General features: G+C 53.2%; 11 protein-coding genes and 1 non-coding gene across 19 annotated transcripts; 4 read left to right on the top strand and 8 right to left on the bottom strand.

Moving 5' to 3' along the window:
- Positions 1–5,478: 5,478 nt before the first annotated feature.
- PITPNA (phosphatidylinositol transfer protein alpha) lies at positions 5,479–32,732 on the bottom strand. Its single transcript, XM_029082013.2, has 11 exons — positions 32,573–32,732; positions 29,318–29,348; positions 21,986–22,131; positions 20,614–20,706; positions 18,383–18,390; positions 17,566–17,643; positions 16,516–16,599; positions 13,697–13,774; positions 13,396–13,506; positions 11,777–11,899; positions 5,479–6,800 (listed from the first exon to the last, which is right to left on the bottom strand). The coding sequence occupies exons 3-11, from the start codon at positions 22,038–22,040 to the stop codon at positions 6,756–6,758; spliced, it is 675 nt and encodes a 224-aa protein (XP_028937846.1). The 5' UTR covers positions 22,041–22,131; positions 29,318–29,348; positions 32,573–32,732; the 3' UTR covers positions 5,479–6,755.
- A 12,293-nt stretch (positions 32,733–45,025) lies between these two features.
- SLC43A2 (solute carrier family 43 member 2) lies at positions 45,026–92,157 on the bottom strand. 3 transcript variants are annotated; one of them, XM_029082127.1, is made up of 15 exons: positions 92,091–92,157; positions 91,414–91,595; positions 74,901–75,105; positions 73,165–73,220; positions 72,107–72,183; positions 58,305–58,397; positions 57,186–57,319; positions 56,892–57,094; positions 55,604–55,750; positions 53,438–53,449; positions 52,265–52,403; positions 51,379–51,508; positions 49,477–49,550; positions 47,854–47,977; positions 46,613–46,774 (listed from the first exon to the last, which is right to left on the bottom strand). In XM_029082127.1, the coding sequence occupies exons 2-15, from the start codon at positions 91,571–91,573 to the stop codon at positions 46,613–46,615; spliced, it is 1,716 nt and encodes a 571-aa protein (XP_028937960.1). In that variant the 5' UTR covers positions 91,574–91,595; positions 92,091–92,157. The 3 variants fall into 3 exon arrangements, with proteins under 3 accessions (XP_028937962.1, XP_028937961.1, XP_028937960.1); XM_029082129.2 differs by lacking the exon at positions 53,438–53,449 and having other exon boundaries at positions 45,026–46,774; XM_029082128.2 differs by lacking the exon at positions 92,091–92,157 and having other exon boundaries at positions 45,026–46,774; positions 91,414–91,573.
- Positions 92,158–95,274: 3,117 nt separating this feature from the next.
- SCARF1 (scavenger receptor class F member 1) lies at positions 95,275–106,301 on the bottom strand. Of its 2 annotated transcripts, none has more exons than XM_029082125.2 (11): positions 106,179–106,301; positions 105,646–105,707; positions 105,109–105,210; positions 103,529–104,054; positions 101,005–101,223; positions 100,193–100,321; positions 98,972–99,075; positions 97,947–98,067; positions 97,408–97,529; positions 97,151–97,291; positions 95,275–96,865 (listed from the first exon to the last, which is right to left on the bottom strand). In XM_029082125.2, the coding sequence occupies exons 1-11, from the start codon at positions 106,277–106,279 to the stop codon at positions 96,051–96,053; spliced, it is 2,442 nt and encodes an 813-aa protein (XP_028937958.1). In that variant the 5' UTR covers positions 106,280–106,301; the 3' UTR covers positions 95,275–96,050. The 2 variants fall into 2 exon arrangements, with proteins under 2 accessions (XP_028937958.1, XP_028937959.1); XM_029082126.2 differs by having other exon boundaries at positions 96,359–96,865; positions 97,151–97,254.
- A 3,747-nt stretch (positions 106,302–110,048) lies between these two features.
- LOC100085562 (Rab interacting lysosomal protein) lies at positions 110,049–117,193 on the bottom strand. The gene is made up of 8 exons (XM_029081716.2): positions 116,941–117,193; positions 116,035–116,116; positions 114,558–114,664; positions 114,243–114,422; positions 113,425–113,582; positions 111,960–112,082; positions 111,232–111,315; positions 110,049–110,695 (listed from the first exon to the last, which is right to left on the bottom strand). The coding sequence occupies exons 1-8, from the start codon at positions 117,163–117,165 to the stop codon at positions 110,530–110,532; spliced, it is 1,125 nt and encodes a 374-aa protein (XP_028937549.1). The 5' UTR covers positions 117,166–117,193; the 3' UTR covers positions 110,049–110,529.
- Positions 117,194–118,167: 974 nt separating this feature from the next.
- On the bottom strand, positions 118,168–138,713 carry PRPF8 (pre-mRNA processing factor 8). Its single transcript, XM_029081828.2, has 42 exons — positions 138,468–138,713; positions 133,458–133,626; positions 132,569–132,733; positions 132,247–132,465; positions 131,925–132,137; positions 131,621–131,746; positions 131,394–131,499; positions 130,693–130,883; positions 130,407–130,526; positions 130,117–130,306; positions 129,900–130,019; positions 129,643–129,777; positions 129,376–129,505; positions 128,940–129,136; positions 128,562–128,768; positions 128,225–128,388; positions 127,970–128,096; positions 127,646–127,838; positions 126,734–126,921; positions 126,390–126,628; positions 126,009–126,155; positions 125,647–125,857; positions 125,399–125,515; positions 125,030–125,277; positions 124,761–124,940; positions 124,374–124,509; positions 124,096–124,265; positions 123,800–123,929; positions 123,548–123,694; positions 123,298–123,458; positions 122,533–122,724; positions 122,194–122,431; positions 121,940–122,068; positions 121,214–121,327; positions 120,913–121,086; positions 120,446–120,639; positions 120,043–120,282; positions 119,803–119,944; positions 119,422–119,562; positions 119,193–119,332; positions 118,879–119,081; positions 118,168–118,510 (listed from the first exon to the last, which is right to left on the bottom strand). The coding sequence occupies exons 1-42, from the start codon at positions 138,565–138,567 to the stop codon at positions 118,356–118,358; spliced, it is 7,008 nt and encodes a 2,335-aa protein (XP_028937661.1). The 5' UTR covers positions 138,568–138,713; the 3' UTR covers positions 118,168–118,355.
- A 4,111-nt stretch (positions 138,714–142,824) lies between these two features.
- Positions 142,825–144,869, bottom strand: TLCD2 (TLC domain containing 2). The gene is given in 5 exon segments (XM_029082492.1): positions 142,825–143,118; positions 143,120–143,245; positions 144,117–144,199; positions 144,454–144,536; positions 144,697–144,869. Coding segments are annotated over 5 exon segments (759 nt in total).
- Positions 144,870–152,900: 8,031 nt separating this feature from the next.
- On the bottom strand, positions 152,901–153,022 carry MIR22 (microRNA mir-22). Its single transcript, NR_034720.1, has one exon. It is a non-coding gene; the product is annotated as a microRNA mir-22 (primary transcript).
- A 9,696-nt stretch (positions 153,023–162,718) lies between these two features.
- WDR81 (WD repeat domain 81) lies at positions 162,719–175,793 on the top strand. Of its 2 annotated transcripts, XM_029082311.2 has the most exons (11): positions 162,719–162,894; positions 163,782–167,515; positions 167,757–167,864; positions 168,390–168,580; positions 168,751–168,941; positions 169,031–169,196; positions 169,288–169,453; positions 170,046–170,726; positions 171,037–171,179; positions 171,300–171,479; positions 174,077–175,793. In XM_029082311.2, the coding sequence occupies exons 2-11, from the start codon at positions 163,816–163,818 to the stop codon at positions 174,401–174,403; spliced, it is 5,853 nt and encodes a 1,950-aa protein (XP_028938144.1). In that variant the 5' UTR covers positions 162,719–162,894; positions 163,782–163,815; the 3' UTR covers positions 174,404–175,793. The 2 variants fall into 2 exon arrangements, with proteins under 2 accessions (XP_028938144.1, XP_028938145.1); XM_029082312.2 differs by lacking the exon at positions 162,719–162,894 and having other exon boundaries at positions 163,462–167,515.
- Positions 175,794–179,134: 3,341 nt separating this feature from the next.
- SERPINF2 (serpin family F member 2) lies at positions 179,135–189,998 on the top strand. 2 transcript variants are annotated; one of them, XM_001507160.5, is made up of 9 exons: positions 179,135–179,243; positions 180,460–180,526; positions 181,216–181,281; positions 182,525–182,900; positions 184,974–185,117; positions 185,786–185,989; positions 186,188–186,330; positions 187,377–187,581; positions 189,014–189,998. In XM_001507160.5, exons 2-9 carry the CDS (start codon positions 180,464–180,466, stop codon positions 189,403–189,405), a joined length of 1,593 nt encoding a protein of 530 aa, XP_001507210.2. In that variant the 5' UTR covers positions 179,135–179,243; positions 180,460–180,463; the 3' UTR covers positions 189,406–189,998. The 2 variants fall into 2 exon arrangements, with proteins under 2 accessions (XP_001507210.2, XP_007668099.2); XM_007669909.4 differs by lacking the exon at positions 181,216–181,281.
- Positions 189,999–198,200: 8,202 nt separating this feature from the next.
- SERPINF1 (serpin family F member 1) lies at positions 198,201–209,044 on the top strand. The gene is made up of 8 exons (XM_001507128.6): positions 198,201–198,308; positions 201,818–201,903; positions 203,289–203,490; positions 203,718–203,873; positions 204,788–204,991; positions 206,800–206,942; positions 207,927–208,137; positions 208,674–209,044. The coding sequence occupies exons 2-8, from the start codon at positions 201,826–201,828 to the stop codon at positions 208,931–208,933; spliced, it is 1,254 nt and encodes a 417-aa protein (XP_001507178.2). The 5' UTR covers positions 198,201–198,308; positions 201,818–201,825; the 3' UTR covers positions 208,934–209,044.
- A 1,382-nt stretch (positions 209,045–210,426) lies between these two features.
- SMYD4 (SET and MYND domain containing 4) lies at positions 210,427–232,534 on the bottom strand. 2 transcript variants are annotated; one of them, XM_029082917.1, is made up of 11 exons: positions 232,488–232,534; positions 228,542–228,680; positions 226,685–226,829; positions 225,020–225,109; positions 221,479–222,631; positions 217,173–217,355; positions 216,568–216,734; positions 214,843–214,975; positions 213,869–213,985; positions 212,276–212,399; positions 210,427–211,161 (listed from the first exon to the last, which is right to left on the bottom strand). In XM_029082917.1, exons 2-11 carry the CDS (start codon positions 228,673–228,675, stop codon positions 211,008–211,010), a joined length of 2,400 nt encoding a protein of 799 aa, XP_028938750.1. In that variant the 5' UTR covers positions 228,676–228,680; positions 232,488–232,534; the 3' UTR covers positions 210,427–211,007. The 2 variants fall into 2 exon arrangements, with proteins under 2 accessions (XP_028938750.1, XP_028938749.1); XM_029082916.1 differs by lacking the exon at positions 232,488–232,534 and adding an exon at positions 232,257–232,288.
- A 209-nt stretch (positions 232,535–232,743) lies between these two features.
- RPA1 (replication protein A1) lies at positions 232,744–264,962 on the top strand. 2 transcript variants are annotated; one of them, XM_007669908.3, is made up of 17 exons: positions 232,744–232,812; positions 236,525–236,575; positions 237,520–237,598; positions 239,444–239,552; positions 240,794–240,882; positions 247,004–247,096; positions 248,864–248,990; positions 250,044–250,146; positions 253,716–253,784; positions 253,949–254,141; positions 254,301–254,440; positions 255,043–255,191; positions 257,411–257,546; positions 259,006–259,182; positions 260,827–260,934; positions 263,145–263,231; positions 263,908–264,962. In XM_007669908.3, the coding sequence occupies exons 1-17, from the start codon at positions 232,780–232,782 to the stop codon at positions 264,016–264,018; spliced, it is 1,854 nt and encodes a 617-aa protein (XP_007668098.1). In that variant the 5' UTR covers positions 232,744–232,779; the 3' UTR covers positions 264,019–264,962. The 2 variants fall into 2 exon arrangements, with proteins under 2 accessions (XP_007668098.1, XP_001507100.1); XM_001507050.5 differs by having other exon boundaries at positions 248,858–248,990.
- Positions 264,963–268,796: the final 3,834 nt, after the last annotated feature.

Raw genomic sequence — 268,796 nt, 5'->3', positions numbered from 1 at the left:
ACTACAACTCCCAGCAGGCCTCACGGCCGGGGGTGGGGGGTTCGTCAGGCCCCGTTCTTTGGCTAGTTCTCCCCATAACCGTAATTATGGGATTTAATAATCATAAGCAGCCTGGCTCAGTGGAAAGAGCCCGGGCTTGGGAGCAGAGGTCATGGGTTCGAATCCCGGCTCTGCCACTTGTCAGCCGTGTGGCTGTGGGCAAGTCACTGCTCTGAGCCTCAGTGACCTCATCTGCAAAATGGGGATGAAAACCGTGAGCCCCACGTGGGACAACCTGATCACCTTGTATCTCCCAGCGCTTAGAACAGTGCTTTGCACATAGTAAGCGCTTCACCAATGCCACCATTATTTGTGAAGCGCTTACTCTCCCCCGATTAGACTGTGAGCCCATCATTGGTCAGGGATGGTCTCTATCTGTTGCCAAATTATCCACTCCAAGCGCTCAGTACAGTGCTCTGCACATAGTAGGCGCTCAAACAATACTATTGAATGAATGAAAGTGCAGAGCACCGTTCTCAGCGCTGCAGTAGATCCAGGGTCATCAGGCTGTCCCACATGAGGCTCACAGTCTTCATCCCCAATTTACAGATGAGGTCACTGAGGCACCGAGGAGTGAAGTGACTTGCCCAAATAATAATAATTTTGGTATTTGTTAAGCACTTACTATCAGCCGAGCACCGTTCTCAGCGCTGGGGGAGATCCAGGGTCATCGGGTTGTCCCACGTGAGGCTCACAGTCTTCAGCCCCATTTTACAGATGAGGTCACTGAAGCACCGAGAAGTGAAGTGACTTGCCCAGTCACACAGCTGACAAGTGGCAGAGCCGGGATTCGAACCCATGACCTCTGATTCCCAAGCCTGTGCTCTTTCCACTGAGCTACTCTGCCTGTTAAGCGTTTACTATGTGCCAAGCACTGGGGTGGAGACAAGCAAATCGGGTTGGACACAGTCCCTGTCCCTGGTGGGGCTCACAGTCTCAATCCCCATTTTCCAGATGAGGTAACTGAGGCCCAGAGAAGTGAAGTGACTTGCCTAAGGTCACCCAGCAGCTGTGATAATAATAATAATGTTGGTATTTGTTAAGCGCTTACTATGTGCCGAGCACTGTTCTAAGCGCTGGGGTAGACATAGGGGAATCAGGTTGTCCCACGTGGGGCTCACAGTTTTCATCCCCATTTTACAGATGAGGGAACTGAGGCACAGAGAAGTTAAGTGACTTGCCCACAGTCACACAGCCGACAAGTGGCAGAGCTGGGATTCGAACTCATGAGCCCTGACTCCAAAGCCCGTGCTCTTTCCACTGAGCCACGCTGCTTCTCCAAGTGGCAGAGCAGAGATTAGAACCCACGACCTTCTGTCTCCAAGGCCCCTGCTCTATCCACTGCACCATGCCGCTTCTCTAATCCGATCCCCCCCCCCCCAACCTCTCAGCCCCAGCCCCCTTCCCTTCCAGCCTACATCGGGTTCGGGGGTCCCAGGCCCAAGCCCTCTCTTTCCAACCCCCTACCCGCAATCTTGGAAGGAAATTTCTCCGATTGGGAAACCCAGAAAGCAAGTTATTCCGTTGTCAAGGAAGTAAGCGACACTCCCTTTCCACCTCCTCCCAGTCAGGGACAAAAGCTTATGGAGCTGCTCCCTGAACCTGGGCCTGACCCGCTCTCCTCCCTCCCCTGACAGCCCCCTTACATCCTGCTGTGCTCCAGGCCATGATGACCTGCCTAAGGGACCGGGAAGGCTCAGCTTCAGTGCCAGCTCTCCACCCCCTCCGCGGGCAACCTGCCTTCCTCCCTATCCCAGGACTCAGAGTTCAGAGCTCAGGCCAAAAGGAGGCAAAATATGGGAACTTCTCAGTTGATTTCTAGAAATTATGGGGGGAGATGGGCCAGAGTTAAATATAATAATAATAATAATGTCGGTATTTGTTAAGCACTATGTGCAGAGCACCGTTTTAAGCGCTGGGGTAGATACAGAGTAATCAGGTCCCACGTGGGGCTCAGTCTTCAACCCCATTTTACAGATGAGGTAACTGAGGCACAGAGAAGTAAAGTGACTTGCCCACAATCACATAGCTGACAAGCGGCAGAGCCAGGATTCAAACCCATGACCTCTGACTCCCAAGCCCGGGCTCTTTTCACTGAGGCACGCTGCTTCTTTATGGCCTTACTCCCGGAGGGCAGGGTGTTCCTTGGGTTTCCTCCACATCGACATTTACGTTTTGGATTAAATTTCATCCAAATCTAGTAGACATACATCTTAACTCCAAGACCTGAAATTAGGACAGTCTAATTCTTGACCTCCGCCACCTGCCAATCTTTGGAAAGCATAGTGGGGGAAAAAACGGGTCCTCCTCCAACATCTCTACCAGACATCATATGCACATAAGACATGGGAGCGGAGGAGAGAGAGCCGCCAAAGGGGCTTAGATCACAAGATAGATTTCTCTCTCAAGGGTGGATAACTTGCCCCTCCCCTCAAAGAATCTACAATCGTCCCCCCACCCCTGCAGCAAGTGAGACCTGGTTTTATGAGGCTTCTTTCAGTTCCCCTTCCCCGGACTCAACCTTGGATCATGAAGGCTTTTCTCCGGCTATATCTGTTTACTCAGCTAAGGCGACGTCTGACGGGCATTCATAGTTAAAGTGAGAATTTCTTTATACAGCACCTTAACTCCCTGAACAGATGCTGCACCAGCCATCTGACAAATGAATACATTAAAATAACAGTGAATTTAGCCTGTACTTTCCACAGAATGTGTTAAAACCTGACATCAATTGCAGTCTCGATCTGCCTCAGCTGTTAAGCGGGTAAGAGGGGCTCTCGTGAAGTTAACGGCCGACAAGCCAGACTCTGGAAAATCTTGGTCTAGGGTTTTATTATACTTTTTTTTTCCAATATACCTGTATTGGAAGATAAGGAGACAAAAAGGCACAAACTCACATTAAAGAAACAACAAGGTAAACTAGTCCGTTCTACAAAGTGTATGTTGTAAAAGGAATAGCGCTAGGAACTAACCAATCCGTGTTGGAGGTCCCAGCGTGGGAAGGGAGAAGGACCCAGAGAGGTGTGAGGATGCTGGCAACGGACTGTCACCATTCATGAGAAACCGCAGAGCCCACCATTCGGTTCTGGGAGATTCTCTCCCGAGAATCTCTTCCCCCTTCAATGAGCGGGGCCGAGCACCCAGTGGAGCTCCAGTCCTGGGCCCGACGACGCCTATCCTGCCATATCTCCCTGGGGGATCCCTTCCCAGAGCCAGAGAGTACTTGGGGGGGGGGGGGCGTCCAGTAAAGAGGCAACATCCCCTCCCAGGCCATTGCCACCCTAACTGTGGCCACTGTGGGAGAGACAGCCCCTCTTCTGCACATTTCGACGGCAGGAGCCCAGGCCTGAGTCTGGCTCCTCAGATCTCCCTCTAGCCCAGCTCAGACAGATGCTTCTACTCTGGGTCTCCTTGGTGAGGAAGAAGAGAGGAGAGGAGGAAAAAGGGAGGGGGGAGGGAAGCAGCAGATGAAAGCCTTGAGTTTTGTGCATCAGCTTACTCAAGAACCGCAGGAGGTCTGTGTTTGAATCGACCGACCGCTTGGTATGTTTGACCCTGCCCCCCTGTAAACATTCCTCTGCTCAGAATGCCGGTCTGTTTCAACAGAGATGACAAGACCCCTAGACTCCACCCCGCCAACGAATGCAGCGGCAGGAAGAAACCTGCTGAAGCGGATACAGCGGAAAAGCAAAACGGGTCAACCAATAGGAAATCACTTACACAGTCCTTCGGGCAGGTCCCTGGAGGACAGTGGGTTAGTCATTAACTAGAATGCCCCCACATCCGTGGAAGGGGACCCCCCCCAACCCCACCCCCGAGGAGAGGTGGCTGGTAAACTGTGCGAATGCCCAGGAGGACACCTGTTTAGAGACATTCCCAGCCCCCAGATCCATCCTGCCAGCTAGAGCTGCCTTGCAGCTGGATGGGCAGGCATCTGCTGGGTTGGTTGAGACCTGCTCCTTGGTGACCCAACGATGGGGCTTGTGCAGGGATGGGCGGTCCACAGGGAAGGGTCAGTCAGGATTCCCGGGGCAGTTCAAGACTCTTATTGCACTTGGAAATGAGTAAGGCAAAGCAAATTAACAGAAACCCGGGGATAAACGGGCCCGGACCACCCCCCGGGACCGGCCTCCCTCCTGGCCCTAGGGAGAGAGGACCCTGGAGCCCAGGAGTCAGGCTGGTGAGCCAGAGTCGGTAGAGAGAAAGAACGGAGGAGACGGGGAGGCGGCAGCTGCCTCAGACACTCCCGGCTCTGGGGAGGGCACGTTCAGTTTACCTGACCCAGGGTGGGAACCCTAGCGCCCAAAATGCCCGGGATGAGGCAGACGCGCGCTTGGTCCCGGGCCAGCAGGTCTGGCTCGGCCACAGCCAAAGCCTCCTGCGTGCTGGACCTCCGGTGTCACTCTGCTCCGTTGGATCGTCTAGAGCGGAGATAAGCACGGGCACAGAAAGAGCAGGGGCTCTGGGCCCGCTCCACTCATGCCCCTCCGGTCTCCTCTCGCTCGCTGTCCTCCCACAGCCCAGACAGACAAGGCCCCCTGCATCCCCACCAGCCTCGGGGGTGGGGACTGGGGAGAGGGGCGAAAGAATTATTGCTGAACCGCAGCCCCGGCCCCGAGGGTAAACGTCCGCAGTGCCCCAGACCGGCCTTCGCCGAGAGCAGGGATGCTTCTACAGGGGTGGGGTGGGGGCTCTGCGGGAGGGCACGGGAAGACTGGAGGCAGGACGGCCCAGGAGGCCCCGGAGCCTCCCAAGGAGTCACGGCCCAGGTCGGTTGGTTGAGCAGCGGCAGGGTGCCAACCCAGCCGGGGCTGTCCGCAGGTGCCCGGAGTGCAGGTCGGAGGTTGTGAGGCTGCGACACCATCCCGCCGGACCGCGAGTCAACCGAGACTCCCCACGTTTCCCCTTCTCCCCGGAAAGGGCACTCTGAACGGCTGGGGAGCTAGGCCGGAGACCGGGGCCTCGGTTTATCCCGGGTTTAAAACCAACGAAAAAACTGGAATTCACCACATCACAAGATGACTACTTCGCCTAAGAGTGTCACTTGAAAATAAAATAGGGCCACGTGGAAATGGGTCTGAACACAATGGAGAGATGGGGAAGGCCGGGGGAGGAAGCCGTAAACATCGCAACCGACATGCCACACGTCTCGGAGGAGGCGGCCCCGTCACACACGTGCTTAATAATACCAGACGGTCTATTGGTTCACAATATTGAAGGGCATCTAGAGTTAGCTGGGGCAGTGGGGAGAGGAGGAGGAGGATGAAAAAAAAGTTTAAAAAACCAAGAAAAAAACGCCAGATGGGCACAGAAAGGCTGGGTCTGAAGACGGCCGGTCCCTCGGGAGGGTGGAGCTGCTGGACCTTCCTGTTGACCACTGTCTTGCAAAACTAGAAGAGAAAACCAGTTATTAACGAAGTAACATGGAAAATGGAAACACATTGGTGAATCAGGTTTAATATGCACTTCAAGATGTTCAGAGAGGTCGGGCCAAAGGCTTCAAAGTCTGGGCGGTTCTGGGCGGCAGTGATTCCCCGCTCACAAGTTTGTCCCTCCCAGATCACCTGCCCTCCTCTTTCCCCATCCCCAACAAGAGAAACACTTTCTAGGGGAGAGGAGGGAGGAGAGGAAGGAGAGGCTCCCATGATCCCTCCGCAACCCCAGGCTAAGGTGGATAGTGGTGAACCGAAGCAACTTCTAGTTTGAAAACAATTTCCTCTGGGACCGAAGAGGGCAGAGCCGGCAGTTTGCCCATTGAACTTTTGAGGGGGTGGGAGAGTGTCAGGATCGGGCACCCACTGAGGGCAGCCTGGAGCCTAGGGCACCCCGAATTCTGCAGATATCGGACAACTCCAAACAGGGAAAACAGAAGGAACTGGGAAGGGGTTTAGAGCAGAGCGCAGGGAAACCAAGGGCCTGGAGCAATCGAGGAGTTCATTTTTAAAGAGCCCCACCACCTGATCATCCCCAGACACCATTCAAACAACGGTGAGTGGGCGTGGGAGGGTGAGGGGGGCTCCGTCACTCTTTCCTAGTCGGTGACCTCTCCGAGGAGCGCGAGGCCGGTCCAGGTCGGACAGAGGGGTTAGAACAGCCAAGCCTTGTCACGGTACAAACCCGGTCAGAGAGACACCAGACCATCAGGCCTCGAGTGATGGAATGGAAGGGAGAAGAGGCCATGGATGGTGACTATCAGGAGAAAGGAATCTTCTTCATGATTGCCATTCTTACTGCCTGGGGCTTATCCCTACTTTGGCTCTTCACTGCCCTCGGGGAGGGGGGGCGGGAGGAGAAGAGGGGAGAAGTGGGATATGGGGACGAGGCGCTGGGTAATGGACATTTTGTGTCAAGAGCATTCCCCATTGGCCACAGCCCCAATGATACTGTAGGGAGACAAAAGTAGTTTCTGTTCTCCTTCAGTTCCTAGTCCTTCCTTACCAAACCCTCCTCCCTCGCCCCTAGCCCCGCGGTGTGATTCTAAGAGTCAAACACGCCCCCGCAACTTCCCGACGTTGGCGAATGATTGAAAACGTGATCCAAAGTGAGATCGCTGCCCACAAGGCCAGCCCGTCATCGCCACTAGCGGAAAGGACGAGCGACACGGTAGTTTTCCAATGAGTTGATCGGGCCTTTTGGTCCAGAACGGATTTTAGCTCTGGGGCATGCACGGGGAGAAGCTCTCTGGGTACATACAGTGCAGGAGGGGAAGGGTGGCTTTAGTCATCTGCTGTCATTCCTTTCACTGGGTCTTTTTCTCTCATCTGAAACACAAAGAGGGGGAAAAAAGATAGGAAATCTCTGCCCACCCTTCAGATATTACTTAACAACCCACCGCCACCACCGAGTCTTCCCAGATTAACTCTACCAGACCGGCTCTGAACAGGGCCGCTTTGGGAGAGCTCTGTAATACCTTGGGGCTTCTGTCGTTTCTTCCGCATCTTTTACCTACCTCTGCTATTTCACGGATTATTTGGTATGTCCTTTCTACTTCTGGAAGGAAGGGCCCCGGCCTTGCCCTCTCTAAACTTCCCACGGTGCAATATAAATTTTTTTTCCTCTTTTCCCCCCATTTCCCTCTGCTGCTCCCCCTCTCCCTTCCCATCCCCTCAGCACTGTACTCGTCCGCTCAACTGTATATATTTTCATCACCCTATTTATTTTGTTAATGAGATATACATCACCTTGATTCTATTTATTTGCAATTGTTTTAATGAGATGTTCATCCCCTTGACTCTATTTATTGCTATTGCTCTTGTCTGTCCGTCTCCCCCGATTAGACTGTAAGCCTGTCAAAGGGCAGGGACTGTCTCTATCTGGTACCGATTTGTACATCCAAGCGCTTAGTCCAGTGCTCTGCACATAGTAAGCGCTCAATAAATACTATTGAATGAATGAATATAAATACAGTTTGGACCACAGGGGGGCGTTCCATACCTACTTTTGATAGACAAGCTGACCTCGCCTTCTCCCCCTCAGCTGAGAACTGAGTCTCAGCTCAGTTCTTTAGAAACAGAGGGCTAAACAGGGTCCGACCCCCTTGAGCCACTTAAAAACTGAAGTGTCAGGTCCACATCATCCTCTAGACGGGGAGCTTACTGTAGGCAGGGAATGCTTCTACTATATTGTACTCTTTCAAGCACTTAGTACAGCGCTCTGCACACGGTAAGTGCTCAATAAATAGGACGGACTGAACTTCTCTTGACCTTTTGAGTCACTAACTCATCCAATCCGCAAGGGGTGCAAAGAGAGACTAGACCCTCCAAGTTGGGCAGCAGCCTCTGGGGGCGAGAAAAGCAGCCGTTCCCCAAAGGGAGCCCCTGGCGATCCTTCCCTATGATCGGAGGCTCCATCATCATCATCGTCATCATATCATCATCATCGTCATCATATCATCATCATCATCAAGCCTGCTCCTGAGGCCACTCCCTACCCCACCCTACCAAGCCCTCTGGAGGCAGGTGGGAGAGAAGTGGCCAAAGGGCTGCAATGAAGTCACTGGCTACTCCCAATCAGACTTTGTCTTCTTGGTGGAGGGGGGTGGGGTCTGGGTTACGCATGCAGAGGGCGACTTTTGGGAAGGGACAGGTTGTGCGCCCCTCCCTACAGGCCCTTCGAACCCCGTGGAATCGGACCAGGCTCGGTCCCCGCTGTCCCAGCCAGTTTAACCCAACGTGGTCCCTGGAACTCCCCAGGATGGGCACCACTGACAGCCCTTTCCAACCAGCTTTCCCCAGAGGCCCTTGGCCGACATCATGGGAAAGCCAGGCCAGGGACGCAGGAGGCAGAGGGGTTCCAGCAGACCTGGGACGGCAGGACTTCCAGGAATCAGTCCGCTCCAGGAACAAGGAAATGCCTGTGGCAATCTTGATGCAAGCCCCGATATGTTTGGGAGGGCCCTCGGTCACTTGGCGTCGGTACTCGGGCCGAACTTCATGGGGGGCGGGGGGGGAGGCTGAAAACATCCACCTTGAGGCGTTCAGAAGCACAAAGCAAGGTGGGGAAATCCCTGGGGCCGGAGGGGAGGCAGGTCCCCCCCAACCCCAAAGCCCAGACTAGGCAAGAGATCAGATGCGGAAGGCCATTTCTGGGTCAAACTAATAATAATAATATCTGACGCACTTCAGCCATGCCAAGCACCGTGCTAAGCACTGGGGTAGACACAATGGAATCAGATCAGACACAGTCTCGGGCCCACACGGGGATCCCAATCTAAGGGGGAGGGAGAACAGATATTTAATCCCCAATTGGACAGATACGGAAACTGAAGCACAGACCAATCAACTGACTTGCCCCAGGTCGTGCAGCAGGCCTGTGGCAGAGTCAGAATTAGAACCCACCTCTCCTGACTCCCAAGCCCAAGCTCCTTCCACTAGGTCATGTTGTTTACCGAGGATTCAGCCTCCAAAAGTGGCAGATTGTAAGCAAGCTGTGGACAGGGATAGTGTCTACTACTAAATACTCCCTTGTGTTTAATACAGTGCTTTGCACAGTAAGTACTAGCGACTGACTGGCATCAGGATGTTTGGAGGAACAGAAGCAGCATGGTCCAGTGGAAAGAGCCTGGGCCTCAGAGGACATGGGTTCTAATTCTGACTCTGCTGGGTGACTTTGTACAAGTCACTTAACTTCTCTGTGCTTCGATTACCTCATCTGGAAAATGGGGATTAAATCTTCCTCCCTCTGACTTAGACTGTGAACTCTATGTGGGATAGGGATTTTGTTCAACTTGCTTATCTTGTAACTGCCCCAGCGCTTAGAACAATGCTTGACACATAGTAAGTGCTTAAATATCATAAAAAAAAAAAATCTGGGACAACCAGCCTCATAATCTGGGGTGGAACTGCTAACAGTTTTCCCTAAGGGGGACAAAGGGACTAGGGCATGCCTAATAATAATAATAATAATAATAATAACTGTAATACTTGCTAAACACTTATTATGTGCCAAGCACTGTTCTAAGTGCTCGAGTAGATTCAAGTTAAGCAGGTTGGATGCAGTCCCTGTCCCATATGGGGCTCACATTCTTAATCCCCACTTTATAAATGAGGTAACTGAGGCCCACAGAAGTTAAGTGACTTGCCCAAGATCACACAGCAGACAGGTAGCAGAGCTGAGATTAGAACCCATGTCCTTCTGATTAATGCCTACCCCACGGGCCATTATCTAGCAAACACTGGAAGGTCTGCTTCGGGTTTCTTGAACAATTTTAAGTTTGCTTAGGCTTTCAGTGTTCTTTTTAAGCTCCCGAAAAGCGATCGATGTTTGGTAGCGTGGGATGCGTGTTTGGCTGGGTCTGCTCTGTTGCCAGAGGGCCGTCCCGCCCGAGACAGAGTGTTTCTAGGCCGGGATTGGGTGTGGAGGCCAGTGCTAACTGTGACTTTCAGCGGTCCAGGTTCCTGCACGTTCCATCCCCCAGGTCAGGAAGACCAGGAAGGTTGAGGCTTTTCCTCCCCGACTTTTGGGCACATGAGATCGACAAGGTCCATGGTAGAGAGAGAGGGGAAAAAGGGAGAGATTCGCTCTCCTGCGGTCCCCAATTTGGGATTCTGAGCCCCGCATGAAACCGGGGTTGCGCCTGATCCAAACACCCCATATCAAATGATGGTGCTGATTGAGCGCTTACTGGGTGCAGAACGCTATACTGAGCACTTGGGAGAGAATGATACAACAGAGTTGGTAGACATGTACCCTGCCCACAAGGAGCCTAGTCATATTTAATAAATAATAATGAAATGGCAACACCATTGACTGAGTAAAATTTAAAAAAAGAAACTCAGGGAGGGAAGAGCCTCAGCAAAATGCACACATGCAAATGGACCCAGCTGAACTCTAGTGGCAAATCTCCATTTCGATCTGATCTCCTGGTGCCCATTTCTACAGTCAGGCCAATAACTTTGGCACGGGCGTGTTCGTTGGTCATGTTTCCCAACTCCTTCAGGAAGCCTTCCCAGATTAACTCCTACCTGTCTTCAGGCACGCCAACAACTGCTGAAACATTTTAGCCCTCATGCAGAAAAGCGTTCATGCTTCCACCATTTGTGCTCTCCCTCCTTTCCTTATGTATTGGTTCTACCATGTGTTATGCTTCTCTTATCTTCTATGCTTTCATGTGTATTTCTTACTTATCTTCGTGGGCTTGCCCGCCTCCTCCGCTATTTTGTAGTAGTGTTTACTGAGCCTCTGCAGTGTGGTGCACTGAATTAGGCCCTTAGGAAATACAGAATCGCAAAGTGATGTATTCCCCACCTGCAGGGAATTTACACTCTAATCAGGACTGGGTCTTGATCTTCCTCCATAAATCCCAACAGCATCTCAAACACTGTGCTGCAGAGTGCTCCTAAAAGCACAACTCCTACAGGGAGCCCCCTCAGACTAGGCCAGAGGGTAGCGGGTTCTGCTGTGTCCTAAAAAATGACTCTCTGGAGCCAGTCAGAGTTGCAGGACCATCCGTCGATCGAAGGCATTTAGTGCTTACTGTGTGAAGACCACTATGCTAAGCACTTGGGGGAGTGCAAAAGAGTACAATCCCATCCCTCGTGGAGCTTATAGGGAGAGAGATGTTTAAAATAAGTTACGGGTAGAGGTAGCAGCCAAGTACAAGGATATTTATAGAGGAGCTGAGGGAGTGGGGTGAGTATCAAAGTGCTTAGTGGGTACAGGCTTGAGGTCACAGTAGATGCAGAAGAGAGGGAAAACAGGGTGGGAGATGAAAGGTTAATCAGGGAAGGCTTCCTGGATGAGATGCGATTTTCTTAGGAGGGCTTTGAGGATGGGGAACATGGTGGTCTGTTGAATAGGAAGGGGGAGGGAGTTCCAAGCAGTGGGGAGGGTGTGAGATGAGCTCGAGGCATAGCGAGGAGGTTGGTGTTACAGGAGTGAAGTGGGAGAGGCATGGGAATAGGTAGGAGGGAGAGAGCCAACTGACTGCCTTAAAGCCAATGGGCAGGAAGTTCTGTTTGACATGGAGACTGAGCAACGATATTGAAAAGTGGGGAGTTGTGTGTAGACCAATTTCTCTGAAAAACGATCCAGGCAGCAGAGCGAAGGATGGGCTGGAGAGGGGAGAGCCCGGAAGCAGGAAAGGTCAGCAGGGAGGCTGACAAGGTAGTCGAGACGGCCTAAGTTCTTGGACCAGCATGGTAGCAGGTTGGCTGGAGAGGAAGGGGCAAATTCTAGAGATGTTGTAAAGATACAAACTGCTCTCCCTTGCCTCCCAGCACCCTTCCCCCTAACCTACCTCATCAAGCTGTTTCTTGGTCTCCTCTTCCATTCTACGAATATCTTCCATGGTCAGGTCCACCCATTTGTCGAGCCAACAGAAGAGCTGCCGGTGGAAGTTTGTAAACAGACGCTTCTCTTGCTGCAGAGAGGAGGGAATAAGTCAGAGATCTAACTGCAGTAGGCTTTCATTCCCCCTGGTGGGTACTTAGAACTGGGACCTCCAAACTAAAGACTTCTCTTTGGGCAGCGAGTCTGGGGCAAAGTAGGCAGAGGAGTGACTGACCTTTAGGTATTTGGTAGCCGACAACTGGCTAGGTGACCCTATTTACTGTCTCCCTCATTCCGTTTTCCACCTACACTCCTGTCTGTGGGATGGGCGAATTCCCATTTGAGAAGTAGCGTTGCTTAGTGGATAGGGCCTGGGAATCAGAAGGGCCTGGGTTCTAATTCTGGCTCTTCCACAGGTCTTCTGTGTGAGTTTGGACAAGTCACTTCACTTCTCTGGGCCTCAGTTACCTCAACTGAAAAATGGGGATTAAGAGCATGAGTCCCATGTGGACCAGGGACTGTGCCCAGCCTGCTTAACTTGTATCTACCCCAGCCCTAAGACCTGTTATGCTTGACCCATAGTAAGCATTTAAGTACCATTATTATTATTATTGGTGGCTCATTGGCACAATCATCCACAGGCCAAGGAGTGGAGCTGGTTGGGTCACCTCATAGCTGGGTGGGGCACCTAAGTCCTGCAGGGAAGAGCTACCCAGAGCTGGTGGTGCAGAGGAAGGAGGCTCTCCCTGCTGAAGGCTGGTGTGGGATCAAGAGGGGTTGGGAAACTGAGCTCAGGAAGCTGTTTGGGAGGGGGCTCAGCTGGATATTCCCCATCGGCTTCTGACCGTGTCGGAGTTAGACCCGACTGAGAATGTTTGGAGCCCCCCAAGGCTCCGAGAAGCTGGGCCAGTCTATCAATCCATCAGTCACTGGTATTTATTGACTGGTTTATGGCTTACTGTGTGCAGAACACTCAACTAAGAGCCTGGGTGAGTACTTATGGTAAAGCTGGTAGACAGGATCCCTGCCCTCAAAGAGCTTACAGTTTAAATGGAGATATGCTCCAGAGAGCAATTTGAGGCAGTGATTTGGGGTGTGCAGTTGTTGGAGTCCTCTTTCTTCCCCCTCAGACCCTGTCCTCTTTCCACCCTGCACACCAGCTACAGATGCTTGAATTAATCAATCAATGGTACTTACTGAGTGCTTTCTATGTGCAGAGCACCATACTAAGCACTTGGGAGGGTACAGTACAACAGAGTTGGTAGTCACATTCACTGCTCTCATTGAGCTTACAGTCTAGAGGGGGCTTACATTCTAGTGGGAGACACAGAGGCTGGTTAAAAGGCAGGGGAGAGGGGGACCGGCAGAGGAGGGTTGCCATGGAAAACTCCCAGAACTCAGTGAGCAACTCGCCTGTGACTCAGACGAGGTCAATCCCGGGGCCCGGTGCACGGCCAAGCGGGGAACTTCTCCACGAGGCCAGAGGCCAAATCGGCCAGTTTCCCCAGCCCAAAGGGGCCACCCTCTGAGCTTCCCAAAGCCCACCTGCCCTGTGCCCTCCACATCCGCTTCCCGGCCGTGGCTCACCTTCTGAATAAAGTTCTCCACTTTGTTCTGCAGCCCCCACCACTTGAACTTGACGGTTACCAGTTTGTAGGCGCACATGTACGGGCAGTCTTTCTGATTCGGGAGCTCCTTCTGCGGAAATGTACACAGAGCCCAGAGTGGGGTTGAGTGGGGTGGGGTGGATGAGCCCCATCCCCCTGAACCGTCCCTCTGCCAGGAGGTGCCACCCCCCGCCCCAGGCAGTTCCCCTGCCCGTATCATCCCAAGCGGCCCCTGACCCCCCACCCTGCCCAGCTTGCCAGCCAGGAAGAGTCGGCTGCACCTTCCAATTGGGGCCCAACGGTCCCCGTCCTGTCTTGATTGACTTAAATTTTGCTGGATCTTCCTCTTGCTTGTAGTCCTAGGGAAGGGGGGTGGGGGGAAAGCAGAAAAGAATCGACTCAATCACCCCGGCAACACAGCAGGGTGAAAAACAGCTCCCATCGCTTCTATGAAAGGCCCCCCCCCAGCCCAGGCCCCAAACTAAGGCGGTGGCTCGCTGGTTGACTTTCGAGGTCAGGGTTCTAACAGCTTTCCTAAGTTCAGGCCATGCCGCTCAGCACGTAAGAAACGGGTCTCCTTGACAAGTAAATATTTTGCTTTTCCCCGGAGTGGCTTGATTTACTCATCTGAAGGCCGTTTTATACTTTTCCTATATATGCTCACCACCATACAGCTCAAGGCGGCACAATGTTTCCATCGTCCAAGCCAAGAGCTCTTTCATCTATCTATGACCAAAAAAAAAGAGGAAAGGAAAAACGGATGTGTCCCCGCCTGGGTGGCTGCAACAGAGCTTTCAGATTGACTGGTGCAGACCACTGAGCGGTTCCTTGGCCTCTGACTGGCTGTAAACTATGGCCTGAGGGTCAGGTCCTCTAAGATCCAGAGGGATGAGGGTGGGGAGTGTGTGAAGGGGAGAGGGAGCTGGATTCCTGAGGTATCATAGCCAATAACGTGGTCTTCAAGGATCCAGGGAAAATTCCCCCTTTCCCAGTTCCCTTGGCCCCCAAATCAGATCTCTGCCTAATTGAGTGATGGGGGAGGGCGGGGGGAGAGACGGGCGGTGCCCTGTCTGGGTGGGGACTTTGGAGGGGGGTTCCTTGCCATCTTCCTCTCTCTCACCTGAAAGGGCATCAGGCAAGGCTGCTGGTTAAACCGATTTCCTCAACGGGCGATTTTTCGCAGAGTTTTTAACCCTATATTCAATGGATCATGATTCCAAATACAAAACCGGTCCCTCTTGGATCCTCAATTCGCTTGACATGCATTCAGTGGCCATAACTTTTCAATCTATGCTTCAGCTAGAACAGCCACGCTGTACATTGTCATCTACCCCACAGTCCACCCCTCCCCATTGCCTGGGACACCCCCCGACCCCCTTCATGTCCATCAGACCACAGTTCTCCCCATCTTCTGCGCCCTGCAGAAATCACATCTCTTACTTCAGGTCTTCTCCCAACCGCCTCTCACACCTCCATCCTACACTCCAATCTTCCGCTTCCAACTCACAACCCCCATAACACTTAGGGACAGAGCCGTAAGCTCATTATGGGCAGGGAACGTATTTGCTAACTCTGTTGCATTATACTCTTATATATTGGAGAAGCAGCGTGGCATAGTGGAAAGAGCCCGGGCTCGGGAGTCAGAGGTCATGGGTTCGAATCCTGGCTCTGCCACGTGTCAGCTGTTTGACTGTAGGCAAGTCACTTCACTTCTCGGTGCCTCAGTTACCTCATCTGTAAAATGGGGATTAAGACTGTGAGCCTCACATGGGACAACCTGATTACCCTGTATCTCCCCCAGCGCTTAGAACAGTGCTCTGCACATAGTAAGCGCTTAACAAATACCAACATTATTATACTCTCCCAAGTGTTTAGTACAGTTGTCTGCATGTAACGAGTGCCTAATAAATACTACTGATTGTTGATTACATATTCTATTCCTCCCATCTGTAATTTATTGAACTTTCTAGCTTCTCCACCAGACTGTACAGTTCTGAGGGCAGAGACTGTGTTTTCTAACTTTTGTATTCTCCCACTTAATGATGTCCTCTGCTCACACTAGGTCCGAACAGATGAATATTTAATGAATATTTATTCATATTCATGTCTCTCTCGCCCTCTAGACTGTTGGCTTATTATGGACATGGAATGGGTCTAATTGTGTTATATTGTAATTCCCCAAGTACTCAGTACAGTGCTCTGCACTTAGCAAGAGCCCAGTAAATACCATTAATTGAATAATAGAAATGTTACTGAGTGAAGTCTTCCAACCACTAGAGTCTGTTTGAGGCACAGAGTGACCAGGTTTTGGAAGAAATGGTTTCTAGGCACGTTGCGTGGAGTCAGATGGGCGGGGCCTAAGACCTGCAACTCTGAGTTTTCCTTTATGCAGCGTTTTGCAAGAAGGTCACCTCTACGTTATAGAACTGGCTGGACTTGCAGGGCGACTGAAAAGTGAATCGACTAGTCCACTGACTAGTGGTCAAGGAGGAGATTTCTCCAGATGTCTCAAAACCTGGGGGAGAAGTGGGCTCAGGGGTGGAGGGAGAGGGAGAGGGGAGACTGTGGTCAGATCGAGCCAGTAGGCATGAATCCCTTCACAACATCGCGCTGCTGTCTGAATGAAGCCGGAGCCTGACGGGGGTTCATAAAAACGGAAGCGCCAGAGTCATTTGCCCTCATCCACCCCAAGGGTCATCCTCTCCTGGGCTTCAGATGTTGGTGACCAGATTTGGGATGACGAGACCCCTGGCCAAAGCCCTGCAGACCAGTAACGCTTCCACTTGCTCAGTTTCTCAGGGACTCCTTAAACACTCAAGTAGAGCTTTGTGCCGGCCAGATTCTGGGGTCCCAACCAGCCCAACAGGCACTAGAAAATTTGGAGTTTGAGCCACCTGAACTCCCTGACTTTTTTATATATTCAAAGAGGGAGGGTACAGCCCCTTTAGATGGCAGATAAGCCATTTATATGTCCTTCTTTTTGCTCTGTCTTCACCTCCACCTGATTCATCTTCACAGGAGATAAAACCGAAAGAGAAAGAACATTTAATGCCCCGAAACCGACTGCTTCCAGCTTGGTGCTAGCGGCACTGTTCCTTACCTTGGCAAGCACCTGGTTCCGGTCTGCTATGTCTATATAAACGACTTCCACGCCTTTCCACGAAGCTGCCTCTAGCTTGTGGACCTGCAGGGCGGAGAAGATTCATTCTGAGATGCGGTCCTTCCCCGCCCAGAATGGAGATAGTGGGAAGGCCTTCACCGCAGTGCCAAGAACCCACATTTCCCTCAGGGGAGCCAGGAAAGGGAATTGCTCCACGGCCTAGCAATTATCCACAAAACCAGGGCTTGTTTCTCCCCCTGTCCGAACCCACAGGACTGAAGTTTCCCATACCCCTGGGGCTGGGGAAAAGTGACAGAGCACACAGTGGTACTCAATAAACATCCGAGAGTCAACCACCGAGGGAGAGACCTGGAGGCAACATGGGGTGGGAAAATGTTATGTGGAAAACGAGGGGGAGGAGGATCTTTAAAGAGCCACACCACCCCACCCCCCACCAATTGGATGTTCAAGGCTTCAAGAACAAAGTTTTCGAGAACTTCAAGCAGCCTGGTTCCTCAGAGAAGTTCAGGAAAACAGTATGGCCTAGTGGACAGAGCACGGGCCTGGGAGTCTGAAGGACCCATGTTCTAATCCTGACTCTGCCACTTATCTATTGTGTGACCTTGGATATGTCACTTCATTTCATCTGTGCCTCTGTTATCTCATCTGAAAAATGGGGCTTAAGACTGGGAGCCCCATGTGGGACAGGGACTGGGTCCAACCCAGTTTACTTGTATCCACCCCAGCACTGAGTACGGTGCCTGGCACATAGTATTCACTTCACAAATATCATAATTATTATTATTATTACTCTTATTATTCAGGCCCATAAGTCATCTGGTCTGTGGCTTTTCATCACAGGCAACAAAGCCCTGTCCAAACCAGCCGACCGGGAATCGGGACCAGATCCTTGCCAAGGTGAGGGCCCCAGGTCGGGACTCCCCTTTGCGACAGAGTCCCGGGGGCAGCGGGGAGGCCTCGGGACAGAGCAGCAGGACCCCACCTCCCCTCGGCGGGCGGGCCGTGGGGCTTCCGGGGAGCAGAGCTTACGTTCTCCTGTGTGCCAAGGTCTCCCGGTTTGTGCCAAGTTTCGATTTTAATCAGAAAGTCATCTTTCATGTACTCGTTCTACCAGAAAGGGGAAAAAACACACACACACACACACACACACAGAGTTTTCAGGCACCAAGTCGGGATTGGGAGACCAACCCAGTTTTTTTAGCGATTCATGGACCCCTGGCCAGGGTTACGGAGTGATCACACGGCCAGTCCCTGACCCAGGAACCCCATGCTGACTGTTGTCTTTTGTTGGGGAAGATGCACCGTGAGCTCCTTGTGGGCAGGGAACATATCACTTCTTGGTTCTGTACTTCCCATGTGCTGAGTCCAGGACACGGCCCTCTCTCACTACCACCACTAAGACTACTGCCAAATACTCGGTTGGACGGAAGGCAGTGCTCCAAAGATGCCTGTGGCCCCCCAAGAGAGCCGAGAGTTACCTCGGACACCGAGGACCAGCGGAGGTGGAGAAGGGGGAAAGGGCCAAAAAAGCAGGACGGGGAGGAGTGCGCGACATTGCATTTTACAGCAGCAGCCCCTCTCAGCGCCCGGCTGCCCATTCAGCCAGCTCGGCTCTGTCCGGCCCCGCCCGCCTTCGGGACGACTGGTGTTTGCCAAACCAAATGCCAGTGTGGATTAAAACAAAGAGGCCACAGCCAATTAATACATTAATCGTTAAGGAGGAGGTCACGGGGAGATTAAGGCCGCGCTTCTGCAGCTCCCCAAGTGAAAGTAAACAGAACACCCCACGCCCCACAAGCAGCTGTGGACGGCACACGCGCACTCCAAATCCCTCACAGATACTTACTGTAATGACTGCTCCGAGGCAGGGACATGGAAAGAAGAGAGGACAGAGATTAATATAGAAGAGTGTGTACAAATATTCTCCCCTATGGGCTACGGGCAGAGAGGGCTTCCCCGCCCCCTCCTCTTTCCCAAGAGCTCTACCGCCAGGCCACCTCGCCGGGCAAAAATAACCAGGTCCTCCGGCCCCTTGAGTTTTGCTAGTCAAGCAAAAGCCCAGAGGAACAAACTGCATTTAATTACAGAGCTTGCCGCCTTCTATTCTCTGGATCCCTTCCAGCTGGCCAAGGAAATGGAGTTGACTCATCAGCTGACACACTCCTGTCTCCATCACCTTGCAGATAAGGAGCTCCTCCCAAGCACTGACAGCGGGTGGGGCGAGGAGGGGTTCGGGGCCCGGAACTGGTCCCCCTGTTCGATTGTCCTACGCACCCCTTTTTGCTCCCTGTAATCAGATCCCTCACCCTCCATCCCTCTCCTGCCCTGGGTAACGAGATGCCTCGGCTTAATTATTCATCGGCAAGTAATGACTGAGCTCTTGTGTCACCGGGAGAGCGAGTAGCCACCTCACCGGCAAGACTCCGGGCCGCCTTGTGCTCTCGGACCCGCTGGGCCTTCCGACGGAGGCCGCGTTTCCTGGGAAACAAGCAGGGTTCTAGAAACTTAGGAGAATAAAGTCTCGTTCAGCAGGGCTCTCCTAAGACTGTTTTGATTTTTAGTTTATTTTTCTGGGCACTAAGCCAGAGGCAATTCACGGAGAGGTGGGGGGACGGGACTTCGAACGGGCATACGCCCAGATGGGGCGGCGATGCCTGCGTCGGAGCCCAGGGCCGATCCCCGGCAGCCTGCTGGCTCACCCGAAGACGCTCCCGGTGCCTAATCTATATTCTTCTAATCTCCGTTCTGCCACGTGTCTGCTGTGTGCCGCTGGGCATGTCACTTCACTTCTCTGGGTCTCTGTTATCTCATCTGTAAGATGGGGATGAAGACTGTGAGCCCCATCTGAGACATAGACTGTGTTCAACCTGACTAGTTTGTATCCACCCCAGTGCTCAGTTCAGTGCCTGGAACGTAGTAAGGACATCACAAATACCATAAAAAAAAAATGTTTGAAGAGGTGATGTCCGGGTACCTGTTCTGGGGAGGTGAGCCCAGGGCAGCGGTTCCCCAGCCAGCCTGGAAAGCCCACTGCAGACGCCACCCCGGGCTCAGCCTGCTCCCTGCTAAATTGGCAGGGATTCTGCCAGGGCCTGCTCAGAGCAGTATTCTCTGACACTTTGGTGAAGTTCACCTTTGGCCGGAGACCAGGTACCCTCTGCCACGTCGCTCACTTTCGAGAAAGCCCGGGCCCGTTTCAGTCAGGGGAAGTTGAAACGCGGAGGCCCGTCTGGCAGCTAAGGACCAGCTGTTTGAGGTGAAATGAGGATACCCTGACTAATGACGGCATCTTCCGTCACTCTGGAAACCACCCAGCGTTGGGTGTTCCCCTCCAAGGCTCCACCTGACCGAACTCCGCCAAGGGCCATGCCCCCCCCCCCCCCCCCCCCCCCCCCAGGAAGAACCATCTATCACCTGCCCGGCCGAGACCCGGAGAACCCTGCGGTCGCCAGAGGGCAATGATCCCTTCCTCGCGCTGGGACCGAGTTTCGGCCAGGGTCTGGAGGACAAAGATCCCTGGTGCGGAATCGCTTTCCTGGGGAGTCAGGTCTCTGAAGTCTCTGTCCTCACTCTCTGGTGACAGCTCTTTGGAAGTTTTCCCTGTCGAGGCCTAGCACTTCGCTCTCCCCTACTCCCTCAGATGCACCTGGATTCATGCGCACACGCACACACACACACCTGTTCCCTGTTGACCAACTTGAAACTTCCGCTCAGCAGGTAGGTCACCACCATGCAGCCCCCTCTCTGGAGCAGTGGGAAAACCGACTCTTCCACATTCCCATGGACCTCAATGTGACTTTTCAAGCCAGACAAAAATGCCTTTAACTCACCCCAGGAGCTGGACATTCCACCCTAAACAGACAGCCTTTGTGCTGACCACGCTACAGCCTCTGGAAGCTCCCCATCTCTCCAACCTCTCACCCACTGCCCATCCTCAGGGTCCCCGATAGTCATCAGCTGGAAGGCAACCTGTCCCCTCGCCAGCCTGGCCCGGGACAAGACGGTGAGATACAGATTTCTCGGCACTTACCTCCGTCCTCCAGGCCCGCTTGACTCCCCCGACCCCGCACAACTCACCGGTCCGGCAATAAGGATAGGCGTTCCCACGCTTTCTCCATGGATATTCAGGGCCCCTCCGGGGCCAGCATTCGTACAAACGTCGGCACTTTGCTGCAGCGGGGAGAGGAAGAACACGACGATTGCTGGGCCATCTGACTTCATCCAGCCATATCTCCCATTCTTTGGGTCAGAGAGGCATGCAGCGAGCGAGCCAGTCCCTATAACTGTCTGCCGGGCTGACCGTGGCATCTAGCTCCCGACATCTTCCCCCAGCAGAGAGAAGCAACGTGGCCCGAGGATAGAGCCCGGACTGGGAGCAGAAGGACCTAGGTTCTAATCCCAGCTCCACCATTGTCTATGTGACCTTGGGCAAGTCATTTCACTTCACTGTGCCTCAGTTACCACATCTGTAAAATGGGGATTATGACCGTGGGCCCTTATGGGAGGTGGATTGCGTCCGATCTAATCAGGTTGGATTAGCTTGTTGCTACTCTGGCATTTAGTACAGTGCCTGGCACATAGTAAGCACTTAAATACCATAACAAACAAAAAAGGAGCGGGCTACCCTCCTGTTGTTGCTCGACTAGCAGCACCCTGGAGAGTGGGCAATCTTGGGCAGAATCGAGTTGAAAAACAGCACTGGGGAAAGGGGGATTCTGACCGAATCTCAACCTCTGCCCTGACACACCACATCTCATCTTCACTCTCTGTTCTGAAGACGTGGTGGACCTGATGGGCTCCTAGGTGCCTAGTTCTTCCCATCCCTCCTACCTTCTGGGACAAAGCCACTCTTGGTTAGACTTTTAGCTCGTGACAGCGAAAATAATAATAATAATGTTGGTATTTGTTAAGCGCTTACTATGTGCCGAGCACTGTTCTAAAGCGCTGGGGTAGACATGGGGAATTCAGGTTGTCCCACGTGGGGCTCACAGTCTTAATCCCCATTTTACAGATGAGGGAACTGAGGCACAGAGAAGTTAAGTGACTTGCCCACAGTCACACAGCCGACAAGTGGCAGAGCTGGGATTCGAACTCATGAGCCCTGACTCCAAAGCCCATGCTCTTTCCACTGAGCCACGCTCTAAAGGCCGAGTGTGACCCCAAACCCCCATCCACTCACTCAAACCCTCATGTCCCACAGCCGGCGAGCCTCACCCCAAGGCTAGGTTAGCAGGTCTTAATTGGGCCCTGGCAACAAGTCTGCTTTAACTTCCTTACTTCTTGCACAAACATGCGCGCGCACACACACAGAGCAAGAACACCCCAGATTTATCCTTGGGGGGGACGAAGGGGTAGGGGGCTGATTACTTCCCGCTCATCACCAGGCCCTGAAAGGTCCCCTCATCCAACGGACTAGACCAAGCTTGGGCCGGGGGCAGTTCCCACAAACCTCTGTAAGTGGTAGATCTTGTGTGTGTACTGGCCTTTCTCGCCATCCTTCTCATAGGGCTCGTTGACCAGCACCTCGACGCCCTCTCCGCCGCCAGTCTCGTTTTTACTGGCCTCTGCCACCGAATACAGTTGTCCCACTTGATACTGAGGGAACAAAGATACAAGGGTCGGTTCCGGGGAGGGCGACTTCCGGAAGGTCTCCGATGTCCGGCTCCTGGGGACTGGGGACGCGCATTGCGAGCGGAGCGTCCCCACGGCGAACCCCCGGGCCTACCCACTGGGCCCGCCACCCTGGAGGGGAAGAGAGATCACTCCAGGTTGTCTGAGAGGTGAACAAGGCAGGGGGGAAGTGGAATTAGGACAAAAAGCAGGGTGGAAAAGGAGCATGGAGGGAGAAGAAAGATGCTGATGTAATTTCATCATGAATCACGAACACAAAAAGAGAAAGGGGGTAAGATGGCCTGGTGGAAAGAGTGTGAATCTAAGAGACGTGGGTTCTGGTCCCAGCTCTGCCCTGGACTGCCGAATGACCTCGGACAAGTCCCTATGCCTCAGTTCCCTCGGCTGCAAAATGAAGAGGAGATACCTGCTCTGAGACTAAGATCCCTGTGTGAGAAAAGAGGTATCTAATGATTAGAGGAAGGAAGCAGCGTGGTCTAGTGGAAAGAGCCTGGGCCGGGAGTCTGAGCACCTGGGCTCTATATCCCGGCTCTGCCACTTGCCTATTGTGTGATCTTGGGCAAGTCACTTCAATTTTTTGGTGCCTCAGTTTCATCTGTGAAATGGAGAATCAATCCTACTCCCTTCTACTTAGATTGTGAATACAACCACATTGTACTTTACCTACTCCAGTGCTTGGTATGGTGCTTAGCACTGTAAATAAATTCCATAATGATAATAATAATTACAGTCATGTATTAACCCCAGTGCTTAGGACATAGGTGCTTAATAAAGTCTAGACTGAAACGTGACTGAAGCACCCCCTGTATCTACAAAAATACTTGTTAAACACTTGCTATGTGCCAGGCGCTGTACTAAGCGCTGGGGTAGAACAAGATAATCGGATTGGACACAGTCCCTGTCCCACATGGGGCACACAGTCTAAATGGGTGGGGAGAGGATTTAATCCCCATTTAACAGATGAGAACTGAGGGACATAGAAGTGCAGTAATTTGCCCAAGGTCACACAACAGAAAAGTGGCCGAGCCGATATTAGAACCCAAGTTATCTGACTCTCAGGCCTGTGGCTCTATCCACTGGATCACACTTTCACTAGGTCCACCCTACTTGACAGACCCCAATTTGGCAAATGACTGGGGACTGAGGCAACTATTTACTACTCAGGAGAGTTCAGAGACGACGAGCTTGCTTGCCTCCAATACTTCCGCAGGTTAGCCGCTTTTGTGCCGCCCCCCGCCCCCCCCCCCCCCCCCCCCCGCCGACAGGTACAGTGCAGTGTAAAGTGCGGGTACAGTGCAGGCAGCGATCTTACCGAGCTCCGGCCCCATGCTCAGCAGACTGAGAACTGGAGTTAAAGATAGGCAGCTGCCTTATGCTCACTCCACGCCACGGTTAAGCCCTCTAAACCGATTTGGCATCAGCAGGTCCGGGTCCCACGATTTAAACAGATTCCAAATTGTTGCTCCTTATTAACGGGGCGGCTCCGTCCTCCGGGTAGTTACATCCCCTCTCACCTCCGGGATGGGGCTGAAGTCACCTGTCCCTCTGGAAGGCTGGACTCAGCCCCAGAGATGAGCCAGAATCTGATCAGGTTCAGAGACCACCCCTCACACCCCACATCACCCCCTTGGGCAGGAGAGAACTGGATGGGTGCACATGTGTGTCCTTTGCGTGCATGCACCCTGGGAGCCACTGTGCCCAAGCAGCCGGTTTCACTTTCCTAGAAGGTCCGGGGACCACAGAGATTTATGAACTCCTAGCATCCTTAGGGACAATGGCACAGGCACAACACACAGTACTCATGCTTCCGCTCAGAAGCTAGGTCGCACCCGGTGTGGCACCCGGTCCTGGCTCCCTGATCCACCCGGACTACGGGAAGGAAAGTGACAAGAATGAAACCGGCTTCCACAAGGACTCGGCCCAGAGGGGGGACGTGAAACCGAAAGAAAACTCACTAGGTTCCTCCCGCCCCCTCCTCGAGGATCAGGCTCCAGAGATTCTTTTTCTTCTTAGCCTAGGGTCCAGGGGATGGGGGCTGGTCAGCTGCCCTACAAGGCCAGAGAGAGGGCAACCAGGCCCAGAGAAGAATCCATTACCCGGTAAACTGCTATAAGCCCTTGGGGTTCCGGGAGGGCAATATCACCGGGATTCAGTGAACTGCAGGAAAGTGGAAGGGGCCGGTCAGGAATGCAGGCTGGCCTGGTCGGGAGCCGGCGATGGCGTGAGACCTTACCCGAAGGACCATCTGTGCACAGAGTCAGGGAGAGCCTGGTTACAGTAGATCTCATTATTACATGCTGCTAATGAATATCTGTAAATTTATTTACTTATACTAATGGTCTGTCTCCCCCTCTAGACTGTAAAGCTCATTGCAGGGCAGGAAATGTGTCTGTTATACTGTTATACTGTCCTCTCCCAAGAGCTTAGTACAGTGCTCTGCACACAATAAGCACTCAATAAATACGACTGAATGGATGAGTGATTGACGGACTGACTTTCTCAAACCTTCCAAAGTCTCTTGCCCCTAACCTAGTCTCCAGGCTTCTCTCCGGGGAGAGCTGACCTTCTGTGGGGGAGACTCTGTGAAAGAGCCGAGAAGAAAGGCCCTGTTGGGATCATGGGGCCCAGTCAGACCGGCGACTGAGCCCGTCCCAAAGCCGCCCGGTGATGGAGCCGGGCTTGAAGCCTAGCTAGACCCATCCATTCAGGCTCAGTGTGCCAGATTTACTCCGGTGCCCTCCTCCAGACAAGATGGATCAGGACGGGGCTCTGGGACAAAGGCCCAATGGGCTTTAGAGAAAAACCGAGTGAACCCCAAGCGGTGTCCGTGAGCTCGGGAAGGGGCCGGAGAAAGAGCCGGGGAGCTCCAAGCTGTAGCTCGGGAACAGGGCTACCTAAAAGCAGACTAATCTCCTTTGGTAACAGTATTTCATTCATTCGGTTCCCTTCAGTGGTCCAGTCAAAGTTCAGGCTTTAAGAGGATCAGTCTGTTGGGCTGGCATCTTCGCCCTTTAATCTCCCCTGTTATTCTGATCCTTTAATCCCAAGGAGGCAAGAGACAGAGGCTCGGGTAATCTGGCCCAACCCGGAAGCCTGCAGCCCCCAGAAGGTCCCCATCACCTCAGGGGACCGTGACCCACAGACCCGCTTGCCCCGTTCCGGCCACCCACCCTCCCTTCTCCCGGGCGAGAGGCACCGGATGGCGTCAGGCCGGGAGAGAGGCCGTCTCCCCAAATCTGACTGCACCAGCATCGGAAGGCCCTTGAAGCCTACCATTCGTGACCTCCAAGGTGGTCTCCTCACCCCAACCATCAGCTCGGAAAACAGCATTCCCCACCCTGCGGCCGGATACCCTGATTATCTTGTATCTAATAATGATAATAATTGTGGTATTTGTCAAGGGCTTACTACATGCCAGGCACTGTACTAAGCCCTGGGGTGGATATAAGAAAATGAGGTTGGACAGAGTCCCTGTCCCACATGGGGCTCAAAGTCTCAACCCCCATTTTACAGATGAGGTATCTGAGGCCCAGAGAAGTGAAGTGACTCGCCCAAGGTCACAGAGCAGACAAGTAGTGGAGCTGGGATTAGAACCCATGACCTTCTAACTCCCAGGCCTGTGTTCTATCCATTACGCCATGTTGCTTCTCACATACTCCAGCCCTGGGCACAAAGCATTAACAAATGCCACAATTATTATTAGTAGTAATTAATAATTACTACACACACCTCCGTAGCACGGATAGACCCCACACGTCACAAGAAAGGCAGCGCGGCTGCCGGATTACGCCCCGGAGGAAGTGTGGGCCTGAGCATTCAAAGCAAGGCGGCCCTCCAGATCTCAGGAAACAAGAAGTGAAACGGTTGCTTCACCACCGGCTCTGCCGGAGGGAGAGATGACCCCGGTCCTCGCCTCGCAAGGGCAGCGTCGAGCTGACAGAGCTGCCTCACTTCCCGGCCATCTGCTTAGAAACCACAAACCGGAAGGAAGAGTGCTTCTCGCAGTACGAGATTTGTGCAGCGGTGGGCGGAGCGGCCCTCCCTGAGGAAACTCTGGATGGCCCGTTGGGGATCCGGCGCGAGGCCTCGGATGCAGACAGACCGATTCTGCACCGCTCACGTCACTGCTCAAACGCCTTTCTCACGGGCATCCCCGCTCTCCAGCTAGAGGCCACATCCCGCTGCTCTCTCCCCCAAAGCCGCTGAATTGGTCTGTCAATCCATCAATAGGATCTTTTCAGGGCCGTGTATGTGCACCGCACTGTACTAGGCACCTGGGAGAGATGATACAATAGAGTTGTAAACATGACCCCGGCTCTCTACAGTCTAGAGGGAGAGAGACACAAAATTAGAGCCTTAGCTGCTGGAGCTAACCCAGGAAGTGGCTCTCCACCTCCGCCAGGCTGCTCTCGTGGAGGCCTCTAGGATTCATCGCGTTGGGGTGCCTAATCCTAGGACCAGGCAAGGTCTTTTCCTTATCTCCCACTCCCTTCTGCATCATCCTGACTTGCTCCCTTTGCTCTTCCCCTCTTTCCCAGCCCCACAGCACTTGTGTGTATATCTGTAATTTTATTTGTTTGTATTGATGTCTGCCTCCCCTCCTCTAGACTGTGAGCTCGTTGTGGTCAGGGAATGTCACTGCTTATTGTTGTATCTTACTTTTCCAAGCTCTGCACAGTAAGTGCTTAATAAATACAACTGAAATGAATGGGGGGAGGGTGGGGCAAGATAAAGGTTTCCTTGGTCCCTACTGGCATCTTTCAGACTCTCTGGAGGGTGGGGGGAGAGGAGAAATGTGGTAAATAGGAGTTGGTGAGAGGGAGCCTTCTGCATTAGCCCAACCTACAGGCCCTCTTCCTCCTCCCTTTCCCTACCATTCCCACCTCAACCCCTGGCTAGATCGTCTATTCCATCCTGCAAAATTATTTTACGCGCCTGAGTTTCGACCTCATTTGCTTTCCATTCCTCGATCCGCGAGGGAACAGCTACCCCTGCTCCCAGGAAAACTCAGAGCCAACCAGACCAAGCACTCACAAGGAAGACTGTGGCCTCAAACCTACCCACAACCCAGGGTCCACAGGGAGAAACCCTGGCCTTGCTGCCTCTTCCAATTCCTCCCTGGAAGACTAGATCTCCCCTGGCCCACACTCTCTGTCTGACCGGAGCCCTCTCCCAAGGGAACCGGGCCAATGTCACGCCGCCCACCCCAGAAACCTTGGCCTTTTGGGATCTCCCTTGAGCGCGCTCACTTTCAGCCACCAGGCTGGCAGGAGGGACCGGGCTGCGGGCGGTCGAAGCCCGCTGCCGCCTCTTTGGCCAAGAATGGGGCTCACAGACTTGGAAGCTCATCGCTGGCTATTTTCAGCCTCAAGGTTACACCGGCACCCAGGGCCCCACAGAGCCCGGCATCTGTCCAGCCCACGCCCAGAAGCACCTGAGCATCCCAAAACCTTCCCAGGCCTTATTAGCTTGGAACACAGAATTCTGACCTAGTCCATCTCCCTGTCTTCAGGAAGGAACCGCCTAGTTAGCTCTTCCAGAGCAAGACTCTTCCCTCTTTTACCAAGGGTCTGAGGAAGGGAGTCCACAACTTGCCTTAATCGGGCCATTGAAGGGTTTAATGGATTTATATTTGGATTTATATTATGGATTTAATGGATACCTTATGGGTATCCTAAATCCCACAAGCTGATGCTCCTCACTCTTGTCCTTTCTTCATCCACCCTCATCCTTGAGAGTCTCAGAGCCTGTCTCCTTGGCCTGCTCTTGCCCAGACTCAACAGTCCTGGAGACTTTAGTCTTTCTTTATAAGTCTTACATCCCTTTGGCCTCCTCTGTGGTTCTCTCTGGGCCCTTCTCCAAGTCCATCTCACGTGGCGGAGCCCAAAATGAGTAAGGAGTCTCAGACTGACGTCCTGAGCCAGGCAGGCCTGAAAATAGACCTTTGGAAAAAAATGGACAGAGGACCAAAGGACAGCTATAGACCAAAAACGACTGAAGAGAGATATCCCTCAGAAATCTCAGAGAGAGATGAGGCTGAGATAAGGCCCTATGAGTCTGACCTATCCACTGACTGACCCCACCACACTTAAGATGGAAGTGGGGAGGAGGGGTGGGGAGGGAGAGAGATAAGGACCCATTTCCCCCATGCTACAGACATATCAGCCAACCTCAAATTTCATCCTGATGAATAACGCAGTAACTCCTCTGTGTCCGGGTTCTTGGACTGGGGACAAAGAGGGAGCTGGGAAACGGCAGCAGTGATGAAGAGTGACAAGCAGGTAGGCAGCTCACTGAGAGGCTTTTTTGGGGGGGTGGAGGTGGGGGCAAGACAGTCCTAGCCCCCAGGTTCCTCCACTGCCTTTTGACCAGGGGAGAGGTGACTGAGTCAGCATTTCCGATGAAACATCCATCTACAGATTCCACCAGAGCGTAACACACAAGGAAGTCAGACTGCTGGGATCGGGGAGCTATAAAAGCACAGAGGATAAGGATATGCCAACAACATTTTTCTCCGCTGCACTGAGAAGCCAGGAATCTTTACCCTGTAGTTTCCTCGGTTAGTATTTAGGGCCTTAAATACATCTTTCCTATAGAGTCTTTCAACTTTATCCAGAAGGATGGTTCCCTGAACAAGGGCAGAGCCTTTTATTGAGGCAGGCCTGCCCTACTGAGCTAACGGGGGCTTGGGAAAACACATAATGAATTTGACAAATAATGAAGGATTCGTTCCAGGGAAGAAGAGAGCAGGAGGGGGAAAGAAGAGTCTCTGGAAGGGGCCAGGAAGGAAGTAGGGGAGAGAAGGAGTTTGCTTCCTCAGATTCAAGGAGCCCAGAACCCGCACAGCCCGGGGGCAAGCCAATGATGCCCTGGGCCCTCAGTGTAAACCCTCAAGGTTCTTGGGATCCAGAGACCTCGAAAGCAGAGAACTGCCCTGGGGTGTAGGCCGATCTCATTGTCACTCGCTGTTCACCCGAAAACACGCCCCAGTGAAATGAAAAGAGAGAACTGGTTCGTCCGACTTTCCAACCGGCAGGAAAAACAGGATGACAAAGGCAGGAGCGCCCATCTGAGCTGTCCCATTCTCGACTCTGTGGACCGGCCCACGAGCACACAAATAAATCAGAGAAGAGAAGGAAAAGGGACTTACCTCCTCCACAGACACAGGCAGGATAACTCGACTGAAAGAGAGGGAGAATAAGGGTATCAATTTGGGCCCTCATGTGGACCAGGCTCCTCCTAGGAAATGGAGCCTTTCAGCTCACACATTAGGGAGGTGAAAACCTCAGATGGCCAGAATCTTTCAGTGCTGAACCGGCCCAGGCCACTCTTTCCACTCCCACTTGCCCCGTCATAGGAGCCAGCAGCGAATTGGGGAAAGAAAGCCATAACCCAGTCAGGCCCAAATGCCAGGCCTAGCTCCTGTTCGCACCCAAAGACGCTTCCCTTCCCATGGAAGCTGACCCTCACCCTGGCCGGCTCTGAACTCTTCCAGGATGCCGGCCCCAAGGGGAATTGTCTGCAGGCCACTGAGCTGCCATCTGGGATCCAGTCAGGGATGCCTTAAGGAAGGGCTCCCCAAAGGACTGAGGCAGGAGTGGAGTGGGGGGCTTTTCAAGAGTCTCACTGCCTTCAGAGAAGCCCACCTGATGACCTGGGGTCCCTGAGGGAAGTCCCAACCCTAATTCAGCCCAGACCCAACGAGGGAAGTTCCCCCACAACTCACTCATTATTCCACTCTCCTCTCACAGATCCCGTGAAGCAACTCAACTGATTTTTCCTTCTTTCCCTTCTAATGCCTTCCCATTGGCGGTTGCCACTGATGGGGAGGTGGCCAGAGAGTGGGGGGCAAGAGGAGAGAAACCCTCGGGGGCTTAGGCCTGAATAATTCACACTTCTGAAGTTACCTACTCTCAAAAATCCAAGAGCTAACTGACCTTTCCAAGCACTCTGAATCCACAATGAAGGGGGAAGAGTTAAAAACTTCTGGTACATGTTGTGTCACCTTGGGTGAGTGGAATTTGTGTGTTTCCCAGGCTTTGCCACGGCCTCTAAGCTCTTCCTCACCTCATGTTGGGTTAAGCAAGACTGCATCCTGTGCTCTAAAAGAAATCATAGAGTCTTGCTTCCACCCAGAGTACTGCCTGGTTCATCAAAACCTGCTTCGTTTCTTTTTCTCTCTCTCTCTCTCTCCCTCTCAGACTGTACTTATTTGGTATACTATTCACCAGTTCTTTAAGGTCTCCTTGGGGATGACGAAAGAGCTCTCGCAACCCTGAAAAAAATACACAGCTCCAAACTAAACACACGGGACAGTCTTTGAGCTTGCTGCTTTTTGATACTGACTATCCCCTCCCCCAGAAGAGTGACTCCAGGATTGTAAATAATCCAGTTCATTGGTCGCTGCCGCTCTGACGTTACCCTCATTAGAGAAAGCCGGCAGCTCAGGAACAATCCCACCTTGAAGGACAGAATTCCTGCACCATCAGAAGAAACTTCCTAGAAAACAATGAGCCTTTTCTCTCCCAGAATGGCAGGAAAAACGGTGCTTGGGAATGGACAGAAGTCAAGTCGGTGAGGATCCTGGCCAGAAATTTTTAGAAAATTTCTCCACAAGCCAGGGGGGCGAGTTGGGGGGTGGTGCAACTCTGAAAGACCGGGAGGGAGCCAAGTCCCTCATTCAGAAAGGGGCTTAGGTAGACGGCTTTCTGACAGGATACTGAAGAGCCGCTTACGTTACAGATTCAGATCCATCAATTGGCCCCAGGAGCCCTTGGAAACGAAGCTCCCTTTCCAAAGTGGCTTTATGGTGTGATTCCCCAAAGCAACAGACCATCCGATCCAACCCCAGGTTTGGAGACCCAAATCTGCGTTCGCTTTGGGGTGACCTTCACTCTTACCCTTCCCTAGAGCTGCAGCACTCACACACTGCAGTTAGAGCAAAGTGTCCCAAACCCCTCCTCCTCCTCAGACACACATAGCACATGTCTGAAAGAGCCTTAGCTGTTTAGGTGCTGCATCACTGAGCCTTTTCCTGACAGTCTCTCATGAGTTAAAGCTCGGTCCTCCTTAAAACACATCTGGATCCCTTCAAGGATATACCTTTTTTCTTCCCTTTATACTGCCACTCTTCTTAAACTGCAGCTCACTGCAGATTTCAGCTGCACTTTGCTCAGAGCAAGAAAAGCGTCCCACCGGGAACAAGAAGTAGAAACCTTGTCAACTGGGTATCATGGGTTAAAGAGTTTCTGCTCCCTTCTCCCCCACCCGCCACCCTCCATACCAATGAGAATGCATTTCCCAGTCCCTCCTCTCCACCAAATCACCAAGTGAAGGTCTGCGATCCTTTGCTATTTTTGAAAGACTTTGGTTTCGGCTCCAGGTAGGGGGCCCCAGCCCGGGCAGAAGGCAAGCAGGCATCACCGAGGGACCGTGGGAAGGATCAGGCTTGAAAACCGAGGATCAAAGCTGGTGTGGGCCCAACGTTGTCCCATTCCAGGAGGGAAACGGCCCTTACCGTGGGATGAGGTCCAGCTCCTAGAACTCTGACCCCTTACCAGTCAGTTTTCTCTGCAAAACAGCTCCTAGGGCAGGAACTACATGGGGTAGGGGAGGCTTTTCACTATGAATGATGAAAAGACTCCCACCCCTCACTGACCCTAACTGACCCTAACTGCCCCGTCTCCCCTCCTGGGGCCCCTCCATCCCTCCGTCTGCGCCTCTGAAGCCACCGAGCCCCAACAACCCCTCCAGGGAGGCTGAAAGCCCCTCTCCCTCCTCTCTCTATCCAGTCCTTTCTGCGGGTGGCCCGGGACCCAGGCTCCGCGTTAGAAAGTTAGGCTTATTCTAAGCAGCCTGCCTCCTGGTCGGGGGAGTGGGGGCTCTGCCCCTTGTCAGCTGTGTGACTGTGGGCCAGTCCCTTAACTTCTCTGGGCCTCAGGTCCCCTCCTCTGTCAAATGGGGATGAAGCCTGGGACGTGGGCCAACCTGATGACCCCGCATCTCCCCCAGCGCTCAGAACGGCGCTGTGCACATAGTAAGCGCTTAACAGATACCACTATTATTATTCCAAGTCCCGATCTTCTCTCGTCCTGGTTCAAGTCCCCACGCCACCAGGACGAGGGAGGGCCAAACTTGCCCTTTGACCCCTCCGAGGGCTCTGTGCCCCACAGCCGTGGACTGGGGACCTTGACGACCTGCATTGGGTCCCAGCTCGGGCTGGATGCTTCCCTAGGATTGGGGTGGCGGGGGGGGGGGTCCCCCACTTTCCTAGGAGCCCCCATTTCTGCCCCCCTCCAGGTCTTGCTGCCCCTTCATCCCCTGCTTCAGGCTCCATCTCCTCCCCCCCTCCCTTGGCCATCCTCCCCCATCCCCCAGTGGACACTCACTACTCCTTGACCAGCACCATGTCCGTCGGTCAGTTTGGCGGCGGCCCCCGGCTCCGTCCCTCGTGTCCGTCCGTCCGGTCCTGCCCCGCTCTTGCGTCCCTCCGCGTCCGCCGCCCAGGGCTCCCGGTTCCGCAGCAGCGCGCGGGGGGGGGGCGGGGCGTCTCTGCGGCAACCAGCGCGTCACACGCAACAGAGCGCGCTGACGTCACCGCCAGGCCGGGACCCTGCCCTTAAGGGGGCGGGGCCCCGCCTGCTATTGGGTGGGGCGGGTCACGTGGGCGGGCGGCCCGGCTCCTCCCTGGAGACGGCGGGGGAGGTCCGAGGCCTGCGCTGCGATTGGCTAAGAGATGTCACGTGTCGGGGCCGGCCGCGTGCGGCCGCCCGCGCGCTGGTCGTGGCGCGCGTCACCGGCGGGGGCGGGGCTCATTCGATAGTGAGCGCTCACTGGGGGCGTGCAGAGCGCTTAGGAAGTAATAAGAATAATAATGTTGGTATTTGTTAAGCGCTTACTATGTGCAGAGCACCCCGGGGCATCAGGTTGCCCCACGTGAGGCTCCCAGCCTTCATCCCCATGTTACAGATGAGGTCACTGAGGCACCAAGAAGTGAAGCGACTTGCCCAAATAATAATAATAATGTTGGTATTTGTTAAGCACTTACATTGTGCCGAGCAACGTTCTCAGCGCTGGGGGAGAGCCAGGGTCATCAGGTTGTCCCACACGAGGCTCACAGTCTTAACCCCCATTTCACAGATGAGGTCACCGAGGCCCAGAGAAGTGAAGTGACTGGCCCACAGTCACACAACTGACAAGTGGCAGAACTGGGATTCGAACCCATGACCTCTGACTCCCAAGCCCGGGCTCTTGTCACTGAGCCACGTTGCTATAATTTAGAAACAGAGACAGTCCCTGCTCAGACTGGGAGTCAGAGGTCGTGGCCCCGCCACTTGTCAGCTGGGTGACTTGGGGCAAGTCACTTCACTTCTCTGGGCCTCAGTGACCTCATCTGCAAAATGGGGATGGAGAATGTGAGCCCCACGTGGGATAACCTGATCACCTTGTATCTCCCCCAGTGCTTAGAACAGTGCTTGGCACATAGTAAGCGCTTAACAAATGCCATCATCATCACAACGGGCTAGATCTAGATCATTGTTTCATATGCTGGGTGTGTGGCCGCATCATCGCCACTCCCGTCCGTGTGGTCTCACGCATCTGTCGCCGGTGTGAAACCCCAGCTTAGTTGGTTCCTCCGGGAGCCATCCGGGACAAAACAAGGGCTCTGTTTTAGGGGTCAGTTGCCTTTTCAGCTGTGATGATAATAATAATGTTGGTATTTGTTAAGCGCTTACTATGTGCAGAGCACTGTTTTAAGCGCTGGGGTAGAAACAGGTAATCAGGTTGTCCCCCTTGGGGCTCACAGTCTTCATCCCCATTTTTTTACAGATGAGGAAACTGAGGCCCAGAGAAGTGAAGTGACTTGCCCACAGTCACACAGCTGGCAAGCGGCAGAGGTGGGATTCAAACCCATGACCTCCGACTCCCAAGCCCAGAGTCTTTCCACTGAGCCACGCTGCTGGTATTTGTTAAGCACTTACTATGTGCCAAGCACTCTTCTAAGCACTGAGGTAGATACAAGGCAATCAGTTTGTCCCACGTAGGGCTCACACTTTTAATCTGTAAAATGGGGATTAACTGTGAGCCTCACGTGGGACAACCCGATTACTCTGTATCTACCCCAGTGCTTAGAACAGTGCTCTGCACATAGTAAGCGCTTAACAAATACCAACATTATTAATCCCCATTTTGCTGAGGCAACTGAGGCACAGAGAAGTTAAGTGACTTGCCCAAAGTCACACGGCTGATAAGTGGCAGAGCCTAGATTAGAACCCACAACCTCACAACCTCTGAGTCCCAAGCCGTCCCCTTGCCACTACGCTATGCTGCTTCTCTTGAGCTTTGGAAGATGGCACACCTTCTTCCTCCCCCTCTCCCGGAGGGTCACCCTCCCCAACTACATGGCCCACAGTAATACAGCCACAGGAGGTTACCAATCCAATGTGGGACAGGGACTGTGTCCAACTTGATTATTTTGTATCTCCTGCAGCGCTTAGTGCAGTCCCTGAGACATAGTAAGCGCCTAACAAATATCGTTTTTTAAAAATCGAGATTGGTGGCAGCGAGTGGCATTAATCCCTCCAGACTGTAAGCCTGTTATGGGCAGGGATTGTCTCTTTATTGCTGTTTGTACTTTCCAAGCACTTAGTTCAGTGCTATGCACACAAAAGCACTCAATAAATACGATTGATTGAATGAATGAATGAATGAATGAATGAATGAATGAATGAATCGTTATCCACTGGATCAGATTTTATCCAAGGCAGCCTCAGTTAGGGAGGGACCCAGGTCCAGAGGAACAAGGACTGAGGGAACCCAGCAGAGTTATAATGGGGAAGAGGGGAAATCTGGGGGTATTGAGGGACGAGGGGAGGGGGAATGGCATCTTGCAAGCAGCAAATTGATGGGGAAGGAGGAATGGGAAGGATCCTACCACCATGATATCATCATCTGGGTTGGGGCTCCAGTCCGGAAAGATTCAGGCTGAGAAGGGAATGTGATTGAAATAACAAAATCGCGACAGGGGTAGGAAGGAAGAATACCAAATTGGGGTTCGCCAAATCCACGACACCGGGATAAGGCAACTCCCAGTGAAGGATGAGGTTGGCAAGTTCAAAACAAACCAAAGCAGTGTGGCCTAGTGGACAGAGCATGGTCCTGGGAGTTAGAGGATCTGGGCTATAATCCTGACTCAGCCACTTGTCTGCTGTGTGACCTTGAGCAAGTCACTTTACTTCTCTGGGCCTCAGTCACCTCACCTGTAAAATGGGAATTAAGACTGTAAGCCCCATGTGGGACACAGACTGTGTCCAACCTGAATATCTTGTGTCTATCCCATTGCTTAGTACAGTGCCTGGCACAATAGTAAATGCTTAAGAAATACCATTTTTTCAAAAAAGCAAACATTCTTCACATAACGGTTTGGCTGCAAGCATTGATAACGTGTTGCCCCGGGGGAAGCTGGGCAGGTGGAAAACAGTTGTGGGTTCCGATAAATTTGTGAACGTTTTTCTATAAAAAAGTTGAGTCCGTGCTTTCCCACTCCTCAAGAGCCTCCAGTGGTTGCCCACCCAATTTGTCATCATACAGAAACTCCTTACCATCGATTTCAAAAACACTTAATCATCTTGCCCCCTTCTACCTTACCTCTCTGCTCTCCTGCTACAACCCAGCCCACACACTTCACTCCTCTACTGCCAACCTACTTACTGTACCTTGATCTCATCTCCCTAGCTGTTGACCTCTGGCCCACATCCTGCCTCTGGCCCGGAACGCCCTCCCTCTTCATTTCCGATAGATAATTACTTTCCCCACCTTCAAAGCCTTATTGAAGGCCCATCTCCTCCAAGAGGCCTTTCCCCACTAAACCCTCATTTCCTCTTCTTCCACTCCCTTCTGTGTCACCTTTGCACTTGCATTTATTCACCCCTCCCCGGCCACACAGTACTTACGTAGATATTTATTTCTATTAATGTCTGTCTCCCACTTTAGACTGTAAACTCGCTGTAGGAAGGGGACATGTCTACCAACTCTGTTATAATTTACTCTCCCAAGCGCTTAGTACAGTGCTCAGTATACAGCAAGCACTCAATAAATATGATCGATTGATTGATGAAAGAATAGTTCATAGTGGGTTCAGAGTAGGTTACTAGAGGGAAAGTCATGGATGTGGTATCCTACATTCCTATATGTTAGCATGGATATCAAGGTGGGCATTTTCACGCTGTTTCTCCAAACACTCTGCTGCCACTGGGTGCCACAGAATGTCGATGATGATGGTATTCGTTAAATGCTTCCTATTTGTCAATTACTGTATAAAGCGCCAGGGTAGATACAGATAATCAGGTCGGTCAAAGTCCTTATCCCACATGGGGCTCGCAGTCTAAGTGGGAGAAAGAACAGGTATTGAATCCCTGTTTTACAGAGGAGGTAACTGAGGCACAAAGAAGTTAAGTGACTTGACCAAAGTCACACAGTGGAATCGGGACTAGAACCTAGATTCCCTGACTTCCAGGCCTTTGCTATTTCCACTAGGCCATGCTGTTTTCATATTAGGCTCAATGGGCCATTGGTCTGACTGGGAAAGGCCCTACAATCAATATGATTGATTGCCTGCGTTCTGATGTTCTTACAGACACTAACTCACTTAGATCAAAAACAGATGCTGCAAGACACATTCACAGGCATGTGTGTCCTCACACTCACCCGTTCAAACACATACACACAACAGAACCCACATTCACATTCAAGTACTCACTGCCATCCACAAACAGCTAGTGAGGCCTGCGTGTTCACGGGGGCATGTCATACTACATACAAGCACACACACACACACATGCATAGCCTCGTGCTGTCAAGGGAGCCTGGAATGAGGGACTCTGAGTTGGTCCCGAGAGGCCTTTTCCTTCCCTCCCTCCCTCGCTCTTGTCCCGCCACCCACCTGGGGCTGGGGGCTGAGTGCCTGGCTCTGGAAGCGGCCAATCAATCTAGACAGGCCTGCAGGGATCTAGGAGGCGGCCCAAGGACAAGACAAAGTACAACAAACTCCATCCCAAGAGGGTACCGGTGGAGACCTAACTAGCCAGCCCGAAGGCATGAGCCTGAGGAGCCAACAGAGAAGAGGTTATGGATGACATGTTTCAGGCTCTAGATCAATGGAGAGGACGGCCCTCAGTGGACAGTCACAGTAGCCTGCAATCAGGCAGCTTCGGAACAGGACTTCAGCGAGTCCTGGGGGAAGTAGCTGGTGCGGTTCTCTCCCGGACCCCAGGGGGACAGTCCTCGGGTGATTCCTGGTCCCAGACACCCATCTCTGGCACCGACAGGCTGGGGGAGAGGCTTCTGGGCTCAGGGGAGAGAAACACTGCCGGATTCGAGGCTGGAGTGTTGGGGTCTCCCAGTTGGGTGTATAAAACACCAACATCTATGGCTCCACTTTCAGGCCCCTTCTGGTCTCCAGAGGTGGGTCAAAGCTGGGATTCCACCCTGCCCAAAAAACTGGGCGGAGGGAGGGGCTCACCTCCATTGAATGGGGACCCATCTTACCTCTGCATTCTGACATCTCTATTTTCTAGGACCCTTTGGACAGACAATTACTCTCCCCCCATTTCAAAGGCACATCTCCTCCAAGAGGCCTCCCCTGATTAAGTCCTCCTTTTGTCTTCTCCCACTCCCTTCTGCATCACCCTGACTTGCTCCCTTTATTCATCGTTCCCTCCAGCCCCACAGCATTTACGTACGTCTGTAATGTATTTATTTATATCAATGCCTGTCTCCCCCTCTAGACTGTCAGCTCATTGTGGGCAGGGAATGTGTCTCATATTGTTATATTGGACTTTCCCAAGCGCTTGTACAGTGCTCTTCACACAGTAAGCGCTCCGTAAATATGGCCAACTGACTTTGAGGGCCCTTTGATGCCCCTGGTTCAGGCCTCCCTAATGTTTCTTAAGGAGAAGTCACATGGCACAGAGCTACAGGACCCAGCCAGCTGGGCAGGGTCTCTGGAAATGGAAGGATAAGGGAAAGGTCCCAAGGGTCGGTCACTTACAAGATCTTGACCTCCTTATAATAAAATTTGAGACGCAGCATGGCCTAGTGGGTAGAGCATAGGCTTGGGAGTCAGAAGGACCTGGGTTCTAATCCCAGCTCCACCACTTGTCTGCTCTGTGGCCTTGGGCAAGTCACTTAACTTCTCTATGCCTGTTACCTCATCTGTAAAATGGGGTTTGAGAATGTGAGCCCCACGTGGGACAGGGACTGCGATCAACCCGATTTGCTTGTATCCACCCCAGTGCTTAGTACGGAACCTGGCACATAGTAAGCACTTAACAAATACCATATACATATATATTTTTAGGACACTGGAACAGCTCCAGGAGTTTGCCCACCACAGCCCGGGCCTTCAGCCTCCTAAATCTAGCTCCCGGCATAGTGGAGAGAGCACCGGCTTGGGAGTCAAAAGGTCATGGGTTCTACTCCCAGCTCGGCTACTTGCCCCTTGGGTGACCTCGGACAACTAAATTCACTTCTCTGGGGCTCAGTTACCTCATCTGTAAAATGGGGATTGAGACTGGGAGCCCCCTGTGTCCAGCGCGATTTCCTTGTCTCCACCCCAGCTCTTAGTAGAATGCCTGGCACATAGTAAGCGTTTGACAAATACCCCAGTTATTAGGATTATTATTACCTCCCCTCCAAGCAAGCTCTGGAGCTCAGCTTCCCAGTTCCTTCCTCCTTCCTCCCTCCTCCTTTTCCTCCACTTTCCCGAGTGCTCCGTGGTCCGGGGATCCACGCGTGTCTCCTTCCACCCACCTGCTCCCTCTGTCTCCCCTCTCACTTCCTCTCCTTCCCCAGCAGAGGGCGCCAGCCCCCTAACCATGAGCCAGCCGCCTCTGGCCTCTGGGCAAAGGAAAATCCACCAGCTCTAATTATTATTATTATTATTATATTTATTAAGCGTTTACTATGTGCCAGGCACTGTACTAATTTCTAAGGTGGATACAAGCAAATCGGGTTGGACACAGTCCCTGTCCCACCAGGGGCTCACAGTCTTATTCCCCATTTTACAGATGAGGTAACTGAGGCACGGAGAATGAATGGTGGTATTTGTATTTGTTAAGCGCTTACTAAGTGCAAAGCACTGTTCTAAGTGCTGGGGGAATACAAGGTGTTCAGGTTGTGCTTACTAAGTGCAAAGCACTGTTCTAAGCGTTGGGGTGATCAGGTTGTCCCACGTGGGGCTCACAGTTTTCATCCCCATTGTACAGACGAGGTGACTGAGGCACGGAGAAGTGAAGTGAGCTGCCTAAGGTCACACAGCAGACAAGTGGCGGTGCCGGGATTAGAACCCATGTCGTTCTGACTTCCAGGCCCTTGCTCAGCGTGGCTCAGTGGAAAGAGCCTGGGCTTGGGAGTCAGAGGTCATGGGTTCTAATCCCGGCTCCGCCGCTTGCCAGCTGTGTGACTTTGGGCAAGACACTTAACTTCTCTGTACCTCAGTTACCTCATCTGTAAAATGGGGATTAAAAGATGTGAGGCCCATGAGGGACAATCTGATCTCCTTGTATCCCCCCAGCGCTTAGAACAGTGCTTTGCACATGGTAAGCGCTTAACAAATACCACCATTATTATTTCGGCAAGCTGCTTCTCTAGCCATTTCAAACCCTGTTACAAATCGTTTAGACTGTGAGCCCGTTGTTGGGCAAGGATTGTTTCTATCTGTTGCCAAATTGTCCATTCCAAGCGCTTAGTACAGTGCTCTGCACAGAGTAAGCGCTCAATAAATACGATTGAATGAATGAACCTCGAGTCCACCCCGCTCCCCTACCCGCACCTTCCTACCTCCTCTGCGGCGGGCTCAGTTCCCAGGCTCTTGGACTCTCTCCCAGTCAAATTCTCCCAGGCTCAGACTAACCTCAGGCATAGCTCAGTCCCAATATACAAATACGACCTCCTGGGTCCAGGTTGGATGAAGCCAAGCTGCGGAGAGGGGTGAGGTAAGAAAGGGAATCAATAGAATCGATGGAAATTACTCCAGTTTTGACCTTAACCCAGAGGGGCAGAGGTAAAGATAAAGACTCAGAGCCCTATGTGGGACAGGGACTGTGTCCAACATGATTATCCCACATCTAACTCAGTGCTCAGTACAGCTCCTGGAGCACATTAAGCTTTTTATAAATAAAAAAAAAGGTAGATTACACCCCTAGGTGTGAAATGCTCCCTGTCCTGTGGAACACTGGCCTTCCCTTCTTTTTTTCCTTTCCCTGCATCCCTGCTCTCCCCTCTGGCCTCTTCTGGATCCATCTATCGCTATCAGTATTTCAATTAATCAGTCAGTGGTTTTTATTGAGCACTGTACTAAACGCTTGGGAGAGTATAGTATAACAAAGTTGGTAGACATGCTTCCTGCCCACAGTGAGCTTATTTTATTTGGTGCATCAGTTTCACCACAGTTAGTTCTCCAATTTCCCTGCTCAAATTCCTCCAGGTCACAGACCAGGAGCCCCAAGGCATCCAACTGGACCATTTGCAACAGGCACGGTGACTTTAAATACATTGAAAGCTCCTTGTGGAAAGGGAACTTGCCTTGTGCTTATTATCCTTTCCAAGCGCTTGGTACAGTGCATGGCACCCAATAGATGCTTAATAAATGCCATGACTACTACTTCAGGGTCATCCTTGAGAAGCAGCACAGTCTAGTGGCAAGCGCACAGGCTTGGGAGTCAGAGGATGTGGGTTCTACTCCCGGCTTTGTACTTGTTTGCTGTGTGATCTTGGGCAAGTCACTTAAGCAGCGTGGCTCAGTGGAAAGAGCACGGGCTTTGGAGTCAGGGCTCATGAGTTCGAATCCCAGCTCTGCCACTTGTCGGCTGTGTGACTGTGGGCGAGTCACTTAACTTCTCTGTGCCTCAGTTCCCTCATCTGTAAAATGGGGATTAAGACTGTGAGCCCCACGTGGGACAGCCTGATTCCCCTATGTCTACCCCAGCGCTTAGAACAGTGCTCGGCACATAGTAAGCGCTTAACAAATACCAACATTATTAACTTCTCTGTGCCTCAGTTACCTCATCTGGTAAATGGGGATTAAGACTGTGAGCACCATGTGGGACATCACCTGATTATCTTGTATCTACCCCAGTGTTTAAAACAGTGTTTGGCACATAGTAAGCATTTAATAAATACCATTATTATTATTAACCTTTTATGTTCCTCCTCCACCACTGAGAAGTAGGTGGGGATCCCCTGATTCCCACCCCACACCCGGTACCCACCCACATCCTGCCTTGCTCGACCTCACCCTCCCCAGTGTTTTTTTTTAGGTCAGAATTGGTCAGCCCTTCCTCTGATGGGGCTTGGCAAGGTTCGCCTGCTTGGAGTTTCCGGGGTGACATGGTGGCAGTGGGTGGATGTTTAACTTTTTCTCTCCCTCTCCACACATCCCTTATCACTTCCATAGTGTGTCCCCTATAGCGAGCCTCTCCCCCCCTAGTGTGCCCCTTCCAATCAGGGCGTTGCAAGACGTTGAAAACAGTCAGAAAAGAGGTGGGGCTGCTTGAGGCAATGGGTTCAAGAAGCAGCGTGGCTTAGTGGATAAAGCATGGGCTTGGGAGTCAGAAGGACCTGGGTTCTAATCCCGGCTCTGACACGTCTGCTGTGCGACCGAGGGCAAGTCCCTTTACTTCTCTGGGCTTCAGTTCCCTCATCTATAAAATGGGATTTAAGCATGTGAGCCTTATGTGGGATAGAGACTGTGTCCAACCCGATTATCTTGGATATACTCCAGTGCTTAAAACAGTGCCTGGCACATAGTAAGCGCTTAACAAATACCAAAATTATTACTCTTATTGTTAGGGGCTAGCTGGGTGAGGGGCGAAGGTCACAGCCCTGGGGGAGGAAGTATGGCCTGCTGCAGGATGCCTCACAGAGGTGGGGAGGAGGGAAGGGGGCAGGTTTAGGGAGGTGGGGGAAGGAGAGGGTGGCTGGTTTAGGTTACAACGAGGGACACCGTGGGAGGCCTTTCCTTATCACAGCAGCAGCTTGTAGGGGGCAATTTCACAGGCAAAACTGGAATTGATCCAGTGGGTGAGGGCCCAGTGGTTTCTCCCTCTCAGAGATGTTCACCTCCTCCATGACTACGGACTGGTACCTGCCATCCCCACTGCAGGAAACCATCAATCCCTCAGTGGTATTTATTATGCACTTTTAAAAAATGGTATTTGTTTTAATCACTTACTATGTTCCAGGCACTGTACTAAGCACTGGATTAGATAAAAGTTAATCAGGATGAACACAGTCCATGTCCCATATGGGGTTCACAGTCTTAATCCCATTTTACAGTTGTGGTAACTGAGGCACAGAGAAGTTAAGTGACTTGCCCAAGGTCACACAGCAAAGAAGTACAGAGCCGAGATTAGAACCTCTAACTCCCAGACCAGTGTTTTTTCCCCTAGGCCATGCTGTTTCTCCTCACTGCTTGAGAGAATGCAATACAGTAGAGTCGGCAGACACATTCGCTGCCCACAAAGAGTTTACAGACATTAAGACTGTGAGCTCGTCTCTAGACTGTGAGCTCACTGTCGGTAGAGAATGTGTCTGTTTGTTGTTATACTCTACTCTCCCAAGCGCTTAGAACAGTGCTTTGGATACAGTAAGCGCTCAATAAATACAATTGAATTAAAATAACTTACAGATATGTACATAAGTGCTTTGGGACTGCGGGTGGGGTGAATAGTGGACATTTAAAGGTACGGGAGACTTAGTTTACATTAAACTATCGCTCCTATGAAAGCATCTCAAAGGCAGATCTTGACCTTGGTGTAGGATCGACTTTTCCCTTCTTCTCCTTCCAAGCCCGAAGTTCCAGGAAGCAGGCAGCCCCCATCTGGTCTCTTGCTGAGGGGAGAGAGTGTTCACCTCACCGCACTTCACCCTTTCTGGAGGTGGGAGTGTAGGTTACCTGACTTCCTTGGGAACCCTCCCCAGGCAAAATACACCGGTGTGAGAGTTGTTTTTTGGGGGGTGGAGGGCAGTGACAAAGATAAAGGGCTGGGCAGAGATTCCAGCATGCTGGGGGAAGCAGCATGGCATAGTGGGCAGACCACGGGCCTCAAAGTCCAAAAGTCATGGGTTCTAATCCCGGCTCTGCCACTTGTCTGCTGTGTGGCCTTAGGCGAGTCACTTCACTTCTCTGTGCCTCAGTTACCTCGCCTGCAAAATGGGGACTAAAACTGTGAGCCCCATGTGGGACAGGAATTGTGTCCAACCTGATTTGCTTGTATCGACTCCAGCGCTTAGTACAGTGCCTGGCACATACTAAGCGCTTAACAAATACCATAATTATAATTATTTCCTCCAGATTATATGCTCCTTGATGGCAGTGATCAGATTTATGGGCTCTCTTGTCCTCTCCCCAGGGCTTCTGCTGCAGTACTTAGTATTGATTGCTGGATTGACTGACCATCTGAGAGCTCTGGGTGGGGGGCTGAGAGGCGGCAGCAGGTCTCCTGTGGACTTTACAGCTACACCACGTCGACTGGGGGTGATAAGGGAGAGAAGGAATTTCCGCCCTTTAAACCTCCCAGCCACCCAGCCGCCAACAGGGCTATTGGCTAGAGCACGGGCCTGGGAGTCAGAAGGTCATGGGTTCTAATACCGGCTCTGCCACTTGTCTGCTGTTGACCTTAGGCAAGTCAATTAACTTCTCCATGCCTCAGTTCCCTCAGATGAAAATGGGGATTAAGATTGTGAGCCCTGTGTGGGACAGAGAATGTGTCCAATCCGATTACCTTGTATCCACCCCCGTGCTTAGAACAGTACCTGGCCCGGGGCCTGCACCCCAGCCAAGGTCCCGATCCTTTTTTAAAAAAGAAAACAAAAACCTTACAAATCAAACACTGGCCGGTCAGGGCCTCCTCTTTCAGCCTCCCTCTCCAACCCCAAAAGTGCTCATGTCTGGCAATCGATCCAAACAATCACTCTTCCCCCTTCAAAGCCCTGCTGAAGGCACACCTCCTCCAAGAAACCTCCCCAGACTAAACCCCCTTTTCCTCTGCTCCCCTTCCCTTCCACATCACCTCGACTCATTCCCTTTGTTCTTCCCCCCTCCCTGCCCCACAGCACTTATGTATATATCCATAATTCTACTTATTTATATTGATGTCTGTCTCCCTGCCTCTAGACTGTAACCCCGTTGTGGGCAGGGATTGTCTCTATTTCTGTATTATACTTTCCAAGTGCTTGGAGTGCTCTGCACACAGTAAGCGCTCACTAAAAAATGGAATGAATGGCAACAAAGATGGAACTGCGAGCCAGCTGCTCGCCAACCAGGGATGGAGCAAGGGGTTACAGATCCCGGAGGCTGGAATAGGCCTGGAACCCCGGGTCCCTTCTCCCTACCCTGGAGGTTGCAGATCTAAGTGCTGAGCCACTTTCCTGCAAACATGGCCTTTGGGAAATCTTCCCAGGTGAACGCACGCCTTCCCCTCCCTGCCCCTCCCATCATTAGTAACTTCGGCACATCTCCCCGTACTATGTTTCTTCAACGACTCTTCTTATGTAACTTTTGTGTGACTATCTGCTTCCGTGTCTTGTTTTCTGCCTAGTTTTAAGGAAATTGTATTGGGCTCCTCCACCGCCCGCCCCCCCCCCCGCATTAAATAAATGGTAAATACCTTAAAGGGAAGGACGGCCTGTTCTTCTGACTCAAACTCCTCCCCAAGGGCTAACAAACAAAGGGTGCTTAATAAATGACCGAGGGCTCGATGGACACCGTTTTGGTGGGGGAGAGGGGGTTGGTCTTTGGGGAGAATTCTTGCTTCAATCTCTTTGGGTCAGCATGCCGTCCATCAAGAACGCGGCCTTCTGGACCACGAGGAGGACAAATTTATTGCTTTACAAAACAGGAGGCGTTTGAGAGAACGAGAAACAAAAACCAAATACCCCCAAACTCTCCCGGGCCTCTTGGGAGGGCCCGGGAAACGAGGGCCCGTTGCAGAGGGGCAGCGAGGGTCAGTGCTATTGAGCCCGAAGAACGAATGCAAGGAAGGGGAGGGGGCAGTCGCCCGAGGAGGGGACGCCCCTCGCAGGGTGGGTGGGCAGGTGGGCGAGACCAGCAGAGGCCACGCCGCTGCATGTAAACGGCCACAGACACTTTCGGGGGTGCAACACCAGGGGGCGCCCCTGACCCCCCACAAAGCTGCTCAGGCGCAAGGCAGGCAGTGAGGTACCTCTGGCGCTCCGGTAGGGGGCGGGGCAGAGCCTGGTCCCCCATTTACCCCCCCACCCCCCCATGCACATACTCCTTTCTTCCCTGGAGCCTGGTTGCCCAAATCTGAGACCAGACCTGACCCTTCCCTCCATCTGCTGAGTGGGGCTAGGGCAGACCTCCTTTCCCTTGTTGAGGCTCCGGGCCCTGCATTCTAAGCGGGGAGAAGCCCTTCCAAGCCCCCTCCCTCCCCTCAAAGGCATCCTCTCAGCCTGGCCTTCTGCAGGTCTTAGGGGCACAGCCCCCGGACCGGGCACCCCGTTTCGGGCTCATGCTTCGTCTAGCGCAGAGAGAGGCTGGCGAGATACAGTGGGATGCGGGAGATGCGGATGGCGGGTTGCAGGGTCTCGTAAGCTTGGGGCTTCGGAGTAGTCGCCCCATCCCAACCCACAGGGTCCCACGTGCAGGAGGCAGCTGGGAGACGGAGAGCAGTTGCTTGGGGATCCGAGTGAGACAAAGAGGCATTAGCACCAACGACGGGAAGGGGTGGGATTCTGGGCCCCCTCATTGGTCCTTCTTTTTTCAGAGACCCTCTCCTCAGAGACGCGCTCCCCCGCGGAGCGGCCGGGGAGTAGATGGAGACCCGGGCCTCGCAGCTCTTCCCGGGTAACCGTAGTCTGGGTCTCACTGGGAAGCCTCGTGTGGCAGAAAGTGGGGAGGTGGCAGTGGCTGGGCTCCCGTCCCTCTTTTTGGCCAGAGGCAGAGCCCAGAAACTTGCCAGCTGAGGGGGGGACCAGACTCCATTCTTCTCATGGTCAGCGAGGCGGGAGGAGGTGGGGGCCCCTCCCCTCAGCCTCTTGGGGGGAGGATGGCTGCCCCAAACCCATTCTCCTGTGGCAGAAGGAAATGTCTGTCCTGGGTCCCCTTCACCTCCCCTCCGAGGCGGAGGCTCCTCCCCGGACCCATTTCTCAGGGCCCGGCCAGAGAACCACCATTTGAGTTGCAGATGGGCTGTAGCGGTTTCCAAGACAGAAGAAAACTTGATGGGGAAAAGAGACAGGGTTGGAGGTTGAGGGGATGTGATCACAGGGGTCGGGGAAGGGGCAGATTTCCTCTGGGATCATTTGGTGTGGGAAGAGGCCGGGCCAGGCTGGCCCCAAGGGGGCCAAAGGCATCCGCTGTGGGAGTGGAAGAGGAGCAAGTGGCGAGGGACGGCCTTGTGCGTCAAACGGCGGCTCTGAGGCACTACACGAAGGCCTCCTGGTTAGGCGTGCCATTGATCTTGAGGAAGAGCTTGTCATCCTCTTGCTTCTGTTTCAGCTTTTTCTCCAGCTGCCCCTTGTACCAGATCAGGTAGATGGGCAGGCAGAATCCCAGCATGCTGACGCCGAGGAGCCCGATGTTCACCTGTCCGGGGAGAGAGATTGGAATGGGGACCGCCCTCATTCTCCTGAATACTGATGAGAGCCAGCACTCCCAGGTCCAGGCCACAGTCCACACTTGACAGTCTGGGACTGGGATCAGGGCAGAAATCTCCCACCTTGACCCTCCACCAGGCCCGGGGCCCCCAAGGGCAGTGGCAGGGCCCAATTTAGGTTAAAAATCAGATCAGAGATGAGTCTGAGCCGAGACAAGAAGCGGACTTGGGTTTCGTGTCTGGGACTGCCCCCGTGGACTGCTGGGAGCTGTAGTCCCAGCAGCCTTGGGGGGTTGTAGGGGAGGCCTTGGGGCTGGTGCCCCAACATCACACGGGCGCATAAAGGCTCATTCCAGTCAGGCAGCTTCTCGGCCCCGAAGCTGGCCTCGCCGATCCAAAATGCTGAAAATGGAGCTGCTTCGGAAGTTCTGAAAGAGCATCCACACTCGCCCAAGCCCAACTGAGTTTGCTCGTGAGCTGGCGCCATCCAGTCCCCGGGCTGGGGGGAGTCTGTAAGCCAGGTCCCGCCCACGCTGTGCTCAGCACCCTCGCCTGGGCGCGAGAACTCCCGCCATACTGACGTGTCTGGGAGGGGGACCCGGAGCCGCTCTTGGGACTAGGCGTATTCTACTCCCCTAAGCGCTTAGTGCAATGTTTTATAGACAGTAAGCGTTCAAGAAATACTATCGATTGATTGATTATGCACCCTAATCAATCCCACTAAGACCTCATGGGGCTGAGCCAGGATCAGGCCCCCCTCCCTCTCCTTGACCTCCACAAAATCGCCGGTGCCCATCCAGACAGAGGCTGAACTTCATGGGCCAGGAAGTACTAAACCCCTGGGTGATGAGGAGCGCTCCCTGCCTTCAGATGCCACCAGCCCCTGCTGTAGAGCTGGTTCCTAGAATTCCCCTTAGTGAGGGCTCCAGTACTCCAGAGGAGGAAGTCCATCCACAGGACATTAGCCCACCCCCTCCCTCTTCCCACGGCCCTAGGGCTCCCTGTGGCGGGGAGCCAACTCCTTCCCCAGGATTTAGGAGGTCCCCCCGTCCAAACCCCACTTCCTTACCCAAAAGGGGTCCCCTTGGAGAGGCCCCATCATTGCCACGAACAACGGCTGCTGCAGGAGAGCAAAGAGTGCGCTGACCAGAGACTGCAGGCCCGTCAAGCTGCCAAACTGGGTCGAGGGATATCTGTCCAAAGCAAATCCGAGGGCCGTTAGCAGCTGACGCCGGCTCCCCCTCCTCCCTCCCCGGAGTAGGCGGGAGGGAGGGAAGAAGGGAAGGCCCTAGAATCACGCCCAGCTAGCTTTCTAGATGGGCCCAGGCGGCCAACAAGCCGAGCCCAAGCCCCAGGGTGTGCCTTCTTACTAGGCCGGAGCAAGGGCGGCCGCAAGGGAGCAGTTGGGCTAAGTGGCTGGAATGGAGGTGCCAGACAGAGTGGGGCCGGGCGTTACTCCCGCCCTGGATTCCCTCCCGCTAAACAGCCCCACTGGAGGTTATTTCTGGTTTGATTGCCAAGCGGGACCCTGTGGGTAGCATTTTCTGAAGATCTGTTGGGAGAGAGCCAGGGGTAGGGGGGTTAGACATCCCCCCCGGCCTCTCCCCTAACACACACACAGAGGAGGAGCTTGAGTCAGTCAGGCTCCCTCCAGCACTGTACCACCGGATTCATCCCCGCCCAGGCACGTCGCCACCCTGCACAGGTGCCACACAGCCTTCCTGCAGGACTGGCAAAGCCCACTGGAAAATATTGTGCAATGGGGAGGACACATGAAAAACAAGTCTGAGGAACAGGTTGGAACCCTCGCCAAATCCACCGTGGCTCCCCAGTCAGATGAAAGATTGCACAATCCTGGAGACCCGGCAACAGCTCCCGGCTCAGCGCTTAGCCAGAACAACAACAGCTTCCTGAGGGCCTTCGAGGTACGCTCCATCCAGAACCATCGCCTCGGCCCAGCCCAGCCCTAGCCCACCCTCGGACCTCGGGAAAAAACGCCAGCCACTTGCTGACAGTTTTATAAGATTCGGACCGGGTTTCCCGGTGGGAAGTGATGATGGGGACAGCAAAAGGCCCCGGGGTAAAGCTGTAAGCGGGAAGAGTCACAAAACATCCAGGTCTGGGTGAGTTTGCCTGGCTGAAATCATAGACAGTGGTCTCTCGTCCACAGAAATCCTGGAGAGGTCATTTGGGTTCCAGAGGAAGTTCACATTTAAAAAATCTCAAGTGAGGGTGAAAGGCAGTGCCCCTGCCCTACCCTGCTCCCCTCTTTTACCCCCCTTGATCCTCTCCCCACAGCTCTGCTAACAGGGCCCCTCCCCAGGGCCCCAGTGAGCCCTCTCAGCTGGGCCAGATCCAGCCGCTGGGAGTTGAGCTGGAGTTGCATACCTCAGCCGGACAGAGTGACCTCCTGCCCCCTCCCTTGGGGCCAATGCAGCCCTGGCTGGCTTTCGGTTCACCTTCCCCACCTGGCGCCACGCCCTCGCTGGCAGCCGCGAGTCCCCGGCCCGGCCGGCATCCAGCCCCCCGGAGGGCACTCCCTCCAGTAACCCCCTCTGCTTGCCCGGGGCCAGGGATTAAGTTGGGGCTCGGCCACCGGACCGACCGGGACCCATCACCCGTCTCCCTAGTCTTCAGGCCCTCCCTTCTGAGTCTCCAGGCTGGGTCTGATTCCCAGTGGGGTCGGACTTACACAGCAGCATAGAGACCCCCGATGGCGGAGTGGATAAATCCTCTCACGACTGTGTGCAGAATGAAGGAGAGGATCTGAGGAGGAAGCAGAGAGTGAGGGTAGCTGGAGTCCTGGTCGGTGAAGGCGGACCCCATGGGCCCGTCCTGAAGGGGACCCGCACCTGGTCGTCCGCCTATTCTCCCTGCAGGGAATGGCCATCCTGGGGGTGTGGAACTGCACCCCTGGAGGTTTGGGGGAACCTCGAGAACTTCTACAGTACAATCAATTCTTCACCTAGTCCCCTTCCTCTAAGGTTCAGGATTTAAGGTTTCCACAGACCTCGTGCCCAAAATTCCCCCAGTCACCACCGGCCCCAGTGGGGCAATGCCTTTCCTGATGCTTCAACAGAAGCAGGTGACAAGGTCCAGTGGACAGAACCGTTTCCTCCCACCTGCTGACCCTTCTGCTTGAGTTTGATCCTCGCTCTGGGAAAGCCCAGTGTATCCATCTGGCCCTGTGTGCTCATTAATAGGCAGGGAATGTGTCTGCTAAATCTATTGGATTGTACTCTCCCAGGTGCTCAGTACAGTGCTCTGCACATAGTAAGCACTCAATAAATACCATTCATTGATTGACTGAGGTTTCTTCACAGCGAAGGTGTCCTTCCTTCCTAACTACCCACCCACTACCTAACTGCTCTGTTTGAAAAAAAAATAAGTGGCTGAAAAGTGCTTCATTCCCAGGTCCAGCCAGCTTGTTCAGCAGCCAGGACCTGATTCCCGGAATGTGGACTATGGGAGGATGCAAAAGAGGCTAGACAGGTTGGAGCTTCTTTCTGTGCTCCGGAATGAGAATTTGAACATAGACACTCGTTTTCATATTCAGTCTCTCTCATCCAGTTTTTAAAGCCACTTTTCCTCTGTACATCTGGCCAATGTGAATGATAAACAACTGAACTGATCCTCTTTCCCTCCAAAACCCCCTAGGAATGTATTACCAGGGGAAATTCCTTAAGCAGAGGACATGGGTTCTAATCTTGGCTCTACCACTTGCTTGCTGGGTGACCTTGGGCAAGTCATGTAACTTTTCAGTGCCTCAGTTCCCTCAGGGAGGAAGCGGTTTAATAAAAATAACAATGATAAGAATAAAAATAATATATTTGTTAAACATTTATAGTGTTAAGCACTATATGCCAAGCACTGCACTAAGTGCTGGGGTAGACAAAATCAATCAAGGGCAGACAGTCCCTGTCCTACAAGGGATACCCAGTCTTAATAGGAGGGAGACCAGGTATTCAATCTATATTTTACAGATGAGGAAACAGAGACACAGAGTTCAGTGACTTGCCCAAGGTCACAAAGTAAACCAATGGCAGAGCAAGGACTAGAACCCAGCTCTTCTGATTCCCAGGCCTCTTTCCACCAGGTCATGAGACTTCTCAGAAATACTGTCCCTATAAATAGCTTTCACCCAAGACCAAACTTGGCAGTGATTATTTGCCCCAGGTGCCCTCTCCTCCCCGTGCTTCCCGCCTGGGCTTCCATGCCAGCGGCTTCCGCCATTACCCTCACAGCTAGGAAATCTGGAAATGCAATGGCAACAAATTGCCACCACCAAATTCCAGACTTACGCAAACTCTATCTGAATCCTGGAAATATGCCTCAGATTCTGGGACCATCCAAACCCATCTCACACTGGAGGGAATCCTACATAAAAAAGCAGGATCAAGGGTTCACCTTCTGTCCTACCCAGGCTAGAGAGGACCCGAGTGTTTGGTTCGAAGCTGGGCCTGCTTTTACAATGCAGCGGGCGCTGTTCAGGCTCGGGCAAGGGACTGTATTCAGGGAACACCCTCTGTTTCCTTGTCCCCAGCCCGGGCCCTCTATCCCGCTCTCTGGAGCAGTCCCTTTCAAAAGTACCCACCTGTAGAGGCAGATTATGAATGAGGCAGGTAATTCCAAATCCTACTAATAGCAGGTTGGTAAACACAAAAGCTCTTGTGGCGTTGGAGACCTTTTGGATCTGTCGGTCACGTTTCTTCTTCTTTTCTCCTCTGTGGAGAAGGAGACAAACACAAGCACACACACGTAGACAAGGTTGCTACTTGGCAAGTTGTTTTTGAGAAAACCTCTGTCTGTACCTTGTTATAAAAGGGTCTGTTTGACCTTGTCCTTCTCCTCTATTCCCTCTTGGAAGCATCAAGACTCTGTGGTAAAGCTTGTTTTGGGGTCCTGTACCCCAATCCTGAACCCAGGGGAGTTCACAGCTACATTCCCTGAAGGCGTAATTTTGCATCCAGATGTGGAGAGAGGCAATCTAAGAAGGGGGCACACAGCTGCCTCTTGGTGGTTTGTGCATAAGTGAGAGATGGAATGGATAAACTAAAATTGAATTAAAACGTCATTTTAACCACCAACTGGCACCAACCGCTTCAGGAAGATAGAGACTGGAAGCCTCCAAATGACTGATCGGAGTTTCCTCTTCTCTGCCCGTCCCCCAGTTATCCCTTGAGGGAGTGCTGGTAAACCCTGGGGCAGAGAGTGAACAGCGGAAGGGTGAGGAAGAGGTGCAGGTGCAGGCCGTGTAGGACCAAAGTTGGCTGTAATTAGATCTTTCGAATTCACTACGACAGGCTCCGGATCTCCCGGCCCACGCTGACATTAAGTCCAGGCTTGGAGGCTTCAGATAATGCTAATCTAATCTAACCTTTGATGCAAACCCTCAAAACTGCCTCGTCAGCCTCTGTCAAACTCTACATCCTCTCTCCACTGGGGGAGAGGGGCTGGGCCACACCCCCCAAGCTACGTACGGGTTAGCATCTCTCTCCTCCGGCTCCTCCGAGCCGTCTTCGCACTCCTTCAGCCTCCAGTCCATAATGTAGCCGATCACTGGCGCCGTCAGCAGGCAGAGTAGCTGCAGGACGCCGAAGATGGAGGTGTACAGACCCACTAAAGAGGAAGAGCAGACCCGTCACGAGGGCAATCCCACGGGAACAAAACCGTGAGGACGTCGGGCCGCGAGAGGGCAGAAGGAGCGAAGCGCTCTTGTCTGAAATTCAAGGGCTCTGTAAAGTCTCGGGGACTTAGAAGCCTAGCGGGAAGAACATGGGCCTCTGGAGTCGGAGGATCGGTTCTAATCCCAGATCTGTCACGTACTTGCTGTGTGACCTGGCCGCTTCACTTCTCTGGGCCTCATCGGCAAAACGGGGATTCTATACCTGCTGTCCCTCTGACAAACTGTGAGCCCTGTGAGGGACCTGATTATCTTCTATCTACCCCAGCGCTTAGTACTGTGCTTGGTGCATAGTAAGCGTTTAACAAAAACTACAGTTAATTAAGAACAGCTGTGTGGCTTTCTGCTCTGAAATTCCCCTCTCACTCAGAAGTAAGAGCTAATTATAGTTCCTGTGTCTCAATCATCTATTCCAGGAATGTCAGTAAGTCAATTTGCCTTTGAAACTGTGAAAATATGATGGGGTGAAATCTGAAGAAAAAAGTCAGAGAATTCATTCATTTTTAACAATCAGGACGAGAGAACAGGGAGGAATGCACCGTTAATCACTGAAGAAAGCTGAGTGAAGACTTTCAGTCTTTATGATGTTGAAATGGGAATTTCCTGAATGTACAACATAACCTTAGTCAATTCTGGCCAATGAGGACGCATGAGACCTAGCGGGTGCTCAATAAATGCAGCTGATTGATTGATGGATTGATGAGAGGCAGGAGCTGACCATGAATACTTGGCACTGAGCGTTCAGACAAACATTTATTTCACACTGCCCGCACAGGGGTTAGAGGGCTCCTAGATACGAACTCCTCAAGGGCAAGGATTGTGTCTACCACCTCTATTGTAGAGTGCTCTCCCAAGAGCTTAGGAGAGTGCTCTGCACCCAGTCAACGTTCAATCAACACCATCGATCGACCGATCAGAAGCCGGCTGGGCAGGGCCGAGGGAAGATGCAGAAGACAGTGAGCCAGCTTACCTGTAGCCATCACTGCCATCAAGTGAAGTTAGCGGCATTGAGAAAGCAAATGTGAAAATGCACAAAAGGAGAGCGGTTAGTTGCGGAGATCTCCAAAGCAGAGCATGGAGGGGAGAGAGAGGAGAGGAGGCGGGTCGGCCCGGAGCCCTCGGCTTGCCTGGTTTCACATCAGGACCTGACCTATAGACAGCTCCCTGCAGGAACGGGATCGGCTCGCCTTCCCACATCCGACCGACCGCGGGGCTGAGCCAGCCATGGCCGCTGGAGCACGAGACCCGGCAGACGGGAGACGTTTCTCCACGTCCAGGCGTGACTCGGTCACGCGACGCTGGTCTCCCGCCGCACCCACTGCTGCTGAATCAGGGTCGGTGGGCTCGGAACGGGAAGGGGAAGTGGCAGGGGGAAGTGAGAATGGAGGACGGCCTGAATCACTCATCCCCGCCGGTCACTATAGCAACAGCAGTAATCGCCTCTCCCGAGTCACTGAGCCCCACGGGGTAGAAGAGGTGACCCTCAGACGCCCCACAGCAGGGTGGAAACCACCGCCTTAGCCCCACCCAGCCCCAGGGGCAGCCCCCGGTATAAGCGGCCTCCCTCGGAGGCCACAGAACCCCTCTCCTTCCACGTCCCCGGTTCAATCAACTCCAGGCAGGCAGCGACAAGGCGGGACCACTTCCCTTAATGCTCATGTCAGGCAAGGTCCCAGGAGCCCCAAGGCCAAGAGCGGCTCAGAGCCTCCAGCCAGTGAGCCAGGGGGAAAACCAGCAGCTTTCCCTCTACTCATCAGATCTCCTCGTCTGCCTGCCTCTCTGGGAATACAAGGGTGAGTTTCACTATTTACATGGGAAAAAACACTCTGGAATTCCTCTTTGGCACTGAATGCCTTTCCATACACATAAACAAGGTAACTGCCCTCAGGAACGGGTGTTGCACTTGAGAGTTAAACCAGGTCTCTTTGAACTGATGAAAAAAAACAAAAAACAAACCCAAGAAGACTCACGGGCCCATTTGCCCCTGACATGCCTGAAGATGCGTGAACACATCTGTCAGGGTCTAGGCTCAGACGGCGCTAAACCTGAACAATTGTATTTTCCTGTGGAGATACCTATCTGGGGACCGCCTTCTGTTTTGGAAAAGTGACTCTTGGGCTATCGGCTCGGCGTACTCCACGCTCAACAAGTCCCGACTGGATCGCCCTCGCAACAAAATTTCTGCCTCATCCTGTTGGGCGATTCCGGACATTTTCAAGGAGTTTAGAGTTTGCTATCTTGGCTTATTTAGCTTTAAAGGAGGCGCTGTCTAACCAAGAGGTTCCGGAAAAAAATGCCCCATACTTCTCAACCTCCAAACATGCGGTCTGCACACACTTCAGGCTTTCAGTTTCCTCAGGGGAAATGTGAGTGTTTAGATTTGATTCACAGTCTTTTATTAAATGCTAGGTGGAGTAGGCTGTACTGTACTGTGTTTTGATCTAAGTCATTAACGAACACACACTCACCCAGATCAACTTTCCCCCTACAGCCTCAAACACACACACACACACACACACACACACACACACACACACACACACCCCAAAAAAAATACCTCCACACCCCAAACAGGGAAACCCTGATTCTGAGGACATGAAAGAACATCCCCAGAAGGCTTTGGTGAAACGAGATCCGACACTCAGTCTTTCACCTTTATTTTAGTGACTTCATCGCCCTGCTGGTTCGGACCAGTAGAACAGATTCCAGCTGGGCAGAGGCTGACTGCGGCTGCTGTGAGCCTTGGCTGCTCCGTTCCAGGCCCGCTGCACGAGATCACCGGGCACCCTTTTCCATCCCCACCCCTTAGAGGGACCAGCAACCATACCCACATTCCCAGGTCCAAAACAGCATGGCCTATTGGACAGAGCACGGGCCTTGGAGTCAGAGGACCTGGGTTCTAATTCCGGCTCTGCCCCTTGCCTGCTGTGTGACATTGGGCAAATCATTTACCTTCTCAGGGCCTCACTTCCCTCATCTGCAAAATGGGGGTGATCCCTCCTACTTACGACTGTGAGTCTCCCACGGGAATTGATGACCTTGGCAGTGTCTGGCATATAGTAAGCACTTACCCAAAATCACCGTTTTAACGGTTATTATAGGAGGCTGGTGGGCAGCCCTTCTGGCAGTAACTTACCTGCGTCCTGGTCTCCATCCGACAGAAACTTCAGGATGTTGTTCATGGCTCCCATGTAGAAGATGAGTCGCAGCTGCGTGACACACATGGTGACGAGGCTGAGCAGGAGAATTGGGCTGAACACACTGTGCATGAACGAGGGGGTGGCTGTGGGGAGCAAAAATGGTGGTTGGAATAAAGCCCGGTCAAGCTCGGGGCCCCTCCTGTCAGCTCTCAACCTCTGCGGCGTCATCACGCAAACGCAGGCATCTTGTATGCCGATCTGGCGGGGGTAGACCGGAGGAAGTGGGCAAAGCAGGTGTTTTAGGCGGGGATCTAGGCAGGGATGCAGCCATACCCAAACCAGCAGAAGAAGCTGGGGCCAGGAGCTAGAGCCCAAGCTTTGGAGTCAGAAGGACATGGGTTCCAATCCTGGATCTGCCACTTGTCCGATTTGTGACCCTGGGCAAGCCAATTTGCTTCTCTGGGCCTCAGTTACCTCATCGGTAAAGCGAAGATTAAGACTGTAAGTTCCACACGGGACAGGGACTTGATTCAACCTGATTAGCTTATGTTTAGTACATTGCCTGGCACGCAATAAGCCCTTAACAAATACCATAAAAAGCCATCGCTATTATTATTAGGATTAGCAGGTCTGAAAACCCCGTGCCTTTAGCTTCTGAGTCCTGAGCTTCCCAAGAGTCCCTGCCCACAGAGTACAGACAGGGGTGGAAGGGGAGAGTGGACTTGCGCCGTGGGATAGGACAGGAGCGGGAGCACGGAACCAGTCTTTAGAGTCCTCGTGGGTAGAGACCGTGTTTACCGACTCTATTGTATAGTGCTCTGCACATAGTAAGTGCTCAAGAGATACCGTTGATTGGTGCCAGCAAACACCAACCAGGACAGAGATGAACCGCCCAGGAACTGCCAGCCCTGGCGAGAACGCAAAGCTGAGAGGCTTAGGTCTGGGGAGCCCCAAGATCTTCTTGAAAGACATGTGGTGGCCTGCTTTTAAAAGCAGCATCGGCGTAGTGGATACACTACGAGCCTAAGAGTCAGAAGATCATGGGTTCTAATCCCAGCTCTGCCACTGGTCTGCTGTGTGATCTTGTGCAAATCACTTCACTTCTCTGTGCCTCAGGTTCATCATCTGTAAAAGGGGGACTGAGACTGTGAGCCCCATACGGGACAGGGACTGTGTGCAACCTGATTTGCTTGTATCCAACCCAGTGCTTAGTACAGTGTTTGGCAGAGTTAGCCCTTGGCAGATACCACGGTTATTATTAAAAGGGCCCCACTCTCAAGGTACCTGAATTGTCTGGCTGACACTTCACTTCCAGGTCAACAGTTGACAGGCAGAGCTTGTTGCCCTCCTGCAGGGCCGAATGTTCCTTGGGATTTTTCATGGAGTTCCCCACGCTCAGGCGCCGTCCCACGGTGGTCACCTGCTTGTAAAACTGCTTCCCGGTGATCTTGTGGTCAAACCCCAGCCAGCTGAACTTTATTTTCACCCTGGGGGCCGGCAGGAAAGGGGTCAAGGGGATGCTCCTGGGGAGACGGGAGTGCACACCGATGTACGGGAAGGAGATCTCACTATACTTACGAGTAGTCCATGTCCTCTGGTCCCGGGAAGGGCTCCAGGGGCCAGTTGAAGAAGCAGTTCAAGAAAACCAGCCCAGCACAGCAGGCCCAGACGGTCAGGATGAGGATGAACGAGACATCGTAGTCGTAGATGACCTGGGAAGCCCAAGAGCGGCAACACGGAAGCGACCTGTGTTAGCCGAGGAAGCTGCCGACGGCGGAGGAAGGAGGCGGCGGGGGAGAGCTAGGTGTGCGATTGGAATCTGGGCGGCCAAATGGAATGCAGCCAGCTGCTGGGTGGCAGGAAAAGGAGACAGCCGGTGCCCCTGGGCACCAGTGTGGGGGCACTGTGAGTCCCTGGCACCTCTTGTAGGGAGCAGTGACCTCCAAGGCTATGGAGCCCATATGTCCTGGAGGATTGGCTCCTCTTTCCAAGAAGAACCCAGGGAGAGAGGGTTGAAATTACCCATGCCCAGGCACTCAGAGACTTTTCAAGTATGCCCAGCTATGAGGTCGCCTCATTCTCCATGTGGGCGTTGGGCCTGGGGAACTCCCCACCGCCCCCCCTTCCCGCATTCTCCTCACATCCAACAGGAAGGAGGGGACTTTGTTGAGAGTTCTAGAGGATGGAGAAACAGCCTTTAGGGCCCTGGGGTGGGAGGAGGAAGAAGAGGGCTGCCCCAGCTGCTGTGGTTTGCCTAGTGTTTTTTATACCCTGACCCCTGGGTGACTTAGAACATTTGAGTTTCTGAATTGGAGGGAAACAGCTGAACCAACTTTGTGAGAGTCCTGGAAGTGAACGGAGAATCAACAGCTTATCGACCACACTGCCAGGACGGAGGACAGAGGGAGAGTGGCTCTCTCAAGGGGGTGCAAGCACTATCAATCCCCCGGCACCCCCAAAACCAAAAGGCAAAACTATTAAGAGTAACCACCTAAAGCTATACACCCTCCTCCCCGCTCCAGTGGCTTTGGCTTGTCATAATCCCCTCCCCAGATGCATCCTGTCAAAACAGCGGTGGGACTGAACCGTAGGCCGGACATTCTTTTCCTCTGCAGGTGGGGACTCCCAGGAGCCTCCCCTTCGCCATCTCCACGCAAATGGCCAAATGGGCCCGAGCCTCAACAGCCACATCCTCACCTTGATTCCCGGAAAAGTAACAGCCGAAGAGGCGTAAGAGCCAATCATCAGGGCAATAAACGTTGAGCGAAGGTCACCGAACATGTTGGGCAGCTGGAAAACAGAAATGAAGCAAAAATTGGGATGTAGGAAGACCAGGCAGAAATGAGCGGTGGACACCTGTCAAAAAGGTTAAAAAGATGAACTCTTTGGGGATTTAGCAATGATGCTGGGGGCTATTTCTTATGACATCACTTCTTTCTCTAACCACAAATCATTGTAATCAGCAATTTCAGGTGCATAAGGGGATTCTTATTCCTAGATTCTGATTTGGGAGTCCTGTGATTTATTTTCTGCCTTCTCTAATAGATAGGGAGGTTCAGTTCAGGAGCCCAACCTGAACTCCAAAGCCACTATTTTCAAACCCATTGCCCACTTTCCAGAGCAGCTCAGAGATTTCCTAAGCCCAGAAGCCCATAGGCCCCCCTCTAAAGGAAAGTAGAGAAAGAGAGGTCAGCTCCGAAAACAGATGTCTACTTGTGTTTTACACCAGAAGTATCATGTTCAAAATACATATTTCAGTGGCCAGGAAGGACCTGCCCACAAAGAGTGTTTTGAGTTCTGGGTAGGCAGAAGTCAAGTGTCAGCATTTTAAATTCCCTCCACATTAGGCATATGATTCTGCCCCTTAATTTCCCGCTCCAGATTTTTAAACCCAGAAGGAAGGTTTCTCTACAGATGAAACTGAGGTCCAAAGAAGTGAAGTGACTTTCTCAAGGTCACAGGGCAAACAAGTGGCAGAGCTGAGATTAGAACCCAGGTCTTTCTAACTCTCAGGCCTGTGCTCTAGCCACTAGGCCATACTACTTCTCCTCCCTACTTAGCCTGGGAGCCCCACGTTAGATGGTGATAGAGTCGGACCTGGCAAACTTGTATTTGCCCCAACGCTGAGAATAGTGCTTGACACATTCTAAGCACTTTATAATAATAATAATAATAAATTTGTCAGTGACAAATCAGCCCCCAGAACTAAAGGCTCGCTGGCCTGTCTGGGGATGGGGAGGAAAAGAGGAAAAGAGATTTTGAAGGACAAAATTACACACTGACAAGTCCCCGATCCTTAAATTCCCTCCTTCCTCCATACCAGAAACCCCATACCAGCCTCCAATCCATCCAATGATCACCCTGACTCTGACAACCAAGTCTCTCCTTATACCCTTTCAGAACCTCGCCTGCTTTTATTTGAATCCATTTTTATTTTGGTTCCCTACAGATCTGGAAAACAACCATAAAGCCACCCCTTAGCCTTCTCTAAGGTCACATCTCCTCCAAGAGGTCTTTCCCAATTAAGTCCCCTTTTACCCATCTCCTTCTACCTTCAAAGTGGTCTGAGCACTTGGAGATGTGACATCTGGACAATTGGTATTTGCCCCAGCCCCACAGCACTTATATGTTATAAATTATTTATTCTGTCTGCCTCCCCTCTAGAATGTAAGCTCATTGTGGGCAGAGAACATGTCTACCAACTCTGTTGTGTTAGACTCTCCCAAGTGCTTCGTACAGTGCTGTGCACCCAGTCAGCGCTCTATAAGCACCATTAATTGACTGACTGATTTATTTTCACTCAATCGTATTTATTGAGCGCTTATTTTCTTCTCCCACCCCAACTATCCCAATTCCTGTAACTTTACCTTCAAGGCCCTTTTTTCAGTCGTTTAATCATTTTTGTTGCACTTCCCAGGACTTTTTTCAGAGGGCCCTTTCCAAGCACAATGTCCAAACTGGCCACAGTGTTCTAATAAGGTCTGATTGAAGCAGAGTAAAGGGGAAGGCTTCTTTCCAAACTCTTGTAGGTCATATTTCTTTGTGCTCATTTCATTCTGGATAACGTCTCTTAGTTATTTTCTCTGAAACTGTCCTACCAATTCATTGTCCTGAAATCAGGCTGGTTTTTGGGACCCATCTTCCATGCTCAGGTTGGTTCATTCTTTGATGTTTTTCAGCAAACGTCTCTGAGGTCTGGGTCATGTTATTTTATGACTCTGAAGCTGTTTGGTGGAGTTCGGATTGGAAGTGGGCTAAAACCTGGCTCTCTCTCCTTTTTGCCAGCAGAAGGTACCTCTCCTGGCCTATTTCTGCCCAGGATCAAAAAAGGGATTGGGGTTTGAGAGCTTGTGGGCACTCCCTCAATTCAAACCCTAAAGGGAAATTAGTCTCTTTGGAATTTGTACATCTAGATTCTCATATTGAGTAAAGAAAAGAAAAAAAAAAAATGAATGACTGATTGACTCTGTGAATCAAAGGCTACCCCATCTGCCTGAGAAGAAAAGGCATGTATGTACACACATATACATGTACACACACATACACATACGCTCCCCCGTCACTTTCCCAAAGAGAGGCACACATGTAGCATGTGCCTAGATTGGTTAACCTGTTTACATTGTGATTCTGTTGCAGTAATTCTATCAGTTCCATTTGACCCCATTCCATGGTGTGCTTTCCAGCTTCCCAGACTCCTATGTAATATCATCTCTGGGGCCTCAAATCACCCCCGGGAGCTTGGAAGGACATGTTAGTTTGGAGATTACTGTGTATTTCTGAAAGAAATGACTCCAGGCATGGGAGCTGCACTAGAGCAGAGGCAGGAGAGGGAAAACAAGGATCAGGGAATGTTTAGTCAGTCAGTCAATCGTATTTATTGAGTACTTACTGTTTGCAGAGCACTGTACTAAGCACTTGTGAGAGTACGATATAACAATATAAGAGACACATTCCATCCACAGTGAGTTTACAGTGTAAGGGAGAGACAGACATTAATATAAAGAATATTACTATGTTCTTAAGTACTGTGGGGCTGGGAGGGGGGATGAATATCTCACCAAGGGGTTGAATTCAGAGTCAGAGGCAAAAGGCCAAAGAAGTGTTAGAGAGTCCTTCAGGGTGTGGGTGTGGGTGTGTTTAAGAGGGGGGCTTTTGGGGAATGGGAAGTGGGGACTTTAAAGGGGGAAACTGGTACTGCTGCGTAGACCTTAAAGGGATACCCGCCACCACCTGCCCAAACTCTGGCTGAAGGCAGATGACGTTCTGAAGGCAGGTATAGCTCTATCCCTCAAACTTGGGCTTCGGCGGCCATTTCCATTTGCCCACAGAGGAAGACTCAAATAAAATATGAAGGAGGTTGGGAAGGTGTGGGGGAGTAAAAGAGAGAGAGGACCCACCGACGACCTCATCTGTATGAGTAGTGAATACAGTCTGCTAAGGAGAGAAGTCAGAATCTGTGCTTCATACAGCAGACGTGGTAAAAAAACAACTCTCAGCAGAGGCCATTTCCTGCTTTCTCAGAATCTCTGCACATGGACTCCCAACTCCCTCCCGCCTCCTTCTCGCTCTCTGATGCCTCTCTCAGCTATTTCCACTGCTCCTCTGGGCTAATTAGCTGCACGCAGACTTTCCCTAGGGTGAAGCAATCCAGCCCCAACCCTTACTGAGCCACCACACTCACTGGTACCGACTGTCCTGTCTTCATCCGCGGCCTCGCTAACATGGGAACGCCCGTGAGTCACTCACACACACACACACAGCCTCTCAGCTGCACCGCAAACAGGCACAGCCTGTGTCTGACCTTCCCAGGGTGAAGCACAGCAGCTGCACTTGGGCCCCTCCCCTGGCAGTTCTGTAGCTCAGGGCACGGACACAAAGTACTTCCACCCCAGAAAAGTCCTCTGGGCTCTGACCTAACTTCTCCGTCTATCCTCCTTGAGGTCTCCGAAGGGCCCAGACGCCTTGGGCGTCCGAAGAGAGGAGGGCAGGCCAGCCTGTTTCCCAGAGCCCTTTGCTGTTGAACGGGCCCTGCCTGTCTTCCCCGGTGGACTTGGCTTCCTCAGCGGTCCTAGTCTCGACGTTGTGAGGATGGGGGGTGGGGAGGGCGGGGAGGTTGAGTCTCATCCCATGAACAGCGCCAGGGCACTGGGCTGGCTCCCAGCGGGCGCCCGGATGCTGAGAAGTAGGTACTGAGTTGGCCTTTTGGCTCCTGTAACTGGACTTTGGGTCATTCCCACTAGAGGCAGCCCGGAGACGAAGGTCAGTGAGGAGGGGACCGCCTTGTCCTCCGTGCTCCGAGGGGGCGCGCCCCAAAAATCGTGCCTCCGTTCTGCTCCATCTGCACTGGCTGAGATCTGCCTACCGGTCTGGACAAGTGAACTCTGCCAGAACTGGAAAATTTCATAACCCAAAATAACCAGGAACCTTTCTGCACACATCACTTCAGAGAAAGACCCGGCGGTCCCCTTTCCGCCCAACTGGTAGTTGCACTTCTACTGCTGGAAGGGTGGCCCGAGGAGGAGTGCATTCCCTAGGGGCCCTTTCTTCCCCGGGAAGACCTTCTGCCTCTGACCCCTGCCGGTTCCCACGGCCCCAGGGGTCATTCTGGTTCTGGCAGGTGCCAAGGTAAACTCGGTCAATGTCACCTGTGCGTGACTGGCTGGGGGAATCGTATCCTGTTCGGAGGACTAGGCCGACTCCCTAGTCGGGCCCGGGATCTGGAGGCTCCTTCTAGAAGCTGCAGGAAATAGGAACTCTGAAGTGGCAGAGCCATCCCCACCAACTACCAACTACCGAGAGTTGGTAGGAGTTTACATTATTATTTATATTAATGTCTGTCTCTCCCTCTAGATTGTAAGCTAGTTGTGGGCAGGGAACGTGAAGAGAAGCAGCATGGCAAAGTGGATACAGCACAGGCCTGGAAGTCAGAAGGTCATGCGTTCTAATCCCAGCTCTGCCACTAGTCTGCTGTCTGACCTTGGGCAAGTCACTTCACTTGTCTGTGCCTCAATAACCTCATCTGTAAAATGGAGATTGAAACCGTAAGCCCCACATGGGACAGAGACTGTATCCAACCCAATTTGCTTGTATCCACCCCAGTGCTTAGTACAATGTCTGGTACAGAGTAAGCTCTTATCCAATACCGTAATTATTACTATTATTATTATCATTACTACCAACTCTGTTATATTGTACTCTCCCAAGCATTTAGTACAGTGTTCTGCACACAGTAAGCACTCAATAAATATGAATGATTGATTGATTGATTGATTGAGGAGTTAGCAGGGGTTGGCAGAGTCACTACAACCTAAAGACAAAGTAGACGAGAAATGTGGATGATGGGGTATGGACGCGAGGTGAGTCAGGCAGAAGACGTTTAACTGAGAGATCAATCAGGGTCGGGGGGGCTAGGGCAGTGTTTCATTTGAACGGAAGGGAAAGTATCAAAACTAAATTCTGGTAAGGTCCTTGGCCTTTGTACTGGGCTCCTATCTCAGTGGTGAGGAGGGCAGGGTCTTGCTAATGATCAGGACTGGACACTGAGAAGGAAAAGTACGGGGCTTCATAATTGGTGTAAGGGTCTGTGAGGGAACTGTGCCTCTAGGGAAGGTTAGAGTCAAGATGGGTCAGAAATTTCTCTCATCCATTCTACGCTAACTAAAGAGTCAATTAATTCCCCAGAAAAAATAAACAGCAAGATATTCCACATGAGGGGTTCTGAAAGCCCTAAAAACTTAGGTACGCCTCCCACCATGATAGCGCTTATACACATATCCGTATACTTGGTTGCCTCCCCTACCTGTACATTATTTTTTTATTACTAGTATTTGTTAAGCGCTTACTCTGTGCCAGGCACTGTACTAAGTACTGGGATAGATACAAGATAAACAGGTTGGACACAGTCCAGGTCCCACATGGGGAATCACAGTCTTAATCCCCATTTTACAGATGAGATCACTGAGGCATAGAGAAGTGAAGTGAGCTGCCCCAGGTCCCACAGCTGATAAGCAGCAGAGCTGGAATTAGAACCCAGGTCCTCCTGACTCCCAGGCCCATGCTCTATTCACTAGGCCATGCTGCTTCTTGGGACTGTTTGCTTTATTTTAGTGTCCTTCTCCCAGGTTAGATAGTAAACTCCTTGATGGCAGGGACTGGGTCTACTTTATCATACTTTCCCAAGCACTTAGTACAGAGCTCTGCACAAAGTAAGTGCTCAATAAATAACCACTAATGGATGGGTTTCTATTTGGTCCTCACTTATCTCTTATCTGTCCCACCTCTCAAACCTCCAAGACCCCTTCCCTTTCCACCCAGATCTCCCCAGTTCCAGGACCGGATTTACTGGGGTTTAAAAGTCGGACTTAGCAACCAAATGGCAAAACGTGCATCTCTAGACCCGGGGCGGCAGACGCATTTTTTCATCGGGGAACCGGGCAGCGCTTTGCAGTCTCTCTTCGGGCTGGTTGGCAGCTCTGAACTCCCTGTTCCACCCACTCTGATGAGGGTCAGAGTAATGAGGTGGAAAAGACATTTTTAAAGTGTTTGCTGCATCTGCTCTCATCTCCGAGCAACGCAGCTCCCCGGTTGGGGGTCCAGGCCCGGTGCAGAATCCTCCATCGCTGGCTGTGTTTACACACCAATCAATGGACCAGGTAAACACAGCAAAGTGTGTGCTGCCCAGATGGAGCTGGAGACTGTGTCTATTGTGGCTCTACACTCTCTCTTCCCCCTCCCCCTTTTCTCATTCCTTCCTCCCCTTCTTTCTCCCTCCCTCACTCTGCCCCTCCCTTTTTTCTCCCCCCCCTCCTTCTCCTCCATCCCTCCCTCTTCCTCCTTACTACCGGTTCTCACTTCCTCTTCCTCTCTCTTCCCCCTCTTTCTCCCTCTCTCTCTCCTTCTGTTTCTCTCTCTCTCCTTCTCTCTCTTTCTCCCCCCACCCCGAAGAGGAAAAATCCATTGTATCAAGAAATTCCCCACTGGAGCCAGAAAAGTCAAGCAAGTCAACAAATCCCACACCTCACCCCTTCCCCCCCTCACCACACACGCACACGCACATACACACACACACACACCCGAGGAGCCCACACCATCTGGAACGAAATACAATCTCTCCATCTCCCACCCCCACCCCGGTCACCCACTCAGGCCAGGGCAAGCCAGCCGGGGGGGAGGGAGGGCCATGTGGCCAACACAGAATCAGGAAGACACAATGGCCTTTGTCAAGATGGAACGAAACGAAAGACCTCTGAGGAAAACACAGACCTCTGAGGAAAACACAGAGGGACACGCCGACTCTGAGGGCTGGTCTTAGAATTAAATCTCTTCCAGGGTGGGACTGGAGTCCCACAACAACCAAACCGTTTGCTCTTGATACTTTTTAAAACCAGAAGATGGTTTTAGCATAACTAATTGAAATACTAAACACCCCGAAGTCTAGAAATTCCCCAAATAAGGCTTCCATGGCAACACTACATTACCTAATAGATATCCCAAACAGGAAATGACTACAGAAAATTTGATTTGGGAATTTCCTCATTTTTTTATGGTATTTGTTAAATGTTTACTACTTGCCAGGCACTGCAATGGGGTAGATACAAGATAATCAAGTTAAATACATTCATGTCCCGCAGGGGCCTCACAGCTTTTATCCCCATTTTACAGAGGGGGTAACTGATGCCCAAAAAAGTAAAGTGACTTGCCCAAGGTCACACAGCAGTCACAATAAAGAACCAGGATTAGAACCCAGATCCTCTGACCCCCAGGCCCATGCCCTTCCCATTCATTTGCCTGTGATTGATTCCAATCTGAACCTTGCAACCAGTGCAGAGGGAGGGAGTCTGTGCCATAAGACAACTTTTTTCTTTAAAATAATGAAAATATAACACGAAAGAGTGAAACAGAAAAGGGCAGTGCACAGCAAATTTAGTGGCTGGTCACTGCAGTTCTGCTTTTTTCCAATCTTAGACTGAGAAGCTTGAAACAGTTAGCACTCCTCAGTTTACGGTTCAGTCAGCCAAAGAGTATTGCACAACCACAACCCTGACCCTTAAACCTGAAGGGTTTTCCCTTTAATTCCCTTTTTAGGAGCTACTGGCCAAGGCTGGGAGAAGCCCTCGTCCGGCTCCCCATGGCGGGGCTCAGCTCCAACCCTCAACTTCCGGCATTGCCGTGCTGAGTTATCCAGTCCATGGAGACACAGAGGGGAGCTGGGATTGTGAGCTGAGGATCCCAGTAAGAATCCTGAGGGTGACCCTGAGATTCCCTGGCATCTCCCATTTCAATCAATCATTGTTCTTTATTGAATGCTTACCGTGGATGCCACACTGTACTAAGTGCTTAAATCTCCCATTTCCCACTGGGGAAGAAGGGATCCCAATAAGGATGCTTGAGGGCTCCTCTGCGATTCCCTGGCACCTCCCATTTCAATCATCAATGCTATTTAATGAACACTTATGGGGGGCAGAGCACTGTACTAAATGCTTAGGCCTCCCATTTCCGCAATGGGAGACTGGCCTACCTCCAGCTCACCCTATAGTCCAGCCCGCACACTCCGTTCCTCTAGGGCCAACTTACTCACTGTGCTCCGATCTCATCTCTCTCACCGCCGACTGCTTTCCCACATCCTCCTCCTGGCCTGGAATTCCCTCCCCGTCAAGAGATGCCAGACTACCACTCTCTCCACTTCAAAGCATTGTTAAGGTCCCATCTCCTCCAAGAGGCCTTCCCTGATTAACCCTCTTTTTCCCGGCCTTGCTCTCACCTCTTTGTCGTCTGAGCACTTGGATCTGTGACATTTGGATGTTTGATATTCATCCCACCCCCAATCCCAAACACTTATCTACACATCTTTAAATTACATATTATAAATTATTTATATTAACGTCTGTCTCCCCTGAGGACTATAAGATCGTTATGGGCAGGGAACATGTCCACTAATTCTGTTGCACTGTACTCTCCGAGTGCCTACTATAGTGCCCTTCATGTAGTAAGCAGTCAATAAATACCACTGATTAATTGATTGATTGGGAGGATTCCTGAGGTTTATGTGGGCAGGGAACATGTCTATCCACTCTGTTATATTGTACTCTCCTAAGCACTTTTAGTACAGTGCTCTGTGCATAGTAAGCACTCAATAAATATGACTCATTGATTGATTGGTTGATTTATTTTTTTCTCTGTTAGGGGAGAAGGAGTCACTGTGAGAGATTTAATGATTCATTTTGTTGGTAGGGCCCAATTACCTTCTGAACTAAGAAGCAGCGTGCCTTAGTGGCAAGAGCCCGGGCTTGGGAGTCAGAGGTCGTGGGTTCTAATTCCAGCTCGGCCACTTGTCAGCTGTGCGACTTTGGGCAAATCGCTTCACTTCTCTGTGCCTCAGTTCCCTCATCTGTCAAATGGGGATGAAGACTGTGAGCCCCACGTGGGACAACCTCATTACCCTGTATCTCCCCCAGCACTTAGAACAGTGCTTGGTACATAGTAAGCGCTTAACAAATAACCATCGTCATCATTATCTTCTCAACTCAATGAAGCACCTCTCTCTTTAGGCCAGTGTCAAACATTCCAGCATGTAACCTTCTCAAGGGACGGGGTGGTGTGCTTCCCCCTTATCACTGCAATGTACAACTGGGTGATACGCTGTATGAGCCTTTAATACAGTTTTTTTTTTTTTGCCTATAATTGGACACTCCACCATGAGCCGAAGGACATTCAAAAAAAACTCAACCCTGATTCGAACAGAAACAGCCTCCTCCGAACCTGCTCAAAAGACTGAGGTCTATGTCTGAAGGAATGTTTAGACTAAACTAGAGAAAGGAGATCTACAATGACCTCAGTCCTCTTTTTTTTTAATGGTATGTGTTAAGCGCATACTATGCCAAGCACTGTATTACGTACTGGGGTTGGACACAGTCCCTGTCCCAAATGGGGCTCACATTCTAAATAAGATTTTATCCCCATCTGACAGATGAGATGACTGAAGCATTGAGAAGTTAAGCGACTTGCCCACTATCGCACAGCATGCAAGTGGCGAAGCTGGAATTAGAGCCCACAGTCTCTGACCCCCAGGCCACGCTGCTCCATGGTCCTGGTTTCCTTCTCCCCACCATGCCACACTCCCAGTGGCACATCTGGCATATCAGAGTGGTGAGGGGGTCTGAGAGTGTGGAAAGGGAAGAGAAGCTTCTAGAAGCAGCTTGGGTTCGCTGACCTGGAGTTCAGGCAGAAATTGCATTGCGGAGTCTTGTCCCTTAGAATCACTTGGACTCAATCCTTGTTCACAATCTGCAAATTAACTGCTAATGAGATGCCAACACCTATTTAAGTGAACATTTAAAGGCAGCATCTCCTTCTAGGAGGATCCAAGGTTGCTCCTCTGGTTAATGGCTTTGCCTCTGAAAGGGGTTTGGCTTGGGGGTGGGGTGGGTGGGGTCTGTTACCCACAGCTGGGTGGTAAACGCCTACCAAGACGTTCTAACACTACACTTCTGCCCTCTGTCCAGGCAAGTTAGCTCACCAGGGCTGGCAGGGTCTTGAGGTTAGGAGAATATTTAAACTGGATTCATTGGTACTGGTTTCCATTATAGGGTAAAAACTCTGAATAATCTCAGGATTCAGTCAAAGGCTTGGGAATTGTCAAAAGCTTCTTTCCGTCTGAGAAGGAGCGCAGCCTATTGGAAAGAGCCCCAGCCTGGGAGTCAGAAGACCTGGGTTCTAATCCCAGTTCTGCCACCTGCCTGCTGTACGATCTTGGACAAGTCATTTAATTCATTTAATTGTATTTACTGAGCGCTTACTGTGTGTAGAACACTACTAAGCGCTTGGGAGAGTACAACAATAAACAAATTCCCTGCCCACGACAAATTTACATTTCACTTTTCTGTGTCCCAGCTATCTTATCTATAAAATTGAGCTTTAGTGCCTGCTTTCCCTCCTACTTGGACAGTGAACCCCATGTGGGACAGCGACTGTTTCTGACCTGATTAATCTGTATTTACCCCAGGGCTTAGAACAGTGCTTGACAAATAGTAAGCACTTAATAAATACAATATTAGTATTATATGCAATAATATATAAGTATATATAGTAGGAACAGTAATAACCTCCCCACCCTATTTTCCACTCCTCCTGTGACACCAAGGCACTTGAATCCGTATTTCCTAAGCACTTGGTACTCTCCCCACCCTCAGCCACCCAGCCCTTCTGTCCATATCCTGATACCCTGTTGCTTCCCGTTTCTGTAATTTATTCTAATACCGATCTCCTCAGCTACATTGTAAAATCCTTGAGGGCAGGGATCAGGTCTACCTACTCTACTGTCCTCTCCTAAGCGTTTAGTGCTCTGCACACAAAGTGAATAAATAGCAGTGATTGATCGATCGACATTTACTGATTGACTGGAGAGCTGTTCCTGGCTTTGGCCTCAGATGGGTGGACTGGAGGAGTGTGTCGAAAACAGAACTACTCATATTTCTCCCTAAAACCATCCCCTCCTCACTTTCTCCCTTCAGTAATAACTCCACCGGACACTCACCACCTCGGTATCTTCCTTGAATCTTCGTCCTTCAGCTCTCACACAATTTACTGCCGAATTCTGCTGTATTTCCCTCCCGCACCCCCCGTACTGTGTAAAAACCTTTCTCTAACATTGGCAGGCCTGGTACCCACTGCAGCCCGGATCACTTTCTTGAAGGGTCACTAGGCCCTCATCCGTCCACCCTTCAAAGCCCTTACTGGTTTCTGGTGTCCCTCTGCAACAAACAAAACCCCCTCACAGTTAGCTTCTAGGCTGTCCACCAACTCTCCCCCATGACTTACCGTCGGCTTTCATCACCCATTATACCCCACTTTGCTCTCTCCGCTCCTCTCGAGCCAACTTTCTGGCTGCAGCTCGCTCTTGACTCCCAGGCCTCTGTCCCCTTGCTCCCGCTTTCCCCCCAAAATTAGGATTCCTTTCCTCCCCAAATCCAACAGACCACAGCTCTTTCCATGTTCAAAGTCCACCTAAAATCCCACTTCCACCAACGAGATTTCCCTGCTTAATTTCTGGCTCTCGAAGTCATATAAACCTTTCAACTACCTCTAGCATTTAACTGATTTATATCCATCCTCAGCCCTTTTGGGTATATGTTTATTCAATTACTTTATTCCAACTGCCTTATTAGTAAATATTTCTATGTTTGTTTTCCCTTTAGAGAACAAGCTCCTTTTAGACAGGGAATGGGTCATTTCTTTGTTTAGACTTAATGCAGAGCATTGCTCCCCGTGGAGGCTTTAAACTACTTACTACTACTTCTTCTACTACTTACACTACTACTAATAATAGTAGTATTTGTTAAGCACTTACTATGCGTCAAGAACTGTATTAAGCCCTAGGGTAGACAGAAGATATTCAGGTCCCACGTGGGACTTAACAGTCTTCAACAGGAGAGAGAACAGGTATTGAATCCCCATTCTGCAGATGAGGGAACTGAGACACAGAAAATTTAAGTGACTCACCCAAGGCCACCAAGCAGGTTAAGTGGCAGAGCTAGGATTAGACCTGAGTTCCTTTGACTCCCAGGCCCATGTTCTTTCCACTGCACCATTCTGATTTGCTATAACTACTAATATTATTACTGCTATTATGACTATTATTATTACTACTACGATGAGGATGACGACGACTACCACTATTACAACTACCACTACCGATAGAGCACGGGCCTAGGAGTCAGAGGGTCATGGGTTCTAATCCCGGCTCTGCCACTTGTCTGCTATATGGCTTTGGGCAAGTCACTTCGCTTCTCTGTGCCTCAGTTACCTCATCTGTAAAATGGGGATTGCAACCGGGAGCCCCACGCGGGACAGGGACTGTGTCCAACCCGATTTGCTTGTATCCGCCCCAGCGCTTAGTACAGGGCCTGGCACATAGTAGGCGCTTAAATACTATAATAATTATTATTATTTTGTATTATTATTATTACTACTACTACAAGGATGCTTCTCCCCGCTGGCATTCCTGCCCTTGGCAGACCTGTAATCCTTTTCTCGGCTCTACTTCCCCAAACCCAATTCTCCTGCCTGTAATGGTTCTAGAATCCTGGAGCACATGACAGGGAGGAACGCTGACATTCTGAAAAAATGCCTCCGAGTGCAAGGTTTTCTGGAAGAGCAAGGGCCAGGAAGTGAGGTTGACCACCCCCTTCCCTCAAGTTTCCCCTTGAGCTTCGTCCAGACTTCCTGCACAAAAAGAACTCCCCAAATTTGGGGACTTAGTGAAATGTTTGGTTCCAGTGAACATTTATTTTGAGCCTGAATTGTTCCTCTGAGTTCTTGGATATGTGAGGAAAGGAATCAAAGAAACCCAGAGAACACAAATGAGGGGAGAGGAGCTTTTCTCTCCTGCTCCAACATTCCCTGAAAACAAACTATAATTGTGGTAATATTAACTGTGGTATTTGTTTAGCAATTACTATGCAGTGTACTGAGTGACGGGGTAGATTCCAGATAATAATAATAATGGTATTGTTAAGCGCTTACTATGTGCCACGTGCTGTTCTAAGAGCTGGGGGAGAAACAAGATTATCAGGTTGTCCCATTTGGGGCTTACTGTCTTAATCCCCATTTTACAGGTGAGGTAACTGAGGCTCGGAGAAGTTAAGTGACTTGCCCCAAGTCACACAGCTGACAAGTGGCGGAGCCGGTATTAGAACCCAGGTCCTCTGACTCTTGGGCCCGGGCTCTTTCCCTGCTGCTTCTCTATGAGCCTCAGGCCTAAGGACAAGCCAATTACCAGAACTCAAATCTGCCCTATCAGAGCTGCAAAGGACATTAATGTCTTCCTTTCCAAGCGCAGGTTCTACTCTCTCAACACTTTTAGTTACTGACTTCACGCCGGTTTAGTCGGGGAGAAGCCGCATCCCTGTGACACCTGGGAAGCTTCATGAGTAAACTGGAGAACAGAGATGGGGAAAAAATGATTTTTCAACCGCCGGGCGGAGAGCCCAAAGCTCACTTACTGTTAACGAAGTGAAGGTCATACACATCCCGCCAAAGCCATTGAGAGACAGGGAGATGAAGATCAACACGGACAAGGCTGCCGGGACAAAACAAGAGCGTTTAACTCAAGAGGATCACACCCTCGCTTTCAAAAGTCTGGGTTCAGGGGGACCACCCCGGTGGGGCAAAGTACCAGCTGGAGAGAGGGACTGAATGGTCATCATCATGAAATCATTATAATAGTAGTAAAGTAATAGAATTAATTAAGCACTTACTGCATACTGAGCACCGGAAGAAAATACTAATTCATTAATTCATAAATCGAATTTATTGAGTGCTTACAGTGTGCAGAGCACTGTATTAAGCAGTTGGGATACAACAATACACAGGCTAATTCCTTGTCCACAATGAGCTTACAGGCTAGAGGAGAAAACATGTGTATCTCTGTCAAGAACATTTACTAAGCCCCTGAAAAGTATGGGGCCATCAGAAGAAGCACTGAGAAGCACTGGCCCAAGTGGACAGAGCAGAGACTTGAGAACCCAGATGGACCTGGGTTCTAATCCCAGCTCTTCCAGTTGTCTGCTGTGTGAGCTGGGGCAAGTCACTTCACTTCTCTGGGCCTCAATTACCTCATCTGTAAAATGGGGGTTTGGATTGTGCATCCCATGTGGGACAGGGACTGTGTCCAACCTGATTGATTTGTATCTACCCCAGGGCTTAGTATAGTCCTTGGCACATAGTAAGCGCTAAACAAATACCATTAAAAAAAGGATCACCTTACGGAGCTAACATTTTATTGGGAAGGGCATGTAGACATGCATGGACAATGCTTAGTGCTAAGAACAGTTTTGGGACTGTTGCCCAATTAAGGTACCACCTTAAATGCCCCCTCCTCAACTGGACCCAGCACAACAGGGAGTGGGATTGTGTGTATCCCTCAGATTCCCTGTGTGGGAAGAGGGTTCTGAGAAGTGTTATCACCGTGGTATGTTTGAGTTGCTGTGCCCCCGTCCTCACCCGCCGGGGAAAACTCCCCACCCGTCCCTTAAATGCCAAAGGAGAGTGGGATACTTACAGTCTGGGTTACTGGCTCCATGGGCGATCATTAAGCAGGAAGCAGCAAAGCAGGCACTGAAACCAAACAGTCAGCTAAGATTACCGCGCCGATCTACCACAACCCAATCCGCACGTTTCACTCCTCCAACACCAGCCTCGATACCGGCTGTTTCATCACTCACCTTTTGCCCACATCCTCCCACTGGCAAGAACTCACTCTCCTCTAATATACAACAGACCACCTCATTCCCCTCCTCGTTCAAAAGGTCTTCCTAACTAGGCCCTTATTTCCTCCCCCACTGCCTTCTCTTGTTTCCTTCCCCACTGTACCTCTTAATCACTTGATATTCACCCCACCCTCACCCACACATTACTTATGTACATTTATTCATTCATTCAGTTGTATTTATTGAGAGCATTCTGTATGCAAAGCACCATACTAAGAGTTTGGGAGATTACAATATAACGATAAACAGACTAATTCCCTACCCACAGTGAGCTTACATATCCTTATACTCTCCCATTCCCCTATCAATACTTTTATTTTCCTGTCCGTTCCTTCTCTAGACTGTGAGCTCCTCGTGGGCAGGGAACGTGTCTACCAAATCTGTTGAACTGTTCTTTCCCAAGGGCCTCGTACAGTGTTTGGCACATAGTAAGAACTCAGTAAATACCGTTGATTGATTGCATGAACAATCGATCGGTCAAGAGAATGAAGACACATTCCAGTGAAGGGGAAGTAGGGTGGTGACATTCTTCCTTCACTCCCACAGAGCCAAGGGAGTGGACTGTGGAACCCAGGTGCTTTGTCTTTACTTCCACGCAGCCCAGGGTTTAAAGAAGCTACTGAGGATGAACTAGAAGCTCGTTGTTGGCAGGGAACGTGTCTGCCGAGCTCCGTTGTATCTGTCCTCTCCCAAGCGCTTAGTACTGTGCTCTGATCACAGTAAAGTGGTCACTTGATGGATGGATGGAAGGGTGGAGCATTCCCTGAGCTGGTTATTTGGGAGGTCTCAGCACTCAGGCTAGTGTGCATTAGCTAGGGCAGCACTCAGAAGAAGGAAAGAGATTCATCTCACCTTCTTCCCCCAAGAGGAGCCCCCAGATCAGGGGTGCCAAGCCGAGGAGGTGGGGAGGACCTGCTCCAGCTATGGCCATGAAGCCCTTGGGCCCCCACAGTTTTGGGGACTGGATCCAGACTTAAGTGCTTCGAAGTGGGGTGGGCAGAAAGGAGCTAAGAGTTTCCAAACAGGTTGGAAAGACACCCCTGCCATTCCAAAATTGGGGCTCTCCAACCTGTTTCATCTCCTAAACTTTTCCTATTTGCTCACCCCCGTACGTCCCACCCATCGGTTTACAGAATAAAAAGTTGGCACTGGTGACAAACACCAAAGGAATCCTAGACGCATCTCATTTCCCACCATCCTTTAAGACAAGAATTCCTAGCAGAAACTCCAGCACAGGTCCTGCTTTCAGTGGGGAGACCAGCTCTGAGCTCCCCACCCCACCTCTCTCCTGAACTGCTGTCCAGTGCTGGTTTTTTTCTCTCTCTCTCACCAAAGAGCCTGGCCTTCAGGCTCATTACAGGTGACTGGATTCATGAAATCCCAAGCCTGTTCCACTGTTTGTTCAACCGAATTTGCAAGGGGAATGTAGAATGGAGGGCCTGGGGCCACGAAACCTGTGACTGAGTGGAATCAAGGCTCTCGCCCTGCTGGACCCCTCCCTTCCCAAATCCCCACCGGGGCCTCTCACCTGCCGAGCAGGCGCAGCTTGCGGGGGCCATATTTGTCCATGACGATCCCCAAGGGCAGAGTGATGGCGCTGAGCAGGAAGGAGCCCACGGTGAAGGCCAGGTTCAGCATTTCATCTTGAGCCTGGCACGACAGCCAGCCCTTCACTCGGGTCACCTCTTCTTGCAAGCTGTCCGCCCCACCGGAGGAGTTGCTGCTGCTGTTTTCTTGATAGGAGAAAGGACACGGTGAGTCAGTGGCTACAGCCCACATGATTCCACTCTACTGGCTCTTGCTCTCTCATCAATAATAATAATAATAGCAATATTTAGGAAGTGCTTACTATGTGCCAAGCGCTGTGCAAGATACAATGAAATCAGATGACAGGTACTGCCCCACATAGGGCCCACAGTCTATCTGTAATTCATGTCAATGTGCTTCTCCCCCTCTTGACTGTAAGCTTCTCAATTGTATTTATTGAGCGCTTACTGTATGCAAAGCACTGTACTAAGCACTTGGGAGAGTACAATATAACGATAAACAGACATATTCCCTGCCCACAGTGAACTCACAATCTAGAGGGAGAGACAGACATTAATATACATACATATACACATAAATTAACTACAGGTATATACTTAAGTGCCCCGGGGCTGGGACAGGGGATGAAGGAATGAAGGGAGCAAGTGGTCAGGAATCGTGTTTACCAACTCCATTACACTGTATTTTCCCAAGCACTTACTACAGTGTTCTGCACACAGTAAGCAAGCGCTTGGTAAATACCACTGATCGATTGAGTGATTGAGAGAGAAGAGGTATTCAATCCCCATTTTACAGGTGAGGGAACTGAGGCCCAGAGATGTTAAGTGGCTTGCCCAAGGTGACTTCAACGTGTTCCCTTGACACAGGACCCGGAAGGAAAATCTCTCTGAAGTATCTCCAAATCTGAACTCAGTCTTTCCGGTCTCTCTTTGGAGGGTCATTTGGATTTTCCGATAAATGGCAGGCTCCTGCCCTTCTTTGCATCTCATATCAGACCGTTTTATGAGACTTTCAGGTGGCTTTGTAAATGCAGCAGTCCTTAGCTTTCACCCTTAATCTTTCCACCACTCCCAGTTCCTCATCGTGGGAGGGAAGAGCCTTATTCTAAGTCCAGGGGCCGCTCTGTCCTCCCACCTGGGCACAGGTCATGGTCCTTGGAGAGTCACCACATCTGGGTCCCTATCGCAGCCCTGAACTTGTACCTCCAAAGTCCACCCGGCAAATAGTCCAAAGGAGAAAAGTCCTCACCCACCGTAGGGGCTGAACAGGGGAAAGAAAAGTGGGATGGGTAAGAGGACTTGGTGATGACTGTGATTAGAGATCTACTTATTCTACTTGATCTAAGGATCTACTTGAAGGGGGGATGGGTATTTTAATATTTATATTTTAAGGCCTGCAAAGATGAGAGTAGCAGAAAAACAAAGTCCACTGTGTGATTAGATGGCAGGTTCACTTTGGGATAATAATAACTGTGGTATTTGTTAAGCGCTTACTATGTGCCAGGCACTGTATTAAGCACAGGGGTAGATAAAAGTTTATCAGGTTGGTCACAGTCCCTAATCCCACATGGGGCTCACAGTCTCAATCCCCATTTTACTGATGAGGTAACTGAGGCACAGAGAACTGAAGTGACTTTCCCAAGGTCCCACGGCAGACAAGTGGCGGAGTCGGCATTAGAACCCATGACCTTCTCACTCTCAGGCCCATTCTCTCTCCACTATGCCATGGCTGGGTCTGGTTAGTAAGACCGTCCTATGGATAACTCGACCTTCTCCTGGACCGCTAAGGGTGCAGGGACCCTTCCATAAGATTCCCAGTATCAGCCCTGCAGAGTCACAGGGAAGGGATGTGTCTTGGCATTAGAGGGGAAAGTCATCTCCTCCCCCACAGAAGGAGGAGCATGGCCTAGTGGGTAGAGCACAGGCCTGGGAGTCAGAAAGATCTGGGGTCTAATCCCAGCTCTGCTACTTGTCTGCTGAGCGATTTTAGGCAAGTCTCTTCCCTGATCCTGTTCCCTCATCTGTAAAATGGAGATTAAGACTGTGAGCCCCATGTGGGACGTGGACTGTATCCAACCTGATTACTGTGTATCTCTTCCGGTGTTTAGAACAGTTCCTGGCACATAGTGAGCACTTAAATACCACTGAAAAACAGAAAAAGGAGGAGAGATAGGAGCGGCAAGGACAGATCTCCTCAGCTGGTTAAGCCAGTCCGCTGTCAAGAACCACTGATGCAGCGGGAACTGGTTGAGGACTCAAGAGACGATTTGACGTAGATTTCCAGAGACTGGGGCATCTGGGGGCACGGATTACATCAGGCGTGTGAGTAATAAATGCTAATAGGGTAAGATAAACAGTTAACCAGACAGGAGAACTGGAATAGACTGGTCCTAAGGCAGAGAGGAAAGAAGGAATATAGGGCGTGTGGGAGGGGTTAAAAGCCAGCAGGGCCTAGAAGCGGATTGAATTCACGAGCAGAGCTCTCTGGAGTCTCATCACAGCACCAAACCCAAAGCCGATGCTCCCGGATCCTCTTTATATTCCTCTAGGTTTTTCCAAAAAGATGCCACCTTACCCACACTGACTGTTAGAAGGGGGGAAAACCAGCCATTCGGACCGATGCCGGAGGGCTCGGAATCACAGATGGCCAACATAAACGTGGCCTAGGCTACCCATCCCCCGATCTAATCAGCAGCAAAGTTGCCAAGCGCCCTCTGAGGGGGAAGATTCAAGGAACGTGGGTGGAGAATATTCCTGTATCCCTGCTCCTTCTTGGAACCCCCTCAAACAATCCATCAATCAAGCAGTTATATTTAATGAGTGCTTATTTACTGGGTGCAGAGCACTGTACTAAGCGCTTGGAAGAGTCCAACCAATCGATCAGTGGTATTTATTGAGCCTTTACTGCGTGCAGAGCACTGTGCTAAGTGCTTGGGAGAATAAAATCAATCAAAAAGTCATATTTATTGAGTGCTTACTGAGTGCCTAGCACTGTACTAAGCGTTTGAGAGAGGACGATCAATTATTCAGTCATACTTATTGAGCACTTACTGTAGGCAGAACACTGTCCTACGCAATTGGGAAAGTACAATAGTACAGAGTTGGTAGACACGTTCCCTGCCCACAGGGAGCTTATGGTCTAGAGACAGTCTCCTGAGCCAAGGGGAGAGGGTCTCAAGGGCAAGAGAACAGGACTGGATAGGGTGGGCCAGAACTCTGGAAGCAACAGACACCTGGGACTCAAAGACTAGCACCTCTACTAAGCGCTTGGGAAAGTACAATATAACAGAGTTGGTTGACATGATTCCTGCCCTCCACGGAAAGCAATGTGGCCTACTGGACAGAGCACAGGCCTGGGAGTCAGAAGGAAGGACTAGGGTTCTTATCCCTGCTCTGCCACTTGTCTGCTGTGCGGCCTTGGGCAAATTGCTTCACTTTCTGTACCCGTTACCTCATCTGTAAAACAGGGCTTGAGATTGTGAGCCCCATGAGGAACCAGAGACTATTCCAACCTTACATCCACCCCAGCCCTTAATACAGTGCCTGGCACATAGTAAGCACTTAACCAATACCATAATAATAATTATTACTATTATTACTTAACTTTTCTGTGCTTCAATTACCTCATCTGTAAAATGGGGATTAAGACTGTGAGCCCCACCTGGGACATGGACTGTGTCCAACCTGATAACCTTGTACCGGGTTAGGGAAGCAATGTGGCCTAGTGGATAGAGCACAGACCTGGGAGTCAGAAGGTACCGGGTTCTAATCCTGACTCCGCCACCTGTCTGCTGTGACCTTAGGCCAATCACTTCACTTCTCTGTGCCTCAGTTACCTCATCTGTAAAATGGGGATTAAGACTGTGAGCCCCATGTGGGACAGGGACTACATTCAACCTGATTCCCTTGTATCTACCCCAGTGCTTAGTATGCCTGGGGCATAGCAAGTGCTTAACAAATACCACAGTTATTACTGTTATTATTACCTACCCCAGAGTTTAGTACAGTGCCTGGCGCATAGTAAGTGCTTCACCAAAAAAACAAACAAACAGAAAAAAACAACCCAGCATGGCATGATGGAAGGACTGACCAGATGAGTCCAGGGTGAAGGGAAAAAGCCAGGTGGCTTTGCTGACTGGATGGTTGAGCAACTGAGGTGCTTTCAGTTCCACCTTTTGTTCCCAGGGGTTGGGAGACACCTATCTCTAGGGTCTATTCAATCCTGGAATCCACACCTTTTGTTACTAGTAAACAAGCTAAGATAATCACATACCCAGCCATAGGACCAAACCCTGTCACACCCCAGCTCTTACCCTCCCACCGGGGGCTTGTGTTTGGGCTAGCAGGGCCCCAATCAGATAAGGGCCCAGGATGTGTCACCCCAAAACAGGGTTCCTCTGCTCTCTGGCACCTGGTGCTTTGGAGCCTGTGAACACCCTCAAACCGCCCTGGCTCCCCCACCTGTCTCTGTTTGGTCAACAAACCCCTTCCTGGAGGTAATCACGGGTCACCCCTAGGCAAGGTGAAACAGGAAGAGACAATTCTTGGTTTAGGAGGAATGAGGTGAATGCAGAAGTGAAGCTGCTTGAAAGGCATCTCTGTTTTTTTTTTATAAATGGTTAAGTGTTGGTTGGTTGGTTAAGTGTTTACTGTGTGCCACGCACTGTATTAAGCGCTGGGGTGGACTCGAGCTAATCAGGCTGGACACAGTCCACATCCCACATGGGGCTCAGAGTCTTAATCCCCATTCGACAGAACTGAGGTCCAGAGAAATGAAGTGACTTGCCCGAGGTCAGCCTAGAGAAGTGAAGTCATTCGCCTAAGGTCACACCAGAGAAGTGAAGTGACTTGCCCAGGGTCACAGGGCAGACAAGTGGTGGGGCCGGGATTAGAACCTGTGTCCTTCTGACCCTCGGGCCCAGGCTCTAGCTATCAGGCCACGCTGCTTCTCTGTTCACCTGGACTTGACTGAGGTAGTCAAACCCACCTCTTGCTGACAGTGGACATCAAACAAATCCGCATGGCCAAGTAGATAGAGCCTGGCCCTGGGGATCAGAAGGACCTACGGTCTTGTCCTGGTTGTGTCACTTGTCTGCTGTGGGACCTTGGGCAACTCACTTCACTTCTCCATGCCTTCATTACCTCATCTGTAAAATGGGGATTAAGACCGTGAGCCCCAGGTGGGACATGGACTGTGTCCAACCTGATCAGCTTGTAGCTAACCCGGCATTTAGAACAGTGCCTGGCACACAGTAAGTGCTTAACAAATACCATTAAAAAAATAATGGAATCTAAGCAGCAAGTAAGGAGTCTGGCAGCCTCCGCCTGGCATCTAGTTCAGGTTTGGTACAGAACAGAGATAATAATAATCACAATGATGATTATCATTATAATAAAAAATGTGGTATTTGTTAAGCACTTACTATATGTCAAGCACTGTACTAAGCACTAGAGTAGATACATGCAAATCGGGTTGGACACAGTCCCTGTCCCACGTGAGGTTCACAGTCTCAATCCCCATTTTACAGATGAGGTAACTGAGGCACAGAGAAGTGAAGTGACTTGCCTAAGGTCTCACGGCAGACACGTGGCGGAGCTGGGATTAGAACCCACGACCTAGAGATAGTAGCCATTCCTGCCTTCTCCCTAGCCAAATAAACAAGACAAACAAAGAGGTTTCTACCAAATCCCCAGAACATCACCCTGCTAAGGCCCCTGGGAAACAAAGATTTTGCTCTTGGATTTTCACCTTTACTCATTCCTCCCTCAGCACTTATGTACAAACCCACTATCGATTTATTCATTTCCATTAATGTCTGTCTCCTCTCTAGACTGCAAGATCGTTGTGGGCAGGGAACGCGTCCATCAACTCTGTTGCACCGTACTCTCCCAAGGGCTTAGTACAGTGCTCTGCACACAGTAAGCGCTCCATAAATACGGCTGATTGATTATGCTGCACTTAGCCCGCACCCCAAAGTCACTTCCCCTCCGATCCTAGGGGGACCCTGCTAACTCTGCTCCACCTTGACATCCCCTCCGGTCCCCCAGCCCCTCAGCTGTCCCTGCAGCCCCTACTCCTCTGAAATCCACTGTCCGTCCGGTCACCGGAAAAGTCTCCTTTCATCGAAGAAGATATGGGTGAAAGGTCGGCTTCAGACACACTGGAACAAAAGGCCGAAGACAGGACGGCCCCAACGGCAACAGCCTGGGAGAACCCGGGCTTGGCTAATCCCTGCCTGAGTTAGGAATCCACCGGGCTCGTTTTTTGGCCTCTGAAGGAGAAAACATGGCCGAGAGTGATGAACAAATCGCTGTCAACGCCGCCGCTGTTTAAGGCAATAACAGTAGTTCCTGTATGGGTTTGGCCTGAGTCTGCCCACGAGACCTGTGGGAACAGACTCTAACTAGCCAGGCCCTTAAGGATGATGATGATGAGAGTGGCATTTGTAAAGTGCCAGGTGCTGTACTAAGCGCTGGGATGGATACAAACTAATCAGGTTGGGCACAGTCCCGATCCCACGTGGGGCTCACAGTCTTAATCCCCATTTTACAGATGAGGGAAGTGAGGCCTAGAGAAGTGAAGTGATTTGCCCAGGGTCACAGAGCAGGAAAGTGGTGGAGGGGGGATCAGAACCCAGGACCTTCTGATTCCTGGGCCTGTGCTTCTATCCACTAGGCCACGCTGCTTCTCTTAGTGTGACTTCAAGAGGAGGCCGGGCAAATCACTTCAAAGGGAGAAGGCAGGAGGCGAGAGTGGGAGAAGGGGCCCCTCAGGAAATGAGACTTACACTGCCATTTCCCCTACCAGTAATTTAGTTCATGTCTGTCTCCCTCACTAGATGATGGGCTCCTTGTGGGCAGGGCGGGCGCTATTAACTCTACTGTGTGGTGCTCACCCAAGCGTTTGGCACAGTGCTCTCCACCCAGTCAGGGCTCACTAAAATAAAGTAAATAAATTGTGGTATTTGTTAAGCGCTTACTATGTGCAAAGCACTGTTCTAAGCGCTGGGGGATACAAGGTGATCAGTTTGTCCCATGTGGGGCTCACAGTTTTAATCCCCATTTGACAGATGAGGTAACTGAGGCACAGAGAAGTTAAGTGACTTGCCCAAGGTCACACAGCTGACTAGCGGCGGAGCCGGGATTAGAACCCGTGATCTCTGACTCCCAAGCCCGCGCTCTTTCCACTGAAACACGCTGCTTCACTGAGTGATTGGTGGGCTGTGCTGCTGGTCGAAAGGGGTCCAATTAACACTCCCTCTGACTTAGACTGGGAGTCCCATGTGGGACAGGGACTGTGTCCAACATGATTATCTTGTTTCTACCCCAGCGCTTAGTACAGTGCCTGGTATGCATTAAGCACTTAACATATATTATAATAATAACAACAACAATAGTAATAACTACAGTGTCAATCTGATCTCAGGCTCCCACACCTCTCCATGAAGCTGGACTTCTCTCTTTTTTTTTAAAGTGATATCTGTTAAGCACTTTACTACGTGCCAAGCACTGTACTAAGCACTGAGGTAGATACTGGGCTCCCAGTCTTAATCCCCGCTTTACAGATGCGGTAACTGAGGCCCAGAGAAATGAAGGGACTTGCCCAAGGTCACGCACAGGAGATGAGGGACGGAGCCAGGATTAGAACCCAGGTCCTCTGACTTGCAGGTCTGGGCTCTTTCCACTAGGCTGCACTGCTTCTCTTCAGGTCCCGGATCCAGATCCTCAGACCCGACTCCAGAAGCCGCAGAATTATGGCCCTTGCCCTTTCCACTCTCAAGCCCTTTGACTTCCGTCGGGTCGCCTCCTCTTGGCACAAGTTCTGGCTTCTGGACGGAGAGAAGCGGCATGGCCTGGGAATCTGAGGACCTCGGTTCTCATCCTGGCTCCGCCACGTGGCTGCTGTGTGACCTTAACTTCTCTGGACCTCAGTTTCCTCATCTGTAAAATGGGGCTTTTTATACCTGTTCTCCCTCTTCTCTCGATTCGAGTCCCATGCGGGACAGGGCTCTGTGTCCGACTCGATGAACTCGTATCAGGCCCAACGCTTAGTACAGTGCTTGGCATATGGTAAGCGCTTAACAAATAACATCACTACTACTATTACTAAGGCAGAAATCTAAAGGGGACACAGGCTCTGTAAATGAAAATACGACCTAATTATAGTACTGGGGGCCAAGTGTCTTCCCAATGCACTCCCAAGAGATCACACCTCTTAGCCAGAAAGTGAGCCTCCAGAGACCATTCTGAATCCATCAATCGTATTTCCTGAACGCTTACTGTATGCAGAGCGCTGTGCTAAGCTCTTGGGAGAGTCCAATATAACACTATAACAGTGCTATAACTATAATAACTATATATACATATATATATATAACTATAACAGACACATTCAGCCCCAGAGATGAGAAAGAGGGGCAGCTGAGAGCAGAGAGGAGGGAAGGGAGGTCACGATAGGGAAGAGATGAATATCAAGGACACTGGAGAAAGGCAGCAGCGCTGTATTGTCAGAGTTACCTTTCCCTTTGGAGTTTCAGTTTTTCATTTAAATAGGAAATATTCAACTTGGTCATGTGAATCCTAGCAAAAGTGAAAGCCTGGCCAGTAAAAGGTATCATCAACCTCTGAGTTGTGGGTGTGGGAGGACTATAAACCAGGAATGACTCAAAGGGTCAGAGCGTGTCATCCCAAGTTAGTGGCCGGACCCTCGACAGCCAGAGAAGCAGCATGGCTTAGCGGAAAGAGCAAGGGCTTGAAAGTGGAAAGGGCAAGGGCTTGAGAGTCAGAGGATGTGGGTTCTAATCCCAAAAGGACCACTCATCTGCTCTGTGACCTTGGGCAAGCTGTTTAACTGTGCCTCAGTTACCTCATCTGGAAAATGGGGATTAAGACTGGGAGCCCCATTTGGGACAACCTGATTACCTTGAATCTACCCCAGCGCTTGGAAAAGTGCTTGGCACATAGGAAGCACTTAACAAATATCACAATGATAATAATAATAATAATAATAGTAATGATAAAGAGAGCGCTCGAGACACTTTTCAGGGGGCCAGTGTCCACGGTGGCCCATCCCTACCCCTTCTCCTCCCTGTCCCAGTACCCCCGCAAAGCATTAAGCAGTCCCATCTCCGTCATGGGAGATCCAACAGTGGGCCTGGACTGGTTTCAGGGAACTGAGTGCATCCGCGTAAGGTGCTGAGCGCCAAGATCCTCTTTGACGCAGCACTCTGAAGGGAGGGAGGACCTCAAGGAAGAGAACGGGGGAGACCAAGCGGAAGGCCGAGGCATAGGACGAGGTAACCCCTGGACCGAATGCACCATCCTGGAATGTGGGGATCACCCCCGCATCTAGTACAACGTTATTCCCACAGTAGGTGCTCAATAAATACCAAGGACTGGGTGGATGAAACAAAGTCACGGGTTTAAGGCTTGACCCCCTCGGGTTCTCCTTCGACCCTCCTCCCTATCGACTCCAGGGCGAGGCAGCACGAATCCTCCCAGAGGCCGGATGTGGAACCCGAGGCGATCCCAGCTGCCGGGCGACTCGTCACCGTTCCACCAGCTGACAAACGGAGCGTGCTGAAAGCTGACAGGCTCGGGCAGATTTTGGGGCTCGAGGACATTTAATTCGGATGCAAATTTGTTCATTTTTTGACTTCCTCCAAGCCCAGTTTTGGATTTTTTATGGTATTTGTTAAGTGCTTACTATATGCCAGGCGCTGTTCTGAGCTGCTGAGATAGATACAAGATAATCATCTTGGACACAGTCCATGTTCCACATAATAATAATAATAATAATATCGGTATTTGTTAAGTCCTTACTATGTGCCAAGCACTATTCTAAGCACTGGGGAGGATATAAGGTAATCAGGTTGTTCCACGTGGGGCTCACAGTCTTAATACGGGGCTCACAGTCTTAAACCCAATTTTCGCAGATGAGGTAACCGAGGCCCAGAGAAGTGAAGGAAACTGCCCAAGTTCATAGGGCAGACAAGTCGCGGAGTCAGGACTCCCAGGCCCGGGCTCTATCCACTAGGCCACGCTGCTTCTCAGTTCTAAGAGCTCGAGTCTTAGAGCGGCTTCTTTATCTCTGCGTTTTGCACACTAAGTTCAGGGAACAATAACACGCGGGGTAAGGACCTTGATCGTAAACCTTTCCATCCACACCAATTTGGGTAATCAGAAGAGTCGCAGTGACTTCTGGCCCGGGAAGCAATAGGTCACAGAGTCCCTAAGAATTGCTGATAAGCACTAGCAGCCCAAGATAAATAGCATGGAATCAGCAGTAAGCTGGATCGAATCAGTAGTCGCTCCGGCAGAAGATGCTGGGTCAACAGGTTGGAAGGGACTCACCAGCCAAACCCAAATAAATCTGCGAGACAAGGGCTTACGTCAGATGAAAATGTGGGCGTTCGTCGGGCGGGGAAGGGTTATCCGGCCACTGGCCTTGGAACTTTCGAGTGACGGTCAGCCCAAGATGAGGCCCTTGGATGTTCATTCATTCGATCGACTTTACTGAGCGCTTGAAGGGCACCGTACTAAGCACCTGACCCAACATCAGCACAAGAACTGCCGTCCCCCCCGCCCACTTTGCCCAAGAAAAAAACGAGGCAGAGAAGCAAAGTGTGGCCTAGTGGACAGGGAGTCGGAAGGACCCGGGTTCTAAAGCTGGCTCTGCCATTTATCTGCTATGTGACCTTGGACAAATCACTTTACTTATCTGGGCCTCAGTTATCTCATCTGTAAAATGGGGATGAAGAGCGTAAGGCCCATGTGGGATGTGGACTGTGTCCAACCTGATGATCTATGGCAGCACTTAGTGCCTGGCGCAGAGTAAGCACTTAACAAGTACCATTTTTTAAAAAGTGATCTCTTCCGTATTTTACCCAGAATATCGGGATTGTATTTCCCCAGGAGCTCAATACAGTGTCCTGCACAAAGTAAGCGCACAATAAATACACACTGATTGACTGATTTGGTTGAGAATCATTCTAACACTGGAAGGAAACTCCAGAGTCTGGAAAACCAGGCCTCTGTGGTTTCTTGGAAAAGCAGCGTGGTTGGGAGTCAAAGGATTTGGGTTCTAATCCCAGCTTTGCCAAATGCTTGCTGTGTGACCTTGGGCGAGTCACTGAACTTCTCTGTGCCTCAGTTCCCTCACCTGTAAAAAGGGGATTAAATACCAGTTCTCCCTCCTACTTAGGCTGTGAGCCCCATAAGGGACAGGGACTGTGTCCAACTTAATTAGCTTGTACCTACCCCAGCGCTTAGAATGGTGTTTGACACCTAGTAAGAACCTAACAAATACTATTTTAAAAAAATGGCAGTGCAGTCTCTCAGGACTGTACGAGCCCAAAACGGAAGCTAAGCCTCAGGAAGGAGAAGCGTGGCCCCCAGCCCAAAAACCGACAGGACCCGGACGGGACTTGACCTCATTTCCAAGGGTAGATTGCGCATGCCCAGTTCCTTTCCGCCACAGTCCCAGCAATCTCCAGGGTGAATCGTTAGGGTGGCCGGTCATCGGTTTTATACCGCACGGTCCGGTTTTTTGGCTGACCGCTCCAATGTGGTATTGGACACTGTTATGGCTGTTTGATCTTTGGCGGGGGAAGAAGGGGGATATTCAGCCTCCCTCTGCTGAAGTTTGTTTGCTTTGCCAGATTTTGCCCTGGCCTAAGAACGGAACCAGAGGCTCTGGAGAAAGTGACGGCCTTTGGCCCCCGAGAAATTCTCTGGAATTGCCCAAAAACCATTCAACAAAATGGCGCCCAAGACATTATCGTGTTATGCTCCGTGTCCAGCACAGGGCATGTGACATCTCCTGTGCCATTCGTGACATCAGGGGCCACCTTGTGAACCACAAATAGGCAGCATCTCTACCACCATGCCCCTGTCACCTCACTCACACAGCCCTTGGAGACCCCAAGGCAGGGGACGAGCTGGGAGACTCCCCCCCAACCCCACCGCCCCGAACCTTAGTGCAGAGGGGGCCCGGCTGGACCGTTTTCTAGGGCCTCAATCAACCTGGCTCAGAGTTGGCCTGGAGTCCCTTGGTTTATTATCCCCCAGTTTGTTGGTCTCTATCATTGGACTGCGGGAGATGTTTAATACCCTTTTTTAAAAAACATGATTTTGGTTAAGTACGAACTATATGCCAGGCACTGGACTAAGCAGTGAGGTAGATTCAAGCAATTCTGTGTGATCGTGGGCAAGTCATCTCACTTCTCTGTGCCTCGGTTCCCTCATCTGTAAAATGAGAATTAACTGTGAGCCTCCCGTGGGACAACCTGATCACCCCGTATCTACCCCAGCGCTTAGAACAGTGCTCTGCACATAGTAAGCGCTTAACAAATACCAACATTATTAACCCACATGGGGCTCACAGCCTTAATCCCCATTTTACAGATGAGGCAACTGAGGCCCAGAGAAGTGAAGTGACTTGCTCAAGGTCGCACAGCAGACAAGTGGAAAAACCTGGATTAGAGCCCGGGTCCTCCGACTCCCCAGGCCCGCACTCTTTCCATTAGGCCACATCGCTTCTCTTTTGATTCTCTTTCTGCCTTTTTTCTTAAAAACCCCAACCAGCAACTCCAACCAATCTCAGAACTGAGGGGACCATCCCAGTCCTCGACAGAATCAGAGATCGGACAGAGGTGGGGAAGTGGGAGAGGGATACCAAATCATACCCTTTAACCTGCTCCTTTTTAGAGCAGTCGTTAATCTCTCAACCTCTGCCTAGGTTTAGCAGAAATCTGACTGGTCAGGGAGCAAGGTCTGACTCTTCCCATCTTCCAAGGAGCCGAGATTTCTGCTGATGAAGGGAAAGCCCTGCCAAGAGCCTTTAGGTTGTTAGGAAATTCTGTGATGCTTAAATGTGGACGGCAAAGTCGGAATGGCTAAAGGTCAAGGGTTACAAATGATGGACTTTCCGCCTGCCCAGCCTTTCCTCTTCCAAGGTGGCCCTGCCCCCACGCTCCAGCCCTGACGTCCTTCAAAAAGAATGTACTCAGTTTCACCGGGCCGGACACAGAGCCGGGTCTTCCCCACATAAAGTAACTAAATGGAAGTGCCTTGCATCGGTCAAGTCTGGCAAATTAGCCAAACGGGTGTTTCGAGGATTGTCTTGACTCCAGAGAGGAGAGGTGGAGAGGACTGGTGGAAAAAAAGCAATCAGGGCCTAGCTGAGTAAGTAAATCTTGGGAAGATAATATTGGGAGGGCAAGAGGAAGTGTTATCTAGGAGTATAGATAGATATACAATAATTTTTACATACATAAAAAGAATCGGTGGGGTGTGGCGTAGTTTAAAGAGATAGATGCTCAGGCTGGTGAGATGAGATAACGTGGGGTGAATCAGAGAAACTCCGCTCTGGGGGTTGGGAAAAGAGCTGAGAGGATCTGCCCAAGTGGACGAGCGGAAGACCAGCGGGCCAGGGAGACTGGCCGCCATTCAAGCCGTTCCACCTCTCTTTAGCTGAAGTCATCAAATGTCCTCTGAGTTCCGGGGTTTCCGCCGAAGAGCTATCTGATGGAGTGTGACCCCTGGGAAAGTCGCCCAAGAAGGATGATAAGAGTCCCCACGTTTAGTCGGATGGGACACGATGCTGCGGAAAGGATGTGAGAAAAGACACGCCAGCCACAAGGCCACCTCCACAAGAGGGTGGGGCCCGCAGTTTCCTCGGGAATCTCTAGGACTGTTTGTCCGAGCTCCTTTTAAGCAGGGAATGGGTCACTTGGTTGCTTTGTACCTCCCAGGCGCTGTGTTCAGCGGATGCTGCGTTCACGTTACTGCTACTATCAACCACTCAATCGATCCTATTTATTGAGCTCTTACTATGTGCAGAGCCCTGTACTAAACGACTGGGAGATTAGCAGAAACCTTCCCTGACCATAACGAGCTACCTCTCTCTACAGACTCAAACCAACTGGTGGACACAGACAGTGTGCTGGGATGTCAAATGGATTCCATCTGCCGTATCACGATATCGCTGATGATTATGGTATTTGTTAAGCACTTAGTATGTGTTCAACACCGTTCTGAGCACTGGGTAGATACGAGATCGTTAAGTCGGAAGCCGTCCTTGTCCCACACGGGTCTCAAAGTCTAAACTGGAAGGAGAGTAAGAACTGAATCCCCATTTTACAGATGAAGAAACTGAAATGCAGAGGAGTGAAGTGACTGGGCCATGGTCACCCAGCAGAGGAGTGGAGGACCCGGAATTAGAACTCAGTTCCTCCAGCTCCCAGACCCGAGCTCTTTCCACTAGATCTCGCTGCTTCTCACTAGACTGTCGGTCATTCATTCAATAGTATTTATTGAGTGCTTATTATGTGTATTAAGCGCTTGGAATAGACAATTTGGCAACATATAGAGACAATCCCTGCCCAATGAAGGGGTTATAGTCTAATCGGTCATCTAGATACCCTACTCTCCTTAAGCCCCAACCACCAAATCATGAGCTCCTCTCCCCCACCAAAAGCCTATTTTAAAAATGTTATTTATTAAGCAGTTATCCTGTGCCAGGCACTGCACTAAGTACTGGGATATATACAAGTTACTGGATTGGATCCAGTCCCTGTCCCAAAGGGGGCTCAAGATCTTAATCCCTATTTTACAGATGAGGTAACTGAGGCCCAGAGAAGTGAAGTGACTTGCCCAAGGACACCTAGCCGACGAGTGGAGAAGCAGCATGGCGTGGTGGACCGAGCATGGGCCTGGGACTCAGAAGGTCACGGGTTCTAATCCTGGTTCCGCCACTTGTCTGCTGTGTGATCTTGGGCAAGTGACTACACTGCTGTGGGCCTCAGTTCCCTCATCTGTAAAACGGGGATCGAGACTGTGAGCCCCACATGGGACTGGGATGGAGTCCAATCCGATTTTCTTGTATTCTCCCCAGCGCTTAGTTGAGTGCCTGGCACATAATAAGCACTTGACAAATATCACTATTATTATTATTACCATGAATAAGTGGCGGGGCTGGGATTAGGACCCAGGTCCTCTGCCTCCCAGGCCCGGGCTCTCTCCACTAGGCCACACTGTTTCACCGCCTTCTTCCGTAAAGGATGCCCCAGAGACTTGGGCGGGAGATCCAAGCCCGGAGCCCTTCTGGGGGTGGCTCTGTGCTCGGGTCTGGAGCAGCGGGATGCATTTTGGAGCATCCCCAGGTGCCGGCTTAGTGGAAAGAGCACGGGTTTGGGACTCAGAGGATTGAGCCCGTTATTGGGCAGTGATGGTCTCTATCTGTTGCCGAATTGTCCATTCCAGGCGCTTAGTACAGTGCTCTGCACCTAGTAAGCGCTCAATAAATACGTTTGAATGAATGACTGTGGGTTCTAATCCCGCCTCTGCCACTTGTCCGCTGCATACCCTTGGGCAAGCCACTTCACTCCTCTGTGTCTCACCTCCCTCATCCGTACAAGGGGGATGAAGACTGTGAGCCCCAAGTGGGACAACCTGATGACCTGACGTCACTTCACTTCTCTGTGCCTCAGTGACCTCCTCTGTAAAATGGGGATGAAGACTGTGAGCCTCACATGGGACAACCTGATTACGCTGTATCCACGCCAGCGCTTAGAACAGTGCTCGGCATATAGTAAGCGCTTAACAAATACAATGATCATTATTATTATTATTATTCTCTGTGCCTCAGTGACCTCATCTGTAAAATGGGGATGAAGACTGTGAGCCTCACTTGAGACAACCTGATTACCCTGGATCTCCCCCAGTGCTTAGAACGGTGCCCGGCACATAGTAAGCACTTAAGAAATACCAACATTATCATTATTAACAGATGCCATCATTATTATTGACGATTATGATCATTATTCTATTCATCTTGATGTTGTCTTGTTTTTGTTTCGTTCTCTCTGGCTTTGCTGTCTCCCCCGTTTAGACTGGGAGCCCGTCGTTGGGCAGGGATGGTCTCTGTGGCCGAAGTGTCCATCCCAAGCGCTTCGTCCAGTGCTCTGCACGTAGTAAGCACTCAAATACGATTGAATGAATGAATATTCTGTCCCGCCCTTAGTCCAGTGCGCTGCACCTAGTAAGTGCTCAAGAAATTTGATTGAATGAATGAGTATTCAGTCCAGTGCTTCGTCCAGTGCTCCGCACACAGTAAGCGCTCAAGAAATACGACTGAATGAATGAATATTCTGTCCCACGCTTCGTCCAGTGTTCTGCACCTAGTAAGCGCTCAAGAAATTCGATTGAATGAATGAGTATTCAGTCCAGTGCTTCGCACCTAGTAAGCGCTCAAGAAATACGACTGAATGAATGAGTATTCAGTCCAGTGCTTTGTCCAGTGCTCCGCACACAGTAAGCGCTCAAGAAATACGACTGAATGAATGAATATTCTGTCCCACGCTTCGTCCAGTGCTCCGCACACAGTAAGCGCTCAAGAAATACGACTGAATGAATGAATATTCGGTCCCGCAGAGGGGCGGGCGGGGAGGGGCGGGCAGCAGCCCCGGGGTGGGGACGGAGATGCCGCCTTACCTGGCTCGGTGCAGAGATAGGAGTAGAAGCCCTCCGACTTGAGCATGATGAGCAGGGAGCCCCAACCCAGGAGGACGGCGGAGAAGAGGAGGTTCTCCACCACGGCGGTGCAGGCCATCCACCAGCGGCGCCGGTGGGCCGTGGCCAGGGTGGGCGCCATGGCTGGGGAGGGGGCTCCGGATCTGAAACGACCCAAGTGGGGCTGGCGGGGAGGGGACCGGCTGGAAGGAGGGGGAGGGGGGGGGAGATCCCCGCGCCGCCGCTGCTCTGCAAAGCGCTCCGTCCCGCCGCAGCCCTCTGCAGTGGCCCTTTGGAGGGGGGGGGGGAGGGAAGGACCTGCCCCGCCCGCGGGGGCAGCGGGGCGGGATGGGGGTCTCACCGCCCACCGGCTCCATCCACGGCGCGCTCGGCCCCGCCCCCCCCGCGCGCCCATTGGCTGCGCCGCCCGCGGAGCGGCCTCCCATTGGTCGCTGGGGAGGTCGCTAGGCGCCGCGGGCACGCCGGCCCCGCGTGGGACCGACCCAGCCGGTCCTTACGAGCCGCCCGCGCGGACCCCCCCCCCCCCGTTACCGGGGCAACGGTCCCCTCCCCATCACCCCCCCCCCCGGCCCTTCGGGTCCCCTCGGGCCTCATCCCCTCCCGCAGCCCCCCCCCCCCCGCCCCCGGCGCCCGCTCACCCGTTGCCACCGGCGGCGTAGGAGGCCCGGCCGCCCGCCCGCCTTTTCTGCCGCCCCCCCGCTTTTATCCCGCTCCTTTTATTCCCACCCCGAGAGGAAAAACACCGCTCGGCGCTGATTGGCCGAGCCCGCGCTGGAAACAGGCGGGGACCAATCGCCCGCCGCCCGCCCTCTCGGCAGCGAGCGCGAGCCGGTTCCGGCCGGACCGACACACAAACAAGGAGGCTGGGGAGGGGGAGGGGGGCGGGGATGGGATGGGATGGGATGGGATGCGGGGCGGCCGGCTCCCTCCCCGACTCCCGGGATCCCGCTTCCCAGACCCCCCGATTCCCGGCGGGAATGTCGGCCTTCCCTCCTCCACACTCACACACACGCTTACGCTGCCCCGCTTCGCACCTCCCCGCCATCCCCCCACCCCCACATGGAAGGCCCTCTCCATCCCTCCCCCGGCAGCTCCCGGATTCATCCTTTATTGAGCGCTTACTCCGCGCGGAGCACTGGACTAAGCGCTTGGAACGGACAATTCGGCCACAGAGAATAATGACGTTGGTATTAAGCGCTTACTATGTGCAGAGCACTGTTCTAAGCGCCTGGGGGGGGATCCAGGGTCACCAGGTTGTCCCATGAGAGGCCCACAGTCTTCATCCCCCTTTTACAGATGAGGGAACAGATAGAGACCATCCCTGCCCCTCGCCGGGCTTGGATCCCCCTTCCTCTCCCCCACCCCGTCCCACCCGCGGCCCCGGGACCCAGAAGGACCTGCCTTCTAATTCTGCCTCAACCACTCGTCCGTTGAGTGACCTTGAACGAGTCACGTCACTTCTCCGGGCCTCACTTAATGCGTCTGCAAAATGGGGATTAAAGCTGTGTGTCCCGTGTGGGACCTGATCTGTGTCCAACCCGATTTGCTGCTTTGCACCCCAGCGTTCAGAATAGTCCCTGGCATATATAGTGACCCCCTTCCTCTAGAGAAGCAGCGTGGCTTAGTGGAAAGAGCTCGGGTTTGGGAATCAAAGGTCGTGGGGCCTAATCCCGGCTCCGCCAACTTGTCTGCTGTGTGGCCTTGGGCAAGTGACTTTGGGCAAGTCACTTAACTTCTCAGTGCCTCAGTTCCCTCATCTGTCAAACGGGGACTAAGACTGGGAGCCCCACGTGGGACAACCTGATTCCCCTGTGTCTACCCCAGCGCTTAGAACAGTGCTCGGCACACAGTAAGCGCTTAACAAAAACCAACATGATCATTATTAAGTCACTTCTCTGTGCCTCAGTGACCTCGTCAGTAAAATGGGGATTAAAAGATGGGAGCCCCACGCGGGACTATCCTGGATCTAACCCCAGCGCTTAGAACATTGCTCTGCATCTAGTAAGCGCTTTTCCCCCGCGATTGAGTGGCCGCGCCACGAAGTCAGGGTGGGGGTGGACGTCGCACGAGCTCCGCCCCGAAAGCTGCGGCGGGGAGATTAGAATGGGAAGCCCGGTCCGGCCCTCACGGGGGTCCAACGGAGCCGGACAGGACGGACGGCGAGCCCTCCTTCCCCTGGCTTGCACCACGCTCCGCACAGCGCTCCGCGCAGCGCTGCCCGCAGCCCGCGCGCGCCCCCTGCTGGACCCGTCCCCGGCCTGCGCCCCCTGCTGGACCCGCGGCCCGCGTGCGCCCCCTGCTGGACCCGTCCCCGGCCTGCGCCCCCTGCTGGACCCGCGGCCCGCGTGCGCCCCCTGCTGGACCCGTCCCCGGCCTGCGCCCCTGCTGGCCCCGCCGCCCGCGCGCGCCCCCTGCTGGCCATCAGCCCAGGACCGATCCTTGGGGGGGGCCACCGGGGGTCGGGGGACCCTGGACCTCAGGAGCCCGGGGCCTGGTGGGGGGGTTTTACTAAGCGCTAACTATGCGCCAGGCACTCAATCCGACATGGATTTAGAGAAGCGGCGTAGTTCGGTGGAAAGACCCCGGGCTGGGGAGTCAGAGGTCATGGGTTCGAATCCCACCTCGGCCGCTTGCCAGCTGTGTGACTGTAGGCAAGTCACTTCGCTTCTCTGGGCCTCAGTTCCCTCATCTGTAAAAAAGTGGGGATGAAGACTGTGAGCCCCACGTGGGACAACCTGATGACCCTGTATCTACCCAGCACTTAGAACAGTGCTCTGCACACAGTAAGCGCTTCACAAATACCAACATTATTATTATTTATTTGTGTATCTATCTCTTTTTAATTTCTATTAATGTCTGTCTCCCCCGCTCTAGACTGTGAGCACGCTGTGGGCAGGATCGTGCCCCTCTGTTGTTATAGCGTATTCTCCCAAGCACTGAGTACAGTGCTTTGCACACAGTAAGCGCTTCCTCCTTGCCCTCAGCACTATACTTATCTGTATATATTATTTATTACCCTATTTATTTTGTTAATAAGGTGTATATCTCCTTGATTCTATTTATCTTGATGATGTTGTCTTGTTTTTGTTTTGTTCTCTTTTGCTCTGCTGTCTGTCTCCCCCCGTTTAGACTGTGAGCCCATCGTGGGGCAGGGATGGTTTCTATCTGTGGCCGAATTGTACATTCCAAGTGCTTAGTACAGTGCTCTGCACATAGTAAGCGCTCAATAAATACGATTAATTGAATGAATAATAAATACGATTGAATGAATACTAAGTGCTGGGACAGATACAAGCAAAGTGGGTGGGACACAGTTCTTTCCCACGAGGGGCTCACAGTCTGTGTGTGTGTGTGTGTGTATGTGTGAACGTGTGTGCTTTGGGGGACAGGGGTGGGAGGCCAGGGTTGAAGTTCGAGCTGATGGGGCTCCACCCCATCACAAGGACCTGATCTGTGTCCAACCTGTAAGCGCTTAACAAATGCCACAATCATTATTATTATCTACCCCAGCACTCAGTAGAGTGCCTGGCACTTAGTAAGCGCTTAACAAATGCCACAATTATTATCTACTCCAGTGCTGAGAAGAGTACCTGGCACATAGTAAGTGCTTAGCAGATACCATTAAAAAAAAAAAAGAAACGTGGCTTGGGGTGGGGATGGGTGACATTAGGAGACAGGAGAGTGAAGGAGACAACAGAGCCTGGGAATTAGGGGTTCATCTAGCTGGGGATCCCTGCTGCTGAGCCCAAACCTCTATGCCAGATCCTGACAGAGCAGAGAGTGGTGAAGGGGGTTCAGGAAGAAGGGGCCAGAACACAGACCCAGAGTTGAGGGTTTTAATTTAGTACTTAATTTGCACCAGAACTTTCGGGGGCCCAGCCTCTGAAACTGACAGATCACAGCCCCAACACCTCTGGCCTTCCATTTACAAAAGTTAAAAAGACGTTTCTTTACGATTTATGAACGTGGATGCCAACATCTAACGCTGGCACGGGACCACACTAGCATTAGTTAGGACAGTAGATGTGGCAGACTTATTGTCTTTAATCCCCCCTCCTACTCAAAGTCGGTACAAATGTAAAGTGGACGATGACATCATCTCTGGAGCCCCAGGCACCTCTTTCGTTACGAATCAGGCCTTGTGACAGTTCCATCCCACACAAGGAGCGGTCATCACAGTGGCCTCATGCTCCCGGGGAAGGGGGCTGCGGGGTGGCCCTCCCAGATTAAGTGGGACAGAGGCCACGGAGGGGTTGGGGGCGGGGGGCGGGAGGGAAGTAGGAGAGTTTGACGTCCAGAGACACCCCACCCTAGTCTGTAAACTCGCTATGGGCAGGGAATGAGACTACCAACTCTGCTGAATTGAACTCTAAGTGCTCAATAAATGCCAACAGTGATGATGGCAAAGGCCTAGCCATCCCCAAACACCCGCAGTTCAACCCACTCTAGGCCATGGAGAGAGTCCATGGGGGAGAAAGAAGGTATTCCAGAACAGCGGATGGTCCGGTCCCCCCACCCTTTACTGGGAACAAAGACACGGGTCTGTCTCAGTCTCTCCCCCTCCACACCCCTCCCCACACCCATAAGCCAGAAGGACCCTAAGGATCTGCAGGGGCAAGATTGGGGGCCACGTTCTCATACTGGGGCTCCTCTTCTTCCTCCTCCTTCTTCTCCTCCATCAGGTCCTGAGGCTCCCGCTCGGGACCACCTCCGCAGGCCACCCCAGCGGCCTGCTCCGGGCTCGGAGCAGATCCGGCCGGTTCGAGGGCCGACGCGGCCGGCAGCTCCTCATACCGGGGCGCGTCTGGGCCCTGGGCTGGGGCGGGGGATCCCTTATCCCGAGCCAGGGACCGGCGCGGAGGCTTGGGGATGCTGGCCTTGGGCTTGGGCCTGGCCTCCGCCTGGCCCCGCTGGAAGCTGCCGAAACGGCGGAGCACGGCCTGGACGGGCCCTTCGCCCCCACGGGGCGTCCCCGCCAGCATGTAGATGGTGGTCACCGAGCCTGCGGCCTCCCGGCTGCCGCCCTCGATCGCCTCCACCCGCTGGGCCACCGTCCGGCCCCCGGCCAAGGGCCGCCTGCGGCCGCTGGCCACATCCCGGGGGGAGGCAGCGCCGGGAGACTCCTGGTCCTCGGGCCGGCCCTCCGGCCCCTCCGGCCCTTCCGCCCCAAGCCCCTCGGCTCCAGGCTGGGCCAACCGCGAGAGTCTCTTGGGCTTTTTGGTGGGGCTGGGAGGCTCCCCGGAGGCGCGGGAGTCCTGGGGCCCAAACTTGGTGCCTTCGGCAAAGGAGACGGACGGGCGCTTGGCCTGGGCCAGGCTGGAGGTGCGCGGGATGGCGAAGGGCGTGGAGGCGTCGTCGGGGTGTGGGAAGGGGCTCTCTTCGGGGCCGGGGGGCTCTCCACTGGTAGGGGGGTCTATGGTGGCAGGAGGGAAGGGGAACAGTTGAGGGAACAAAGGAGGGAGAGCCAGAGAGGGAGCCGGAGCCGATCAACCGGGCAGAGGAGCCAGGCTCGTCCCCGTCCCTGGCTTTGCCCCTTCCATCCAGCCTGCTTGATGGGGATTCCTGTCCCCAGCCCCGGTCTCAGGGAGGGAAACTGAGGCCCAGGGAGAGGACGGGGGCAGGAGCCACGGTCTGGGAGTCAGTGAAGCCCGAGGTCAGCGGAGGGTCACCCAAGGGGAACCGAGGGGCCAGGCGGTACCTTCTCGGGGAGGCACGCAGTAATCCGGCTTGTCGTCCTCGGAGTCGGGATCGGAGGAGAAGGAGTCGTCGGAGGCCCAGCCGGCGGAGGGAGGCTCGATGAAGCTGTGGTTGAAGGGGATCTCAGGGTCGTGGTGAGAGACTGCAAGGAGAGGCCAGGCCGGGCAGGGGGAGGAGGAAGGGCAAGAGCTGCCCAGAAAGCTCCACCCCCTCATGCCCCTCCCCATGCTCTCCCCACAGCCCCACCTCCACGCTCACCTGTGACCCTGGGGAGCTTTTGGCCACTGAGGGAGCCACAGGGCAGGGCGGTAGCCAGGCTGGTCAGGGCCCCCTGGACCTGCAGCTTCACCCGGGACACGGTGGAGCCGTCTCCCGCCGACCTGGGGGCAGGCACGGAGGATGGGGGTGCTGCTGGGACTGACAACCGTTAGCCCTCCACACCGTATTCCCTATCCAAGCAGCAACATCCAGCCGGGGGTGGGAGGAAATCCTGCAAAGGCTCCCCCACCACACACCCCGTCCTTCCCCCACCTGTCACCTGACCCTCCGCTCTCCCCTCACCTGCTTTCTCCACCCTCACCGGCCCCTCCCTCGTCCCCTTCACTTGTCCTCCCCCTAGGCCCTCACCTGCCCGGCCCCAACCCCTCTCTCCCTAAACTGGACCTCTCCGCTCCTCTCCCCACTCTCTGCCCAGTGATCAGGCTCCCACTCAGAGGCAATCTGGGGCCCCGCGACCCCAGGGTCTGATCTGCGTGCGTGTAAGTGTGTGCGCGAGCCCACCCGTGCACGCCCCGTACCTGTCCTTGGGGTCCTGCCGCAAGGCCCAGCAACAGCAGCAGACGCAGGAGGCGATGCTGAGGAGGAGCAGCGACAGAGGGACCAGGACACCCACGATGAGGGGAGCCCGGGACTGGAGCTCTGGGGAGGGGGTCAAAGGTCAGTGTAGGGGGGTGGGGGGTAGTCGGCGGCAGGAGTCCCACCCACAAGCAGTGACGATGATTCCCACACCGCTTCTTCCCATCCCACTAAGGCAACACCTCCTCCTAGAGGGCTGAGTCCTCCACTCGCTTGCCCTAACTAGTTCAAATCCCGAGGTTCAAATCCCGACTCTGCCACTTGCCTGTTGGGTGAGCTTGGGCAAGTCACTTAACCTCTCTTTGCCTCATTTTCCTCATCTAGAAAATAGGAGAAGATCCCAGTTCTGCCTCCATGTTAGATTGTGACCCCTGGGTGGGACAGGAATTGTGCCCAATCAGATTCTCTTCTATCTAACCTGGTGCTTAGCACTGCGCTCGGCATCTGAGAGGTGCTTAATTAATACCCTCATTGTTAGTATTACTGGGTGGAGTGGAGAGGGGGAGAAGGTGCAAACTTCATTAGGGGGTGTAGGGGAGAGAAAACTGAGCTGGGAACAGGGGCAGGGGGTGGGCCTGAGTCAGCTGAAATCCCCGGGTCCAGCCTGGACCAAGCAGAGCCCCGGAGGGTGGATCCATCCCCAGCTGGAAGCCCCGACAGAGCTCGGTCTCCCTTCCCAAGCCAGAATGGGCCCCGCGGACACAGCAAGGCCCGGGTGCCCGGGGGCACAGAAGTGCCACACTTGCCAGGAGCTGATTCCCTCTCTGGTTGGAGAAGCCTAAAACGGGGGAGACCAGCCTGGCTAGCCCCTCCCTGGGGCCACTGCAGGCCAGCAGGCCTGTAACTGCAGCCATCTACGTCTCGCTGACTGTCCCTTCTCTTCTCGGCTGCCCAGAAGGCCACTCTAAAGGGGCAGCCCTTCCCAAGTCCCACAGTGCCCCCTCTGCTACCCAGGGCCGGGCCTTACTCAGTTCACAGTCCCCAGAAACAGGGTGGCAGGTCCCCGCCGAGCAGCCACAGGGGAGGGAGCAGTTGTCTCCATGGAAGCCAGACGGGCAGGTGGTATTGCAGCTGCAGAGAGAGAGGAAGGGAGGGGACAGAGAGAGAGAAACGTGGGGAGAGGCACGGCTGGCCGGCTGGCCGCAAGCAGCTTGACCTAACTCGACCCAGCGGAGCCGGTTGGGCGGGGGGCAACGGGGGAAGGGAAACGGGGACTGGAGACCCCATCTCTCCCCCTCACATGGCCTCCACCCCCCACCAGCAACACGTGGGCCCAAGTGGGAGGGACGGTCCGGATAGTGAGGTCAACTCTGGGCTTCTTTGCTGGCTCCACCCTAAAGCTTAGGACCACGTAGAACTCAGGTGTTTCCCTACAGATCCCACCCAGGCCCAAGCGACTGTGGGGCAGGAATTCCCGCTGCTGTCTTGCCAGCTGTCCCGGACCTACCGTTTGCCTGCTGCGTAACCTTGGGCAAGTCACTTAAGCAAATTAGACTAAACTCGTTGTAGGCAGGGAATGTGTGTGTCTATGGTTATACTGTACTCTCCCAAGCACTTAGTACAGTGCTTTGCACACAGTAAGCACGCAATAGATATGACTGAATGACTTAATCTCTCGGGTCCTCAGTTTCTTCCTGTGTTAAATGGGGATGAGGCAGAATGGAGACCCTTAGGTGGGACAGGGACTGCGTCCACTTTCCTAACTTTCTATCTATCCCAGTGCTTAGCATGTGGTTTTTTGTTTTGGGAGCGTTTTATGGTATTTGTTAACAGCTTACTAAGTTCTAGGCACTAGGGTAGATTTGAGATAATTGGGTTGGACACAGTTCCCGTCCCACATGGGACTCACAGCCTTAATCCCCCTTTACAGGTGAGGTAACTGAGACACAGACAAGTTAAGTGAGGTGTCCAAGGTCACACAGCAGAGAGGTGATGGAGCTGGGATTAGAACCCAGGCCCTCTGACTCTCAAGCCCGTGCTCTTTCCAATAGGCCACACTGCTTCTCATAGTTGCCACTTTATAAATGCCATAAAGTTGTGTGCGTGTGGGAAGAAATTAGGTTCTAATGAAGGCCCTGTGAGGGCTGCAGTTCTGAAGGTGAGAAGGTGAGAAGGGAGGGGGCTGCAAACAGTTGGACCTGACTCGACCCAGTAGCCTTCCCCTCCCCTTCCCACCCCCACCCCTTACCTAGGACCCCAGAAGCCAGGGTTGCAGACACACTCTCCAGACACAGGATCACAGGCCCCTTCTTCACACGCTGGACACACAGAGCTACAGTTTTCTCCGTAGGTGCCCAGAGGGCAGGGGTCTTCGCACCTGGGAGGGGGCGGCGTTTGGGAATGGGACAAGGAGGTCTTCCCTCCGGGGCTGACCCCACTCCCTTTCCCAGGCTGTGGAGGGTGACCCCAAAGAGGGCCTCATTTCCACTCAGCCTTGCTGCCCGGACACTTGCCCTTGAAAAGGAGCCAAACCTCAGACTCTGAGAGGAGGCGGGGAGGGGAGAGGCTGTGAGGAGTGCCCTGATGGACAGGAAGTTCCTTGAGGTCAGGGATGGGGTCTTCTGACTCTATTGTACTCTCCCCAGCACTCCGCATGGTGCTCTGCACACAGCAAGTGCTCAGTAAATACCACCGACTGGCTGACTTGATCAATCTCCCAACCCGGTGGCCGAAGGGGCTGGGAGATGAGGAGGCTGAAGGGAAGGGGAGCTGAGCTTGGCGGTTGAGGGCAACTCAGCGAAGACCAGGTTTCGGGGGAGCCCCAGCTGAGGGCTGGCTCCATCAGCCAGGCCTGGGGCAGAGGGAGAGGGGGCAAGGGGAGAGGGGTGGGAGTGCGGGGCAGGGGAGGAAGGGGGAAAGGAGAAGGGGAAGAAGGGGGGAAAGGGAGAGAAGAGGACAAAGTGAGGGGAAAAGATAGACAAAGAGTGGGGTGGAAGAGGGAGATGTGGGCCGGAGACAGGGGCGGGTGGAGGAGAGGGAGGGGAGAGCCACTTTTCTCACCTGGGCCCCGTCTGGCCAGGGTCGCAGTGCTGGCAGTGCCCACTGTCGGGCTGGCAGGTCTCCCCTTGCCGGCAGGGTGGGCACGAATGCTCACATCTCTCCCCGAAGGTGCCGGCGGGGCACGGCTCATCGCAGCGGGTCCCGTTCCAGCCGGGCTCACAAGCTGGGCAGGCGCCAGTGTCTGGGAAGCAGGCCTGGCTTTTCTGGCAGTGCCCGCAGCTGGGGAGGGCCGAGGCCGGGGGGGGGGTGAGGGAGAAGAGTGGGTAGAAGGAGAGGTTCTGGTTAAGGGAAGGGATCAGATTTGCAGAAACAGAATCCCTCCCTCTGGTCCCAGCACCATCCTACCCCTACCCCCAACCTTTGCCTACCCCTTGTCCCTGCACTCACCGCAGCAGTAATAATAATAATTATTTTTATTGTGTCATCTGTTAAATGCACACTCTGTTCCAAGCACTATAGCAAGCACTCTACCAAACACCTGGGACTCAGTAATAACAATGATGGTACTGGTTAAACTATGTACCAAGCGCTGTTCTAAGTACTGAGGTAGATACAAGGTTATCAGGTTGGATGCCGTCCCTGTCCCACGTGGGGCTCACAGTCTTAATCCTCATTATTTGCAGATGAGGGAAATGAGTCCCCAAGAAGTGAAGTGACTTGCCCAAGGTCACACAGCAGACAAGCGGCGGAGCTAGGATTAGAACCAGGATTAGAGAAGCGGCGTGGCTCAGTAGAAACAGCCCAGGCTTAGGAATCAGAGGTCACGGCTCCGCCACAGGTCAGCTGTGTGCCTTTGGGCAGGTCACTTAACTTTTCGGTGCCTCAGTGCCCTCATCTGTAAAATGGGGATGAAGATCGTGAGCCTCACGTGGGACAACCTGCTTACCCTGTATCCACCCCAGCGCGTAGAACGGTGCTCGACACAGTAAGCGCTTAACAAATACCAACATTATGATTATGATTATCTAGGTCCCGCCGGCTCCCGGGACGGTGCCCCATCCACTCGGCCACACTGCTCCTCGCTCTTAGTAGAAGGGAGAGGAGGTATGGACCGCCCATTTTACAGACGAGGCAACTGAGAACCAGAGAAGGTAAGTGTCTCTTCCAAGGCCGCAGAGCAGGCAAGCGGCAGAGCTAGGATGGGAACCCGGGTCTGCAGACTCGGAGAAGCAGCGTGGCTCAGTGGAAAGAGCCGGGGCTTGGGAGTCAGAGGTCGTGGGTTCTAATCCCGCCTCCGGCCACTTGTCAGCTGGGTGACTTTGGGTGAGTCCCTTCAATTCTCTGGGCCTCCGTGACCTCATCTGTCAAATGGGGATGAAGACTGTGAGCCCCACATGGGGCAACCTGATCACCTTGTATCCCCCCTACCCCCAGAGCTTAGAACGGTGCCAGGCAGATAGTAAGGGCTGAAGAAATACCATCATTCATTCATTCAATAGTATTTATTGAGCTCTTACTATCATCTTTGCAGTAGGCCAGGCTGCCCAGCCCTGCCCCTTGCCCCCCTCCCCTTACTGCCCTCGTTTTTCCTTCGTCCTGTTTGGCTCTGCCGTCCGACTCCCCCGATTAACCCGTGAGCCCGTCGTTGGGCAGGGATGGTCTCTAGCTGTTCCCCAATCGTCCATTCCATTCATTCCTTCGATAGCATTTATTGAGCGCTTACTATGTGCAGACCACTGGACTAAGCTCTTGGAATATCCAACTGGGGAACAGAGACAACGACGGGCTTCCAGTCTAATCGGGGGGAGCCAGCGGACAAAAACAAAAGAACGTAAACACGAGAAGTAGAATCAAGGGGATGGACACCTCACTCCAAGCGCTTCGTCCAGCGCTCCGCCCTCCCCTCAGCACTGTACTCGTGCGCTCAACTGTATATATTTTCATCACCCTATTTATTTTGTTGATGAGATGTACATCCCCTTGATTCTATTTATTTGCTATTGTTTTAACGAGCCGTTCATCCCCTCGATTCTATGTATTGCCACTGTTCTCGTCGGTCCGTCTCCCCGGCTTAGACCGTGAGCCCGTCAAAGGGCAGGGACCGTCTCTACCCGTTACCGATTTGCCCATTCCAAGCGCTTAGTACAGTACTCTGCGTGCCTCAGTGGAAAGAGCCCGGGCTTCGGAGTCAGAGATGATGGGTTCGAATCCCGGCTCTGCCACTCGTCAGCTGTGCGACCGTGGGCAAATCACTTCACTTCTCTGTGCCTCCGTGACCTCATCTGTGGGATTCAGACTGTGAGCCCCACGTGGGACCACCTGCCACCCCAGCGCTTAGAAGAGTGCTCCGCACGTAGTAGGCGCTTAACCAACACCAACGTTACTATTATAGTGAGCGCTCAGTCAGTCCCGTGGAATGAATAGTAAGCGCTCAATCGATCGACTGGGTGGATGAACGGATGCCCTGCACCCAGTAAGCGCTTAACAGATACCAAGATTATTAACCTGATTATTCCGCCCCGGCTCTCCCACCCCTCCTCCTCCACCGGGCCTCGCCCCCTCGACCTGCCCCGTCCCGACTGACCTGTCCCGGCACTGGAGGCCAAAGGAGCCGGGAGGGCAGGGCTGCCGGCAGTCGAGGCCCCGGTAGCCGGGGTGGCAGGCGCAGTGTCCGCTGTCCGGGTGGCAGCGGCCGTGTCCGCAGTCGCAGGGGTCCCGGCAGTCGGGGCCCCACCAGCCCGGCCGGCAGGCGCAGCGGCCGGTGGTCGGGGAGCAGGGCGAGCCGTGGCAGGGGCAGCGGAAGCTGCAGCGCCGGCCCCACCAGCCGGGCTGGCAGAGGCAGCTGCCCAGGGCGGCGTGGCAGAGGCCGCCCGCCGGGTTGCACTGGCAGGGCCGGCGGCAGGCCGAGCCCCACCAGCCGGGCTGGCAGCGGCAGGCGCCGCTCAGCGGGTCGCAGCTCCCGTGGGCCCCGCAGGAGCAGGGGAACTGGCAGAGGCCGCCCCAGCGGTCCGAATGGCAGGAGCACTGCCCGCTGGCGGGGTGGCACTGGCCGTGGGGGTGGCAGGGGCAGCTCCGGCGGCAGTCGGGGCCCCAGTACTGGCCCGGGCAGCCTGCCCCGGGGGACGCTTCGTTAGGACCTTCCGCCGCTCTCGCCCAGGGGGGCCCCCGACGGGGCTTCCCTTCCCCTTCCCCCAGGGGGCCCCCGAGAGGCCTTCCCCTTCTCTCCCCTAAAGGCCCCCCCCGACGGGGCTTCCCTTCCCCTTCCCCCAGGGGGCCCCCCGAGAGGCCTTCCCCTGCTCTCCCCCAGGGGCCCCCCGACGGGGCTTCCCTTCCCCTTCCCCCAGGGGGCCCCTGAGAGGCCTTCCCCTTCTCTCCCCTAAAGGGCCCCCCCGACGGGGCTTCCCTTCCCCTTCCCCCAGGGGGCCCCCGAGAGGCCTTCCCCTGCTCTCCCCCAGGGGGCCCCTCGACGGGGCTTCCCTTCCCCTAGGGGGCCCCCCGAGAGGCCTTCCCCTGCTCTCCCCCAGGGGGCCCCTCGACGGGGCGTCCCTTCCCCTTCCCCCCAGGGGTCCCCGACAGGCCTTCCCCTTCTCTCCCCTAAAGGGCCCCCCGACGGGGCTTCCCTTCCCCTTCCCCCAGGGGGCCCCCCGAGAGGCCTTCCCCTGCTCTCCCCCAGGGGCCCCCCGACGGGGCTTCCCTTCCCCTTCCCCCAGGGGCCCCCGACAGGCCTTCCCCTTCTCTCCCCCAGGGGGCCCCCGACAGGCCGTCTCCCCTAAGGGGCCCCCCGACGGGGCTTCCCTTACCCTTCCTCCAGGGGGCCCCCGAGAGGGCTTCCCCTTCTTTCCCCCAAGGGGCTCCCCCTTCCTTCCCCCAGGGGGCCCCCGAGAGGCCGTCTCCTTCTTTCCCCCACGGGGCTTCCCTTGTCCTTCCTCCAGGGGGCCCCCGAGAGGCCCCCTCTTTCCTTCCCTTTCCTGCCCGCAGGGGGCCCCCGAGAGGGCTTCGAGGCCGGCGCCCCGCTCCTCCGCTCCCCCCGCAGCATCCCCGTGGCGTGTCCCCCCCCCCGCACCCCGGGTCCCCGGCAGCCCCTCGCCCCCTCCCGTGTGGGTGATTCACGGCGGCGGCGGCGGCGGCGGCATCGCCCGCCCCCGCCTTTTCCCGCTGACTCACGGGAATTGCACTGGGCCCCGAAGTAGCCGGGTTTGCAGCGGCACAGGCCCGGCCGGACACACACTTCCTCCGCTCCGCAGGCGTCTTCCCCATCACAGATGGCTGCAACCACCGCCCGGGATCAGGCCTCCACCAACACTCACACCTACCCCACCCCCACAACCCCCGCCAAGCCAGTAGTGCTCCCCGGCCCGGATCCTGTTTTCTTCTGTTGTGTCTCCCCCCTTCTAGACTGTGAACCCGATGCTGGGCGTGGATTGTCCCTCTCTGTTGTCGAATTGTACTTTCCAGGCGCTCAGTACGGTGCTCAGCACACAGTAAGCGCGCAATAAATACGATTGAATGAATCCTGCCACCAGAGCCAGGCCTGGGCGCCCAAGGGGGCCTCGGGGGACCGGGCGAGCTAGGGATGAGGGTGTTGAAGGAGCTGGGGGGGCTGGAGAAGAGGAGCAGGGGGAGGGAGGCTTGGCATAGGGAGCACCACAGGGGGGTTGGAGCAGGAGGGACCCGTTGGGGCCGGGGTCTCCGGACACTCACCAGCGGTGCACTCCCGGCCTTCCTGCCTCCAGCCGGGGCAGCACACGGGCTCTGAGGGAAGGCTGCAGGACAGACGGGGTCAGGGAGCGGGGACCGTGGGGACGCTGAGGGCCCGACGCCCCGGGGGCTGGGGGAGGGAGAGGGCTGAGGGGGCCAGGCAGGCCGCGGGGGTCCGAACCCAGAAGATCTCTACCTCTGGGGGCTCCTCCCTCCACGTGCCACGGCCCGGGTGCCCCGTCCGGGTGGCCTCCTGCCACACTGCCCTCCTTGCCACCCCTGCTCGCCTCCAGCGCGGCCCGGATCCCCTTGCCTCCCCAACGCCGGGCCCACAGCTTCCTCTACCCTCCACCCAGACCCCAGACTCCTCCATCTGATCCCCCTGACCTCCCAAGGACACATCTACTCCCTCCAGGACCCCTCACTCACCTCCCCACACCTCACCCTTTAGCCCCTTTGCCTCCCCCCCGCCCCCGCATCTCCCAGCCTCCATCTCCGGCCTGGCACTGCACTGGCCAGGCACTGGCCCAGCTCACCTCCCAGCCTGGCAGACGTTCTTCCCGCCAGGATCCAGGTCCGGCCCCCCGAGGACCCCCCGCAGCCAGAGCAGCGGGACCAACGGGATGAGCAGCCCCATGGCAGCCAGCGCAGGCTCTGGCCAGTCTGACTGCCACTTCCTCAGCCTGGTCAGGGCCCCCGCACCCTCCCACCCCAGCCCACCAAACACACACACACACATACACATTTCCTCAGGATCCTTTCCTGAGGAAGCCCTAAAGGACCCACCCTCTGGGAGTGGGGGGCGGGGGAGTGAAGAGATGGTCCTGGAGGGGCAGGAGTCCTCCCTCCAGGGGGTGGACGGGACAAGACGGTCTCCTGAAAGAGGAGGCTAAGAAGCAGGCTGCCCTCCCCCTGAGGGGTCCACTAAAAGGTTTTTTTTTGCGGGGGGAACTTGGAGGGCAGAGGGGTGGTCTGAGGAGGAGGGAGGCTGAAGGTGGCATTCTGGGGTGAGGTGGGAATGGGGACTGAGGGGTGTCCACCCTGGGGAAGAGGGTGGTCTGAGGCAGGGGGATGGCGGCGGGTGGCAAGCCAGAAAGTGAGGGGAGGAGGGCTTGAGCGGGGAGAGGAGGGGACATCTGAGTCAAGGTGTTGAGGATGGTATCTGAGGTGGAAGTCTAGGACACAGAGGGAAGTCTGAGGTTGGCGGAGGGCGGTCATGGCTGCAGGCTTGGGAGGGAGAGGTGGGGGATGGGGGAGTGCTATGTGACCCCTCAGTCCTCTCGCTTCCTCTGGGAGTCCAGGGAACCCCGACGTGAGTAGCTTGGGGTGGAAACCCCCGTGGAGAAGCACCTCTGACTGTGAAACCCACAGGGGAGAGAGACTGTCTGAGCTGACTAGCGCATCTCCCCACGGCGCTCAGCACAGTGCTTGGCCCTTAGGAAGCGCTGAGCAAATAGCAGGATTATTATTCCCATTACCCGGCTTCGGGAAGGTCTCAGCCAGCTCCCGGCCTCGTCCCTCCAGCCGGCCCTCCCGGCTCCACCGGCTCCTCAGAGCACAGGAAACACCTTGTTCCTGAGAGCCGGCAAAGTCAGGGCCTTTTCCGTTCAGAAGGAGTTGGGAGGGGGTGGGATACGTGTGGGTGGGGGGAGGAAAACAAAGCCCAGAGGTGAAGGGCGAAGAGAAGGGAAGGGAGCCGGGGAAGGCCAGCCTCTTCCCGAATCGAAACTTCGACAGCAGCCTTCAAAGCCAAACCTCTTCCCTGGCTGCTTTTAACCTACCACCTCCCTCCCCACCTCCTAAAAGCCCATCTCCCCATTCATTCATTCATTCGTATTTATTGAGCACTTGCTGTGTGCAGAGCACTCTACTAAGCACTTGGGAAAGTACAATACAACAATAAACGGTGACATTCCCTGTCCACAAGGAGCGTACGGTCCGGAGGCTGTAAACTGTAAGACTTCCCCAGGAAGTCTTCCCAGATGAATCCCTCCTGGTTCCCGGCATCCCAAGGATTGAGGCTCAGGAGCAGTTGGATTCCCCTTTCAAGGAAAGTTTTCCCAAAGGTTCTTGATCTCTGAAATGGGTGTTTTTTAATAGCTCCCTTTGTCTACAACCGTCCCTTGTTCTCTGGGTCTGCCCTCTTTATTTAGTCTGACCGTGACTCAATTGTTCATTTGTCTCTCCTACACTTCAGCCCCTAGGCAGAGCTTAATAAATATTATAATCATCAATCATTCCAAGGGAAGCTTGAGGACTGAGGGGATCACATGGCTCTCCCTCATCTCCTCCAACCCGCTGCCAGGACTGCAGCCCTGATCCCCCGACCTCACACTTCCCTCTCGGTCCTAGACTTCCACCTCAGACACCATCCTCTGTAGTATTTACTGAGCCCTCCCTATGCTGAGCACTGTACTAAGCAAATAGGAGAGGATGAGAGAGATAATAAAGATCCCTGCCCTCAAGGAGCTTACAATCAATTACATTATTTGTGTTGGCATTCTTTTTTATGTTTTATACCTCTGTCACTCATGTTTTTAAGCTATTTATATACACGCCTGGCTAATGTTGCACTCACAATGGACAAAAAATAATGTCTTGAACCAGTTTTAGCCAATGTGAAACCCTGAGACATTGCTGGGTCAGACCACTGACCCATCCAGCTCAACACCATGGCAACGGGATGCTGGGAGAATCTACACGATAGCTATCCGCTTTGGTATCCATGCTAACGTTTAGGGATATACCATCCGCTAATTTGTCAGTGACCTCTTACCTGCAAATTTATCCAAATTCCTTTTAAACCTATTTTCTGCCAGAACAACTTCCTGGAAAAAAAATTTCAAGTGCTCTCCTGCCACTGTGTGAAGAAGTGTCTTGTTTGTTTTCCACCTGCCACCCTCAAGCTTCATGCTTGCCTGTTGGCATGGGATTAGAGGAACGGTCAGTCAATCGTGATTTATTGAGTGTTAACTGTGGGCAGAGCGCTTGGGAGAGTACGATATAACAACAGACACATTCGCTGCCCACGACAGGCTTACAGTCTAGAGGGGGAGACAGACATTAATATAAATAAAATTACAGATATGTACTTTAGTGCTATGGGGCTGGGAGGGGGGATGAATAAAAGGAGACAGTCAAGATGTTGCAGAATGGAGTGGGAGAAGAGGAAAACAGAGTTTAGTCAGGGAAGGCCTCTCGGAGGAGCTGTGCCTTCAAGAAGGCTTCGAAGGACGGGAGAATAATTGTCTGTCGGATTGAAGAGGGAGGGCTTTCCAGGCCAGAGGCAGGATGTGGGCGAGCAGTCTGCGGCGAGTTAGGCAAGATTGAGGTAGAGTGAGAAGGTTGGCATTAGAGGAGCGAAATGTGTGGGCTGGGTTGCAGGAGGAGAGTAGCTAGGTGAGGTAGGAGGTGGCAATGTGATTGAGGGCTTTGAAGCCAACGGTAAGGAGTTTCTGTCTGATGTGGAAGTGGATGGGCCGCCACTGGAGGTTCTTGAGGAGTGAGGATAAGTGACCTGAACGTTCCTGTAGAAAAATGATCTGGGCAGCAGAGTGAAGTACAGACAGTAATTTTGTACTGAGTCTGACATCCATAATAATTCTAATGAAGATGGTATTTGTGTTTGCTAAGTGCCAAGTACCGTTCTAAGCACCGGGGCCTTTTCAAGAGGAACAGATCAGACACAGTCCCTGTTCCACACAGGGATCGCATTCTAAGTGGAAGAGAGAACAGAGCAGCATGACCTAGTGGAAAGAGTACAGTGCTGGAACCCAGAGGACCTGGGTTCTAATCTTTGCTCCACCACATACCTGTGGTGTCACTTTTGGCATGTCGCTTTACTTCTCTGTGCCTCAGTTCCCTCATCTGCCAAATGGGGAATCAATAATACCTATTCTCCCTCCTACTTAGGACGGTGAGCCCTACGTGAGAGCTGATTATCTTGAATCTACCCCAGTACTTACTGCAATGCTTGGGCAGTTATACCTGGATTCAGTTTAAGGTTCCGCCTGTTATCAATATCCTGCTCCGTTCTAGAGTAAGTCTTTGCAGTGTCAATGTCTCAGGGGCTGGAACTGAAACCTTTAATGAAGTAAAGAGTGATTACTGGGGTGAGGACAAAGGGAGTCCCCTAAAGGTCGACGAGTGTGGAACCTGCATTGTCGGAGACTCGCTGTGTAGAGGATTCTGGCATCTCTCCCCTGCCAGCTCCAGCCAGCTGAACTCGGAATACTTCTTGGGCCTTTTGGGGTTTCCACATCTTTCAGCAAACCCCTGGGACAAACTCAGGATGCACTAGTGTAGAGCCCCAAGAGAGTGCCCAGCCCAGCCATCCGTTGCCAGGGTACTGGGAACCGGTGTGAGAAACTGGGCACCCCACCTCCAAAGTGACCAGAAACGGCACATCACCCTTGGGAATTTTTAATCTCCCTTCATCTGATAGCACAGCAGGCTGGGCAGGGAACTGGGTTTCAAGCCAAAATGGTCACAAACGGCCAGCAGCTCCATCCCTCCCTGTGGCAGCGTCGTACATCTGTGACGCTTCTTCTTTACACTGGAAGCCTTGCGGGCAGGGACCGGTTCTTGTCCTCCCTCCATCCAGGATCCGGCCCTTGGGGGTTCGGCGCCGGCTGTCGATTAGCTCCCCGAGCCGGGTCCCCGGGGGACTGAGACGGGCCGGCTCCTCAGCCCGCTGACCTCCATCCAGGTGGGAGGCTGAGGCTGCCCCGATGTCCTTCGTCTCCTCCCCCCGAGGACAAGATTGTTCCTGAGGGGAGGGGTGGGGCCGAGGCTGGGGTCAGGAAATACTGCTCCCCGGCAGCAGAGGGAAGGCCTTTGGAGAGCACAGGGGTCTTTCCCTCCATAAGAGTCGGGGCAGGCCTGGGCTCAGGGGGCGGGTAGGGAACCGGGAGTCCGGTCGGAGCTCGGGGAGGTGCCAGAGGGGGCAGGAGGTGATGGCGGCACCTTGTCGTCTGGGGGCTTGACCACGACACACTCAGCTGGGCACTCTGATGAGGATGATTCTGAGCTGCCGCGATACCACAGGCTAAAGCTGCAGAGAGAGAGAGTCAGAGAGGAGAGAGATGGGGGGTGAAAAACTGGGGGGGGAAAGAGAGGACGGGGGTAGGTGGGGAAGGGAGGAAAAGCAAGGGGGAAGAGGGAGATTCAGAGGAGGGATGGGATAGAGCTTGTTGTGGGAGGGGAATGTGTCTATCGTTATATTGTACTCTCCCAAACTCTTAGTGCAGTGCTTTGCATACAGTAAGTGCAGTACAATTGAATGAATGAATGAGCAAAGGGAAGTTGGCGGGGAGGGAAGAGAACAGGCTGATAGGAGGGGCGAGAGGAGAGCTTTGGGTCATGGGGCTGAGGAATAAGAAAAAGAAGAAAATAGTGAAGGAGGGCATAAGGGAGAGAGCAAAAGGACAGATCCAGTGGGTGGGAGATGGAGGGAGGGTAAGTTCTCGAGGGCAGAGTGACACCAGGGGGAGAACTGAGAAGGGAGGGGCTCTGGGGAAGAGGGGGACACTGACCCATTAGACAACCCTCTCTCCCTTGCCCACCCTTGACCCTTCCGCCCCAACATACAAGCTTCGGATTCTGGATTCGGGGGGCCCTGGACCCTCCTCACTTTCGCTGGGTGGTGGCAGCCAGACCCCGTCTTCATCGTCACTAAGGTAGAGAGAGAGTCAGAGTGAGAATCTGAACCCAGAAGCCCCCCTAAGCCCCTCCGGGAGAGCTGCATGGGGCAGTGTTTAGGGGTGGGGAGAACTGTACTCATTAATAGTCGGGGGAGTCGTGGTTCAGCCCCTTCCCCATCCAGAGTTTTGCCCTCACAGCCCTATAGGGAAACTCCAGGAGGGTCAGAGGGCAGCAAGGATAATCGAGGCCAGCCGGAGGACGGCAGAGGGGCAAGGGATGATATGAACTAGCAATGAGGAGAGGATGAACAGGAATAAAGAGCAACCACAACAAAAAAAGCCAAGTACCCCCAGTGACTCTAAACCTTTATGATACTGAGATACCAAGATCTCAGGCAGGCCTGGGTATCCCCCACGAGGCAGCCTTGTCCCTCCTGCCTAGGCCCCCTCATCCAGCCCACACCCCCGGGGAGCCTCGGGATGCCTCTCCTGAGTGAGGTGGGATCCAGAGTATCTCTGCCCAGGTCCTCCAACAGAGCAAGAAAACCCAGCAAGGAGAGACACCAGTACTGGCAGCAGCAGCAGGTGGCACCCAAGCCTGCTGCAGGGAGCACGGAGGGCATATGTGGCACCTGAGCCTAGCATGGAGGGCAGCCGGGGACCCATCAACCCCACCTGCTTCCCGGCTCCTCCACGGTCCCCAGCATCTTGGCCTTGATTTTCCTCCGTTGCTTCTTCACGGCCAGCTTCATGGCTTCCAGGAGCAGCCCTGGGATGGCAGGATTAGCCAGCAGCTCCCTGCAGGGCACCGAGAGCAGAGCATGAGGGTGGTGGGCGGCGGGAGAGAGGAGAGAGGGAGGGAATGGGGGCAGTGGGGGAGGAGGGGCAGAGACTAGTAACTGGCCTCTTTTCCTAGTACCTTGGGCTTCAGAAGCAATAATTTTATTTATTTGTCTTGATGTCTGTCTCCTCCCTCCCTAGACTGAGCTCATTGTGGGCAGGGCATGTCACTGTTTACTGTTGTATTATACTTTCCAAGCACTTAGTACAGTGCTCTGCACACAGTAAGTGCTTAGTAAATACGATTGAATGAATGAATAATGACAATAACAAAAGCAACAATAACAACAGTATTTGTTAAGTGCTTCTTGAGAAGCGGCATGGCTTATATGTAGGTCACGGGCCTGGGAGTCAGAAGGACCTGGGTTCTAATCCTAGCTCCATCACTTGTCTGCTCTATGACCTTGGGCAAGTCAGTTCTATCTGCCTCAGTGACCTCATCTGTAAAATGGGAATTAAGGCTGTAAACCCCATGTGGGACATGGACTGCGTCCAATCTTATTAATAATGTTGGTATTTGTTAAGAGCTTACTATGTGCCGAGCACTGTTCTAAGCGCTGGGGTAGACATAGGGGAATCAGGTTGTCCCACGTGGGGCTCACAGTCTTAATCCCCATTTTACAGATGAGGGAACTGAGGCACAGAGAAGTTAAGTGACTTGCCCACAGTCACACAGCCGACAAGTGGCAGAGCTGGGATTCGAACTCATGAGCCCTGACTCCAAAGCCCATGCTCTTTCCACTGAGCCACGCTATTAGCTTGTAACTACCCCAGCACGTAGTATACAGGGCCTGGCACATAGTAAGCATTTAACAAATGCATAAAAAAAGTGCTTACTACCTGTCCAGTACTAAGTGTTGGGACAAATGTAAGATAATCAGGGTGGATACAATCCCTGTCCCACACAGGGTTCACAGACTAAGGGGGAGAAACAACATTCAATCGTAGCTATTGAGCGCTTACTCTCACTGTACTAAGCACCTGAGAGAGCATATATACGTATATATTTACACATACATATATATATATACATACATACATTTATATATATAACAATATACAGACACGTTCCCTGCCCACAACAACAGGTATGGAATCACTGACTCCCCATTGTAGAGATGAGGAAACGGACGACCACAGCACCGAAGTGACTTGCCCAAGGTCTCACAGCAGGTAAGTGGCAGAGCCAGGAATAGATGCGGGGACTACTAAGCCCCAGGACAGGGCTCTTTCCACTGGGTACGTGACTTTGGTGGCGAGACCCCCTGTGGCGCCCCTTGCCAGGCCCCCATTTCCTCACCGCTGGTAATAGTCCAGTTCCTCCCGCAGCAGGAAGACGTTGGCTTTGAGCTCGTTGCGTTCCTGCACCACCTGCCGCAGCTCCTCCCGGCTGAACACGCCTCGCTCCTCTGCTTCGCCTTGGGCGGGGGGCTCTGTGCCCACCACCCCAGAACAGGCCTGGGGGTGGGGGAGCAAGAGGGTAGGGGGAGAGGACTTGTGGGAACTCCCCGAGTCGGACCCCGTTAGCTCACACGCCTCTCACTTCACTTCTCTGTGTCTCACTTACAAAACGGAGATGGAGGTTGTGAGCCCCACATGGGACGGGCACTATGTCGGACTCGAATTGCTTGTATCCGCCCCAGCGCTCAGTCCGGTGCCTGGCACATTCATTCATTCGATAGCATTTATTGAGCGCTTACTATGTACTAACCGCTTGGAATGTACAATCGGGCCACAGACAGAGACCATCCCTGCCCCGTGATGGGCTCACAGACTAAACGGGGGAGGCAGCCAGCCAGCAAAACAGATCAAAACAACATCATCGAGGTAAATAGAATCGAGGGGACGTACACCTCATTAACAAAATAAATAGGGTAATAAATAATACATACAAATGAGCCCAGGGCTGAGGGGAAGAGCAGAGGGCGGGAGGGGACAAATACCCCATTACTACTATCACGATTACTCCCCGCTCAGGGAGGGACAAGTTCCACCCCAGTGGGAGGGTCGCAGTCGGATCGGACCAGGGCCGGGCCGGGATCTTAAAGTGGTGGGGGCTGGAGGGAGGGAAAGGGAAGGTCGAGAAGGGCACAGGTTGCTTCTGCAAGTGTCACTTACTTCCTCCGGCCGGGTGTCCCGGGTTTCCCGGGTGTCCCGGGTCTCCGGGGCCGAGGCCGCCCCCTCCTGCTCCGCCCGCTCCGCCCGCTGGAGGGCGCTGCGCAGCTGGGCCTGCACCGCCGCCAGCTTGACCCGCAGTTCTCCGTTCATCCGCAAGAGGCGCTGCAGCTGCTCCTGCAACTGGACGGGGAGCGGGGCTCGCAGGTTGTGCGGAACGTGCGGGCCAGTCCCGCCCTGCGCCCGCTCCCCTCCCTCCGGGGGTCCTGAGCTTCCCCCGCCCGCCCTCCCGCCCGCCCGCGGGGCCGGTCCGCTCACCGCCTCCGTCTCCCGGCTCTGCTGCCGCAGGTCCCGGCTCTGCGCTCTCAGCTCGTCCCGCTGGCGGTCCGTCACCTCCTTCATCCGCCGCAAGAGGGCCCTCTCCTCTGGGGGCCGCGGAGCGCAGCGCGGCGCAGAGGACGGGAGCGGGGGGAAGGGGAGAAGGGAGGGGGGCGTCCATTCAGTCATTCATTCGATCCTATTTATCGAGCGCTTACTACGTGCACAGCGCTGTACCAACCGCTTGGAATGGACAATTCGGCAACAGAGACCATCCCTGCCCATTGACGGTTTCAATCGTATTTATCGAGCGCTTACTACGTGCACAGCACTGTACCAACCGCTTGGAATGGACAATTCGGCAACAGAGAGAGACCATCCCTGCCCATTGATGGTTTCAATCGTATTTTCGAGCGCTTACTACGTGCACAGCACTGTACCAACCGCTTGGAATGGACAATTCGGCAACAGAGAGAGACCATCCCTGCCCATTGATGGTTTCAATCGTATTTATCGAGCGCTTACTACGTGCACAGCACTGTACCAACCGCTTGGAATGGACAATTCGGCAACAGAGAGAGACCATCCCTGCCCATTGATGGTTTCAATCGTATTTTCGAGCGCTTACTACGTGCACAGCACTGTACCAACCGCTTGGAATGGACAATTCGGCAACAGAGAGAGACCATCCCTGCCCATTGACGGTTTCAATCGTATTTATCGAGCGTTTACTATGTGCAGGGCACTGTACCAACTGCTTGGAATGGACAATTGGGCAACAGAGATAGAGCATCCCTGCCCATTGACGGTTTCAATTAGCGCTTACTGTGTGCAGAGCACTGGGCTCAGCGCTTGGAAAGGACAATTCAGCAAGAGAGAGAGAGAGAGACCATCCCTGCACAACAATGGGCTCATAGTCTAGAAAAATAATAATAATACTGGTATTTGTTAAGTGCTTACTATGTGCAGAACACTGTTCTAAGCGCTGGGGCAGATCCAGGGTCATCAGGTTGCCCCACGTGAGGCTCCCAGTCTTCATCCCCATTTTCCAGATGCGATAACTGAGGCACAGAGAAGTTAAGGGACTGGCCCACAGTCACACAGCTGCCAAGTGGCAGAGCTGGGACCCAACCCTTGGCTTCTGTTGTGCCCTTCAAGTCAGTTGGAACAGTGCTCTGAGCACGGCAGGCATCACTTCGAACATTCAACAGTATTTATTGAGCGCTACGTGTGGAGCACTGTACTCGGCGCTTGAAAAGTGCTCTGGGCGGAGCGGGCGCTCGATAGAAGAAATTTTTCGAGGAGAGGGCAACCCCTTGCCAGCTCCCTCACCTGGCCAGCCCCCGGGGAGCCAGCTCGGAGGTGTGGGGCAGCCGAATGTGGTCCATCACAGCCCCCTCCGCCCGCCTGCGACCCCGCTCAGCTCTCCCAGTCCTCCCCGGGCCACGCCACCCCGCAGTCCCGGTCCCGCACTGACCCTCCGGGCCGGCCCGCAGCTGGCCGCGCAGCGCTTCGTTCTCCTCGTGCAGTCGCCACACTTCGGCCCGCAGCGCCGACACCTGAGCGGGGAGTGGAGGATGATAAGAATAACGATGATGAAGATAATAATAACGTTGGTATTTGTTAAGCGCTTACTAGGTGCAGAGCACCGTTCTAAGCGCCGGGGTAGACACAGGGGAATCAGGTCGTCCCATGTGGGGCTCACAGTCTTCATCCCCATTTTACAGATGAGGTCACTGAGGCACAGGGAGGTGAAGTGACTTGCCCACAGTCACACAGCCGACGAGTGGCCGGGCCGGGATTCGAACCCATGACCTCTGACTCCAAAGCCCGGGCTCTTTCCACGGAGCCACGCTGCTTCTCCGGATGGCATTTGTCAAGCACCGTTCTAAGCGCCGGGGAGGATCCCGGCTCTGCCACGTGTCAGCTGTGTGACCTTGGGCAAGTCACTTAACTTCTCTGTGCCTCGGTCACCTCATCTGTCAAATGGGGATTAACTGTGAGTCGGCGCTTAACGAATACCAACATTATTATTACAAGGTGAACGGGTCGTCCCCGGTGGGGGCTCACACTCTTCATCCCCATTCGCCAGATGGGGTGACCGAGGCCCAGAGAGGTGACTGGCCCAAAGTCACGCGGCTGACGAGCGTCCGAGCTGGGATTCGAACCCGTGACCGCTGGCCCACGCTCTTTCCACCGAGCCGGGAGGCCGAGGGGTGCGGGGGAGGCGGAGGGCGGGCCGGGAAGCGGAGCCGGGAGCCGGGAGCCGGGAGCCGGGAGCCGGGAGCCGGGAGCCGCCCCCGGCCCCCCGATGCCCCGCCCCGGGCCCCTCCCCGGGCAGGGCCGCTCCCGGCTGCGTCTGGGGGCGCCGGGAACCACTCACCCGTGGGGCCTCCGGCCCGGGCCCGCCGGCGAGGTCGTCCCGGGATCCGGCCGCGGCCTCCAGCAGCTCGAGGGCCAGCACCAGGTGCGGGACCAGCCCCGCCGCCGCGTCCGGCCCGAACCGCCGCGCCAGCCCCTGCAGCTCCGCGCCCAGGGCCCCCGCCAGCCGGTACACCAGCTCCGGGGCCGGGGCCGCCCTCCCGGGGACCCCCGACACCGCCTCCATGGCCGCCGCCGGCCCGGACCACCTCCCGGCCCGCCGGCCGGTCCTGCCTCCGGGCCCTTCCCCCAGTGGGCGGCGGGCCCGCCCCGCCCCGGCTCCCGCCCCCCGCCCCCCGCCCCGCCCGGTCCTTCCCCGGCTCCGCTCGGGCCCCGGGGTGGAGCCGGGGACAAGGCCGGAGAAGCCGTTGGCCGGGCTCAGTCCGGGTTGGGGACGGAGCGGGGACAAGAGAGGAAGAGGAAGAGTGTCTAAGCGCTTGGTGCGTGCAGAAAGTAGCCGAAAGAACCCCCCCCCCCCCCCGCCCCGCCCAGGGAAAGCCAGTCCCCCGGGCCCTGCTGGCCCTCAGGATAGAGAAGTCACCTCCGGTACCTAGCTAGCCGTGGGGCCGGTTTGCAGGGAGGGGAACGGGAGGGAGGGAGGGAGGGAGGGGGAAGACCCGGTAGCCCATCTTCCGCTGGGGGAATCGGCCGGTTCCCTCCAGTCATAACCACCACGCTATGTTAAACGCCCACTACGTGCCAGACGTTATACGAAGCCCCGGGGTGGATACAAGCGAATGAGGTTGGACACGGTCCCCGTCCCAGCTGGGATGCACGATCTCAATTTGTTTTACAGACGAGGGGACCGAGGTCCAGAAGTGAAGTGACTTGCCCAGGTCACCCAGGAGACAAGTGGCAGGGCTGGGATTAGAACTCACAGCTTTCTCTTTATAGGCTCAGAGGAGGAGTGGCCACCAGTAGCCGGCTGGGGGACCCCACCGTTGGCCCGAGGCAGATCCGCACCTCACCCTCCGCTGCCTCGCCCCCCGGCTGCGTACTGGGCTTCCGTGGGCCCGGACCCGGGCCCCGAGTGCGGCGTAGGCGGGTACAGTAAGGACTCGATAAAGATGATTTGATCGACGAGTGGCGGGCAGGCCCGTCCCAGAGTTCACCCCGAGGAGGAGTTGCCCTTAAATCAGGCCCGGGGTGACGTCCTCCCCCCTCCCTAGAAGCCAAGCCACCCACAGGGTCCCATTTATACAAAATTTATTGTCAAGCTGTTCTCCAGACAACGGGCCCGGGGCAACGAGACAGAGGGACACAGACACGGAGAACGGGGACGCGATGGGCCGACGCTGCTGAATATCACCAGCGGCAGAGTCCGGGGGGAGGGGGACGGGGGCGGGCGGCTGGGCGGGGTGTCGGGGCGTGCCGCCGCTAGGCGTACAGGTCCTCGCGGTCGGCCGAGTACACCTCCCCCTCCTGCAGCAGGGCGAAGTTGAGGAAGTGGGAGGGCCGGTGCACCTCGTGGTAAAACTCCTTGGGGTTGGCCAGCTGCAGCTCGTACTTCATGTTAGGGTCGTGGCGCACGCCTAGAGGGACGGAGGGCCCGGGTCAGCGTGGAGACAAGCGGCAGCTTGTGTCACGCTGGGGGGGGGACGCACACCCCATGTTCTTCCCCCGTATCTACTGAAACCCCACCCTGAAGCAGGACCTGACGGGAACGCGACCCGTCAGGGGACCGAGTGTACTGAACGGCAGGGTAGGCCCCGGAGCGATCGGAGAGCAGCACCCAACACTGCCAGACCGGCAGCTTCCCCAGAAGTCGACGAGGGCTCCTCACTTAGATCGATGGCATTTGGGTGGGGGAGAACGGACCCGATCGCCTCCCTCGCGGAGCTTACTCCCCCTTTCCCTCTGTGGGCCTCCCCTGCGGTCTGCCCACCCCCGGCCCCCTCACCCATAAAGTTGTAGTTCCAGGAGGCCTGGGCAGGAACCATGAAGAAGCCGAGGAAGCGGTCGGACAGGAGCATCTGCACGCGCTCATAGTGGGAGGGCAGGTAGCCCTTGGGGTTGTTGCCCTTGTCCGTGTTCTGCCGGCCCCACTCGTAGCCGCTGGGAGTCAGCTTGTAGGCGGTTAGCGTGCAGGAGCCGGGGGTGAAGCTGGCGGGGAGAGAGTCCCGTCAGGAAGAGTGGGGGTGGTGGGTGGGTGTGATGTGGGCGAGCCCTGGGGGCCCTGCCCCCTCCCTCCCCCGGCCCCACTGTTCTCCCCACCTGCAGGTGATGATGATGGTCTTCTCTCCGTCCCAGGACGGGTTGTCGGCCATGACCTTGGCGTGGGTGGTGACGTCCTGGGGGGACAGCTGGGGGGACTCGTTGGGCTGGGTGTGGATCCAGCCCAGCGGCTCCATTTCCTACCAGATGAGAGGGAAGGAGGTCAGACTCGGGGTGGGTCCCCCGGCCCCCCGCCTTGCCCCACCCCCCGCCCTGGGGCCGGCCTCACCTTCAGGTACTCGTGTTGGGGCAGCTGGCCGGGCAGATGGACCGTCTGGTGGGTGCCCCACTGAGGCACCATGACGATGCAGCGGATCTCCTTCACCTGCGGGTTGTCGGGCGGGCTCACCCCGTAGAGGTACCCTGCGATCTGGAGACGCCAAGGGCGGAGTCGGACACCTCGACCCCGGTCCCTTTCCCTCCCCTCCGGTGACCCGGAGACCATCCCGTCCCACAACGACCACTGTGCCGTTGAGCGCTCACGACACGCCAAGCCAAGCACCGTGCTAAGCACGGGGGCAAGTACAAGGCCACAGGAATCCCAGGGCCCTCGGGAGCTCCGTCACCCGACCCGTGGACTCCTTACCCCACCCCCTCAATGCCCCCTCACCTGGGCCCTCAGGTCAGAGATGCAGATAAACTTCTTGAGCACGTTCTTGGGCAAGATGTAGGTGTAGCCAGTCTCCTTGATGTCATCCGACGAGACGTAGATGTGGTTGGTTCTCAGGTGGAGGTTGGCGGCGGAGATGGCCCTGGGGAGCCGAGGGGGTGGGCGGTGAGCCCGGCCCGAGGCTGCCTGGAGCGTTTTCCCACCCACCTCCCCGCCAACTCCCGGCTCCCGAGCCGGTACCTGACCCTCCACTCGGTCTTGGAGGAGAAGGTCTGGGTCTCGTAGTTACTGGTGGTGGAGGTGATGATCTCGTCGCCGTGCTTGTTGACGGTGCGGGTCTGGGTGGCCGTCAGCTGGGACTGCTCCTTGGTCTGCTTCTCGATCTCGGCGATCTGCTGCCGCTGCTGCGACGGGGCCGAGATCTCCATGCCCAGGATGATGTCGCGGATTTCCGACTGCGTCAGCGACGCCACGTTCACGCTGCGGGGACGGCACGCTCCTTAGCCCCGGCCTTAGGGGGGGACCCCGTGCCTACCCAACCCCCACCTGGGGGAGGAGGGGTGAGGTGGGATGGGGTGGTCTCACTCCGCGAAGCCCACTCCCTCTACCCCGCCCCACCCCCTGGCCTCAGACTGCCGCTCACTTGTTCTTCTTGCCATAGTCGGCCAGGATCAGGTCCTTGAGCTGCACCTCCACTTTGATCCACTCTTCGTCGGTCAGCGTGGGCCAGATGTGGTGCGGCTCTGTGATGGTGGTTTTGTCCGGCTTCAGGATCACCTTGGCCCGGTCGTTGTTCACGTGCAGGGCCCGTAAGATCAGAATCAGGCGGGAGAAGGCCTGGCGGGGAGAGGGGAAGGGCGAGAGAGGGCAGCGTCAGTCCTGGGGTCCCCTTCTCCCTCCCGGGGAAGACCTACGCCCTTATCTTCCTTCCCCCATCCTTGCCCTAGCTAGGACCGGAACCCCGGCGCCAACCCCTCGTTCCGAGTCAGGACCCAGAGCAGCCGGGGTCCCCTACGACCGGATCGCAGAGGCCCCGGGCCCATTTCCCTAGCCCGGCACCGCCCGACCCCCTCAACTCCCCATCAAGCACACGTGCACACAGCTCCGCACCGTGTAGGAAGAAATGGTCTTGAGCCAGTCGTCATAGAGATTGAAAAGGACCATCTGGGGTTCGGTGGCCTTGAGGATGAGGTCTCCGAACTTCTCCACCTTGAGGCAGGCCTGGAAGGGCAGCTGCAGCTCCGAGCCTTTGATCACGATGTTGGGGAAGTCCAGCAAGTGCACCTGAGCCGGACGGACGGAGGCGGGGTCAGACCGGGACTTGGGGATCCGGCCCCTCCTCCTCATTGACCGGCCCCCGAACGCTTCCAGCTCGGCACCATTCCTCCAACCCTTGGTCGTGGGCTCTCACCTCGAGCGGATCGAGCATGCCCTTCCTGGTGACGATGATCTGCTTGGGCTGCTCCTCCACGGGCAGGGAGCGGATCAGGGCGGCCACTTCCTCCGCGGTCTTCCACTTGGCCAGCTGAGGGTGGGGGGAGAGGGTGGAGGGTCAGGGAGTCGGGAGATAGATGACACTGGGCATCTCAGGGGAAAGTGTGAGCAGAGAAATATGCATTCTTCCCCCGGCATCTCAGCACCTTGGGGAAGTCACCCCTTCTTCCCATCGGGCCTCCCCAGCTGGGGCCTCCTGTTGAGACAGAGCCTGGACAATTTGGGGACCCGAAACCACTTGGATAAAGTCCCCGTCAGCCCAGGGAGCACTCAGTCCAGCGCGCTGTACTCAGCAGGCGTTTAAATACCACGACTGCACCTGCAGCGGGGAGCTGAATCACTGTTCCGATCACTGTCCCTCTAACCCCTGCGGTCATGGGGGACTGGAACAGAGGGCGCGGGAGTCCTGCCAGGACCCCAAACTATGAGACCCCCAAACTGGTCTCCGTCCTCTGCCCGGGGAATCTACTTGGTCAGGGAAGCATCCAAACCCACAGTCCGGTGCTGTGGGGCGATCGCCACAACTACCCCCGACTACTTCTCTGGCGGACCCGGGAGCTCTCTGCCCCGGGGCTGCTCCCACTAGGTAGATTCCTTGGGTCTCCAGGAGACCCGCCCCCCGCCGCTCGGGCAGACCACCCACCTGCCCCAGACGCTTCTGCCCGGCCCACACGGACGTATGGATGATCTTGAGGAAGAGCTGCCCGGTGCGGGGGTTGAAGATGAAGATGGCTCCGTTGATGGGCTTAGTGGTCAGGTTCCCCTCGAAGGTCTGAAAGAGGAGGGGGTTCCCCAGTCAGAGCGAACCCCCTCCCCGATTCTCCCCCAACAGCACCCCGCGCTGAGTTCCATCCTCACGGAGCGTTTCCCCCCAAGGTCCCGGGGACTGGGGCCCACCTTGTGGATGGTGACCCTGTAGACGTTGGTGTCGTCCACGAACCAGATGATCTGGTTGGAGAAGAGCTCCCCGTAGTTCTGGGAGGACAGGTAGGGCTCGGTGGGCTCGGAGGAGTAGAGCTGCAGCCCCTTGCGGATCCGCTCCCTCAGCACGTACAGCGCCGGATTGGCCTTCATGATCTTGGCCATGGCCTGCTGGATCAGGGGCTTGCTTCCGGGGAACCAGTTGCCGTAAGCACTGCGGGAAGGGGGCGGCCGGGTCAGGCCGAGATCTCTGGCTGCGGGCCAGGAGCCGGGCCCCCGGGGTGTGTGTGTCGGGGAGGGAGAGGGGAGACTCACCTGTGCAGGTTGTAGGCCAGGTCGATGGCGATGAGCACGCCCGTCGGGGAGGGGTAAATACTCATGTTGTCGGTGGTGTAGTCCAAGAACTTGGCCCGGGCGTAGCGCTCGATGTCGTGGGAGTCATAGTCCCCCCAGCGCAACTGGATGTCGATCCAGTACTTCTGGGTGGTCGTGCTGTCCATGACGTCCCTGGGGGAGGCGGGCGGGGCGGGTAAGGAGGGAAGGGCAAGGGCCAGGTGTCTCTAGGAAACAGCGTGGCCTACTGGAAACAGCACGGGACTTAGAAGCCAGAGGACTCGGGTTCTAAGCCCAGCTCCGCCACTTGTCCGCCGTGTGACCCTGGACAAGCTACTTCGCTTCTGGCCCTCAGTTACCTCATCTATAAATAGGGACTTTGTGGGACATGTACTGTGTCCAACCAGATTACCCTGCTCCAGCACTCAGTACAGCGCCTGGAACGCAGAAAGCATTTACCCAATGCCATTAAAAAAAAAGAAAGAAAAAGAAAAAAAGATGCAGAAACCCGCCCTGCCCCTCCCCTTCCCAGATCACTGAGACCCCAGTGGCCGGAGGAGTCGGGAGAGGGGAGAGGTAGCCCAAACTCCAGAGAGGAAGAGGAGCAGGAGGAGGAGGGGGCGGGAAGCCAGGAGGGGAAGCGCCGTCTCCAAATAACACTGCCAGGAAGCCGCCGGAGCGCCAGGGCGGCCCTGAGGCAGACATCCTGCTGCCCGTGCCCTCACCCGACCCGGGGAGCGGGCTCACTTGGAGTCGGCCAGCAGGGAAGGCCGGGAGACGTTCCACTTGTAAGAGGCGAAGAGCAGGATGTCGGCACAGGAAGAGTTCATCTTGTAGGACTTGCGGGGATGGATCGTCTCCTTCTGCACCGTCTCTATCTCCAGAGCGTCCAGCTCCTGGTCAAACACCTGGCGGCCGAAGGGGAGGGAGACGAGGTCGGGACCCGAGGCAGGGTCGGCCGCTCTCCTCCCCGGCCCCCGCCTGTCCCTCGCCTCACCTGACACAGGTCCATGACGATGCTCTCGTGGATCTTCTGCCATAAATGGGCCCGGAAGATCTGGATGAGGGAGATCTTCAGGGTGGGGATCTTGCCGTGCATGAAGATGCCGGTCAGGTCCAGCTGCACCTGGAATCCTACGTACACCTACAGAGGGGAGGGGGAAGTCTGAGGACGGGGTGGCCGTGGGGGCGAGGGCCCGGGGGGGCAGCTGCCAGGGGAGAAACCGTCCACCCCTAATCGCTGACTCACGTTGGCTCTGTTGATAGTCGGGGACCACCAGAGGGTGAACCTACGGTTGGGGATCTGGTTCAACCCCGACCTCTGGGCGTTGGTCAGTTTCTTCCACTTCATCGACTCCTCAAAGCCGCTGGCTTTCTCCCTGGGGGCGGGGTGGGGAGGTGGGGGAGAGAAGAGAGAAGAGGCAGGGCTCAGTTGGCATCTCCTGACACTCCCCTCCCCGCCCGGGGGGCTGCGCCTGGGGAAACCGTGGAGGTCTGCGCTGCCAGAGGGTCGGTGGCGGGTGTTAAGGAAGAGGGGATCCTCACCAGAAAAGCCCCTCCCAGGTGGGGAAGTATGTGCCCTTGAAGAGAGTGTGCTCCAGGATGCCCTCCACGCCCCCCAGGGCCTGGATCATGTCCGTGCGGTAGTTATTCAGGTTCCAGAGCTTGCCGTCGTGTCGCTGGTGGGTCCACCAGAATGGGTTCTGTTTCAGGACCTGAGGGAAGGGGGAGGGGAGAGAAGGAGAGCCCACCGTGAGGGAAGGGGGTTGGGCAAGCGAAGGCGTGGGGATGTCACAGCCCTTCCCCTGGGCCTCCCCACACACCTGGTACTGCTTGAAGTCAGTGCGGACCCGCCAGCCCTTGTCGTAGGCCAGCGTGTGCCGGTCTTTCTGGAACAAGGTGTTGATCCGGGGGATGCCCCGGTCCCAAGAGTCCTCCAGGTCCTCCAGGGTCAGCCGCCTGGATGGGAGTGGGAGGCACACGCGTCACGGCACGGAGTGGCCACGGCAGCGAGAAGCCCGTTGGGGGAGCAGGACGGTTGCAGCCTAGGCCACGCCGGCCTGCCATCCTCACCCCTCTTCTCGCTGGCTCCAGGGAGACCGTGACCAGTCCCCAACCCCTCCGGAGTTCCTGGGCTTGTCCAGGGCCCAGGCTGCCCGCTCTTCGCCGATCTCCCTTTCTCCCCCCGCCCGACGACAGCAGGCCCTCACCTGTTCTGGGCAATGGCCTCCTGCCTCTTGAGGGCATACTCGGCCCAGACGCGCTGGGAATCGATGAATTCGCTCTCCCAGGGCTGGATGTAACGGTACAGATTGGGGATGAGCTGGTCCTCCTCGTGGCTCATTCCCGAGCGGAAGTGGGTGATGCCCACGTCGGTCTGCTTCGACCACCTGAGGGGAGCGTGCAGCTGAGGTCAGAGGGGTTGCCCCGGGGCCCGGAACGGGCTCCCCCGGGCGGTCCTCCCCTGGCCGGGCCCTACCTGAGGTCGGACTGGGGGATGAGCACGTGGCCCATCGAGAGCATGCCCAGCCCGCCCAGCTCCTTGGGCGTGTAGAAGACGACCGGCGGGAAACGGCTGGGCATTTTGGAGTTGAGTCCGATCTTGATCCGGGTCTGGATCTTGTTCTCGCACTTGACCAGCAGGTCCAGCAGCTCCTGTGTGTTCACCACTGCCTCCCGGAAGTACGTCATCAGTCCGATGAGGGCCGTATTCCACTTGTTCACAATCTAGGGGGAGGGGACCAGAGTGAAGGTGGGGAAAGGGAAGGCGGGATGGCGAGAGAGAGCTGGTGGTGCCGTTTCGGGTGGGGCGGGAGCTCCCACCCCCACCCCCGACTTCCCCAGGTACCTTGGTGAAGGTGGTGGAGCCAGAAGCCATGAGGATCTGGCGCACCCGGTTGTGGAAGCGCTGCATCGACTCGTCATCTACCCGCAGGAAGCACTGGGCCGTCCTCTCCTTGGTCACCTGAACACGGAAGGGTCAGGGGACTCGGGATGACGGCCCTGGCCCCTCTGAATGAGCACGCACACTCAAACATGCCCACTCTCTCTGTCCCCTCCTCCCCCGCGCTGCCCCGGCAACAGTGGCAGAGGCACCTCGTTCTGCAGGTTCCAGACGCCGTCCTTGTGCGTGAACTCCTCGTAGCTGGTGCGGCACTTGGGCAGGATGCGGCACTCGAAGCCGCACATGTTGAACAGCAGGTTGGGGTTGTCCTTGCTGTACACCGACACGAAGCTGTTCTCCCACTGCACCGTCGTCACCGACCGCGGCAGCCGGTTCTTGATGTCCCAGAACACGGCCCGGCCCCTGCACGGCAGAGGAGGAAGGGGACGCTCACGGGGGTCACGGCGAGGCAGAGGAGGGAGGGGGCTCCGCCCGGCCCCCCCGGCCCCCTCCCTCCTCGGGGTCGGACCGCCGCTTCCCCCCCGGCCTCCCAGCGCCTTCCTCGCGTCCTCACAGGTTGACGTCGTGCTTCATGAGGCGCATGCGGGCATCACGGGGCCAGCATTTCTTGTTATTGTAGCCCACGATGTTCTCGTTGTTGGGGTCCGGGTGCTCAGTCAGGTAGCGCTGGATCAGGTCACGGGCCTCGTCCGCTGTGAACCTGTTCCCGAAGAGACTCAGCTCAGACCGGGGCCCGCCGGGGGGCCGGCGACCCTCACCATCATCGCCACCTCCAATGGCATTTACTGAGCGCTTACTGGGTTGACAGACACGTTCCCCACCCACAACGAGCTCACGGTCTCCGGGGTCTGGGTTTCCCCGCGGGGGACTGGGATCGAGATAGGGGAATGGTCCCGCCCCGAGTCCTACTGTGAGGGGCGGAGCCGGCCCCCACCTGAAGAAGATGTGGATGCGGTCGATGTATCGGCAGAAGAGGCGGATGGGGTGGGCGGCCTCGGTGGCGATGTCCTGGAAGCTGAGGAAGTCGTTGGGCATCTGGGGGGGCCCGGCCATCTCGCTGGCCCGGTGCAGCCCCAGCACCAGCAGGTCCATCACCAGCCCGTAGTACTGGACGATGAACGAGGCGAACTGCAGGCCCCGGATGATCCCGTACGAGTTGGTGTGGTTCATGTCCTGCAGAGGCGGCGGGGTGGGCTCTCAGCCTGACGTTCCTCGGCGCAACCCCCACCCCACCCCTTGGCCAACCGCCCCACCTCCCACTTCCCCCCCGGCCCCCACCTTGTAGTTGATGACGACGTTGTTCTTGGCCGTCATGTAGTCGGCGATGTTGTGGTCCACGATGAGACGCAGCAGCCGATTGAGCAGGGTCAGGTCGATCTTCTCGTACATCTTCTCGAAGCGCGACTCCAGCATCACGTTGCACTCGCCCTCGTTGGTCTCCCAGACGTCTTGCAGGTTGTTGATTCCTGAGGAGGGGGGCGGAGGAGAAGGAGGAAGGAGAGGAGGACCGTGGGCGGGAGGGTGAGCCGTCGACATCAGCCCCGTGACTCCCTCGATGCCCTATGCTGAGTAGGGCCCTCTCCTAGCTTGTAGGAATCCATCCATGGTACTTACTGAGCGCTTACTGAGTTTAAGCGCTTAGGAGAGTACAACAGGCAAGAGATGGGACGCTCCTTCCCGGACCACAAGCTTACAGCCTAGAGGAAGTCTGCCTTTCACTGGCACCGTGCTAAGTGGCCTCAGCCTAGATGCCTGACACTTTCTCCCGTGGCCAGGCACCGCCGCTAAAAAGCCAGTGAGGCGAGCTTGTGGGTTGCATGCTTTCACGTGTGGGCGAGACAGTGGGTCCTACCCAGGCGCGCACAGACACAGCCACACAAACTCCCCCCTGGACTGTAAGCTTGTTGCAGGCACAGAATGTGTGTTATATTGTACTCTTCCAAGCATCAGTACAGTGCTCTGCGCACAGTAAGTAGACACTTACTGTGTGATGTGTGATTGTCACACATAAGCACAAGCCTAGTCCTGACCTTTGTCTGACCTGATTCTCCCATATCTGCCCCAGGTCTGACATCCCGTAAAGGCCTCACACATCCCGCAGCTGTCCGGGAGGAGAACAGAGGAGTCCGACCACAGCGGCCCCCGGCTCCCACCGCCAGGGTCCGGCCGCCTGGCCCAGACCCACCTCACCTTGGCACCATTTGTAGACCAGCAGCGGGGGAGGCTCCGTGTCAGCGGGTTTGATCCAGGGCGGGAAGAGCCGGCGCTTGTCGGCCTCGTACCACAGGTACTGGTCCAGATACGCGTCCGTGATCTTCTCCAGCGGCTCCACGTCGTACACCGGTACCAGGTGGCTGTACAGGTCCATGAATTCAATACCCACCTGAGGGGAGCGGGAGGGAGGAGAGGGGCCGGCTCACAACCACGCCGGGGACCCCGTCTCTCTGTCCAAGCCGGGCCGGGCCAGGCAGCGGGCAGGCTGACACCCTGCCCCTCCCCGCTCTGCCCCCTCACCTCCTTGAAGGCTCTCTGGGTGAGCAGGTGTCGCTTGATTCGGGACAAGGCTTCGTGGGGGTTGTCGTAGGCCTGCTCGATGAGGCCCAGTTCCTCCCTCTGGGACTGGTTCAGGCGGGACTTGACACTGAAACAACACCCCGGCACCCAATTCCTCACCGGACAGGCCCAACGGCCCAAGGGGGAATAGAAGCCTGAGCTGGGAACCCCTCCCCTGGACCCGGTCGGCCCCAGCGTCCTCCACGGGCCCCTCACCTGTAGGCCTCCTTGAGCCGCTCCAGGGCCAGAATGAGCAGCTTGGTATCGTGCTTGTAGGAGAGCGGGGGGAAGGGGATGGGCGAGAAGCGGCGGCTCTCTAGCCAGTGCACGGTGGTGGTGTACACGGCCACGGCCTCCTCGGCCGTGATGTAGGGCCCGTCCTAAAAATGGATCCCGTTAGCCCCAGGTGCAGCCCGCCTAACCCCAACCCTGCTGTCTTCCTTCCACCCGATGACTCCGTCCTTGCCGCTTCTCCCCCCGCCCTCACCCTGGTCTCCACAGTACATGACTGACGCCCGCACACACCCGCCCGCCCCCGACTACCAGCCCCTACCTTCAGGTAGTTGTGCTGCCGCTCCTGCTCGGCCTTGAGGTATAAGCGGGTGAGGCGGCCCAGGTTCTTCTTGCAGACGGTCTTGTCCACGGTGGCTCCGCGGCGGATCCTCTCCCGGTTGTAGTGGGCCGTGTTGGTCCACCAGTCGGCCTTGGCCTTCACGTAGCGCAGGATCATGTTCTCGATTGGGGTTGGCAACCCGGGTACCTGCAGGAAGCAGGTAGGAGGGTGTGAGGAGATGAGGGGGGAGGAAGGAAGGCCAGGGCAGCTTCGGCGATGGTCCCAGCGAGGGTAGGGGGAGGACCGTGGGCGCTCGTGGGAGGGTAGGGCGTGGGAGGCACCCAAGACCTCACCGGGCCTGCCGGGAGCAGCTCTCACCTTCCAGGGGATGTTGGCCTTCCAGCAGCGCCAGGCCTCACTGAGGTGCTGCAGGATGGTCCGCGCCTTGTTCTGCTTGATTCCCTCGGGCATCATGTCCAGGATGTCGTGCATCACCGCCGCTCGCAACTCCAAGTCGAAGTGCGACTCCACGCGCTGCTTCGTCACCGTTTTCGCCACCCCCTTCGAGTGGCGACCTGCGAAGGGCATGAAAGTGGGGAGGGGAGTCCTTCTGAGATGCCGGGGGAGCCGAGGCCGGCCCCCAACCATTCCCATACTGCCTGCTGGAAGAGGAGCCCCAAATCTACCCTCGACACTCCCCCACTGAGACGCACACACCCACCCCCCACCGCCCCCCATGCCTCTTCAGGGAGAGGCCGAATCCCCTGCCCCCTCCCTCCCAGGGAGAGGAAGATGGGCAGGTGAGGGCACTCACCTTCAAACTGGCGGGCCAACAGGTTTCCCAGCCAGCGCTCCAGCAGTGGGGTGATGCCCCGCATGAAGAACAGCCAGACCCGCCAGCCGGGGGCCCAGAAACCACATCCCGGGCCCTTCCCCACCGGGCCCTGCAAAACCGAGAGAACCCTCAGGTGACTGACCAGTTTGGACCTCCTGCCTCCGGGACGCATCGAAAGGGGGGAGGAGAAGGGGGGTAAAAGGGCAGGGAGGGGGAGGAGGAAGGCGGTGGGGGGCAGGGCCTAACCGTGTTGAAGCGATAGTAGATCAGATGCTTCAGGTCCTTGCACATGCGGATCTGCCTCATCAGCTTGTACTTGTAGCGGTACATGCCCGTCAACTGTCCCACGTGAGCGAAGATGTACTGCAGCCCGTCCGCCAGCTGGAATGGAAGACCGACAGATGGGTAGCCCCTCCCTCCATGAGCACCCGGCCCCGCTGCTCGGCCCCCCGTCCCCTTGCACTGCAGAGTCTCGGCGGGGGGGGGGGGGGGGGGGGCCTCACCTGGAAGGCATCCACGTTACCCAGCCGATACTGGACGTGGCTGTCCACCACCAGCTTGGTCAGGCGCAGCACCTCCCTGCACAGGTGGAAGGCATTCCCGAAACGAGACTTCTTTCTCTCCTGCAGGGGAAGCGAGCGAGCGAGGGATCGGGGTTACGGGCTTCTGGAGGAGGGGGGTTCCCCGCATCCCCCTGGGCTCGCCCTCGCCCCCTGGCACCTTGGTGGTGAGGGTCTTGACGGGCTTGAGGTTGAAGTTATAGTCCAAGTGCAGGTAGTTGAGGTTTTTGCGGTGGATGAGCAGGTTGAGCATGTTGTAGCCCTGCCGGCACACCTGCAGGCCCACCTCCACCCAGTCCAGCTTCGTTGACTGGAAGAACTTGGTGGCCTTGAAAGAGCGGAACAAGTACCTGTGGGACGGGAGAGAGAACCGAGAGGGGGTGCCTCGCCACGGTCCTCAGAGGGAGGGGCCCGAGCCCAGCGCCGACCCCCACCCCCCACGCCTCTCACCTCTTCTTCTGGGCCTTGGGGGGCCGATGCTTGAGGGCATTCAGCACGTAGTACTTGAGCAGCTTCTGGTAGGAGACCCTGACCTTGACGGGCTGCCCCGCAGGGCAATGCTCCCGGTACCTGGGACCGCAAATTCCGATCAGATCTCCAAGACGCCCACCGCATCTGCCCGGAGTAGGGACCACAGCTTCCACTAGCTTTCTCGCTCCCCCTCCCAGGGACTTCCAGAGTCTCTCCCTGTGCTCACTCCCTCCCGCCCCCCACCTCCCGCTCGGCCCCACTTTACCAGTTCTTGACCAGGGGGATGTCCAGGGCGCGGCGGGTGCGGCCGGAGCGTAGGTTGAAGGGCCGGGGGGCCCAGAGCAGCGCTATGCCGTTAGCGGTGTTATCGGTGTACAGGGGCGTGTCCTTCAGGAAAGGCTCCACAAACTCCGGCAGCTCAAACTCCTCGTCATCATCCGGCAATGGTTCCTGGCTCTGGGGGGGGCACAAGCACCCAGGGCGCGGTGGGAGGGGGGCTCAGCTACCCACTCCACCCCTGGGCACCAAAGACACTGGGGAGACTGGCGGGAACAGCAGTGAGGAGCCAGGACCCCCGGGAAGAGCGGGGAGTTGAAGTCACTCAGAGGAGGCACCCGGGGCCACTTTAAATAACAATGGCCTCTGTGAGCGGCTGCCCAGAGAAGGAAACTCCAGAGAAGGAAACTCGTGAAGCCCAAGAGCACAAGCCAGAGGTCGAGAGCCTCAAGTTCACCTTGCAGAAGCATGGAGGAGACAGTGACAGGGAACTGAGAGGGGCAGATGGGTCAGGGGGTCATCCAACCCAGCAGCAATGGGGGAACACTGACTGAAGCTAGCAAGGGGGCCGCATTGGGCAGCACTAACAGCTTGGTTCAGGTCTGACTTCCCTCAGAGGTTCCTCCGGGAAGACTCAAAGGTCCAGCTGAGGTTGATTGACTTACTCCCCATGGGACCCCCGCCACTCACCTTGACAGAGTGTCTGTGTGAGATGGGGTTGATGAGCGGATCGAAGTAGAACGCCGGCAGGTCGGGGTCCTCGGTTTTGATGAAGACCACGTTCGGGGTGTGGTACCTGGAAAGTGCCCGGGGAGGGCTCAGCGCTCCCACCTGCAACCGAGTCACTTCACGCCCCACTTCCCCGCTCCACCAGCCCCACGTCTCTTCCCGGGGCCGGGGCCCTCGCTGCCTCTTACCAGGTGAGGTGGACGTGGTGCGGCAGGTTGTTGTACAGGTAGGGGAAAGCGATCTTGTATTCGGTCCTGATTGGCTGACGAATGATGATCTTGTTGATGTCATTGAATTCGTTCCAGTCCTCGTCCCTGGGGCGGGAGGTGGAGTTGAGTGGGCTGATCAGCATCAGGGATGGGGCGGGGGACCCAGGTTCCGTCTTATGGACCCTCTGGGTCCCCTAGCAGGAAGTGGACTCACTCTCCCCCCTCCCCGGATGGTCCCCCTCGGGGATCACGGAGGCCCGTGGCCCTCCACCCCCTCGCTTACTGCAGGTTGATGTCCCGGACGAGGGGCTCGAACTTAGGCCCGCCGGGGATGGCCATGTTGAGGGCCTTGGAGGTGAAGAAAGCCTTCAGGTCAAAGAGATAGAAGTAGTTGTCGTCCACCAGGTCAGTCAGCAGCTGGTTGGCCAGGCGATAGAGGGTGGACATCATGGGCAGCGTGAACTGCCAACGTTGGTAGGTCGATCCGTTCACGTACCTGGCGGGGATCAAAGAGGGTCGGGTGAGCAGTGCCAATCCTGCCAGGACTCCTTCCGCCACTGAAGAGGGAAATAGGCCCATCGCCCCTCGGGACCCCGGACACTCACTTCCTGCTGTCTCTCAAGGGCTGGTGATCATAGAACCAATCCAGCACGGGGGCATCTTCCTCAGGATCCAGCTCCAGCTGAATGGCCTCCAGGGGTTCCACGTCCAGGATGTTGTCGGCGTAATCCAGGGGCGGCTCCTCGTCATCGAAAGGGGGGAACCGCATCCGCTTGAAGTGCCTTCGATCTCTCTTCTCCCGCCGCATCATGATCCACATGGATCTGGCGGGAGGCCGAGGGCATCGGTGCTCCGCCCCTCGGGAAGGAGACGTCCCACCCTGCTCCCGCCGCGCCCTGCCCGCCGCCATCCCTTTGCCCCTTTTACCCCCACTGGGAGATGTAGACAGGCTCGATAACCCAAGGGATCTCGTTGACAAAGGAAATGGCCCCGGTGATGTGGTACAAGACGGGTACATCCCGGATCTGCTCCCAAGGCATCGGCATGTTCTCCAGGAGCTTGAGCACGGCGTGAGGCATGTACTTCAGCGCGCTGCCGGCACGGAGGGAGAGAGGTTGCACAGATTTACTCAGTGCCAAGTGTTCTGCCCCAAGCATCCCCACCGCCTCCTCCCGGCACACAGCAATGGCCTGGGGGTCTCTACTGCTACCCGTTTCATAGCTGCAGACAGGAGATGAGTCGGCCTCCATCGACACCTCCCTAGACTGAACGCTGAAGCCCGGGACCCAGCACTCACAGTTACAGGCACATAGCGTCATCCCAGGAGCACAGGGGCTTGGCCAAATACAAGGGTTTCTGGTGCACCCGCACCCCTGGGCAACAAGCCGTCCAGAGTACCGAGCTGGGCATGAAAGTATATGGACCTGGGAATCTGGAAACCAGATTCTGATCCTGGCTCTGCCACTTTTCTACTGTGTGACCTCGGGCAAATCACTTCACCTCTCTCACCTCAGTTTCCCTGTCGGTACAATGGGACCAAGATACCACAAATTCTACAACTATACTACCGGGGACAGTGCTTTGCACAGAGTTAAGTGTTCAATAAATACGAATGAACAGGGACTACGTCTGAGCTGATTGCCTTGCCTCTGCCCTAACGCTAAATACAAGGCATACAGTAAGCACTTAACGTCTATCACAATTACTATGATTAAACAGCTGCTAACACGGTGGCTGCCAGGAGCACGTGGAATGGTTTCACCCGGTAAACCTTTCAAGGCCCCGAGGGCCCCCGATCCCCGCCACACCTCCTTACCCCAGGTAGACTCGTTTGTCGTGCCGGAACTTCCTGTTGGTCATGTCTCCGTGGTCACGGATGATCTTCCTGACATGCTCCGGGGGCATGTCCTCCTTCTGAGCATCCACGAACCCAAATTTCCGCTTCTCTGCATAGCGTTTTGCCTGCAGCTGCTGCCACTTCCGAGCTGCGGAGAGACACGAGCTCAGGGCACTGTTGCCCCTCTGAGGGACCCTCGAGACCCACGTCCATCTCTTTCCCGCGGCCCGAAGCACCTGCCAACCTACTGGAGATCTTTCAGGAGGAATCCCCTAGTCTGTAAACTCACTGTGGGCCAGGAACGTGTCTACCAACTCTGAATTTACTTGCCCCTCCCTCCCATCCCCATAGCACATACGTATACATCTGTAATTTATTTACTTATCTACTTATTAATGTCTGTCTCCTCCTCTAGACTATAAGCTTGCTATGGGCAGGGAGCGGCGTGGCTTACTCCCAGGTCATGGGTTCTGTTCCAGCTCTTCCACTTGTCTGCTGTGTGACCTTGGGGAAGCTGCTTAACCTCTCTGTACCTCAGTTACCTTATCTGTAAAACGGGGATTGAGACTGTGAGCCCCACAAGGGGCAACCTGTTTACCTTGAATCTATCCCAGCACTTAGAACAGTGCTTGGCACATAGTAAACACTTAACAAAATACTGTCAGCATTATTATTAACCCGGTGCTGAAAACAGTGCATGGCACATAGTAAGCGCTTAACAAGTATCAAAACTGTTAGAGTTATACTGTACTCTCCCAAGCACTTAGTACAGTGGTTTGCACACAGTAAACACTCAATTCATTCATTCATTCACTCAATCGTATTTATTAATAATAACGATGGCTTTTTTTGTGCGCTGAGCACTGTACTAAGCACTTGGATGAATAATAATAATAGCATTTGTTAAGGACCTATTATGTGCCAAGCATTGTTTTAAGAGCTGGGGTAGATACAAGGCAATCAGGTTGTCCCACGTGGGGCTCAGAGTCTTAATCCCCATTTTACTGATGAGGTAACTGAGGCACAGAGAAGCGAAGTGACTTGCCCCAAGTCACACTGCTGACAAGTGGCGGAGCTGGGATTAGAACCCACCGCTGATTCCCAAGCCCGTGCTCTTGCCACTAAACCACAGACTCTTCCAAATGCTCAGTACAGTGCTCATCCCCCCAGTAGGTGCACGCTTCTCATCTGTCCCGCCGCCGACCCCTGGCTCATGTCCTCCCTCCTCACATCTGCCAAACTAGGACAATTCCCCCCTTCAAAGCCCTTCTGAGAGCTCACCTCCTCCAGGAGGCCTGCCCAGACTGAACCCCCCCTTCCCTCTGCTCCTCCTCCCCTCCCCATCTCCCCCACTCCCTCCCTCTGCTCTACCACCATCCCCACCCCACAGCACTTGTGTCTATCTGTATGTATTGATTATAATATTTCATTAACGATATGTATACATAGCTAATATTCTCTTTACATTCATGCTATTGATGCCTGTCTACTTGTTTTGTTGTCTGTCTCCCCCCTTCTAGACTGTGGATCCGTTGATGGGGAGGGATTGTCTCTATCTGTTGCCGAACTGTAATAATCCTGATGATAATGATGGCATTTGTTAAGCACTTACTCTGTTGCCGAACTGTAATAATCATGATGATAATGATGGCATTTGTTAAGCACTTAATATGCGAGCACTGTTCTAAGCACTGGGGTAAATACGAGGTCATCAGGTTGTCCCAGGTGGGGCTTACAGTCTTCATCCCCATTTTACAGATGAGGGAACTGAGGCACAGAGAAGCAAGTGACTTGCCCCAAGTCACACAGCCGATCAGTGGCGGAGCCGGGATTTGAACCCTTGACCTCTGACTCCCAAGCCCCTGCTCTTGCCACTAGGCCACGCTGCTTCTCCATTCATTCAGTCGTATTTATTGAGCGCTTACAATGTGCAGAGCACTGTCCTAAGCGCTTGGAAATACAATTCGGCAACAGATAGACAACCCCCGCCCAACAACGGGCTCACAGTCTAAACGGGGGAGACAGACCACAAAACAAGCAGTCTGGCGTCAGTACCATCAAGATAAATAGAATCATCCATTTATGCACATCATTAATAAAGTAAGGTAATAAATAAAATATACAAATACGCACAGCGCTGTGGGGAGGAGGAGCAGAGGGAAAGGGGGGCTCAGTCTGGGAAGGCCTCCTGGAGGAGGTGAGCTCTCAGTAGGGCTTTGAAGAGGGGAAGAGGTTGAGTTTGGGGGGCTGTGAGGAGGGAGGGCATTCCAGGACAGGGGTAATACGTGGGGCAGGGGTGGTCTCTATCCGTTGCCTCACCACCCATTCCAAGTGCTTTGTCCCGTGCTCTTGCACATGGTAAGCGCTCAATAAATACTACTGAATGAACGAGTGAGGAGGTGAGAGCCACCAAGGGAGCGGAGTGTGAGGGCTGCGATGGAGGAGGAGAGGAGGGAGGGGAGGTAGGAGGGGGCCAGGCGATGGGCAGCCTTGAAGCCAAGAGTGTTCGTTCCATTCATTCAATCGTATTTATTGAACGCTTACTATGCAGCGTGGCTCAGTTGAAAGAGCCCGGGCTTGGGAGTCAGAGGTCACGGGTTCAAATCCCCGCTCCGCCGCTTGCCAGCTGTGTGACTTTGGGCAAGCCACTTAACTTCTCTGTGCCTCAGTTCCCTCCTCTGTAAAATGGGGATTAAAAACCGAGCTCCATGTGGGACAACCTGATCGCCTTGTATCCCTCCAGTGCTTAGAACAGTGCTTTGCTCATAGTAAGCGCTTAACAACTACCACCATTACTATTATGATGTGCAGAGCACTGGACTAAGCGCTTGGAACGGACAATGGGGCAACAGATAGAGACCATCCCTGCCCATTGACGGGCTCACGGTCTAATCGGGGGAGGCAGATGGCAAAGCAAAACAGAACAAATCCAAAACAAGACAACCTCATCAAGATAAATAGAATCAAGGGGATGGACACATTAAGAAAATAAATAGGGTAATAAATAATATATAATAGTAATAATAATGTTGGTATTTGTTAAGCGCTTACTATGTGCCGAGCACTGTTCTAAGCGCTGGGGTAGACATAGGGGAATCAGGTTGTCCCACGTGGGACTCACAGTCTTAATCCCCATTTTACAGATGAGGGAACTGAGGCCCAGAGAAGTTAAGTGACTTGCCCACAGTCACACAGCCGACAAGTGGCAGAGCTGGGATTCGAACTCATGAGCCCTGACTCCAAAGCCCGTGCTCTTTCCACTGAGCCACGCTGCTTCTCTATACAATATATACAAATGAGCACAGTGCTGAGGGGAGGGGAAGGAGGAGGAGCAGAGGGAAAAGGGGGGGAGGTCAGTCTGGGAAGGCCTCTTGGAGGAGGTGAGCTCCCAGTAGGGCTTTGAAGAGGGGAAGAGTGTGAGTTTGGCAGACGTGAGGAGAGGGCAGTTTGGGTTTGATATGGAGGTGGGTGGGCAACTGCTGGAGGTTTTCACTGCTGTGAGAAGCAGCGTGGCTCAGTGGAAAGAGCCCGGGTTTAGGAGTCAGAGGTCGTGGGTTCTAATCCCGGCTCCGCCACCTGTCAGCTGTGTGACTGTGGGCAAGTCACTTCACTTCTCGGTCCCTCAGTGACCATGGGGACGAAGACTGAGCCTCACGTGGGACAACCTGATGACCCCGGATCTCCCCCAGCGCTGAGAACGGTGCTCAGCACATAGTAAGTGCTTAACAAACACCAACATTATTATTACTATTATTTGGGCAAGTCACTTCACTTCTCGGTGCCTCAGTGACCTCATCTGTAAAATGGGGATGAAGACTGAGCCTCACGTGGGAGAACCTGATGACCCCAGATCTCCCCCAGCGCTGAGAACGGTGCTCGGCAAATAGTAAGCACTTAACCAACACCAACATTATTATTACTCTTATTTGGGCAAGTCATTTCACTTCCCGGTCCCTCAGTGACCTCATCTGTAAAATGGGGATGAAGACTGTGAGCCTCACCTGGGACAACCTGATGACCCTGGATCTCTCCCGGCGCTTAGAACAGTGCTTGGCATACAGTAAGCGCTTAACCAAAACCAACATTATTTTGGGAAGCAGCGTGGCTCAGTGGGAGTCAGAGGTCATGGGTTCTAATCCCGACTCCGCCACTTGTCAGCTGTGTGACTTTGGGCAAGTCTCTTCACTTCTCTGTCCCTCAGTGATCTCATCTGTAAAATGGGGGGTGAAGACTGGGAGCCCCATGTGGGACAACCTGATCACCTTGTGTCCTCCCCAGCGCTTAGAACAGTGTTTGGCCCATGGTAAGCGCTTAACAATAGTAATAACGGCAGTATTTGTTAAGCGCTTACTATGTGCAGAGCACTGACCTATGCGCTGGGGGGGATCCAGGGTCATCAGGTTGTCCCACGTGAGGCTCCCAGTTAATCCCCATTTTCCAGATGAGGTCACTGAGGCCCAGAGAAGCGCCTTGCCCCCAATCCCACCGCTGCCAAGAGGCAGAAGGGGATTCGAACCCATGACCTCTGACTCCCCAGTCGGGGCTCTTTCCACTGAGCCACGATTTCTAACAAATGCCCCTATTTTTATTGTTCTTTTGAGGAGGGGGTGAGGTGGAAAGAGTCCGGGCTGGGGAGTCAGAGATGATGGGTTCGAATCCCAGCTCTGTCCCTGGGCAGCGATGGGCCTGGGGGCCAGTCACTTCACTGGGCCTCAGTGACCTCATCTGTTAAATGGGGATGAAGACTGGGAGCCTCCCGTGGGACCACCTGATGACCCCGGATCTCCCCCAGCGCTTAGAACGGTGCTCGGCACAGAGTAAGCGCTTCACAAATACCAACATTATTATTCCCGCGCTCAGCCCAGTGGCCGGCCCGCGGTGGGGGCTCAATAAATAGGCAGGAAGAAAGGCCCGGGGCCGACGGTGTGGCGGTGAGGGGAGATAGGGGCCTGCGCTTCCCCCCGACCAATCCCGGACTCGCCCCCTCACCTTTCTCCTGCAGCTTCTCCTCAGACATGTAGTCCGGCAGCGGGGCCATGGGCCCGGGCACCGGGGTGCCCGCCCCGCGGTAGGGAAACACGCCGGCCATGTCCACGGCCTCAAGGGACGAGGCGACGGCGCCTCGTGGGCCGCCTCCTCGTCCAAGCGGCCCTCGGGCAACCCCGCCTCGCTTGCCCCGCCGCCTGCCTTCTCCACACCACAATGGCGGCTCCCCTCACGCTCCCGACACACCGACGGCCGAGGGGAGGGGGGGAGGGGGGGAGGACGCGAGGGGCCGCGTCGTTAGCCAATAGGCGCGCGGCTTTCTCAGATGGACTGAGGAGCCAGCCAATCACCGCGAAGGGACCGTTGGCCGGAAGGACCGTTTGAGCCGGAAGAGGGGGCGGGTCTAAGGGTAGCCGCGCGCGCTCGGGGCGGAGGGTTGGAGAAGGTGCTCGTCCTCGCCCCTTCCCATCAGGCCCCGCGGTCCTGTCAGGATGGCCAACGTTGGCCTCCCCTCTCCGCGGGGCGTTTCTACCCCGTACGGTCCTCTTTCATGATCAGATGAAATAATAAAATCATTCTTGCAAATCAAAGCGGACAAAGATTAAGATTTTCATTCATTCATTCATTCAATAGTATTTATTGAGCGCTTACTATGTGCAGAGCACTGGACTAAGCGCTTGGAATGGCCAAATCGGCCACAGAGACAGGCCCTGCCCTTTGGCGGGCTTACAGTCTAATCGGGGGAGACAATCAAGAACAATAGCAATAAATAGAATCGAGGGGAAGAACATCTCATTAAAACAATAGCAAATAGATAGAATCAAGGTGATGTACAGCTCATTAAAATAAATAGGGTAATGAAGATAAATACAGTTGAGCAGACGAGTACAGTGCTGAGGGGAGGGGAAGGGAGAGGGGGAGGAGCAGAGGGAAAGGAGGGAAAAGAGGGTTTAGCTGCGAAGAGGTGGGTGGGGTGGAGGGAACAGAGGGAAAAGGAGAATCTTGGAGAAGGGGTGTGGCTCAGTGCAAAGAGGCCGGGCTGGGGAGTCAGAGGTCATGGGTTCGAATCCTGACTCCACCACGTCTCAGCTGTGTGACTTTGGTCAAGTCATTTCACTTCTCTGGGCTTCAGTTGCCTCATCGTGATGATGTTGTCCTGTTTTTGTCCGTCCGTCTCCCCCGATTGGACTGTGAGCCCATCATCGGGCAGGGATTGTCTCTGTTGCCCAGTTGTCCATTCCAAGCGCTTAGTACAGTGCTCTGCACATAGTAAGCGCTTAGTAAATACTAATGAATGAATGTCCATCATTCTCCCACCTTGTCATTCATTCAATAGTATTCATTGAGCGCTTACTATGTACCGAGCACTGTACTAAGCGCTTGGAGTATACAAATCGGTCCGTCCTTTGCTCCGCAGCATCGGGCCCGAGGACTGAGGCTGGTTGAGTCCGAGGCAGATGTCCAGGGACCCCAGAGTCCTGATGTTCTGGGAACTCTGGCTGGTGAAGTATAGGCTTCACTTAATTTTTAAAAACCCCCCTATGGCTCGCCTCCTAAAAATAGCACTAACAAATGTAATAATAATTGCGGTATTTAAGTGGTTACTACGTGCCAGGCACTGTACTAAGCGCTGGACACAACCTGTACCCCACATGGGGCTCCCATTTGATCGATGAGGTAACTGAGGCACAGAGAAGTGAAATGAGTGTACAAGGTCACACAGTGGACAGTGGTGAAGCCAGGATTAGAACCCAGGTCCTTCTGACTCCCAGGCCTGTACCACACTGCTTCTGGCAGCATGGCCTAAGCACTGGGGTAGATAAGAGATAATCAGATCCAGCGCTCCCACTTGGGACTCACAGTCTTAGTAGGAGGGAGAACAGGACTTTTTTTTCTTTCTCTCTAACACTATTTCAGAGATTTATTTTCTCTCTCCGTCTCCATCCATCTCTTATTCTAGCCATCATTCTTTGTCTCTTTTTTCTGATTCTTTCCATCTGTTTCTGTGTCCTTCGGGATCTCTCCATCTCTTTTACCTCTTCTCCCTGCCCACCTTCCTTCCTTGCTCCCTCTTCATCATTCTCTCTGCACAACCATCTCTGACTCTTTTCTCTTCTAATCTCTCTCAGCTTTTCTCTCTGCATCTTTCTGTGCTGTTTTTCCTCTCAGAGTCACTTTGTCTCTGCCTCTTTATGTTGTCTCTATACATCTTTCCCTTGGTTTCTGCTTCTCTTCACCTGTGTCTGTATATCCATATCTGTGTCTCTATTTCACTATTTTTCTCTTTTTCCTTTCCCTCTTGATCAGATATCTATCTTTTTATGAATCTTTTTGTCTTTCTTGGTTTCTGTCTGATTGTCTGGCTGTCTCTTGACATCTGTTTCCCCTGGTCTCTAGAGTTTCTTTCCATCCCCATTGCTCTTTCACCTGGTCTTTCTCCCATTTTCTGCTTTTCTATTTACTTTTCCTCTGTCATTCAGACACTCTCCCTCTCTCATCCTCTGTTTCTCATTTTCTCTCTCTTCCTCTCTTCTTTATTCTCCCCAATTCATTCTCTTTCTTTTGGTCTGTCTCTTTCAGCCCTGGTTTCTCTCTGTCTCTGACAATCTCCCTCTCTCTCAGTGTCTCTCTACTTCGCCAGCTCCACCTCGGTCTCCAGCTGTCCTGATTCTTTATTTCTTTCTATTTTTGTTTCTGTTTGTGACTTGTTTCTTCACCATTTTTCTGAGTCGCGTTTCATTCATGTTTGTTTCTTAGTCTGAGTTTCTCCGTGACTGTCTCTGCCGCTCTTTCTCTTTCTGTCTCATTCTCTACATTTTTGACTCTATCCTTTCTCCCCATGCTTTTTTCCCTTGTTTTTGTGTACGTTCATGCCTTGCCTTACACGTTCCATTTCTCTCAATCTCTCTCCCTGCCTCGGTTTGATTCAGTCACTCTTCCATCTCCATTCCATCATTGATTTTCTCTGCCCCAAAGCTTCCCCTACTTCCACATCTCTGCCTTTTCCTTTTGTCTGTCTCTCTCCTTTGCCTCTTTTCCTGCCTCACTGTCTTCCTCTTTCCTCTGCTTCTCTTTAGGTCTTTTTCTCTGCTTTTCTCTCTGGCTTTCCATCTCTTCCTCTTTACCTCTCTCTTCGCTTCTCTTTGGCTCACCCCTTCTTACAGCCTCTTCTGCCTAACTTTCTCTAGACTCTAACTTTCCCGTCTCTGTCGCTAGCATTCGTTTTTTATCAGTGTCTCTCTCTGTTTCACTGCGTCTCACTCTGCATCTCTGTCTCTCTCCTCCTCTCCTTCTCCCTTGGTTCTCGAGAAATCACTGCTGGTCTTAGGAGAGGACAGAAGGCAGGAAGGGTTCCTCCTCAAGGAGAAGAAAGGGCTAAGCAGATGTGTCCAGAGAGAGAAGCTGGTGGAATTAGAAGGACCTGTAGGGGTGATGGTCATTCCCTAGCACTGAGACCCTCGTCTCTTTCCTTTCCAGGAGGCCCAGCCCCCTCCGTTGCAGGGAAAGCTCTGTGATAGCCAGGCATCCAGTTGGGCTTTGGGGGTCCCCTCGGGGATGTGGCACCATCCCGTGGCACCATCCCTCACCCCCATTCCCACCCCTGCCCCCCCAAAAAACAGAATCTGCACCCCCATGTTTGTTTCTATGAGTCTGTATTTTCTCAAAAGGCTGCAGACACCACAGTGCAGTGCAGTCACTGATAGGAACAATAACCAATATTAGTCAATATTTCCCTCTCCCGCCCATTAGCACCCCATTTCCAGCCTCGCACCTTGAGATGAGAGGGTGGGGGCCACTCGAGGACCTGTGACACCCAACCTGTCACTGGACTCCACTGAGGCAACTCAGGCAGGGAGGGGCCAGGCAGCCCTCCATCCCAGGGGTATTCATTCATTCATTCAATCATATTTATTGAGCACTGTGTGCAGAACACTGTACTAAACACTTGGGAGAGTACTATATAACAATAAACAGACACATTCTCTACCGACAGTGAGCTTAGAGGGTAGGGGCGGCCGCCACTCCTCCCTAATCTGCAAGAGTGTGTGTATGTGTGTATGTTTTGAAGTTTGACCCTGTCAACCCCCTTGCATCAGGCAGAGCTGGAAACCATTATGCTGGGCTCCTTTTATTCATCACCCTCTCTCCGCCCCACAGCACTTTCTGTCCATATCTGTCATTTCTTTATATTAACGTCTGTCTCCCCTTCTAGACTGTCAGCTCGTTGTGGGCAGGGAATGTGTCTGTTGATTGTTAGATTGTACTCTACCAAACGCTGAGTACAGTGCTCCGAACACAGTGTGAGCTTGGTAAATCCGACTGGCTGAATGACCGACTGCCTCGTCTCCGGCCAAGCTCTTTAGAGACAGGGCTCCCTGGCCCTTTTCCCCTCTGTGGCTCCTGGGACCAGGGGAGGAGCCGGAGGGGACCTCAGGCAGTCGCTGACGAGGAGCCGGACGGCCAGCACGATGCTCCTGAGGCCAACGATGAGCAGGCCGCCCCCACCCAGGGCCCTGAGGGCCGAGGGGACCGTGTCCGGTTGCTGCTGCGGCAGCCAGTGGCTCATCCAGCCCAGCGGAGCCAGGCGTAAGAGCGGCAGCGTGGCCAGGGAGGCCCGGCTGGCCAGGCGGAAGGCGGAAGGTGGGGCCGCGGGCTCGGCCGGCCAGCAGCAGCAGCTGGCGCACGTGGAGGCAGGCGGAGTTCAGTTCCAGCAGCAGCGACACCACCGCGAAGCCCACGTAGCGGCCGCTCACTACGGCCACCCCCAGGCAGCTCATCACCTGGGGACACGAGGGGATGGACCGTCGGGGCCGAGGGGACGACCGAGCGCTAGTCTCCGTCCTCAACGGACCCACGGTGCCGGGCCCTTCTCTGTCCCCCTGCTTCATCCCTCCCAACTGCCCTGAGTGTGGCTTTCAGGCCCCACCCTCGCTCTGTCTCATCTCAGCCCGCGTCTCCTTCTTTCCACTCCGGCACCCCATCTACCCCCTGTCCCCGACACCCTAGTCTCCTTCCCTACCTCAGCCCTCCCGCCTTAGTCCCCGCGGCTCCCCGTCTCCGCTCCCCGGCCCGTGCTTTCTGCTGGCTCTGTCCCTCATTCCCCAGTTTATGTTTCCCCAGCCCTCTTTGTCCTGGCCCCCTGCCTCGGTCCCCACAACCTTATGATCATCCTCTGCCTCGGTTCGCCCCGGCACTCTCTCCCCATCTCTCCACCCCGGCCCTCAGTCCCCTTCAGACTCTGCCCTCTCTTTTCCGTCTGTTCCTCTTTCTCTGCCCCACAGACCCTCCTCTCTGTCCCCAATCCCAGAGCCCTGTTGGCAGGACGCCCTCCCCCCACCGCCCACCCACTCCCCACCCTCACCCTCCACCCTCAACCATCAGAGGGAATTAGTGAAGCAGCCCGGGGTGCTAATCAGCTGGGATGGCAGCAGGGCCCTGATCCTGTGGTTGGAGCAGGGACTTGGAGAGTCTTAGTTGGCATCCAGGAGTGGAGGCCACTCCACCCCGCCCCTGGGGCTTGAGGCCCCCCCATCCCTGAGGTCGGGTCCTCCTCTAGCTATTGGGCTGAGCCCCCATCCCGAGGCTGATCACCCCCTCCATCCCTGGGGCGCAGTGGCGAGGGGCATGGGTGCCCGCCCTGCCCTCACTCACGGGGGCGTGGTGGCCCAGCAACTCCCAGGCCTGGCGCAGGGTCTGGTTCCGCAGCAGGTCCGGCCCGTCTGCCAGAAAATACCCTGCGGGGCCCCGGGGGCGGGCGGCACATCAGGGAGGCCCTCCGCCTTGCCCCGGCCAAGGGCCCAGGCTCCCTCCATGGAGGCGGTGCTCCAAGCGGGGGTTGGGCCCTGCTTCCCTTCACGTGCCTCGATTTCCCCCCGGGCCCCAGGGAGTTGGGGCACGGCACGCGTCCAGTTGGAGACCCCCTGAATCCCACCCGTGCCCGCCGCTCAGGGACTCCCGCCACCTGGGTTCTTCCACCCTGGCCTCTCACCGAAGGACGCGGAGACCAGGACGAGCGCCGCCGGGGAGTGACCCCGGATCGGGTCCACAGCCATCTGTGGGCACCAGGGCAGGCTGGGGCGGAGGGACACGAAGGCAGGGGGTCACCGGCCCCGCTGCCTCGACGCCCCAGAGCCCTCGGAGCCCTCTCTCCCTCCCACCGGGGCCCCCTCCCCTCCAGTCCGGTCCCGTGCCTTCACGTGTCCTGGCCCACTGGTTGCCCTGGTCCCCACACCCTAGCAGCGCCCCGGAGCCGGCGAGCAGGCTGTGCACCAGGGAGGTGCACGGGTTTCTCCACTTCCAGCGGGTCCGGGCCGGGGCCGGGCAGGACAGCGGCGCCAGCCCCCGGTGCAGACCCCGGAACGTGGCGAAGGAGACCCCGGCCACCAACAGCCCGGGCAGCACCATGGGGGGACCCGTTCCCGGGGGTGACCGGCCCGGTCCTCGTGCCCGGGCCTCGGAATCCCGTGTAACTATCCCCGGGCTCGGCCCCGCCCCAGCTCCCCGCTTTCCGCTCCGATTGGGGCAGCCTTAGGTTCCCGCCCTCGTCATCGGGGCAACAGCCCCCGGACCCTCCGGGTCCATCTCGGCCTCCCGTGCCACCTCCAATCCCCGAGGCCGGAGCAGCCCGACCCGACCCGTTTCCCCACCTGGAGACGAGGATGCGTCCGGACGGCCCACGCTCTCCCTGGGGCGGCGGGGAGAGCAGACGCGTGTGGCAATCACTTCAGAGGCCGCCTCCGAGGGACAGGGGTTTGGCGTACTCCCAGTCGAACCAGCCTTACCAACGGCCGACCGGGCCAGAGCCAGAACCCACTAATAATAACGAGAGTATCCATTAGGCGCTTACTACGTGCCGAGCGCTGTTCTAAGAGCTGGATGGCGGCCAGGGGAGGGGGAGAGAGGATGGGGTGGGTGGGGAGACACGTTGTTCTCATCGATGGAGAGCATCCGGGCCTATCCTCATGAACGGTCAATCAATCAGTGGTATTTACCGAGTGCTTACTCTGTATACTTGGGAGATATAGTGCAGCGTGGCTCAGTGGGAAGAGCCCGGGTTTTGGAGTCAGAGGTCATGGGTTCTAATCCCGGCTCTGCCACTTGTCAGCTGTGTGACTGTGGGCAAGTCACTTCACTTCTCTGTGCCTCAGTTCCCTCATCTGTAAAATGGGGATTAACTGTGAGCCTCACGTGGGACAACCTGATTACCCTGTATCTACCCCAGCACTTAGAACAGTGCTCTGCACATAGTAAGCGCTTAACAAATACCAAGATTATTAGTTACAACAAAGCAGCTTGAGAAGCACTGTGGCCTGATGGATAGAACACAGGCCTGAGAGTCAGAAGGACTGAGCTCTAATTCCAGCTCCACTGCTTGTCTGCTCTGTGATCTTGGGCAAGTCACTTCACTTCTCTGAACCTTAGTCACCTCATTTGGAAAATGGGGATTCAAGCTTAACCCCCTCTACTTAGAGTTTGAGCTCCATGTGGGTCGGGGATTGTGTCCAGCCTTCTTACTCACTATCTCGTATCAACCCCGGCGCTCAGTACAGTGCTTGGCATATAGTAAGTGCCTTCAGATACCGAAAAACAACCACAAACAAGTAGACGCAATCCCCACTCTCAAAAAGCTTACAGTCTGGCAGGGGAGAGTCTGTAGTCCCATTAGCCCCTGTGCACAGGGCTGGGGCCGGAACTGATTCCCCTGTGTCTACCCCAGCGCTTAGAACAGTGCTCTGCACATAGTAAGCGCTTAACAAATACCAACATTTTTTTTTTCCTTTTCTCATAGGCCTTAATCGGAGAAAGGGGGGCAGGAAGGTCTTTCACCTAGCCTAGTCTGAGTCCAGCTGGATCGGGGTCATTTTGACCTGGCTTCACTCAGCCTCCAAACAGGACTCAGTCAGTAGTGTTTTCTGAGCATCTACTGTGTGGAAAGCACCATCCCCAGCCCTGGGGAGAGTATAACAGAATCAGTAGATGAGATCCCCATCCTTGAAGAGCTTACAGGCTAGCAGGGGAGAGAGACGCTAAAATAAATTAGGGAGATTCACCAAGCCCCTACGGGGTTGCTCCCAAGGGGGCCCCCGGCTGCCATTTTCGGCAGGTACCTTTTGGTTTCTGCTGATAAAATTTCTTCAACAGTATCATCATCTTCAAACCTCTGAGATAACTCTGTAAAACCAGGGGACTCGCATTATAACACAGCGCACACGCTCTCCCTGGGGGTGGGCAGTCCAGCATGGGCCCCACATTCTGATGGTTTGGGTGGGGTGGGGGCTGCACGGCAGTGACCATGTCGTGCCTCTGCCCTGGAACCCCCTCCCTCTTCATATCTGACAGACAATTACTCTCCCCACCTTCAAAGCTTTATGGAGGGCACATCTCTTCCAAGAGGCCTTCCCCGACTAAGCCCTCATTTCCTTTTCCCCCACTCCCTTCTGCACTGCCCTGATCTGCTCCTTTCTATTCACCACCCTCCTCAGCCCCACAGCACCTATGTATCTCTCCATAATTTATTTATTTATATTGATACGTCGTCCCCTCTAGACTGGAAGCTCACCGGGAGCAGGGAATGTGTCTGTTTCATCGTTATATTGTACTCTCCCAGGCGCTCAGTACAGTGCTCTGCATAGAGCAAGTGCTCAATAAATGCGATCGACTGATTGACGACGGTGGGCTCCAGAGACCACACCAAGAGGAGCGCAGACGGTGAGTCCAAGAGCCCTCCCTGGGATCACAGAATGAGAATCCCTAGTTTAGAGAAGGGAACTGCAGAGGATCTTAGCCCCTGGATCCCATTTCTGACTATGGCCAGACTAGGGAAGCCAGGCCTTCTCTGCACCCCTCAACCAGGGTCAGAAAAAGGAGCCCGGAGTTCACTTTACCCCCTGCAGCCTTGATCAGAGAGCAGGAACAGGAGGCTATTTTTAACTTGCTTCCCACCCAGAATCCACCGTTCACACCTTCCCCCAGGACCTGTAAGGCCCTCCCAGCTCAGCTTCACCATCTCTCCCCTCCTTCAAAGTCCTTTTTCAAAAGGCCCCTTCCCCAGGGAGCTCCCTCACTTGGTCCCCACTTTCCCTGGCATTCCATCTCCCTCAGCAGTCTTGGAATTCTTAGGTGCTGATCTGTCGTCAGTGCATTTACCCACTTGGGTTTACTTTTGGCACGTATTTTCAAGTTCTTTTTTACTGTCATTTCATCCACTTACGTCAGCTTGTCCTCCTCTCTTGATGGTAAGCAACTCCATGATAGAAATTACGTTTCAAGCTGCCTCTGTAGGGCTCCTAGTCCTTAGCAGCCTGACTTAGTGGAAAGAACACGGGCCTGGGAGTCACAGGACCTGGGTTCTAATCCTGACTCCACCGTTTGTCTGCTGCGTGACCTGGGCCGAGTCACTTCACTTCTCTGTGCCTCGGGTCCCCCATCTGCAAAATGGGGATTCGATACCTGTTCTCCCTCCTACTTAGACCGTCAGCCGTATGTGGGACCCGACTATCTTATATCTACTCCAGTGCTTAGTACAGCGCTTGGCTCATAGTAAGCGCTTAACAAATACCATTATTCCCTCTCTGGACAGTAAGCTTATTGTGGGCAGGGAATGGAACTATCAACTCTGTTATATTGTACTCTCCCCAAGCACTTAATATAGTGCTCTGCACGGGTAGGTGCTCAATAAATAGCAGTCGATTGGGCACCCCCGAGATTTTCGATGACTGCTGCTGCCGCCGATGTCGGTGATGGTGGAACCACCCCTCCCACGGAATCGACTCCAGGGTTAGAACCCAGGAATGACCCCCGAAATTTCAGGGGGAACCGCCCTCACCCTCAGGACTTCCAAATCCACGGTACTACCCACCCCCACACAGGTGACCGGACGGCTGCCGCGCCTCCAAAGAGAAAGCCCGTCAGCACCTGCGAGCCGAGCGCTGCCGCTCTGGGGGACTAGCCTGAGAGCGTCGACCCAGGGGACAACGGGACCGGAGCACTGGGGGAGTTATACCCTAGTAGAGGCTCGATCCTGGAAAACAAGGAGTTTCTGTACAGGCCCTTGGCCCGTACAGGCAGAGTCTGTTGTTCCATTTAGAATGGTGCAAGGAGGAGCAGTGCAGGGCAGAGCTAAAGGCCCGGGGTTTGCCGGCAAGCCGTGTGATCTCCACGTCTCCCCGCCGTCCACGTTGATCGACATTCCCCTTTGTACATGTTGCCTCCCTGTTCGCCCTTTGCCAGGAACTCGCCGAGCTGGCTGCCAGGGAGGGGCAGAGAGGCTGGAAGGGGACCTCACGCCCCCGGGATGGGTGCTGTGGAGGTGTTGGGGTCACATGTTGCGACGGAGAGGTGGAACCGCAGGCGGCCAAAGAGGAGCTCTAGGGGTGGGGGGGTGGGGGGGAACTGGAGGGGAGGAAGAGGCGAGAAGCAGTGGGGAAGAGGCAATCCTGCCCTGCCACAGGCCTGGGGAATACCTAGGCCTTGCCTCCGTCACCTCTCACCCACCTCTTTTAGCCTGGGGATCAGAGGACCTGGGTCCTGATCCCAGCTCCACCGTGTACCTGCTGTGTGACTTTGGGAGTCATTTAACTTCACTGTACTTCAGTTTCCTCATCTGTAAAAGGGAGATTAAATGCCTCTTGGTTCTCCCTCCCTAGGCTGTGAACCCCATATAAGACAGGGACTGATTACCTTGTACCTACCTCGGTGTTTAAATGCTTAGCCCAGAGTAAGCTCTTAATACTACAACTATCATTATTCCACTCCCAGCCTTGTGGGTCCAGGGAGGGGGACTTCTCCAAACTAAAAAGCCCAATCTCTCTGCCCATAGTAATATTTGTGATATCTGTTGAGTGCTTATCGTGTGCCAAGCACTGTACTGAGCACTGAGGTAGAGTCAAGATAAAATAGGTCAGAGGGAGTCCCATGAAAGCATCCCAGAGTGCACTCCCTTCCTTACCGGACCCCTCCCCTCCGAGAGCAACTCCCCCCTCGCTCGGCAACTCCCCCAGAGCAATGCCCTCCCTCAGCTCAGCCTCCCTGGTTATCAGCCCTCCCCGGGACCTCTCCACCTCCGAGGTGCATAAACTGCATGGTTGTCAGTGCTGCTGCCCGTTCCCCGGTCTCGAAGCAGATCCAGGCCTCCCCTTATCAATCAATAAATACGATTGATTGAGCACTTACTGTGTGCAGAGCACTGATCTGAGCACTTGGGAGAGTACGAGAGAGTTGGTAGACATTTCCTATGCACAATGAGCTTACAGTCTAGAAGGCGAGACAGACATTAATATAAGTTATGGATATGTACATAAGCGCTCTGAGGAATCTTCCTCAGACAGCCCTGACTGGAATCCAGATTCTCTTGCTCGACTGAAAGCTCCTTCAGGGCAGGGGTCATGTCTGTCGGCTCTGTTGTGGACTCCCAGGCGTCTAGTACACTGTTCTGAACACAGTAGGTGCTCGACCGATACTGTCGGTCGATTGCAGGCCCGTCCCCGCTGAACTATTCCTCCCAAAGGGGTTGAGGTCCCATTTTATCCGTGTTCAGAGGAGGCAGGATGTAGACAGCCACTTTTTGGGTTCACAGAAGAGCCGGGGGCACCAAAGCAGGGGCTTCAGATAGTGTCCAGTCCAGGGAATTAGAGAGGCTGGTCCTGTGGCAAACACCAGGGGAGGCAGTAGGGGGCAAGTGAGGATTTTCCCCCATTTTGGGGGAGCCGCAGCGGCCCCGCCTCGGGGTTACAGGCAGGCAAAGAGACTTCCTCCCACCCAAAGACTGACCCGCTCTCCAAGGGAAAAGTGTTGCAAGGGCCACCCAGGGAAGTTAGGGGGAAGAGGAGCAACCATTGACAGTGGGGGGGGTGGGGAGGAGAAACTGAGTCAGCGTGATAGCTCACTGTGGGCAGGGAATGGGTCCGTTTGTTATATTGCATTCTCCGCAGTGCTCAGTACACAGTAAGCCCTCAATAAATGCCACTGAATGAATGAATGGGAAGTCTTTACTTCATATCCTGAGTTAAGAGGTTATCAGTAGCCACACCCTCAACCCCGGTGGAGGAGAGAGAGCCGGCCTCCTTGTGGCCAAGGGTGAGAGCCTGAGGTGTGACCAAAACCTCTGCCACCAGGCCCTGCCGGGCCGGCCACTCCCCGCGCTGCTCCGCTTGCCCCTAACCCTCCGCATGGGGCCAAGTCCAGCTCGTCCTCCCCATCCCCAGCCTTCCACAGTAGCTGAGTTGGGACAGGAGGAGGGCACCTTAGGGGCGGGAAGGCAACTGTGGTCCTCAACTAGACAGGTGCTTTCCAGCCTGAAAACTCACCTCCTATCCCCGGTCTCTCCCCGACCTTCTCCAAGGCCCATCCCGTCATTCACGTTCCATCCACGTTCACCCGCACAGAGCAGCGCCGGGACACCCCTGGGCCTGATCCCTCCTGCCCCGGCCCCTAAGGGAGCCACCCCGGGACTCCTCCGGGCCTGCTCCACGCCCCTCCGGTTCCAAGGAGAGCAACCCCCGGCCCGATGCATCCCCCCCACCCGGCCCCAGGCCCAAGGACGCCGCGACCGCACCAGGGAGAGCCGAGCGAGGTCAGGCACAGGGTTGAAGCCTGCCTCTGGCTGGCAGACACCTGCCACCGCACCATGCCCTCCCCTACTTTAGGTTCACAGAACAAACAAGAGTTTGAGATTGATCTTTTTATTGGAGAGAGGGGAGAGGGGGTGGGTCAGAGAGCACTGTATTCTCCCCGCGTTCCGGGAAGAGAGGGAGGGTCCTGCGGCCCCTAGACTTTACCTCTTTCAGCTCCTTGAAATGGAAAGGAGCAGAAGGCAGAGCTGGGCAGGTCCCAGATCAACCACACCACCTAGCTCGGAGTTGGATCGGGTGGCAGAGAGCGGCTCGCTGGGCAGAGCGGCGGCCGGGGCCTGCTCTCTCCCCCTCCCCCCCTTTCTGTGGACATACTCCAACCGGTGACCTTCCCGGCAGCCCCACCCTAGGGCAGCAGGAGGGACGGACCTTGCTGCTGGGTGGGGGTGGGGCCACCTGCTCCTCCATGTCTCTACCACCTCTACCCTCCCCTTCCCCCCACCCTGCTCCCTCCAGGGTTCAAGGCTGAAAAAGCAGCACTTGCATGCTTCACGCTGACCCTGCTCCTGGGGTCCCAAGAAGTAGGTGGAAAGTGGTGGGGTGATTTGAAAGGAGAGGGGGAGGGGTGTGAGGAGTAATCAAGGGAGGAGGGGAGGAAGTGAGAGTGGGAGAGACAGAGAGAGACACAAAGGACAGAGACAGATCCAAAGGAGGAGCAGGGGGAGAACACATTCTGATCAGATGAGAGCAGGCCAAGGATGTCCAGCAACAGAGGGTGCCAGCTTGCGGGCACAAGATGGGGAGGGGGCAAGGCAGCGGAGAGTTGGGCGGGGGGTTGGCGTAAGCTGTCCAACTGCTTTTTTGCTCTATGATTCTCACTTTCCCCCTCCCCATCTTCCACCTCACAGGGGTGGAAGAGAGAGGAAGGTGACACAGAGGTCTGATGAAGGGGGCGGGGAGGCTTCCTCTCCGGTGCCCTCAGGCTCCGCTCCTGATCTAGAGTGGAAACTCGCCCTCTCCCCCCCGGCCCACCCCCAGTGCCATTTACAGAGGGGGCACTCGATTGCGGAGCAACTTTCCTGGAGCCGATCTCGTCGATTCCCCTCTCGACCCTTTGGCAGGCCAGGGAAAGGAGGAAACGGAGGGGCAGAGTGGGGCCCGGCCCCAGTGCCATGAGGGAAGGGCCGGGCTCCGCTCTGAGGGTTGCATCTCGGCGTTAGGGAGGGGAGAGGGACCAGGGAAGGAGAGAAACAGAAAGAACGGTCTGCCCCAAAGGGGGTAAGGGTTGGGAAGAGAGAAGGGAGGGGAGAGGGGTTTGGCCTTCCTTCTACTCTTCCTGTAAAGACGCGAGGGGGGGGGTCATCTCTACCCCCACCCGCCCCAGAGCGGGGCAGCCCCCCCCCAAATCTCCAGTTCTAGACCCACTTACCACATCAGTCAATCCCTTCCCCGTACCCTCCCCACCTCCCCCAGGGAGGCGAAACCAGTCTGGAAAGGCACCCACTTCCCAACCTTACCCCTTGGAGGGAGAGGCTGGGTACCCGTGCCTCCGTACTCACAGCCCCCAGCAAGCAGTCCATGATTCAGAACCCATGAGGACTGAGCGCTCTGCACACACTGACCTCGGAGGGACACGGCGAAGTTACGGCGACCCACCACTGACCTCGGCCGAGGGACGTACCGAAGTTACAGTGACCCGCCGAGTCTCCACCCTCCCTGGGTTGCCCCCTGCTCCTCAGTCATCACCCTTTCACGGCCCCCTGGGCTCTTCCCCCTTCACTGCCTCCTTATAGCCACGACCACCCCCCGCCCCCTCCAAAATCACCTTCCGGGCAGTAGGAGCAGCTCCGGTCCTCGTCCTCCTGGTCCTCGTGGCAGACAGGGGCTGAGTTCAACAGTTCTTCAACTGGCAGCTTTAGCTGGGACAGGACGTAAAGCTTGCCACTGAAGAACTGCTGTGACTCAGCCAGGCCCGGGCCGGCACACGGGGTCACCTGGACGGGGCGGGGGAGAGAAGAGAAAAGCAGGTCAGAGCCCAGGCCGGCCCACTCCGATCTGCCAGGGGCCGGGGGGACCCCTCCGTGCCCGCTCCGCCCCATCAACCGGTTGGATTCGAGCGCTCGCTGTGGGCAGAGCGCTGTACTAAGCGGCATCACCACGACCCCCCCTCCCCGGCCCGGGGGGGGGAGGGGGTGTCTAGGCGCAGCGGAATTGGGTCTGACCCCCCTCCCCGCTTTTACCGTAGGTTCGTCTTCTGGCTCCCGGCCTTGTCTGGGGGGCGGGGGCCGGCCTGGATGCCTTTGGCCAAGGGTCGTGGCGGCCCCCCCAGCACTCTGCTCTGCCAGGGCCCTGCCCGGCCCCACCCCTCGCCCCCTGCACCGAGGCTGGGCATCCCACCGGGCCGCCTTCGGTGTCACCCCCCCAGGACCCACACCGTGGGCCGGGCGCAGGAGGGTGGGGCCGGGACCCCCCCGCCCCCCCCCCGGAGGCCCCGGCCCCTGGGGCCCGGGCGGGGCCCTCCTTCCGATGCCGGGGGGCCTGGCGGGGGGCGATGCGGGGGAGGCGGGGCGGTCCGCGGCCGGGGGCGGCCTCTCCCCCGGGGGGAGCCCGGGCCGGGGGGCCGGGGGGCCGGGCCGTCCGGGCGTCCCAGATGCCAGGCATTCCGCTCGTGCATTCCGGGTACATCTGGTATGAATTCCGGGCCGTCTGCCGGCCCCTCCGTGTCTGAACTTTGTTCCAAGTCCCAGGCCCCGCCCCGGCCCCCCCGCCGCCCGCCCGCCCGCCCCCTCCCCCCCCAGCTCCAACGCATGAATCAGCAGGAAAAGCCGCGGCCCTGCAGCATGGCCGGGGGCCCACGGGCGGGGGCGGCCGGGGCCCCCCGCGCCCCTCCCACGCCCCCTCCTCCCAGCTGGCGGCCGAGCCCCCGGGCCCCTCATCCCCGGAGACGGCGGCGGGGGCGGCCCGGACCCCCGAGGGGGCTTCCCCCAAGGAGCCCCCACCTCCTCCTCGTCCTCGCACCTGCCCCGCTCGCCGGGCCTGCGGCTTCGTGTCCCGGAGGCCCCCTTCGGTCCGGGTGCCCTTGGCGGAGCTGGGCGGGGAGGGGGCGGCCCCCGGCTTCCTCACCCCCTCCTCCCGCCCGGGGACCCCGCCCCCCACCCCGAAGGGGAGCCGGCAGCGGAGGAGGAGGAGGAGGAGGAGGACAGGCTGGGGGGCGGGGAGGGGGGCAGGGAGCGGACCCCGCATCCCGGGCCCGGTCGGCGGGGAGGAATGCGCCAGGCGGCGGAGGGGCGGGGGGAGCCCGGCGATGACTAACCCGGGCCCGCCCCACCCAGTGGGGCGTCCGGCTCCCCGGGAGGGCCGGGCCGGGGGCAGCGAGGAGGGGCAGAGGTGACCTTCCCGGGGCCCCGACCGCCCGGGCCCGGCGAGGGTCGGGGGTGGAGGGCGGGGGTGGAGGGCGGGGGCCGTCGGCCAGCCCCCTCCGCCCCCCCCCCCCCGAAACCTTAACCTGCGGGTTGCATAACGGCCCGCGCCGCCCCCCGCTCCCTCTCCCCCTCCCCTTACATAACGTAGCCGGCGGGGAAGGAGCTGGGGAGGGGCACGGCGGGCCCGAGCCCCCGGCCGCGCCCCGGGCGGCCCGGCTCCTCCATCCCCGCGGGGCGCGCCCCCCGCCCGGGCCGGTCCTGCCCCCTCCGGGGTCCGGGGTCCGGGGTCCGGAGCCCGGAGCTCGTCCGCAGGCCGCGGCGGGCCGGTCCTTCCCCGCCCCGCCTCCGGCGCGGGCCCCCGGGGCTCACACCCACCTGGTGGCGGGCGGGCGGGCGGACAAGGGAGCGGGCCCGGCGCGTCCGCTCCCCGCGCCCGGCGGCTCCGTCTCCCCGCCAGCGCCCCGCACACACCGGCTCCAGCCTCCGATCAGCTGGCGGCGCCGTGACGCCAACGCCCGCTGGCGCCGCCCTCCACCAATCGGCGGCCGGCGCGGCCCCGCCCCCCGCCCGGCGCGGCCTCTGACGGGCAGCTCCCCGCCGGCCGGCGGGCCAATGGGCGGCGGGGAAAGCCTCCGGGCCCCGCCCTCCCCGCCCCTCTGGAGTGGCGTCCCCGAGAGCCAATCGGAGAGCTCGAGACGCCCCCCCCCCCGGGGCGGCCGCGAGGCATTGTAGGTAATGGAGTCCCCCGGGCGGGACTACGACTCCCAGCAGCCACCGCGCTCTGTGAGTTGGCATTTTTAAACTGAGCCCGGAACCCGGCCCGGGCAAGTCCTTAAAGGGCCCCGGATCCTCCCCGCCGGGAAAAACAGCGGTTTTCATTCATTCATTCATTCATTCCATAGTATTGATTGAGCGCTCACTCTGTGCAGAGCGCTGTGCTAAGCGCTTGGAATGGACAGATCGATAACAGAGACCGGCCCTTTGACGGGCTCACTTTCCCCTCCACCGGCCCCCGGGAGCGTGCTGGACTCCCGGGGTGGGGCCGCCAGGACGGTGACCCGTTCTCGTCCCGGCCCCCGACGGGGCACAGGGAGCTAGCTGCACAGGCTGAGGTGCGGCCGGGCCGGCCATAATAATAATAATAATAATAATGGCATTTGTTAAGTGCTTATTGTGTGCAAAGCACTGCTCTAAGTGCTGGGGGGGGGGGGATACAAGATGATCAGGTTGTCCCACGTGGGGCTCACAGTCTTCAGCCCCATTTTACAGATGGGGTCACTGAAGTCCAGAGAAGTGACTTGCCCAAAGTCACACAGCTGACAAGTGGCGGAGCCGGGATGCGAACCCATGACCTCTGACTCCCAAGCCCGGGCTCTTTCCACTGAGCCACGCTGCATAATAATAATGATGGCATTTGTTATGCACTTACAATGTGCAAAGCACTGTTCTAAGCGCTGGGGGGATACAAGATGATCAGGTTGTCCCACATGGGGCTCACAGTCTCCATCCCCATTTTACAGATGAGGGAACTGAGGCTCAGAGAAGTGAAGCGACTTGCCCACAGTCACCCAGCTGACAAGTGGCGGGGCCGGGATTAGAACCCATGACCTCTGACTCCCAAGCCCGGGCTCTTTCCACTGAGCCACGCTGCATGATACTGGAGGGTGGTCCAGGCCACGAGATTGCCCGCCACCCCTCTGTGGAGGAGACCACCCCGGGTGGGTTTATGTCTTCGGTTTAACTGGTCCTCGGGCTGCCCTTGCGATGCCAGTGGGCTTGACCTACTCTCGGGTGGAGCGACAGGCAGACCCACAGGAGAGGGGTTAGCTTGGCTAAGAAGCAGCGTGGCTCAGTGGAAGGAGCCCGGGCTTGGGAGTCAGAGGTCATGGGTTCGCATCCCGGCTCTGCCGCTTGCCAGCTGTGTGACTGTGGGCAAGTCACTTCACTTCTCTGGGCCTCAGTTCCCTCATCTGTAAAATGGGGATTAACTGTGACCCCCACGTGGGATGACCTGATTACCCCATATCTACCCCAGCGCTTAGAACAGTGCTCTGCACATAGTAAGCGCTTAACAAATACCAACATCATTATTATCATTGTTAGCTCGGCCTGCCGAATGTGCCTGTGGTTGAGGTGACTGTTGAGACTAGAGCAGGGGGATGGAGGCAGCAGGGGGCCTGGAGCCGAAGGGCTATTTACCTGGAGGCCTTATTATCTCATCATTCTCCAGCTTGGAAGATGGTGGTGTCATTTTCTGGAGCTGAATGTTCCTCGGGTAGGATAAAGGGTGAAACGATCTGGAAACCGCTAACACCCCTTACTATCCTGCCTGTGGCTCTGGGGATGGGGCAGAGAGGGCTGGGGAGGCTCTGCCAGTCTTGGTGCAACGTTTATGCCGACTTCACTAGCATGGGAGCCTTCTTGCCCAGCAGAGATAGGCTGACCGTAGGATTGTAAGAGCAGAACCCTTCTCAGCTTTGAAGGGGTTGGAGTTTTCATCTCTACCTCGGGACAGATGTTCTGTCCGGCTTAGGGACACGGGTTTTGCTGCCCCTTTGCAGCCGAAGAATGCTGCCTTCCGGTCCAGATTATCAGTCCTCCGCAGCTGCCTCAGATCTACTGCTCGGGGAGATACTGGGGTAGAGGATGAGGAGGGACAGGAGTTCGGGTGAGCGACAGCCACCCCCCGTGTAGACTGTAAGTTTCTTTTGGGCAGGGATGACATCTACCAACTGTATCATATGGTACTTTCCCAAGCGCTCTGCACACAGCGAGCGCTCGATCGACGCCATTGATCGATTAAAGTCTCCATCTCCCTCAAGCCCCCGCCCATCTGGCTGGTGGCAAAAGGGCCATGCTGTGGAGGCGGTGATGGGATGAGGATAGATCAGGATTATATATCTTTATTACCCTATTTATTTTGTTAATGAGATCCCCTTGATTCTATTTATTGCTACTGTTTTTGTCCCTCTGTCTCCCCCGACTAGACTGGAAGCCCATCAATGGGCAGGGATTGTCTGTATCTGTTGCCGAACTGTATATTCCAAGCGCTTAGTACAGTGCTCTGCACCTAGTAAGCGCTCAATAAATACTACTGAATGAATGAATGAGAGGACTAAGAAATACAGTCCTGCTGGTTCAGGAATTTCTAGGCACCGCCCTCTTCAGAGCTGGGGAATCAGGCCCTTCGGGATAGGATGGCTGTTTCCTGAGGCTCCCGAGCCCGCCCCACCAAAGGGATATCTAACTGGGGCCTCTTCTCCTGAGCTTTTCCACTTTCAGCTCCTACCTCCTTCACATCCCCTCCACCAAATCTTATAAAGCTCCAAACGAGCCCCTTGGCGGGCCGTTCACCGACCTGCTGCGGGGTCCCAGGCTCTATAAGGAGTGGTGACGAATGAAGGAGGGGCTCAGCCTTTAACTTCTGGCATCGAGCCCGAACCCAACCCTCGGTCGCCCGCCCCTTCACTGCCTCTTTAAGAATTCCTGCCTCTGGCCAACGAAGTTGCAAATCTTTGGACCAATGAGGAGGCCGTTTCTTCTTTTTTTTTTGACCAATCAGAGGCCGGAGAGGTGGGGGAGGGCTGGGCAAATGAAGCTGAACCCGATGACTTCGCAAAAGTTCCTCCGAGCCGTGACTTTACAGGTTACTTAAAGGGGCGGATGCGGAGCATTGGAGTTAAAAAGAGAAAAAAGAGAGTTGGAGCCGGGAGAGGGAGGAAGCTTCTCAGGGGCTGTGCCGGAAGATGGGGTGATTCTTGCCCTCGATCAGGACCAGAGTCATCTGCGGGGGGTCCCCGGGAAAGAGCCGAAGGCACCGCTCCCTTCCAGGAGCCCCAGTGAAAACTGCCTGGACCACTGGGGGTCTGACGGGTGGGGATTCAGCTGCAGGGATTTAAGGTTTATTCATTCATTCAATAGTATTCATCGAGCGCTTACTATGTGCAGAGCACTGTACTAAGCGCCTGGAGTGTACAAATCGGCAACAGTTAGAGACAGTCCCTGCCCTCTGACGGGCTTACAGTCTAATCGGGGGAGACAGGCAAACAAGAACAATGGCAATAAATAGAGGCAAGGGGAAGAACATCTCATAAAAACAATGGCAAATAAATAGAATCAGGGTGATGTACATCTCATTAAACAAAATAAATAGGGGTGCACTCCGAGCCTCCCTTTCCCCAGCTCCTCCCCCTCAGCTCTCCTAGGGGACCGGTTTGGACGGCTCGGCTCTGGAAGGAATGGGGAAGAGGAAAGTGGATGTCCCTCCAGCCAGCCCCAGAGAGGGTCAGGGAAATTTGGGGTGTGGGTCCTCTCCCTTTAAGGAAACTTCCTGCCTTTAGCCCCAGTAACAGCTGATTGCCGGCAAGTGGGTGACCTCAGGGGACGAATCAGCTGTTTCCACATCCAGCCCATGTGACTTTCTCTCCCCCGGAAGGAGCTGAGCCAAAAAGCCCATGTCAGGCCCCTTTCCAGGGGAACGAGGTTTAGCAGAAGGATAGGGAAGCCCGGGCTGGGTGTGGAGCAGCTGCCTAGAATTATGTCAGTTTTAGGGAGTCCCACAGCCTCCTCCTAGGAGCCCCGGGGCCAGGGCAAGGAATGACAGGCATTTCCTAGCAATGCTGTTAGCACAGATTCCTCTTGCCCAGGATCCTAACACAGGGAAGAGAAAGGAGGAGGAAAAGTGGGAGGAGAACTTGCTCTAGGGCCGAGAAGGCCTCCCCACCAAAACGGGTTTCATTTCAGGCCTGGACTGGGTGTTTTTTGGGGGGTCCCGGGCGATGACATCTGCCTCCCCCTCGAGACTGTACTAGAGCTGGCAACGCGTCTGTCAACTGTGTTGTACTCTCACAAGGGCTTAGTAAAGTACTGTCTACAAATAGTAAGTGCTCAATAAAAACCACCGAGAATGGTGATGATGGGGAATTAACTAAATGGGCACCCTGGCCGCTTTCACGCTCCAGATCCAGTTGGAAAGGGGTGACTCAGTCGATCAGTGGTATTTATTGAGGATTTACTATATATGCAGAGTACTGTACTAAGCTCTGGGGAGAGTCCTCAGGCTTAAAGTGTTCCCTTGGAATGAAGCCCACCCTGGGCTTTGTGAGATAAGCTTCAGCCCCTGCCCCTGGAGTCCTGGCCATTTCCCCCGACTCTGTGCTGCTGCCAATCCTTTATTATTATTATTGTTATGATATTTGTTAAGCACCTACTGTGTTCCAAGCAGTGGGGTAGATACGAGTTAATCAGGTTGACCACAATCCTTGTCCAGTGTGGGGCTCACAGTCTAAGTAGGAGGAAGGGAGAATTTAATCCCCATTTTACAGTTGAGGAAACTGAGGCACAGAAAAGTGATGAGGCTGGTCCGAGGTCACACAGCAAACAATTGGCAGAGCCACCATTAGAACCCGGGTCCTCTGACTCCCAGGCCCATGCTCTCTCCACCAGGCCGTCTGCGTATTTTCTCCCAAACCACATCGGCCGGAGAAGCAGAGCCACAGTCCCGAACCCAGACGGGATCGGGGGATCGGCAGGGCGGAGCCGCCCTGGCCCTGTGATGTGGGACCCCCCCCCCAACCCCCCAGCTCAGAAGAGGCCCCATGGATCTTTGCCTCCCGACCGGAGGGGCCGATTTGGGAAAATCTCACAGCGAGGCCCTAACACTTCCCGAAGTCCATTTCGGTCCCAGATCTGCCCTAACTCCACTAGCCCCAGGAAGACGTTGGACGAGGCCAGAACCGAATCGGCCCCTGGATGGGAACGGGATCTGACTAGAGACTGCGGTGTTTGCCGCCAGAGGACGGAAGCAAGATTTCTCCCCGTCACCCTGTTCCCTCCTCCCTAGTACACGACGAAATGTCGTCAGTCCGGTTTGGGGGATTCTCTGCCCCAGAGCTGACACGACCCACCCGCCCCCCAGCAAGGCAGGGCCCATCCCACCCAGATGGGGGCTAAAACCAACCGCTCCTTTCACACTTGCTCGGCCGGAATCACCCACCCCAGCGCCCAGGAGGAAGGGTGGGGCTGCTTTAGCTTCACACGAAGCCGCTAGAGGGCATTGCCCATCTAAATTTGAAAGGGTGGGGTGACTGGGTATCACATCCTGGTCAAGGGACGTGGGTGCCAGCCGGGCTGGACTTCTGGACATGCCCCAGGCCACCTGATCAACAGCAGAAAGAACGCCCCGCTCTTCAATCCTCAGCATCACCATCTCTTCTCTCTTGGTCCTGGTTTCAATGCTGGATGCACCTAGGGCCCGGCTTGGTCCTCGGGGGCGTTTGACGAGCCTCTCAGGACGGTTGGGACAGTGTTAATGTAATAATGTTGGTATCTGTTAAGCGCTTACTGTGTGCAGAGCAGTACTCTAAACTCTGGGGTAGATACAGGGTAGTCAGGTTGTCCCACGTGAGGCTCACAGGCTTCATCCCCATTTTACAGATGAGAGGCACAGAGAAGTTAAGTGACTTGCCCACCGTCACACAGGTGTTCCGAGGCCTGGCTTGGACATTGCTCAGAGCGCTCCGGGAGGGGGACTGGTGCGATTACGTTACCTCCTTCCTTTTTCGAAGAGCCTTCTGGGCATTTTATCAACTGTAAAACGGGGATTAAATCCTACTCCTTCCTAGACCGTGAGTCCCAAGTGGGACAGAGACTGTGTCCGACCTGATTATCTTGCATCTTCCCCAGCACTTAGTAATAATAATAACTACGGTACTTGTTAAGGACTTGCAATATGCCGAACGCTTTTCTCGGCGCTGGGATAGATACAAGGTTATCAGGTTGTCCCATGTGGGGCTCACAGTCTTAATCCCCATTTTACAGATGAGGGAACCGAGGCCCAGAGAAGTGAAGTGAGTTGCCCAAGGTCTCGTAGCGGACAAGTGGCAGAGCCAGATTAGAACCAGGGTCCTTCTAACTCCCAGGCCCGGCCTCTATCCGCCAGGCCACGCTACTTCTCTGACTGATTGAGAGTCTTGTCATGGGAGGGGAAATTCTTAGAAACCAAGAGAGTCCTTCAACCCTGCCAAACCCTTATGGGATGAATCACACCCAAGACCTCACTCTCCATCATCCTTCTCATATCTCTGACCTTCCCCTCGGCCTTCAGGTCACTTCCGGGCACAAACGGCTTCCTTGGCAGGACGAGCTGCTGGGGTCGAGTCACCGGGAGCCGGGCGGTCCGCGGGCGCCGAGCTGAGCTGTGGCTGGCAGCAGCTCCTTCTCCAGGAGGCTGTGGCCCGGACTCTGGTGTTTGGGGTGAGGAGCAGTTTCTGCATTACAGCGAAGCTCCTGCTCTTCCTCCCTCCCCCGTTCCAGGCCGACTCAGATTCAGGGACTGCTCTTGGGACAATTCGGAGCACCAGGAAGCAGCCTGGCCTAGTGGCAAGAGCACGGACTTGGGAATCAGAGGACGTGGGTTCTAATCCTGGCTCCGCCACTTGTCTAGAGAAGCAGCCTGGCTCAGCGGAAAGAGTCTGGGCTTGGGAGTCAGAGGTCATGGGTTCGAATCCCGGCTCCGCCGCTTGTCAGCTATGTGACTGTGGGCAAGTCACTTAACTTCTCTGTGCTTCAGTTCCCTCATCTGTAAAATGGGGATTAAGACTGTGAGCCTCATGGGGGACAACCTGATTACCCTGTATCTACCCCAGTGCTTAGAACAGTGTTCTGCACATAGCGCTTAAAAATACCAACATTATTATTGTCTACTGTGACCTTGGGCAAGTCACTTTACTTCTCTGTGCCTCCGTCACTCCATCTGTAAAATGGGAATGAAGACTGTGAGCCCCAGGTAGGACAGGGGACTGTGCCCAAACTGATCAGTTTGTATCTACCCCAGAACTCAGTGCTTGGCACATACGACGCACTTAACAAATACCATTATCATTATGATTGTTATTACTGGTGACGGGTGCCACTCTGTGGCTCGTATCTTATCTTCAGGTGGCAGAAAGAAACCCCAGGGAAGCTGAGGCGACTGCACGGAGGGCTGAATCCCTGAGGTTACCTCCTCTGTAAAACGGGGATTAAGACCGTGAGCCCCAGATGGGGCAACCGAATTACTCTGCATCTACCCCAGTGCTTGGCACATAATACGCGCTTAACAAATACCACCATTATTATTATTATTATTGTTCTGGGGATTCAGACCGGGAGTCCCAAGTGGGACAGGGACCGTGTCCGACCCCATTAGCCTGTATCTATCCCTGTGGTTAGTTCAGAGCCCGCGCGTCGTAAGCGCTGAACAAATACCATGAAGGAAAACAACTCTTTTCCGTTGAAAAAGGATGTCCCCCGGGTGCCCCGGGTCCCGGCTGCTCCGTCCACGTGCAGTTGTTTCCGAGTCAGGGCGCTCATGTGACCGGCGTCAGCTGACCCAACATGGCTGGGGCCCGGCCCGCCTCTGCCCGGGACTAGGGCCTGCCGGCTCGCCTGCGGCCCCAGGTGAGACCCAAGCCCTCCCTGCTTCCCTCCTAACCCTTCCTTTCTCCTTTCCCTCCGTCCCTGCTTCCCGCCCTCCTGCCTCCCTTCCCTCCCCCTGCCTCTCCTCCCGTCCTGCTTTTCCCTTCCAGCCTGTCTCCTTCCCTCCCTGCACCCCTTCCAGCCTGCCTCCCCCCTGCTTCCACTCCCACCTACCTCCCGCTCTCCCCTACTTCCCCTCCCTCCCTTCCTCCTGCTTTGCTGCCTCCTTCCCCATCCCCCACCCTCCTTCCCTTGCCCCCTCTCCCTCCCCGCTTCCCTTCCCCCCCTGCCTCCCCCCTGCTTCCACTCCCACCTACCTCCCCTTCTCCTACTTCCCCTCCCTCCCTTCCTCCCTGCTTTGCTGCTCCCTTCCTGACCCCCCCACCCTCCTTCCCTTGCCCCCTCTCCCTCCCTGCTTCCCTTCCCGCCTGCCTCCCCCCTGCTTCCACTCCCACCGACCTTCCCCCCATCGCCTGCTTCCCTTCCCTCCCTTCTCGCTTCCCCCCTACCCTCTTCCTCCTCCCCTTCTCCTTCCTTTGCCTCCCTCCCTACCTCTTCCCTTTTCCCTCCCCGGGTGTGGACTCCTCTGAGCTGCCCGGGGGAGGTTGGAAACGGGGACAGACAGACAGCAGCCTCGGTGCACCTTGCCCCGGGCCTGGAGGAAGTGAGCCCGGTGGGCGGCTGGACCTGGGCCTCCTGGCCCTAGAGGGGTCGCGGGCCGAAAAAGGGTGGGAGAGAAGGAGGAGAGCAGCCGAGAAAAGAGGAAGAAGCCGGGGAGGAAGAGGAGGGAGGCCGGCAGGGCCTGGGGGATAGAGATGGCTGGATCGAGGGTGGGCCGTTGCATCCCCGGACCCCGTCTGCCCTTCCAGGAACGAGGGCGGAGCGGCACACGCCGGCCCCGACATGGCGCACCCCGGCCCTGACCTGGCCCGCCCCGGCCCCGCCGTGGAAGCCCTGCTGCGGAGCGTGGAGAGGGACCTGCACATCGACCCCCGGCAGCTGGCACCCGGCCCCGGCGGCACCCACGTGGTGGCCCTGGTGCCCACCCGGTGGCTGGCGAGCCTGCGGGAGCGGCGGCTGCCCCCGGCCCCCGGGTCCCGGCCCGAGGGACCCAGCGAGGCGGAGGCCAGGACCCTCCTCCAGCGCTCCGTGCAGAAGCTGCCGGCCGGCTGGACCCGCCTGGAGGTGCACGGGGTGCGCAAGCGGCGGCTGGCCTACCCGCTGGCCCCGGGCCCCGGCCCTCCGGAGCGGGGCGAGGCGCCCGACACCCTCGCTCGCTTCATGAGGGACGTGGCCGCCCAGAACTACCGGAACCTGTGGCAGGAGGCCCACCGGACCCGCATGCGGCCCTACTGCCTCGGTCCCTCCCCGCCCGCCCCGTCCGCCTTGGACTCCGTGCGCCAGGCCCTGCAGAGGGTCTACGGCTGCCCCTTTCTCCAAGTCGGGAGAGGGGCCCGGTGCCCGTCTCCCGCCAAGGACGGGCCCCCGGGCCCCTGGGGTGGCCCCTCGTGCCCCAACCTCCTGCGAGCCGAGGCGCTGGTGGAGTCCGCGGAGATGCTGTACGTGCTGTACCCCTACGTCCAGTTCTCCCTGCACGACGTGGTCACCTTCAGCCCCGCCAAGCTGACCAACAGCCACGCCAAGGTCCTCTTCATCCTCTTCCACGTGCTGCAGGCCATGGCCGCCTGCCACCGCCAGGGCCTGGCCTGCGGGGCCCTGTCCCTCCACCACGTGGCCGTGGACGAGAAGCTGTGCAGCCAGCTCCGGGTGGACCTCAGCGCCTACGAGAGACCGGAGGAGGAGATGGAGGAGGAAGAGGGGCAGGAGGAGGAGGAGGAGCCGGGGGCGGGGGCCGGGAGGGACGGGGCCGGCGGCGGTCCGGCCCGGGGAGCCCCTCCGCGCGGGGAGCTGAGGGGGCTGGTGTGGGACTGGGTCCACGGCCGCCTCAGCAACTTCGACTACCTCATGCAGCTGAACCGGCTGGCCGGCCGCCGGGTGGGGGACCCCAACTACCACCCGGTCCTGCCCTGGGTGGTGGACTTCAGCAGCAGGAACGGCGGGTTCCGGGACCTCAGGAAGTCCAAGTTCCGCCTCAACAAGGGCGATAAGCAATTAGACTTCACCTACGAGATGACCCGGCAGGCGTTTGCGGCCGGCGGGGGCAGCGGGGAGCCCCTCCACGTGCCCCACCACATCTCGGACGTGCTGTCCGACATCACCTACTACGTGTACACGGCCCGGAGGACCCCCAAGGCCGTGCTGTGCGGCCACGTGCGCTCCCAGTGGGAGCCCAACGAGTACCCGGCCAGCATGGAGCGCATGCAGAGCTGGACCCCGGACGAGTGCATCCCCGAGTTCTACACCGACCCCTCCATCTTCCGCTCCATCCACCCCGACATGCCCGACCTGGACGTGCCCGCCTGGTGCCGCTCGACCGAGGAGTTCGTGGAGGCCCACCGGGCGCTGCTGGAGAGCCCCGAGGTGTCGCGGGACCTGCACCACTGGATCGACCTCACCTTCGGCTACAAGCTCCTGGGCAAGGAGGCTCTGAAGGAGAAGAACGTCTGCCTGCACCTGGTGGACAACCACACCCACCTGGCCAGCTTCGGGGTGGTCCAGCTCTTCGACCAGCCCCACCCGCAGCGCCGGGTGGGACCCCCGCCCGCCCCCGCCGAGCCCCCGCCGCCGGCCCGGCCCCCCGGCCCCGGCGTCCGGGAGATAGCCGGCCGGGAGGACGGGTGGGCCCCGGCGGGGGGCGGGCCCGGCGGGCCGGTGCCGGAGGCCACCGCCTGCGACGCCGGCTGGATCGGGGAGCGGCCGGCCGGGGGCGAGGAGGAGCTGGAGCAGGGCACCGAGGCGCTGGATTCGCTCTCTCTGTCCGGGAAGGCGGCCGATCAGCCCCGCTCCGGGCCGGCGGCCGGCCGGCCCGTTCGGAGGAGCCGCGCCGGAGGGGCGGAGCCGGCCGACGGCGACCACGCCGCCGCCGACCGCGGCAAAATCGCCCTGCCCGAGGGCTTCAACCCCCTGCAGGCCCTGGAGGAGCTGGAGAAGCTGGGGAACTTCCTGGTCAGATCCTTGAACGGCGGCGGCGGCCGGCCCGAGGGGCCGGAGCCCCCCCGCGCCCCACCCCCCCAGAAACTGGCGGACCTCTTCCAGCGGGACATGCAGGCGCTGGGCGTCCTGATCGCCGAGATCGTGTTCGCCCCCAGGTTGCGCTCGCTGCCGCCGGGCGCCCCGCTCCCGGACCGCCTCGTCCGCGTCCGTGGCCTCTGCTGCCGCCACCCTAGGGAGATCCCCGGGCCTCTGCAGCCGGTGCTGGACACGCTGCTGCAGCTCGGCCGCCCCCTGGGACCGCCCCCGCCCGAGGGGCCGGCCGGGGCCCAAGGGGCCGCCCGGCTCTGGACCTACCCCCAGATCTGCCGGGGCCTCCCGCCGCCCTGTCCCGCCCAGCTCCTCAGCCCCTTCAGCGCCGCGGTCCCCTTCCCCCCGTACTTCCCGGCCCTGCACCAGTTCATCCTGCTGTACCGGGCCTGGAGCGGGGAGGGGGAGCACCAGGGCCGGGAGCTGGTCTGCCAGCTGTGGCGGCGGCTGGAGGGGATCCTGGGCGAGATCACCCCCGAGGGCCTGGAGATCCTGTTGCCCTTCATCCTGTCGCTGATGTCCGAGGAGGACACCGCCGTCTACGCGGCCTGGTACCTCTTCGAGCCCATCGCCGGGGCCCTGGGCCCCAAGAACGCCAACAAGTACCTGCTGAAGCCCCTGGTCGGGGCCTACGAGAACCCCCGCTCCCTGCGCGGCCGCTTCTACCTCTACACCGACTGCTTCGTGGCCCAGCTGGTGGTGCGGCTCGGGCTCCAGGCCTTCCTGGGGCACCTGCTGGCGCACATCCTGCAGATCCTGGTGGGCGTCGAAAGCCCGCAGGAGGAGAGCCGGACCCTGGCGGGGGCCGCCGAGGACGACGCCAAGGAGGGCGGGGAGGAGGGCGGCGGCAGCGGCGGGGGCGGCCCCGGCCTGGGGGCCTTCGGGGAGGAGAGGGAGATGGAGGGCGAGCCCGGCCCCTCCTCCGGGCTGGGGCTCCTGGATTACACATCCGGGGTCAGCTTCCACGACCAGGCCTACCCGCCCGAGAGCGAGGACTTCCAGGAGGGGCTGTACGTGGCCGATTCCCTGCGGCCCCAGGAGCCCGAGTCGCTCAGCCTGGGGCGGCTGAGCGACAAGAGCAGCGCCAGCGAGGGGTCTCTGGGCGACGGGTCTCTGGGCGAGGGCCGACCCGGGGACCCCGACTCCCAGAAGGACAAGAGCAGCCTCAAGTCCGGGGACAGCAGCCAGGACCTGAAGCAGAGCGAAGGCTCGGAGGAGGAGGAAGATGGGGAGGAGGAGGACGACGAGGACGAGGAAGAGGAGGACGAGGGGGCGGAGGACCAGGACGAAGGGGACGAAGAGGAGGAGGAGGAGGAGCGGGATGGTGCCGTGGCGGGGCAGGACCTCGCCCTCTCGGACCCGGCCGTCTCCATAGATGCCGTCCTGGCCGACGGCGGAGGGGAAGTGGAAGGGGAGGAGCTGAGTGACCGATCGGAGGACAAGGAGCGGAAGATCCTCCTGGGTACGTTTGCCGCCCGCCCCCGGGGAGCGGGGAGGGCAGCGGACGGAGGATAGCCCGACCCCGGGCGGTTCCCGGGCGCCGCCAGGGTCGACGGCAGGCGTGGCCGGGGGCTCGCTGCCTGACGGGGGGTTGGGGAGGAGAGGGCCGGGCAGGGCAGCTCCCTGGGGCGGGTGGGGTCCGGAGTCGTCCAGGGGGAGATAGCCTATCTGCCAGCCTCACCCTGACTCCCTGCCCTCCCCAGACACAGCCTGCAAGATGGTGAGGTGGCTCTCGGCCAAACTGGGCCCGACCGTGACCTCGCGCTACGTGGCCCGGAACCTGCTCCGCCTGCTGACGGCCTGCTACGTCGGTAACGTCTGCGTGGGGGGGACCCGGGGACCCTCCTGAAATCACAGCACCTCCATGAGGCCTTCCCTGACTTAAACCCTCGTTTTCCCTACCCACCCTTCCCTCTGCATTGCCTGTGCCGTGTTCCCCGAAAGCACTCTGAAACTCACCCGAGCCCCATAGCACTTGCGTACCGATCCTCATAACCTATTACTTCCCTCTGTAATTTAAATTCGTGTCTGTCTCCCTCAGAAGACTGTCAGCTCCCTGTGGGTGGGGATTGTGTCTACCAAATCCGTTGTAATGAACTCTCCCAAGTGCTCTGCACCCAGCAAGTACTCAGTCTCCCCCAGCAGATCGTCCGCCCCTTAAAGGCAGCCATCGCGACTACCACCTCTCTTCTCTTGTACTTTCCCAAACGCTTGGGACGGTGCTCTGCAGCTAGCAAATGCTCAATAAATTCCACCGACCGATTGATTTTGGGGGGGCAGCCTCGGGGTCAGCCGCCTCTCCTTGGCAGCTGAGCTCCTTGTGCTGCTCCCGGCAGGTCCCGCTAGGCAGCAGTTCACGGCGGGCGACAGCGACCACACCCCCCTGGGCTCCGGCAGCATCTACCAGAAGCGGCCAGTGGTGGGGGACCAGGTGTCCAGGCCCGTCCTGGACTGCCTCATGCACGTGGCCCACCTGTACGGGGAGCCGGTCCTCACCTACCAGTACCTGCCCTACATCAGCTACCTGGTCAGTGCTGGGCCCTCCACCCGTCCTGCCCTGCCGGACTTCCCCCGGGCTGGGGGCCCCCGGTCCGCCAGGCGTGAGGCCGCGGGGTGCGGAGAGCGGCCAGGCCCCGGGGGCGCCCGGGACCCAGAGCCGACGGCCGGGACGGCCTCATTTTCCTCTCCCTGCCCCAGGTGGCCCCCAGCGGCGGGACCGGGGTCAGCCGGTTGAACAGCCGGAAGGAGGCCGGGCTGCTGGCCGCGGTCACCCTGACCCAGAGGATCACGGTGAACCTCTCGGACACCACGCTCATGGACATCCTCCCCAAGATCAGCCAGGAGGTCCTGCTCCCCGTGCTGGGCTTCCTGACCTCCCCCCTTACCAGGTGAGTCCCGGCTAGGGCCAGACCGGGAGCTCGTCTCCGCACCCCGGGGGGTGGGCACGGGCGCAGGGGCGGGACTAACTTGTGTCCAGTTTCCCGAGCGGCTCCCAGGCCCGCACCGTCCTGTGCATGAAGACGGTCAGCTTGATCGCCCTCATCTGCCTGCGAATCGGGCCGGAGATGGTCCAGCAGCACCTGAGTGACCCGGTCGCCACCTTCTTCCAGGCCTTCTCCCTGCTGCACGAGCTGCAGCAACAGGTGGGCGAGAGGGGCTCGGGGGTCCGAACTGGGATTAGGGGCTGGCCTGCCCGCCCCCCTTCTAGGTTTCCAGTTGACTTTCTCCCCACAGGGCCCGACGCCGGAGCCCCTGAACCGCGGGGAGAGCCGGGTGCTGGAGTTGCCCTTCTCGGACGGGCAGGTGCGGCCGGTGGACCTGTCCGTGCGCGAGGAACTGCAGGAGGTGTTTAGCCTGGAGATGGCCTATGCCACCTTTGTGCCCTTCTCCTGCCTGCTAGGTAGTTGCCCGCCTCTCCCCTCGTTTCCCATCCTCTTCCCTTCTATTCCTCCCCATCCTCCCCTCCTCTCCCTCACCCCTCTTCCGGCTCCCAGGGTGGCCCGAGGCTGGGGATGAGCCCCGAGGGAGAGGCTGTTGGCCTCGGCTCTGATGCCCGGGGTGGAGCAGCGGCAGCAGGATCGTCACTGTCGAGGAGATTCCCCGGGGGCCGGAGATCGGTCCATCAGCTGGGGGCCGCCCCGATAGATCAGTGGCATTTATTGAGTGCTTACCATATGCAGAGCACTGTACTGAGCACTCGGTGGGAGTACACTATAACAGAGCCGTTAGGCTCATTCCCCACCCGCAAGGAGCTGGTGCCCGATGGTCTCTGGGTGCAGCTCCTGGGGAAAGCTGAGACGTCGCCGTGGTCGGCGGCCCCGGGCTGGCTTTCCTCGGCCTCCTCCGCGGCGGTCCGCTGCCCTCCGGCCATGGCTTCCGCTTGTTCGTCTCTCTATGGGAAGGGGGACCCCCACCCGGAATCTTGACCGGGGGCCGGCCCCCCGGGCCGTGGCCGAGCCCCGGTCAGCCCTCGAATGCTCCCCCCCGCCCAGGTGACGTCATCCGCAAGATCGTCCCGAACCACGTCCTGGTGGGCCAGCTGGCGGCCGCGTACCTGGAGAGCGCCAGCCCTCGGGACCGAGATCCCGGTAACCCGGAGCCCACGGCCAGCGTCTCCTGCCCGGAGCGGGACCCCCGAGGGGGCGGCCGCCAGGAGGACGGGCACTCGGGCACCTTCGGCAGCGTCCTGGTGGGGAACCGGATCCAGATCCCCACGGACGCGCAGCCTCTGGGCCCCGGGTCCCCAGGGGCCGGCGCTGGGGCGGCCGAGTCCGGCCTGGCCGGCGAGGAGAACGCCCTGAAGCGGGACCTGCCCCGGAGCGCCCACGGGCTGTGCGGGAACTGGCTGGCGTACTGGCAGTACGAGATCGGCGTCAGCCAGCACGATGCCCACTTCCACTTCCACCAGATCAAGCTGCAGAGTTTCCACGGTCACACGGGGGCCCTCAAGTGCGTGGCCCCCCTGGCCGGCGAGGACTTTTTCTTGAGCGGCAGCAAGGACAAGACGGTCCGCCTCTGGCCCCTGTACAACTGCGGCGACGGCACCAGCGAGACGGCCTCGCGCCTGGTCTTCACCCAGCACAGGAAGTCGGTGTTCTTCGTCAGCCAGCTGGAGGCCCTGCAGCAGGTGGTGAGCTGCGACGGGGTCATCCACGTGTGGGACCCCTACACAGGTGAGGATGGGGTTCTTTGGACTTTTACAGCCGAGGAGGGATGGTGTTGGCGGGGCCGGGGTCTGCCGTGTTGACTTGGGGACGGGGGGGGGAGAGAGGCAGAGCTGTGAATTTGGGTTTGCGTCCTGAGGCCCTTCTCGTCCGGAAACAGGGTGGGGAGGGAGGCGTCCTCATGCAGGGAGCCCGGTGCCCAAGGGGAAGACCTCACTGGACCGAGGGTGGGAGATTTTCTGGGTTCGTGGGGGCACCGGGCGAGACAGAAGCCCGAGGGTCCTGCCGACGGTACTAGCCACCCTCCTCTCCCTCCCAGCTAAAGTCCTGCGGACCGTGGAGGCGGACAGCCGGGCGCCCCTGACGGCAGTGGCCACTATGCCGGCCCCCCATGCCAGCATCACCCTGGCGAGCGCCGACTCGGTCCTGCGCTTCGTGGACTGCCGGAAGCCAGGCCTGCAGGTACTCCGGGCTCCTCCCCGGGCAGCGGGTGGGGGAGGCGGGGTGGGCGGGGCGCCTCGCCCGCAGGGGTGCCCTCCGGGAAGAGCCTCTCACCCCCGGGGACCCCGGGGTCTCTCGCAGCACGAGTTCCGGCTCGGGGGCGGCGTGAACGCAGGGTTGATCCGCTCACTGGCCGTCAGCCCCAGCGGCCGCAGCGTCGTGGCCGGCTTCTCTTCCGGCTACATGGTGTTGCTGGACACCCGGACGGGCCTCATTCTCCGGGGCTGGCCGGCCCACGAGGGAGACATCCTGCAGATCAAGGTGAGCAGCCTTGGGGACTTCGACTGAGGTGGCTCGGGGCCCTGGGGACGCTTTTGGGAGAGACCTGAGAAGGCAGAGGCCCTAGTAGTGGTGGTGGTATTTATTGAGTGCCCACTGGGCTTGTGAACCACTGTACTAAGTGTCTAGGAAGACACACCAGAAGCACAAGGCACATTTCCTGCCCACAGGGAGCTACGTTCTGATGGGAAGAATTCCCCGTTGACTTCAAAATGAGAAGCAGCGAGGACTAGTGGAAAGAGCACAGTGACTCTAAAGCACCTGGATTCCAATTTTGGCTCTGCCACTTGTCTGCTGAGTGACCTAGGGCAAGTCACTCAACCTTTCTGGGCCTCTGTTACCTCATCTGTAAAATGGGGATTAAGACTGTGAGCCTCATGTGGGACAGGGACTGTGTCCAACCCCATTACCTTGTATCTACCCCAGCACTTAATACGGTGCCTGGCACATAGTAAGTGTTTAACAAATACCACAGGTATTATTATTATTACTGTTGATTTACTGAAGCACTGAGAAGCCCTGGGCTGGTTGCTGCTTCCTCCCTGGGGCGAGGACAGTGAGGTGGGGCTGGGGGAGGATTGGTCTAAGCCTTTAGCCATTCAGTAATAATAATGATATTCGCTAAGTACTTGCTGTGTGCCGAGCACTGTACTGAGTACAGGGGTAGACACAAGATAATCAGATCAGACACAGTCTACGTTCCCCATGGGGCTCACAGTCTAAGCAGGTGAGAGGTTCGGTATTGAACCCCCATTTTACAGAGGAGGAAACTGAGGCACAGATGAGTTAGGTGACTTGCCCAAGGTCACAGAGCAAGCAAGTGGCTGAGCTGGGATTAAATCCAGGTCTTCTGACTCCCAGGCCTCTTGTTCTTCCCATGAAGCCACGCCTATTGAGCACTCGCCACGTGCCGAGCACTGTACTGAGCTTTAAGCTGTAAACCGGGCCCCATCTCCAGTCTTCCCAGGGGTCCTGAGCCCCCGGGTAGGTTCGGCTCCTGCCCCGTGGGGGAGGGGGCGGAGCCGGGGCCGTGCGATGCGTGGCCTCCCTTCCGTCGCTGTCGCTTCTGGTCGTCCCAGCTATAATGAGTAACCCTTGTCCATATTTGCCTGGCCTCGGGCTGGCGATGGGGTTCTGAGGCCTTGACCCAGTTCAGGTTAAACAAAGCTCACTCTGGAGGACTGTTGATTGCCAGCGCCATTGCTGGGCAGAGTCCAGGCCCCCACCTACTCCTGCCACCTGCCCTGGGCTGGGGGCGAGGGGGGTGTCACCATCTGAGAAGGTGGGCCCTCTCTCTCCCCCACCCGTCCCACGGCTTCGTCCTGGGGGACAGGGAGGGAGACGAGACTAATACCCGACAGGAAAGAGAAAGGGGCGCTGCTGGGTGTCCTCCTGAGGGGGATAGGACGGGGGGCCCTCCCGGCTGTGGCCTCCGATGAGCCGGAGAGAGATATCGAACCGGGAGGGAATTCGGCCAGCTTTGGGGAGGATCTTCGGGGACCTCCTCGGATCCCGGTTGGCCCCAGGAGTGCCCGGCCTGGGACCTCCGGGGCCGGACGTGGGTTAATATGTGCCTGGTCGGGCAGGTCGCGTGGGGAAGGAGCTGCCCCGTTTGCCCTGCCTACCGCCAACCTGAGGGTCCTGGGCGGGCCCCTGGGTGCCCACCTCTTAGAGGGTTGAGGTCCATGGAGACGGTCCTGGGATGCCAGATGGCTGCCAGCTCATTGCTGCTCACCCGGGGCCCCTGGCTAGTCCCAGGCCCCTCCCCCCCAGTGGATCCGGGGGGCACCAGGGCTCCCCCCTGGGGATTCTTGGAAACGTGAAGGTAACGCTGCTCTCCCTCCCTCTTAGAATGTGAGCCTCCTGTCGGGTAGGGACTGGATGTGATCTGAGTATCTTAGCACAGCGGACAGGAATGTGTCTGCTTATTGTTATACTGTCCTCTCCCAAGCACTCAGTACAGTGCTCGGCACACAGCAAGTGCTCAGTAAATACGACCGACTGACTGACCGACTCCATGGATCTCGGACTTGGACTCCCCGGGGAGAAGGGCCTGCCCAAACCTCTCCACCTCCCTCGGTGTCCGGAGATGGACCGGTGTGGGCTGGTTGGTTTCCAACCCAAATCCGAGCACAACCAGACCCCTCTCGGGTCTCCTCCCATCCCCACTGGCAATCAACCCGCGGTCAGTCAACCGCTGATGTCCGAGCGCCGCGTGCGGAACGTTGTAATGGCAGCCACAACTCACCTCTGACTCCGAGCGGGGCGCCCACTCGGTCCGCCGGGCTGTTGGCCTAATGGATAGAGCACGGGCCTGGGGGGCGGGAGGTCATGGGTTCTAATTCCGACTCCGCCACTTGTCTGCTCTGTGACCTTGGGCAGGTCACTTAACTTCCTTATGCCTGATTTCCCTCATCTGTAAAATGGGGATTAAGACCGTGAGCCCCGTTTGGGATAGGGACTGTGTCTAACCCAATTATCTTGTATTTACCCCAATACTTTGAACGGTGCCTGGTGCACAGTAAGCACTTAACAAATACCCTAAGTATTATTATTATCATCACTATTCCCTGATCCAGGCAGTGGAGGGCGGCGTCCTTATCAGCTCATCCTACGACCACGCGCTGACCGTGTGGAAGGAACTGGAGCAGAAGCCCGTGCACCAGTACAAGTCCGTCTCCGACCCCATCCACACCTTTGACCTCTATGGCAGCGAGGTGGTGACTGGCACCGTGGCCAACAAGATCGGGGTCTACTCCCTGCTGGAGCCGGCCCCCCACCCTCCCAGCACCGCTAAGCTGAGCTCCGAGAACTTCCGCGGGACCCTCACCAGCCTGGCCGTGCTGCCCACCAAACGCCACCTCCTGCTGGGCTCCGACAACGGCATCATCCGCCTCCTGGCCTAGGTCGCCGGCTCCCCGGCGTCAGCCGTGCCCTTCCCGCCCCGGGGCGGGGGTTGCCGCCGCCGCTCGGACCGGAGGGCGTCTTTCCGGTGGCCCCGAGACTTCCACACCGTGTGTGCCTGACACTCGGGGGGTGGAGGCTCTGCTCCGTGGGGGTCCCGGGGGCGGGGAGGAACTCCACGGGGGCTACCGCCTACCCGGCCACCCTCAGGCCCAGCTGGCGTCCTCTGACTGAACCCCGCCCTCCCACCCGGGAGACCGGGCACTAGTGCTACAGGGAGGGCCTTGGGGAGCGGGGGGCCTGTGCCTTGGGGAGTTTCAGGGATCCCCCACCTAAAGGGCATTTCCCCACTCCAGTTTACCCAGCTTTCCTAGCTTGGCAAGCTCTAGGCCGGAGGGCGAGGGTCCGGGCAGCTGCCGAGGCTCTTAATTGGCCGTCTCCCTGGCGGAGGCTGAAGAAACAGTTAGCTCCATCCCCACCCCCAACACCACCTGTGAACTTGCAGGGGATCGCTCGCTGCCTTCCTCCCTGCTTCCGTCCCCTTCCCTCCTCCCTGCCTTAGGTTGCTTCCTGGCCCCAGGAATGGTGCATGTACCCTCTTAGCCCACCCGTTCCTAACTAAGTCTGCCCTGTCCTCACCGTCCCCTGTGACTCCTTACCTCTTGGGGTTGCATTTTGTCCCTCTCCTCCCACCTGTTCCTCAAGGTCTGGGATCTGTGTGGGGAAAAAAGACCCCAGGGACCTCGAGAGAGGGGCAGAGCTCTCGAGCTCTTTCTGGAGCGCGGGAGGGGATACATCCAGGTGGATTTGAGGCAGAGGGGGTGTGGCTCTTGTTCTCTGCCCTTCCGCTGCTCCAGAGGCCTCTGGGAAGTGCCAGGGCAAGATGGTCATTCCAGGGGCAGAGCTGGTTTGGGAAGTTCTTGTCTACTCTCGTGGGACAGATCCTCCCTTCTGAGGGGCTTCCTTCCAGGACGGAAGCCAGAAGGGGCACAAATCCGGGGCCAAGCAAGGAGGCTCTGGGGTTGGACTGAAGGGTTCCCAACTGCTCTCCTGTAGTGGGGAGGGAAGAACCCCTCCGCCCCCCGCAACCTTCCTCGCGCCCGGCTGCCCGTCCCACCACCGTTCTGTGCCTTGAGCAGAGGGGGAGGTCCTGGTCCAGGCCCAGGACTCTCCCCCACCAACCCGCCGCCCCTCGGGCCACCCTCTCTCCTGCCCTCCCCCCCAGCCCGGAAGCCTTTTCGAAACTGGGTCAGTGGCCACGGGTAAGAAAGGTGGAGGTGGTTCCCCTGCCCCAGAGCACTCCCGGTGTGGGGAGCCTGGAGTGTTGGGCCCGCCTGCTCTCCGTTTGCAATAGATGTAAATATCACAGTAAACACGACGGAAGAGCCGAGACACGGAGTGAGACTGTCTGTCTACTTGGGCTGGGCCACTGGGGAGAGAGTGCCTGTCAGGCCCCTAGGGTGGAGGGTGGCCGGTTTTGGAACCGGGGAAAATCCTGTTGGTCTGCCCGGCTGGCCGGGAGATCCCCCGCCTGCCCTCCTTGCCCGGAGAGCCTGGGCAGAGTGGCAGGGATGAGGGGGGGGGTGTGGGAAGGAGCAGAGGATTCCAGGAAGAGGCTTGCATGTCTTGAGGCACATTCCTGGTGCCTACGTGGAGCAGAGGGTCGGGACTCTCCATGTGTCTAGTCCTTCCCTGGGGCCGATGAGTCCCAGATGGTTTGTTCATCCATTCATTCAATCATATATTGACCACATACTGTTTGCCGAGCACTGCGCTAAGCGCTTGGGACAGAACAACAATAAATGGGCAGATTCCCTGCCCACATTGAGCTTACAGTCTAGAGGAGTTTTGAAGGGGAGGTAGGAAAGTGCAGATTTTCTAGCCGTTTTCATGCGGTTTCTCTGAGCGGGACGCTGCTGGGATGTAGGGGCCGCAGATCCTTGTTTTCTGGACCTCTCCCAAATCCCAGCTCTGTCCCAGAGAGATGGAATGAGGTTGGTCTTGGACCCAAGAGGAGAAAAGACTCAGATCACTTCTACGTAGGAATCAATACTGACCCCTCTCCCCCGATTCCCTTCACTCTGGCTACCGAGCACAGTTTGGGCCACGGCTCCAGGCCCAGGGTGAGCAGTCCTATATGAGTATTGTCGACAGTTGTACAGTACTCTTCACATAGTAGATGTTCAGTTAGGGCTATTGTGATGGACCGAGAGCAACCATTTCGTTGCCCCCTCCAAGGGTCCTGACACGTAAGCTTGTTGTGGACAGGGAATGTGTCCATTTATTGTTATAGTGTATCTTCTCCAGTGCTTAGTACAGTCCTTTGCACACTGTAAGTGCTCAGTAAAAATGACTGATGAATGTTTTCCCCCCTACTTACACTGTGAGCCCCATGGGGGCGTAGGGACTGTGTCTGACCCGATTAACTTAACTAATTAGCTAAGCCCACTGCTCAGAACAGTGCTTGTCACATAGTACGCGCTTAACGAATATAATAGAAGTAATCATAATTAAAGACATGCCCCTCCCTAGCCTGCTCACCTCAGGGCCCCCCGATTAGACTATAAACCCGTCAAACGGCAGGGACCGTCTCTGTTGCCGATTTGTTCATTCCAAGCGCTTAGTATAGTGCTCTGCACATAGTGAGCGCTCAATAAATACTATTGAATGAATGAATGAATGAAAGGGCTGTCTGATACTGCTGCTGGGCAGACTTTATCCAGATTGAGCTGAAAACCACTAGGCAGGGGTCTCGTACAGGTTTTTTTTTAACCCTGTGAATATGCATTCTAGGCTGAGCCTTTCTATTGGCTCCGGAGTCAACCCGAGGGATGGCTGTTACCGGCAGATGCTGGTGGAGCAACCATCTATTTGGCACCCCCATACACACACCCACACCCACACACCCCTTCCCACTACACAAAAGGAAATGTTGCAAAATTTAAAACTTGTTTTTTGTTCTTTCTCCACCTGTATGGCACTGACAAGCAGAAGCAGCAGGCACGTTAGAAATCAATACTGAACCTGAGGCTATGGTCCGGTTGCATACATTTATCTTCAAAAGCTCCTTTCCACCCAGGCTCCTCTTTCCTCCCACTGAAGCTTCAGCCGGCTGCTCTGCTTGGCCAGGACTGTGGCTGCAACAGCCAAGCTGAAAGGGGGAGAGAGAGGGAGCGAAGGGGGGAAAAGCTGGGCTTGTCACTCTGTGAGCCGCTCCAACAGTCAAGGAAATGGGTCGCAGCAGGTGATAATAATAATTATGGCATTTGTTAAGCACTTACTGTATGCAAGACACTGTTCTAAGTGCTGGGGCAGATATAAGATAATTAGGTTGGACACAGTTCCTGTCCCACATAGGACTCACAGTCTTAATCCCCGTTTACCGATGAGGAAACTGAGGCACAGAGAAGTTAAGTGACTCTCCCAAGGTCACGCAGCAGACAAGTGGCAGAGCAGGGATTAGAACACATGACCTTCTGACTCCCAGGCCCGTGCTCTATCCACTAGGCCACACTGCTTCTACATGATGATGATCAAGCACTGTTCTCTATCCCTCTTCACCTCTGCTCGTTGAGTGCACCAACCAGGCCGAGGTGAAGCCTGTCTGTCCCTGAAGTTATCGTCGTCTCCTCCTCCTCCTCCTCCCCTTCTTTCTCTTGATTTCTTGTTTTTTCCTTCTTTTTCATTTGCTTTTCTTCTTTTTTCCCTTTTCTTTCTTCTTTTTCCTTTTCTCTTTCTCTTCTTCCCCCCGCCCCCTGCCCTTCAGATGGTCACCTCCCGAGAAGTCCCGGCCTTGGGGTCTGAGGTTGCGGCGGAAGCCTCACCCACATTCCGAGCGGTGGTGGGGCCGGAGCGGGCGGGTCCAGCCCCTTCTCGCCCAGTTGGGCCGCGGAACCCAAACGCGGGCGTGCAGGTGCCGCTTGTGGGCAAATGCCAATTGCTTTGGGGATGGTGGCTCTGTAGAAGTGCCTGGGGAGGGGGAACAAGTGCAAACAGGGGATAGGACCCCCCCCAACCCCAATCCTCCGGGGCAAAAGCCACTGGGCCCTAGAAAGCCATCAATCGGACCAGCTTGCAGGGAAGCGGGAAACCACTCCCGGGAGAGGTTGCCTCCTGCCCGTCCGGGCGAGGATTCATTCAGTCGTATTTATTGAGCGCTTATTGTGTGCAGAGCATTGTACTAAGCGCTGGAAAGTACAATTCGGCAACAGATAGAGACAATCCCTATGCACCTGCTCGCCCAGGGAGAATGCATCTTCTCTCCCTCCGCCCCCTTCCCTCCCTCCGCCCCTCTGCGGGGGTTTAAGGCCAGTCCTGGCTTAGCTGTCCGGCAGGGGGTTTACCCAGCGCGGGCTGTGCCAGGGCAGAGTGGCAGGTCGCCTGAGCCCTTCGGAGCCAGAGAGCAGCTCCAGGAGGCTTCCGCGGCCCGAGGCCGGTGACTCTCCGGAGCCAGGGTCCGCTAGCCCCGTGGGCCACGGCGCCACTGGATCAGACCCTTTCGTGCCAGGGCGATGGGATCTCTAACCGCCTCGGGGCCCCTGGCACGGGCAGTGGCTGCGAGAGCCCGGACTGGGTCCCCCGTGCTCACGGGGCTGGAGCAGAGGCGTTAGTTTGAGTGCTAAGTGGCTCCAGGCTCAAAAACAAATGTTTAACCGGATGTATCCGGTCAATATTTACTGAAAAGGGGGGGAAAAAAAACCTCTAGAAAAGAGGGTGAGAGTAAAGGTCAGGGCGTCACTGCGGCGGTGGGAGGGGTGGGTAGGTAGGTAGGGGCCGGCCCGTGTAGCCCCAGCAGCGGTGCCAAAGCGGGGCAGCAGGCGCAGCAGCACGTTGCCGGCCGAGGTAAGGGCCCAGCGGGGCCTGGGGGTGGATGTGGCCACCCAGCCGGGTCTGGGGGCGGGGGGTCCGGCCCCTTGGCCCGGAGAGAAGGGCCGAGCTCTAGGGGAGACAGGAAAGTCAGTCGGCAGGCCGGAGGAAGGAGAGAGCCCCTTTTCCCACCGCCCCCCAGTCTGCTGGGAATGAAACCCAGAAGGGATTTGGGAAAGCTGGCGGATTTGGCTGGGGGCGTCGGGGCCTAACTCGACTCCCGTGCTCGCGGGGAGCCCTGGGGTGGGCTCAGTCTTCGCTCCACCACCTCAGCCAACATGCTGTTTGGGCTGGGGGCTGGTGATCCAGAGGTTTGGGATGTGTGGGGTGCAGTTGGAGTTCCACCGGGGGAAGGGAATGCCCCCAAAGTCCTGCTCGACAGCACCACTTCCCTGCTCCTCTTCAGCTCCCCGGATCCCAAGCCCCAGGCCCTCCTCCCATCCCACATTCTCTCATCCCACATTCTCTCACTCGCTTTGGGGTCAAGAGTCTCTCGGGCGAGGGAGTGCCCTCGGGCTAGTGCGGTAGCCGACAGAGCAGCACCATGGGGGAGGGGGGAGGCTGGAGTAGGAGCCGGACTTGGCCCCCAGGCGGGCACAGCCCGTTTCTCCAGTGGTCCCCTCCCCGCCCCGCTGGGGCACGGAAAGACCAGGAGAGATGACCCCGGGGCAGGACCCTGGATTCCTGAAACCCAGTCCAGCATCGAGGGATGCCTGGCTGCCCCAGCCCTTTAGTCACCATCACTGCCTGCCGCTCAAGTGGCCGCCGGGGGCCTGGGGCAGCTTCTCCCTGCTAGGCCCCTGGGGAGGAGAGGAGGGGGAGTTCGGACCTGGAGACCCGCCTCCCGCCGCACCATGTTGGGGCTTGAGGAGGAGCCCAGAAGGGGAACGAGATAGACAAATGGGAGGCAGGCAGGGGTGGGGCCTCTCTCTCCACCCCCACATAGGGCACAGGCTGCCGAGGCCAGGGTCACCAACAGGGAGGAGGCGGTGGGGGCATTGTCCCATGTGGGTTCCTGGAATGAGGCAGGGTGAGGGATTCGGGAAGAACGGGGGGCGGGGTGGAGTCCCAGCTCTCCGGATGGGGGAGAAGGGACTCTGGGGGGGTGGGGGAGTGAAAGCGGGGGTGGTCATTCAGGTCCATCGGAAGGCGGGCCCCCCTCCTTTCTGGCGGCTCACTGTGCCCGTTTTAGGACCATGGCGCTGTGGCTCTGGGGCCTCCTGCTCATCAGCCTTTCTCCTCTGCACTGGGGGTCCGCGGTAAGGCGAGGCCGGGCTGGGAAGAGGGGTGGGGATAAGGAAGGGCGGTGGCCCAGGTGGTCGGGCCCCCGGGGTGGAGCAGAGAAGAGGTCGGATCAATTGAGTGGGCCACTGGAGCCGGGGCCCGGTCCGGGGAAAGGGAGACCCGGCTGGGTAGAACTGGGGTCTCTGTGAAGCGCTTACTACACGCCGAGTACTGGGGAAGACACAGTCCCTGGCTCATATGGGGCTCGCAGTTTAGTGGGGAGGGAGAACGGGTATTTGTTTCCCATTTACAAATACCAACATTACTATTTTACAGACGAGGAGACTGAGGCACAGAGCAGTAAAGTGTCTCACCCAAAGTCACCTAGCAGGCAAGCGGTAGACCTGGGATTAGAACCCAGGTCCCCTGACTCTCAGGCCCGTGTTCTTTCCACTAGGCCACACTGCTTCTCAGGATTGAGGGGAAGAGTTGGCTAAGGGGAAAAGGGAGACTGTGGGGGAGTGGGATTGGGGAGAGTGAGGTTTGGGGGAAAGAGTAAGGGATACAGCCAGAGAGCTGGGGAGGGGGAGGGTGGCACTGAACCTCACTGTAGAGGGAGTCTGGTACGGTGCCACCTAGGCTGTACAGGGAGGAGGGAGGGATGGGAGAAGGAGATGTGGGCGGCACTGAGAGGTTGCTAGATGACCCTGCTTCCCAATTCCAGGAACCGGTGGATGAGGGCCAGAAGAAGGTGCTTCTGCCCACTCTGCCCCATACGTCAGGCCAGAAGGTAAGGGAAATTGGGGGAGAGCTGGGAGAGGGCCAACCTGATCCCTACCACTGCCCAACCTGACCCTCTGGGCCCTAGTCTGGGAAGCAGCGTGGCTCAGTGGAAAGAGCACGGGCTTTGGAGTCAGAGGTCACGGGTTCAAATCCCGGCTCGGCCACTTGTCAGCTGTGTGACTTTGGGCAAGTCACTTAACTTCTCGGTGCCTCAGTTCCCTCATCTGTAAAATGGGGATTAAGACTGTGAGCCCCACGTGGGACAACCTGATTCCCCTGTGTTTCCCCCAGCGCTTAGAACAGTGCTCGGCACATAGTAAGCGCTTAACAAATACCAACATTATTATTATTATTATCACTCCTTGAACCCTAGGCAGCTTTACTATCCCCACCTGGGCCCTCTGGGTTTTTACGGATCTTAGCCTTGGCGACAGCTTTTAAATCTCCTGGGATGGGGTGACCACTTTCCCTTCTTTTTCCAAGTCAAGGCCTCCCCTCTCCCATTTTCTGCCCTCTCCTCAGAGAGCAATAAACCAAGAGCTGGTTTATTCCTGAATTGTACTTTCCAAGCACTTAGTACCGTGCTCTGCACACAGTAAGCGCCCAATAGATACAACTGATTGAACGAATGAATAAACGGTTGCTTCCAGGCCAGTGCCTCTCCCCTTCGGATCGGGCAGGGGCTGTGAATTGATTTTCCCCCGCAGGGGCAGGGCAGCAGTCAGAGATACCCTCTCCTGGTGCCCTCACAGCCTCGTTTGGGCTGAGCAGCGGAACGGTGGGCCAGGTAGCCTCCACGTTCCCAGGTTGGGCCGCTCGGTCCCCGGGGGCGATGTCTGGAGCCTGCGCGGAGCCCGCGTGGGCCTGCTGGGACTACAGATTCCAGCAGTACTGGGCGGTGGCCCAGGGACAACGCCGGGCATGACTCCCAGCCCCCCGCTTCCTGAAAGCTGGGTCCGCCCTGACTAAGGGCGGCCAGAAGAGCAGGTGGGCCCATCCTACCTCAGTGCTTTCTGGGCCGCCTCCCAAGGGTCGAGACTCCCAGGTTCCGGGCTTGGAGTTTGGGGACCTGTCACCGGCCAAGCTCCAGCTCGCCCTTCCAATTCCGCTCTCTCGTTGGCTGGCGCCAGGGCAGGGAGGGGGACCCCCTGAAGAATCCTGCCGGGCACCCACATCGGGCCCTCGCCAGCCGACAGACCCCCCCTCCCAGCTTCTCCCTCTCATAACTCGCTCTCGCTCCTCCTCTCCAGGGGTCTTCCTTGCCCGCAGGCGCAGTGTTCACTCCCCTGCCAAACTCTGGGGTCCAGGACTCTACCTTTGACACTCGGGAGAACAATTCTGGCTCAAGCAGTCCACTGGCAGGCGCTCCCCTCGAGGAGACGGACAGCGGGCCCGGACCGGGAGGGCCCGATGGCGCGGAGGAGGTTCGAGGAATCGGCTCCCCTGGGGCGAAGGAAGCCAACAGCTGTGCGGAGGCCCCGTCACCGAAGCGGATGCGCAAGCTAGCGGCGGCCATGATGAAGTTCACCGCCGACCTGTTCGGAGATGTCCTGCTGAAGTCAGACAGACCCAATGTCGTTTTGTCTCCCCTCAGCGTGGCCCTAGCACTGTCTCACCTGACGCTAGGTAACCCGGAAGCTTATCACTGGGCTCTTTAACGGGGATCGGAGTTTACCTCTGCCCCAACGGCAAATACAGCGCCTCTTGATTGCCAGTGGATTGTCCACTTGGTGGATAATCAGCAACTGGATTATCCACCAGTTTATAGATTATATTTTATAGAATTCTATAGATTTCATTTTTATAGTTCATATGTATTTTAAGTGCTTATCAGATGCAAGCCTATAATTGTGGTATTCAAGTGCTTATTGTGTGCAAAGCACTGTTCTAAGCACCGGATAGATACGGGATGATCAGGTTGGATGCGGCCCCCGTCCCACATGGGCCTCCCAGTTTAAACGGAAGTCTAAACGTGAGAAGCAGGGTGGCCTAATGGATAGAGCGCAGACTAGGAGTCAGAGGGTTTGGGTTCTAATTCAGGCTCTGCCACTTGCCTGCTCCGTGACCTTGGGCAAGTCATTTAACTTCCCTGTGCCTCAGTTACCTCATCTGTAAAAGGGGGATTAAGACTGTGAGCCCCATGCAGGACATGGACTGTGTCCAGCCTGATTACCTTGTTTTGATCCCACCGCTTAATACAGTGCCTGGCACGTAGTACGGCTTAACAAATACCATAAAAAAAGGGAAGGAGAGCAGGTATTTAATCTCCATTTTACAGATAACGAAGCTGAGACATAGAGATAAGTGTCTTGCCTCAGACTGTGCAACGGGCAAGTGGCAGAGCCAGGATTTGAATCCAGGTACTCTGACTTCCAGTCCCAGCCTCTATCCAGTAGGTCATGCTGTTTCCTCATGCCTATTTTGGCTCCCTCAACCCACAACAGGACCATTTCTTGCTGTTCTCTTGGATGTCTAGTGAAGGTTCAACTGCCTCACTAAAAATGATAATAATAATAATAATGGTATTTATTAATGGGTTACTACGTAGACTGTGAGCCCGTTGTCGGGCTGGGATTGTCTCTATCAGTTGCCGAATTGTACATTCCAACCGCTTAGTACAGTGGTCTTCACACAGTAAGCGCTCGATAAATACGATCGAATGAATGAATGCCAAGCCCTGTTCAACGCACTGAAGTAGATACAAGTTAATCGGGTTGGACAGAGTCTCCATCCCACCTAGGGCTCACAGTCTAAGAGGGAGGGAGAATGGATATTTTTGTCTCTATTTCGCAGATGAGGAAAACTGAGGCACAGAGAAGTTAAATGACTTGCCAGTCATCACACGGTAGGCAAGTAGTAGAGCTGGGATTAGGACTGGGGTCTCCTGACTCCCAGGCCCATGCTCTTTCCAGTAGGTCCCACTGCCCCTCTCTATTATCAGCGTGGCTCAGTGGAAAGAGCATGGGCTTTGGAGTCAGAGGTCATGGGTTCGAATCCCGGCTCTGCCACCTGTCGGCTGTGGGACTGTGGGCAAGTCACTTAACTTCTCTGTGCCTCAGTTACCTCATCTGTAAAATGGGGATTAAGACTATGAGTCCCACGTGGGACAACCTGATTCCCTTGTGTCTACCCCAGTGCTTAGAACAGTGCTCTGCACATAGTAGGTGCTTAACAAATACCAACATTATTATTATTATTATTATCGCTGCTTCATCTCCCCTCTGTTGGCCTGGGTAATTGAGAGTTGACTGTAGGGGCCGTGGGAGCGCCTTGTCAGTTGCAGTGTCTATGGCCTAGTGGATTGAGCACGGGCCTGGGAGTCAGAAGGACCTGGGTTCCAATCTCAGTTCTGCCACTTGTCTGCAGTGTGACCTTGGGCAAGCCAATTAACTTCTCTGTGCCTCCGTTCCTCCTCTGTAAAATGGGGACTAAGATTGTGAACTCCATGTGGGACTGGAACCGTGACAACCTGATTTGCTTGTATCCACCCCATCGCTTAGTAAAGCCTGCTACATAGTAAGCATTTAATAAATACCCTCATCAGCATCCTCATAAGAAGGGGGCAGAGGTCTCACCCTCACCGACCCCTTCCCGGAGTCCTAGGTCAGTAGCCCATAGGCCCTTTGGCTTTGCTTGGAGGGTGGGGCCGGTGTCGTAGGGGCAACTGGGACGACAGGCCCTGGGACGATTGTTTTCCAGGAGCGGGGAACCGGACAGAGAAAAAGCTGCTGGAGGTGCTGCACACGACGTCCGTGCCCTGCCTGCCCGACACCCTGAACAGAGTCCGTGTGGAACTCGGCCGCAGCGTCCTGAAGTTGGCTGCCCGCATGTACCTGGAGAAAGGTGCCCGTGGGGGAAGGGGCTGAGGGGCTGTACCTTTTAAGGGAGGAGTGACCCTGGAGGGCAATCAATCAATGTATTTATTGTAGTGTTCAATCAATCAATGGTATTTACTGATCGTACCGTCAGTGGGGAAAGAGTTCAATCAAGTTGGTAGACACGATCTCTGCCCTTACAAATCTAAAGGGGAGAAAGACATTAAAATACATTATGGGTAGGGGAAGCAGCAGAGTAAAAGAAGGAGCAGCATGGCCTAGTGGAGAGAACACGGGCCTGGGAGTCTGAAAGACCTTGGTTCTGATCCCGGCTCTGCCACTTGTCTGCTGGGTGACCTTGGGCAAGTCACCTCACTTCTCTGTGCCTCAGTTACCTCATTTATAAAATGGGGATTAAGACTGTGAGCCCCATCTGGGACAAGTGATTAGCTTGTATCTACTCCAGCCCTTAGTACAGTTGCCTGACATATAGTAAGTCCTTAACAAATACCATTTAAAAAAAAGAGAAAGATCTTTAAATAAATGTTCTACAGGAGGGAGAGGGACAGATGTCAAAGTGCTTAGATGATGCAGAAGTGAGGGAGAATAGGGTGGGCAAAGTGGTTCATCCCGGAAGATTCTCCTGACCACTGGACACGGGGTCCAGACTGACCACCAGCTGGCCTTTTGGCCCAGGGTTCCCGATCAAAGAGGAATTCCTGGAGAAGTCGGAGAGATTTTTCGGGGCCAAGCCGTACAGCCTGACCGGGAACAACGAGGAGGACCTCAGGGTGATAAACAAGTGGGTGAAGGAGGTGACCAGTGGCAAGATCGAACGTTTCCTGTCAGACCTCCCTCCCAGAACCGTGCTGCTCCTGCTCAATGCCGTCCACTTTCAAGGTGCGTCTGCTCTCCTCCCTCCCCCCTCCTCCTCCTCACTGCTTCTGGGGTGGGGACAGTCAGGACCTCGGAGCCCTGTTTCGTCCTTCCCTTCAGCTAACCGGGGGCCTGTGGGAAGGGCACTGCCTCACCCCAGTCTGGTGTGGGGTCGGGGGAGGAACTTGCGTCCTCTCAGCCCACCCCTCCGTTCCCATGCAGGCTTCTGGAGGACCAAGTTTGATCCCACCCTGACCAAAACAGACGTTTTCCACCTGGATGAGCAGTTCACAGTCCCCGTGCAGATGATGAAGGCGCAGAGGCTCCCCCTGAGCTGGCTCTCCTTCGATGAGCTTGAGGTTCAGGTGAGCAAGAAGCCGGGAGGAGAAGAGGGGACCGGGGAAGGTCTGCAGGTTCAGAGGCTTCTGGCCCCCCTTGCTCTGGTCCTCTCGCTGCGGGGAGCACACCGGCGTTCCGAGTCACAGTTGGGTCCTTGATGGGGTGGAGAGTAGAGCAATGTAGAGGAGCAATGTGGCCGTGTGGAAATCAGTCAGTGGTATTCATTGAGCACTTAAAAAGAGAAGGATCTTTAAACAAATGTTCTACGGGAGGGAGAAGTGCTAAGCACTTGGGAAAGTATAATTCAGCAGAATTAGCAGACACGTTCCCTGCCCATAACGAGCTTGCAGTCTAGAGATGAACCCGGGCCTGGAGTCTGGGGACCTGGGTTCTGATCCCGGCTCTGCCACTTGCCTGTTGGGTGACCTTGGGCAAGTTAATTCACTTCCCTGTGCTTCAGTTTCCTTATCTGTAAAATGGGGATTTTAGACTGTGAGTTCCATGTGGGACAGGGACTGTGTCTGATCTGATTATCTTGTATCTATCTCAGTGTTTATAACAGTGCTTGGCACATAGTAAACACTTAACCAATGCTACAGTTGGTTTTTTAATTATCATCATCATCATCATTCCCAGGACCTTCTCCCAGAGGGAGAGGGCATTCTTATCCATCCCTCCCTGAGCTTCCCAGCTATAGTGGCCTTTTCCCCTTTGAGAAGCAGCATGACCTAGTGGAAAGAGCCCAGGCCTGGGAGTCAGAGGACCTGAATTCTAATCCCTGCTCTCCCATTTGTCTGCTGTGTAACCTTGGGCAAGCCACTAACTTCTCTGCATCTCAGTTACCTCATCTGTAAAATAGGGAATAAGATTGTGAGCCCTAGATTGTTCAGGGACTGTATTCATCCCAATTATCTTGAATCTATCCCAGCCCACCCCGTGGCCCATAGTAAGCACTTAACAAATACCATAAAAAAAGGAAATAAAAAGAGATAGGAAGAGCATTTAAAGCAGGTCCTGGAGCTGCTGGGAATAGCTACCCCAGTGCTTACCCTCTCTCCTCATTCTGCCCCAGGTGGCCCGGATTCCCTTCAAGAGCAACGTGAGTTTTGTGGTCGTCATCCCCAACAAGTTCGAGTGGAACATCTCCCAGGTGCTGGTGAACCTGAGCCAGGCCATCCTGCACCAAAGCTTCCCCAGAGAGAGGCCCACCGATGTGAAGGTGCCCAAGCTGCACCTGGATCACCAGCTGGACCTCTCTGCCACCCTAAGCCACCTGGGTAAGAGGTTGGGTTGGGGGGGGGGCATCATCCTGATCATCTCTAGGATCCTAAGATTGAGCTCCTACAGCAGGTAGGCCCCTGAACTGGGAACTTGGGCGAGTTACAGTCGTTGTAAAATACATAGATCCTGTCCTCATAAGGCTTACAGTCCAAGGGGGAAGACAAGCATTCAATCAGTGGAATTTATTTAGTGCTTACTGTGTGCGGAGCACTGTACCGAGGGCTTGGGAAAGTAGAATTACAACAGAATTGGTCGATGTAATTTCTGTCCACAAAGAGTTTACAATCTACAAGGAGGTACAGACTATTTTTAAGTTGTGTGCCCAATGTAATAATAATAATAATAATGGTATTTGTTAAGCACTTACAGCCAGGCGCTGTACTAAGCGCTGGGGTGTATACAAGCAAATTGGGATGGACACAGTCCGTCCTTCAGAGGGCTCACGGTCGTATTCCCCATTTTACAGATGAGGTAACTGAGGCACAGAGAAGTGAAGTGATTTGCCCAAGTCCACACAGCAGACAGGTGGTAGAGCTGGGATTAGAATTCATAACCTTCTGACTCCCAGGCCTGTGGTCTATCCCACTATGTAGATCCCACACTGGTCTTTTTGACCAAATGGGCAGGTGCTTAGAGGTGAACTTCACCATCAGTGTCTCCAAATTCAAAGGTATATTACAAGGACAACCTGATCACCTTGTATCCTCTTTAGCGCTTAGAACAGTGCTTTGTATATAGTAAGCGCTTAACAAATGCCATCAATAAATGGTGAGAGGAGAAGGAAGAGGAGCAAAGAGGTGGCTGGCCTGGCCATAAAGGGGACTAAGGAAATGAGTGAATAAGTATAACATATGGATCAAAATCTACATAAGAGCTAAAGATGGTTCTCTATATATAACTTAGGGTGGTGGAAATGAATTGGGAAAAACTTCCTGGAGGAGGCGGATTCCAGGCGAGCTTTGAAGTTGAAAAATTTAACACTGTAATGGGGAAGGCTGGCAGCAGGAAGCCACCCACAGGCAGACAGGCCTTTTATTTTTTTTAAGGTATTTGTTAACTGCTTACTATGTGCCAGGCACTGTTCTAAGTGGTGGGGTTGGTACAAGGTTGGACACAGTCCCTGTTCCACATGGGACTCACAGTCTTAATCCCCATTTTAGAGGTGAGGGAACTGAGGCACAGAGAAGTAAAGTGACTTAAAGTGACGTTTCTACCAACTCTATTGTATTGCGCTTCCCAAGCACTTAATGGAGTGTTCTGCTCACATTAAGACCTCAGTCAATACCACTAAAGTGATCATTTCCTTGCCTACCTGGAGCTTACACTCTAAAGGGGGAGGCCAAGCAGTGACGGGCAGCTCCAGGGATCCCGGGTGGCCTCCGTGGCCCCCTGCTCCCTCCAGCCACCGACACCCTGGCTCTCTCGTAGGCCTCCAAGAACTGTTCCAGGGCCCGGACCTGAGCAAAATCTCGGAGCAAAACTTGGTCGTGACGAGCATCCAGCACCAGGCTACCCTCGAGCTCAACGAAGAGGGAGTAGAGGCCTCGGCGGCCACCAGCATCTCCATGTCCCGCATGTCTGCCGCTTCCTTCAGGGTGAACAGGCCCTTCCTCTTCTTCATTTTCGAGGACACCACGGGCCTCCCGCTTTTTGTGGGTAGCGTCAAGAATCCCAACCCCAGCGCTCAGCCGGAGAGGAAGGAGCAGCAGGACTCCCCCGACGAGAAGTCCTTCTTCGACGAGAAGTATTCCCCTCCTGAGGATTTCTACTCCCCCGGCGAGGAACCCTCACTTTACGAAGCGACCAGTGGCCCCAAGTGAAAGGCGCTCAGAGCCCCAGCCCCAGCCCGGCCACCCCTCCTCCAGCTCCTCTGGAGACCCATTTGGGGTGGAGGGGCCGTTCGCTCTGGGGAGGGGGCTCCCTGGGCCCAAGCCCGGCTTCCGAGCCTCTCTCCAGCTGCCTCGCACGGTTTAGAACGCTCACTGGCTTGTCATCCCGGCTCCTCTCTCAGCCCCACCCCTCCCGCTAATTTAGCAGGAGTTGGGAGAAAGCAAGCCCACTTCCCCACTCCTGTGGAGACCCTCCCTCCTGCCAGGGCACAGGCCTGATCCCGCTCATCTCGGGGTCCCACCCGCCCCGTGAGCAGTTGCCTGCTCCAATACACGTCAGACACCCCCGAGAATTCATCCGGAAATGGTCAGTTTGGCTGGCCTTATGCCCAGGGCATCCTTCTCTCCTCTCTTCCCCCATAGCCAGGGCTTCACTTGAGCAAGCTGCCTCTGACGTGGAGGAGGAGGGGGCAGGGAAGGGGAGTGCGCTGGATAACAGAAGCTTTTTTTTTTTGTAAAGTTTTTCTAGTGATTTTTATGTCCAAATAATAAAGAATGAAGCGGCCAGGGCTGGTCTGATGTCACTGCCCCTCGTGCCTGGTTGAGGGGGCTAGGCCGGGAAAGCTCTGGGTCCTTGAGTAGCGAGAGACCCTCAAATAATGGTGTGTTTATTTTTATGTTTATTGTGTGCAGGACACTGTACTGAGCACTTGGGAGAGTACAGTGGCATTCAAAGATATGATCCCCACCCTCAATAATAATAATAATGTTGGTATTTGTTAAGCGCTTACTATGTGCTGAGCACTGTTCTAAGCGCTGGGGTAGACACAGGGGAATCGGGTTGTCCCACGTGGGGCTCACAGTCTTCATCCCCATTTTACAGATGAGGTAACTGAGGCACCGAGAAGTTAAGTGACTTCCCCGAAGTCACACAGCCGCCGAGTGGCCGAGCTGGGATTCGAACCCCTGACCTCTGACTCCCAAGCCCGTGCTCTTTCCACTGAGCCACACTGCGTCTGCAAGGAGCTTACTGTCTACTGGAGAACACACCCAACAGTCAATCAATCAATATTTGCTGAGTGCTTAGTGTCTGCAGAGAACTGTACTGAGTGCTTGGGAGAGTAGAGTGGAGCAGGGAGGCATGAGCCCTGACGTCAAGGAGCTCCACTCTAGCAAAACCCAGCATAGAGTTCAAGCTGGCTGCCTGTCCTAAATGGGAAGAGGGAGGTGACGTGGGACAGAGAAGGCTGGCAAATTGTACTGAGCGAGCATCTCTTGTGTTTCAAGTCATATACTAGTGCCGTGTTGGGCCCGGGGGGAGTAGCGGGAAGAACGAGACTCAGTCTCTGTCCTCACACAGCACAGTGTAAATGCCTCTCGGGGAGCCAGATTCATTCAATCGTATTTATTGAGTGCTTACTGTGTGCAGAGCACTGTACTAAATGCTTGGAAAGTACAATTCAGCAATAATGAGAGACGATCCCTGCCCACAACGAGCTTACAGTCTAGAGGCAAATGATAATAATAATGCTGATATTTAAGTGCTTACTATGTGCCAAACACTGTCCTAAGCCCTGGGGTAGATACAAGGTAATTAGGTTGTTCCACATGGGGCTCACAGTCTTAATCTCCATTTTACAGATGAGGTAACTGAGCCACAGAGAAGTTAAGTGACTTGCCCAAAGTCACCCAGCTGACAAGTGGTGGAACTGGGATTAGAACCCACGACCTCTGAGTCTCCCAAGCCCAGCTGCCACTGAAAAGTTCACTTGCTTTAGGACCAGCGGAGAACGGGGGCTGCAGGGAAGTGGACTCACAGGGGTATCTTCCTCTCCCCGAGGGTTTCTAGGAAATGGCCCGTGAGCCCTGTGAGCTGGTAGGAGGAGGCTCATCTTGCCTGAAAATAGCCTTCTCCCTCCTGCCACCCGAAGCCGCCTTCCTGCCCTGGCCCCTATGCCAGGTCTGGGGGAGCCACCCACCCCTCCCCCAAAGACAGTGGAAAACATCTCAGGGAGGATCCACAGAGCCACCCCCACAGTATCTTTTCCCCTCGGCCAGAGCTACAGCAAATGGACCAGCTGCCCTAGCACGGGGCGGGCTGACCTTTAGCTGAATGAGCCGGGAGGCTTTTCTGAAGAAAACAGCAGGTCCACCCTGCTCATTACTGACCTCACAAGTGGTGGGCCAACTCTGTGCTCAAAAAATCAGGGAAAGCTCAGAATAACTCCTGCCTCCTAGGTCTGTGAGAAGAGGGTGTAATTACCGAGTCTCTAATTAAGCAACAAACCCTCAAACAGGAGCCGATGCTAACACCGCTGCTCACTTGGATCCAAACCGGTGATTGCGGGAGCTTAAATGCCCTGTTGGGAAGTGCTTGGTGGGTGCTTTTCTAGCTCAGAAAAAGGCTGTCTCCTTCCTCGGCTTGGAAGCGAAATAGCTCTCGATCGGTCTCTGCAGTTCCCGAGGTGGCTTTTAAGGGTGTGGGAGGGAGAGAAAAGAGGGAGGGAGGGGGAGAGAGCGAGAGGGAGCATGAACAGGAATGCACAAAGGGAAATGATCACCAGGAGAACATGTCCCAACCTTTCCAATAATTGTTTTTTGGGGCACTAAATTTGCACCGCTAAAGCATGAAATACAAAGCAGAGTCAGATGCATCCGTACAATAAATCTGACCCGCAGAGAAGCTTAAAAGGTGTATTAGCCTCAAACATGTTTCTAAGCCCTTAAAATGGTTCCAAATTCTGAGCAGCAGGTATCTAAACAAGTACCGCACAGGTGCGAGAGGTTGCCTTTTTAATTTTCATTTCCATTTTTTTCTTGGTAGCAGCCTAATTTCTTCCAACCCTCAGGCTGGGGATAATGTGCATGGCTGAAAGGAACAGCTTATAAAATGATCCTCTTCGTGTGCCAGCTAAAATTTCCCTGGGGCTGCCTTGGGGCACAGAGGAAAATTTGCACACCTTTCCTCCCCCTTTTTTCTGAATAGATGGCACCACAGTCCTATCAAGCAATCCACCCCAACCAGAGAAAGCTTTGGGTTACTGCTGGATGGTTGGATGACCAGAATGATCACCAGAGGTCCTACCTTGCTCGACTTTGCCCTGATCAGCACTGACTTGGTCAGATCTGCCCTGCTCCTGCCTTGCCTTTTTCCTGGGCCGGTGGTCCAGGACATGTGAGGGCCTGCATTCCATCCCATCCCACTTGTGACAGGTGTTGCTTGCTATAAAGGAATATTGTGGTGTACCTTTGAAGCCCCCCAGTTGCCAGAAGGCTGTCCATGTACACAGGGAAGAGGATGGGGATTCAAAACAAAAAAAAAATCAATGCAAAGAAAAATCTCAAAGCAGCAGGATGATGATGCCACTGAAACCTTATATATCACTCCTCCGGAGAATAATAATAATAACAGTAATTGCCATATTTTTAAGCACATACTATGTACCGAGTGCTGTGAAATGAGGAGGAAGATACAAAATAATCAGATTGGACACAGTCCCTGTCCCACGTGAGGCTCTCAGCCTAAGGAGGGACTTATGGGTAGCATATACCCTTGGTTTTCTTCCACCAAAAACCTTCATATACTGAAAACAAATATTAAATCACCCCTACCCTTCAATCAGTCAGAGGTATTTCTTGAGTCCCTACTAACGCAGAGCTCTGTACTAACCACAGGGAAAACAGAACAGAAAGAAAAGACACATTCCCTGCCTTCAAGGACCTTACCATATAATAAGGGATGACAGACAAAAACCATGTACAGATAGTGGTAGCAGGAGAAAGAACAAGGATAAAACAAGTGTGAATGGATCAGGATGAAATATCAAAATAATAATAGCATTTATTAAGTGCTTGCTATGTGCTAAGAGCTGGGATAGGTATAAGTTTACAAGAATCGATAACTGAACACAGACATTTATACAAATTCAAGATGGATATAAAAATGTGACGGGAGTTGAGTCGATGCAACTCGAGGTGTCGGGAATTCATCGGGGAAGAGGGCCTTTAGGAGGGGGAGGGCTGTGGCAAGAGGGAGTTCCCGGTGGGCGGAGCAGAGGGAGCAAGGGGTTAAAGTTGGGAGAGTTAGTGAAGTAGGCAAGCTTGAGATAAGCAGCATGTGCTAGTAGAGAACAGACCTGGGAATCAAAAGGACCTAGGTTCTAATCCCAGCTCTGCTACTTGTCTGCTGTGTGACCTTGAGTAAGTCATTTAATTGCCCTTTGCCTCAGTTATCTCATCTGTAAAATGGGGATTAAGACTGTGAGCCCCATGTGAGACAGGGACTGGGTTCAACCTGATTAGCCTGTATCTACCCCAGCGCTTAGAACAGTGCTTGACACATAGTAAGAGCTTAACAAATACATTACTATTATAATTAGTAATAATAATACTAAGCAAACTGTGCAACATGGAGGGTAATAAGGGAGGAGAGTCTGTATGTAAAGTGGGGAAAGCTGATAGAAGGCTTTGAAGTCAAGAGTAAGGAATTTTAGGTTGATGAGGGAAATGGGAGCCACTGGAGGTCTGTGAAATGTGCCCAGTGACCTTTCAGAAGGATAATAATAATAATGTTGGTATTTGTTAAGCGCTTACTATGTGCAGAGCACTGTTCTAAGCAATGGGGTAGACACAGGGGAAGCAGGTTGTCCCACGTGGGGCTCACAGTCTTAATCCCCATTTTACAGATGAGGTAACTGAGGCACGGAGACGTTAAGTGACTTGCCCGAAGTCACACAGCCGACGAGTGGCCGAGCGGGGATTCAAACCCATGACCTCTGACTCCAAAGCCCGTGCTCTTTCCACTTAGCCATGCTGCTTCTTGGCCAAAAGCGTGAAGTATGGACGGAAGGGGAGAGGGTGTGGAGGCTGGGAGACCAGGGAGGAGGCTGATTTGGAAGTCCAATGGTTTGAACCAGGTTGGTGACCGGCTGAAGAGGAAGGGACGGATCCTTTGACAGCCCGATTCTTTTCACCTTTCCACCAAGATGAAGCTGCTTTGGTTTTTTCTGGCCAGCTCCTAGGTGGGGAGGGTTGGCTGCCGGAAGGCCCCGGCTCCCTCAGAGAATGGAGATCTGGGCCACAAGCAGGGAGGGAGCAGGAGAAACCGCCTGAGTCTGGGGAGCAGAAATCTTGAGCTGAACCACCCCTCAAAATTTTGCTGCCTAGGCTTGGTCTAGTTGACCTTTGTTGAAACCTGTCCCTCCACTTAGGCCCCGCTTTCTAACCCTCTTTGTTATGTTGGTTGTTTTCTGGACCTTCTCCAGCTTCTCTTCTTCCATTTAAAAATACACTGACCAATGCCGACTGGGGAGAAAAAAATGATTTCCGGACCTTGGATGTTAGACTACTCAATCCCCACCTAACTGGCCACCAGAACAGCCGTGAGTCTGGTTTATTATTTATATAATTTGTGGTCTGCTTTCATTTTTCTAATTGGTATTCATGCTCGTACAGCGTGGCTCAGTGGAAAGGGCCCAGGCTCGGGAGTCAGAGGTCATGGGTTCGAATCCCGGATCTGCCACTTCCCAGCTGGGTGACTGTGGGCAAGTCACTTCACTTCTCTGGGCCTCAGTGACCTCATCTGCAAAATGGGGATGAAGACTGTGAGCCTCACGTGGGACAACCTCATGACCCTGTATCTCCCCCAGCGCTTAGAACAGTGCTCTGCACATAGTAAGCGCTTAACAAATACCAACATTATTATTATCTATTGTGTGTTTGGCGATTTGGGTCTGCCTGTCTTGCGCTAGATTAGACTGTAAGCTCTCCAAGGACAGAGACTATGCCTTTTCCTTCGGTTGCATGTTCTGTCTTATGGGGGCTCAGTAAGTGCTCTTGATGATAACATTGCCTTTAATAGGGTCCAGGATCTTTCAGGATTTTGGGTGTAGAACCTTAATTAGTGAGCATGGGGAGAAGGGAGCCAGCCCTGTATGATCTATTATCTTTCTTACCATTACCTGTAAATATTTTTAGGTTTCTCTTCCCACATTAGAATGTAAATTCTTTGTGGGAAGGGAAAATGTCACTTCTTTGTTCTGAACTTTGTTTTGAGAAGCAGTGTGGCTTGATGGAAAGAGAATGGACCTGGCAGTCAGAAGGACCTGGCCCCGCCACTTTTCTGCTGTGTGACTTTGGGCAAGTCACTTAACTTGCCTTACTATCTTACTTTCCTCAACTATAAAATGGGGATTAAGACTGAGAGACCCATAAGGGACATAGACTATGTCCAATCTCACTAACTTGTATTTTATTTTATTTATGGTATTTGTTAAGCACTTACTTACTATGTGTCAAACACTGTTCTAAGTGCTAGGGTAGGTACAAGTTAATTAGGTTGGACATAGTCCCCTGTCCCACATGGTGCTCACAGTCTAAATAGGAGGAAAGGAGAACAGGTATTCCCATTTTACAGTTGAGGAAACCGAGGCACAGAGAAGTTAAGTGACTTGCCCAGGGTCATACAGCAAGTGCTTAATATATGCCATAAAAAAAAAAAGCTTCTCAAGGAGTTAGTACAGGGTACTATCCTTGGTGGGAATTCAGTAAATACTATGAAAATGACTACTGCTGTTATTATTACCACTATTGTATACCCAGATTGCTTCCCACTGTGAATCAGAGGAAACAAGTGGGATGCTGGGCCTTCTCTTTCCTCAGATATGGACTCTTAATTCAACCTGATTTAGCTCCTATGGTCGTTTTCCAGCTTGGCCGCCCCCCGCCATCTCCATTTTCCCTCAGTAAGTCAATTGCATTTATTGAGCACTTACTGTGTGCAGAGCACTGTACTAAGGACTTGGAGAGTACAATAGAACAATATAACAGACACAGTACCTGTCCACATTGAGCTTACAGTCTAGAGGGAGAGATAAGCATTGATACAAATAAATAAAATTACAGATATGTACATAAATCCCTTGGAACTGGTGGGGTGAAAAATAAAGGGAGTAAGTGAGGGTGACGCAGAAGGAAGTGGGAGAAGAGGAAAGGAAGTCAAAGGCCCATAAAGCACAGTTCCACCCATCTCACACCATCTAATACCTTTTTATTTTACTTTATTTCTTTTTATGGAATTTAGTAAGCACTTATTAAGTGCCAGGCACTGTACTAAGCACTGGGGTAGACACTAATCAGCTAATCAGGTTGGACATAGTCTGTGCCCCACCTGGGGCTTACAGTCTTAAGCCCCACTTTGCAGATGAGGTAATAGAGGCACAGAGAAGTGAAGTGAGTTGCCCAAGGTCACACAGCAGACAAGTGGCAGACCCGGGATTAGAATGCAGCTGGGAGTTGTCCAGCAGTAATGCTGAGGTAAAAGCAGTCTAGCTCACATGGCTTCTAGAGATAACAGAGTTCTACCACCAGGTTGCGGGGAAGATCAAACACGATCTCTGTGAGCCATCCGTTCCTTTCCATCATAAACAGTAAAGTTACTGGGAGTTGCCTGCCGATAATGGTTCCTGCGCAGCATCTAAGATTGGTGGTGAGACCTCAGGCTGGGAGATGGAATAGTCCATTCCACTCATTCATTCATTCATTCATTCATTCATTCATTCATTCATTCATATTTATTGGGCTCCTACTGAGTAATAATAAAATAATGTTGGTATTTGTTAAGCGCTTACTATGTGCAGAGCACTGTTCTAAGCGCTGGGGTAGACACAAGGGAATCAGGTTGTCCCACGTGGGGCTCACAGTCTTAATCCCCATTTTACAGATGAGGTAACTGAGGCACGGAGAAGTTAAGTGACTTGCCCAAAGTCACACACCTGACAAGTGGCCAAGTCGGGATTCGAACCCATGACCTCTGACTCCAAAGCCCGTGCTCTTTCCACTGAGCCACGCTGCTTCTCTATAATGATGATATTTGTTAAGGGCTTACTATGTGCAGAGCACTGTTCTAAGCACTGGGGTAGATACAGGGTAATCAGGTTGTCCCACGTGAGGCTCACAGTTAATCCCCATTTTACAGATGAAGTAACTGAGGCACAGAGAAGTTAAGTGACTTGCCCACAGTCACACAGCTGACAAGTGGCAGAGCCGGGATGCGAACCCATGACCTCTGACTCCCAAGCCCGGCCTCTTTCCACTGAGCCACCCCTACTGTATTGTATTGTACTCCTACTAAGCACCTGGGAGAGTACAATATAACAATAAACAGACACACTCCCTGCCCACAAGGAGCTTACAGTCCAAATATTTGCCTCTTGCTGGAACCCTCGGCAAGACGCTGCCTTCTCTATGCCTCAGTTTCCTATTTTGTGGGGGCCAAGAGGAGGAGTGAAGAGATTTGAGAGGCTCTAGCCTCTTGGGGTGACCTTGGAAAAATATGAGGGGCTGACTCTAGCCTGGTTTACCTGTCCAGGTCTCCTCATCTTTAGGAAGAGAACTTCCCAGTACCTCACAGTAAATGACCTTAGTGGTGTTTCCCCTGTAGACTGTAAGCTCCTTGTGGGCAGGGAATGTGTCCATTTCTTGTTATATTGTATTCTTCCAAGCCTCTAGTACAGTAAATAAATAATACGATAAATGCGATTGAATAAATGATTGAAAGGAGTGAAGATCCTTGGTTCTTTGAGCCCTTTGCTTCTGCCTGACTTGGGTGACTCACGGGCAAAACTTGCAGGGAGGATTCTGAATTTAACATCAGCCAGAGGCTGTTTTTCCCAGAGACTGGCATGCCGGGTTAAAACCCGTACGGGGCCGGGATGAAATCACAGCATCCAAAATGAGAGCCGGTCGCTTTAAGAGAGAACGGAACCGCTGTAATCTGAAGCCTGCAGGCTGTGGGCTGGGAAGCAGCAAATAAAGCAGATGTGTTGGGTATAACCCCCTCAGTGTGCAGACTTTGTTTAACCACAGTTGGTAGCCGAGCTGAAGAGAATCCCCAGGTAAGACAGCCCCTTCTCTGGCCAGGCCCCCGCCTCCCCAGCGGATCAGGGAAATGCTAGCCCCCACAGATTTATCTTAGATTTAGAAAATAAGGAGAGAAGAGAGGCGGGAAGGGGACCTGGATGACCAAGGGAAGAGGCTGGGATGAGGAAACCCTGTTGAGAACTCTGAAGGGGTCGGTGTGTGGGGGCTGGGAGCGGGGGTGGCCTGCTGGCAGGTCCGAGAGGGATGAGGGAGGACCCCACATTTTTCAGGATTTAAACCAATGATGAGGATTTGGTGGGGGCGGGATGGGGAGGGGGGTTTACATTGGTGCTTAAGACCCAGAGTAGCAGGCTGCAGCCGATGAACTCCCTTGAATAAAAAGGAAGACCTACCTCGAACAATCCCTAGAAAATGATGGATAACAAGCCAACCCCTCAAGATAGCTCCTTGAGAGAGAGGATTCCTAACACGGGAAAGAGGTCAAGGTCTCCTACGGACTCCAAACTCTTTCTCCTCTTTTTATAAACCAGCTGGAGCCGATGTTGAAGTCAGCTTCTCAGAACGACCCAAACCATTGCCCGGCTTGGACCCTCCGGGCCAAGGATAGGACCGGGGGTTGTGGGGGAGGAGGAGAGATGGGATGGACGCCTCGGGCTTGGTACCTTTCCATCTGCAGTCTCGGTTGCGTGCTTTGCCGAGTCTCACAAACAGGCTCCAGATGTTCAGGGCCACTTCAGCTTAAGAGAGCTTAGGCATCCTAAAAGGACAATTGCCTCTCGGCCGAAGCTGGGAAATACGACGCTGGAGCCTAGATTGCCGGGACTACAAAATTCTGGCCATAGGCCTCCGCTCCCCAGGGTAAACTGGCGAGGACCAGGGCCGTTTCCAAGGAAAACCCACCCGTTTCCCAAGAAAGCCACAGCCTGGCTCGGGTCTTCCCGGCACCACTTACAGCTGGAGGGAAATGGGGAGAAAGTGCTGAGATCAGACAGTTCCTCAGGGTGGGTCTGTGGGGCGCCAGGAGCTGAGTCTGTCTTGGCCAAACCGACGTTCGTTTCCAGAAGACCTCCCACTCCAACGTTTCTGAAAAGTAGAATTGCGGTGGCCCCCTTGCCATTCAAACCAAGAGCGGGTGGGCCCGAGTCGGGCTTTCTGACCACATCTTGGGATGGGGCTGAGACTGTTGTGCCGGGTGGATTTTTAATCATGTGATCGCTTTCTCCTGCGGTCTCCCAATTGGTCCAGCTCCGGCCCCGCAGCACATTCATCCACATATGCGGGGCTTAGGCAGCCCCAGGCCCAGTTGGAGCAGCCTCTAAGAGGGGAAGCAGCCTCTAAGAGGTGGAACGGACCCTCTGCTCCCAAGTGGGAGGAGCTGCAGAGCTTCTTTAGGCCTTGAAGGCACGACTTCTGGGGGCTCCTTGGAAGCCTCTCCAAGGGACCATTAGTCACTCTGAGGCCAGGGAAGCAGGGAAGAGCTATCCTTACAGATAAGCCTCTGAGCTTGTAGTTTTCATGGACTTCATGTGGCTTTAGAGATTCGTATGCCTAGTAGGTGTGTTGATGGAAAAACTGTGTTTAATCCAAAACACATGTGCAGGCTCTTACTTGACTTCCTGACTTGGAGAAGGGTGGTAATTGAATGCCTGCTTTTCCACTTGATCTGGGCCTCACGGAGACACCCTGGGCCTCTCGGTTCCGGCGGTGACAGTGCTGCGTGAAGTCCAGCTTCCCAGCCCAGCTGGACGGGAGCTTGGACTGGACCTTACCCTTTGGATGAGATGTCCCCATTTCTGTGTGTTTAGCTCGGGAAGATAACGGAGACCCGCTCTTTCCAAACAGCCTAAAATTTGTCTGGGAATCAGCGAGAGACCTTTTCCCTTTGGGGTCCTGAGTCGTTAGAGCCTCCCCGACCCCCAAAACTCCGCTCCTTCCGGCCCTGATCTCTGTCTTCTCAGAGCCGCAGCGGGTGGGTCTCGGCTTGTCTCCGCCTGGCTGAACCCCAAGTGGGGCAGGGGGGAGATCCAACTTTTTAACTCTGCCCGGGTTTGAATCCTGGAGGCTCAGCCTCAAAACATCATATTTGGATGGTTGAAGATGGTCTGAAGAACAGTCTGGAATCTCAGTTGCGGTCAGATCGGTTGGGGTCTGGCCAGGAGCTAGGGTGGGGCTCATGTGTGTTTGGGGATAGCTGGAAGCCAGGGTGCCACTACGGACTTTTGTCTTGGGCCACAGAAAGTTGGTTTGGTTGGATAAATTATTTCTCTCTTCTGGAGACCGGGAGCAATTGGGCAGAGGGGTAATAGTTTAAGACTGGGTGAGCTCTGTAGCTGCTCAGCCCTGGAAGTCCTAGCTTTTCTCTAAAGAGGCTAAACCAAGGCCCGTGTCCAACGCCTGACCAGCCCTGATGAAAGCAAATCAGAGAATAGGAATGTCTCAAACTCCCCGGCCCCTGAGCAAAGCCGCGCATTTAAGTTGGAATAGTCAACTGAGGATGCCGGTTTCTTTGATGTGGGGCTGGCTGGGGAGTCTGGGAAAAGTGCCAGGATGGATGTGGATTCAAATACACAAAGGTGTCATTTGTGGGCCCGGGAGATAAGGGAAAGGTGAAAAATTGGTAAAAGGAGGGGGATTGAAATTCCCCGACTCAATTTTCCCAAGTAAAGATGACCAGCCATGGCCAGATAGAAGCAACTTAAGTCCATAACATCCAATTACAAGTCCCATTCTCTAAACGTTAGGCAACCTGGAAGTCACTTAGGGAGGCAACTGTGTTTGGGCAAATTGCTTTATCTCTTTTACCTACCCCACACCTCCCCAGTCCCAGTGACCAGTCAAGTTCTGGTTTGATCCAGACCACTGGGTCACCCCATAGTGGACTCAAGCCCCTGAGGCTGGACTGTCTCCCGAGATTCTTCCCAGGCAGGGTCAACCCAGGGCCCAGCTGAGTTTCCCGGGGCTACTCCGGACTGGCTCAGCACTAGGGCTAGGCTGGTCCCAGTCCTGCCTCCACGAAGGGGCAGGTCGATAAGTCCAGGTGCTTCTATCCCTTGCTGGCTCCTGAGGCAGTATTCCCTCTCCTCCATTAATGGGGAAGGGAATGTCGGCAAGCAAGAAGCCACCAGGCAGCTCCTGGTGCGCCCCTGAGGCTTCCCAAAGGCCTTCATGATGTGTGCAAATGTCTGCAGCTGGCAGAAACGCAACTGGGGGTTTCTGGGCCAGCTAGTCCAGGTGAACGATGAGATGCACAACAGTGAAGGTGAATACCCTAGGACTCCCATGCCAAGGAAACCCACAAACCCCAAAAGGAGGGATAGAGGATGCCTTCTGTAGACATGACAGTTAGGGAGAATGCTTCGTCCTTTGTCCCAATCACCCCTAGGTCCCACGCTGGATTTAGCTTTCCAGACTGCTCCCGGGCCAGGGTCAGCCCAACGTTTGGGGAGAAGCCGGGAGTAGAGACACGTTCCATTGGGCTTTGTGGCCACAGTCGACAAATCTCTGCCTCGTTCTTCCCTTGCAGGCCCCACAATGCAGCCCTTTGCGGTACTCCTGTGGGTGGGAGTCCTCATCGGCTCCAGTAAGTCCCAGGATGCCGCTGGGCCTGAGGTGAGTGAAGAGGAGCGTGAGAGAACATGTGGAGCCCAGCTCAAAATGGGACCTCAATAAAGCGGGACTTCACCTCCTCTAGACTGTAAGCTGGTTGTGATCAGGGAGCGTGTCTGTTGTACTGGACTCGCCCAAGCGCTTAGTACAATGCTTTACACACAGTACTCAATAAAGAGGATCGACTGACGGGTCCGTCTGCAGGGCTGCCCCTCAGATCGAGAGCTCACGCTAACCAATCTTTTATTCCTCTGGGCCGTCGGCAGGCCCTTGCTGAGTGGGTTTGGAGAGGGAACCAGGCCAGTGGAGTAGGAGTAATGGTGTTTACGGAGTGCAATTTTGGGGTACAGCGGAAGCACAAGACTTGTTCCCTGCCCACAGGAGCTTCCACTCAAAGGCTCAGAGAATGGAGGAGGAAGGCAGCAAAGCCCAAGTCTGTTTCTGCAGCCCGGTCAGTGAGCACGTGCCTGAAGGAGAAGAGCCCTAAGTGGGTGTGGGATGCCACACGGGGAGGGGCTGGACCTGGTGAGCAGCCACAATTAATAATAATAATGGTATTTGCTAAGCACTTACTATATGGCATGCGCTGGGATAGCTACAAGGTTGGACACAGTCCCTGTCCCACATGGTGCTCACAGTCTAGGTAGGAGGGAGTAGGATTTAATCCCCATTTTACAGACGGGGAAAATGAGGCCCAGAGAAGTGAAGTGACTTGACCGCTGGGCTCTAGTCACACAGCAGAATTAGAGCCCAGGTCCTCTGACTCCAGAGTCTTTGCTCTTTCCACTAGGCCATGTTGCTTCTTAATATTAATAATGGAAATTCTGAAGCTCTTACTATGTGCTACGCACTGGGATAGCAACAAGGCTATCCGACTGGACAGTCCTTGTCCCACACAGGACTCACAACCTATGTTAACCTCATTTTTAGAGCTGAGGAAACTATGGCCCAGAGAGGTTAAGTGACTGGCCTACGGTCCCCTGACGGTGATGGGATTAGACGGTGATGGGAATTCTTGACTTCCGGTCCAGTGCTCTTTCCCTGAGACCACGCTACCCCCCCACTCCGCCCTCCCCCACTCCCAAGACGTCCACGCTACCACAGGTGAAGAGGAATGCCTGGGGGGGAGCGGCCAGACTTAATAATTGTGATATTTGTTAAGCGCTCAATATGTGCCAAGCGCTGCACTGAGCACTGGAGTACATACAAGGTCATACGGTCCCACGTGGGGCTCACAGTCTAAGTAGGAGGGAGAACAGGTATTACGTTCCCATTTTGCAGAAGAAGGAACCGAGGCCCGGAGAAGTGAAGTGATTTGGCCAGCGTCGCACGGCGGACAAGGGGCGGACGCGGGCTTAGTCTCCGACCAGCGTTTTCTCTTCTGCCAGGAATCTCCAGCTCCCGACGCCACGGGGACTGCGGTGGTGGAGGAGGAGGACCCTTTCTTCAAGGTCCCTGTGAACAAGCTGGCAGCCGCCGTCTCCAACTTTGGCTACGACCTGTATCGCCAGAAATCCAGCTCGAGCCCCACCACCAATGTGCTGCTGTCCCCTCTCAGTGTGGCCACCGCTCTCTCTAGCCTCTCCTTGGGTAAGCCGCCTGGCAGAGTGTTAGCTCTCTAGACTGTAAGCTCGCTGTGGGCAGGGAAGGTCTGTTAGGTTATTTTGTACTCTCCCAAGCGCTTAGTGTACAGTGCTCTGCACACAGGACGTGCTCAATAACTACGATTGAGTGACCGACTGGCAGCCAAACTCCTTCCTCCCCGGCTAGGGTGCGAGCAGGTGCCTGAGGCTTCACGTTCTTGTCCCCAACGGCAGGTGCTGGGCCCCGGACGGAAAGCCTCATACACCGGGCTCTTTATTATGACTTGATTCACAACCCGGACATCCACGGCACTTACAAGGAACTTCTCGCTACAGTCACCGCTCCGCAAAAGAACCTGAAGACTGCTTCCCGGCTTGTCTTGGAGAGAAGTAAGTGGCCTTCTGAGCCCCTGCAGCCGAATAAGGCTCCGCCCACCGCGCTTTCCCAGTGCTTCCCGCCCGTGAGTCCAAGTGGCCTTTATAGATAAAAGGAGATATTGGGCCTGGGCACTGAAGCCTGGCAAGAAGGTGGGGTTGCGACGCGCTTGCTAAGCAGCAGGAACAATGTGGAGAGAGAGGGGAGGAGCTGGGGGAGACTCAGCAGGCATAGAATAAGGATGGGGAGCCAGGCCACCTGGGTTCTAGCCCTGCTTGGCCACTTGTTAGCTGCGTGACCTCGGGAAGGTCACTTCATCTGTAAAATGGTGATAAAATACTTTTTTTAAAAAATGACGTTTATTAAGCACTTCACATAATACATAATAATACTAAGCGCTGGGACAGATAACAAGCTAATCAGGTCGGACACGGTCCCGGTCCCACATGGGGCTCACGGTGTTATAATCCCCATTTTACAGATGAAGTAACTGAGGCACAGAGAAGTGAAGTGACTTGTCCAAAGTCACCCGGCAGACCCGTGTCAGAACTGGGATTAGAACCCAGGTCCTCATTCCCAGGCCCGGGTTATTTCCACTAGGCCACACTCCTTCTCCCCCTCCCCTAAGGCTGTGATCGCCATGGGGGACAAAGACCATCCCGGGAGCTTTTTAACAAGTGAGGGGTTAATCGAATTACCTTGTCTCTACCCCAGTATTTAGCACAGTGCTTAACACCTAGCGAGTGCTCAACAAGTATCCCGGCTATTATATCTACTACTTCTATTGCACTCTCACAAACGGTACACAGAAGGGGCTCAATAAATTAAATGGATTGATTCATCAGTGGTGTAATGAGAGGGAAGAAACCGAATGTGTCCTCGGCCTCCACCTCCTCTCTGACTCCGCTAAGAATATCCCTCTTTCCAGAGCTGCGGATAAAAGCTGGATTCGTTGGGCTGCTGGAAAAGTCGTACGGATCCAGGCCGAAGATTCTGACGGGCAACACTCGGACTGACCTTCACGAAATGAACAACTGGATGCAGACCCAGACTAAGGGGAAGATGGGCCGGACGCTGAAGGAGCTGCCCAGTGGAATTAGCATTCTTCTTCTTGGGATAGCTTACTTCAAAGGTGACAACTCACAGACATCTGTTCCAGGGGAGGGGCAAACAGGGGCGGGGAAGTCTGAGCAAACTCCAGGAAGCCGAAGTGGGAAGGGGAGCGAGCTGGCGGGGAAGGGGAGAAAGCCAGGAATGCTTGTGACACGAACGCAGGAGCGATGCAGTAGCCAAAAGTTTCACTCGCTTAAAAACCTAATTGGAATCATTCGGAGGCCACTCCTCGGGGGTTTCGCCCCAGCTCTCCGATATGACCCGAGAGTTTCCCATCAGAGCTGATAAGACCCCATTGTTGGCCTGTTCCTCCCAAGTCCTCCTTGCCCCTAAAATCCCTGCTCCCACTTTTATCTCTGCACGCCAAATGAAAAATTCACACCTCTGGGTTTGGAAGGGGAGGGCTAGGGGGTGAAGGGAGGGCTAGGGGGTGAAACCACTGCCTTTCCAGAAAAATCAGGTAAAAATAAAGGTGGGATTAGAAGACAGACGGTTAGATTATCTCCATGTGCACTTCCCAAAATGAGCAAAGATGCAGGATGAAGAGAACACGTTAAGTGAGACTAGTAATTGAGGGAAACTCTAAGATGCTGCAGGACCTGGTTGGCTGTAGCTACCCCGATGCTTAGTAAACTGCTTGGCTGATAGGAACTGCTTAACAAATGTTAGGAAAAGAAATATTAAGAATAGTGAGATTGAAGAAGAGGAGTTGAGTCTGTCAGGACAGGACCATCCAAGGAATCTTACCTATTTGTCGAGGGGGTGAGGGCCTCTTTCTGGGAAAATAATAATAATTATGGCATTTTTTAACCACTTACTATCTACCAGGCACTGTACTAAGCGCTGGGGTGGATATAAGCAAATCAGTTTGGACAAAGCTCATGTCCCACATGGGGCTCAGTCTTAATCCCCATTTTACAGATGATGTAACTGAAGCACAGGGAAGTTAAATGACTTGCCCAAAGTCACACAGCAGACAAGTGGCAGAGCCGGGATCAGAACCCATGACCCTCTGACTTAGCTCAGACTCCAGATATCCAGGGGAAACATGTGGAGAATCTAGAGATAACAAGCACAGAAATTTGGGACTAACGATCAAAAAAGGTGTTAAACAAAAATGTCTCACAGGCAGAAAACCTGTGGGAAAGAAAGCCAATGTTTCTTTCCCTCTAGCTTGCCCTTCCCATATGCCAAAAAACAATCTATCCTAATCAAAGTCCATCGATAAAATCAACTTTGCCTTTTGCCCCACCATCCACTGTTTCTGGCCCTGGGCTTGTGGTTATCTTCAAGGTTGTCTTTGAAGAGCAAACATTCCAAGACTCAAAACCATTCCCCAATCTCTCCAGACGTCTGGCCAGCATCCAACGTCCATATAGGCAGCATGGTGTAATGGATAGAGGATGGGCCTGGGAGTCAGCAGGTCATGGGTTCTAATCCCAGCTCCGCCCACGTGTCTGCCGTGAGGCCTTGGGAAAATCACTTCACTTCTCTGTGCCTCGGTTACCTCATCTGTAAAATGGGGATGCAGACTGTGAACCCCATGTGGGACAGGGACTGCGTCCTGCCCGATTTGCTTGTATCCCCTCCAGTGCTTAGTACAGTTCCTGGCACATAGTAAGTGCTTAACTACCACAATTATTTTTATCATTATTTACTAAGCAAATCCTTTCTCTACGAGAAATCCTTTCCCCAGGGCCAGTTTCAGAACTCAAGCCTCAAGTGCCCTCCCTACCCTCTCCTCCACTGCCTTCCAGGCTTCCAGCCCTTGCTGTTTACCTTGCTGTTGGGGTCCTGGGCTCATTCTTGTTTAATTTTTAATTACAGGGCAGTGGGTGACTAAGTTTGATCCCAAGAAGACTTCCCTGCAGGACTTCCACTTGGATGAAGACCGAACTGTAAAAGTCCCCATGATGTCAGATCCCAAGGCTATCATACGCTACGGCCTGGACTCCGACCTCAACTGCAAGGTTCATTTGGGGATAGAGTCCTGAATGAATGCCTGTGCCGGCAGGGTCCACTTTCCCTCAGGAACTAGCCGTTTGAAAGGGGAGAAGATGCAGGCTCACATCCCTCAGGCTTCTTTCAACTCCACATTCCCCTGACTGGACTGTGAGGAGGATGGTTTCAGCCAGCAAAAAAAATTGTCCGGATCCAACAGCTCCCTAAGAGACAGGGAAGGGAGGAGGGAGAAGGCTGGGACTACAGAGAGGAAATCTTCCCTTTGCTCATCGTCAACCTGAAAGAGATGGAAAGGTTTCCCCTGCCATCGTTCTGCTTGGCTTCCCCTTCCACTTCAGGGCTTCCTAAGCCCCTTTCCCTTTATAGACGTAACCTTGTGGTGGGCAGGGAATGGGTCTGCCAACTCTGTTGTATTGGACTCTCCCAAGTGCTTTGTACAGTGTTCTGCACATAATCACATTTATTGAGCCATACTGTGTGCAGAGTAATGTATTAAGCTATTGGGAGAGTACAGTATAACAATATAACGGACACATTCCCCTACCAATAAGGAGACCTCCTAAAACCCAGTCATAACAGCCCAATCATAGCTCTCTCGCTCCCAAATCCCATGTCAGGTACCGCTAAGCTAGGGCCCCTCGCCAAAGCTGTCTTCCTTGACCTTTGGGAAAAGTTGGGCCTGGACTCAAATTCCAACTCCATGCAACAATGGGGATGTGTCTTAGTTAAACATTCCTTTCAGCCACCACTGCAGCTGGCTTTAGGCTAGGCTACGAAAGCTCTGGCAATTAACTCTTTCCCCAACAGGGGCGAGAAGGCATTCTGAGGGGAAACCGGGAAGGAAGGCCCCTGCTTGGGGCCTGAGCATCAGCCAAGCTGGCTGGGTCAGAGCAAGGGAAGGGGTGGGGTCTCAAGGTGAAGTTGTAGCAGAGGCTGGGGAGGGGCTCCTGTGTCCCAAACCACTAACCCCTACTTCTTCGCTGATGTTTCAGATTGCCCAGCTGCCCCTGGAGGGAAGCATGAGCGTCATTTTCTTCCTGCCGCTGAAAGCAACCCAGAACCTGACGCTCATAGAGGAGAGTCTCACCTCAGAGTTCATTCACGACATTGACAGAGAGCTGAAGACCATCCAGGCGGTGCTAACTGTACCCAAGCTTCAGCTCAGCTTCGAGGGAGAAGTGTCCAAAACATTTCAGGAGATAAGTATGTCCTAGGGCCTGGCCTCTGAAAGGCCTGGAAATTCGAGTTGAGTTTCCCTTGCCGAATAAGGCTGACAGCCTCCTATGCCGGTGGGCCAATCAATCAATCAATCAGTGGCATGTATTGAGCACTTATTGTGTGCAGAGCACTACACTAAGCACTTGGGAGGGTCTAATATAACACATTCCCTGCCCACAAAGCTTACAGCCTAAAGGGCTCTTTTGCTTCCATTTTTTTTTGGTAACGGTATTTGTTAAACATTTACTACGTGTCAAATGCTGTTCTAAGTGTGGGGTTTATCTCCCACACTATTCTGGGTTCCCCCTCCCCCAGATTACACCGCTCCTCCTCCTTTTCTGAGGGACGACTTTTCTCTCCGCAGCGGAAGAAGCAACCGCTCCTGTCCAAACTGGGCGTTAACGTTGATGGAACGCCCCTGCCGACGACTTCCCTTCCCGAGTCCAGGACCGCTCTTTTCCTAGAGCCGATGGTAAGCCGGTGCCCGCAGGGCTAATGGAAATCTCTCTCTCCCTCTGCAGAGCTTCAGTCTCTCTTCAACTCCCCGGATCTCAGCAAGATCACGCCCAGACCCATCAAGCTCACTCACGTGGTGCACCGGTCATCTCTGGAATGGAGTGAGGATGGGGTGGGGGACGCCCCCAGCCCCGCGCTACTGCCCGCTCGACTGACCTTCCCCCTGGACTACCACCTCAACCAGCCTTTCATCTTTGTCTTGCGGGACACTGACACGGGCACCCTTCTCTTCATTGGCAAAATCCTGGACCCCAGGGGCAACTGATTCCCCCAGGAGGAGGTTGGGGACCCGGGAGGGGGCGGCTCACTCTTCTGCTCTAAAAGTCTTCCCCACACTCTGCAATAAAACAGCTTTTGGTCGTTGACCTCTCCGAGCCGCCCCGGTCTGCCTTGTCTCTTGTGCTGGGCTTGAGTTGCGAGACCCAATATGGGACACTTCTGGGCCGGATTCATTTACATCCCCCAAGAGGTCATCTCTTTCAGGTGCCGGCATCCAACAGACTGGCCTCCCACGTGGGACTGTTGACCGCTTCCCGGTACCCAGCACCCCGGCCGGCTGGCATTCCTTCCCAGTGAGCTGGAGGGGATGTACCTGGGTCCCGGGCTTGACCATAAACCACAGCAGGACAACCTCAGTTGCCAGAAAGGGGTGCAAGAGCTCTTTTCTGGGGAAAAATGAGAACTCAAATTGCAGGTGGGGCCCGATTACAGTATTAGCACACGGCACGATCCAAAATGTTCATTTAGGGACCGGTCCCTAGCACCTAAAATCCGCCTCCAATGAACTTTCCACAGCGGGAGCCAGGGTGGCAGGGAGAGGGTGGCTCCCTGACTTTCTCGGAGTCTCTCCCAACCTTGGGATTACAGACATTTTTTTTTTTTGGTGATGTCCAGAGTTCTGGGCTGCAGGCTACCACGCCTGGGAGCTGAAACCTGCATCTTCCATGTCAATGAACCTGGGGCCGTCAAGTTTCAGGCCCCCGCTTGGACCCACACTAGCTAAGTCTCCCCATGATGGCAGGTCGATGTCTATGCTATTTGCTAAATGCTTATTTCGCGCCCAGCACTGCCCTAAACTCTAGGGTAGATTCAACTTAATCAGGTCGGACACAGTCCTGGTCCCTTACGGCGCCCGCAGTCTAAGATTTTTTTGTTTGTTTTAATGGTATTTGTTAAGCACTTACTAGGTGCCAGGCATTCTACTAAGCACTGCGGTAGCTACGAGATCATCAGGCTGGACACAGTTCCTGGCCCGCGAAGGACTCACAGCATTAACCTCTAGATGAGGTAACTGAGGCCCACAGAGGTTACATTTATTGCCCGAAGTCCCACAGCGGATAAGTGGCGGTGCCGACATTAGTTCCTCTGATTCCCAGGCCCGGGCTCTTTCCATTAGGCTATGCTGGTTCCCAAAGAGCAGGAGGCCAGACATGCTTGTGATGACGCACCTCACCTTGATTTTTCTCCCCCAGCAAGTCTATGATTTCCAGTCTTCAGCAGCATATTTTCCAGTGCTGATGTTCCCCAGGGGGAGTTGTGAGGCCAAATGCCATGGAAATTGGCCAAGTGCCTGCACCCTACTGGTGCTGACTCTGAAAGTCCCACCAATTACTGCCATCACTTTCAGCTTCTCCCTTCACCCAGCACCCGGGCAGCCTGGCTCTGGATTTCTGGAGGCCTGGCCTTTGGGGGAGCTTCACGGTATTGTTCGAGCTCCCTCTCCTGAACCCCAGAATTCACAAAAATGTTATCAAATTATTACTGCAGAGGCAATTTTATTGTCCTGCTGTTTCGATGAAATTTCTGGTCAGCTGAGACCTCAAAGGGACAGGACGGAAACCGACAGAACCAGAAAATTAGTGGAAAATAAACATGGGGCTCCCAAATGGCCCATCCTAGTGAGAAACTGACTGCCAGGGAAATAAATGAGATCACGTATCTGAAGTTCTTTGAGCTTCTTGGAGGTAAGATGCTGTATAAATTTAGTTTTCCTAAGGCTATCAATAATTGATATTACTACAACTTTTGATTCTACTATTACCACCACAACTATTCATAACTCCAGTTCCCCCTGGGATGGAACACAGAAATTTTTAACCAAATGAAACACCAGGGGAGCTCAGAAAGCACCCTGGACTCTAGCCATGATCCTAGGACCAACACAGACTTTTAAGGTCCTTGTGACCTCCAGACCTTGAAATGATAGTTCAGTTTTCCACCTGGGAAATTCTTTGATTCCAGGAAGACCTTCCATTTGCCACAGCCACTAACGAGGGGCCTTATACCTGTTTCCTCGGGAGTCTAAGGTTCCAGGCGGTTTCTTTCTGATGGAGGAGGCTTTACACTGCCAGCCTTGTCGTGATCGGGGGCAGCTCCATTAAACAGGATTTCATCTCCTGCAGCTCCCGGATCTGGTCGTTCCAAGGGTCGTAATGCACAGCTAACACCTCCTCTGCTCTTTGGATTGCGTCCAGCGCTTCCGTTACCGCCAACCTGAACAAAGGATGGCCGAGGCAGTGGTGAGAAGAGCGTGAAAGTTCCGTGAGAGGGAGTCAGGCTCTGATATCCGCCCTCGGCCTCTAACTCCGAGCGCTTCAATCACAAATCCCACTCCTCAGTTCTCATCTCCCCATTCTTTCATTTTGGCAGCACCGACTCTCCCCTCTCTGGGAATAGTCTGGTCCGGGAAGGAATCTGTCCATGCCTTAGGGAAAGGGAAAGATGGCAGGGGCAAAGAGAGGCCTCGAGTTTGGGGTAGAGGCATCCCGGACAGAGGCCCATAGTCGTGGGATCTATTTTGTCACGTTCCCCCTCACGGTGTGGCTGCTGCCATTTCTGTGTCACGGTTGTATCATGAGCTTCTTGGACAGCCCAAAATGTCAGGCCTCTCTTTGAGGAGGGCTCAGAGTAGTTGCGCCTCTTGCCCGCCTCCTTCCCCGGCTGGCTCCATCATGTTATTACTGGACTCATTCGCTCTCAGCGAGTCCAGGAATCTCACAGGTTCTACCGCTAAACGGGTAACGAGAGCAAAGGCGTTACGGCTGGAGGCTGCCTGACTGCTGAACGCTTGGGATTTCGAAAGAAGGCTCAGGGACAAAGATGGACGGAGGGAAGGGAGAAAGGGCACTCTCTCTTCTGATCCTTTCAGGGTGCAGAATATCAAACAGGACAGGAGGAGGCAACTGTAATAACGAAGTTCTGCAGGGGTTAAAGACATTCAGAATGGGGATGACTAATGTGTATGTGTGTGTGGGGGAAGGAATGGAAGTGCTTAGTATGGTCTCTGCAACTCAATAAATACAATTGAATGAATGAATGAACGAATGGAATGGGCATTTAGTAGGAGGAAAGATTGTTGCCCAGTTCTCGCTGAGGAGTTTCCTTTGGTTCCAGGTGTCGGCCCCACCTCAGACCCCGGAAGGAAGTCGACAGGGTTACATTTCTCCCTGAAAGAGGAAACACGGGGTACTTGGTATTTCTGAGTCACTGAGTACTTCTGCCTTGAAAGTGCGTTAGGGGAAGGGCAGCCGACCGGGAGGAATCCGAGCAAAAGAGAAGCCTGGAGAGGGGCCCCGGAGAATGCAGCAGGAATAAAAGCAAGACTCACCCATTAAAAAGCACTTGGGCCAGTTTGAAGAGCTCATGCCCCATTTCCACGCTGGCTGGACCATACCGGCCCTCCACCACCTGCAGGCTGCTGCGCAGGTGGACTGCGGCCTTCTGCCATTGCCCTGTTGGAAATAACGGGAGACAAAGGTTCTCTAGGGGAGGGTCTAGACTGTAAGCCAGAGAAGCAGGGTGGCTCGGTGGAAAGAGCATAGGCTTGGGAGTCAGAGGACGTGGATTCTAATCCTCGCTCTGCCACTCGTCTGCTGTGTGACTTGGGCAAGCCGCTTAACTTCTCTGGGCCTCAGTTACCTCATCTGTCAAATGGGGATTAAGATTGTCAGCCCCACATAGGACAACCTGATTACTTTGTATCTACCCAGGTGCTCCCCACAGCACTTGTGTATATTTGTACATATTCATTATTCTATTTTATTAATGGTATGTATAGTCTATAATACTATTGATCTATTTTGATAATATTGATGCCTGCCTACTTGTTTAGTTTTGTTGTCTGTCTCCCCCTTCTAGACTGTGAGCCCATTGTTGGGTAGGGATTGTCTCTATCTGTTGCCGAATTGTACTTTCCAAGCGCTTAGTACAGTGCTCTGCACACAGTAAATGCTCAATAAATACAACTGAATGAATGAATGCTTAAAACAGTGGTTGGGACATTGTAAGCGCTTAACAAATACCATAATTATTATTATTATTAAGTTCATCCTCTAGACTGTAAGCTCGTCCTCTAGCTCACTGTAGGCAGGGAATATATGTAACACTGAACTCTCCCAAGTGCTTATTACAGTGCTCTGCACCCAGTCAGTGCTCAATAAATATGACTGACTGCCTGACTGACTGGTAACATTCTGCTATGGCTCTGAGAGTGAGGGGAGGGGTGAGGGGAGCTGAAAAGAAGGAGACCCAGCTGGGCTTGAGAAAACTCCTGCCTGGAGCTGCATGAAGAGATAACCTGGAGAGCAGTGCGGCCTAGTGGAAAGAGCACAGGCCTGGATGTAGGAGCCCTGGGTTCTAATCCTGGCTCTGCCCTTCTTCCCTGTGACCTTGGGGAAGGCATTTCACTACTCTGGGCCTTTGTATCTTCATCAATTAAATGGGGATTCAATTGTGTGGCCTAGGGCAGAGATTACAGGCCTTGGAATCAGAAGGCCTGGGTTTGAGTCTTGGTTATGTGACCTTGAGGAAGTCACTTCACTTCTCTGGACCTCAGTTACCTCATCTGTAAAATGGGGATTAGGACTGTGAGCCCTGTGTGGGTCAGGAACGGTTTCCCACCTGATGATCTTGAATACCCCAGTTCTTAGTAAAGTGGCTGGCACAGAGTAAGTGCTTAACAAATACCTTTAAAAAAAAAAAATCCATTCTCCCTCCTACTAGACTGTGCACTCTCTATAGAACAGGGATTGTTTCTGACGTGATGATCTTGTACCTATCCCAGAGCTTAGTACAGTGCTTCGCATATAGGGAGTGCTTAACAAATACCATTATTCTTATGATGATAATTATTAATTAAGGAACTCCAGGACAAATTCTGCCATAGGGATGATGGATGCGGCATTAAAGATAAATGTCCTACCTAGACTGGCATAGGCCTGGGCCAGGTGATCCTCAATCTCGCCCCTCACTGAATGCTCTGCTGACAAAAAATTCTCAGCGTCCTGCCGGCACCCCAAAAGCAGCTGGACCGCTTGGTCTGAAAACACAAAGAAAATCACGTGACCACAAAGATACAAGTGCACACCATAATATGACCGAGCCTGCTGCCCAAGTTGCCAAGCTGGGTTTAGGGAGAAGCAGTGTGGCCTAATGGGAAGAACACGGACCTAGGAGTCAGGGGACCTGGCTTCTAATTCTGGCTCCACCAGGTGCCTGCTATGTGATATGAGGTAAACCACTCACCCTCTCTTTGCCTCAGTGTCCTCACCTATAAAACGGGACTGACATCCTTGTCTCCCTCCTCCTTAGACCTTGAGCCCACCGCGGGGACAGGGTCTGCGTCCATCCTGATTTTCTTATATCTACCCCAACTCTTGGTACAGTGCTTTGGCACACAGTAAGAGCTTAGCAAAAATCACAACTATGATTATTATTACTATACTATGTTATCGTCATTATTACTATTACTATATTATGGAGGGAACTCCCAATCTCCTATTCCACCTCCACCCCGGACCCCACGACGAATGGACGGTGAAGGAAGGGGTCCGTGTCCTTGATCTTCACGGCTCAGATTTCCACGTCGCCATCTGGGATCTTATCAGGTCTAATCTAGTTTCCCCTGGAACGGGACGGCGCTTTCGGAGGCGCAATCGAAGAGGCCTTGGGATTAGAGCACACGAGGCCGAAACTCTACGGCCCCATAAACCCGCACCCGCCAGGAGGGGGGAGACTCTTTCGTCACTCTGGGATGCTTTAGCCTTGCTGGCTGCCCGCCGCTGGACCCGACCACCCAAGGCCTTCAAAATCGAGAAGGCGGCCACATGTCTCTGGATTTGAGGCCATCTCGTGACTGGCTCTGGGAAAGTCCCGCGGGATGCCTTCCACTCCCACCTGGTCTGTCACCTTCCAGCAGCTTCAAGCCCCTCCTAACGTGCAGCTGAAGGTCTTGTAACTGGCGGCCGAGGTCACCTCTGCTGACGGACGCTGTGCAGGCTCGGCTGCAGCAACGCAGCACATCTTCACCCTGTGGGAGTCAGTTCTGCCTTCGTTTCATTCACTCAATCGTATTTATCGAGCACTTACTGTCTGAAAGTACTGTACTGACTTCCCCAGGCATCCCATGCCCACCATCCACAGAGCCTTCCAAATGGGAGCAGCAGGTCGCCATTGTTAATAATTATGGGACTTAAGCCTTACTATGTGCCAAGCACTGTTCTAAGCACTGGGTAGATACAAGTTAATCAGGTTGGACACAGTCCTGTCCAACACTGTTGCACTCCTGAACCCCAAGCCATTTGGAGATAAAGAAGCAGCATGGTGAGGCGGATAGAGCGAGGGCCTGGGAGTCAGAAGTTATGGGTTCTAACCCTGGCTCTGCCACTTGTCTGCTGGGTGACCTTGAGCAAGTCACTTCACTCCTCTGTAAAATGGGGATTGAGACTGTGAGCCCCACATAGGACAGGGACTGTGTCCAATGATTTGTTTGTATCCACTCCAGCGCTTAGTACAGTGCCTGGCACAGGGTGAGCGCTTAACAAATACCACAGTTATTATTATTAAAGAGTCTCTCTGCATAGCAAGGTTGGGCAGAGGGCATTTTGGATCGGGGTCCCGGCCAGAACTTCCTCCAAATGATTCTCCACCCTATTCACTCATCCCTCTACATCAGTCTGCCAGTCACTCGTATTTATAGAGCGCTTTTACTGTGGGCAGAGCACTGTACTAATCACTTGGGAGAGTACAATATAACAATAAACAGATACATTCCCTGCCCACAATGAGTTTATAGTCTGGGGGCGGGGAATCGCCTAGGCACTTGGGGGTGTTCACTTTGATACTTACCCCACCCCCAGCCCCACTGCACTTATGTGCCTATCCTCAGATCATCCTATCCATTTCCCCTCTCTGTAATTTATTTTAATATCTGTCCCCTCTCCCCAGACTGTGGGCAGAGAACATGTCTACCAACTCTATTGTTTTGGACTCTCCCTCAAAAAATCAATCAATCAATGGTATTTACTGAGTGCTTACTATATGTAGAGTACTGTACTAAATGCTTGGGAGAGTATAATACAGCAAAAACATCAAATACATTCTCTGCCCCTAACAAGCCCTCGGTCTAGAGGGGGAGACAGACATTAATATGAATAAATAAGTAATTTACAATACCAAATTTAAAGATGTATACATAAGTGCTGTGGGGTTGGGGGTGGGGTGGATATCAAGATCCTAGTGCACAGACGACGCAGAGGGGAGCGTTTTGCCCAGTGCTCTGCAGCCATTAAGGACTCAGTAAATACCACTGATTTCTTGATTGCTTAGTGCACTGCTTGGAACATAGGAAGCGCTGAACAAAAAAGTCCATTTTAGTAACCCCCTCTAAATCCCCAATCCTCTTCTACCCCTCCCTCAGTTCCAAGACCACCTGGACGGCAGAAGCTTTTCCATGCGACCCCAGCAACCTGGGGAAGAGCCGCCGGGAAGCAAACGTTAGAATCTCCGACTCATCATCTGAAAAGTTTGGGTGAACTCAAGCTCCCTCTGCTGTCCTGGCCCTGCAAATAAAATGCAGAGACTCTTGCTGAGGAGGAGGAGGAACAGGAGAAGGAAGATTACCCGCATCAGACTCCTGCAGCTTGGACAGCGGAAGGCGGCCCACTTGGGCGTCGCATCGGCTTTGCTCTCCTCTTCCTCCAGGCACGCTTGGCAACGGCAGTCGAAGAAATACTGAGCTTTCAGCTTCTGCCGCCTCTCAGCCACGTCCATTCGGCACCTGTGAGGCCCTGAGGTGGGGCAAACAAAGCCTCTCAGAGCCGTTCGGAGGGGAATGAAGTCGAATGTCATGGCCGAATTTGGCGGAGTGGGTTTCCGGGCCTGGGAACTTTCACCCGCCAGAAATCTCCACATAGAGCAGGGAAGTGGGGTGAATTCATGGGCTCCACTGTCTCCGAGTTGGAAGGAGGAGAAGGAGGAGGTCAAAGTCAACTTTCAGTCAAGACAGAGTTTGGTAAAGACTAGGCAAAGGAATGCAAAGCCCATGAAGGGGGGAAACCATGCTGATGTCCAGAGCCAAGAGGGGCCTAAAGTTTAAAGTCCCAGAGGTCTCCATTTCAGAGCCGCCTTGGCCTGGATTTGGCAGGATCCCTTTGGGTACGCAGGATGGCAACCCTCTGTTTTTTGTTTTGGAAAAGCACGCGGAGCAATTAGTGGCGTCGGCTCACCGTAGCAATGGAGGATCTCCTGGCCTCGGCCGATGGGCTGGGTGGCCTGGACGACGGCTACTCTGCCGCTGAAGGACACGCTGGTGTTAGGGCTGCAGGAATGGTTCAGGAGGCTGACGACGGGGAAGAGGCCCGTGGCGAGACGCACCTGCCTGCTGCTTGCAATGACGTGGTCTTCCGATGCTGAAAGGGTGACAGGAAAGTGCCCGATGCACCGAGAGAAGTAGAGTGGCCTAGGGGATAGAGCACGGGCCTGGGAGTCAGAAGGACATGGGTTCTAATCCCAGCTCTGCCACTTGTCTGCTCGGTGACCTTGGGTGAATCACTTCACTCCTCTGTGCCTCAGTTTACCTCTTCTGTAAAATGGGGATTAAGGCTGTGAGCCCCATATGGGACAGGGACTGGGTCCAACCTGATTAACTTGTTCTCTCCCAAGGGCTTAGTACAGTGCTCTGCATATATTAAGGGCTCAATAAACATCACCGATTGATTGATTGATTACTCAAGACACTGGCTCCACCTCTGCCATTCATTTCTCTGAAGGGGAGGCCAAGCAGTGATTAAACCCACCCTGAACCAGTGCGGCTTAGTGGATCTGCTGAGTGACCTTGGACAAGTCGCCTAACTTCTCTGTGCCTCAGTTGCCTCATCTGCAAAATGGGGATAAAATACCTGCTCTCCCTCCCCCTTAGATATGAGAGCCCCATGTGGGACAACAATTCTGTTTGACCTGCTTATATAGCATCTACTCCAGAGCTTAGTACAAGGGCTCTGCACATAGTAAATGCTTAACAAATACCATTCGATTAAAAAAAAAAGTATTTGTGGTGGGCTCTAACAATATGGATCTGAAGTGACCCAAACGTGACTCACAGGATTTTCATTACCTGTGACATTTTTGGGCGATGACCAATGGAATTTACAAGCCTAATCTCTCTACCTCTTAATGTTCCAAAGAGGAACACAGAGGAGAAAATGTCTTTCCACTCAGGAAGCTCAGAGCCACCTATAAAACATGAGATCCCTTGAGGGGGGGCTAACAATCTAATGGGAGAGGCAGTCCACTCGAATTGACATATCCATTCCCCAAGCACTAAGTAGAGTGTTCTGCACTCTGTGCCTCTTGATAAATACAGCTACTGAGGCATGAAGGAGGTAGCTTCAAAACAAACGAAAAGGAAACATTCCTTCACCCAATAAGTGCAAAACACACGGCCTTCATCACCACAGGAAGTGGTGCAGGCTCAAAGTGTCGATCGGTTCAAGAGGGATTTGCCAGTTCTGAGGTGATTAGTCTATAATGGGCTTTTTCAGGGAAAAGTCAGGAACATTAGATGGTACATCCCTAACTATCAGGATGGCTCCTGGAGGCGGGCAGAATGGACGACTGGCTTGATGGAGAGTAGCTATTTCTTATATTTCTCATAGTTTAGGACATCTCATTTATGCCAGCAAATCTTTCCAGCGGAGGAGCCAAATCGTACCTCCTTTCCATCTCCTTGCGTCTCGGGTGGGTGTGTTAATTAATGAGCAGCGAAATGGAGCCGAAGGGAGGAGAAAGAAAAGGCGGGGCTAATCGGGGGACTGGATGATCAGGTTGCTAAAAATCAAAAATGGACTGTATTCCTAGCAAGAGGAGTTCTGCCGGCTAGTTGGTGCAATTACTCCAATCGTCCTTAAAAACCAACACAAAATACCACCGAGGTAAATGGTCCACAGGGGAAGAAACACTTCTAGAAGAGAAGGGGCTACAAAGATTAGGCCTCTTCATTCAGGAGAGACGGAGGCTGAGAGGAGACATATTTAAAGTTTACAAAATAAATGGAGGGTGTATACAGTTGTGAAAACAAAGCCCACGATACCAGGATTTGGGGGATTCCCCAGAGACTCGATGGTGGTAAATTCAAAACAAATTAAATCAATTTTTTTTTCACACGATGGCTGTTAAGCGTATGGGAAGTGTTACCCCAGGCTGTTGAGCAGGCAGCAAATATTTATATGTTCCAAAAATGTGTGGATAAATTCTGGGACTAGGTCCCTAGTAGTTTGAGGGGAAAACTTGAAAAGGATTAAATTGATGATGGTCCTGCCTCTGGCCTGGAGCACACTCCCTTCTCATATCCCACAGACAATCACTCTCTCCCCGTCAAAGCTATTCAAGGCACATCTCCTTCAAGAGTCCTCCCTGACTAAGCCCTCCTTTCCTCTTCTCCCACTCCCTTTTGCATCACCCTGACCTGCTCCCTTTGTTCATTCACCCTCCGCCCCACAGCACACATATCTGTAGTTTTATTTACTTAGATTAATGTCTGCCTCCCCCTGTAGACTGTAAGCTCATTGTGGGCAAGGGTCCTCTGGACCCTCAACCTGGATTTCTTTGGCCTCTTCGTTCTGAGGAGACTCTTTACACTAAAATCTCAGCCTCCTTCTGGCCAAATCCAATGGTCTCTCCTCCATTCTCGCTTTCTTGATCTTTCTGAGGCCTCCGTCACAGTCGACAACTGCCTCTTCGAAACGCTTTCTTGATTCGAGTACCAGGACATAGTAGTGATTCTCCTTTCCACCCATCAGGGTCTTCTCAGTTTCCTTTCCTGGCTCCCCTTCCTCTCTTCGGCCTTTAGCTGAAGGTGTCCCCCAAAGCTTGGTTCTGATTCATTTACTTTTCCCCCTTCATTGACTAAACCGGTTTTAAATGACCACACCTGCATGGATGACTTCTGTATACATCTCTCTTCGACCCTGACCTCTCACCCGCCCTGCGAGCTTGCTCTCTTTCAGAGCCTGGGAGAACTACGTCTGGACGTCTGTCCACCACCTCAAAATTAATGAGCCCGACGCGGTGTTTGCCGATCCAGGAGATACAGCTTTAAGATGCTGAAGATGGTCATCAGGTTAAAAGATCATTAATTGCGAGGGATGGGGATGGGGAGGAGTAGCAGGAATACAGTGGAGGAGTACTTTGCCATGAACTATATTCTCAGAAAATAGCAGCAGGGGGGAATCCTTTAAAGATGTAGAAAAGTCTCTATCTTGCCTAACACTTTCATTTGTAACCCAGAAGAGGGATTAAACAGCTGCTAATGAAATTTGATGAAGACACTACATTGGGAGGGGTAGAAAACCCGGTGAGAGAATAAAAAAGGAGGTAACAGAAATGAGAAATATGGGTAGACTAAAACAAAATTAGATTTCTTTAACAAAGGGCAAATGACTTTTCCCACAGAAAAAAAAAATATCAAGAGCAATCGTTCAGCTGAAGAAGCTCAGAAAGGGGTTAGGGCTATCAGAGGCTTGAGGGGACAGAGAAGAAATCAGAGATGTGTTTGTAATGGATCTGGTAGCGTGCTGTGAAAAGGCCAATGCTATTTTTGGCTGCTTCTCTAGATGCCATATGTGCCAAGGGATGGCCAAGGGACAGTCTAGGGAGACCCCCACTGAGATTAATGCTTCCCAACCTTTTTTGGCTGGGGGCATATTTAAGTCACTTGGGCACAATACCTGCCACATCAACACCAGAAGCCCATGGGAACCCAGACAAGGTGCTCCAATGAGGCAAAGACCTGAGGTTCGTGTGCCTCCATATTTGATATCTGCCTCCCTGGGTGCATTCCTGAGAAGGGGAGCAACTCCAGAGGGTGGCTTGAAAACAGAGACGGTAGTGTCCTGAAATTCCTGGGGTACCATAGGGAGATTCCCAAGCCACATTGGGGTGTCACGGCACACCATCGGAAAACCACTGTCTGTGCGTATGGTGAAGGTGACAGGACCAAGCTGGAGTCGTTTCAGGGAAGAGTGGGGTCTACAGCTCTAGTACTGTTTCAGATACTGGGTGACGCTGGGGGGTTGAACATTAACACAGAATGAGTCGGAGGACTCAGAAGACCTGGGTTCTAATCAAGGCTCCACCACTTGTCTGCTGGGAAACCTTGGGTAAGTCGCTTCACTTCTCCGGCCTCGGTTACCTCATCTGTAAAATGGGGATGAAGACTGTGAGCACTTTGTGAGACAGAGACTGTGTTTGACCCGATTACCTTGTACCTACCCCAGGGCTCACTACAGTGCCTGCACATAGTTAGTGCTGAATATTGCAATTATTATTATTATTACTACTGTTAGTTATGGGAAAACTGACCTCAGCAATAGCCACGAGACCTTTAAGGGAAGGTCTCCCAAGAGAACTGAAGGAAGCAACGTTCCTCTGACCACAGTGGGGCTTCTCTTCCTTCTAGGGCATCTTTTCCTTTCCCAGATTACAGTCCTTCAGGACCGAGACAAACAGCCACAGAAACAGAATGCTTCCACTGACCTGTCTCCTGTATTGTAGTCAATGCCTGGGCATTACACTGCAGCTGCAATACATGCCTCAGCATAGCCGCTCCCCAAACCTTAAGCTCCGGAGACAACTCAGCACCCGTGGTTTCCTTCCGGCTACGGGACTGTCGGTCCGACGCGGCGGCCTGCGGATCTGCCCGCCCCAGCTTCTTGCACAGGGCCGCTACGCTGAAGCCGCAGAGGAACTTGTGTCCGGGGCTGTGGCTCTCGCTGTGGGGCAGAAGGTTGAAGACGGCGTCGTAGGTACTTTGGTACTTCCCGTGAACATCGCACCCGGGAATCGGAATGTCTCCCGCCTCACTCTTTCGCTCCGTTTCTCCCGGCTCCGTCCTGCTATCTGGTGTTTCGTCGAGGCTCCCTCCTTCCGGGGCCCAGAGCTCCCGGTTGGTTAGCTGTTCGGGAAACCGTTCCACCGATCTACTGACGTCCTCAAACCCGGCGACGAGAACCGTCCGCAAGGCGACGTGGCAGAAGACTCCTAGCGCGAGCAGGATTCCGCCTAATGGGCACTCGATCTTATGGTAGCGTTCCCACGCCTGCTGCAGACACTCTTGGCTGCAATATTTAGCGTAACTGCACCCGTTGCAGGGGATGGAGGACGAGACCGGCTTCAAACAGTGGTGGCAGTGGAGGTCACCGTGAGTAATTCCGGGGTTCCATTTGGTCTCTAGGCCCTCCTGAAGGCCCAGATCCTCCCCCGGAGTGAGCACGCTCACAAAAGCTTCCTCTCTCACCAAGAGCTCTCCCGGCAGAATATCCTCCTTAGCGATCAGGTGGCGTCCTCTAGGAATGTCCGCCCGCAAGAGCACGCACGATGAAGCCTGTGGAATCTGGTCATTCTCTTCCCGGAATTCCAAACCGGTCGAGGTTCTTGTCGGTCCCTCGGGGGGGACGTCCGGCCGGCTCTCCTTCTCCCGCACCCTGACTTTCAGGCGGCCGAGCTTTTCCTGCAGAGCGGGATGGTTCCCACTAGCCGTCAGATGGCCCTCCAGCTCCTTGACGGCCTGGGCGGCTTCCCGTAGCCAACCCAGGGCCAGCAGACACTCGGCCTTCCGCGACAGTATCTTGGGTTGCAGATTCACCGGGTAGCCGTGCTCTTGGGCTCTCTTGATGTCTTCGAGACAAACCTGAAAAAAACATGGAAATGAGAGACCTTTCTCGGCTGGTCCCACGGAGAGGAGATTTCCATTCGGACCAAACTGACAGAAGAGGTCCATGACCTGGCTTGAATCGTGACCTGGAGAGCTGTGGGGGACTGGGAATGGGGGTGGGAGGGCAGCTTTTCTTCAATTAATTCGATTCAATTAATATTTATTGAGCACCCCAGGGGACGCACTAGGCAAGCATTCACTACCTCCTTTCAAATCAGCTTCTTGTGAACAAACCCACAAGTATAGGTCCCAGACAGGTTTCAGATGATAATTACGTTAATTTGCAGGCTGCATTTCACACTTTTCCTCCACATTTTGCCTAGTCTGAAGATGGAATCATTTACACACTGGTTGAATCTTTTTTTTTAAGAGAAGTTTTCCAGGGGCAATAGCTACGGTGAGCCGGATCTCCTTGGGGAGAACTCCCGGTACCAAATATAACGATAAGAATAACATGGTGGTTTTTGTTAAGCTCTTTCTATGTGCCAAGCACAGTGGTTAAGTGCTGGGGTAGATGCGAGATAACCAGAAAGAACACAGACCCTGTCCCACATGGGGCTCACAATCTAAGTGGGAAGGAGAATGGGTATTGGAATCCTCAGGTTACAACTGAGGATTCTTGAGAAGTTGAGTGACATGCCTAAGGTCACACAGCAGACAAGAGCTGGGAGTCAAAAGACCTGGGTTCTAATCCTGGTTCCTAGGTCAGGCTGCTTCTATAGTGTGAGTGCCAAATGGACACAGGAAAATGGTTTCAGAGATCTGGGCTACTAGTCCACGTAACCAATGGATAGCATTTTTACCTTTTTCAGCCTCCAGCTCCGCCTCTCCTTTTCCTCATTTTCACCACAGATTTATTCATCATCTACTGGGCACATAACACTGCACTAGGTCACTGGGAACATAACACAGAAGTAAAAGGTTGTTAAGCACTTAGTACGGGCCAGGCACTGTACTAAGTGCTGGGGTAGACACAAGCAAATCCAGGATGGACACGGTCCATGTCCCACATGGGGTGGTAGTCTTAATACCCATTTTACAGATAGGTAACTGAGGCACAGAGAAGTTAAGTGACTTGTCCAAGGTCACATGACAGACAAGTGGCAGAGGCGGGATTAGAGCCCAGGCCCTTCTGATTTACAGGCCCATGCTCTATCCACTAGGCCATGCTGCTTCTCACTATTATTACTATTATCATCATCATCATCTTTGAAGAGCATCTTACTTTGACTCCAGTGGTCCTCAGGTATTGTATTAAACATTGGGATTGATACAAGATAGTCAGGGCAGGCAGTTCTTAAAGTCCAAGCAGGTTAGCAGTGGGAAAATTAGTGAAGGATCATTAGAACCTTCAGCAACTCCTGGACACTCAAAAGCCTTACAGGAGTAAAACTCCCATACAAGAAACCAGTGGTGATGCCCAACATTCAAATTCAGTGGGAGCTGCCACTGATGGGGTCCAGTAAGTTTCAGTACTAATAGGTGCACAGGGAGAGGGGAAAGGAAGGGGAAGAGGAGCGAGAAGGGAAGAAGAGAGATGGGAAAGGCTGGTGAAAGGAAGAAAAGAAAAAGAGGGGAGAAGAGGCTAGAGAAGGAGAAAGAGGTTGAGAGGAGAGGAATAGGAAGAAGGAGAAGGGACAGAAAAGGAAAAGAGAGGTGGGGACCACAGAAATAAATGGAAGGGTAGAAAGGAAGAAAAGAGAATAAATACGGGTAGGGAGAAGGGAAGGAAGGAACCAGGACATTGGACAGTGGGGGCTAGTGGAACGAGCAAGGGCCTAGGGGTTAGAGGACCTGGTTTCTAATGCCAGCTCTGCCATTTGTCTGCTGTGTGACTTAGGGCAATCACTTCACTCTTCTGTGCCTCAGTTCCCTCTTCTGTTAAATAGGGATTAAGACTGTGAGCCCTATATGGAACAGGGACTGTGTCCACACTGATTAGCTCATAACTTCCCCAGAGCTTTACTAAGTGCCAGTGCCTGGAACATAGTAAGAGGTTAACAAATACCGTAAAATAAAAAAAAGAAGATGGAGAAGCTGAAAAATTGGTATTGACATTTTCTATTGTGGGAAAAGTCACTTTGAAGCCTTGCCCTAGAAAGCCTTATTCAGCGGTTGGGTATTCCAAAAATTCCCCGGACTGAGTTGCTGCACTGGGAACTGGGTCTGCCAGGAGCCCCCCTGGGAGTGAAGAAGCCTGCATATCTGAGAGCTGATCTGGAGCATTTCAATGGCAATCATCTTTCCCCAAAGGCAAGAAACTGCAGCTTGAACAGGGTCTGCATGAACAGAAATGGAAGTTTGGTTCACAACCGACCTGACCAGAGAGTTCTCTGCAACACCAACGGGAATCTTGAAACTCACCTCATATTGACCCAGGTAAAAGAGGGCTGCGGAACGATTGGCATAACACATTGACATTTCTTGGGTGTTGGGCCTGGCATGGGCCACTCCCTGCAAAAGTACAATAGGATAAGTACTTTGAGGAAAGAGACAGACAATCTGGGGCCCTTCCTCAGGATACACTTGATCTTGTTGATGGGGGGACGGAAAGGAAATTCCGTTTACCTCCAGACTGAGACGATCAAGCTTAAATCCTCCTCTGACCTTTCTTATACTTTTCCGCTAATCCTGAAGGATCTCACCTGCTCGAGAGCTGGGAATGAACCATGGACAGCCATCTTTAATCACGGAATCCCATCCAACTTTTTTTAAAATGGCATTTATTAAGTGCTTACTACATGCGGCAGTGTAATAAGTGCCAGGAGAGATACCAGATAACCCTGTCAGACATAGTGCCTGTCTCTCACAGGGCTCACACTCTAAGCAGGAGTATAGGTACTGAATCCCCATTTTACAGATGAGGAAGTTGAGGCAAAGAGAAACTGGCTTGCCTACGATCACACCACATGCAATTGGCAGGGCCGGGATTAGAAACCAGGTCCTCTGACTCCCAGGCCTATGCTCTTTCCACTAGGCTCCCCTGCTTCTTGAGGTCTTGGGAGGGCATCTTCCACCACCAGGCCCCAGTATGGAGAAACTGGGCCACTGACCAAAGAGGGCTGGCCTACCTAGGATGGAGAACTAGAGCTTCAAGGATCCCCAGTTTCATTTAAGGAAGTAGCGTGGCCTGGCAGGGAGAGCAGAGGCCTTGGAATCAGAGAACCTGGGTTCTAACCATGCCTCTGCCCCTTGCCTGCTGGACGACCTTAGGCGAGTCACCTAAAACTGGGCATCAGTTTCCTCATCTGTAAAATGGGGATCAAATCCCTGTTCTCCCTCCTACTTAGACTGGGGGCCCCATGTGTGACAAGGGGGATGAGTCTGACCTGATCATCTTGATTGCATCCCAATGCCTAGCACATAATAAATGGTAAACAAATACCACCATTAATTTGAGCTCATATGCCTAATCAAGGTATGGTGGCCACAATCATGTCTTAGTCTCAAAGAGATCCTTCCAATATGCAGTATTGCGCAGCTGGGGATAAGTTTCCACATCTTAAAAATCTACTTCCACCCCTAGCCTGGTTATCGATCATCCTTACAGATGTGCCAAGGCCTGAAGAGGGCACATCCGTTACTCTTCCTCTCTCAATTAATCCAAGTCAAAAAGCTGAAGCGCATTGGCAAGGAAGCTGGTTTCGCCGCTCGCGGATGCTTTATTGGTTCTACAATTAAAATGTTCCAGGGCTATCAAACTGGCATTCTTCATCAGCAAGTCATTCACAAAAATAGCAAAAATACCAGATGAGGGCCCACAGGCATCACCAGACTTGTCATGTGACCCAAGGCCTATACAGACGGGGGTCTTTTTATGGAATTCAGAACGTACAGTACAATTACCTTTTATTTCCAGAATGTGATTGCTGACAATTCAGCTAAGGACTCTATTTTCTACCCAAACCACTAATCATAGGCAGCATTAAACATCTGCTACCAAATTCACCAGCACGAAAGCGTAATTCCAGGAGTCACTTGCTACAGATTGTTTGAATAGGTCTTCCTGTTGGGGTTGAGATATCTTACCTTGGAGTACAGTATCGCTGCGCTCCTGTAATTCTTTCTCTGGAATTTTCTGTTGCCTTCTTCTTTGAAGAAAAGGGCAGCATCAGGATCTTTCTCCAGCGAGTAATCTCTAGAAAGCCTCTCTAAAAGTGTCTCATCTTCAGGTCTGCAGGAAGAAGCAGGAAAGTCAAAGCTTGAACCCCCAGCAAGCATCCTTAGCCTCACTTTAGCAGCTGGAAGGGGAGAGTTCGTTGGCTACCCTAAGGTAAGGAAACAGTCTAAACAGCCCTAATGAAATCCCCAAACTGAAATTATCACAGGCTCTATTGCTCTCCTGCGCCTCTCTGATCTCAATCAGTGAATCAATCTGTAGTACTTACTGAACACCTACTGGGTACAGAGTACCGAATGAAGCGCTTCATAACAATAATAATCATTGTGGTATTTGTTAAGCACTTATTATGTGTCAAGCACTGTACAAAGCGCTGGGGTAGATACAAAATTATCAGGTCCCACAAGGGACTCACAGTCTAAATAGGAGGGAGAACAGGTACTGAATCCCCAGTTTGCAGATGAGGGAACTGAGGCTTAGAGAAGTTAAGCGATTTGCCTGAGGTTCCCCAGCAGACGGGTGGTGGAACCACAGTTAGAACCCAGCTCCTATGACTCCCACGCTCATGCTCTTTCCACTAGATCACATTGCTTCCCTACGAGAGACAACTCCTGGCCTCAAAGGGCTCACACTCTTAGGAAGGAGACAGACACTAAAATAAATTACAGATAAGAGGAAAAAGGAAAAGGGGACAGGGACATGAATAAGTGCTTAAGTAACTAGATATGTTAAGACATGTATATAAATGGTACCCTTGTATTGTACCCTTTAAGCACTTGATATTTACCCCAGACAGGGAATATGTCTCCCAACAATTCTGTATTGTATTCATTCATTCAATCATATTTACTGAGTGCTTACTGTGTGCAGAGCACTGTACTAAGCACTCGGGAGAGTGCGGTATGACAATAAACACACATATTCCCTTCCCATAGCGAGCTTAAAGTCTAAAGGGGAGGGACAGACATCAACGTGAATAAAAGAAATTACGGTATTCTCCCAAGCACTTAGTACAGTGCTCTGCACACAGTAAGTGCTCAATCAATTTCACTGATTGGCTAGTACGGGAGGTGTGAGAAAATTATTTCTCAGTTGACAGAGAAGTGCTGAAGTGGCAGTGAGGAGATCCAAGATGGAGAGATTAGACATCAAAGGCTGCTGTTTATTTTTTCATTGTCTGCTTGGCAGAGATGTAAAACTAGCCTCCCACCTTGCCGTAAGTAGACATCACATGCATTGGCCCAAGCTGGCAGACATATTCGGGCAAAACCCACAGCTGAAGCAGCGTGGCTCAGTGGAAAGAGCCCGGGCTTGGGAGTCAGAGGTCATGGGTTCTAATCCTGGCTCTGTGTCTCAGTTTCCTCATTTGGAAAATGGGGATTAAGATGTGAGCCCCACGTGGGACAACTCGATTATCTTGTATCTCCCCCAGCGCTTAGAACAGTGCTTGGCACATAGTAAGTATATAATACCATCATCATTATTATTATGGCATGACACTGAATTTCAGGCCCCCTGAAAGTCATCTAGTAATTGCATGAGGAAGTTAAGAGGGCAGGTTCCAACTGTTCCCCAACTTTAGTCAGAAAAAACATAGAGAAAAATTTCAGTGCCGGAAAGAGCTTTTATCTGACCTGACAGATGAACAAAACCTGAAACTGTCCCTCCTGTCTAAATATGACTGCTTGATTTTTGTCAAGCAGAGTGGAAATGGCAAGAGTTAAGCTTTCTCCGGTCATTTCCATTTAGGGCCGCTGATCACTTACTGGATCAGAGAACAGCATTGAAGAAAGATGTCTTTCAGTGACTCTGTCTGAGAGAACACCACCTTTTTGGATGGCTGAAGCAAAGCCCACTTCTGGTCCACGTATGACTTCCATTTGTCAACAGGTAGATCCATGTTGGCTACAAGGAGGAGCAGAAAATGAAAAATTGGAAACACTTTTACAAAATCTCCCTTCTGGAAAATTTAAAACTGTGCGAAGTACATTTTATTTGATATATTTACTAGCTGCGGCCTCTGAAAAACAGATGGGATTTTTGTGCTTTCTTCCTTTCTGCCTCCATTTTTTTCAGCATTTACCCCTTTGGTATTTTTCTTTCTATACCTCCCTCTCTTTGCTTCCCTCCTTTCTTCTTTCCCCCCCTCTCCTTTTTTCTTCTGTCTCTGATTCTGTCTCTCTGCCCTTTTTCTAGTCTTCCATATCCTAGTCATCCTGGCAGGATTCACACACATTATTCTTACTCCCAACTTACATACAACATTGGCAGCCAAACACAGCTGAAGCCACAAACCACTGACACAACCCTCTCAACACCCCTCCTCTCCACCCTGCACATGAACAATGCACACACATACCTCTAGCCCAACACACAACCAGCATCCGCAATCTAATCTACTAGAGGAGACAACAAACTCTTCATGGCGGACTAAAGGGCTTGCTACCAGGTTCAAAAAAAGTTGGCCCTTTTCCCTTTCTGGAGCCTACTAATGCAGTCATTATTTTGGTGTCCACAAGTTAAAGGTGTGGGGTACTCTAGCCTCCCATATCTTGATCCTGCTCCAAACTCTCCAAAGAGCAGGATTGGGAAAGAAAATAATAATAATAATGATGGTATTTATTTAACGCTACGTATCCAGCACTGTTCTAAGTGTTGGGGTAGATGCAAGCTAACCAGGTTGGACACAGTCCCCCCCCCCCACCCATGGGGCTCACAGTCTTAATCCCCATTTCACAGACGAAGTAACTGAGGCCCAGAGAAGTGAAGCGACTTGCCCAAGGTCCCACAGCAGACAGGTTGCAGAGCTAGGATTAGAACCCAGGTCTTTCTGACTCTCAGGCCCGCACTCTATCCACTAAGCCTTGCTGCTTCTTAAAGGATCCATCTCCACTTAACCCCAGGAACATCCACACTTCTTCCAGACCGCACCGCCTCGACCAGGTGGGGCTGGGTGTGCTGGGTTTTTTTTGCGTGGCCAGATCTGTAACCCGCTGTCACTTCTCATCTTTTTGAGACTCCTCCCTTTGTCCTCCTCTAGCCTCTCTTAAATCCCAGGGGTTTGCGGGCTGCTTGCACCTTTCCCTGTCTCCTCCAGCCTTGTGCTTTCTCCCACTGCTTCCGCCAACCTGGCCAGTGAACCCTCTGCCTTCCTCCTCTGATTCACGCATGCCTTCCTATCACGTGCCTCAATTTTATTTATTATGGTATTTGTTAAGTGCTTACTATTTTTAATAGTTGTGGTATCTGTTAAGCGCTTACTACGTGTCAGGCACTGTACTACATGCTGATTATTAGGGGTCAAGCCCCATTCTAAGTGGTGGGTGTATTCATTCATTCAATAGTATTTATTGAGCGCTTACTATGTGCAGAGCACCGTACTAAGCGCTTGGAATTACAATTCGGCAGCAGATAGAGACAGTCCCTGCCCATCGACGGGCTTATAGTCTAATCGGGGGAGACACACGGACAAAAACAAGACAACTTAATCACAATAAATAGAATCAAGAGGTAGATACAAGTTAATCAGGTTGGACAGTCCCTGTCTCACAGTCCAATCAATCAATGGTATTTATTGAGTGGCCTGTACTAAGCACTTGGGAGAGTACAAGAGAGTAGGTAGATCTGTTCCCTGCCTACAACAGGCTTACAGTCTAAATAATAAAAAGCTATTGATCGATCGATTTGGCCGGGCTGGTTCAGGCAGGTACATGACTGAAGGTATCTCTTGAGTACGGGATCGCTGTGTTTGGATTTGAGAAGCAGAGTGGCCTAATGTATAGATCACAGGCCAGGGAGTCCGAAGGACCTGGATTCTAATCCCTGCTCCACCACTTTCTGCTGTGAGATCTTGGGCAAGTCACTTGGCTTCTCTGTGCCTCAGTTACCTCATCTGTAAATTTGGGACTAAGTCTAAGAGCCCCATGTAGGGCATGGACTGTGTCCAACCTGATTAACCTTTGCCGACCCTACAGCTTAGTACAGTGCCTGGCACATGGCAAGCACTTAATTAATACCATAAAAAAGATGCCACCGATAGCGAAAGTCAAATGTTTGTGTATGTACATACATGTGAAAGCCAGGTTGCGAATATTAATATAAATGACAAAAGCGAAGTCGGCCTCTGGTCCTCTAGAATGCAAGCTCGTTGTGGGCCGGGAGTGTGTTTGTTTATTGCTGTAGTGTATTCTCCCAAGCGCTCAGTACAGTGCTCTGCACACAGTAAAATGGGGATTAACTGTGAGCCCCACGTGGGACAACCTGATTACCCTGTATCTACTCCAGCGCTTAGAACAGTGCTCTATCCCAGAGTTTCGAACAGCACTTGGTACATAGTAAGCACTCAACAAATACCAACATAATTTTTATTAACGTCTCTGGGGAGTTAATTATTATTAATAGTAATTAATAATAACCATTATTTATAACTATCATTAGTAGTAATCATTAATAGCCATTAATGCTAATCGATAATAACCATCAATAATAGTAATAGTGTAGTAATTATTAATATTCTAATATATAAAATATGCACACACATATTTTATAAAATAAATCTATAAAATATATTCATATTATATATTAGATAACATTAATATCCTATATTTATAATATAAAATATCTAATATATAAAACACATACACATATGAATATACAATATACATTCATATATTAGACAATATTAATATCCTATAATATTTATAATATAAAATAGCTAATATATAGAACATATAAACATACAAACATATATTCATTATATTAGATAATATCTTAAAATTGCATATTATTGTTTTTCAAGATGTTCCTCCCCTTGACTCTATTTATTGCCATTGTTCTTGTCTGTCCATCTCCCCCGATTAGACCGTAAGCCCGTCCAACGGCAGGGACTGTCTCTATCTGTTGCCGACTTGTTCATCCCAAGCGCTTAGTACAGTGCTCTGCACAGAGTAAGCGCTCAATAAATACTACTGAATGAATGAATGAATATTATTCATATTATACATCCGATAATATTAATACCATCTATTTATAATATAAAATAACAAATATATAAAATATACGCACATATAAATATATAATATGCACATCATATTAGATAATATATAAATAATATATATTTATAATATAAAATGTATAAAATATCGATTATATCAATATGAAATATAAAACACACGCTATCTAATATATATGAATACATTATATATAATATAGTATACATATTATATATTTATACAATACACCGTATTATAGTATAGATAACATAGAAAATTTATATGTATATATTTATATTATAGATAATATAACATGTATATTATCTAATATATAATATAAAAATATGCGAATAGCTATTATATCAATATAATATTAATATATGAATACAGTACGACAGTGATTAATATAATATTAATAAAATATACTGATATAATATAATATAATATAAAAGTATTCATGCTAATAATGATTCATTTCTATCTACATCACCTGTAGAATGGGGATTAAGGTTGCCCCACGTGGGACAACCTCATAACCTCGTATCTATCCCGGAGTTTCGAACGGCGCTTGGCACCTAGCAAGCGCTTAATAAATACCAACACTATTACTATTATTATTATTGTTACTCTTCTTCTTCTTCTTCTTCTTTCCTCCCCCGCCCTCCCGGCCCGTCCTTGGGGGAGGCCCCGCCGAGGCCCGGCCCCTCCGAGCCCCATTTACCTCAGCGCCCCGGCCCCGCCGCCGTCGACGGGAACGAGGCTCCGGAGGCGCGCCGGCCAATGGGCCGCGCCCTCCGGCCTCTCCTCCCGCCCCCGCGTCCTGACGTCAGAGCGGCGCGCGCGGCGGCTCAGCCAATCGGCTTGCGCCTTCCGGCACGCGGGAGGGGCGGGCGGCGCGCGCGCGCGCGCGCGGGGCCGGGCTCGGGCGGAAGGGGAAGGAGGAGGGCGCGAGCGCGGGAGCAGGAGGAGGAGGAGGAGGGCGGCGCGAGGCGGCGCGAGGCGGCGCGGGAGCCATGAGCGGGCGTCTGAGCGAGGGGGCCATTGCGGTGAGGGCTGCGGCGGGAGGCCGGGACGGAAGCTCCTTAGAGGGGGCTCTCCCCAGCGTTTAGTGCAGTGCTCCGCGCTCCGTAGGCGCTCAGCAAATACCACGGCTTGATGGGGGAGGGGGGGCAACAAGTAACCTTTGGCCTAGTTGGGGCTCTCCCTTTTACGGTCTCCAGGAAGTCGTGCGTGCAGTCGTGGGTGCACAGCACTGTGCTAAGCACTGCACTACGGCCTGGCCCCGAGCCCCTCACCGGGGCTGGACGGGAGGCATTCAGTTTATGTGCAGAGCACTGTGCTAAGCAATGTGTTACGTCCTGGCCCTGAGCCCTTCACAGGGGCTTGACCTAAGTCGTTCAGTCGTATGTGCAGAGCACTGTGCTAAGCACTGTACTACGTCCTGGCCCCGAGCCCTTCACTGGGGCTTGATGGGAGGCATTCAGTTTATGTGCAGAGCACTGTGCTAAGCACTGTACTACGTCCTGGCCCCGAGCCCCTCATTGGGGCTTAACGGGAGGCATTCAGTTTATGTGCAGAGCATTGTGCTGAGCACTGTACTACGTCCTGGCCCCGAGCCCCTCATTGGGACTTGATGGGAGGCATTCAATTTATGTGCAGAGCCCTGTGCGAAGCACTGTACTACGTCCTGGCCCCGAGCCCCTCACTGGGGCTTGATCCTAAGTCGTTCATTCAAACGTATGTGCAGAGCACTGTGCTAAGCACTGTACCATGTCCTGGCCCCGAGCCCCTCACTGGGGCTTGACGTGAGTCATTCAATTTATATGCAGAGTATTGGGCTAAGCACTCTGCCACGCCCTGGCCCTGAGCCCCTCATTCATTCAATAGTATTTATTGAGCGCTTACTATGTGCAGAGCACTGTACTAAGCGCTTGGAATGGACAATTCAGCAACAGAGACCATCCCTGCCCAATGAGGGGCTTACATTGGGGCTTGACGTAAGTCATTCATTCAATCGTATGTGCAGAGCACTGTGCTAAGCACTGTCCTACATCCTGGCCCTGAGCCCCTCAATGGGGCTTGACATGAGTCATTCAACTTATGTGCTAAGCACTGTACTACGTCGTGGCCCTGAGCCCTTCAGTGGGGCTTGACCTAAGTCGTTTATTCAGGTGTACATGCAGAGCACTGTGCTAAGCACTGTACTGCGTCCTGGCCCTGAGCCCGTCATTGGGCAGGAATGGTCTCTATCTCTTGCTGAATTGTAATAATGATGGTGGGATTTGTTAAGCGGTTACTATGTAACAAGCACTGTTCTAAGCGCTGAGGGGGGTACAAGGTGAACAGGCTGTCCCACGTGGGGCTCACAGTTTTAATCCCCATTTTACAGACGAGGTCACTGAGACACGGAGAAGTGAAGTGACTTGCCCAAAGTCACACAGCTGGCAAGCGGCAGGGCCAGGATTAGAACCCACGACCTCTGACTCCCAAGGCCAGGCTCTTTTTACATTCCCAGCGCTTAGTCCAGTGCTCTGCACATAGTAAGCTCTCGATAAATACTATGGAATGAATAATTTGGTTAAATCTCCCTTTCTTTCCCCACTTGATTTCTCTGGGCCTTAGTTGTCTCATTTTTAAATGGGTATAAGACTGTGAGCCCTGTGAGGGACGGCGTCCAACCTGATTAGTTGGTATCTCTCCCAGCGCTTAGTACAGTGCCCAGCACATTGTAAGCACTTAACAGGTACCAAGGAAAAAAATGCTTTCCATGGTAACGTGCTCGCCTGATGTCTGGATCAATGTTTGTTTCCTTCCTGCGAGATGTTTTTTATTATTATTAGTGTCAAGCACTGTTCCCAAGTCAGGTTGGACACAGTCCCTCTTCCACATGAGGTTCACAGCCTAAGTAAAAGGAGTATTCATTCAGGCGTATTTATTGAGCGCTTACTGTGTGCAGAGCACTTTACTAAGCGCTGGGAAAGTACAATTTGGCAACAGATAGGAAACGATTCCTACCCAACAATGGGCTCACAGTCTAGAAGGGGGGAAGACTAGAAGGAGCAGGATTTAATCCCCATTTTACAGCTGAGGAAACTGAGGCACAGGGAAGTTAAGTGACTTGGCCAAGGTCACTGAGCAGGCAGTTGGCAGAGCATTAATAATAACTGCGGTTTGCTAAGCCCTTCCTGTGTGCCAAACAGTGCTGAGAGGCAGACAGAGGATAATCCGATAGGACACGGTTCCTGCCCCATGATGCGTTCAGTCTGAGGTTGTGGAGAACAGGGGTTTAATCCCCATTTTTTACAGCTGAGAAAACCGAGGCTCAGAGAAGTTAAGTGATTTGACCAAGGTCACACAGTAGGCAAGTGGCAGAGTAGAGACTAGAACCCAGGTCTCCTGATTCTCAGGCTTGTGCTCTTTTGTATAGGCCATCCTGCTTTTCAGAGTTGTATGTTCTGTCGGTCTTAAAACCTAAGGGGTTGACAGTATTACAATCAATCAGTGGTATTTTTTGAGCACTTTCTGTGTGCAGGGCACTCTACTAAGTGCCTGGGAGAGTACAATACATCAGATTCTGTAGTGGAAGATGCCAAATTGTGGGGGTGGAAAGTTTTCTGTGGTGAGCTGAGGGAGAGCAGATAGTATAAAACAGGAAGAATAATGACTGATGTGTATACAAAGTGTTCTTGGAGCCAGAAAAAAATGTTGTCGAGGCCTGAAGTTACTGCTACGAACTTCCTGACTACACCTCCCAGCAGTGAAATTGCACCAAATGACCAGCCTTTTTTTTTTTAAATGGCATTTGTTAAGCACATACTACCTGCCAGGCACTGTTCTAAGCGCTGGAGAAGGTACAAGCTAATCAGGGTGAGCACAGTCCACATCCCTCATGAGCCTCACTGTCTTAATCCCCATTATACAGATGAGGTAACTGAGGCCCAGAGAAGTGAAGTAATTTGTCCAAAATCACACAGCAGACAAGTGGCAGAGCCAGGACTAGAACCCACGGCCTTCTGACTCCCAGGCCCTTGCCCTAAACCACGCTGCTTCTTGTTCAGTCTTCCCAGTACTGTCCCATCCCAAACAACCACCTCATCCAACCTTGGTTTTCAACTGATGGAATTTTGACATAATTTTATACAAAAATATGTTGACAGTAGAATAAGAAATGGGGTTACAACTATTGTCAGTGACCTCTATCGTATTTGAAAGAAAAAAACCATACCTGTTACCAAACTGCTGGTAACGTTTAAGTCTTTCAGACGTTCTGAGGGATAAGACCTGTGAGCGGTGTCATCTTGGAAGACAAAAATTGCATCTGTAAGTGCGGGGATGTGGATCTTTATGCGTTAGAAGAGGAATCTGAGTCATGGGAAATGTCAAAGAGTGATGTTTAGCAAGAGATGGTACATGTGAGCAGGTTCAAACGGTAAGCTCATTGTGGGCAGGGAACGTGCCTGCCAACTATGTTGTGTTATTCTCTCCCATGCGCTTAGTACAGTGCGCTGCACACAGTAAGCGCTCAATGCATGCAACTGATATACTTGCCCACAGTGACGGCGAAGCTCGGGCATAAGTTTCTGCAGGAGAAATGACTAAATAGGTGAATACCCATTTCTGGAATGATATGCGTTCCAGAGTCTGAGTTTACACAAGCCAACGATTGTCTTAGTTCTGTGTGTGCAGAAATGTTGGGGCAGTCTTTGGTGACGATTAGATCCTTCTAGCAACTCTGAAGAATGTTTTCTGTCTTTTCAGGCCATCATGCAACAGGGAGATTCTCCTGAAAAACCTATTCTCCAAGTCATTGTGAGTATCCCCAGATGCAGTGCATCTTTAACTAACTTTTCCGTGCGGTTCACGGTATTTTGGTGATGTAGTCTCTTGTTGCGACTAGAGAGCGACGGACAAGCCTCAGCCCTGAAACTTCAGGACCAAGAACTGGCATGAAATAATTGATTATTTTGATGGTGGTTTTGTCCTAGATCACGTGCCCTCTCTGATCCCTGCCCGTCACTTTACCGCTGGGGCATAGGATATGTCAAGCGAGTAGGCGGACATAAGTGCTGAACTTTTCAAAGTGCCCATAGAGGTTTATTTTTAACATGCCTGGAGTGACAGCAGCCTAGTGCCCCGCAGTCTGGTTCACTTCCCAAATTCTCCGGCCATTTTGGGGAATCCCTGCCTGTCCACCTCATGGAATACCCTGTGGTCAGAAATCTTCACCACTGATGTCACAACCCCAGCAGGCAGAGGCAGGATTGAACCCAGGTGTCCTGATTTTCAGAGCTGTGTTCTTTCCACTGGATCAATGGCAGGACTCCAGTAGTGTGTTAATAAAGAGCAAACGTGGACACATTCACTTGTGGTTTTTTTGTGTTTTTTTAAAATACCAGCTCAACAAATTTTGGCTACTGAGTCCTAGAGATCGAATTTGTCTTTCCCTCTTTTTTTTTTTTTAACATTTAACAATGATTCCTTGAGCTGAAGTACTTGGGATCAGTGGAGTAGGGTAGGAACTGAGAGGAACAGCGAATCCAAATGGGGCCACTGTTTCCCCTTCTCCTGCCAGGAGGATGGTAGCTGAAATGGATGAAATCAAACTCTGTTCAGAGGGAAAAGGAGCAAGTATTTTATTCCCACTCTCCTGTCACTGATATATGGGTGTTCCAGGAGAGTGGGCCAAGTGATAATTTCGGTTTTTTTTTCTTTTCTTTCCATACCTGGCTAATGATTCAACTTTTCCGTCATAGAACATCCGGGCCATATCTACGGGGAATGGCCCCAACCGTTACCGACTCCTCATGAGTGATGGATTGAACACTCTCTCCTGTGAGTATAGTGTACAGTGTGGAATTTTTTTTTTGAATGCTTAAATGGCAGAAGTGCCCCTAATTCCTTGCAATCCGGTATTTCAGGGCATCCAAGAACTATACTTGAGCTTGGCAGGGCAGTTCATTCAGGCAGAATCGCAGCTGGCAGAGCATTCTAACAGTAGAACAGTCCAAGTGGAAAGCTGCCACTTGGCTTAATTAATTGTCTCTAACTGGCTCTATATGTTTGCCGTGTGATTAATTTCCCCGAGGACGATATTGACTTTTAGTGAATGCGATAGGGTAGCTGTCCCGTACCTGCTTTTTTTTTTTTGTTTTGATTTGTTTCTATGTTGGGAACTTGAAAGGAAAGAATACATCTGGGGATTTTGTGACTGGAATTAACAAGCACGTGCTGAACATTGTGAGACCTCTTTACTGACTTTTTTTGTTTGTTCGTTTAACTCGCCTGCTACAAAACCCGAGTGTTCTCATGTTAAAGAGATATATAAAAGTTCCAACAAATTGTTGGTAAGGTACAAAGTAGCAAATGTACTAGTACAAAGTAGCAGATGTACTATATTGTTTGGTTTCTGTTAACATGTCTAGATTACTAAGGCCTGTTTCCCGGAGGGTTTTTTCCAGGAGAGTATGGTATAGGCACAGCTTTTTAGGGAGCAAGTCAAATGCCCAGTGTCAAACCAAATAGCAAGTGGTTCGGAAACCACTTAGAAACCATCCCATCTTTGAACATGGAATGCTGGTTTCAGCTCATCGATGATGATAAGCAGAGCGAGCGTCTTAGACTTTTCCGCTCCTCCAACCCTGTGGTTCCCTCCTCGGGAGTCCTCAAAGTTCAGTCGCCCTGGAATGGGGAGAGTTGGCCCCAGGAATCTTGAGCATCAACCATTGTGTGGGCTGAAGGGGCAGTCTGGTAACCCCAAAGAAGCACATTCTGAATTTGTGGCTTAGCCGTGAGCCCAGCCTAGCATTTTTTGGTATATTGAACTCTACGGCAATGGAAAAGAGCTAATTTCCCATGCCCCTCTCGTTCAGTTTGCAGGTGAAGCTGGTGACACCTGTGACATTAAATGCTATCCGGGAGCCATTCATTTTCTTCCTTTCCCAAGGCTCTTCGGTTTGCCTTGTGTAGGCTTGTCCTCTGATTTAAAGCTTATGACATATCACTTACATTTTAGAATCCTCCATCTGAAGTGCTCTGGCTCATTATTAAGTTGTGTGGTGTCTGTTCACTTCGACCCGTGACCTTTGGACGTTGGATATTTGCCCCAACCCCACAGCACTTAAGTACATATCTTTAAATTAGATATTATAAATTACTTATTCAAATTAATGTCTATCTCCCCCTCTAAGCTGTAAGCTTGTGTGAGAAGAGGGTGTGTCTACTCATTCTGTTGTAGTGTAGTCTCCCAAGTGCTTAGTACAGTGCTCTGCACATAGTAAGTACCCAATAAACACAATTAATTCGTGTGCTGTATGCATCAAGCATCACTAACTCAGTCAACTAATAGTATTTAGTGTCTCCTGGGTACAGAACACTACTAAGCACTTGGAAGAGTACAGTAGAATTAGTAGACATGGCCCCTGTCCTCAAGGAGCCTTCAGTCTGATGGGAGAGTCAGAAACTAAAATTACAGAGAGGAGGAGGTAATAGAGAATAAAGATAAGTAAGGGGCAGGGAATACCCAGCTACTTAGGAAGCATGGAAATGTCTACGTGGGCATTGTAGAGGCTCTAGGGCGGGTGATGTGAAGTCAGTTTAGCCTTCAGAGTCTTTTGAATGGAACAGAGTGGCCAAAGCCGGCATCTCACGGGAGTCTAATCTCATTCTTGTGGCTCGCAGCTTTCATGTTGGCAACCCAGTTGAACTCTCTGGTTGAAGAAGAACGCCTGTCCACAAACTGCATCTGCCAGATTAACCGGTTCATCGTGAACTCCCTGAAAGAAGGAAGGTACGACTTGGACCTCTGCCGTCAAATGTGGCCGTTCTCGGGGGTCTGGGTTTAGTCGCCAGTTGTAAGAAAGAATTCACAGGCCTGATCTTTGGTCTTTATCGGGTGGTGACTCTTGTGAGGTCCAGGGCTTGGATGTCGTGCCTATCAGAACACACCAGGGAAGGAATCCCCAAAGTCTTGGATGGGTTTCTGAATCTGCTGGTTGGGAGGAAAGACTTGCGTTGCTGCTTTGAGCTCTCCCCTGTAGTCTTCTCTTAGGCAGTAATTTCTCCGTAAAGGTTTGTCTGCACTCAGTGGTAACTCAGTTGTATCATGTGGTATGCTGACTTTACCCATATGGGAGAAGACCATTAGACTCTCCCCCGATTAGACTGTAAGCCCGTCAAATGGCAGGGACTGTCTCTGTTGCTGACTTGTTCATTCCAAGCACTTAGTGCTCTACACATAGTAAGCGCTCAATAAATACTATTGAATGAATGAATGACCAGGATGGTTATTTTCAGATTATTAGTAGATAAACCGTGACGTAGCTTGATAAAAGAAAATCAAGTCTGAAAATCAATCTGATGCACAGTAACGGTAGTGCTGATACAGAGATGGTGTTTTGAGGAGTTTCGCTTCCTTTGTAACATTTCAGAAGCGAAAGACAGAAGTCCCTAAATCTCCCTGACACACACACGCACCAAAAAAAATCCCTTTGGCTAGACTGTAAGCTCAATGTGGGTAGAGAATGTGTCTGTTGTATTCTCCCGAGTGCTTAGTACAATGCTCTGTGCACGATAAGCGCTCGATAAATACAATTGACTGACTGAGGCTGATCATATGATGGCAAAGTATCTTCTGGGCCAAGTCTACATCCCCAAACTCCTCTCTTCTCACTTGCTTCCCTTGGAAGTCTGTTTTGAATGTGGAGCCTGTTCAAATAAAAATGAAAAAAAACCCCATCGGTCAGTGACAGAGGTCAGGAGGAATAAATGATAGCTTAGAAGAAAGGCCACCTATGTAATCATGGGTCATGAAACAGTAAAGCCGGATCCTAAGCATTAGGGAGAGTATTCAGGTTGAGAGCTAAAAGGTCCTTGGCAAGAGTTAGGGCTATTGAATGGAAAAAGAGTTAAGTGAAGCAGCAGTGACCGGAAGGTCGATAGGATTCCATCGTTTAAGGCAGCCTGGGAGTCACTAGCTCTTCGATGTGATGCTCAAACATGACACACCATTACTGGTCTGTTCGTTTGCAGGAAAGTGATTATATTGATGGATTTGGAAGTTCTGAAACTTGCCGAAGAAGTTGGAGGGAAGATTGGCAACCCGGTGCCGTACAATGAAGGTAGGGCACTGACACTTGGTTTAGGTGACGCCAGCAGCGGGAGCTGAGCACTTCTGGGTGTAGATCTGGAGCTTTGTCATCTTCCCTCTGTCCTCGCTCTCGATTTGGTGAGAGCTAAAGAATGGCTCCTGGCTCAGGTCCGGAGTTGTTCGATCAATGCTGTTCGTTGTTTTTTTTTTCGAAGAAATGGCATTCAGTACCTGTTAAAACAAGAGGAGGAAAGAAATCCCACTTGTTGCTGTTGGGCAGAATTAATCATTTTTCTTTGCCAGAATTAGCATTATTATCAAAGGACAGAAAGTGGAGGTTATAAATTTGCCCTGAATAAAAAGAACCACCATTCTTTTTGAAAGCTATGAAAGGTTAGCTGCCACAATTTTTGAATGAATGAAATCAGCCGCACAGCGACTAATCCTAATCAATTAGAAATACCATTGTTTGAAAAGTCGATGACTAACGTGTTTTACATAAATGATTTTTCTTGACTCAACACGGCAGCTTAATGCCTGTGAGCTATAGTCGGTTATCAATCGGAATTGTGTCTCACTGTTGCTTAGAGGCAGCTGACATTTGAAGTATTTACGAGGAATGCAGGTTTTCCTCAACAGACTTATTCTAATTGGTTATGCATTTGGTAAATTTTTGCATCCAGCCCTCAAACACCGAACATAAACGCTTTGGTAGTAGAACCGCTTTTCAGTCCTGCTAAAAATTTGACACATTTTGACCGACTGTCTAGTGGTTCTTGTGTGTTTTTTCTCTTTTTGTTTGAACTTCGGGCATATGTTGGTGCTGCCTGTTCTTGCCACAGGTGAGTAGAAGGAGAAGGTGCTATTTTAGGATAGGGACCAGAGCAATAGGGTGGCTTTTGTAGTTCAGTGGGCTTTTGGTTTCATTCCTTGCCTCAGAATGGTCAGTGAGGTTTGAAGGTCATTTCCACCTGAGGCATTTATTCCCAACCAGTGTTTTTTCTAAAACTAGCGTACTGGCAAAGGTTTCCCTTCACCCTCACCCCCATCCCCGTCCTTGGCTCCTTGTTTCTTCCCCTCCTTTCTGGGGGCCTCGCCCTCTCCCCCGGACTTTTGCTGTAAAACCAATGGGTCGGCCAAAGTAGGTGAAAAAGAAAAACTCTGGAAAAGACAATCTATAGGATTTGAAATTTTGACCTGAAAATTACCTCCGGTGCATATAAAATGCAAATTTGGTACAAATACTTGTTTGCCAGCTCACACTTAATTATTCGTGCACCTGATTGTGGTCTTCAAGAAGCTCCAGATGGCCAGGTTTCCACAAATGTTGACTTAATTCACTAGTCAAACAATACCACTGCTGGAGGCTCTCTGCTCTGGCATATCTATTTGAGGTTAATGTCTTTCTCTCCATTCTTGCCTGCCTCCTGCCACTGTTTCTTAATTACACTTGGTATTACCAGCTGTAAGGGGTGTGTGATGAGCCCTCTAATGAAACTTTCTGCTCTAGGGTATGTTTCCCGCAAAGGTAACCCCAGTAGTTCCCATAGAGACCCTTAGGAGCAGAAGATATTAAGTCAGAGACCAGGGCAGAGGTACAAGTTTATCTTTTGGATAGATTTCATAAACTGTGCCTTTTCAAGCTTCTCAGTGTGGTGAGGGTGGGATGGGCGGGGAAGAAAGAGTTGCTGATATGAAGAGTGTCTTAATGTCCCCACTTACCAGGACACATACTTCCTTGTACCATGAACACCTCTGCACACAGTAAGTCCTCAATAAATACCACTGATTGATTGATTGACACTTTTCCCAGCAGGATTGTAGCACGTGCTGAAAAACAGACAAACCCAAAACTCAGGATAGGGCTCCAGGAAGCCAGAATTGTGCTCAGGTAACCAAGCACAACAACTTCCTACCAACCTCCCCCCTAGATAGCCCCTGAAGTTGGAAACTTTAAGAGGAGTTGAGTTCATGCAAGAAGAGGAACCAGTATTTAGGAAGGGAGCGAGCAGAGGCTTGGCAAACTGGTGTGTACATAGAGAGAGAAAGAGTAATAAATTCTACTTAGACTCTGAGTCCCATGTGGAATAGGGACTGTGTCTGACCTGATTAAATTGTATCTACCACAGCCCTTAGAACAGTGCTGGACACATAAGAAGTGCTTAATAAAATTATTATTGTGAAGGTGAAGAAAGTGAGCGAGGGGGGGGGCGAGGAAATTTATGGATAAAAAAACATAAAGGGCATTCTTGAAATCGAGTTGCCCCCAAGCTACAAGCGGAGAAGCGCTGAAATGTGCATTGGAGTGTCTTAAAGCTATCCCATTATACTGTCAGTTTTCCACTTTAAAAAAAGTATTTTTTATTGAGTTTTCCAAATGTCAGTAATAAAGCTTTAGTGCAGAAGGGTAGAGATTCATGTTTCATGTACTGTAGATACTGGGTGATGACTGGGTTTTGGTGCTCAGGTTTAACATTGGGTTTTTTGCATACCTACCTGTAATCAAACTAGATACATCCTTGCAGATCAAGCATTAAAATTCTCTGCTCTCACTTAGCCTTATTTAGCTTTCTCGAAGAAAATAAAGTTCATTGTTGAGAAACGTTGCCAAAACACCGGGGGAAATAGATCCAAGTTTTTCTGTTGAATTCTGTCAGTTGTCGGTTATCAGGAAGTTTTGTAATTATTGAGACCGACTCTTTCTATGGAAAGAAAGCCTGAGTTGTCTAATAGGAATTCTTCTCTTGTGGTAGAATCTGATTTCCTCCCTAGTCTTGCCAATAAGTTTAAAAAAAAAAAAAAAGGCCAAAGCAGTCAGTCCACAGAGTTTTAACTAGCCAACAGATGCTTCTGAGTTCCCCCACCAAATAACTTATTAATGTAATTACAGAGATGAATTTTCTGGCAGCCATTATTTAGTTTGTCCTGGGAGAAGGGCTGGGTTCCTGAATCCTGGCATTTCTGCTCAGTCCTGCTGCTGAACCCCTCCTTTCTCAGCAGCAAGGAGGTGAGGGCGGTTGGAAGAGTGGAGGACTGTATTTTCAGAGCAGAGTACCACTTGCAGAACCCGCTAGTTTTCGTTTAAAGTGAGGGGAGTCCAACCGCCTTAGAAGTCTCAGGGCTCTGCCCACAGGTAGCAGGGCTGAATCCGGTAAGTGTATGCTTGAAGAGGGGTAGTTTCAAATCCTTATTTGTCAGGAACCTGACTCCATTTGAGATCAACTTCCCTTCCCCCTGGTTTAGGCACTGTGAGCTGGTACTGATTTTTTGACTAGGTGCCTCAGAATCAGGTAAATTTTCATAAGTTGCAGATGGGTAGTTTCTCCCAAACCGCCAGATGCTGTTAGTTGTTTCACTTTTATGTTTCTTTTTCATTTTGGACTACCGAAAGTGATAATTAATATGATCAGGTAATGTACCCTACAAAAATATTTGGGTTTCTCTGTGATTTATTTATATGAATGTCATTTCCCCTTTTAGACTTTAAGCTTCTTGTGGGCAGGGAGCATGTTGGTCAACTCTGTTGGGTAGTACTCTCCCAGGCTCTTGGTACAGTGCTCAGCACACAGTAAGTGCTCAATAAAGGCCATTGATTAATTGATTGATGAATATGTATCCAAGCAATTAGTACAGTGCTCTGCACAGATAGTAAGCGCTCAATAAATACGATTAATAATGTATGAATCTTTGTAAACTTCATCTGGAAAGCGCCTCTTTTTGGATAAGTGGATTTTTATCGTCTTCTGAGGAAATTCACTGAGAAATTATCAAAAGGTTTCACAGAATACCCAATCAAAGTAAAGCCATTTCGCCATATGGATACATAAAATAATGCTATGGGAGTGTACAAAAGAAATACAGAATTGTCTTTTTCAGTAATGATCTTGTTTGCTACAGGGTAAATGAACTTCTAGATCAGGGAGTTAGATTTTAATGTGTGTCAAACTGAGGGAAGAAGTGTTGGTGCAGAGAGGAAGAGTGTTGGGCTAAGACAAACTCAGAGTCAATCCTGCTTGCCCCGCTCAATGCTGGGCCGTGGCTCTCCAAGTGAAGATTTGGCTAGTTAGAAAGAGCAGCACAAAACCCGTGATGAAGCTGTGGCCAGTAACCGGGATACACTGGCAAGACGGGACTCGTCGTGGGCAGGGAATGTGCCTGTTTGTTGTTGTATTGTACCCTCCCAAGCGCGTATTGGCTTGCAGACAGTGCTTACTGTTGAATGAAGGATTGCAATGCAAAATTCAGATTTAGAGTCCATGATAATTTGTAGTATTTATTTTTTTGTCCCCATATAAATCCTGGGTGTGACTCTCCTTTGGAATGCAGAGCAGAGCCCAAGCACAATAATCAAAGGACTATTGGGGAAGTAATACGGCCTAAAGGGGGGAAAAAATTATGGTATTTGTTAAACACTATGTGTCAGGCACTGTAGTAAGCACTGGGGTGGATACAAGCAAATCATGTTGGACACAGTCCCTGACCTATGCAGGGCTTACGGTCTGAATCCCCATTTTACAGTTGAGGTAACTGAGGAACAGAGGAGTGTCTTACCCAAGTCGACATAGCAGACAAGTGGCGGAGCCAGGAGAACCCATGACCTTCTGACTCCCTGGCCCATGCTGTATTCACTACACCACGCTGGGAGTCAGAGGACCTGCGCTCTAATCCCGGCTCTGTCCCTTGTCTGCTGTGTGACCTTGGGCAAGTCATTTAACTTGTCTACATGTCAGTCACCCCATCTGGAAAATAGGGATTAAACCCTCTCCCCTCCAGTTTCGATTGAGCCTCATGTGGGACAGGGACTCTGTCCAACCTGATAAACTTGTATGTATCCCAGTATTTGGACACATAGTAAGCTCTTAACAGATACCATAAAAAGGGACAAGAGTAGGTTCCAAACAGAATTAGTTGGAAAGATTAGGACTCCTCATTGTGGAAGGGCAAAGGCCCGAGAGAGACTCGATTCTGGTTGACAGAATCATGGCGGGACATGAAGGGTAGAATTGTCCCCAAATACAGGATTTCTCAGTCCCCGGTGAAGTAAGTGGTAAACACATGGACTTCTTTCTGGGTGGAGAAAATACCACCAGGTTCAAGAGAGTTTGGCATAATTCACTAACAAAGTCCATTAGAATGCTGGAGAAGAGTTTAGTTACCTTCATGCCTGATTAAAAAATAGAAAATTTAGGGCTAATAAGAAGTACCTTGTGGAAACACAGTGATATACAGATGGAGGACAACCCTCAAATCATTTCTTCCAAGTTGCCAGTGTTGAGGAGAGAATGGTGCGGTGCACGTATCCTTGGACTGGCTCTGGAAGACGTTCTTTGTTAGTTATTTAAGCTGCCTTCTCTGATTTTCAACCTTCTCTCAATTCATAAGGGGTATGTGGGTGGTAGTGACGGGGGAGAGTACACACCACCTTCCTACTCTTTCCAAGGTGTTTCTTTTTTCCTGTTTGAGAGCCATGTTCATTTAACCCCCTGTATCTTTGAATGTTGCCGTCTCCTTGACATACCTTCTTCTGAACTGCGTTCTCTTCTCCCCCTGCCGGGGCGTTCACTAGCTCTTCCTGGTTATCTAGGACGCTTTCAACTCCTTTTTCCTTCGCCTGTCTGTTGCAAAATGAGTTTGGTGTACTGGCGGTGGGAGTGAAGGTAGAGTGGGAAGCCTTATTGAATGTGGCATTTCTCTTTGAAGTTAGAGCACTTGAGAGACAACTGAGCTGCTTTTAGGTTTCTCCCTTACCACCCAGTTTATTCTTCTGCTAGTTCCTGCAGTGAACACACAATTCTGTTGATGACATCGATCTGTTGCTATGGAAATAGAAGTAATGTCACAGATTCAACCCAGTGACTTTACTGCAGGTTTGAGCAAGACAAGCCAGCAGAAGAGAAGCATATTAACTGAGTAAGCAGGTGAAAGGTAAATGGAGCCAGCCCTTCCTTTGTATAATGAAAACATAAAACGTACTCATCAAATTCACTCCATGTGTTTGAGTATCCCAGCATGTATTTTTGTCCTGGAGCGGTCTTTCACGAAATCAGAATTTCACAGCTCATCAGAGGATCTCCTTAGTCAAGATCACTTGAATTACTTTAAACTCAAACTCTTTGCACTAAAGTACACTTTTTCCTCCTCTGGTCCTCCAGGGGCCGGGCAACAGCAAACAACTCCAGCTCCGGGCCCCACTGCCATTCCACCAGCCAGCAAGCCTCAGCAGCAGAATGGAAGCTCAGGATTGGGTAAGATCTGCTGCATAAGGAGATATGTGGTTAGCAATGGATGTTGAATTTTGTTTTTTGAGTTCATGTTTCAGGGATTGAACCTGAACCTGAGAATGTCTGTGATCCCAGAGGTTGAAAAGTCACCCCCAGATCCTTCTTGTAAAATGTCCCGGGGAGATAAAAAAGGAAAATGGAAAGAAATGGCTAAAGATAAAGATCTAAAGAATTGTAGCTGTGCATCATCTTGGTTTATTATCTTCCTCTGTGTTCAACAGTTTACATAGAAGTTTCTCACAAATCCTGAAGTTTCACACCATCCTGCTGCCTGGGAGCGTACTTGCCTTTTCAATTCTCATTTTTTAGCTAGTTCTAGACCCTCTGCTTAGTAAAACTGCATGAAATTATCTGACTCTCTCTGGCTGGCTTTTTCATTATGGGCTCTCATGGAATTTTGTTTGAACTATATCCTCCATATTTGTCACAGATCCCACTTGTTTTCAGTTTTCTAGATGAGAATTATTTATATCTCCTAACTTTCGGCATAGCAGCTGTAGAGGCTTTAATGACTGTATTTTGAGTGCTTTTTGGCTCTCGCTCTTGGGGAGATTGGAGGAGCCCCTTAGTCTAAGTATGTAAAGTTGGTGACCTTCACAATCTATTTTGGATTTATTTTTAGGTTTTGAAATTTTCTGCTGTCTCAGTTTCACCAGATGTTACTGTCTTCCTGAATTAAAGCCGTCTAGTTTTCAAGGCCAAGATGATGAAAATCAAACACACTGAGAATGTAGATTTAGTGGGCTCCCTGCCGTGGGTGTCAAGCATTTCTGGGCCTCCCTTCTGTTGACATTTTTTTTCACCAAACCCTTTGGGGAGAAGGAGGAATATTTTGATACTGAAGTTGTGCAACCATGGAACAGAGTAGGTCAGCTCCAAGGAAGGATACTTTGCTGATGTACAGCGTTAATCCACCCAGTCCAGTAAGTTTAGGTTTGTGTGAGAGAAAGAAAAGCGATTTAGCTGCTAAGAAACCTTACAGCTTTCCTTCAGGCTGCGGTAAACTAGCCCAGCGGCAACCCCACCAGTGCCCCACCGTGTTATTTTTTTAAGTCTTGGACAAATGAGGATCACCCTAGAAAGATCCTATCTCATTCTTCATTCACTTGCCGGGCCATAGGGCAGTGGGACTTTTCTGGTGGTATGTGGTGAGAATAATCAATCGGTCATATTGAATGCTTACTGGAAGCAGAGCACTCTACTGAGCCCTTGGAAAAGTATAATGTAACAGAATTAACAGATATGTTCCCTGCCCTCAATGAGCTTAGAGTTTAGAGAGAGCTGACAGTTTAGAGGGGGAGAATACTGCAAAATAATGCAGATATTGGTCGTTTGTGTCTTAGAGTGGAAATCCCTACACAGAGGCCCTAGAATAACTTTTTAAAGCAGGATGCTGCTTAATAATTAGGGATTAGCTATAGGTCTCCTTTATTAGCCCATTTGCAAGCATGATATTGCCCTTGACCCTGCCTCCCTTCGCCTCCCCCTCCCACCCCCCGCCAACCAAGCAAATTTCTGCTTCCAGAGAGTCAAGTGTGATAAACTCAGCATTGGCACTCGATATGAGTGATGGTGATCTTAAATGCATAGAAGAGGCACATGAGACCAAATCTTTCTATTGTACTATTTCAGATGGCTTGAGTTCTTTTGTCATTTTTGGGGTTTGTTTGTTTTTTTTTGTCTGTGTGTGTGGTTCATTGGTATTTTCCATCTCATTTTGAAAAGGTTCAGCGGGAACAAAGAGCTATGGGCCTGCAAAGTCATTCGCTAAAACTGGAAGCAGTAATTTATTGAATACGCCCGGTGGATCTCATTCCAAAGTGGTCCCCATAGCCAGTCTAACCCCATACCAGTCCAAGTAAGTTATACTCTCTCTGCCAGGCACATTTAAAATGCTCTCTTTGATCAGCCTGAAAAGCTGTTGTCACTTATAGTAATTAGGGTATTTGTGAAGTGCTTACTATGTGTCAGCACTGTACTCAGCCCTGGGGTAGATTGCAAATTAATCAGGTCAGACCCAGTCCTTGCCCCACGTGGGGCTCGCAGTCTAAGTAGAAAGGATGCTAGGTACTGAATCCCCATTTTAAAGATGGAGAAACTGAGGCACCCCATCTGTATCCTTGAACTATGAGTTTGACCGATAAAAGCATTTTTTGGTATTTTAGTATTGGGATAAATCCCTTATCTTTTGAGCAATCCATGCCCCGAAAAATATGGCAGAAAGGAAGGGATGTATAAGCTCTTCAGGGAGGTAGATGGAGACTACGTGTCTCACTGCTCTTAACTTTCCATTTTGAATCTTCTTGCCTGAAAGAAAATCATCCAAAGGCCAGATGGGAGATACTAAATAATACAGCGTTTCTGTGTGGAAGCTTTCCCACATCTCCAAGGACCTTCACCAGTATTATTGTATTTATCCTCACAACATTTCTGTAAAGTAGAGGAGGGAAGATATTTTACCTTTGGGGAAAGTGAGGCACAGAGACATTAAGTTACGTGCCTAAGGATACACAGCGATTGATGGAGTCAAGGCTAGGAGGGAAGTCTCCTAACAGAAATGTGAAATTGGTTAAATAATCAATTTGTATCATTAGAGCAATTCCTTAAATGTAATCTCTGCTGTGGCTGGGTTTTCATTAAGGATACATTGCTGTCTTGGGAGTGTTTTTTAGAGAATTAAAATTGTAGGTAACAGGAGAGTTACGTGATGTTTTATCACTCTAAATGCTCACTCCTTTTTTCTTTAAAACGCCAATTCTTCATAGCACTTTGAAGTCGTAACGGGATTGGTTAAGATGCAGATCCATCGTCCTTAGCCGAAAGCCTAGAGCCTTAGATGAGGGTAGTGAGATGAAAGAGGAGCTTCTGAATTGGACTGTCCCCGCTCTAATATTTACTGCTTGGTTTCCAGGTGGACCATTTGTGCTCGAGTTACTAATAAAAGTCAGATCCGCACCTGGAGCAACTCCCGAGGGGAAGGCAAGCTATTCTCGATAGAGTTGGTTGATGAAAGTGTAAGTAGCCTCTCTCACGTGGGGAAACTGGATTAGGTGACCCCTTGAGAAACAGAAATTCCATCTCTGTGCAGATGTGCTTAGTGGAAAAACAAGAGCAAGCAAAAGGAAACAAGACTGTCAGAATGATTTTGATTCAGAAGGCGGCTTAATGCTGTTGGGAGCGAGGGTCGGTAAACAGGGTTTTGAAACTTGTCAGAAAAAATGAGAGCATGCAGAGTAGTCAGAATTAGACCTGGCGGGTGTGAATGGGTTCTTGGGCATATAGAGCCCCGATGCACTGCTCGACCTGCTGGGGAAACTGGGGTGCCGCCTTGCACCTGGCTCCTCTTAAGGGGAATGTGGAGTTTGTGGTCTCAACAGGAGGATTCCCTGGTCTTTGCCAGTTCATATTGGTAATAAAAGGGCTTTGAGAGAGATGGGTTCTGAAAGTGCTATCTTTAAAACACCTCTTCTCATAAACCAGGGAACTAAATGCACATTGTTGATGTAAGGGGAAATTCCATCTTGGGTGGAGGCGACCCAGCAGGATTCTGGCTGGGGAATCTGTTCGTTTTCTTATCGGATTTGCTCTTAATAGTCCCTTGACTTTATATCGTATTCTTTTGAGGAACTGAAAGCACTTGAACGTATCTTCAGTCGTATATTTTTGCCACACCCCTTTAAGGGAGGAAGGGGGCCAGAGTGATTCTACCCTTTTTCCGACGGAGGGGAATGATGATTTGTCCAAAGAGATCCGGAGACTAAATGAGGATTAGGAACTAGGTTTCCTAAATTATGGGTGGTGATAGAATTTCTCTTTTCACCCCTACTTGCAGTCAAAATGCCACCGACTGATTAAAGCAAAATAAGGAACTAAGTCATAAGCAGCCTAGACAACCGGATTTTCAATCTGGCATTAATTGCCCCTTGTTCAAGTTTGACTTGTCACAATACATTTGGTGGTGTCTCTTGGGTATGAGGTCATCCTCTAATTTACCAAGGCAAAAGCTCTATTAAAAGTGAAGCTATTGCATAATCTGTAACTCACTACCCAATCAATCATGTGGGACTCGGGTATACCTCCTCAGAACCACTTCTTTTTATAGTCTGTTGGAATATTCAACTCATAATCACGAATCGTCCTTCAGACTTTCTAACCTGCCACTCAGAGATGGTTGATTTTTCGTAGGAGGTGGAAGCTCAACTAAGTAAACAGCTGTAAGTTTACATAGAGGCGTTCTTGATAGAACCCTGCTTATTGGAGCGCAATTAGTTAAAAAAACACTCGAAGAATAGGAGATCACGGTTATCGTGAGACGTAAATCAGTTATAACTTGAAGCAGCTCGGCTAGGAATTCTGTTTCAGGCAGCCTTGGCAGAATTGTGGTGTCTGTTCATTGGCAGCATTAAGAAGACCTTGCAACTATGTGAGATTCATTTTAGTTAAAAATTGGCTTTAAGCAATCGCAGTGCTAGTAGAAACAAGTAGGATCCAGACCGCTCTCTTACAGTGAGTGTGTTCACTACTCGCGTTGGATAAAATGCAACAGAAGATCTCCTGGCAATGTGAATCTGTCTGTGGTTTCAGAAGTAGTTGTGCTCATGCTCACAGCTTCAGTGAAGGCAGGAGCGTTATAACACGGAATTTTCGTAAAGCGCATTCTTCAAGAATGTAGCACCAGAGGTAAAGGACAGTTTACTCTTCCGTAATTCACTTTGTTTTAATCTCAACAAAATGTATCAGTCTCTTTTGCTGTCTTGAATTTCACTCAGTGTGATAGGAGCCATGAATTACAATTTCAATTATTTTTTTAAGTATCTTCTCCCAGCCCCTTATTTCTCATGGAAGCAGTTGTTACAAAACAATTTTGATAACATGTAGGAAGAATTTCTGTGTGTTTTTTTGAGGTCCCAGTGTCTAGCCTTATAGTGGATTCTATTTTTTTATTGGTATTTGTTAAGCTTACTCTGTGCCAGATGCAGTATCGAGCACTGGGGTAGTTACAAGCTAATCAGGTTGAACACAGTCCACGTTCCATGTGGGGATCACAGGCTTAATCCCCATTTTACAGATGAGGCAACTAAGGCCCAGAGAAGTTAAGAGACTTGCCTAAAGTCACACAGCAGACAAGGGAGAGAGCCAGGACCCAGAATCCAGGCCCTTCTGACTCCCAGGCCCATGCTCTATCCACCCGCCCACACTGGTTCTGGTTCCGGGAATGCTCAGGCATCCTATTTAACACTCAATGCATTGTGCTGGGTCCTCGGGGAAACAAAAGAAGTAAATGACATGACTCCTGCCCTCAAGGAGCCTAAAATCCACCGGAAAAGTCAGCATTCGAGTACTTAGGAGTACTTGTATTCTTCTGTTTCTCTGAACATTTGTTCAGTGGGTTTTGTTGTTTTTTTTTGAGATATTTATACTCCTTCCTGCTCTATCTTTATTCTTCCTCCTGCTTTCACTCTGTCACTTTTACCTATTTCCCCTGCTTTCCATTGAAAGTGCCTTGAAAGCAGGAAATGCATGGCGCTTAACACAGTGCCTTGAATTGATTTAGGCGCTGAATAAATACCATGGATCAATTGACCAATAATGAATATGAGTTAAAAGCAATCGTACTTATTGAGCACTTACTGTGTGGGATACTACAGACAGTATAACATTTGGTAGATACAGTCCCTGCCTACAGTGAGCACAAATTAAAAGAGGGAATAGAATTAAATAATAGGGGAAGAGTGTGCGACTCCTTAGCTAGTAGATTTGGGCTCTCGGCACCACCAGGCCACCTTCAATCCCACAGCTCAAGGCCTGGCCCCTGCATAAGCAAAGGGCCAACGTGGAAATCTTTTTATAAACTTCAGATCATTGGAACTTTTCTGTATTCTGGACATAGTGGGGAGAAGGAGGAAACAGATGGAGCTCACCATGCTGCTCTGAAGAGCAGTCTCGTTGAGCTGTGCTTGTTCAGATGTTCAACGTTAAATCGTTAATTGCTTCTGTGTTTGTCTCCTTCCATCTCCCCTTTTCTCTCCTTAGAGGGTGAACTCTTTGTGGGCAGGCACTACGCACTAATTCAGATTTTCTCTGGCTGTTCCCACATCCCGAGTTCAGTGGTACAGGGACCATCAGCACCCAAGAAATATTTTTTGCTCATTATTTATGGCATTCTGTCGAGGGCTAACTCTAGTCAAGGCTCCGAATCAAGTCCTGGGGAAAGATGTAAGGATAATAATTCAGACACTGTCTGTGGCCCACAGGGGGCTCGCAATCTAAGAGTGAAAGAATCCGGTGACAGACACACAAGCGAAGAAATGACATGATAGATAACTGCAGAAACAATAACCACGACAATAACAATAAGAGCTGCAGCACATTACTGTTAAAGGAGCCGTTTCCACGTTTCTCACTGCTCCGGCAGGGCTCCACAGCCCAGAAGTGCGATGTTGAAAAAAATTAATAATAAACGGATAAAAATTCCTGAATGCTGAGGTGGTTGATGAGATGGCACGATTGGGAACTTGGTATGGGTGCGACTCTGTACGCTATACTTCTCAACTCTCACACTCACTCTCCCATTCTCCTTCAGGGGGAGATTAGAGCTACTGCTTTCAACGATCAAGCTGACAAGTTTTTCCCTCTTATTGAAGTGAACAAGGTATAGTAGCTTTTTTTTTTTTAAGTGGGCGAATAAACACTGTAGCTGGCCGTTAGTTTAATGAGAGAGTGCTCGGGGTGCCCCGGGAGGAGGGTAGTGGCAGAATTGATGTGTCTGATTTCAAGAGTGGCCCTCCGAGTAATGGCCTCACTCCTCTCTCGTAGGTGTACTATTTCTCCAAAGGCAGCCTGAAAATTGCTAATAAGCAATTTACAGCCGTTAAAAACGACTACGAGATGACCTTCAATAACGAGACTTCGGTCGTGCCCTGCGAAGATGCCCACCATTTACCCACAGTTCAGTTTGACTTCACCGGGATTGGTGATCTGGAAAACAAATCTAAAGACTCCCTTGTAGGTGAGCGTTTGCGTAGTGGGAGTGGGAGCCACGAACCTGGTACCCCGTGTTGTGCAGGGGGTTGGGAAGGGGAGTCCTTTCCATGCAGCCGCTGCTCCTGTTCTCCCCCTGCCAGGCCTCTGAAACAGTTCTCTTTGGGACACTGTATCTGTGTTTCAGACATCATCGGCATCTGCAAGAGCTATGAGGAGGCCAATAAAATCACAGTAAAGTCAAACAACAGGGAAGTGTCCAAGAGGAACATCCACTTGATGGACATGTCGGGGAAGTTGGTGACTGCTACGTTGTGGGGGGACGATGTAAGTTTTCCCAGAGGTACACCGCCGTTCGGAGACCAGGCATGTCCATGGCCTCCGCGGCGGCCGCCTTGTCCCTAGGTCTGCGGAAATTAGGCTTCGGGGGTGGGGGAGCCGCTTCCAGGAAATATTTTGCCTTGAAAACCAGCAGTTTGCCTTTGCCTCCGGGAAACTGGCTGTTTGCTGGGTTTTGAAGCATTACCCATTGAGATGTTTGATCCTGCCCTGGACTGCAGAGAAATTGAGAGCTGACTAAGCCACCGGTCACTCCGAATCCATTGAGGGGGCACACTCACCGAATTGGTGGTGTTTTTCATCAATTAATGGTATTTAGTGAGAGCTTATTCTGTGCAGAGCACTATACTAAGTGCTTGGGAGAGTACAGTATTGTAGAGTTGATAGACACGTTCCCTACCCACAAGGAGCTTACACGCCTGAGTAGACCGCGCGGTCAGCAGCCTCACCTCATCCCGTGATGCAGTTCATCGGACCGGGGGTCTTATCTTCATTGGTCTCGGAAGTGGTGGGGGGGGTGGCGGGGGGGTGTGCGGGCGTGCGTGTTGCCAAAGTGTTGCCAGGCAGTAATGCATTGTGCTGTTGTGCAGGCCGAGAAATTTGATGGCTCTAGGCAACCGGTGATGGCCATCAAAGGAGCCAGAGTCTCTGATTTTGGAGGGCGGAGCCTGTCCGTCCTATCTTCGAGCACCGTCATCATGAACCCTGATATTCCGGAAGCCTTTAAGCTTCGAGGATGGTAGGTCTCGCGGGGCTTAACAAAGCAGCCGTCCTTGCTTCTCTAACCGGGGGAGTTATTTCCCCAGGATCTCCTGAGCATCAGCAGGCGTTCTGACCTCTGAGCAGGGGGCTTGGTTGCCGGGAGGAACAATTTTCTATTTTTCTTGGTGGCATTATGCCCTCCGAGCGGATGTTTTTCAAGTTCTTAAAACCGGCCGACTTGTAATCCCTTGATAAACTTGGAAGAATCGGAGAGGAGGCAATTAGAGTGGAAATACTGCACATTGACCCAGATCGTGCAGAAGCAGGGTGCCATCAGGCTCTTAACAGCCCCGCTTCTAAAGGTATCAGCTGAAAAAAAGAGTCCTTCCTTCCCAAATTTCATCCCTCGCTCTGGCTCTTGCCTGATTTCAATCAGTGTGAGTTGCAGGGGGAGGGGACTCCTTTTCTTATTTTAGGGGTTTTTGGGTTTTTTTTTAATATTTTGTGTTTGCCTCTCCTGCTGTGAACCGTCTTTGCGGTAAAGTTCATCGAGAACAATGGGCCTTTGTCAGCAAGCCCATTGTCATTCCTGATGCACTCACGGGAGGAAGAAAGTCTGTTCATGACTTCACATTAAACCTAGTTTTTCACTGAGTTAAGAGAACGTTTCAAATTGAAACATAGTATGCAAGAAGCGTCTTGGTCAGAGAGAACATCTTAACAAGTTTCAGCTAAATAAATCATGTAGCTGTTTTTAGAGAGGGGCACTGGGCGGATTTCAAACCATGCCAAGAATATGCAAGCATTTAGCTCCTATTTCAGGAGGCCATTTTGGCTAGTGAGTTTTGAACGCTCCACATCAGTAGAGCCAATATGAAAGAGCATATGCTGCAGTGGGACTTAAACCAAGCTTGCAGGTAAGTTGGTAAAATCAGAGCCCTCCACCAGTATCCTTATCAGCCTGAAGCACTCGCCCCGGCGTCAGAGAGATGGTGTATCTGATGGCAGTCGGAATCAGAAGTCTGGCTTGAGGGAGCCAGACAGTGGGTCATTTTTCCAGTTTTTCTGAAAGCGTTTTCTTGTCCCTCCCTCCCCGTTTCAAGTCCAGGACCCGCGAGTCCAGAACAATTTGCATTGCCTGTTTTCCCTTTGAAAAAAGCCTTGAAATCAGCTTATTTTCTTTTCTTTTCTTTTAAGCCATTGCGGGATTTGGTGGGATATAAGTGCTGGGTGGGTGGGCCAAGGACAGACTTGCTTCTTGCCCGCCAGGCACTGCAGAGGAGATCTGTTATAACCAAGAACTAAATCCCCAAATCCACACTATCTATTCCAAGTGGAGTTTTTATTGTGAGAAGAACCGCTCTTCTCTCTGCCCCGCCGATTCCCGATGAGCTGTCTCTGCTGGGAAATGTCTCCTTGGAGTTTTGAGGCAGTAAACCAGTGTCGCCTGTGGTGGTAGGAAAAAAAAAAATTATGAACCCCGATGCCTCCGTCCGAGGATTTAGCGCTTACCTGGTAGAACGAGCAGGTATTTCGTCTGCAGCTGCAGGGCACAGTCGAACTGCGGGGATACAGATTTGCTTTTCAATCAGAGCTCCCAAAATGGCATCCAGATATTGGGCAGCGCAGTGTAAATCAACCGTGCAAATAGGGTCAAAGCATTTCTCGGCTTGCGGCGTCTTTGACCGGTCCTCAAAATGTCATGTGTTTTTGCCCATTACGGGTTCAGTGAAGGTACATCCGATGATGCCTGCAAAAGTCAGCAACCTGAGAGAATGGGTGCGCGTGACAAGGGTCATCATTTGTCGTCGTATTAAAATCCTGACTTTGGTCTCAGTGTAATTTGTGTGTGCGTGTGTCCGGTCTTGTGGGACGGTGGTAATTTTAATTTGGCCAGCTCGGAGAAACGCTCCGGCCTTATCCCTTTTGTAATATCCCACCTTGCCCACAGGGGGGCATCAAAAGGATAGGGATGAAAGCGGGGGTCATTCCCAGCGCCTCCCACCCTACCGCCCCCCCAGTTCGCTAGATGGGCAAAGTACAATTTAAACACCAGGGTTCCCTTCTTCCCAGATGGGATTGCAGTTCTCCCATAACCACCCATCTTCACGCTTCCCTTCCTCCCCCAGTCACTTGTAAAAATGTGAAATGAGGACCCCTGTATCATCCAACGGACAGATCAATCGGGGAGAGGTACGACTCGGCCTTCCCCGTGGCCGGAAGCGCTCATCAGCCAGACTCTTTTGTTTTTCTCAGGTTTGACTCAGAAGGAAAGGGTCTAGATTGCATTTCAATCTCCGATCTGAGGAGCGGAGGAGGCGGTGGGGGAAGTAGTACCAACTGGAAGACTTTGTATGAGGTTAAAGCTGAGAACCTGGGCCATGGCGATAAGGTAGGTTGGGGTCCAATCCCGGATGGCAAGGGACGTGACGGGCACGAGGAGGCTAGGCATTTCAGGACGTGGGTGTCCTGCTTTCAACCTTCTAGATTCTGAGAAATATTTCTAGGCTGGCCCTTCTCAAGTTTTCTCACTGGGTACCGCCTCTACCGCCAGACTGAATTTTCACATTTTGACTGTCGCCATCATCGTTACTGAGCACTTACTGTGTGCAGCGCACTGTACTAGGCGCTTGGGAGAGTAAAACAATAGAGCCGGTAGACACGTTCCCTGCCCGCAATGAGTTTACAGTCTAGAGGGATTTACGCATAAGGTTCTTCTCTCCCTACATCACACCCGCATGACTTTGCCACCGCCAAATATTTAAGCCATTTCTCTTGGCTCTTTAAGCCCCTTCTCTCCCTTTGGACTATCACTGGTCTCTGCTGTCTCACTCCGTGAATCATTAGCATCAATTTGTATTGATGCTAAGTAATGCACTAAGCCCTTGGCACTGGGCCAGTGTCAGAAAATCAGAGTCCTGGCCCTCAGTGGTTTTTGCATTCTCCTGGACTCCTCCTCCAGCAGCTTCTCCCAGCCTTAAGGATACCCCTAGGAACTACAGAGGACCCTCAGAGAGCCCATTCAGGAAAACAAAGGTCCAGAGCAAATTGAATTCTATGGGGATATTTCCTTAGGTCCTTAGGAGGCTCTGCTGCACTGGAGCAATCAACCCCACAGCTGAGCTCATGTCTCCCCCCCCCCCCCCCCCCCCCAAATCCCTGCCCTCTTCTCACCTCCACCCCCAGTGAGTTGACATATTTGCTCAGACACCAAACTATAAGGCAGTGGTGAATCAAGACCCCAGAATTGCCTGCCACATTTTTTTTCCAATGAGGATACCTATGGGCCGGTCCATTATAAGAGATTTATAATCTGTAATCAATAGCATTTATTGAACGCCCAGTATGTGCAGAGCACTGGCTGGGGAGACAAGCGCTAAAATAATTTACAAATGGGAGGAAGAAGGGGAAATGGGTATGTATGTAGGTTGATATGTTTCATAGCTTTATAACTGGTTATTCCATACTCACAAAAGAAGAGCAGAAGGAACAGAAATCTCTGTTTTTTCCAAGAGCAGAGCAGGGTTTTTGAATGGCTTTCTGTAGGATGTGATAAAAACAGATCTGCTCCTTACTCTCCAAATAAACCAGCAACTGAGAATTTAGATTTTTGTTTCCGGTTCATATGATCATTGTGCCCTCCTGCTCTCGGTCCTGCCGCCCTCCCCCCCCCCGCCCCCAAATCATATGTTGGAAGCCTATGACAGTGCCTGTAAATCCTCCAATGTTTACACATGTGCCGCATTCTGGTCTGCCTGGGGAGTTCTGACAGTCGCCCGCAACTCAGCCCGAGGAAGTGGGCTCAGTGGTCCTGTGACTAATATGCTCCTCTCCTTCTGTCCTCCTGCAAGGCTGAATATTTTAGCTGCGTGGGCACAGTGGTATACCTGCGCAAAGAGAACTGCATGTACCAGGCCTGTCCCTCTCAAGACTGCAATAAGAAAGTGATAGACCAGCAGAATGGGCTGTACCGCTGTGAGAAGTGTGACTGTGAATTTCCCAACTTCAAGTACCGCATGATCTTGTCGGTAAGGACGATGACCGGCAGAGATAATTGGTGCTCGGGGTGGGGGTGGGAGGGGAGGGCTGATGCTTAAGGCCTACAGAAAGTCACCCTCTTAGGCAGGCAGCGGATCAGAACGTCCAGAGCGACGGTGGAGCGGGTCTGAGGGGTCAGGGTAGGTGATTCCGTGGCTTGAGCGACTGTTGAGAGACCCCCGTCGTCCCTCTCTGTAAACACGGAGGGAAGGGGGCCTTTCATTGAGCTGATTAGCACAGTTTGTTTTCTTTCTCTTAAAAGCTTTTTCTCTTGCCAGAAAGTTTCATTTGGCTACCCTAGCTGATTCCAGTCTGCAAGTACGGCATGCAGGGCAATTAAAGCATCGGTGGTGCTCGCCTGCTAGCAGTTATGAAGATAAATTAATTTGGAATGGCATTTCTGGAGAGCAATAATTGCACTTGCTACAGCTGATACCTATATTTAGTTCATTCTCTTGTAGGTAATGTTCTGTTTCCCAGACCTTAATGGGGCCTGCTTCAGAGCAGCGTGTCTGTGAGTGATGTTGTGATTGTGACGCCTTCTTGCATCGCCAGAGTTGAGCTCCTTTCCATTTTAAAACCCTCTTCAAAATTAAGGGTTTATATCTACCACAAGGTGCCATGCCGGCTCCTGGCTCAGCGGGGGACCCCAGGCAAACACTGAGACTTATTTTTTGTTGTCTCGTAAAAGCTTTTGGTGGACCAGAGATAACGAAAATGTGTTTTTGTAGATTATTCATCCGCACAGCCTTTGGTTACGTCTCTAAATGGCAGAATTCCTACAGTCATTCACTCCTGGCTTTGGCATATTGTCCCCTCCCCAGTGCTCCATTCAGTGCCCTGGACGGAGTCAGCGTTCAGTAAATGCCGTTGATCGATCGATTGATTCTTTGAAACGTCGGTCTGGAGCTATGGAAAGTTGCATTGCCTTATTCCCCGCATTCTAAAATAAAGTTTCTACGGCTGGGAAATAGCATTGGGACGGTTATAATTCTTAGCCCCAAAAACTGAATTGAAAAGAATCTTAATTAGTAAGCCCCATAGAGATCCAGGATCATCGGGCAAAAACCGGTGGCACTTCTGGGCTCTTTCTTTTTCACTCCTTACCATCAGATACCAAGATGGTGGAAGTTATTAATAATATTCATTGTATTAAGCACTAATTATGTGCCAGACGTTGCACTACGCGCCGGGGTGGTTATACTCCCTGTCCCACATGGGGCTCACGGTCTTAATCTCTATTTTGCAGTGAGGTAACAGGCCCAGAGAAGTCCAATGACTTGCCCAAGTTCACACAGCAGACAAGCGCTAGAGTTGGAATTAGAATCCAGGTCCTTCTGACTCCCAGGCCCATGCTCATCTACTAGGCCAAGCTCCTTCTCCCTCACCCCCATCTCCCCTCCCTAACCATTGGGTAGAGGAAGACCAGGCGGTAAGGGGTGGCCACATCCAGTTGCCATATCTGTATTCCAGCTGGAGCAGCACCATTAAGGGTAGGGATAGTTCAGAGTGGTGCCTGTGGCAGAAATGCCCTCTGTCACCAACCTCAGTCTCTAGAGGCCAAACGAGGAATCCTGTGGCATTTTGTGTTGAAGATATATGCAGGTGAAGTTATTTGGAACTGTGTCTTTTAGGCCAACATTGCTGATTTTCAAGAGAACCAGTGGGTGACTTGTTTCCAGGAGTCTGCCGAAGCCATCTTGGGGCAAAATACTATGTTTCTGGGAGAGTTGAAAGAGAAGGTGGGTGATCCACCTTCCTGAGATTTCTCACTTCAAATAGGCCTTCCCGTCCATTGCCCCACCCCCACCCAGACCATTCCTTTCATTTCCCTGTGCCTGGGTCCCATTTCATAATCCGATTTCCTAGTTGGGCACTCATAGGGCGTTGCCTGCGTTGAAGGTGTTGATTGGTTCAGCACTCCCATGTTCAGTGCCTTTGATCCTCTGAAGTACAGTACTTCTAGGGCTTCAGTGGAAAAGTCGGTCCCTTCTGATCTAAGGGCCTGGTGGGCCTCTCAAGTAAGCCAGAGAACCAATTTAGATTAACTCCCGACATCCCGAGTCATAGCCTGTCACCCACCTCCAGTTCTTGTCATATTTATGTATGGTCTCCCTCAACACTTGGGCGTATATGTCGAATCAGTTACTTATTCAGATTGCTTTATTAATAAATACCTGTGTCTGTCATCCCCGTCCCCTCCGCCATTAGTGTCAACTCCTTGAGAGCGGGGAAAGTGTCTTGTGCTTCTGTTATTCTTTTCCCAAGTGCTCAGTTCTGTGCACTGCTCCCAGTGATAAGTCTTTAAATCCCATTACCACTACCGTTTAGATTAGATTTACACACTTTTCATGTCCTCTTGGAAGCTGCAGACTTTAAAAGTTGCCCTCTATCACATGTCCTCTCTCTGGTTCTAAGGAGCCAGAACCATCGCCCTTTCCATAGGCCTGTGTAATAGTATTGTCGGTTCTGCCCCGGGGGCCGAATTTTGGTGGTAAAGCAGCACCAATAAGAGTTTAGTTTAATTTTTTTTTTTTTAGTAGCTACAAAAGGGTCAGCTATAGAGAATTTTCTTTCCTTCCCATACCTAATGCCTTTTCCATTAGAATAGTCTTCAAGTAGGTCACAAATTGATTGTTACTGACCATTATAAAGAGTTATCTACTATTTTAGCCATTCTTTCCCTCTTTTATCCCTTCCCTTCCTCCTCCTTTATCTACTGTCTATTCTGTCCCTCTCCTTCCTCCTCCCTTATCCCGCCCAACAGAATCTCCTTCCAGGGCTCCCAAAATCATCTCATCAAAGCCCTTTAGCTGCAATAACAGAAATCTGCTGTAAGGTTTGATGGTATCTTAGTTGTCTGTTCTGCTTAGCTCTCTATTTTCATAACAGATTGTAAGACCCAAGGCAGGGCTTTCAGGATATTTTATTAGCTTATTAAATTTAACTGCCTCCACTGCTGGTGAATGAGGAGGTCTAGAAACCCCTTCCCCACAGGAGCCATGACACGTTTGTGATGAGAGCTCCACGTTCACCCTTCCCTTGAATGAGGAGTTGGGGACGGGGGAAGCAAACCAGTTTTCTGAGTATTTCACACAGTGCTCGGTTTGTGGATTAAAAGTCTGTAGCCCCGTACCTGCAAAATAACTTTTGAGGGTTCCTCCGCCCTCCCTCTACCCCGAGATTAACGCGGAAATGGACTGTGCCTCAGAAGACTCATCAGCCGCAGAATGGTGAACCGTGTTGTCATTTCCAGCGCTCTTAATTAAGCTCCGAGTTTAACCTCCCATTTAGACAAATGGGGGAATTTCACACTTCTCCTGGTGCTTATTGTTTGGCACTGGCTGACCAGAGCAGCATCTCACAGTCAAGGTCTCTGCCGCCAAGGGGCTGCGGAGACATTTTTTTAACTCTTTGCTCCTTTTGTCCGGTCGAAGTCGTTTAGAACACTAGCTGCATCACCCCCTGGGTGGGAGGCGAGGGGTGTCTCACCCACTGCCTGGCATTGGAATTGGGCACTGCCTGCTCCTACTCTTTCCCTTATCACTCCTCCCCCCACACCCCTTCCTCTGCTCTTCAAATTCTTGCTTCCCTCGTTTTTGGTTTAGTAATGTAAAGTGTTGAAAGTGTTAAATTCCTTGTTCTGGGCCTCAAGCGTTCAGAAGAAAAGAATCTAGCAGAAGCCCTGTGGCTCCCTTTTTTCCTCCCCAACCCCCAGATTAATTGATGCAGCAAATTAATTTTGAGCTGTTTTTGTGTGGAAATTGTGTCAGAAAAGATGTTCCTTAGTATACAGCGCTTCTGCACAAAATAAGCACTCAGTAAATACTTTTGGTGGATTGATTCGATTAGGTTCCTTTTGGGAGACTTAAAGATGCATTTGAAAACCCAGTGGGCTGCCTCTCCTGAGACCCGATTTCCCCATCTCTTAGACTCGTGTTTGTCTTTGCAGAACGAGCAGGCATTCGAAGAAGTGTTTCAGAATGCCAACTTCCGTTCCTACGTGTTCAGGATCCGGGTCAAGCTGGAGACTTACAATGTAAGTGGGCTCACCGGAGGGAAGAGGAGGGAAAGTGATGGGAATCTCTTCAATTTACATTAGGCAGGTATGCTTGTTGCCTCTGTGCAAATTAGGGTTTGTTTGTACACAGGAGTGTTGTGCTTGGTATTCGTTGGGCCTTGGAGGGGAAATAATAATAATGATGGTACTTGCATTGGTCTAAGTGCTGGGGTAGATACAAGTTAATCAGGTTCAACATAGTCCCTGTTCCACACTCTTAATCCCCATTTTACAGACTGAGGCCCAGAGAAATTATGGGATTAGTCCAAAATCACACAGCAGACGTGTGACAGAGCCAGGATTAAATCCCAGGGCCTTCTGACTCCCAGGCCCCTGCTCTAGCCACTAAGCGACACTGCTTCTTGTGCAAGGTCTTATTGAGGCCTCAGTTCCAGGAGACCCTCTGTCAAGAGGGACTGGAGAGGAAAGATGGAGGGTGGGTGAAGGCTTGGGTCACAGAGTGGTTTGTCTGCTCCTCCCCCCAGGTCCGTTGGGTGGGCCCTCTTCCATGTTGCTCTCTTCATGGGATTCAGAAAGCAGAACTCCTTACTCTGCATAAGCTCCTAATGCCGGGAACAGCCAAAAGGACCGAGCATTAGAGCGCTTGAGAGACGCGCGTCCCAAAGCATTCACAACCCGCTCTTCTCTTCCGAAGGACGAGTCTCGAATAAAGGCATCGGTCATGGACGTGAAGCCCGTGGACCACCGTGAATACGGCAAGCGGTTGATTGCCAATATCAGGAGAAACGCGGCACAGATGATGTGAGAAGGATGGAGCCGATTGGGTGGAAGTTGGAGACCGCGTAGAATGATAACGCAAGAGCTGGAGCAAAACTGATTCCCCCCACCAAGGGGGTGACAGTCTGACATCAATTACCCGGCACATAGTGGTCCTTGTGTGGTGGACTGAGCAGTATCCTCCCTCTTAATGTGTACTCTATATGCCTTGTGTATAGGACCGAATACTTAGATGGCACTAGGGTTAAACCATTTCAGACCTCGGGAAGGAGGGTGTGGTGGGTGTCGAATTCCTGATAGTCCCCTCCACCCTCAGGCTTTTGTCTTTTTTTTTTTAAGATTTTGTTGCCTTTAAGCTGGATATATGTCAGAAATAATTAGCTGTATATGTGAAAACGAAACTAAGTCGTGTAACCAGCGTTGACTTCTTTGGAATTTGGGTTTTTTTCTAGGGAAGCCAGCAGAAAAACGGTCACACGGCAAGCTGACGTAGACTAGGCCCTGGCTATATACTACAAGTGTTCCTCCCTAGAATCCAAAGGCTTTCTCCTTCTAGAAGTGCCCACACCTGGTATTAATGCTTGGAATGGCAATATGGCAGAATTATTAATCAAAGCCGTATCTTTGATATCTGAAGAATTTCCTTCCTCGAGGGCTTAATAGACAGAGTCAGATGGGTCTGATATTAATTCAAATCGTCTCTTCTGAAGAAGGTTGATAAGCAGTGACACTGTCCCCCCGGGGAAATCAAGGCGACTACAAAGCTTTGCTTTAGTTTTCATTTCAATTAATATTGTGTTTTAGGTTGATGATTAAACCCCGTGTCCTACCTGTACATATTTCTCGCATTTGTAATTGTATCCTTTTTGGAGTTTTGTTAGGAGCTATGTTAACAGAAAGATAATTTTAAAGGGGGGAAAAGCCCTTCGTTTCCATTGATTTATTTCAATAAACGGAATATTTAGTTCTCTGTTTGTGAATCCTATTCCTTTGAACTCAGAGGGTAGTCATTACTGGAAAGCAATTAATTAGCCTCTGTAATAAATGTTCACTTGGGGGAGATGTTAACTTATTACAAACTCTAGGGTTAGAATGGAGCGTGAGCTCTCCCCACCTGACGTTTGAATCCCTGAAATGCATTTGAAAAAGAACACCCAAAACATCCCGAGCATTTCTGTGTCCAAGAAGGCTGATGATCTGGCACTCCGGGGGGTTTATTGACGTTTACGCAGCAGTCTAAAACCAACCAGGCTGGGAAATTTGCACAGACAGTGAGCTGGTACCGAAAACAGTAATTATGCTACTGGGCTTTTCAGTCAGCAGAGCATGCTAGCTTGGTGTGCTCCTAATCACATTAATTATGTGTCCGCTGGCTGCAGCTCACAGCTTGGCATTTGCTGCACATCTCTTCGAGTATCCAGGCAGCACTGCAGTCGGTCGGTGGCCACGAGAGCGGGATTTAAATTTATGTTAATGGAGCATCTTAGAGTCTGTGGCGATGATGGTGTTGATTCTGTGGCTTCCCCCACTGCCTGGGGTCTCGCTGGCCCCAGGGAGCGAGACCTCCGCTTTTCCATTTGGACCTGAAGGGCCTTATCTCTCGGGTCCATTAGATGTGTGCGGACGGGTCCTTCCTCTGCCTTCTCTAGTCTCTGGAGTGGGGAGATTTGGGCCGCCCTTGGGTATCGGGCTGAGTCCTCGAGAGTTTTATGGCAGCACTTGTTCTTTTCTGACCTTACTTATAAAGCATTGACTAGAAAATTACAGTCTTCCACGTTTTTCTGGATTGACAGATTGTGGGTTGGAAAGGGTAATCTATCTTTCCAGTCTGGTAACCAGTCTTTTGTAGCTACTCCTCCCTACATCTCCACGTCTCTCCCCGGCTCGGATCTCTTTCCGTAGTAAGGCAAACTGACTACACGGTATTAGCACAGAATATGCCTGTGCAATGAACCCAATAGGCATCCTCGAGTCAATGGGAAAGGATGGGTGATTATCACACCGTGTGACAAAACCAGCACTTACACAGACGTGATTTTTCTCTGGAGGTATTCCTGGGAGAAGCCACCTCCAGGGAGGCTTTTGAGCAGATTTCCCTACTGGAAATCGGATCACCAGCGAAGAGGCATCATGAGCTGGCTCCAGTGTTTTGCTTTTAAGAGCTCGGGGTCCCCGAGGAACTCCTAAATAGATCCTGGCCCGCAGTTCTTGCAATCCTGTCGGATGCCTCCTCGCTCTAAAGGCCGTTCGTGTTATTCTATCTCGCGGCTTTCACTTACAGATCAATGTTTCTGACACGTCCACCATGACATCAGTGTTAAGCAATTAAGAAAAGAATCTAATCATTTCGCCTTTATTTTAAGTGGTTCTTGAATTCCCTCCAGTCTCATTGGGAGAGAGGCAGGAAAAAAAAGAGTAATAATCCGATTTCTGTCCATATTTCCAGTGTTTTATGCTTTCCATTAAAGCCCTGCTGGTCTCTGGTGTGCTGTACTGACTTTTGGAACTGAGGGGTCAAAAACCCCTCCCCCCCACCTTTCCTGAGTGGCCTGTATCCGAAAAGTATAAATATTATTGATCGTGGTATTTAATACACTAATGAAACCCACGGATATTGACTGCGTAATTAATATACTGTCTAAAAGTGAAGTTTGGCAGCACAATATAGAAAGGTTCTATTGACTTGTGCTGCTGGCAATGGCCCTCCTAGGGTTTATTTATAGAAAATGAAACAGGTTGTTCTTCAGGTAGTGAATCAGGCCCTCTTTCCCCCTCACATGGAAGAAAGCCGTTTCCTTTTCAAACTTTATGGCTTCCTCTTCTCAGTAGGAGGGATCCATCTTTTTAAAGTTTCACTCTTCTGCCTGGTTTGCCAACTCTTAACCTTTTAAGCTACTCTGCTGGTATCTCTTTGGCTTTCATAAATGCATTCGGAATGGATCAGAGTCTTCTCAAAAACTAGACAGTTTGGATGTCGGGGTTTTTTTTTTCATATTTTAGGGGGAAAAAAACCCTTTTGCTGGGTAGATAAATTTTGCTTGGCTTGTTAAGCTGTTGCAAAGTTTGGCTAATGTCAGTCAGAGAAGAAAGAAAAGATTAAAAGGGATATTGTGGCTACTCTAGGTACAGAGTAAATCTCTTGGTTCCCTTTGACAGGAGAGATTGTTGAGCCAGCCCATCATAATGCTCACATGCTTGTCTCTATTTTGGCTGCAGCGAGTGCTTTTTTTAAACTCTCTGCTTACTTATTCCGGGGCCTCTCACACCCTGGTCCTTGCACCACTGGGGGTCTCTGGGGACTTTGGGTAGCCCTTGATGCCCCCTGGAATAAATACAGGAGATGGTTCAGGGAGGAGGAGGAGATGGTGCTTAGCCTCCAAGCGGCAACCAAGATTGGGACCAAAAGTGTGAGAATCCATTAGCCCAGGTGCCCTCCCAGGAGGAAGTTCCTCTGGATTTGACTCATGTACGAAATAACTGCAGCTCCGCACCGTATCGCTGAGGTTTTTGGAAGTCCACCTCTCTTCCTTCTTTGGCATCCCGAAGGGCAGCCTTACTGTTGGTCCAGAGTGCTGCTCTGGGAATCAGAAGAGCCTGGGTTCTAGTCCCAAGTCAACCTGGAGCTGACCGACAGGCGAAGACGGCCCAGGCTCCTTGCAGTGTATCAATTAGTGGTATTTATTGAGCGCTTACTTTGTGCAGATCACTGTACTAGGTGCTTAGGAGAGTATAGATACAACAGTCGGTAGAGAAGCAGCGTGGCTCAGTGGAAAGAGTCCGGGCTTGGGAGTCAGAGGTCATGAGTTCGAATGCCGGCTCTGCCACTTGTCAGCTGTGGGACTGTGGGCAAGTCACTTAACTTCTCTGTGCCTCAATGACTTCATCTGTAAAATGGGGATGAAGACTGTGAACCTCACGTGGGACAACCTGATTACCCTGTATCTACCCCAGAGCTTAAAACAGTGCTCTGCACATAGTAAACGCTTAGCAAATACCAACATTATCATACGTCCCCTGCCCACGACAAGCTCAACATCTGCAGGGTGTAAATATGAAATGTCATGGCTGAATGTTTTGCACCCCTTCCCACCTTCTCACTGGTTGCATTTAATGCATTAATGGGAACATGAAAGGTGGGGACCAGAAAGGGCAAGGGGCACTCAACAGATTCTCAGACTTAAAGCCTCTACCTGTCATTCCTGGAGGGAGGCTTAATCAACGTATTGGTAAATTTCCCTCTCTGGGTGGTTCAGATTGTAAACTCCCTGAGGGCAGGGAACCCATCTAACCTATATGTTGTACTCACTGTCATCGTCACCAATGTATTTATTGAGCACTTAATGCATGCAGAGCACTGTACTAGGCTCTTGAGAGAGTACAATACAACAGAGTTGATAGGCACATTCCCTGCCCTCAGTGAGCCTACAAGTCTACAGGGGAGAGACATTAATATAAATAATTTATTTTGTACTCCCTAATAACAGAGTCCAGTGCTACTCAAGTCCACTCGGAGAACTCGAGTGTTTCTCGAATTTAGAGTTGTTGCTCTGAAATGGAAGACAGGGAGGGATCTCTGAGCATTGATTGACCCTGTGTGTGATGAGAGAGAGGTTGTAGATGACTTGAGGGAGGGAGGTGTCACTTTAGACTCATTGCTCTAGTGACCTGTATAGAGTTGAAAGGGGAGGGCATCAGTCCTCTAATGAACTGGTGATGCAATTGGGCCTCTAAATTGCCGGACCACTTTCAGCCTTGTCAGACTCTTGTTTCTTTCACCTAGCCCAACCTCCCCAGCTCAGAATGTAT

Source organism: Ornithorhynchus anatinus, chromosome 17 (assembly GCF_004115215.2).
Source record: "Ornithorhynchus anatinus isolate Pmale09 chromosome 17, mOrnAna1.pri.v4, whole genome shotgun sequence".
In the NCBI taxonomy this organism is placed as follows: Eukaryota; Metazoa; Chordata; class Mammalia; order Monotremata; family Ornithorhynchidae; genus Ornithorhynchus; species Ornithorhynchus anatinus.
Note: the sequence above shows the minus strand (reverse complement) of the source record. Positions and strands in the feature narration are given on the sequence as shown.

What these genes read in the sequence shown, in the direction of transcription:
- PITPNA (XM_029082013.2), bottom strand. Translation starts at nt 22,040, where the DNA reads ATGAGAAGGATGGCGAGAAAGGCCAGTACACACACAAGATCTACCACT. An exon ending in CGTTGGGCCCCAATTGGAAG is followed by an intron (nt 13,507 to 13,696) that starts GTGCAGCCGACT and finishes ACATTTCCGCAG; the next exon opens with AAGGAGCTCCCGAATCAGAA. An exon ending in TGGAGAACTTTATTCAGAAG is followed by an intron (nt 11,900 to 13,395) that starts GTGAGCCACGGC and finishes TCCTCTCTGCAG; the next exon opens with CAAGAGAAGCGTCTGTTTAC.
- SLC43A2 (XM_029082127.1), bottom strand. Translation starts at nt 91,573, where the DNA reads ATGGCGCCCACCCTGGCCACGGCCCACCGGCGCCGCTGGTGGATGGCC. An exon ending in CTATCTCTGCACCGAGCCAG is followed by an intron (nt 75,106 to 91,413) that starts GTAAGGCGGCAT and finishes TCTCCTATCAAG; the next exon opens with AAAACAGCAGCAGCAACTCC. An exon ending in TTACTTTTCCGGGAATCAAG is followed by an intron (nt 57,320 to 58,304) that starts GTGAGGATGTGG and finishes TGGGCTTCCCAG; the next exon opens with GTCATCTACGACTACGATGT.
- SCARF1 (XM_029082125.2), bottom strand. Translation starts at nt 106,279, where the DNA reads ATGGGGCTGCTCATCCCGTTGGTCCCGCTGCTCTGGCTGCGGGGGGTC. An exon ending in CCTGGCTTCTGGGGTCCTAG is followed by an intron (nt 99,076 to 100,192) that starts GTAAGGGGTGGG and finishes CTCTCTCTGCAG; the next exon opens with CTGCAATACCACCTGCCCGT. An exon ending in AAAGCTCCCCAGGGTCACAG is followed by an intron (nt 97,292 to 97,407) that starts GTGAGCGTGGAG and finishes CTCTCCTTGCAG; the next exon opens with TCTCTCACCACGACCCTGAG.
- LOC100085562 (XM_029081716.2), bottom strand. Translation starts at nt 117,165, where the DNA reads ATGGAGGCGGTGTCGGGGGTCCCCGGGAGGGCGGCCCCGGCCCCGGAG. An exon ending in AGAGCCGGGAGACGGAGGCG is followed by an intron (nt 114,423 to 114,557) that starts GTGAGCGGACCG and finishes CTCCCCGTCCAG; the next exon opens with TTGCAGGAGCAGCTGCAGCG. An exon ending in GAACTGGACTATTACCAGCG is followed by an intron (nt 112,083 to 113,424) that starts GTGAGGAAATGG and finishes GGTGCCCTGCAG; the next exon opens with GGAGCTGCTGGCTAATCCTG.
- PRPF8 (XM_029081828.2), bottom strand. Translation starts at nt 138,567, where the DNA reads ATGGCCGGCGTGTTTCCCTACCGCGGGGCGGGCACCCCGGTGCCCGGG. An exon ending in CCCAAGGCCCAGAAGAAGAG is followed by an intron (nt 130,307 to 130,406) that starts GTGAGAGGCGTG and finishes CCCGTCCCACAG; the next exon opens with GTACTTGTTCCGCTCTTTCA. An exon ending in GCTCCACCACCTTCACCAAG is followed by an intron (nt 125,278 to 125,398) that starts GTACCTGGGGAA and finishes CCCTCCCCCTAG; the next exon opens with ATTGTGAACAAGTGGAATAC.
- WDR81 (XM_029082311.2), top strand. Translation starts at nt 163,816, where the DNA reads ATGGCGCACCCCGGCCCTGACCTGGCCCGCCCCGGCCCCGCCGTGGAA. An exon ending in TGCACGAGCTGCAGCAACAG is followed by an intron (nt 169,197 to 169,287) that starts GTGGGCGAGAGG and finishes TTCTCCCCACAG; the next exon opens with GGCCCGACGCCGGAGCCCCT. An exon ending in CGTGTGGGACCCCTACACAG is followed by an intron (nt 170,727 to 171,036) that starts GTGAGGATGGGG and finishes TCTCCCTCCCAG; the next exon opens with CTAAAGTCCTGCGGACCGTG.
- SERPINF2 (XM_001507160.5), top strand. Translation starts at nt 180,464, where the DNA reads ATGGCGCTGTGGCTCTGGGGCCTCCTGCTCATCAGCCTTTCTCCTCTG. An exon ending in CTCTGCACTGGGGGTCCGCG is followed by an intron (nt 180,527 to 181,215) that starts GTAAGGCGAGGC and finishes TCCCAATTCCAG; the next exon opens with GAACCGGTGGATGAGGGCCA. An exon ending in TCGATGAGCTTGAGGTTCAG is followed by an intron (nt 186,331 to 187,376) that starts GTGAGCAAGAAG and finishes ATTCTGCCCCAG; the next exon opens with GTGGCCCGGATTCCCTTCAA.
- SERPINF1 (XM_001507128.6), top strand. Translation starts at nt 201,826, where the DNA reads ATGCAGCCCTTTGCGGTACTCCTGTGGGTGGGAGTCCTCATCGGCTCC. An exon ending in ACTCCGACCTCAACTGCAAG is followed by an intron (nt 206,943 to 207,926) that starts GTTCATTTGGGG and finishes CTGATGTTTCAG; the next exon opens with ATTGCCCAGCTGCCCCTGGA. An exon ending in CAAAACATTTCAGGAGATAA is followed by an intron (nt 208,138 to 208,673) that starts GTATGTCCTAGG and finishes CTCCCTCTGCAG; the next exon opens with AGCTTCAGTCTCTCTTCAAC.
- SMYD4 (XM_029082917.1), bottom strand. Translation starts at nt 228,675, where the DNA reads ATGGATCTACCTGTTGACAAATGGAAGTCATACGTGGACCAGAAGTGG. An exon ending in CAATGCTGTTCTCTGATCCA is followed by an intron (nt 226,830 to 228,541) that starts GTAAGTGATCAG and finishes TTCTTCCTGCAG; the next exon opens with ACCTGAAGATGAGACACTTT. An exon ending in CCAGGCCTATGCCAGTCTAG is followed by an intron (nt 212,400 to 213,868) that starts GTAGGACATTTA and finishes TATTTCCAACAG; the next exon opens with GGCAATGGCAGAAGGCCGCA.
- RPA1 (XM_001507050.5), top strand. Translation starts at nt 232,780, where the DNA reads ATGAGCGGGCGTCTGAGCGAGGGGGCCATTGCG. An exon ending in AACTCCCTGAAAGAAGGAAG is followed by an intron (nt 239,553 to 240,793) that starts GTACGACTTGGA and finishes GTTCGTTTGCAG; the next exon opens with GAAAGTGATTATATTGATGG. An exon ending in CTACGTTGTGGGGGGACGAT is followed by an intron (nt 254,441 to 255,042) that starts GTAAGTTTTCCC and finishes GCTGTTGTGCAG; the next exon opens with GCCGAGAAATTTGATGGCTC.